At 38.7% G+C, this 217,970-nt stretch overlaps 7 protein-coding genes across 7 annotated transcripts; 4 read left to right on the top strand and 3 right to left on the bottom strand.

Moving 5' to 3' along the window:
- Positions 1-11,839: 11,839 nt before the first annotated feature.
- eif3eb (eukaryotic translation initiation factor 3, subunit E, b) lies at positions 11,840-20,909 on the bottom strand. The gene is made up of 13 exons (XM_067612301.1): positions 20,767-20,909; positions 20,221-20,338; positions 19,406-19,523; positions 19,212-19,254; positions 18,407-18,511; positions 18,174-18,299; positions 17,893-18,017; positions 17,333-17,459; positions 17,145-17,246; positions 14,241-14,350; positions 13,845-13,947; positions 13,465-13,599; positions 11,840-12,255 (listed from the first exon to the last, which is right to left on the bottom strand). The coding sequence occupies exons 1-13, from the start codon at positions 20,854-20,856 to the stop codon at positions 12,217-12,219; spliced, it is 1,341 nt and encodes a 446-aa protein (XP_067468402.1). The 5' UTR covers positions 20,857-20,909; the 3' UTR covers positions 11,840-12,216.
- Positions 20,910-50,654: 29,745 nt separating this feature from the next.
- LOC137198623 (transmembrane protein 74) lies at positions 50,655-53,376 on the bottom strand (the record flags this gene model as incomplete). The annotated part of the gene is made up of 1 exon (XM_067612479.1): positions 50,655-53,376. A coding segment is annotated over one exon (519 nt), but the record flags the coding sequence as incomplete, so codon positions are not given.
- Positions 53,377-78,844: 25,468 nt separating this feature from the next.
- Positions 78,845-82,510, top strand: trhrb (thyrotropin-releasing hormone receptor b). The gene is made up of 2 exons (XM_067612300.1): positions 78,845-79,901; positions 80,745-82,510. Exons 1-2 carry the CDS (start codon positions 79,116-79,118, stop codon positions 81,168-81,170), a joined length of 1,212 nt encoding a protein of 403 aa, XP_067468401.1. The 5' UTR covers positions 78,845-79,115; the 3' UTR covers positions 81,171-82,510.
- Positions 82,511-94,446: 11,936 nt separating this feature from the next.
- nudcd1 (NudC domain containing 1) lies at positions 94,447-134,237 on the bottom strand. The gene is made up of 10 exons (XM_067612297.1): positions 133,999-134,237; positions 131,654-131,808; positions 129,512-129,697; positions 125,941-126,124; positions 123,852-124,040; positions 118,013-118,220; positions 113,363-113,507; positions 112,238-112,363; positions 99,507-99,666; positions 94,447-94,960 (listed from the first exon to the last, which is right to left on the bottom strand). The coding sequence occupies exons 1-10, from the start codon at positions 134,111-134,113 to the stop codon at positions 94,671-94,673; spliced, it is 1,758 nt and encodes a 585-aa protein (XP_067468398.1). The 5' UTR covers positions 134,114-134,237; the 3' UTR covers positions 94,447-94,670.
- Positions 134,238-134,416: 179 nt separating this feature from the next.
- Positions 134,417-137,114, top strand: LOC137198440 (transcription and mRNA export factor ENY2-2-like). The gene is made up of 5 exons (XM_067612299.1): positions 134,417-134,523; positions 134,630-134,700; positions 134,803-134,873; positions 134,961-135,035; positions 136,848-137,114. The coding sequence occupies exons 2-5, from the start codon at positions 134,633-134,635 to the stop codon at positions 136,922-136,924; spliced, it is 291 nt and encodes a 96-aa protein (XP_067468400.1). The 5' UTR covers positions 134,417-134,523; positions 134,630-134,632; the 3' UTR covers positions 136,925-137,114.
- Positions 137,115-143,276: 6,162 nt separating this feature from the next.
- pkhd1l1.1 (PKHD1 like 1, tandem duplicate 1) lies at positions 143,277-192,992 on the top strand. Its single transcript, XM_067612296.1, has 76 exons — positions 143,277-143,363; positions 143,563-143,640; positions 145,093-145,237; positions 145,346-145,454; positions 145,550-145,607; positions 145,695-145,788; positions 146,099-146,152; positions 146,299-146,372; positions 146,462-146,504; positions 146,787-146,857; positions 146,949-147,059; positions 148,409-148,501; positions 149,828-150,093; positions 150,277-150,368; positions 150,453-150,612; positions 151,281-151,416; positions 151,618-151,761; positions 151,968-152,122; positions 152,348-152,458; positions 152,704-152,853; positions 153,031-153,155; positions 153,824-153,990; positions 154,337-154,506; positions 155,895-156,027; positions 157,059-157,213; positions 157,932-158,054; positions 158,441-158,546; positions 159,132-159,239; positions 159,351-159,515; positions 159,683-159,804; positions 160,087-160,219; positions 161,279-161,471; positions 162,998-163,137; positions 163,414-163,518; positions 163,868-164,053; positions 165,084-165,257; positions 165,527-165,732; positions 166,532-167,504; positions 168,250-168,498; positions 169,384-169,533; positions 170,135-170,309; positions 171,655-171,811; positions 172,058-172,214; positions 172,569-172,778; positions 173,905-174,034; positions 175,345-175,586; positions 175,909-176,045; positions 176,174-177,203; positions 177,839-178,030; positions 178,312-178,463; positions 178,594-178,753; positions 179,419-179,590; positions 179,890-179,978; positions 180,339-180,487; positions 181,336-181,465; positions 182,459-182,577; positions 182,831-182,960; positions 183,298-183,471; positions 183,621-183,724; positions 184,454-184,580; positions 184,951-185,072; positions 185,166-185,256; positions 185,390-185,538; positions 185,932-186,054; positions 186,159-186,270; positions 186,697-186,813; positions 186,948-187,113; positions 187,541-187,773; positions 187,965-188,129; positions 188,226-188,383; positions 188,581-188,716; positions 189,910-190,254; positions 190,377-190,528; positions 190,650-190,796; positions 191,340-191,493; positions 192,258-192,992. Exons 1-76 carry the CDS (start codon positions 143,297-143,299, stop codon positions 192,566-192,568), a joined length of 12,711 nt encoding a protein of 4,236 aa, XP_067468397.1. The 5' UTR covers positions 143,277-143,296; the 3' UTR covers positions 192,569-192,992.
- Positions 192,993-194,073: 1,081 nt separating this feature from the next.
- On the top strand, positions 194,074-198,132 carry gdf6b (growth differentiation factor 6b). Its single transcript, XM_067612295.1, has 2 exons — positions 194,074-194,896; positions 195,150-198,132. The coding sequence occupies exons 1-2, from the start codon at positions 194,551-194,553 to the stop codon at positions 196,040-196,042; spliced, it is 1,239 nt and encodes a 412-aa protein (XP_067468396.1). The 5' UTR covers positions 194,074-194,550; the 3' UTR covers positions 196,043-198,132.
- Positions 198,133-217,970: the final 19,838 nt, after the last annotated feature.

Genomic DNA, 217,970 nt, shown 5'->3' with positions numbered 1-217,970 from the left:
GTTTGAGGCTTCACATTAAAAGTCCTGGATTCAAAATCTTATCTTAACTTAAATATCCCCTCCAGACATGTTTTAAGATGTATATAAAATACTGTACTTTGAATAATTATCGTTATTCCACAAAAAAAAGTTCAGTTATCTCATTAAAATCCTTAAAACACATGCACTCCTTCTTCCTCATTAAAAAAATCCAGAATCTATGAATACTACTACTACCTACTTCACTGTGAAGTTCATTCTCAGTGTTTGTACACTGGAGGCTTCGAGTTTCCACATCACACTCGTGAAAGTTGCATACTGGAGCATGATTGGTTCCAAACTAGTTGTGATGTCACAAATACGCTCGTAGATACAAACCTTAAACTCAGATTGAGCTCAGAGAAACTCTTCATTTTGAGCAGGTGAATTTGAAAACAGCCTTACACCGTCAAACTCTGCACATACATGATTCTGTACAATGAAGCTCAAATATCCAAACGTAGGAATAAGAAGAACAATATATTTTTGAGTGGAATATATACTACTTATAATATATACACTTATATATATTATATATATAATATGCATAAGTGAAGGGGGACTTAAAGTAAAAATACATAAGTATTGGCAGCAAAATGTACTTAAAGTATGAAAAGTAAAAGCAATCACTATGCAAAATAGGCTGTTATAGGCCATTATAATAATAATCGACATGTATGAAGTATTTTATGTCTTGGTATGTTTTATATGTTTTTTTCTTTTTTTGCACATTGAGCTAGGAGTCATTCTGTCATTCACATGCATGTTCTTTAATAACAATAAAAGTCTACTTTGAAATTAATATTTATCATATACAGTATATTAATAGAATATTAATTCTGCAATACATTTAATGCTGTCAAGGTAGAGCTAATTTACTATTGCTATAGTCTCCATAATAGTGCATGTTTTCTGAACTGATCCTATGTTTACATATAAATTATTGATCTGAAAAGTAACTTTAGCAGTAAAATAAATGAGTAAAAAGTACAATATTTCCCCCCAAATATGGTGGAATAGAAATACAAAGTAGCATAAAATGTAAATACTCAAGTGAAGTACAATTATCTCAAAACTGTACTTAAGTACGGTACTTGAGTAAATGTCCTGTTACATTCCACCACTGGACAAATACATACAAAAACACATATAAGCTAATTAACTCAATGTAACTGTGTTCCACTGTTATGCAGACAAAAATCTTCAAACATGTAAAACAAAAACTTTAATACATTATTTTCAGTTTTTAATTGCAATTTTCAGATATTTTCAGCAAATTTTTACTAATTTTACCAAAATTATACAATAAAAATCTTAATGATTGCATTGAAAACTGATAAATGATAATGTTGATTGCCTTTAGGTCTATTTTGGAGCATCTACTATAGATAGACCTAATTTACAGTCTTTAGGACAAAGGCTCGGTGCTCAGGCTGCTGTTTTCAAGAAGAGATATTTTTCACCAAAATCTTAAGAGGCCTGATATATTCAGAGAGCTGCTGTGAGATGCAGGGCAGGTGCTGCTGATGCAATGTACAACGTCACCACGCTCTCAGCCTCCTTTTCAGCTGAGTCACCATCCAGTACACAGGATGCTCTCCACAGGGGCGCTGGCTGCACCGCCACAGCCTCTCCGATTGGAGAGGAGCAGACAGGACTAAAAGTCCCAGGTGTAACCTCTACAGTGCATTAGCTACAGGCTCACATTCACATTATGATGTAGCTTTCTGGTTATTATGACTGCAGCACTGCAACACTTTTGCACTTCTTCTAAAATCTTTATTTGGACAGAATCTATCAGAATCTAGAGCAGACTTACTGAATGGTGTCAACTTCAGGAGCGAGGCGAGTGTGAAAATAAGCATCTGCACATGACAGCTATTATTACACAAGGACACACTATTACTCAACCTACAGTATCTGGATGTTTTCTTTCAAAGGGAACTTATGCTAATGGCTTTAATATTGACTTATCCCACTATATCTCAATGTGTCAAAGACAAACTAATGACATTGTTTGCCTCTGAAAGTAGAACGGTAACACATTTTACTCTCCGGTGTTGTTCATTGACTGATCTAAATGGAAGTATGGGCATTTGGCCAATATTATCTCTGCCACTTTTACCATTAGCAACCAATAGTAGTACACTGCTATTAGGCTTGAATTCACTCTTGCTTATACAATAAAAGATACTAAATGAGCACCTCAGCAAAATGCAGACTGAGCTATTTGAAAGCTTTGAGCAACATACAGTAAAGGAGTCGTGTTAAAAATTCATAGCTTCAAAAATAGCCCCCAACCACAGCAGAGAGGGAGAGAGATTGCCTCGAGCAACTGAAAGGTATCATATATGCCTATTCATCATCGTTGCAAAGCCCGAATGTATTGAATTTTTAGTCAGTCAGGCAGCCTTTTATTATCTCTAGGGAGAAAAGAATGAATCATTACTGCAGATCTCTTTAGTTTCCCCATGCACTTACAGTAAGACACCAAAAGCATCTGCTACTTTGACTTTGAGACAAATAATAAACATCTCTAATGACTTTATCACCTCTGTCCCCCTGTCTCTAACCCATTACTATTCTGACAGGCTTTGCTTTCTTGTATGGCCTTCATCCAAGCAAGCTGAAAGCATCAGGGTGATCCGCAGTTACCAGGCAACCCTGAAGCGTTCACAGAGCATGCTCCTGAAACTCTGAGGACTTGGAAATGGAAGAAAGTTAAGTGGTGTGTGCTGGTATGAATAGAGTCTGACAGTGGCTGAATCACAGTGACAAGCTGACAAGCGGCTCCTCTCTCCCCTCTCCTCCTCACAGCTTCATTAGGACTGGATCTGTTGGTCGTCAGTTTAGACAGATAAAGCTGTCAAGACTGGATCATGTCCAGAAAGCTTGAGCTCAAAATCGCACCCAGCTGCAGTGCATCGCCTCATCTGACCTGTAACGTTACCGACTGCAGTGAGGAGACACCTGACAGGTGCACCTGCTGTTTAACAGGTTAGGATGACCGCTACGATGTAAACATCCTCACTCCTTCTTATAGGAATGGTAGGACGTGTTATTTTTAATCTGCCGGTTTGAAATGACACAAAAAATCATGTGATTAACAGTGTCGACGATGCGGCAAAACATGACGGATAATGTCAACTGTATTTACGGTTTACTCACGCCAAAAACATCCATAATGACTGCTGTTTTGGTCCCGGGTAAACAATCGCACAAATCCGATTTTGCAGCGGTGCCGTCGGCGGATTCGTCCCAAATTAGATCCGCTCAAAGTTAGAGAGCATCCATCCTCATCCGCAGCGGCAGTCGCGCCTGCGTCCTGCAGTATCCTGGGCTGTGGGATGATGAGGCGGTCAGACCTGGACTGATTTGAGGAGGAATTTGCACCTCAGCATGCAGCCTGCAGCCTGCATGCCTCACAGCTACAACAGCTCGGGGGAAGTTTTTTGCTAAACGGCAGGCACGCATTAGGATGAAGATGAGAGGAGAGCTCTGATTGCATGCTCCGCGCGCATGTGAAATCTGAGTTTAGATCAGGTTGATTGCAGCGTGCGAAGGCAGGAGCTTCTTCACATCTTATACCCTTATTTTTTGTGAATGCGTGTAATTTAATGTCGAGCCTGTGAGGAAACTACACGATGATAGCTAATATGATCTAAACTGTGGGATGGGTGAATGAAATACTTGTCACATTCTCTACTATATATCATATTTTGTGGAGACACCCTGTCACAGCCTGTCAGATTGGGAATGCTACCCTTTCCTTTAACTTCACACCTTTAAGTCGCTGTCACAAGAGAGGCAATAATACCAGCACACTTCTGCTGAGCTCAGCATCTGTCTGGCATGTGAAAGCAGATGGTTTGTTGTGATTCTAACATATGATTACATTGAAAGGATGTACACTTCTAAAAGGGATCTGTCCCTTTTTTACACCAATGTATCTGTCTTTAGACTAAACTGGTGTTATTTTTTGACAGAAACTGGGCCTATATCATACAATATATCACATTTTAAAGGTTTGTGATTAAATGGAACACGAGACAAAGTTTACAGTAATTTCTCTAATTCTGGGACAAATTACCCTCTCTGTTGGTTGTCTTAAAATATTCTAATAAGTTGCAACAACAACTAAAGCATCTCCATGATAACTGAGGTGTGGAATTTGGTTGAAAGTTCTGGAAACAAAACATAAATGCATCTTGTGTTGAGAATTTTTCTCATCAAGTTGAAATAAACTCATTATTAAACAAGCAAACAAACAGAAAAGTTCTCCCAAACTGACCAAATTTTTTCCTAAATGTTTCATGGCAATTAAAGTGATCAGCATAGCAATTAACATTTAATGATGATGTGACTCGTAAAGGTAGAATTATGTAAAACAGTAAAATGAGAAATGGCAGGTGGTGCAGTCTGTTTTATTAAAGTCAATTCATTACATCTTCTATAAACCGTATGTTTGCTGACCTCTGCCCTCACTTCGCACTTTAATGTCATAAAATGCAAATGAATACCTATTAATCTGGCAATTAGTCTATTTTTTGCCTTGCCTTGTTTATTTTGTGTCATGTTTTTTTCCAGTTCCTTCTTCTCTCCAAATGGGGCCAAGCTGTACTGAGCTGAATTAAAAACTGTCGTGCTGAGCCATTACATAATCAGAACACCATGAATGATAGATTGCTTGTTTGTGCGGCCCTACGACATGATTAGTCTCCCCACTTGTAGAGTGAACCAGTGGGCACGGAGAAGCAGTGGGGGTATGGGAGGTGAAGCGTTGGCTCAGTCCTCCTCTGTGCCCACTCTTGTATTCATAAACTATACGTGCCATCAGTCATGAATGCCAGTATCTGTGCCAGCGTTGTACCCATTGTGCTGAAGACTCAATCTGATCAACCAAGTGCTTCATGAAACCAAAGAGAGCTGAGGAGGCTTGAAAGATGCTCCACGTCATTTTGGTTATACTCCATCCAAGCCATTACAACCATTTTATATTTACTGTATTATAAAAATAAAACATTTACATATGTATCAGGATCATATGAGCCCGATGCAGAAAACACTCCAGTCAACAGTGGTCAATTTTAAATCATTGTTGCTGAACATCGGACACTAGAAAATAAGTTGTAAGCCTCTTGCAAGGAATTCGGTTACTAGAAACACACAATCCATAGTGAGAGAAACTGTCAACTTTTAAAATTCTTTACACTGTTGTCACTAAATGAGCAGAGAGAGTATGAAAACCAAAGTTATCAAGCCCCCTTAAAGACCAATGCAAAGCAATATTGTCACTATAGGTGTAAAAATCCACATGCATTAATCCATCAGTATACAGTGAACAAACAGCTCAAATCAAAATATCTTTTAGTGAAAAATGAGCATTAAAGGACAGATTCACACATTTTCAAGTCTATCGTAAAACAATAGATCCCTTCTTAATGCTCAACAAAATCGTCGTGCATCTGTGCACGAATTTATTCAAATAGTTAATCAAATCAACTTCCAAAGTTGGTATTTTTAGTACCAAATTCCCTCTTTCTTTTTCTCTGGATAGTGTTTCCCTGTTGAGCTGCAGTGGAAGAACAGACAGTAACATTGAAAGACAACCACTTGATTTGACTAATTTGGATACTAAAGCCTCATATTAGCTTCAAATAAAACACTTGAGTCCATTTTTGCAAAGAAAATAATGACTCTCAGTGGAGAAATATTCCTCACCTTTTGTGAGGTCACTGAAGTCACAGTTTCCATGCCAGCTTTAGGAGTCCGCCTTTTCCTTTTCCTCACCGCTGGACCCGGCGCCTCCTGTGCAAGGGTCACGGACTCCTTCGGCACCACTTCCTCCACCTGGACCGAAGCAGCTGGCTTCTCTTTGGGCTTTTTCTTCCTCTGAAATGACAATCTGCCTTCAGTTGTTTCACACGCTTAACCTGATGCAGCGCTGAGTCAGTCAGTTGTTACTACCACTGCAGCTGCCTTCCTGACATTAACATACAGATGTTTATTAGTAAAGGTGGGAAGCTTCAGTTCAAAAAACTATAGAATCACTGTAACATGTTTTCATTCACAAATTAAGTATCATTCTCAAAGTTTGTTGTGAGGAAAGACTGTTGTACCAATTATAGATCTCACTCATTGGAAAACTCTATATATCTGGCATGTACTGACTGATGCAGACAAAGCCTTCCTTATTCAGAGGCCACTGATTATGATTAGCGCTGTCAGGTAAACAAATGAGGTTTTGTTTTTCCTGCTGCTGAAATTCCCTGAAGAGGAATATAGCCACAAACGAGTGTTTTTACACCCAACAGAACAATCTTTACTTTTGATTGAATGGAAACTGGAAAGTTCTTCATTGATATCATGATAATAGCTTTTACAGTGTGGATCTCCTATATTTTTAAGGTATTAACAGTTAAAAGTTCAGACAATATAGTGTTAACTGTGTTTATTCTGACATTACAGTTACTAATATATCTATTCAGTGGCTGTTTTTGTTGTGATCTTTCGGCATGCGCTGGGATGAGTCATGAATGTGTGCTTGGGGATGAATAAAGTCCTATCTTATCTTACCATGCAGTAATCAGCAGTTAAAGAGTTTTGAGGCACGCGATATTATGAAAGAAGTAATTGTTTAGTCCATTCTGTGCCATAGATTAAAACAGACACGACTGACATTTGCATGGTCAAAAACAAACAAGCCTCTCATTCATTCAGTTATTTGAGAATCAAATGTAATCATAATGAAATCATTCACATGTCGCATAGACAGTGTGATGGAGAAATGTTAGGCTGCACGGCTCTGCTGTAACCTCTGAACCTCCAGCAGACGCAGGTCATGATGGGAATATTCATGGACTCTTATCTTAAAATGTTAATAGATTACATTCATCCTGCCTTTGATAAGATGGAAGCACATGCTTATAGTTAGCTTTTGCTGCAAAGAGATCCGTAGTTTCCCACAGTTGTCCACTCTTGTGTTTGGTTATTATGATTTCCAAACAGACACTGACAGCCTGATAACTTATGGTCATTGCATTACGGTGGTTGATGTGTGTAGCTCTGTTCTTCAGACAGAGAGCTCACATGTCTCTTTGTCCATCTACTGGCTGCTGCAGAAGGAAGTGGACCTTTGCTGGCATGTTAGTACCACGCAGACAAAGGGCTTCACTCATGGAGCCATTTCAGAGAGCCTCTCAAACTTATCGCACACAATGACCACACAGTGCTTCTCCACTCCACTGTGTAACAACACTCATACTGACTGTGCCAAAACACGCTGAGCAAGGCCAATACAGTTAAACATCTCTCAATATAACATGAGCCCACTTGCAGTAATCTCATAATGGAACTGGCGTGTGATAAAGCTGCTGCTGCTGCTGCTGAGAGGTTATATTACAGTACATAGATTATATAGGAATTACATAAATAACCTCCTGTCTGACACCGCCTCAGAGAGACATATTGCATTCATATTGCACTGTTAATATAATACACAAAGTGCAGTGGGAGCACCAGTGTAGCATCTTCTCAAAAGTCTCACAGCTCACCTGTTCATTTAAAGTCTCCCTCCGCTCAAAAATATGTTGCTCTTCTTGTTCCTACAAGTGAATATTTGAGCTTCTCTGTGCAGAATGATGTAAGTGCAGAGTTTCACACTTTAAAGCTGTTTTCACGTTCATCTGCTGAAAGTGGGAAACTTCTCTGTGCTCATTAAAAATTCAATTTGAAGGGGCGGGCCCACGCGCAAGATTTGTGACTTCATCAACTTACAAAAGTGTGATGTGGAAACTTGAAGCCACCAGTGCACAAACACTGAGAATGGATTTTATGGTTTAGTAGGAGACATCTTGTATCCAGCAATTAAACTTTTGAGATGATATATATATTTTCATATTTATAGATTCTGGAATAATTTTTAATGAGGGAGGAGGAGGAGATGTAATTTTAAGGATTTTAACAAGATAATCAAACTTTTTTTGTGGGGAAAAAACATCAGAACAAATTATATTTTTAAATTATATGTATTAAATATTTTAAACTATCTTAAAACATGTCTGGAGGGGATCTTTAACAATAAATGATATTTGTAAAGCTTTCAAACGATTTAGAATAAGAACAATGTACTTTGTTTGAGTCAGTAAATGCCAGTTCCTCATATTCTGTATTTATAGAGAAATACTGTTGCTCATGTTGGAAACATTAAATGCATCACTTCCCCTTCTTTGTGACAATGGCAGAACTATGTGAACATGAATCATAATTGTGCCACACATGTTGGCAACAGTTTCAAAATGTTTTGAGTCACGCTAGCGGTTTGGTGCTTTGTATGTCAGTGTCGGTCTGTTGATTGAGTACTTTGGTCCAGACAGAAATATCCCAACAACAATTGGATGGGTTGCCATGGATTTTTTTTTTTACAGATGTACATGGTCCCCAGAGGATGAAGCTGAATAATATTAGTGATCGTCTGGCTTTTCCTATAGCACCACCTTAAGACTGACACTTGTGAGAGAAATTTTGAGAGAAATATCTCAACAACTATTGGATGGATTTCATTGAAATTTGTTCCGATCATTGCAACGTCCCCCTCAGGATGAAATGTGATGACTTTGGTGATCCCTTAACTTTCATCATGTGTCATCATCAGGCCGAAACACTGTCCCATTAGACTCAGCTGGCTGTAGTGCTGTGCTAATTAGCAGATGTTAGGAAGTTTTAACATACTAAACTAAGATGGTAAATGTGGTTCACCTGCCAAACATGCATGTTGGCTTTATCATTATGAGCATGTAGGCATGCTGACGTTAGCATTTAGCTCACTCATAAGTACAGCCTCACAGAGCTGCTTGTGTGACTCTTAATCTTGTTCATTTAAATATGAAAATGTTGCAAACCATAATTTATATTTTGTAGGTTTGTAAAGAAATAAATTCATACAAACATTCTCAATGATTAATTTGCAGGCAGTCTTTCTATTTAAATGTTGCCGACCTGCATAAAAACTTAATTTTAAGCCACGTGTTTATTTTAAAGCATCAAACCTAGTTAATAAGAGGCATCCAGGAAAGAATATTCAAATATTGCGAGTCAGGTTTTTTGAAATCTGAAGAATGCAGCATTTGTTTCCAATGATATAAAGGTCAAATCCACTTGTGCTTTGCTGAACTAATATCAATCTTCCTTTAAAAACCTGAAAAACTTCTAAAATTTAGATTAATTCAATCACTGACCCACAGACCCCATTCCTACAATATGGCGGCTTTAAGGCATTGTGGAAGATTATGACTTTTTAAAATACACATAAAACCTCATAACACTTTGCATGATGTTAAAATCATGTCACCCTGTCATCAGATGAGCAGATGACAACTGAGGAAAGTGCAAGTGGATGAGGACCTCTGGAGTCTAATGTAGATATTACAAGCTGACTTGCGAACTGCTTAAGTGATAATGAACACAGAGCTTTGAGGAATCAGTCAGGGTTTTACAGGAGTTGAATTTAAGGTATGAAGTGTTCACATTATTTCTTGATGCAATTGAGGAAGTTGTTTACTAAAACACACAGAACATCTCTCTCATATGGGACTGATTTGCTCACCTGAGATGAAGCTTTAGATTTGGACTGCTTCACCATCACTGCATGAAAACAAACACATTTTTATTTTAGAAGGCACTAAATAGTTTCACATATTTCACACATTTACAAAGAAGATGTGGGTCAGTCATCATCATTTCAACTGTCATGAAGTGATTTAAAAACGGACGTTGCTTTAGGGACAGAGATTCTGCAGCATGCCATACATTCCTCTGTGACAAGTTACTATGACTCTGCAAATCACTACAGCCTGTAGGACTGAGTTGCATGTCAAATTTATAACATGTCATTAATCTCACATTCTGCACTAAACTAAAGTTCCACTTGTCTGTGATAGCTTACAGCAGTGTTCCTAAAAATAAGAATTTTTTAACAGTATTTATGAGAATGAAAAACCCATTGTATCCACTCACATGGGTAACAGCACATTTAAACAGTAATCAGAAGAGCTCCAGCCACAAAATGGAGCCACAGCCAACGAGAGCTGGCAATTCCTGGAAAAATGTGTATAGCTACTGCAGTCTTGGAAAGGAAACGCTAACAATTTACAATTACCGGATTTGGGAAAAAAATGCATTTCCACTGAATATCCCTCCTAGTACAACTCAGCCTGACTTGAAGTTAACAAACATCACAGTGAGACATCAACATCAGTACAGCTGTAGGTCTTTCACAGGCTTCTACACACCCACAGAGGTGGGTGAGGCGGGGAAGAGGGTGGAGGGGTGCGAGGGCCCACCTACCTGCCAGGTACCTCTCCAGAGCGGGCGAGGATCTCTGGTTCCGTGTGTAGCAGCAGAAGAAGAAGAGCCAGACCAGGAGGGTGGCCAGCACCAGAACCAGGACCCAGAGGAGCCGCGCCACCGCTGGGTTAGTGACAGCCCAGGCTGTCAGGATATCCATGCTGAAGGCTGGTGAGTAGTCTTCTTGTCACCAGTTGAGCTGCACAATCTAGTGTGAGTCTGCCTGCAGTGGAGCTCATGAATGGGTTGCAGTGGGCCGGTTTGTGTCCTCTCTGGGCAGCTACAGTGCCTACAAGCAGCAGGAAAGAGCAGCAGCCAGAGCAACAGCAACCACAGATGGATCCCAGCTGTTCCAGAAGGAGCCCTGCTCAGACCTCAGCCCACGTCAGCTCTGTGAGTGTGTGTGTGTGTGTGTGTGTGTGTATGTGTAAGCTTATGTGTGTCTGTTGTATTTTACTGAGTCCTGGAAAAGTGTTAGAGCAAAAAAAAGAAAACAGTTTGTAGGAGTGGCTAGGAGTTGCCGTGGCTGGCATAACCGTCAGCCACTCCCAGGGCTGAACATCAGAAGGAATCCTCACATGGACAAAGAGGCCGTATTGCTGAAGGGCAACTCAGAAATGCACCTGGGACACTTTCCCATCTTTAACTGAACACCTGCAGGCAGTAATTTGTGTAACGACAGAGGTATGGCTGTCTCCTAACACAACTGCAGATCATGTGAAAGGTATTCTTGTGCTGAAGCCTTTCATTATCTTCTGTGACTCTTCTAGATTACCCAGGTGAGTCCATCAACCAAGTGGACGTACAGACAAAGACTGAAACCTTTAATTGATCAAAACTATTCACCTAACCGGTTTTAAATGAACCTTGTTCCTTAAAGCTGCACGGTGCAGTAATAGTGCTCAAGTATGTACTGTACACAGGCTTCACATTTACAGAAGTCAAATATTTGTTGAGGATATGCTGAAATGGAGTATGCTTTGCAGCGTCTTTCAATATGAAGAAATAAGGTGTGGTTAAACATTTACGGCATTAGCAGAAACAACAATATGTAACTGACAAGACTACAATAAACAAAGCCAGGATTGAAAATGATAGAAAGCGTGTGATGGTTAATCTGTCTTGTGAGTCACCATCACAGAGCTTTCCATCTTATTTGGTCTCCATAAAGCAGCATTTCAAAAGTTTTTCCCTTTCAATTATCAAATCATGATTGTCCATTGTTCCAAGGCTGGCTGCATGAGCGACAGATTCAGTGGCTTCTTTCAAAATGTTATCCTGTTCTTGCTTTTGCAACAGATCATATATATATATACACCAAATACAGCCCTTATAGTGGAAACTGCAGTAGAGCTCACATTAAAAGGTTGACTTGTAAAACACCAAAACTGAATGGAGACAGCAGACATCAAAAATGAATAAACACCGCCATCTAGTGGTCAAATATTCATAGAGGGAGAAGAAACAAATCACTGTCTGAGAAGGCAAAATGATGTTTAATGTTAATTTATGACATTTTCGTTGGATCTACTTACTTCCAACATTTAGATGAATAAAATTAACACTTGGCATCAAAAGCAAACCAACTGCAGATTTCATATAGACTAAGTTAAAATGACAAAAACAACATAATGTTCACACTTAATGTAAATATCTGTAAGTGAATATAGCAATACCTATTTACATGACTTCAAAAAAGCCTAGCTGCCTCCTCTTGGATGGTTTTAATTGCACAAATTACACTTGCAGTTAAATAAATAACAGTAGATAAATTAATAAATACATTAATCCAATAAAAAGCCTAGATAATATTCTGCGAGCCATCTGCATCCTCCTAACGTCGTTTTTTTCATTTTAGTAGAAGCCGGAGTCTTGAGCAGCCCAGTTTGGTGTCTGAGGAAATGACACAAAAAACAAAAAAGTTAGAAAGAAATGCTGAAGCTACTTTATACAAGCAACAAGACATTTATTCCTATGTGAGACGTCCTCAAACTGAAAAACACCTGCCAGCTTCTCTCTCGACGAAATTATGACCAATTATACAGACTAACTGTTATATGTCATATGTTTCTTTACATGATGAATGACTCAAATTGAAATCACAATTAATTTCCCACCAAATAAATGCACGTAATGGATTCATGTATGTCAAAACTAACATTGTTTTCTCCTTACAGGCATACGGCTTGAATGAAAATCTATAAACAGAAAAACAGTGATTATAATTACAATCAACTAAGAGAACAGTCTTCTCACATCCATGAGAGGGCAGGAGGACTAAAGAAAATGGCCTGAACATATTGACATGAAAAGGCAAGCACAGGGAATGCAAGTTATGCAACACACAATGGTTAAACCTGCAATTACACTTTTTTGGCCACTTGGGGGCAGCGGAAACAGGCTGTGAGCACAACGTTGACATATCTTTTAGGGTGATAGGGCAAATTTGTTAGCAAAAAAGTTGCTTATTGCAAATCCAGCAGTTATGGAGGAACATCATCATTATCACCCTTTTAGCTCTCCATCAACTTTCTAACTGTTTGTTTGCCGTTTGGAGCTGGGCAGGTAGCGTAAAGTAGCTTTTTAGGGCTTTATCTCTGGAAACAGCTGCCTGCTGTATCCGAAAACTTTGCTATAAGAGCAGCGAGAGAAGAAAAACAACATTTAAATTGAAGGCCAGAAATAGCTAAACAATGAAACTTGCTATGAAACTCAGTAAAGCCGAGGGGAGCTGCAGAGTCGCTGATAATTCTCTGTAGGTTCACTACGTTGTAATCTTTTTTATTGGTCACAGCTGAATTTACTTTTCTATTTTGTATCTTTAAATGCAAACATTAAAAATGACTGCAGATCCAGTGTTTGTACAAGTATAATGTTATGACAATTTAAAATAAATGAAGCCTTTACTTGGTGGTTACTACAGCCAGCCTACTAGTTGACACTGATAAGACTTTCTTTTTAATCTGACAAACATTCTTTGCTAACTGAGTCGTGTACTGACAACAAAACACTAAACATTATGTTAATTTTCCTTCTGAAAAAGAAAGCAACAGTAAGTTCTGTCAAGCAGTGAGAAGTTGACATCCTTAGTGCTGAGTTTACCTCATTCCTGTTGCTGTGAGCCACCCTCTTCTCGATGTTCATTGCCAGCATCTGGCTACGGAAGGACAGACTCTTGGTCTTCTCGATCACCTGCTGGTACGGCGACACTGCGTTGTTGCCCATCACCACGTGACCCTGAGCAACAGATTCACACATTTGATTTTATTTTTTTAAAGACTGATTCTCGCAAATGTACTGCACTACCGATTAAATCCTGACAGGGATTGGATGCTGCTGTCAGTCTGACAAGAGCAAAAATAAATACACTGAAATTGCTATATTAGTGCTCTAGTTTATTAGTCTTGTCAGGGTTGTTATGTTAGCCTTAGTGTTTTGAAGCTCATCTGACAGAAGGTGGATCAGTGAATGCAGAGCCCCACCAGTTTAGAGTCGATCTTGGCATCCAGTCTGGCGTTACGGATGAGGTTGACGATCCACCTCTCCGCCTCCTCAGGCGTCATGTTGAGCTTGTCTGCCAGCATGCTGAGTGGGGAGAGAGGAAAAGGAGGGGGCAGCGCAGTTAAATAAATATTCAAAGTCTTCAAAGTTCCTTTTTTACAATTCACTGTTGAATATACTTGAAAAACTACGGGATATGAATAACATCTAAAACTTTGGAGCATTGAGAAGTAAAATTACTGCAGAACATAAATCAGCTGGGTACAAAAGTTGAAAAGATCGTTTCGTGGCTGTTTTTCCATCTTCTAAAGAAACTATGCTTTCACAAATAAAAGGCATTGCACACACTGTTTCTGACAAGTACAGAGACTGTGTACCTGATGCTTATACACTGATGAATCCGACAGAAGGTCTCAAAGATGAAGAGACGGGCGTTCTCGATAAAGTCCTCAAGACAAGCGACCAGAAAGAAGTCGTTCACAAGAACCTGGAGGACAAAAAATACATAAATAAGCATTTACATATCGAAGTGTGGACAAAAATCAGCAGGAGACATCATGTTCCTACAGATAGATCTAGTTTTTCTCTGCATGAATGCGGTGTCATCTTCAAAACATGTGGTGAAATAACAATCTACATTTCTAAAGACAGTTAGCTGTAATTTCCAACCGTAACCATATTTTTCTGGAATGACAAGTATATTATAAGTACATAATAGCATGTGCATGATGTGCTGGCAACTACTTCCTGTTGTTTGGGGGTTTTCACCTCGCTGCTCTGGCAGAGTTTCCGGTTATTGGTTGATCCACCCAAACATTAAAATGTCCTGGTCAAAACTACCAAACCACACAATTCAGAGAGTTTTTCTTCAGACTGTTTTTGGTTCCTGGTTTGGCTAATGTGGATTTTTTGTGCTAACTGCCAATTCCCAAAAACGAAGGATATGGTCAGCCAAGCTGCATGATATCACACCACAGAAAAATTTGAAAATTTAATTTTCCTCATTGAAATGCGTGTTTATGCATCCAGGTACTGTCGTGCGAGGATGATGAATGGTTCAAAACGTACTAGAGCCCGACAGGTATAACGTTTCCCCCAGTCATTTATCAGCATATGTCAGCTGATAAATATGTTATATGTTTTAAAGCTATAATATGTAACTATTCCACATTAAAATGTCTACGAACAACTAGATCTATGTTATATTTTAGTTGAATTAAATCATTATCCCAAATGTTTCCAACAATTTTCAAACCCAGAGAAATCCATAATTTTAATTAAAGTAACGGTCTGTTTCACTTGGTTGCCTGTCAGTGGCGTCATACCCCCTCCACCAAAGAGTAAATGTGCATAAAATGCATGAGTCAGCATTGTAGTTGTCTGCCAGAAAATGTCATAAATTGACTTTTATTCAGTTTTAAGCCACATTTTTTCGATAAACTTTTTAGATCTTGGTCGTTTTTTACTATATCTTTTAACTGGATGAAGGATTTTAGTCATTGAACGTCTGGATCTTAAGTTATCAGAGAAACAAGTTGAACAAACGTTAGCAGCAGCTCGGCTAGCGCCCCCCCCCCCCCGTACCTCCTGTACCTGCTGAACAGCGTCGGGGAAACACTGATATTTTACATGTTCTGAAGTGGCAGAAATTAAATATCATGCGTTTAAAACCATGTCACCATTCCATAGTTTGTCTATCAGAAATCAGTGATGCATTATTTTTCAGCAGTAAAATGTCCACCACACATCTTCATTGCAATTGTGAAAAAAAATAAACATTTGAGGGAACCTTATCAAAAATGTTCATTTATGTTATGAGTTGTATAAAGGAAATGAATATCATCGGACATATCAGTATCAGATTTTTTTTAAACTCTTCAATTCAATATTGGTATCAGCCTCAAAAATCCTGCAACAGAGGGACTTAATCGTGTACTAAAAATTATTTTCATTATCAATACATCTGCCATATATTTCCTCTGTTAATCAATTAATGGTTTGGTCTATAAAATGGCAGAAAAAGAGTGAAACATGATCGTTACAATTTCCCAGAGTCAAAGGTGACGTCTTCAGATGTCTTGTTTTGTCTGACCAACAGTCCAAAATACAAAGATATTCAGTTTATAATCATGTATGACGAAGAAAAGCATGAAATTGTTGTGCCTTTTCGTGTTTTGCTTTTCAAAAAATGACCAAAATGATTAATCGATTATCAAAATAGTTGGAGATAAGTTGTCAATTGATAAATCATTCAGCTCTAATACTTTCCTAAAAGAATTTCTTCAGGCAAAAATCATGCCAACTTTTTTTCTCTATCAACATCATCAAGCTCGTACTGAAGAAAACATGGAAGCAGATCGTCGTCACCCGACATGAACCTTGAAAACCATCAGCAGACATGGGCCCAGCAGAGAATTTGCAGGAGATTATGTCGTGACGTCTCTATCTGTGTTTTTTACAGCTACGATCACAAAAACATCAAATGGAATTTTTGGCCACCTCAAATCTCCAGAAGATCTTAAAATTTCTGAATACATTAGTGTCTGGGATTTTGAAAGGAGATGTGGCACCATTATTTCACACAGAGCTGTTATTGTGTGAGAAATCCAATTATTCAGTGTTTTGCTGTGGTAGACACACTGTAAGGTGCCACAGTCGACCCATTAATACTCAATTAGTCCATTTTTCTTGTATTTAAGTTGTTGATTTGACCCATCTTTATCTCTAGAGGTAAAATTAACAAAAAAAATCTTTAAATGAAATTCCCCTGACAATTAAAAGCCAGCAGAATTCAGGACAACAGGATGACTTAATTAACTATGTTTATTCTTCTGTCAATATGCTCAAACTCCGCATCTGACACGATAGTTGAGGTATTTGCAAGCGCTGCATAATTTATACAAGAAGTGTAAAAGCCAAGCGATGAGGGTGCTTAGAGTATGCGCGAAGTGGTCCCCGAGCACAACTACAAAACTGCAGTCAAGGGTTTCTAAAGAGAAGGCAACCGAGCCCCAAATCTGACAGCTGTTCCGCTTTGAAAATCAAATTGAATAAAAGTACGAGCCAGCAAATCAGGCCAGACATGGATTTGCTGAGGCTGAATAGCTGCAAAGTTAAATGCCTGGGACTCAGGAGATCAGAGCACCATAGCTAGGGGAAGCTTCATATAACCCCTCAGTCCCAGGAGACAGCTAACTTTTATGGGGCGATTTAGGCCTGCGCACCATGACAAACGCACAGTGTCAAGCAGAGAAGCAGACTTTTTTGGATGCCATCCTTACCGACTCACACTCCCTCAGCTTCTTCTGGGCGCTGTCAAAGTCGAAGTTGACGTAGAGGCACTCCACAAACTCTGTGATGGGGTCCTTGTATGTGTACGACTCCTACAGGAGAAATCATTATTCATGAGTTGACTGTATCCTTGAGGCAAATTAAATAAGAATTTTCTTGCTACACTAAATGGCCTTACTTGTTGAATGACTTTCACCAAGTCCTTGAGCACTTGTCTGCGCTTTCGTACGTCTTTGTTGGTGATGACTGCAGTTGTAAGGTATCGCAGGATGTGTGGGCACATTGTCTGGATGGCATTCAGGTACCTGGGAAAAAAAAACCAAAAAGGCATCACACAGTGGCATCATCATTAGTTTCCATCGCGACAGATTTGGGTCCCATTAGTAATTTTACTCCAAAAGAAAACATTTGTTTTTCAACACACAGGGGGTCGGCTGAGAAATCTCATGCTGTTTAACACTTTAGAGAGTACAATTTTAAACAAAACCTGTGCACTTTTGTGTCTGCAAAGAAAATAAATTGCACCGTGGGGTGGCCTTCCAACTAATAAGGCTTATTCAATAAAGGGAAGAGGTTTGAACAGTGAAAAAGCCAGTGTATCTGTCAGCTGTATATTCTTAAGCAAGACAAAGAATTCAATAGAAGCCGGATGGATAGATGAGAACACAATTACGCAGATGTATACGCCTTGAATTTTATCTAAAAAGTCTTTGCTATATTGAAGTAACAGTGACTCACTGAGGCTGGTAGAGGAAGAGCTCGATGATGTTGTCTCTGCCTTTAGGGTGGTTGAAGAACACAAAGAGCGACCAGTGGATGAGCCAGGTCCTCTGCTGGAGCGACTGAAGAGGAGAGCTCACAGACTAAGAGGAAAGAGGAAACAAACATTAGATGTTATGAAATGTTGCATCAGATAATGTTTGCAGTAAATCATTTTTAATCTGACATGTGATTTTCTACTTCAAAAATGACCAGAAATTGCAATTGTAATACCTACATAACCTAACCTATTCACTTACATTGTTATCAATAGTCTCCCTTAGTCGCGTGAGATCCTCCATGGCTGCTTCCCAGTTCTGCATCAGGATCTCAGAGGCCAGTTTACCCCACAGAGAGCTCAGGGCGTTCCTGTCTGTTGAGGGAACCTGAGCAGAGAACAACAAACTCAGTGTGTCATAATAAAAACAGAGTGAGCTCTATTTTGAATTTTAAAAATCTATCATGGCTTTTATAGAACTTTGTTTATTCTTACCAGGACACGGAAGAAGTAGAGGTACTCAGCCGCCCCGGAGTAGTTACCACACTCGTACTGGAATTTGGCGTACCTGTACAGAGTGTCCAGGTATTCCTGACGAAACTATGAAATTAAATACAAGGGACATAAAAACTTAGATTAAAGCACATTGAACAAGGTTCAAAACTGACCAGCAACTCCTACTGTCTCCAACTGGAAAATTTGTCATTTGTACTAGAAATGTAACTGTTAAAAGAATTTTAAAAGGCTTAGCAAGATATTAAGGTTATAATGAAAATGGAAATTAAAAGCCTATAACCCTGGAGTGCAGATACATTAATCCACGGTTTTTAAACTGCCTTTGATTTTTGTTTTCATCAATGAAAGCTAACTGGGTGATGCTGCACTGCTAACAGAATGTGTCTGATTAGGAAAGGTCACACATCTTTCATCTTTTTTTTGCCAAATCAAAGCCTCTATTTATATTAACATGTGACAGGGACATTGTTTTCATGTACTGATGTGGAGTAATTTGTCTGTAGATTATACATGAAAGGTAACATTAAGAAGACATTGGCAGAAATGTTTCTTTACTTCTTCCTTAAATTGACCACTGAGTGAGTAATAAGCAAATTGGTGGGTGTCTTGGTTGTTTTTGATGTCTGAGATTTCAATAACAGTCCTGTCAGCTCACAGTGGCAGCCAGTTGTTATGGTAACAAAAACACACATTGTGCAACCCACCTTGTGAGATTAAAATGGTGCGCACTTTTTATACAATAAGATGAATACTGTGAATACGCTGTTAACATTTCAAAACTCACATTGTGTTTCTCTGACAGATAGTCGAAGAGCATCCTCCCATCTCTGATGAAGAATTAAAAAACAAAACAAAATAGATCAATGAATGTCCTGCAGACAGATAAGCCTTTTACAGTCCACAGACATATTTTCATATAATCAATGACCAAATGATGAAAGCATTGAGAAATGCATGTCTTAGACAGGTCGATCTGACCTTGTGGACTGCATCTGCCGTGTGGTCTCTGGGTCTTCAAACATCTTGACGATTGGCTCCGTCTCTGACTGGAGCTGCTTCAGCTGGGCCACCACAGTGCTCCTCTTCTCCCTCAAGGCTAATCAGGACATTTTCATAATAAACACACTGCTCAGAAGTGAATATCTAAGAAAGACCTTAAAGTTAACATTTTATTGATTGGAATATTAACAAAATGTGACATTAAAATTACGGTACAGTATGTGTTTCTACTCTAACAACCATTCCCTGGCTGGTAACCAAGCATTTTACAGATGACTATTATGTCTGGAAACATTTGATTATTAAAGCTGCTCAAATAGATGGATTTGTGATTCGGATTTGAGCCATTAATTTAATTTACAAATCATTTGCAGATCATCTTCTTAAATTATGTGATTGTTTGATCTATAAAAAGTCAGAAGATAGTGAGAAACACCTATCAAAATATTGATGAGCCTAAGCTGACATCTTCAAATTGCTTGTTTGGTCTGATCAGAGATATTCAGTTTACTATCATAGAAGACTAAGAAAACACAAATTAATTCATATTTGAGAGACTGAAACAAGTGAATATTTTGCATTTTTGCTTGCAAATTTCGTCAATGGCTAATCAAATATCAAAATAGTTGCAGATTCATTTTCAATTGATTGATCAGTTCATCTCTAGTCTGGATAATCACAGGCACTGACGCAGCAAGACAGAAAGCCTCTATCCTGTGACTCTGTGGTGAAGTACATCATTTAAACTGTAAGCTGGGGCATCAAAACAAACTGATGAATTAAACCTTTCTTACAGTGTGGGATTTCCTTGTCTGGATACAGGTTTTTGTACACATCCATGGCGAAATCCACCATGTTTGTGTCGCTGAGGAGATCCAGCTTCCCTTGTAGAAGTTCCTTTTCATTGTAGATCTGTTCAAATTAAAAATAAAAATATGTAATTTTCTGTGGCATATAGACTCCAGTTCCCAAACAAGTGTGCAGAAGTACAAAAAAGGACGTGAACGCTGCTCGTCCTATTCAACCAAATATGGCTAATTTAATCCTGCGCACTCAGTATAAAGAGGCTAGGCTAATAGGCTAACACAACAATGACAACAATGCTGACGACAATGAGAAGTTAGTTAGCTAAAGCCATGAAATTACGGCGTCGGTTGTTTTTGTTACAACAATAGCAACATTACGATAATTACAGACTGAAATAAATTAGTAATTTAGCTAACCAACTGCCAACTAGCCCGGCTGATCGGTGCTGGCTATGAGCATATTTAAAGTATAAATGTCCCCTAATGAACAGCTATATTATATTTAGGCACATTCCGACTCAGAAATCGTTGTACCTCTTTCACTGACAGGAACTCCAAGAGAGGAAAAACCAAATGCCGGTCTAAAAAATGAGCAATCTTGGTTGTCAAATCGTACTCAGCCATCTTGGCTTCTTTTTCTTCTTCTTCGTCTTTTTCTTCTTCTTCTACTTGTTTTACGGCGGTTGACATCCAGCTTATTGGTGTATTGCCGCCACCTTCTGCTCAGGAGTGTTGTGGATCAGATGATAGACTTAAAATCTAAATCCCTTAAAAAAAAACCCTTCACACACACACAAACACACACACACACCCTAGACTACCATGCTATCCTCCATCCTCCAATCTAGTCCTATTATAAAATCCCTATGCATGTCAGCCACCCTGGCATCATATCCTAAAACCCCTGTAAGGCCCCTTGTAAGAAAGCTAACAGTGCCCTGACCTGTGCTCTCTCACCCATGCTCAGTAATCCTTCTAATGTCAATTCCTGCACCCCCAATTCCCTCAGATTATTCCTTGTCATCTCTCTCTGTGTCCTATACCCCTTACAACCCAGAATTACATGCTCCACCGCCTCCTCTTCCTGACATCCCTCACACAAGCCTGTCTGGTGTTTCCCTACCATTTTCAGCGTTTCATTTTAGTGCACAGTGCCCCAAACTTAACCTTGTCAACACAGTTTCCTCTCTCTTATATCATCTACCTACCCTAGTAATTTTGACAGTCTTTTGAATTCGATATAGATGCCTCCATTTCCCCTCTCTGTCCCACTTTTCTTGTCACATTTGGTTGTTTTTCTTTTTCTCAGATTACAAATTTAACCTCTGATTTACTGATACTAATTTGCATTTCTATACTTCCTTTCTTTGCCAACTCATCCACCCTCTCATTGCCCCTCATCCCTACATGCACTGGAACGCACAGAAACATGTCTTAGCACCATCCTACTAAATCAGTGTTTTTAAAAAAAAATGTATTCATCCTTTATTTAACTTGAAATGAGATACAATATCTCTTCTGCCAAGGAGTCCTGGTCAAAATGTCAGCAGAAAACAATAAAAAGGTTTAATATAAAAGTAAATAGGAGGACAAATAACATCACAAAAAATATACCAAAACAAAACAAACAGACACAAAACATAAAGGGATCAGGAGCTAAAAAGATTCGTGGAAAATAATGGCACTTAAAGGCAATAATATTGTTCTGTAATAACTGATTTTAACGTATTTTTAAACATGTCAAGAGAGGGTAAAGATTCCTAGTTAAGCATGCCTTGCAGCTCATTTCAAGCTTGTGGGGCGTGAAAGGAAAAGACAGATTTACTCAGCTCTGTTCGAGTGGTTGGGGCCATGAGGAGAATTTTCCCTGATGATCTAGAGTTATAGCTACTGGGGTAATATTTCAGTGAACTGGATATGTACTACAGTAGTTTAGCCATTAAAGCTTTTGCAATAAAACTTAACATATGGGATTTTTCTCCTTAAACACAGTGACGTCCATTGAGCCATTTCATGTAAGCTACAATGATGTCTACATACACTTGCACCAGTTACAAACTGCAAGGCAGCATAAAAGACTACATACAGTTTTTTCAAACGAGATGAAGATGCATGTATACAAATTACATCACCATAGTCCAAAACTGACAAAAAGGTACTTTAGACTAATCTTTTTCTAGCAGTAAAAGGAAAACATTTTTTTAAACGAAAATAAAAACCTAACTTTGGTCTGAATTTTTTTTAGGAGGCTATCAATATGGACACCGAAGGTCAACTTGTCATCAAGCCAGATGCCAAAGTATTTGTAAGAGGTAACCCTCTCTAGATGAGTGCTATCGAGTGTCAAGACCATACAATCAGTGGGTGATGCATAAAGATCATACATTTCGTCTTTTTAGAGTTTGAAACCTATTTTAAATGATCAAGTGACATCTGCAATAAGTTAAAAACAGTTTGTAAGGAATCCATTGCCACTTTTAAAGTTGGTGCCACAGTATGAATAATAGTGTCATATATAATGTGTAAAATCACTGTACTCTTTCATTACATGATAGTTGAATGCACTCACCAAATCAGTTTTTTCTATTTCTTTCATTTTTATCTCTAACAAATACCAGTCTACACAAGCATCCATGGAGCAACCACTGGATAAACTACTGAAGGGCTCATCCTCAGATCAAACACTCCAAATTCTTTTGCAATGTCATTCCCTACCCGACCGAGTTATCCCTCTGATACCTCCAATTCTCCCAGCACTCCTGCAACACTCCTTTTGTGGGGTGAGAATCATTGTGTCCCTACAAATTAGCCCAGTAATTTGCCATCAGTTGCACCCTTCTTAACTCCAATCACATTTCTTCGATTTCTACCTGTAGGGCAGGTACTGGTGATGTTTCAAAAGTCCCACTGCAAACTCTTAATGCCTGAAACACATTCAATTTCCTTATAAGAGACCTGGCTGCTGATCCATACGCTACACTGCCATAATCCGACTTTCAACCAATCTTATCAAGACTACATGCATTCTTTTCAACTTGCTTCCCATTCCCTAACAGTCAAACATCTTTTTTTTTTTTTTTTTTTTGCATTTTTCTTCTATTTTCCTGATATGGTCTGCCCATGTTAACCGTGAATCAAAAAGACCTCCCCAAAATTTAAATGTTCCAACATTTTCTAATTCTTTCCTATACATCCCTTCCTCAATTCTTTGCCTGGTGAAAAAGACTTTGAGTTTTTTCTACTGAAAACCTACACCCCCAGTCGTAACCCCATTCCACCACCTCATCAATTGCTCCTTGTGCTTTCCTGATTGCACGAAAAAGAAGAAGTACTTTATTGATCCCCGTGGGGATATTGATCCCCTGCATTTGACCCATCCTATACACACACACGAGGAGCAGTGGGCAGCCGCAGTGCAGCACCCGGGGACCAACTCCAGTTCTTTTTCCAGTGTCTTGGTCAGGATCATTGACAGAAGTATTAATTCTAACAAGCTTGTCTTTGATGGTGGGAAGAAACCGATGCACATGGCGGAAACCCACGCAAACACAGGGAGAACGTGCAAACTCCACACAGAAAGGATGGGGTTCACACCCAGGTCCTTCTTGCTGACCACTGAGCCCACGTTCCATGCTCCTTCCCTTTTTCCACAAGGCCCCATCACCCGCAAACACTGACCTACCTACCTATCTACTGGTACCTTTGAGAAGACGTCATTGATCATAATAATGAAAAGTAGCAGGCTTATCACACTGCCTTGAGGTGTGTCATTTCCAACTGTGTACTGATTTGACAAGTCTGACACAATCCGTCCTTGAATTTTTCTTCCAAACAGAAAATCCTTAATCCAGTTAAAAACTCTCCCACCGACATCCATCTTGTGCAGCTTAATTAACAATCCTTCCTTCCACATCATGTCATAGGCTTTTTCTATGTCAAAAAAACCACTGCAATGTCTGACTCTATTTGCCTGGGCCTTTCTTATTTCAGTCTCTAGCCTTATCACTGAGTCCATGGTATTCCTTTCTTGCCTAAAACCACTCTGATAACTTGCCAGCATGCTTCCCTTCTCATATGATAACCTTTCTGTTATCATCCTTTCCTTTATCTTGCATATATTTGATATTAGTGCTATTGGCCTGTAACTAGTGCGTTTAAATGAATCCTTGCCAGGTTTTCTTATGGGAATCACTACTGCTTCTTCTCATGCACTTGGTAATCTTCCTTCCTCCCACACTCTGTTATAAAGGTGCAGCAACTTCAAGAACGCTCCTAGATTCTTTAGCATAACACAGCATATCAGATCATCCCCTAGAGAGGTTGGTCTTGATCTATTTATTGCTATCACTATCTCTGCCAAAGTAAATGGTTCATATCATCTGATTCTTCTCTCCTGTTTAACACACCTGGATACTGACTCATTGTTCTTAACCTTCTCCTTCTCCCTTATTCGGACTAATTTTCTTAACTGTGTATCTTCGCGAATCACTTGGCCATGATCTCTGCCTTATCCCTATTGGAGACTGCTGTTTCCTCCTCAGATATCATAACTGGATATTCCCATTCCCTTCTGTCTTCCATCCTCTTTATCATTCCCCACCTCCCTCCCATGCCTCTCCCACAGATGTTGTTCTTCCTGTTTTGTCTCCGACTTGTCTTCTTAGCTTGATGTACCAGTTTTCTACTCATCCTATTTTTACTCCTGAGTATAGATCCATCTGCTGCCATAATAACTGCTGAGGTTACTTTGTATTGTTTACATGATTGATTGATTGATAGATTTTAGTCGATGAATTAAAATACAATATACAGAATGTGCATACAGTACTAAAATTCATCAGGATATTGCAATAAAGTCACATGACTTATTTCCAATGGGGTCCTGAAGTCTGGGCTAGGAGGCAGGCAGGAGAAGGGAGTGACATGTTACTTATATCCAATTTTTACACAAATACAACCAAATAAAAAACATTAAAAAATGATACAATCATGAAAATAATAAAAACTACACAAGTACAGACACCAGCCCTAAAAAATATGTCTCACTATGCTAACTTAATCAGCATCCATTTTTTCAGTTGTTTTTTAAAAACTATTCAGAGAATGGGCAGATTTAATTTCATTTGGGATTTTTATTCCCCCCCATTCATGTAGAGAAATGTACTTCTCCCTACTTTACTTTTCAGATTGGGTTGTTTCAGGTTGTATTCAGGCCATGAGAGTCCCGAACAAATTGAAAATACCAGGTAATTTGATCATAAATCATGTTAAATCTTATAGACCATTATAAGTTTTAACTGTTGAACTCTACCTTCAACGGGGAGCCAATTCAGCTCTTTAAAATTGTTTGGGCTAATGTGCATTCTTGGACTGAGATTAAAGATGACCCTCATTAGTTTGTTCTGAGCTTTTGAAGTTTATCTTTTGTTCTTTTAGTTATACCACTGTGCCAGGTTATGCAGGTGTAATCATAGTGGCATTGAACTAATGATGTTGCCCATGTTCTCATAGTTTCCTTATCTGGGAACTTGGATATTCTTGCCAGATATTTTGTTTTTAAATAGACCTTCCCCGATGACTGATAGGGCCATAGACTCACTGGACAAACACTGTTCCGGTCACATCCGAGATAAGTAATAGACCACTTGTCCTGTATCTTTGTTCCATTACATGCAACAGAAAAGAAATGGTTAGGTCCCTTAATCCGTTGATCCAAAAACAATACATTCAGATTTACCTATTGTTTATTCCATCTATATCTCCAGAAATGTCAATCCTTTTCATTGTGTCCTCACTCATTTTCTGGGACTTATCCCAAACTGCTTTTCCAAAGACCCACTTTGGGATTCCACCACCTTGTCTCACTTTCACTCTTTCTCCCACTGAGCATGAGACTGGATAGTGATAGCTCCCTACTGTTGTAGCTGTCCAAATGTCCCAGTTACTAACTTCAGCCAAGGGATTAGATGCTAATGTAATATCTAATGCTGATTCAGTACCTGGTGTTATGTTTACCCTTAGTCCTCTACCGTCATTCATTCATACAGACCAAATCCCTATCATCCATCAAATCTTCAATTACCTTTTCATTTGAGTCTGTATGCGAACCCCAATCTCACCCCCAAACCCTATCCAAATCCAACCTTCTGCATAGATTGCAGTAGTTAATTATAACCTGAATATAACCTTTCCTGAAAACATTCATCCTGAAAACAATCATTTGCAGTCATGTCTTTAATTAAAATGCCTCAATGCCTGGCCATTGGCCAGTAAGCTCCTGGCATTCCATTGTAAGAGAATTACCATAATTAGTATTAACCAACCCATGGTGTTTCTTGGCTTGAATGATTGGTGATGTTCCCCCTCACTTCTTCTCATGTCAGTCCCACTAATCCCAAATGATTCACTGCTGCTTTGACAACCAGCTGAATTTTATCTTTTTTTTTTAACTTAACTTCAGCTTTACTATTAATCACTCCTGCAGTGAATGTTACTAAAGCCCTTTTGTCCACATAAATCCTGTCATTTGTTCTTTGTTGTAGCTCTCAAACCCCCCTTGCTCCTTATTCATTAGTAGTATTGTTCTGTTCTCTTGACACTCTTACAGCTTTGGCATAAGTGATCCTTCTTTCCACTCTTACGTTTTGGATTTTATTCTCCTGTCTCATAACCTCACATCCACCATATGTCACATTATGGGCTCCTCCACAGTTACAGCATTTTGTTTGCACCCCTATTCCACACTTTCCATACTCATGGTCGCCCCCACATCTAGCACATCTCCTCTGCTCTTAACTGTTTTTGGCTGTGTGTCCAAACCTTTGATAATTAAAGCACCTCAATGGCTTTGGCACAAACACTCTCACCAGGTAACATAAAACCCAGGAATACCCTCTTTGGCACACCTCTCTCCTTCACATTTAATCAATACTGTTTCATTATCCTTTTTCACTCCTTCTTTGTTGTTTGAAATTCCTAGTTCTTCCATACCTAGACTCATTCACACCCCTGTGACCACTCCTTTACATCCACCATCATTCATGCTCCCACCTTCCCTGTGCTTGCCACCTTAAGTTTTCCTATCTCTTTTAGTTTGAATCCTTTCTCGAGTTGTTCTGCATTTGCACATCTCACCAATAGGTTGCCATCATTAAGGACCTTCGCATCTAGTATCTCCTGTATCTTACTTGCCAGAGTTGTTGTCAGCACAAACGGATTGACTTTCTTCATATTTTCTTGAGCCTTTTCATTAAACCTTATGGCAATACATGTCTCAGGTCTTTCCCTCTGAACTTGCTCATGCCCTTCTTCCTCACTTTCAGATCTCTCATCATTGTCATTTCTTATTCTTTTCTTCAGTTTTACTTGTTTTCCTTCGATTTTCATTCATCAGTCCCCTCATTTTCCCCTCGTTGTCTTCATCTCTCCCTTCATAATAATCCATTTCTGCCCAACTGCCTATCTCTCTTCCACTCACGGAGCAATTGTGCTCAACCCCCACCAAGAAAGTATCTTCAACTGGACATGAATTCGCCACACTTTGCAGATTATTATTTCCTCATTCATGTCCTGCTGATGTCGCTGCCATCTCCCCAGAGACCAGGCTCCTCTCAACTTATGACCCCAACTTTAAAGGATAGGTTCACAATTTTTCAAGTTTGTCTGCCATCTTGGCTGGCTTCATAAACAAACTTTATTGACAATCCAAGCAGTGACACAACATTGTAAAGATACGTTACCTCAGGGGCGGCCCATGGTATAAACCGCATAAGCCTAGGGCACCAAATAAGGGAGGGGGCACCAAATGAGTGGGATGTGTTTTTCTTTTGGTTGTTTCTTACTGACAGGTGTGCTGCTTGTATACAGCTTTTGGAAATATGCACTTGTTCTCCCTTCTTAACATTTTTTCTTCTTCCCCGTTGACTTGCAAGGATTTTCATCTGGTTTGATTTTCAAAGCCTTACCGGTCAGTCAGTTTTCACCTGACAGCCACCAAACTTCATCATCTGCTACCTCATGCCACGCCACCAAACACTCATTGAATGATACCTTGACCCCCACTTGCCCTTTTGTCTGGAGGACTGGGAGGACTTTGTCTGGACTGGAGGAACTATTTTTGGGGCTCCAATCTAAAATCTCACCTAGGACACCAACATAGTTAGGGCCGTCTAAGACATGCATTTCTCAGAATGTTTTGGTCATTCACTATTATAGTACTGACAGTGTTTATAGTATTCGTGAAAATATGCCTGTGGACTGTAAAAGGCTTATCTGTCTGTATGACATAAATTTTGTTCTGTTTTTTCTAATTCTTCATCAGAGATGGGAGGATGCTCTTCAACTATCTGTCAGAGAAACACAGTGTGAGTTTTGAAATGTTAGCAGTGTATTCACAGTATTCATCTTATTGTATAAAAAGTGCACTTTATCTTTTGGGAACAGCTTCATACCAGTCTATACTTCATACATGCATACTTGCAATATACATAGATCAAATACAACAAACATAGCAGAAGAAGCTGTAATTTAGCATGAAAACAAATCAATAAGATACTAGTTACAGTTTTTTTTTTTGCTCAATATCAATATATCCTACTAACTAACACAATGAAACTAATTATCAAGTGGAAAATAAAGTGATCTACTCTTCTTTTTTCACAAATGTGAATTTACCAAAAAATAAAGGTAAAATCAAATAAAATGGTTTTCACATTGCATCGCATTAATGTGATGTCAGACTATAATTTCTTTCCACTGCCCCACAGTCCGTGAATAGATATATAGCCTATATAGCATTACTTGTTTGAAGAAGACATATTATGCACATTTCCACGTCTATATTTTTATTCTGGGGCTCTACTGGAATATCTTTGCATGATTTATAGTTTAAAAAAAACACCTCCTTATTTATCTTATACTGGCTTTTTATGCAGCCTTTCAGTTCAGCCTCTGTCTGAAACATGCCGTTTCAGCTCCCGTCTGTTTAAGGCCCCCTTTCTGATGAGCCCACTCTGTTCTGATTGGCCAGCTCTCAGAAGCTGACCCCCAGGAGATTTCCTCCAGCTCTGGAGGCTACGTCAACTAACTACAGGAATAGGATTTCACTTTTTCTCGTTCTTTACTCGAAATATAAACTTCTTCAATACATCCATACATATTTGATCCCAAATCCTATCTGAACTATGGACAACACGAACAACACATGGAAAAACCTTAGCAACAACCTTAGCAACCAAGGCTACAGAACAGATGGTCATTTATTGGCATGTACTACAAGCCAATGTCAGCTCGTTGGCAAGGTAGAAAAAAATTGCAAACGAAGTGTTCAAAGCAGGTTGAAGCCCTAGCTTTTGACTTGCAGGGAGCATTTGGAACGTTGACCATGTTTAACATAGATATCCAATATCGTTACACTATATATATATAACAGAAAATCAGAAAAAGCATAATATGTACCTTCAAATCACCACATACAATGAAACTCTTTGCTGACCCTATCTAGTCAGTGTTTTTCTTATGAGATTCTTAGACTGGAAAAACATTTTTGGGAGCCAGTGAAATCACAAAATTGAAAGCAAATAGCTCTGAAGATGTCAGTGTGTTCCTGTAAGTGCTTCAGCCCCATGAATGTACAATTGGTTTTAGAACTCAAGCTGTGGATTGGTCCACATTATCACAGATTTAGATGATTATCCCCTGTAGCTATTACAAGAGCTCTAGGCAGTCAGGAGCACAATGTACAAAAACATCTTGCTTGGCAAAAACATACTAGCACCAAGCAAATCTTGTCAAGAGCAGATATCAGTTATCAGTTGGAAATTAATTTCACATCCAAGAAAAGCTTCTGAAACTGACAGTATTGATGCATTATCTTAAGGTGAAACATATGGACACAAGGAGAATTTGGACTCTGTGGACATATGTCCAATCCGAATGAGTCTCTGTTGTTTTATTGACTTTAACTTGAATGAGTCTCTTCTGTTTTATTGACCTGCTTGAGGTCAGAGTAGGGACCGGACAGACAGGTACCAGCTGTCACCACAGCATGGACTGTGATCAGACATGTGGGACACTGAGCTTCGTCAGCATCAGTCAATGAGGAGGGAAAAGCACTCCACAGTCTGCTGGGGATGTTAGAAGCTCTGATCAGAGAGTCAATAGACATTAAGGAAGATCTATTCTGTTTAGGAGTTAGTCCTGGTTGTATTCTGTATATTTGTATACAGAAACCTTGCACTTAACACTGTAGCTGCCAGAGAGCACATGGTAGAAGCAGGATATACCATATCAAGTTCACAGCCAAGGATTTAAAGGTTCAGTATGGAGTTAACTCAAGTTAAAAAAATATATTTATTCAGAAATGCCAGGGGAATATAAAAGGCTTTCATCAAGAGCAAGTCCTCCAAGATATAATTAGTCAATAATTGATCACAAAACTAAATGATCAAAAACAAAATTAAACACAGAAAAACAAAGCATAAAAAACAGCATGCTAGAAAGCCATAACAGGGATACCTAACAGATTATCCAGCCTAAACTACTCAGTACGAAACAGTTAGATAAGAATCCCAAGAAAAGATTATGAGGGTGGAAAAATATTTAAAGCTTATTAAGTTTAAGTCATTCTCATTATAAAAAATAAAGCTAAATACAAAAACATCGAAAGTGTTTGAATCAAAAACCTGACTTTAATAAAAGATCTGAGTTACCAGGGTTGGTGCCAAACAGAGAAGCCCCCACTGACTTCTCCGAAGGGTCCCAGTGGTATTGATGGGTGAACAGAACTGATACCTACTGTAAAGTATCAATACAACTGGTAAGTCTTGTTTTGAGTATCGATACTAATACCAATAGGATCAATACAAAAAAATTGATCAGTTTCACATTAGATCACATTCTGGGAACATGTGCACTCTTCTTAGTGCATGCACTCTGATTATCTGCTGTGTGTTCGTTACCTCGTTAGTTCAGGGAATTCACATGATAACGTTAATGGAAGCATTAAAAACCATCCTTTAAGTCATTAACAGATAATTCCAGAAAGAAATGCTTAATGTCTGGCAAATCGCTCAGTGTGAATAATAATGTGTGTTCATAAGTAGTCCATTATTAAAGAGTTCAACTCATTAATCATAACCTATTAGTATCCCCTACATGGTAGTGCATTAGCTGCTTTTAATAATAAGAAAGTATTGATCTCACTTGGTATTGGATCTGAATACATTTTTGTTTTCACCCATCCCTACACAGTGGGTCTAAAGTCAGCAGAGCAGATTCACACACCTCAAAATGCTGCTGAAGAGGTCAATAAAATGTGAAGGACAGGAGATATTGACATGCCTTATTCATAGACTCTGGAGGAGGGAGTTAACTGTTATCCTAAAAGTAAACAAAACCAGGTCAGCTAGGAGAAATAGCTTTGTAGTTCCTCCAAGTCCTGAAACCATAATCCATAGTCCTAGAAACCTACACACAAATTAAACTAATATTCCCGTCTCACATGAAGTCTCATCAAGGTCCCGCTCATTGGGCAGAAGTTCAAGACTTTGCTTGAGTCAGACAATTTCTGTCTATAAAGATGCATCTGAGAGTTAAATAGAGGTAGAAGCCCATAAAAAGGCTGCGTCGTGTAACTTTCAAAAACTGCTCTCTCATCACTTTACAGCCATTTTCTCAGAGGCCACAGTTGAGCGTAGACATTTTCATCCGTTTTTGAACAGCAAGGCAATGAATTCCCACATGAAATCTCCATAGAAGAGCTTACTCATGCCGTACTATCACACTAAAAAATCCTAGACAAGAGTAAATGTCATACTCTCAGGCACACATCCCTATTCCCTCGCCTCTCTCCGTTTCCCTCCCTCTCTCTGTCCATGCTCCAGGCCAGGACATATCCCGGATTCAATCTCGTTGGCTGGCTGCCTTCCACTTCCACTTCTTTTATGGGACAAAGAGCCAGCTGGACGTGAAGTGCTTTGGAGAAGAAGCCAAGGATTTAATGAAGACATAAGAGCAAGAGACACGAATGAAACTGATTAATTACAGACAAAGTAACATTCTATAAAAAAAAATGTTATACTGCATCTAATATCCTCTTTTGGATGATCATTCAGATTTAGTTCCTTCTTGTGAGATTGCCATACTTTATACCAGGTGGTATACTGTACCTCTGCTCTCTGGAGCTGCTGAAGATCACAAGTGTCAAGGCGAATGCATTTCCATGCTCTGACAGTAAAGCAGTGGAGAGTACAGAGAAAACAGCAGGAACAACAGCCTGTCCTGGGGACTCCTACCCCTCCCTGAACGCCGACTTACAATTCAGTTTCCACACAGTCTCCCCTCTAACACAGTCGGCTGGGTGATGTTTACTTGTGCATTGGTATAAAAACATAACCAGCGATGACTTGTGGCTTTTTAGGTGTGTTGGCAGTGCTGCAGTCACCAGGCAACAGTGGCAAAACACTCTCACACTGCCCATCCCTGTAAATACAAGCCAGACACTAAAGATAAAATGGTGAGTGCTGGTTGAACACTATCATTGAAAGGAGTGCTGGTGCCTCATTTCAAGCAAGGACAAACTAGATAATATATTGTTTGTGTCCTCTCGGTTTGTTTCCCTCCGGCTTTTCGCTGTATAAAGCCTGAGAATCCACCGATTGAAGATGAGCAGTTACACTTAATCTCTGAAAACTGACCTCAAAGAAAATAATCTGATGCACATAAGCTATGAATTATGCATGATTTAAGCTCAATAAGTGGGTAAATAAATAGATATTTCTCAACACTGCTGGCTGAACTCACATTTTCTAGAGGAGATGCAGTCTGTCATCCAATTTGAAGGTGCACTTAAGACCAATCTTTAAACCTTGTAGAGTGTTTGTCTGCTATACAACCCAGCCCAACACATTTGAGTGTGAGAGTGGTTACAAGCCTCATACTATTTTGAACCACATATATATATATATATATATATATATATATATATATATATATATATATATATATATATATATATAAGGGTCTTAGTAAGGTGTTAAGCCATTTTGTGTGCCAGAACAGCTTCAATGCGCCTTGGCAATCATTCTACAATTCTGTGGAACTCTACAGGAGGGATGAACACCATTCGTCCAAAAGATATTCACTCATTTGGTGTTTTGATGGTGGTTGTGGAGAGCGCTGTCTAATGTGTCGGTCCAAAATCTTCCATAGGTGTTCACTTGGGATCTGGTGACTGTGAAGGCCATAGCATATGATTCACATCGTTTTCATGCTCATCAAAGCATTCAGTGACCCCTCGTGCCCTGTGAATGGGAGCATTGTCATCCTGGAAGAGACCACTCCCATCAGGATAGAAATGTTTCATCATAGGATAAAGGTGATCACTCAGAGCAACTTTGTATTGATTTGCAGTGACCCTTCCCTCAAAAGAGACAAGTGGACCCAAACCATGCTAGCAAAATGCCCCCCACAGCATAACAGAGCCACCGGATCCCCTCACTGTAGGGGTCAAGCATTCAGACCTGTACCAGTTTTTCCTTTAATTTGTCACCCCTCTGTATATATATATGTATATACACATATATATATATATATATAACCACTGCCCAACAATGTCCCCCCCCAGTCAAGGTCAGCAGTTCTCCTCCCCTGCTGAAAACAACCTGGGCCGAGCCCTGCTTCCTCTTCCTGAGTTTCCTGATGGTTTGCCAGAACTTCTTTGAGGCCAACCAAAAGTCTATCTCCATGGCTTCCCCAAACTCCTATCACAACCGGGTTTTTGCTTCAGCAACCACCAAAGCTGCCGCCCTTTTGGCCCTTGGATACTCATCTACTGCTTCAGCTCTTGCCTTTTTATGATATCTATCTATCTAAGTTTGCTTATATCTGTTGTCTTTGTTTTGTCTGTATCTGTTGAATTTGTTTTCTGCACTGTGTATACTGAGTATTACTGAGAAACAGATTTAAATTCCTTGCATGTGTCAATATACAGTACATACTATATATCCATATACATACATACTTGGTTGGCTCTCATTGCTCTAACATAGGCGTTAGGGATGCATGCACAGTAAATATGTAAACTGAGTTAAATTGATTGTGATAAATGAGACTGAGACAGTAGTTGCGGACTCCATCAAAGCATTAAAAAAAACAACCCATAAATCCTGTCACAGAGAGGATGTTGCTAGTTGTTGTCGCTACTTGTCAGCCCCAACAAAGAGTATTATTATCTCTTTTTCCTTATTTCTTTACTGAAGAAAAAAAAAACATGTTGGAAGTGAATCTTCGTCTGAGAACATCATAAATTCTGAAAGCTTTGGCTCCAATTACGCTAAAAGAAATTCTTCATCACGCAAGATTTCCTGTAAAATGTGACTCAGATGCAGACAAAGTAATAGACTGCAGTGCAGAGGCCATAAAAGGCTGCCAATCTTTTGGTGATGGACTGTTAGTTAATTACACTGATATATGTATAAAATCAATACAGCTATGCTAATGTACTGTGTGTTGACATATACGCCTTGTATGCATTCTAGTAGCCATGAGTTATCACCAGCAGAGCACAGGAGACAGAAAGAGCATAATAAGGATAGTCTGTGGTGTGAGATAAAGTGTGAAATGAAAGACAAAACATAAATAAAAAAGACAGAAGAAGGCAAACAGAATTATGCTATGACTCCGGGTCTCACTGCTGCATGTCTTAGTGCGTTAGAGCTTAAACAAAACAAAGACATGCAAATGAATCCACAGGTTCATTTGCCAGAACTCAACCAAAATACACAAGAATTGTACAAAATGTGTAAGTTTGTGCATTAACATGTGAGCAAGTGGCTATGTGGGTGTGTGAAATGAAACGTTTACAGTCAGGTAGCTATATGTTACCTTATTACTATAGTGTTATTATTACTATAATGTTTATCTTATTACTATAGTGAGATACTGTTACTTTACTGTAATGTCAACTATCTTAGCTCAGTGTTAGCATGCTAATATTTGCTAATTATAATTAAACCAAAAGTTAAGCTTAAGACTGATGGAATTTCATTAGATTTGCAGATATTTATATCCATATTTGGCTCTAAACCAAAGGGTTACGGGAAGTTAAGGATAATCCTGAGGGGAAATTGAATATCTTTCCAATGCCATGGCAATTTATCCAATATTTTCACAAACACAGATGTCACTTCAAAGTGGCTCTAGAAGAAAAGTCCATTCATCAGCAAAATGTCATGCCGATAAATCTGTTAGATATAGAGATTTTCTCCATAAATGAAAACTCTGACCTGCTGGTCGCCACTGATGTCACTAAGATTTATCCTGGACATGATGGATATCTGTACCAAATTTCATAGAAATCCATCCAGTTGAAACATTTCACACATAAAACTGATTTAATATTTAGTAATTTCTTCAAAGAACTGTGATCAGATCATTTGTTTTGTCTTAATTCCAGTTTAAACATAGATTTAAACTAGTAAAGTGTCTCATGTTATTTGTGATGATTTCAGCTTTTAGGAGAAAAACTAACTGGACATATTGAGCACACAGAAGCTTATTTAGAAAATAATAACAGCTTATTTTGTTTTTATTTGCCCTGCCTCAGTCAAGGCATTTTGCCCGTCACATATTCAGGATAATGATAGATATGATAGATAGATAGATAGATAGATAGATAGATAGATAGATAGATAGATAGATAGATAGATAGATAGATAGATAGATAGATAGATAGATAAAATGAACTGAGCTTCTTGAGTTGTCTGCACACACACTGAAGTGAGACTGGAGTTCAGGCACTTTGTCATTTTCTTCGTAATTTATGTTTCTGGAGTGGGGAAACAAGTGCTGCTTTGATCCCAAACACCCCACCAACCTGATGATGACTTAGTCCGCCCACCACAGTCACTGAACACACACACATGATTCATACAGACACACACACACACACACAACTTCAGACTCAATAAAATGAGTCTGGAGGCAAGGTTGTGTTTATTTGAAGGGTTGTATACTTTATGAATATAGGCAAAAAATGTAATTCAGTGTAAAGTGCAGTCAGGAAAAATGCATATTGTCCTGTGGTCTTGACTGTGAATGAACTCAAGTCAGTGAAAGTGGCAGGTTCACAATGTACTGTTATATAAAATGGGTAATCTATAAAAATGATTTGCTTGAGAACAGTTACATGCTTATGAATACGGTCGGGAAAAACATTGCTTGTATTCATTCCTCTCACTATTATGCCGTCAATCACACCACAATTATCTGTGAGACGTGAATGTATCTGTGTGCAGCAGCCTGAGGGAAAGATCATTTTACACAGTACATAGGAACAGAAATTGTTTTGACATAAGGTCTCGGATTGCAAATAGAAAACTCGGCTCAGCATGCTGAATAATCAGACGTTTACCTATAAACCCCACAGCTACATGCTCAAAATACTCTTTGGCTTTAATGACGTTAAAGCAGTATTAATATATATTTTTGGCCACTTACAGAACATAATTTCACTTGAGACTGTCCTCCCCCAAACAGCTCAATCAGCCATTTCAACAAATACCCAGAGACAACATATGTTTACATTCAAGACTTCAGCCTGCTCTGAACGCTTCATTTGCAGTTACCTCTACTTCCCCATTGAACTGAGGTCAGCTTGTCTGCTCGTCCCCACAGACACCGTCAGTGCCAAAGGATGTTGCTGAGGTTGTTCCATGTGTTGTTTGCGTTGTCCACTCGCATATCTTGGATCAGATTCATAAATGGATGTATTTGAGAAGTTTATATCTCATGTAAAGGATAAGAAAAATAAGTGAAATCTTACCACTACTGTTTGTTTATGCAGCCTCCAGAGCTGCCTGAAGCTAACCAATCAGGACAGAGTGGGCTCATTGGGAAGGGGGCCTTAAAGAGACAGGAGCTAAAACGGACTGTTTCAGACAGAGGCTGAACTGAGGTTACCTTGTGAGACAGCTGGATTTGCAAGATCACGAGATCACACTTGTCAGGCTTCAAGTTATGCGTCCAAACCACTGGTGGTTCAGACCAATCAGTGTACTAGAGCTAAAGGCAGCTGCGGGTGTGGTTTAGTTATGACGACAGCAAGAAGCGATAGCTCATGATAGATGGTGATAGACAGTTGGTTCATCCAATCACCTGCCAAGTATTTGTTGAAAGTGCCTGCCCTTTTCCAAACAGTTTCCAAGGACGACTTCTCAGATGGTTCTGTGTAACAAACCATCTGGCGCGTCAGGTTAGAACTGAGGGGCTGCATAAAGAGCCAGTATAAGATAAACAAGGACTTTTTTAAAACTGTAAATAATGCAAAGATATTCAAGTAGAGCCCCAGAATAAAAATTTAGACCTGGAAATGTGCATGATACATTTAATGTGCGTTTAACACCAACATTTTCTCACTTTCCTCTAGTGGTATCTAGTCATCCAGATTTACTAACTGAGTGGTCATTATTGTAACCATGGTGACGAAGGTGACAAATATAAGTTCAATATTCACTCTCCTTCTTGCTCTGTGATGAGAAATATCTGTTAGGGAAATATCTGGTTCTTTATCTGCTGTCATTTGGTGCTAGGCAGGTAGTATACAATGACTTTATCAAAGCTTTTTATCTTAAAACAACTGCCTGCCGTCTACAAATACGGATGATGAGATCTGTGAGAGTGAATCAAAACAGTAAAAACAGCCAGAAAACCAAAACAATGAGCCGAAAGATGTTAAAAAGCTCTGTAGAGTTCAGGGGGAACTGCAGAGTTGAATGATAATCATCTATGGATTTATCACTAACCTTTCACATAACACAGTCACTTGTTAAACACAAATTTTAAAAAAAAAGGTTATTGCAGCTTTAAAGTTGTGTTTCACTTTTTCTGCCAAATACAAATCAGTTTTCAAAGATGTCTTCCCAAAAGTCTGCATTTAGTTCTTTCTCTGTGTAAAGTGTTGTATCAAGGTTGCGTTGTGATGTGTTTAATGAAGATCTGAATGGTGTTATTAGTGTATTTGGGCATCTGTCTCTTAAACTGTAATGGCTTACTTATGGCATTTCAACCCCCCCAGTCTCTCAGTGTGAGACAAGCCTTTTGCCCAAATTCTCTCAGTCTCACAACCCCTCAAAGATCTTTAGAGATATCTTACAACATTCAAGCAATCTAAACCACACCAACTGCACCAGATGCGTTATCAACAATGTGATGATTATATAAAAATATCCAGTGAACCTCTTGTGTTTTTCTAAGTTTTACAAAATCAGGAAGATGTTTTTTTCTAACTCACATTACGCGTGAAAGGTGAAATGTCTCACCGTTGGCGGGGCAGAGTGACAAATCAATGAAAAAGCCAAAATAACAACCTAAAATTAATCCTTCGGGAGCTTTTATTTTTCCATTAGAGTGTGACCAGAGGGAGTCTTTAAAAATCAAAATACAGCCTGTTGACATCTCTGAAATAACATAGTAACCCTAATTAGCTAATTATCCCAATAAACGTGACAGAAATCATCATGGGGAATACAGTAATATATGCAGAGGATAAATTCATTCTGAGTGCCTTGAAATAAATATATATTTTTGCAATTATGTTGCTAGAAGATGCACATCAGAGTGAAGAGGAATGCAGTGTTGTCATCTGCATTACAAGGGGTTTAAAGGTAGGGAACCTGGGAGTGAATGAGATCTGTGAAATTTCCTGCTTGGTATGCAGGCTCATTATTTTCTGTGTAAAGGAGGAGAAACAAAGTGTAGAGTTTGCAAGCACATGTATTTTTTACATCACTTGCCTTGTGTTTGTTCCTGATGCAGATGTGAATCACCTCTGTTTGATCCGTTTTGAATGACAGGCGGCATAATTCACCCCGGAGAACAGATGGGGTCGTGCACACAAGCTGAACAAGAACAAAGAATCATTGTTTTTGTTTTTTTTTTCTGAATTCACAGCCTGAAATGTTTCATCGGGACTTCTATTCAAAAGTCACAATAACTCAAGCGCACACAGTCATTAGAAGAGGCTGCGGTCTCTGCATGTGTGTGTAGCCACAGTTAGACATTGTAATAAAAAGTGCTTTTCATCACAACAAATTGTTTACCACCATTTCCACTGGTTTACTTCCCTTTCCATTCAATAGAAATAGAAGCTTGCTGGAGTTTTGCACGCCATCAAGGTCAAAATCAAGTCAGCATTAATGTTTATTTTTAGCATTATCATCATGAAGTAATTCAGTGCAGTTTTCATGGGTCTGCTAAGTGATTTTATGTTGTGTTAAAATATCTCAAAACTTTCAAAACTGTGTAGCATGCATTTTAACATTGTCAGGAAAAAAATGTAAAGTACATGATTTAATTTAAAGGATAGGTTCACAATTTTTCAAGTTAACAATAACCAGGTACCCATATGAACATCTAAAACAGGTTTTGCTTGCTGTAATCATTCATCCTGTTTGTACTGACGAAATGCACTTACGATGTAAGTGATGGAGGACAAAAACCACTGTCCTTGTTTTGAGCACATATGTGTTTGAAGGTTTATCTGAGGAGAATATGCAGTTTCAGCAGTCTGAGTTTGTCAAATAAACTGGATATCTTCCACAGTCTTTTTAGTAAAAAGAAGAAAAAAAGAAGAAAACACTGTCTTGAAGGACAGTGTTTTCCTGTTCAGCTGCAGTGGAAGAATCATAACACAAAGAGGGAATTTGGCACTAAAAAGACAGTAAATTTGAAAGATTTCGACTTGAATTGACTCATTTGGATGGCTGGAGCTTTGTATTAGCTTCAAATCAATTTTTAAATATATTTTTGCACAGACGGAGGACTGTGGATCACTTACATTGAAAGTGCAATATAAAGGGATCTCTTAATGGTCAGTATGAACAGGAGGAATGATTACAGCAAGAAAAACATGTGTCCAATATATAGCACTTCAGAGATTTCTATCAAATAGCACTACAAAAAGAAATCACATGCTGTGTGTTCTATTTTGGCTTCAACATAGTGAAGGGTATGTTGTCACGAGTCACTGCAAGCTCACGAGTCAGTTGGCACAGCCTGGACTCTGCAGATCTGCACTGTTCAGCCAGCCTGTGGATAGAAGTCATACGAATACTATGCTATTAGTTGACTGAACCCCCACCCCAGAAAAATTGGTTGGAGGCAGAAATCCCAGTGTTACGACCCGCCTCAAGTGGCCACAACAAACAGGAGACATACCATGCCAAAGTTTAACAAAATATATTTTATTAAACCAAAATAAACCTACAGATCAAAAGGGACTGGAGCACACTGATTAATTCACAGCCTTTAATTGTGTAATATTTCAACACTACTGTTTCTTCATCAGAGTCAGAGTACATATACCTGGAGGATGTGCGGAAAACCCTGTTTCAACCAAAATAACCCTAATTAGACCAAATTAAAAGTGTAACTAAATATATACAGTATGGGGTGTGGAGATCAGTAAGATCAGTGTGAGGTGCGTGATGCATGAATGGAGTGTGTGTGTGTGTGTGTGTGTAGGTGTTGTCGGCTTCAAATAACTAAGGCAGCATAACTGAATCAAACCAGAACAGGTATCTGGAGGAGAGAGAGCAAAGAGCTGCAAACAGCATCAGCAACAAGCAGTCAGAGGAGAGACAAGCTGCCAGCTGCAGCCAGGTTTATCACCTGGGAACACCGGTGCCAGGTGTTCCCACTTGGGCTAATGAGCCACCTGTGGAGCAGAGCAGACAGACAGGTGAACAAACAGCAAACCTAAGACGACAGGGGTCATCACCCCCACCCCCCCCCCCCCCCCCCACCCCTTAAGATGGGGTCCCAACTGGATCACTGCAAAACTAAATTAACAGTAAATAAAGCAAAAACAAAAACAATTTACAAAAAAAACCCAAATCCCTTAACTAACCCACTGGGGCTGACTAACCAACCCTAATTGGGACGAAAAGTTTCAACAGTAGCTGGAGGATCTGTGGCTTTAGCAGCCAATGACGGATCCCATCCTGCAGAGCTAAGTGAGAGTGTTTGAGCCTACCGCATGTGAAATGAACATCAGGAGCTTTTAGGTCCCTCTCGCTGTCCAAACTCCCAACAGGAACCTCAGGATCTGGAAGCACTTAAACAATCACAAGTGTGGGAGTAACATTTACCTCCAGAGCTAAAGAATCATTGGTGGCACTCAGTTTGACTGTCATACAGTTATTTCCTATAAGCCTGTGCACCTTCCAAATTTCCTCATGCCACTTAACCAACTGTGGTCAAATACTCAGATGGCTGGTCAATGACTGGACTGGGACAAAGCGGAGCAGGCTCAACAACAAGACTCGGTTTCCCAGTGAGCATGTATGGCACATCTTGACATATTTGGACAAATCATGCTTTAACCAAGTCCAAAAGAAACAGTGCATGACATGTTGATGCATTTTCTTTATCCCCAAATGTCCACAACCATCATGCAACAGCAGATGACTGAAGTTACTCAACACAACAACCTGAAAAATCACTTCACCAACAAAGTCTTCAACACAGGGCACCCACTTCCTCACTGGCAAATCCTCCTGGACAAAGTAACCATGAGCAACATCTCTTGTTTTTTAAATTGGCAAAGCCTCAACCCACAAACCAGACAGAGATGAATCAGCCCTTTGACTCTTCACTCAAATCTCCCTTGAGACAGATGGAGGAAGATCCCATGTTTTGCAGGCACCACAACTCCACTGAACCCCGAAACAGACGGATCTGGATCAGACATGTCACAGTACAGGCTGAGAAAACACCTGGATCACCCCGACCACTCTCATCCAGCTGGAAATAATCACAGGAGACTGCGGAACATCGGCCCACACAGCATTACCAGCCAGGTTGTTGCCCAAAATCATAACCACACTATCAAGTGGCAGCGTGGGGCGCACCCCAACAGTAACAATGCCCTGTACCAGCTCACAATCCGGCACAATATAATGGCGCGGCACAGGAATCAAGCCCAGCTCCGTCCCCTTCATCAGAACAAAATTTTCTTTCTGTCCCAGGTGTAATATTCTAATGCTTGCAAAACTTGTGAGTGGAAAGAAGGATGCATGCAGGCTTCACTTGCCAGTGTTGTTTTTGGACATTGCTGCTCCCTTTTATTGTGGCCGTTTTAGACTTTATGGCACTTGAACTTATTAGGCAAAGGCCCAGTTACTTTCCTCTGGCGCCAGGACTGGGTGTGGAGATCGGTAAGATAAGTGTGTGGTGCATGATGCATGAATGGAGAGTATGTGTGTGTGTGTGTGTAGATGTTGTCAGGTGCATGAAAGCAAAATAAATAACTAAGGCAGCATAATTATATCAAACCAGAACAGGTATCTGGAGGGGAGAACAGAGAGCTGCAAACAACAGCAGCAATAAACAGTCTGAGGGGAGACAAGCTGCTAGCTGTGGCCAGGCTTTATTATCACCACAGGTGGGCTAACGAGCCACCTGTGGAGCAGAGCAGACAGACAGGTAAATAAACAGCAAACCCAAGATGACAGGGATCATCACACCAGACATGGGTATCTCAAAACTCAAACCAACACTATCTACAATACTACTAAAGGACTAAGAGATTAACATATGTTTAGCTGTAATTTGGGTGAAATTGCCCTTTAAAATTAAGCGGATGTTATGTTACAAGATAGTGATTTTTTTTACCCATTCCTGTAACAGCTTAACTTTTGCAGATAAGCAACTAAACCATGAAGTCAATGCTTACAAAATCTTTCCAACAGTTTATTCACCCGATAATGCATCTGGTGTTTATAGCAAACACAAAAACACTGGAGTTAAAAAGTGCACCTTTAGACTTCTGGTAATAGTACATAGTTGCAGCAGTTGACAAGTAAAGCCACAGCTCAGACACTGTAGCACTCTCGAGTTAGTAATATAAAAATATTGATTTTGATAGAGCAGCTCAAAAAGAATAGACCCAATCAATGTTACGAAATAAAAAAAACTCTTGGAGCGTTTGATACTGAGAGATTGCACTCAATTGATTCACTCCAAATAAAGCCCTCCAAGGCTTTTTTCTGTGCCTGTTTCTGAGAAAGCCTTCATGAAGTCAGTCAACATCTAGGAGGGTGACGTCAGCCTCCCTCCGCAGATTTAGCTACAGTATTAAAGAACAACTTAAATGGAATTAGTGTTCTGTAGAAACCTTTTATGTTCTTGCTCAGGTACTATCTGTACAGATATGAAAACCTGGCACACGGGATAAATTGCAGCATAAATCAAAGACAAGGTAAGCAAAACTGTCCTGCTGCAAGATTAATTTACCCTCCTCCTTTCACTCCACCCCCCAAAGTGTTGAAATATCTATTCGCTGGGAATTACAGACAGAGGCTACATCATTTTTTTCTCTGAGAGATGCTTGCAAAAGCTCACATGTCCCATCTTGGTGCATCTATATTTGATGGATCAGTGTTTTTGTAAGAGCAAGTAGCTTAAACTATGTCTGGAGATTTTAGAAACTTATGAATAACACTAGCCCCAGTCCAATCATTTACATAACATTTATTCTTTTTGATTTATACTTTAATAAGTTATTTTCAAAGATATTTTACCACTTTCATTAAACATTTTGTACTTTCTATCGCACATTCCTCCACATTCATGAGTAGTCCATCTGTGTCAGCAGCACCGCTGAGAATCTGTGGCTGTTTTATGCTTCTTAGCTTTTTTATCTCTGTTTTTTTACTCTCAAAAAACCACTCTAATATACTTTACATGCAGCTTCACATTGGAATAATGTTTGCGTCACTTTCTCTTTAAAGGATGACCTTCTTTCTAACATCAGTCCTGTTACCTCTGAGCTTTGAAGTTCATTCTCAACCTTGAAACCAAAAGACAACAGAGATCTTAACTCCAATTCCACTTAGGAGGTTTTTACAGAGCTTTTATCCACAGTCTATCATCTTCCTCTGCATATATACTTTGTTCAGTTGTCATGGAGATACATGTTATCAACACATTGTCTTCGTGCTTCATACTTCGGTCAACTGGGCTGTCTCCATGACAACTGACCAAACTCTGCTGATAGGAAGACTGTGAGATGATGCAGTTGAAAGCTATTAAAGTTAGCTTAAAGTTAGTAAGTGGTCCTTGAATTGAGAACTTTGGTCAAAATGCTTTAACCTTAGTGTGAAAACTAATTAATTCTAATAGACACTGACTTAAATTCCAGATCCAATGATAAAAAAGAAAAGAACAAATTTCAACCAGAGCGGACAGGCCACTTTTCAGCGAGGTGTCACGTTACTCTTTAATAATCTTTAAAAAAAACATTAATTCACATTTAGTTTTCATTTAAATAAATAAATGAGGTTAGTTTTGGGTTAATTCAAAGTTAAATTACTGTACAGTAATTTGGTTACACTTACAGTATGTATTTAATTATACTTAATTTTGCCAACGGTAAGACAGTTTTGGTCAAATTTAGGTAATATCTTCAAATTATTTATTTAAAAAACAATCAAAATAAGTACAAATATGTACAAACTTCCTGTGAGATTAGACTGAGTCAGAAATTATTCTGAAGGCTGTGATGTGGCGGCTTTTAATCCTTAAAACAGCTAATCATGATGAAATACTCTTTTTTAAACTAAAACTTTTTATCATTCACTTGTTTTTTTTTTAAAAGCATACAACACAACAACCAAAAAACTGTGCAGCTCTAATTCTTCCCACTCATCTCTTCACTCACCCCCACAATTCCCCACATGCCCGGGAAGCGAGGAGGCCGACTCACAACCAAGCAAATAAAATACAAAAGTACTTCAGAGTGCAATAAAAATGAAGGAGAAAAGGTCGACTCTTTTCGAGAGTCCTGGCCAAGGTCTAGTTTGTTGGTATGCATAAAAAAATCTATTGATAAAAATGCTGTACTACAGTGAAAAACCACTGTAAGTAGTCAGTTCAGTATTCCAGGCTGCAGCTTTATGTTTGATCCAAACATAGTGCAGGTTTGCAGGGGAAGTATTTTCTGTCTTTTCTATGTTTTTGAAGAGGAAGAAGTTCGACGGGTGACAGCACCTGACGCGTCTACTCAAATGAGGTGTGTAGTTCAAAAGGCTTCTTTATATCGGGTATAACAGAGGGGATGTGTCAGTCTCCGCAACACCACGGCTGCCATTAGAGTGGCAAATCAAAAGAAGAGCATCTTTAACTCCCTTACACTGAGCTACCGTGGCATACAGGCATTTCTCCGTAGCAACAGGCTGACCCCGTTTCTATGGTTATGGTGTCCCTTCTGCATTTCCTCCAGGACAACGATGGCAAAAGAGAGAGAGAGAGAGAAAAAAAAGGGACATGAGTATGTGGGCGCTGCTCAACCTACAGCAGGTGGTTCACTTATTTACCACAAACAAAGGAAAGGGAGATTCTGGCAGATAATAAACGTGAATTTGGAGTTGGATCAGTGACAGTACAGCTCACCTCCTCTCAGTAGTATGCTGAGTTTAAAAGGTTGCTCCAAGTTCAACAGAGATGATTCAGCTTTTAAACTGAACTGACTGGCAAATAGATTGTTGACTTTTCTCTCCTCCCCTGGGGGGCCAAGTTAAGATGCTGCCTACAGGTATATCCACCTCAACGGCTTTCAGCTCTGAAAACCTCCTGAAAGACAGCTTGAAAGGAGGGGATGTCAGTTTTTGTGCAGAATTTTGGTCTAAAACCTCTGAGCTGAGCGAACACAACTGATAAATGATGTGGATGGTGATTTTTATTTCCAACTTGTTCCTCTACTTGTCCTTTTTAAATGAAAAAATTCTTAGCTGAAGCTCCTCTCAGTCCCTTCCTGCTTGGAGCTGAGACTGAGTCTGCCTGCCGTTGCTATGCAACAATCAAGTAACGAGAATCATTATTGAATAAGTCATTAACTTAAGGCAATAGTTCAAGAGAGGCATTTCAGACCTGGAGACATGATCTTACTCCTAATTTATCAAGCCAACAGAACGCAGTATGTAAGACTGTGTGATACCCAGACAGGTTTTCTGAGCAGTGCAGTTGGTGCTCTGTCGTTCAGTGTGATGAGTGGTTATGACAGCTGATGATAAGTGGCTGCCAGGCGCTGATGTAAAGCACTGCCGCAAAGCCTTTTCTTCTTCCTGGTCCCCAGAGTCCACAACCACACCCCAGCTCTTGACCCCGAGTGACCCCTCCAGCAATCCAATTCCATTTCCTGCTGCCAGCTGCCCTGAATGATTACTCTGACTTACTCCATTCATGGAAGAGGGGGAAGAGGCGGGGGCTATGAGTGTGTGCCAGCCTAGAGTGTGTGTGTGTGTGTGTTCATCCGTCTGTCGATGTGTGTTTTTTGAAAGAGACGCACTTTTTGTGTATGAGCCCGTGTTCGTATGTGTAGTATTGTGTTCGGTGCTCTGGCAGTTTGTGTAGGAGTGTGTGTCGTTTTTTATTACAGGTTTGATTTTGTGTCTGGGAGAGTCCCCTGGCAAAACAAACACAGACACCAATTAAAACTGCTGCGGTGGTCCCAGCCCCTTTACATCACTAATGATGTGCCTGTAGAAAAAAAACAAGCTGCTTTAACCCTTCTCACCCACACCTTGCCTATTTTCTCAATCAGCTACAAGCCATTGGGTTCAACATGAACAAACTATTATCTGCCAAATCATTTCACAAGAGAATTGCCTGTATTTGTGCACCGTCTGTGCTTTTCAGACTGGTTTGAAAAAGGCGGGGATGAGTGAGAAAAAGGTAATTTAAGGTTTTTACACACATCGATAAGAAAAGAACAGAATTTGATAACAGTTGTTAGATTATTTGCTTATGTTACTATGGAAACACCGCTTTCAATCAAAACCTAGCTGTTTGCATCGGATGTTCAAATTTAGCCTGGCATAACATATATAACATGAGTGTTTACTAAGTGGAGGTTTTCATATCGTTAAATTAACATGAGTTGCACCATACAAACTACTTCTTACTTACAGATGAGTCGTCACTAAATATTTACACCTACTAACTGCCGGGTGGAGCTCGACACTTTTGACAAGCGTCGCTCAACAGAAATTAAGGAGGCATGCAACGTTTCCAATTTATGCTTCAGCAAGCTAGCTAAACTAATTAAACTAATTAAACAAGAATGTCAGAAGTTATCTAAAGTTGCAGACTAAAATATCAATAAAGAAGTTCAGTGAAAACTACCCAATCACATTGCATGACAAAATATGAATATTCTCCAGGTGCGCAACATGAAAGGAAAGTGTTGAGTGAAACTTTCTGTTGAAAATATGTCATTTCTGTCAAGTGACACATATCAAAAGTGTTGAGCGACCTACAAACAGCCTTTAATAGTTTACTCAATAGTGAGCAGCAAACCAAGATTTCACACACTCACATCTGTAAGATGTGGAGAATTGCATTGTGGGATTGTTAGCAGAAAGTAGTGAAGTAGTTGACTGATTTGTCTGGCATCGTGACATGAAACAGCAGTTTCTCAGATGAAAATGAGCGCCGCAGGGGAACTAACCAATTGCCAATCAGCACCATGGACGGGACTAACGCCGTTGTCAAGCTGTTGTCAAGCTGTGCACCAGACCAAGATGGAGTAAAATTAGGCAGTGGCAATCAAATATGAATCAAGATTCTGTTACTGCCTATTTCTCACCTCAAATGTTTTCAGGAACATATTTTAGTGTACTGCTTAGCTATAATATGAGAAAGAAAGAAATATGAGACCCAGCCGCCATGTTGAAAACAGACGAGCCAAAACCGAGCACCGCCCAACTCGCAGTACGTCACCCTCTACGTCACCACCAGCCGGAGTGTTTAGTGGTGATTGAATCAAATCTCCCTCCCCCACGGAAATCGGTTAGAGCAGAGGCAGTGTGAGACTGAAGATGGAAAGGAGTGTAACGAGTTGATGGTTCTGTCCGATATCAGGCAAGTTCTCCCTCATTAAAAGTCCAGAATCTACGATTATGTAAATATTTTCAAGTTTAACTGCTGGACACGAGATGTATCATTCACTGAAAAATCCATTCTTAGTGTATGTGCACTGGAGGCTTCAAGTTTCGACATATATTTGTGTAAATTGAATATTGGACCAGGATCGGCTTCCAAAATAGTTGTGATGTCACAAATCATGCTTGTAGGCCCGCCCCTTTAATTTAAATTTTCAGTGATCGCGGAGAAACGTTCCACTTTCAAATGATTAACTGAAAACAGCCCTCTAGCGTCAAACTCTGCACATTCTGCACAATGAAGGTCAAACACCAACTGAGGGAACAATAAGAAACACACATTTTTGACTAGAGGGGGACTTTAGCTTTTAATGGTGCAACCTGTTTTAAATCAATGGTTTGAAACTGGTTGCTAATCTCTAGAGTTTAAGAAAGACTTAACACACAAATTTATGGATTTACAAACAGCTGGTGCAACCCAGTTGTGCAGCTAACTGAACTAACATTAGCTTGTTAATATACAACCTGTTGACATTGAAGAGTAAAAGAGTTAATATGAGCGACTAATCTGACCAGATACTTGATCAAAATGCTGTTTAATAATGATGTAAACTGTTAAATTACATTTCCCCAAAAATCACAATACATTAAGTCAGTTAGGTTGGCATAATCACATATTTCCCCATTTTTATGAATGAGTTCTAACTGAAACACACATATTTCTTCATGTATGCATACAGTATATAAATAAAACAAAGTCAGATCTACATTCACAATGGATTAACTGTTAAGTTTAACATCCTTCAGCCCCCTAAAACTGAAGTTATGTTACAGTTTGTGATACGGCAGTGACTTCCCGTGATTAGATGGTGCTTTGAGTGTTTCCTAGCAACCAATTTAGGCACTATTGAAGTCTTTACTAGCTAGGATATTTCTTAAGTTTCTTTGGAGGGCTTTTAACACAGACTCAGTAATGGATTTACACATATGTGGTGCCAAGGAGATTAGCAGATTTTTGAGTTTTTAAACAGTACAGTATTATTAGTAGTTTTTTTCTGGTTGTAACCTTGAATGGTGCTTATTGAGTCCCCAACATTACATGATTTTGATCTGAAACCACATTTTCTCACTACAAGGTCCATTGAGGTGAACTTTGAGCTTCAGTTTTTCAGCAGATATATGACAAAAAGTGCGAGACAAAATGAAAATTTGAACATTTACGACTCCATGACAACTGGGCAAACTCATGTGCTCATTTGATCTGCTGCTGAAGAGATGCTGCCTTCAAGGTCAAGAAAGACATCTGAACCTCAGGTTTTAGGTGCTTTAAAGAAGAAAATTGCCCTTATTTTTTGTCGTTAAAAATTCATTTTATTTTGTTCGTTTACTTCATGTTCAGTCTAACTTCCATAAACATAGATGATGAGATGTCACACTGAGATATTTCAAACATTTTTACAGCCAAATCTCCAAGTGCATAACTACTCAGTGGTAAATATGAAGTAGTAATGTCAATCCTTCAGATTAAAGACTGAGTAATTGTGAATTAACGTCCATTGAGAGAAATTTATTGTAATGAAAAATAGCTGGAAAGACTAATATCTCCAGACAGTAGCCTCAGTTGATGAGAAAGCATTATGTTTTGATTTAGGAGGTTAACTTGACAGTGAAAACTCGCTCTCTCGTTCATCATATGCTATACAATTCTCTCCAGTCCCACATAGCCTATTTAATGCAACAAGCACACAGCTGTTCCTCTCGTAGCAATCGAAAAAAAAAAGTTAATCTGGGAAATGTAAGAAATCACCAGCTGAGGCAGATGAGTCAGATAGAAGAGACGACGGGAATTCTCCACACTTCATCGCAAAATAACTCATCTGAGGGGGGAGTTTTCCTTTTCACACATAAGCAAAGGAAAATATCAGACACCTGCGAAAACCCCCAAGATGTAAACTGTTATTCCATGACATTAAATGAGGACAGATTAGCATTTGAAATCGACTTAATATTTCATTAAGAGGTCAGCTGATTCCAGATATTTAATTACATTAATGAGGTGAGAGCGAGCGAAGGTCGTGTGGAGGATAATGGGATCCTGCTGGCCGTAAACACTTCCGATTGCAGACGCTGCACAGCATAGCTTTCTACACCGTAAGCAGGAGGATACAATTGTTCATTCACAGCATCTTCTGTCAGAGACGGCAATCCATTACGTCCTTCCCCTTGAATGCAGTGTAACATTTCACTTCAGTGTTGCAGCTGGAATGGTTTGATTTTTGATCAGCGGGTGAAGCAGGCTTGATTGAGGCAGTTGTTAAAAAGCTGTGGGGTTTTTTTATTCTGCTGATTTGTAGGCCTCCCACGAGCAATTAAGTAACACCAATTACCAGGAGAGCTTTCCCCCAGGGGTGTGTTGATTCTCTCACTCTCTGTCTGCCTCTGTATACTTTTGAACATCTGCAGTCAAAACCCCCAAGTGTATCAGGCGTAAACTGAGCTTCTCCGACGCCGGTGCTCAACCACAAAATCTAATTACTCCTCCTGTGGTATTACTATTTGTGTTTCATCAAATCCGAGCAAATACAAGCATCACTTCAGCATGTCACAATTATATTAGAACAGAATTTCTTTGGAGTTCAGCACATATCTGTGCAATTGTTGTTGTTGTTGTTGGTGTGGGAAACCAGATCTGCACAGCTTTGATACTTGCAATTCAGTGAGGTGCTGTCTTGGACAAGATGGAAAATGAATGCTACAGCACAACAGATCTTTACAATGACAACACTCTTGCTGGTTCAGGTTTGATTTTCCTCGCAGCTACAGCACATAAGCCTTGAACATATGAGTCTGCACCGGTATGTAAACATGAATCACTGAAGTAGCAGCATCATTAGAAGCAGCGATGCGGCGGTAAACAAAAGGGTGTGTCAGAGATCATCATAAGGCAAACCACGAACAACCAATGTAAACAAAATATACTGTATGTATTTTAGGAAAGCATATTTAATGTTTCACTCAGTTTTCTAGTAAGTTTGTACAGCTCATTTTCATCATATATGGCCTCCTGTGAACTTAAAGGACAGGCTCACATCGTTTTCAGTTCTATTTTAATACAACAGTAACACACCCATATGTATATCAACAGAGTTATGGTTTGTTGTCATCATTCCTCCTGTCGATACTGGCTGAGAAGAGATCCAGTCCTAATCTGATTCCAGTGTTCCAGTGATGGAGGACAACATCCATTGTTCCTTGTTTTGTGTGAATGAAAATGCATTTTTTAAAGTTCAGCTAAAGCTAATATCAGAAAGAGTAAGAAAAATCAAACAAGTATCTTACAAAATCCTTTTTTTGGAACAACATTTTGGAGCGTACTCACTTGATTTCATATTATTGGCCAAACTTCAAAATGCAGTTTTACACAAAACAAGGACTGTTCATTTTGTTCCTCATTACTGACACTGGAGTTATATCAGGAAGGGATCTTTTAAAGGGGAACTCCACTAATTTTACACATCAGACCCTGTTAACAGGTGTTGGGGAGTACTGTTGCATATGTGAAAAAATAGATTGAGTAAAGCATTTTGTGGCCCCAGAGAGAGCTGCTTGAAGTCTGATAAATTCTGATAAAACATCAGTTGGGGCTGAAAACTACAAGTCTGAAAATGAAAGAAACATCTGGGGGTGTGGACTTAAAGAGAAGTGAGGTTATCAGACCTCTGTAGCCTGCTCCTCATCTCTGCTTGGGGTTAGGGGTTCGCTACATTAGCTGCTACTAGCATAACACACCTGAATCTGTACACTGGAGTGAATCAAGTTGCATTATGGGTAATGTAGGCACCAGGTTTTGACAAGGGAACAAAAATGAGTGGAATAAAAAACACAATATCTCTGGTATGCATTGTGGCTTTGCTTTAATTGTGCCAGAGGGACTGATATTTTGTATGTACTTTTTATGTCTATGATTCTGCTTTGCATGTTTTAATTAGCAGCACAATGTTTTCTTGTTCAGTCCGTATTTCTATAAACATGAATATTCCCTATTACATTTCATCGCATTAGTATTGTGGTTTCTGTCTTGCATGTTTTAATTAGCACTTGACAATGAAACGTAGTATAATGTCCTGTATTTTTTAACATTAACATGCTCTTCTCTCTTTATTATTGCTCTAAAGGCTTATAAATGATCCGAATAACTTCATAAATTTAAGTATTTTATTCTTTTTTAGGGTGCCTTTTTAACATTTTTCCAGGGACTGCAGATGAAAATAGCTTCTTGGCTTACTCTAATGTTTATTCATGTGCACTGCCCCTGTTAAATAAACCAAAAGATTAAAAAAAAATAAACAAAAATAAATTAACAGATTTTGCTCCTTAAAAAAAACATATTCATCTCAATGTGAGTCTGAGAATGTTATGAGTACTCTTTTAACAGCCAGTGTACAGAAGGAACAATAACCCAGAACTCTGCAATGTACATATGGGCATGTGAAAATTGTTTTATGACAGACTTGGATAGATGTGAATATATCCTTTAAAAAGGTTTTTTTCTTTCAACCAAAAAAGTAGCCTCAGCTGTTAGAAATAAAAAAGGCATTAAACCCCAACCACATCTCCGATTATAGGACAGCATTGGTAGGATTTTCTAAGCAGTTTCTGAGTCTTTCCGCTTGTCCTGTCCATAAATTCAGCTGAGCACCTCTAAATCCTCATCAGCCGCTGACAAATGTGAGCAGGATTCCCGAGTCGGGCTGGAGCCTGCTCTCAAATTGATCGAGCCGTACAACTTTGCTGCGTGTTTGGAATAGGCAAAGGCTTTCCTCCTCATCATCTCCCCTTTCCACAAGGAGATCATGAGCAGGGTGGAGAGCAGCACACCCCCGAGGGTGAGCAGGCACAGTCCCGCTATGACACACCGGTCTAGATGGGCTCCCACCCTGGCTTTCTCTCTCTCCAGTCGCTCCATCTCCCTGGCGGACACGCTGTCCGGGTCCACTCGGACGTCCCTGGGGACCGTGTAGGATATGGCGACCAAAGAGATGCCGGTCACAAGGCAAGTGACGGCGGTGATGAAGCCGTAATCCACCGACTTCCCCGAGCCCTCAGAGGAGAGGTCGTCGTCGGACAGCAAGTAAAGTTCCGGGATGTCCTCCTCCTCCTCCTCCTCCTCCTCCTCCTCCTCCTCATCCACCACCCCCTCCTCCTCCTCTTCCTCCTCATACAGTTCACTTGATGAGCAGGTTTGTGGACTTGTCCCTATTAGTCCGACATCTTCATCCTCATAAGCATCCTCTTTTCGGGTGAAAGATGTTTCTGTTTCCTCCCCGGCTCCCCGGTTCTCTGTCCATGGTGCTGAAACCTCTCCTCCGCCGGGGTGAAGCGACTTTCCGCCGCTGCAGCTGCTCTCGCTGCCACTTTGCTTATTAAAAACCAGGGAGGTGTCTCTCTGATCGGGTTGATCAAAGTAAAACAGTTCCAGATCAGCCATTTGAACATGGGCTGGGTTTCCCGATTTGTCAAGCCCATGCGCCCGTCTCTGTCAGTGCGAAAAGAAAACAATAAAGATATTGAAACTCGCTGAAATGACTTTAATTCTTTGCATGCTTGGTCGCTGAGAGCCACTTATCTGTGCCTGAAGTAAAATCTACACGCATCTCTGTCTCTCTTGTGTGCACCGCAAGCATTTTAAAGTACAGCCAAGCAAATCATAAATGAATTCCCATGACAATACACAATGCCATCATGTAAAAATGCAACACAATGAAATATTTCCACTGCCCAGTAACACTTTATTTATGTCCGCTCTGGCTTCTGCAAGCTCTCAAATCGCTTTCCCAAAACACTGAGTAACCATGCGACACGCTAATGAATCTTATTCCAGCTAATGTGTTTCAGTAATCGGTTATTAAGCAACAAAATGCGGTTAGCTGAGTACCTCTCTCCCGGTCTGTGGCTGCTCGCACCCCCGGCTGCTTCTGCTCCCTGGTCAATTAGAGGGAAAGGTTTGGCAGACCCCTCCCACGGACTGAGCGCAGGCAGACCGCCTTAAATGCTTATTACTGAGCCAACTTCAGTGTTCCCCGGTACATGCACACTAATCAGATGGGAGGCAGGAGGCGGCAGACTCTGCCTGTGGGAAAGTGAGTAGAAATACAAGATACCACTTCCTAATAAGATCCCTGTTTAAACAGAGTTCATGAGCTGCTACTAATGGCTTAATGTACAGTTGATTAATCTTTTATTGTTCTAGTTATTAGCTTTTAACGAGAGCAACTTTTGGGTTGCCAAGTTGTGAGAAATCTCTCTTGCTGGTGAGTCATTAATGAAGTTATAAATGCTTTCTAATAAATGTTCAAATGCAAATGAATTATTAATAAAGGGTGATAAACCATGAATTGCGCAGTTAGCCTACACTAAGATTATTTTGTCTGTCAGTCAATCAAACATTTGGTTTAAGTGTCAAGAAAATAGTGAAAAATCCCATTTTTTTTTACAGCCACAGTTTCCTAAACACATTTTTAACCCACAGACCAAAACAGAACAATTCAGTTTACTAAATGATAAAGAAAAACAACACATTCTCACTGTTTAATGTTAGAAGCTTGAACTAGTTCATTTTGCTTGAAAAATGACCAAAATATGTAGCCTAATCAATTATGAAAAATGTCTCTAATTAATTTTCTGTTGATTTTATCGATTAATCGACTAATTGTTTCAGCTCTAAAAGTATCACAACAAATAAAGAGTCACAAATTTCTCACTTTCTAATAAGCCATTAGCAAAAGTTAGGCTAATTAGTCACCTGCAATTATAAACTCTGCTACTAGGAAGTCTTCAGCCATGCTAGCAGCTCAGTGCACAGTGCACAGTAAGGCATAGTGAGCTAAATGCTAACATTAGCATGCTATCATGCTCATAATAACAAAGCTGATGTTTAGCAGGTATAATGTTTCAGCATCTTAGTTTAGTGCGTTGATTAATTAATTAATTAATCAATTAATTAATTAGAACTAAACACTAAAAACAGCCGAGGCTGATAGTTCAGTTTTGCAGTTTTGCTTTTTTACATTTTTAAATCTTTGGGCAAGATACTGGACCCCAAATTGCTCCAAAATGGTTTCGCCAGCACCTTGCATGGTAACTTGCTGCAACTAGTGTGTGAGTGTGAATGAGCAGCAGAAACATTGTAAAGCGCTTTGGATAAAAGCGCAATATACGTGGATCCATTTACCATGGGAGATGAAATGTCAGTAGGTTTCATCCTCTGGGTTCCACGAATGTCAGTTACAAAATATCATGGTCATTTTTTCACTAGTTGTTGAGATATTTCAGTCTTGACCAAAGTGGTCGACTGACCATCAAACTTACATTCTCATGCCTGAAGCAACGCTGCTATTGTGGCTAATAAGTAATGGATAAAGGGTTGTTTTTTTTTTTACAATAATTCATCATGTCTTCAGTTGTATGTTAATACATTGGACTGCAGTCCAGATGACCTGCTGCCCTTCAACAGAAGGTCAGAGGTCAAGAGTCTGCTTCATGAGCTAAAGAGCTAAAAAGACAAAGAAAGGTTTCCGCTGGAGGAGGACAAACATCAGCCAGAGAGATTTTCACAATCTAAAAGTTGTTGTCAGTTATAAGTGCTATTATAACTGATCAATAAAGTATCAGTACCATTAATATAATTAGTTACAACTTAAAAACCCTTGACTTGACCTTTGATAGCTATTGTCTGCGTGTGTGTTTTTTGTAACAAAGCTTGAGGGAACACAACAATAATATGATTTATGCTTTATTGATTTCTCTCTTTGTAGAGAGGTCAGAGGTCGTCTGGAGAGCAGGAGCCCTGCAGGTGGGGCCTCCAAACACAATCAGTGTCAGGCTCATTCAGGGCCGTTTAGAAATACTGAAGTAATGGGCCCACGTCCGTCTTTTATATAAATTATTAGGATTTTTCATTCTTTATTTAGTCAGTTTGTGTAATTATGATCTGTATAATTGCATTTTCTGTGAATTCTATGGTGGCGGTTTCAATGTCCTCTCCACACTGCTAGTAATAACATTCTGGTGGAGAAATACTGAATCATTTCTTTTTTGTTGGCCTAAAAGTAGTAAAATCTAAAAGAATAGCTCAACATTTTGGGAAATACACATATTCACTTCACCTGTGGACAGAGTGAAGCTAACTGTTTCCCCCTTTTTCCAGTCTTTGTGCTAAGCTAAGCTAACCAGCTGCTGGTGGTAGCTTCATATTCCCCGTACAAATGTGAGAATTGATCTTCTCATCTTCTATCTGCAAGAAAGCAAAGTAGCAAATTTCCCCAAAATATTGGACTGTTTCTTTAACAGTATTGGGTCTAAAAAATGTTACCAGGTTTTTAGTTTTTAATTGTAGGATCTTAAATCCGCTGCAAGTTGCTAAACCCCCAGATTTCCCAGAAAGAAGGAACCAAAGGAATCTTGGTTCTCTAGTTGAAGAGCAACCGGTCACTGGAGCATGCTTCCTTCAGGGAGCATCATTATCTATATGATATGCATTCAAACAATTTTACTGCAACAAAGAAAAGTAGAAAAGTCCGGAAGGAAGGATTCTCCTCCTTTGAAACAAGCATTTTTCTAAATCATTTCCCCGACTGGCCCATTTTCAGAGGAGCAACATGCAGCCAAAAGTAAACTCTACTTTGATATTCAATCAAAAGCATGTCAAATCCTATCCAAAGCTCATATCTCCAAACTGGCAGCTTTTCAGGAACAAAAACATCAGCCTCATTATCATTTGTTTAAGAGTTAAAAGGGTAATATGCATCATAATTTTCTGAATCAGCTGAGGAGCATCTTATCTTTCCACTGATGTTAAAAGATGAAAACTACAAAAAAAAAAAAAAAAAAAAAATCATGTCACACGATTTTTAAATGTCACAATATGCAGAAAAATGGCACTTCCTGAGCTTCTTATAGAAATTCTCCTGGTTCTACTGGTCTGCTTTTCTTGGCAGAGCACTGGAGCATATGTAGGTTATAAGGTAGCCAAAGGTCATGATTACAAAATGCTTCAGTGCTGCGCTATTCAAATTCAGTCTGACTGTTTACTAAGATCAACCACCCTGATGATTTTTGGGTACATACAATACATACTGCACACTCTGCTCGCTGTATATTAACAGTCAGGACCTTTTCAGGTGGAGAAGAGAGCAGAGGCGACACCGTTCAGAGTGGTTTTAACATTTCTGACAAAGGATGAGGAAGTAACAAATTTCACAGCTTTGCAGCATATAGACTTAAAGTCTGCAGGGGTCAGCAGCAGAGGCAGGCAGGCGGGGATTGCAGAGGCTTTATATGTGCGAAACCTAAATACACTCATACTCTCAGTTTGACATCCTGCTGTTTGTTGGTAGGTTGTTATTTTATTGACTGATTGATTTATTAATTTATTGTTAAGAAAGAGCAATTTTTTTTGCTTCAGAATCTAAATCACACATTTTGCCAAACAGACCAGTGAGACCACCCAGTTCTCTCCCATTAAATACACATTTTTAAAGGCATGGTCAGCCAAAATGCTACATCTAATGGGCCACACCCAGCCCTCACATGTGCAAAAAAAGCTACATGGAAGCAAATCAAAAAGCTTGGAGAAAAAGTGAAAGTACCTCAAATTGCAATGCTATTAACAGCTGCTAGATGCAGGCTCCAAAAAATCCCTGGCTCCAGTTGACTCCTATTCAAAAGATGTCAACTTCTCTGTAGAAATACTGAGACAATCATGAGTTATTTTGGTTTCTATCATTAAATGTGGGCCCTTTCATAAGTGTGCTGGTGGTCATTTTAGAAATTATTGCTCCATTAGTAAGATTTGAAGACTTATAGTAGCTTTGATGTTTGCCGTGTGGGTGTTGATTGACGTCTGTGATTGACAGCTCGCTCACCTGCTGCTCTCAGATCTTGTGTTTTAAGTATAAACTTATTTTTCTCCAGACAGTTCTACTGTGTTTGCAGTTTGGGAGTTACACTAACAGGACCCTCATAGGATGCTGTCACGCAATATTTTGGTAGAAACTCTGGGCTTCAAACCAGCTCCAATGCAAAACAGTAGGAAACGTCACACCTCGCTACGTTGTATGTATCTTTTAAGTTATCTCAAAGTCGAAGTCCCTATGCAGCATGAGGGGAAATATCACCATGTGTGAAGCTGTCAGTCAGAATATTGTCATCCATTGACGTGACACTGTTACAGAGTTACTTGTTGCTGTTTCAAACTTTCAGTTTTACTTTAAAACCCTCTAATGAACTGAAGTCGTTTGAGAGCACTGGGTGTTGACATGTGTTGATGTTCTACAAGTAGTTCAAGTCTGTAACATCATCAACTGAGCAATCAAGTGACATACTTAGTACTCATTAGCTGTTGTTTCCTGACAGCTCTTCCTGCTCTTGATAATATTTTTAAAGTTAATTGAAACTGCAAATATGTCTCAATGTGAGTTTTCTATAACTGGTTCATGTTCTTTATCTCTTGCCTCGCTTTATATACTCCCCATTTCTGAGCTCTTTCCAGCCTGGTGATGGAGGATGTACCACCAGCAACCTCCATGCACATATGCCTTCTCTCCAGGCAGTGACGTGGTCATACTGATGTGGGCGATAACCAAGGTTGGATACATCACTCCAGGCAAATACTGCCAGTTTCTCTCTTTCTTTGCTGTGCTGTATATTCAGCCCACTGTCTATTCATTGCTTACTGTTCACTTGTCCCACAGCATTGTGTTTTGTTTGGTATGTGCAGCAGTTTGAACAGCAGTATCTGGAAGCAGTGTCTTACAGTTCTGTATTCAATGCTTTCAGCTGACAAGGCCGCATACAAAACAGTGAGGTGTGACACTGGAAGTGAACCTACTGAAGACAGAAGTGTTTAGTTGGTGAGCACATAAAGATGCATCTTATGTTATAAACATAGTCATGTGGATTATGTCTGTGTATTTCTGTTGTAAAATTCAATTTTGAGATGTGATAATGTAGTTTTTAGCCATATTTTTTTTAGTGAATATTTAGTTTTACTAAATAACTAGATAAATCCTAATGACTTTGGCGTTCCTCTGACTTTTCCTCTAGTGCCACTATTGGGTTGACATTTGTGGTTTTTGAAATGTCTCAACAACTATTGGATGGTTTGCCATTAAATTTGGTACAGACATTCAGGTGCATGATTTGTAATACCTTTTCATCCAGCGCCATCATCAAGTCAAATTTCAATTTGTCCAATACTTTCGTTTATGACCTGCAAAACAAATGACATTCCCATCAGCCTCAGCTGTACTTTGTGTTTCATGCTAATTAGCAAATGTTAGCATGCCAACATGCTAAACTAAGATGTTGAACATTACACATGCTATACACCAGCTAGTTACCATTTGTCATTGTGAGCATGTTGTCATGCTAGCATTAGCATTCAGCTCAAGTACTCACAGAGCCGCTAGTGTGACTGCAGACTCTTCTCCTTGGTAATGTCATGTTTCATTTTGCAATAGATGATGTTAATTTAAAAAAAAAAACATGAACATTTGTAATAAAAAAAATAATGTGAAACACAGTGTAACATAATAAAGATAAAAGCACCCAGTAAGTATAACACAGCATCATAAGAGATTGTTATTAGAACCTGCTGAACAAACTATTTGTCCACTTTAACAATGTCATATTATCTAATATGTTACCTATTATATTATCTAATAATATCTAATGTCATATTTTGTGTTACTAACATAAAATATGAACACAGTGCTGCAGCAGTTCATGCTGCACAGTCTTCTTGCTGGCCTGCCTGTCAGCCTGTAATACATAACCATGACCACGCAATGTCACAGAGTCACGCATATTTCATAAATTACACACACACACACACACACACACACACACACACACACACACACACACACACTCATGCCTGAGGTGGCTGTTGGCATCAGTCCAATGTTAAACATGGCACATAACATGGTTCACATGCCAAAGTGCAGCTGTAGGTCGAGGACGATGCATTGGTTCACTAGTTAATATCTAACAAATTTTTTTTTTAAAAAGGCACGGTTTGTTTGCTTCAAAAGTAAATATTTGATTGTATTTTAAATAATTATGCATGACACAAGAAAATAGAGTCTGATTTGCTTTATCTGATTTAAAAGGAGACAAACTGAAGGGGGTGGGGAGGAGGGGTGGAGAAGCAGCAGAAAACTGCTGCAGAAACTGCCATCTGTGCCCTTGAGCAAAGCACCAGACACTCATTCAGTCGGAGCCTCTCAGTGTTGAGAGAGAGACAGCACAGTGTTGTGCAAGTGATGGCTTCTCCTGGGTTGTGAGTGTGTGTAACCTAATCTCCGCCAGCAAAGCAGTAAACAGAGAAAGGGAAATATATCTGTCTAAATACGACTTTAAGTGCAGCGCTGCAGTGAAATTAAAACTAACCACTGAGAGATGTATTGAGATGAAGGCCTACATCACAGTTCGAAAAAAAAAAAACGCTTCCACCAGATTATTCCCATGAAATTTTTTTTCTAGTAACACAACTGCTCTGTTGTTTTATGATCTGAAATGATTTGTCATTTCCTCCAGAGATGCTCACAACCAGCAGGCCATTTTATTCATGCCATCCGGCGAAGTGTGGCATTTTACACTGACGGATCTGCTGCGAAGCCAGGGCACAAGTAAAGCTAAGAATAGCTGATGGGAAGCCAGCAGCAGAGGCAAAGACACTGGTCCAAGGTTAGACTAGGACACATACAGGAACTGTGCGTAAAGGAGAGATACAACTGAGTCAGACGGCCTTTCAGCTGGACAGCAAGGACGCCTTTAAACTGGACAGAGCACACACACACATACACACACACACACACACACAAATATCTGCTGCATGGTTTGTGTCCTGTGGCCACTAACCGGAGGCCCGTTGCATAAGAGCTGAGTCAAGCTGCAATGCAAAGCTCAGCTGAGTCGTCTGATTTGTCTCACTGCTCTCACTCAGCGCAACTTAAAGGGTATTTTGGATGATGTTCAAACAGGTAAATCATAAAACAGCATCAAACAGACATCAAACAAACATTTGAGTTTGCCCTGAAAGCAGGAGTGCAGCTAAAACACAGGAAACAGTTCACCGGAGGCTCCCGTTCACCTCCTCCTGTCTCCACTGATAATCCATCTAGTACAAAACATATCCGTCTACATCCAAAAACACATATGAGTTTAACCATCAAATATTGGACATGTTCCTGATTGAAATTCTGGGTTTTTGGAGCAACAATACTGAACTTTCAGCTGTGGTTGCTTGTTCAAAATGTGTCTAGGGAGGCTAGTTTTGTGTTAGTTTGCACAGGAGAAACTGGGCCAAATTGTACTTTGTTTTTTTTCCTTGTGCCTGATTGTCTGAACAGTTGCTGCATCATATTTCCGAGAAGTTTTTTATTTGCTTGCAGTTTTGAACATTTCAGACAAATCCTGCAAAAACCAGGACAGTGTGAAATTATAGTGTGAGTACCAGTTTACAACGAAGCATAATTATGATGGGTATAAAACATTCGTTGTGGAATAGTTAATCAACTTCATATTCTTTTATATTCTTTAACATCACCTGTTATATATGTATATTAATGATTCAATGTATAAATTAGAGAACTTTTAAGTTGCCAGGTTGGGAGAATAGATTTAAATAAATTATCTGTAACTTTCTACATGTTTTTGCTCTTAACCTCATTAACTCTGTTAGTTGTCCCTCTCTCCCTTTCTTGCTTTTTTGTCAAAATCAGGTCGTGTTTACAAAAATTAGGAATCTTTTTGGAAATTCGTCTGGACCTCATAACAAAAACACTGCAGAATTGTCATGCTGTGTGCTATCTCTCAAAATGTGAGGCAGGTATTCTCTGGTATTTCGTTTACAGCCCCATACTGTCCTTGACCTTTACAGACAAAGACACAGGCAGTTATTTAGACTGAAAAAACATCTTATTTTTAGGTGGACAAAATGTTTAAATTTTTACTGAGTTCAGATACCTCTTTCCTCTCTGTGTCTGTATTGCCTCGAGTGTTTCTGACACTGTCACAAGAAACTTTGGGAGGTTTCCTTTCTGGCAAGGCCTTGTTTATGCATATAGTCACCGTGGTTCAGGATCTACAGCCGTTTTAATTTGGGTATTAAATTTTAGTTTTTGCTCCAAAATATGGGTCGAGTGGAAGAAGTTAAACTGCACTAAAGATGGTGGAGCATTCAGTGTTTTGATTCAAATGTACAATCTCACCTTGTCTTTGCTGGTGTTAAGCTATCAAGCAGAATGAGATGTCATCGGTCTCTCCTCACTATATACTGCCCACCTGTGGCGTTGCTACAGAAAGGGCAGCATGCAGAGACTCACAGTGGTTTATAATGACAGTATGAGGCTGCTGCTTAAAGCTCCAAGAAGCTGCAGCGCAAGCCAAATATTTGTGAATGTTGGTGTACCTACCTGCTCTGCTGTAATATGAAATGTTATATCAGACATACGCGCAGGTTATCTGATTCTGTTAACGGTATTATTTCAGCTTTAACCAACCCTGAACTGAGGTATTTATTGTAAAGGCTGGGGAAAAGGAATGCAGGCCTGGGGAGCCTTGGGCAGATAACTGAGTACTGGGGCTGGGGCTTGGGCAGGTAGCTGGGAAACTGAGGCTGGGGATTGGGCTGGAATCTGGGAACCAGGAGCTGAGGCCTGAGCTGGAAGCTGGGAACCAGGAGCTGAGGCCTGGGCTGGAAGCTGGGAACCTGGGGTTTAGGCCTGGGCTGGAAGCTGGGAACCTGGAGTTTAGGCCTGAGCTGGAAGCTGGGAACCAGGAGCTGAGGCCTGGGCTGGAAGCTGGGAACCAGGAGCTGAGGCCTGGGCTGGAAGCTGGGAACCTGGGGTTTAGGCCTGGGCTGGAAGCTGGGAATCAGGAGCTGAGGCCTGGGCTGGAAGCTGGGAACCTGGGGTTTAGGCCTGAGCTGGAAGCTGGGAACCAGGAGCTGAGGCCTGGGCTGGAAGCTGGGAATCTGGGAACTTGGGGTCGAGGCTTGGGCTGGAAGCTGGGAAGAGCGGGGATCTAGGGCAGGGAAGCAAGGCTGATGAGATGAGATGAGATGAGGGACTGGAGACAGGGGCCAGAAACAGAGCAGATGGAACTGCAGGAGACAGGAATACAGGCAACAACAAGAAAACTGGATGAATGCAGGTGAAGTGGCTTGAAGAGTAGTAACACTGACTGAAGCAGAGGCTATGATCTAGCAGAGTGGAAGAGGCAGGGCTGAGTATTTGAAGAGGGCTTGATTACTGAGATGAGGTGCAGCTGATGTCGCCCTTTTCTGACAATAACACACCTGTCTCCACTCACACTCACACACACACACACACACACACAGAGGGAGAGAACCTCTCAAGGAGTGGCAGCAGATCAGGGAGACACGGGATCATGACATCTTGAAGTTGAACTTCTCTACTGATTGACATATGTAGCACATAGGATATATATATGTAATTGCCCACTTACTTAATGTGTATGCACCTTATCTTGCATGTTTACAGACACCCCCATTCAATTTCAAACAACTATTTTGAGTATAAAAGGCAGTTAACACCTGAACCAGTAAAGCCACTGAGGACTGTGCTTTTCATTTATTCTTTCAGGTAAGTAAATGTCATGTAAGCATTGATACAGTTTGTCAGTCTTGTAGGCTTTCTATTTAGTGTACTGTTATGTGTTGTAGCATGTTGGCACTAGCTTACACCTTTCAAAACATGTCGAAGGGAGTCAGATGTAACGTTTGCTTGACTCTGCTGATATATATGTGTGTGTAGGGTTTAATGTTTAGAGTGTTTTGTAGTTTTTCTTTGTTTTATTTATTTTCTCCTAACAGTTAATAACTTCAGTACATTTTCAGTTTCAGTCTATAGTGGTTAATAGGATGATAGAGCCAGAGCCCGAACAGCATGATTAGCAGCGCTGTTGTTTACTGTTGCCACGGCAACCAGGCAGAGCTCACAGGTTGTAATAAGTCACATGTAAACAAAGAGGAACAATAAGAGAGATTATATCGTTAATGTAATTGTTGTGTGACTGAAGGGATAAGGGAGTAATAATTGTTTTATACTGGAAATGATGAGAATTGTAGATAATAGAATTATATAGAAAGAGCACTTTCAATATCCTTACATGGAACTGATCATTTTTAATAGTTATTTATAACAGCCTATTTTTTGTTTTTGTGACTCTATTAGCCTATTGGCTTTAATTGGAAATATCTAGTGAATGCATGGTTATTATCCTATTTTTAAATATTTAAATTTTGATATAATACTGTGATTTTGATATTATATTGTCATTGTTTTACATTTATAACAGCCAATTTTATGCTTATTGTAATTCTATTAGCCTACTGATTATAAATGGAAATATATAGTGACTGCATTGTTATTACCCTATTTTGAAATATTGAAATTTTGATATAATAATGATTCAGAATAAATAATTTCTAAAATATGTCACCCCTTGAGTCAGCTTGCACTCTATGGGTGTAACACATACAGTAATGTCTAAAACACATTTAGCCAGAAATGTGTTGGTTGACTGGTTGTATTTAACATAGAGTCATAAATGCAAAGCTGAAAGAGAAGATTTTAAAAACTACACCAAATCCAACAGTGATGTCAAAGGGTCCTGGAGTAAACCTGGACACAAGTGTACATATGCAGAAACCAGATTTTCAAGGGGTGTTAAGTAACTCTGTAACTCAATAAGTGAACTGAATCTCTGCAAGACGTGTCCAGAAACTTGAAATTTTATGTTATGCAACACTGCAAACACCGAATCAGGATCAGAACCAGGTATATATAAGGAATTTGCCTTGATATTGTGGTGCATAAGAAAGAAAGAAAGAAAGAAAGAAAGAAAGAAAGAAAGAAAGAAAGAAAGAAAACCTGTAAAATTGCAGTTTCGCATTTCCTCTTTTGAAACAATAGGTTACATCTTTAAAAGAGTAGTTTCAACCTTTCAAATCATCTCAGTTCTAATTTTATGAATTGTGAAAGGCACTTTCGCACCTTCACTCCTACATACCTCCATGTATTCACACCTGGTTCAGCTGCCCTGAACAAACACAATTTTCTGTCATTGTTGTGCGTACCATCAGTCTTTTTCTTATTTTGATCCTGCAGCCGTCTCGGTGCGTGTTGTGTGCAGAAGAATCCCACACAGAAGAAGGTGGTGAAGAAGACAGTGAGCTGCCTTATAAGCAGGAGTAATGCTTTCTATCAGAGGAGGTTATGGACCGGACCCCACAGTATACTTACCATTAATTGATGCAGGTCAGGGTCGAAGCACTGTGCAGCTTGTTTATGACCAACCTTGAGTCATGGGTCTTTAGTGTGTGTGTGAGTGTGCATGTGTGTGTGTGTGTAGTTGACAGCCATATTGGTCTCAGTCGGCTCCATCTGATTTACTTTAAAATGACCTGCCACCAAACCAGTAAACCAGGGCGGTCAAGAGTCATTTCACATTTTGCAGCACTGTCATGCCATCGATGAGTTATTATGCATGCTGTATATGTTTTACTTTACATCAACACAAAAGTAATGTTTTTTTTTCAATAAATACTTGTATATATGTAGTGTATGTGTGTGTATTAGGGGAAGTTTCACTTTGGCAGGAACGCCCTGATCACATTCACACAGAACACATTCACATTTAGATTTACTACACTAGAAGTGAGCAGTTGCTTTGCACATTGTGTAACAGCCGTATAACTCAAAGGAATTGCCATGTTTTATGGTTTATCGCTCTTTGGGAACAGATACAGACACACTGATATATATGTTATAGGTTTGTGTGAAATATCATGAGGCTCAGTCTCATCAATATTCATGAAGTACCTGCAGAGAAAATCATAATCTTCCCTCCACTGCCATCTTTTTATGGTGTTCTTGTCAGACATCAGCATTGCAGCCTGTGCAGGGCTCATGTTGAACACTGTTCAGGGCTCCACATTGGAAACACGGCACTGACTGTTTTTGTTATTGTCAAAGGTAATGGTCTGTGGGCCCAGACATCATCGAGTCCTCCAGCTCTGGAAACACACATGTTCCCCCTGCTGGCCTCAGGTTGAAACCTGACAGAGCTTAATCTGTTGCATTTCTGCAGATTTGTCTCCTTTGCTTCTTCTCCCTCGTTCTAAATATAAATCTGACAGAAACAAACGTAACACACACTGTGGGTTCTGCTGTGCTGAACTTACAGCCCTTTGAAGATGTTTTTCAGCAGCCAGCGCACGTTCTCTTTTTATTCTTTATTTTTTTATTTCTGTAAGATTTTTGTTTGTTAGCTTTACAGAAGAAAAAAAAGAGGACATCAAGGAGGGAGGAGGGAGTCTGAAATCTGAAATCCGTTTCAATTATTTCTGTAAGTAATCAAACAAAAATTTGGCATAAAAGAAAAGAAAAACAAACCCCCAACAAAACAAAGCAACTTAGCAGAAACAGTTTATTTTAACTCCCCTTATTTAGCATTTATAAGCAGTATATAACAGTTATATATTATAACACACTATATTGTAGTTTTAAACAGATTTAGTGTTTATTAATGTCTGTGTTAACAACTATAACTCCTCTTTTAGAGGCATTCATAACTGGTGTTTAAACAGTCAATGACGGTTTGATTACATAGTAAATGCAGTTTTAATTATATATATTAAGTAGTTTTGAAAACTGTTTTAAACCTAAAGGTATAAGAAAAGTTATAAAATTATGTTTTTGAGCTTTTAAAAAAATCTTTCTCTGTTAAACTTTGTCATTTTTAGACTGCAGATATAATGCTAGTGACGCAACAACTGTTTATCTTTAGAAAAATGTTTAAATATGAAAAGCTATTGTGTGAGCATCGTTAACATAAATAAATCATAGATCATTTCACTTAACTGTGTTTATACAACATGAAGAGGTATTACTTGAGTGAATGTACTAACATGATGAATACACACATTACATCAGAAATGTTTCCACAGAAATGCATAGAGTTCTGTGTGAGATGCACATTCATGCTCCTGACATGTGATCTATACGTTCTATAAGCATTTATCAGTATCAATCATACATAGTGAACCCTTTACTTTAGGCCCCCTTTTCATGTTCCAGTTTTTGTGAAGTTCCAGGTTTTACTAACAAAGTTAACAAACCTGCTTCTTGGAAAACATTCAGTTTCTAAATATGCAGCTCACATTCACGCTCAGCAGGAAATACACACTGATTTTGTTGCTTAAATGATCAACAGCAAATTCTTGGAAAGTAATTTATAGTTGCTGGAGGACAAATAAGCAAAGCACCTTGTTTTTCTAAATACAGAAGAAAGAATGGATGGATGGATGTATGTATGGATGGATGGATGGATGGATGGATGGATGGATGGACGGATGGATGTACGGATGGATGGATGGATGGATGGATGAATGGATGGATAGATGGATGGATGGACGGATAGATGGATGGATGGATGGATGTACGGATGGATAGATGGATGGATGGATGTACGGATGGATAGATGGATGGATGGATGGATGGATGTACGGATGGATGGATGGATGAATGGATGGATGGATGGACGGATGGATGGATGGATGTACGGATGGATGGATGGACGGATGTACGGATGGATAGATGGATGGATGGATGTACGGATGGATGGATGGATGTACGGATGGATGGATGGACGGATGTACGGATGGATAGATGGATGTACGGATGGATGGATGTATGGATGGATGGATCGATGTACGGATGGATGGATGGACGGATGTACGGATGGATAGATGGATGGATGGATGTACGGATGGATAGATGGATGGATGGATGGATGGATGTACGGATGGATAGATGGATGGATGGATGGATGGATGGATAGATGGATAGATGGATAGATGGATGGATGGATGGATGGATGGACGGATGGATGGATGGATGGATGTGCGGATAGATGGACGAATGGATGTATGGATGGATGGATGGATGGATGTATGGATGTACGGATGGATGGATGGATGTATGGATGTATGGATGGATATATGGATGGATGGATGGATACACATGCACATTGTTCATATGTATATACCACTAAAGAGAAGTGATTATTATATTATTATTCAATCAGTCAATAATTGATCACCAATTTCGCTGAAATGCAACGTTATTTTGTTTTTTTGTTTTGCAAAAAAAAATTCACATCAGGTCAAATATCAATCCTAAAAGTTTTGATAGCACAATATTTATTTGTTCACAGGTCTTTTTCCCCCTTTTTCCTTTTCTGCAGAGTACAGCACATTGATATTACAACAACCATAAAAATATAACTTGATAGTTTCAATGAATACAAACTGTCCTGTATAAATTTAAGTGCATTGTGCTCATTCTGAACATCATGAAAGATCTTCTGCACAGCATCAGTCTCTTTTTTTGGGGTGAAATAGCATGACAAAAAAAGGAGTGACATAGAAGATAAATAAGATAAACATAGTGGACATACAGACAATAACATAAAGCAGTTACGATGCTGTATGTGATGATATGATTAGAGTCTGGGAGTAGAGATTAGATTAAATAGGGTATGTGATGGGTTATGTGTGTGTGTGTGTGTGTGTGTGTGTGTGTGTGTGTTTGGATGTTTGTATGAGAGGCAGTGATATGTACCTGTGTTTAGTCATCCTGGACAGATTGGTGTGTGGAGTAAGGAGTATGACGTGTGTGCGGACAGAAAGAAAAAGACATAGTGTTAATGTTATAGTGATAATAAATATATGATGTGACAGCAGTATCACTATAATAGTAATATAACAATAAAATAATATGATAATAACATAATACTATATTCATTATATACAATGCAATATAAAATTATATCATAATAACCATTATAATAATTAACATTACATCTTCACAGCAATGAGGAGTGAGACCAGACCGGGGCACCAGAGAGGCGAGCGAGAGGCTGCCACCCCCCGGCCTCCTAGCAACACAACCAGAAGCCCCGGTGGGAGACAGGTGGGGCAGGCCAGCAGGTCACCCCCCTTTTAGTTTTAGGGAGATTTTGTTTCGAGCCTTAGCCAGTCCCAGAGGAGGGCGCTGACCCATTGCAGGTCTTGTGCCTTGACCTACCTTGGACCCCTTCCAGACCTCTTGGGAGGGAGTCTGTCTGCTGAGGAGTGACATTCTTTGTTTTCTTTGATTGTTTATTTGTTTGTATTCCTGAGGAGGCACCACTGCCCCCCTCAGCCAACGCAGTCCGGCCCCACACCCCATTGTTTTTGTTAGACAGTAACAATGTCATCACCACAATTACAGCAAGAGAAGATAAAAAAGTAATAACAATTCTCTAAATCAATAAGGAGTTTGTATATGTGAAAGAAGAGAAATAAGAAGGGGGTGTAGGTGTGTGTGTGGGTGTATGAGTACAATGTGCCATGAGTGTGTGTATCCAAGTAGATGTGTGTGTTGCAATATGATGTGTTGTGTGTGTGGGAATGTATGCGGCACTATGCCAGCCCCAATCTTTCCTTAAAAACTTGATGTTGTTGTTACTGTAAACAGTGGCTTTTTCCATAGATATGTATTCAGAAAGGAAGTTGGTCCAATAGTTAATATTCATTGAATTTTTGAATTTACAGTTTAAGAGAAGTGTTTTCTTGGCAACAGTTAGAGAAATGAGCAAGCTGTTCTTGTTCTTTTTGTTTGGTATATTCATTTCTGAAGTGTATCCTAGCAGACAGAGCTGTGGGGAAGGAGGGATTCTGCAGTCCAAGATGGTGGAGAGCTTTTGTGTTACAGAGTCCCAAAAAGAGTGAACCTGTTGGTAGGCCCAGAGTGCATGAAAATAATGATCTGTTGTGCCTATTGTGCATTGTGAGCAAGTATCTGTGTTTGCCAGTCCCATTTTGTACATTTTATATTGAGCAATATGTATTCGGTGGATGATTTTGTATTGGATTAGCTTTAGGTTTGTATTGGGCGTCATAGCAAAACTATTTTTATTTATTTCTATCCAGAAATCGGTTGAGGGAGAGATGGATAGATCAGTGTTCGTACTGTAGCTGCTGGGACTGTTACAGCATTATCTGAGCTTAATAAAAGTCTGGAGAGTTTTGAGGTTAGTTTATTTAAGTTTGTAAAATTGAATTATATCATTTATTATTTTTGGAAGGTTCAAGTGTTGAGGAAAGGTAAATCTGAGAGTGAGAAGTTTTTGCATTATAGTTGCTCCAAATCTAACATGGGATATTGTGGTTGGTTTGATGGATCCATTTAGCAAGGTATTGTATTGTGTTTGGTTTGCCATGTAGGAGAAGAAGAAGTTTGGAGCATCCAGCCCACATTGAAATTTGCTTTTTTATAGAGTGGATAGTTTTTCTTTTTTCTTTTTCCAGTAGAAATGTGCAATGAAAGAGTCAATAGATTTGTACCATTTATCTGTTGGTGTGACAGGCAGCATTGAAAAGAAGTAGTGAATCTGGGGGAGTATTTTCATTCTGACAGCTGCAATTTGTCCTCTGAGGAACAGAGGTAGATTCATCCAGTGCTGAAGGTCATCTTATACTGTTGTTAACAATGGAAGTCTAGTTAAGATGAAATAACTCTGACAGTCTTGGCGAAATGTCAATGAATGAATCCCAGGCATCCTCTGAAAGTGAGAGTATAGTAGACTTTTTTCCAGTTTATTGTGTAATTAGAGATATTAAAGACGGTGTTAATGAGATTAAAGGTTTCTTTCAGTGACGGTAAGGGGTCCTGTAAGTACAATAAAATATCATCTGCATAGAGGCTCCTTTGATGGCATTGTTATGACGTAAAGCTGCGGCAAGTGGCTCTAGGATGATGATAAATAATGAAGGAGAGAGTGGACATCCTTGCCTGGTGCCCTGGTGAAGTGTGAAAATCTTTGACCTGATTCCATTTGTGGAGACTGTGGCTTTGGGTGAGATGTATAGTGTCCTTCACCAATGGATGAGTGACTCCCTGAAATCAAATTTGTGTAGTGTGTTTAACACAAAAGTCCAGTTAAATTGTTTGAATGCTTTTTCTGCATCTAATGATACAATTGTCTTAATTTGAGTTTGTTGTGCGAGGTTAATGATTAAATAGTCTTTGTATATTATCTGAAGCATGTCTTTTCTTGATAAAACCCGTCTGATTAAGGTGGAAATGACTGTCAGTGTTTATTAGTGATAGAGGGTGGTAGCTGGTGGGTTGAGTTGGATATTTACTGGGTTTAAGTTGAATTGATATAACGGATGTGTTCATATGCAAAATAATTTGTAATGTATTTTGCATTTCTGATGTTAGTCTGTAAAATACTGGGGATAGTATGTGCCAAAAGTATTAACAGAATTCAGGAGGGAAGCCATCAGGTCCGGGTGATTTATTATTCGGCATCTGGAGTGGGGAGTTCATCTGGGTGTCTGCCTCTTGCTTAGATAATTTGGGTAGATCCAGCTTGTTAAGGAAGGACTGTATCTCTGAAAGGTCAGAGTCTGTGTCCAAAGAATATAAATTACTATAAAATATCAGATTTTGTAAAATTTCTTGTTGGTTTTGGTTGGTTTTGCCTGTTGAATTCTTTATGGCTGGAATTGTTGCTCTTTCTTTTTTGTGTTGTAACTGATTAGCTAAATATTTGCCTGACCTATTGCTGTTTTCAAAATGATCATATTTAAGTTGTTGAATCAGAAATTGTGTATTCTTTTTTGTAATTTCGTCTACCTGGAATTTGGCATTTTGTGGCTAATTTGTATTTGTTCATTGGCATTGTATGAGTACATGTCTGTAAATTTCTTAATCTTCTGTTTCAGATGTTTTTGAAGTTCCTGTGTCTTTCTTTTCTTGTTTGAGGACTATGATATTATTTGTCCTCTAATTACTGCCTTACCTGTTTCCCATAGTACTGATGATGAAATTTATGGGTAGTTGTTCAGTTCCATTAAGGCCATCCTCTCTGTATAAAGGAAGTGAAATCAGAGTCTTGAAGCAGTGAGTTAATTAAGTGCCAGCAGGGAGAGTCTTTGGTAGTAGATTCAATATTTGAGGTGAGGAACACTGGTGTGTGGTCACTAATAATGATTGGATATATGATGGTTTCAGATACCTTGGTTAGAAGTGTGTTATTGATCAAAGAGAAGTCTAATCAGGAGAATGATTGGTGTGGTGAAGAGAAATAAGAACATTCTCTAGATGGTGGGTTACTCATTCGCCAACTGTCGCCAAGATCAAAATCTCTCATGTATTGTTTTTACAATTCGGTAGAGTGCCAATTTCTCAAACTGCCATCCGTGCTTGACCGATCAATTGTAGGATTAATTACTGTATTCAAGTCCTCGCTAATTATGATATTTGTTGGTTCTTGTTATGTAGAGAAAAATGTGTCAAAGAAAGATGGATCGTCACTAATGGGACTGTATGTATTGGCAATTTTGAATTTTTTGTCATAGATGGATGCAGTAATTATAACACGTCTCATTACCAAGTCAGCAGTTATGGAGTGGTGATTTAGAGGGATTCTTTTGTTTACTAAAATAGAGACACCTCTCTGTCTACTGTTGTAAATTGGTGAGAATACTTGATTGATAAATTGTTGAGATTGAAGTTATGTAATTCTGAATGTGATAAATGAGTCTCCTGCAGCAAACATATGTCTTCCTATAGTTGAATAAGATGTTTTAAGATTTTTGCCATTTAAGTATGAGAACAAATGCTGCACACATTCCATGTTATTAAGTTGAGTGTCTGTGTTATGTTAGCTTGAGTGAGCCTCTTTTAGAGTTTGAACTGTATGTGTGATTGATTTATGTGTGTGTTTGTGCATGCTTCTTGTTGACAATATAACAATTTTTTTAGTTACACAAATACAATACAAATAAGCAAATAAAAAACAAAACTAAGAGAGGAAAAAGATGAAGAGGGAGAGGAGAGAGGTAAGGAATGGACGTAAGATAGAGAGGTGATGTTAAGGTTGGAGATTGTGTGTTTGTGTTTGTCTGTATGTGGGGCGACAGTCTGACTGTGTCCATGCATGCATTAAGAGCCAGTTTGTACATAGGTGTGGAGTGAGAAGAGCAAAAGAGAGGAAAAAGAATCAAACAAAATGAATATAAATAAGGAAAAAACAAAAAAGAAGAGCAAAGAACGTTCGAGGGGTTTACAGGTACATCATGTTGATCGTTATGTCTATGATGTGTTTAAAAGAGCCATGGGGTTAACTTTGTGTTATGGAGTAGTTGTCCGTCAATGTAAAGTTTGTCCACTACTGGAAATTGGTCGTTTAGACTGAATTTAGTTCCTTTTAGTTCTTTCCCTCTGCTTTTGATCAGTTCTTTCTGTTGAAAATGTTCAAACTTTGTGATGACTGGTCTGTGTCGTCTGGTTGATGGTGTACCAATGGAAGGTTATGTTGTTTACTGTTTCTGGTTGGAGTTTAAGGTGAGTTTTCATGAAGTCTGTAATCTGTGTTTCAGGATTGTCAGATGCAGTCTCGAGAATGCCGGTGTTACTCTGAATTTAGTGACCCAGTCAGATCCTTTAACTAAGTAAAAGTATCAATACCACAACTTAAATACTTCATTACAAGTAAAAATCCTGCATTTAAAATCCTACTTAATGGACCACTGTGTAAGATTTAGGGGGATCTATTGGCAGAAATGGAATATAATATTCGTAAGTGTGTTTCCATTAGTGTATAATCACCTGAAAATAAGAATTGTGGTGTTTCTGTTACCTTAGAATGAGCCCTTTATATCGACACAGGGAGCAGGTCCACTTCCACAGAGGCCGCCATGTTGCACTGCCATGTTTCTACAGTAGCCCAGAACAGACAAACCAAACTCTGGCTCTAGAGAGGGCCTTTCTCATTTTCTGTGAGTTTTGCAGCCACCATAGGTTCTCCTGCTTGAAAGGGGAGGGATGGTTAATTGCAATCTGCAACCTCACCACTAGATGCCACTAAATCTTACACACTGGTCCTTTAATGTAATTTCCTTTCATGTCCGGGTTGATTTTGCTGCCTGGCTTTTCCTAAAGTAAATTTAAGAGGAAAGACTGACATCTATGAAATCACACTGCTCTGCTGATAACAATGTAACTGACTTTCAGACTGTACTCAAGAGGATTATTGTTGTATTTCGGAAATTGTCTGATAGAATCAGTAAAAACAACTAGAAATCTAAATTTATATCCATGTAAAGGTTAAAATCAACATTGCATGTGCTCACACACACTGCTGTCAGTTATTGTTTAAAAAGTGTCTTTGAGATATTTTAGATTACAGCCAGAACAGTTCTTTGGAGGGCATCCTGATGGCCTGGAGGTTTATGATACTGACCATCATTTCCACATCCCTGGTTTGATTTTGACCAAGGACTTTTGTTGCATCATAATTTCATCTCCCCTCACATCATGTCACCTCTATACTGCTCTTTGGATTTGAGTTTGTGGAATGACCATCAAAAATATAGGGACTATGTAATATAAATGTCTGTTATAAATTCAGGTGATCAGTTTCCTCTCAGTCGCAGCACTGATCAGGTTTGTCCTTTGGGTGGCAGTAAAACTCTTTTAGTTATTTTCTACAAATCCCTCTCGGCCACTGCTGCTGGGATGTGAATAATGTAATCACACAGAGTTGATAAAGCTGGACAATAATGATAAAACAATAATGAAACATAACAACATAATTAATACTGATTAAAGCATGAATATGTAAACAGTTTTACTCATTTCCAGAAAAACAAATTGCAATTAATTTGCACCCTTTGTAATAACCAAAAAGAGGCCGTCCCTATCTTATTGTCCTACTGTCTAATTGATTTTTAACTTGTTCTTATCCACTGGTCTTACCTGTTTTCATTAGCTTTTACTAATTTGTTTTTAATCACCATTCTGTATTGTATTTATTGCTTTTGTTGTGTGTCACTCTGTCTAAGTGATATTTCTTTTTTAATGTTTCCCTGTTTCTGTGTGCAAGTTAAATTTCCCATGAGGGACAATAAAAACTGAGCAGATCAGAGAAAGAAGTTCAGGCTGTTTTGAGGATGTGCCACAACATTTTCACTCTGCACATTTGTAACCAGGAGATAAAAAGCTGACAGTTGGCTAAAGTCTTCTTTTGGACTCACTCCAAAACCACCATTTTTATTCAAATAGATTACATTTTGATCTAAGTGGGATCCTTGTCATGTCAAAAGGTTTCAATGTTTCAAGATGTTGCACAACATTTTGACCTGATGATGATTGAAATGTTCATTTGATTAAAAAATCCTGGCTTTGGAATAAGTGTGCAGACGTTACTCTTTTCCTATTGGGGCTGTTTTTTAATAGTCTTGCACCTATGTGATGCATGTATAATTGCACTCCTTTAGAGTCTCATTTTGTGCCATTTTCAAGTGCAGCACTTGGCAAAAGAACCATTCTTAAAACCATATTGTTAACCTTTCCAAGTGGAGTGGGTTTCCACTCTAAAGTAAGTAAACTCTTCCTTAGAATGAATTTTGAATGAAGGAAAACTCACATAACACCTGCTACACACAAACCAGCTTTACTATCAGATTTGTGTTACCTGACTTCACGCAGGCCTGAAAAGCAGATGAACAAACATGCATAAAAGCAAATGATCTAAAACAGACTCTTCTCTTGCTCAGAGTAGATTTCCACTCTAAAGTAAGGGCAGTAAACTCTTAATTTGAACCAATTTAGAAAGAAGGAAAAGTCACATAAAACCTGCTACAGTAAACAAACCGGCTTCGTTATCAGATTTGTGTCAACTGACTTCACCCAGGCCTGAAAAGCAGATGAACAAACATGCGTAAAAGCAATTGATCTAAAACAGACTCTTCCCTCGCTGAGAGATGATGGGAATCATGGGAGAAAAAAGGGGAGGGCGTCATTATTATGTAATTCCCCGTTGTCCTGGTCCACCTGTTGCTCGTGATGGACGGCTGGCGACTTCAGCGCTCGCAGCACAATGAATAACACGGCGTGTTGGCGTGATCGTCACCATTTTCAGCACAGTTCCTGGAGAATGTGCACAGTTGGTGTGGAGGAGAGTTTACCACCTCCACAATGTTGTGCAGAGAACAGGCAACCCTGCAGATTCCCATGTTGTTGGACAGCACGGCAGTTAATGAAGGTTACTCACTGCAGATCTGTCTTTTTGTGTTTTTCATGTTGGCTTTACAACAAAGAACTGGTCTATTTTTCAGCCTCATTTACTCATATATTACAATTTAATGTATCAGCTTTCCACTCAGTTAGGCACAGCACAAATTAAATAGCACAGAAGGCAGTGTTGGACAAGGAACTAATTAGTACTTTTATTAACTAAAAATATCATTACAGTATTCAGTAATCACATTTTAGAAGCAGCTTGTACTTACACTGTTGCTTTAAGTGCACTGTGTATCAGGGAGGTTTTTTTAGTAAGTGATTGCAAAGAAACAGCTGCGATGATTAGTTGATGGTCAGAAAATTACTCAGCAGCTATTTTGATAATCAACTAATCATCATTTTTCAAGCAAAAATGACAAATATTTGATGGTTCCAGCTTCGCAAATGTGGTGATTTGTTGTTTTTCCTTTTCATATATGACAATGAATTGAATACCTTAACATTTTAAACTGTTAGTCAGACAAGACAAGCAATCTGAAGACATCACAGTAGCCTCTGAGAAATTCTAAATGCCATTTCATCCATTATTTATCAACATGTCATAGTCTAAATGATTAATCGACTAATCAAGACTATAATTGGCAGATGAGTAGATAATGAAAATAACTGTTAGTTGCATCCCTGCTTCAGGAGGACTCTTCAGTAAGTTCATACACTGTTATTTTACCAGCTGTGGTAGAAACACTGAAATAAAGATATTATAAAGATGTTTGTCACATCTGATGGTGAAACATGGACAGATGGTGTTACAGCATATACGAATGAAATTAATATTTAACACCAAACCTCCACTGTTCTGAAATCTTTCTTCCTTCAGTCTTAATCAGGGCTTGTACCATTGAGGACAGTGAAGTTATCTATCCTCTAATTTTATGGATATTTGGGGAGTTTTGAAGCCTCAAGATACTTTTAAATATGTGGTCAAAAATGTGCACATTACATGGTGGGTATTGTATAGGCTGATTCCAGTATTTTTAGGCTCAGTATATTTCAAGTTCTCCTCCAGACATATTTTAAGAGGTATAAAAATGCTCTGTATGGAATAATAACATCTGTCTGATGTGTTTTTTCCACAAAAAAAGTTCAATTACTGACTTCTGATCCTTCTCCCTCTTTGAGAAATGCAAGTTGTTTCCTACTTCACATTCTCAGTATGCGCACTGGAGGTTTCAAGTTTCCACATTACTTGTGTAAGTTTCATACTGGACCACATTTGGCTCCAGACTAGCTGTGAGCAAAATACTGTCTGCACATACACTACTCGGACTCAGATTTATGGTAAACACAGAGAAACTTTCCGCTTTCAGCAGATTAATGTGAAAACAGCCTTCTGTGTCAAACTCTGCACATACATTATTCTGCATAGTGATGCTCAAACAATCAACTGAAGTAACAAGAAGAAAAACATATTTTTGAGTGGAGGGCGACTTTAAATTTGACAATTTTAAGGTAAATAAATAAAGGATTCAGTATTTTTCCAGCAGAATTTTATCACAGATACGTGACGAGGGCAAGAGTAAAGAAAATGTTAACTGAATATTCAAAGAAATTATTGTTTTGTTGTCTGGTCAAAATCTTCTGAAGGGGTTAAATGTTGCATTGGGATGAACTTTGACCTCAGTATTTCCAAAATGCTGGCTAAAATCTGATCTTAATTGCAGTTGGAAAAACAAAAAAACAATTTATTGTCAGCACCTTATTCATCTTCGATCAATATCAAGACTTCATCCATGAAAGTCACTAGGACATATATAACAGAGCGATCCAATTCATATTTTACAACATTATTTATGTAATGACTCTGTTTTGATGCAAATGCAGTCCTGCAGAAGAGCTTGTACAGCCTACTACATCATCTTCCAAAAAGCATCTACTTCTAAATTAGATTCCCAATGAAACACTGCACCAAGGAGTCAGCCTACAGCTTCACCTAAAAGCCAGCAAATATTGACCAGCTTCATCATATAAAGACTGCATGCAATTCCATTATGGAGCCTAATTCATTAAAGCGACAGCCTGTTGAGCTGGGCTACTCAGATGAGGTTAGACTGCCCGGTAAAATCACGCAGCTCACAAACTGAATTCAGATTTTCAGCCTGAAATCGATTTGAGGATGCAGATAAACAGTCCAAAGATTACATCCATGAACAGTAACATAATAAGTAGTGCCAAGCACACCTATACTTTATGTTAAAATCATCTTTTCAGGCATTGCTATCACTGATTTCTGCTATATTTTGTCAATAATAAAATAAAACCCATCAATTTATGTGAGAGCAGCAGAAAGACACAAATATATTGATTCATTTTGTTGATGGGGGAGGTCTGGTTTCGAAAATGTAATCATGGGTTAATCCCCTCGTGTGCGTAATGAGAGCTCGTGCCAAAAGCAGGGCTCAAAAACCAAATCGCCATCTGTCTGACAGACACAGTTTGTTCGGACGAGAGCAAGGCGACGGATCGCCTTTTACGCACAACACGACCACGGAATTACACCGGAGTCCGAGCAGCTCTTTGGCATTTCATGTTGGTGTGATGTGCAGCACAAGTCTGAGTGCACTTTTAAAGTATTAGACGTCGATTTACACTTTTCCAGACCTGCAGATTTAAGTAGATCTCTCGCTTCTGTCGCGCGTAAAACCTGTTGGGCGCGTCGGGGAGCAACAAATCCGCCGTGAAGTCCAGTTTTTTCGTCGGATATTTGAGCCGATAACACAAAATGGAAAACTTAACAACAGCTCCAAAGCTGAACCACACTTTAGGGATTTGGACGGACTACAGTATCCAGTACAAAGTGATAAGTAGTTTGCTGCTTTTCGTGATTTGCGTTTTGGGAATCGTTGGAAACGTTATGGTCATCTTGGTGGTGCTCACTACCAAACACATGAGGACTCCTACTAACTGCTACCTGGTCAGTTTGGCTGTGGCTGATCTGATGGTGCTGACAGCTGCTGGTTTACCGACTATCACGGACAGTATCTTTGGATCTTGGGTATTTGGACACTATGGGTGCCTCTGCATCACCTACTTTCAGTACCTCGGGATCAACGCCTCCTCTTGTTCTATAACCGCGTTCACCATAGAGAGATACATCGCTATCTGCCATCCCATTAAAGCTCAGTTTCTGTGCACTTTGTCCAGAGCAAAGAAAATCATTTTATTCGTTTGGGCTTTTACGTCTCTTTACTGCGTGATGTGGTTCTACCTGTCAGACATCCAGGAGCTCGTGTACGACAACATCACCATCATCACCTGCGGCTACAGAGTATCCAGGAAGTTTTATTTGCCCATTTACTTTTTCGATTTCGGCGTCTTCTTTGTGTTACCGCTGCTGCTCTCCGCGGTCCTGTACGGACTCATCGCCAGGATCCTCTTCCTCAACCCACTGCCCTCCGACCCCAAAGACAAGAAGAAGAAGAACGGACACAGCAATCACGCCATAAATAAGAACACCAGCTGTAAAAACTCTCGCCACTCCAGCTCCACCGCGACCTCCCGCAGACAGGTGGGTGCAGGAGGCTGACAGCTGTTACACCAAACTACTGTCCTAAGACTTCTGCTAAAATTGCAAAAATGTCCATCTTATCTGTTTTTGTCGCACAATCTGCCATGAAATGTTTGCAACACAATTAACAAATTTAGTTCATCAAGATAGATTACGTCAATTAAAACCAATTACCTAACTAACTACCCAAGTGATGACAAATAAAAATAAATATTCTTGAAAGAATGCAGATTAGTTCAACAAGATGCCACTAAATTGGAGAAAATACCAATAAAAATTGTGTATTAGAAATGTATTACATTCTCTGTGCATTTGATAAGAGTCAATACGTCAGTGAATGGCTTGTGATGACTATTTGCTGCATTGCACTTCATCACATATTTATATCAAAAACACACAATCTTCTGGTAAGTTCTTGGAAAAAATCCTCTTTTTCCATGCAGATTGTTTTAAATGACAAAGTCTGGGTACGTTTGGAAAAAAAACAAAAAAACATTTGGATACTACTTTCTGGAAAATGTTTTGTTTTGTTTCTTTTTGTAATATGGGTGAAATGACCCTTTAAAAAGTGGCATCATTTGTGGCCAGAACTCCTTCACTGTCAACTAAAAAAAAGCATCTTTCTCTGGATGTCTATAAACTCAAAATGATGAAATGCAAGAACGGACTATCTTAGAGAATCTTTCAATCATTGCTCCTTCACATTATAACACGTGCAGCTCTTCATTTGTTATTTTTATTTACTTGTTCATTGCTCAACAACAGTATTGATTTGCCTCTCGGCTCTGCTGGGAGCTTTACTGCTGCGGCAGCTCTCATATTTCTCCTTGTTGCCCACTACAGGTGACTAAGATGCTGGCAGTGGTGGTGATCCTGTTCGCCATGCTGTGGATGCCGTACCGCACCTTAGTGGTGGTTAACTCCTTCCTGGACCGGGCCTACCTGAACAGCTGGTTCCTGCTCTTCTGCCGGATCTGCATCTACCTCAACAGTGCCATCAACCCGGTCATCTACAATGCCATGTCTCAGAAGTTTCGCGCCGCTTTCCGTAAGATCTGCCGCTGCGGGCGGCAGGGCATGGATAAACCTGCCACCTACAGCGTCGCCCTCACCTACAGCGTAGTCAAGGATACGTCAATTGTGGAGAGCACAGATCACTTCACAACAGAGCTGGAGGAGCTCACTGTCACAGACGAACTGCTGTCTGATCAGAAAATGATGTTCCCAGACTCCTGCGTTTATGGGAAAGTGAATTTCAGCGATGCTTGAGGTTTGAAAGACTCCCATGTTTGAGGCCAGAGGGACGACTCTGAGGGCCAACGGGGATTAAAGAGTTTGGAAACATCGCTTAATGGAGTCTTTTAAATGCGGATATTGTTTCCTGAGTGCCTGCTGACCTTTTCAAAGCCAGACTGCTGTAGCTGGAGATGTAAACACAGATTACAGCCACTGATGCGTAATGACAGTGTTTGAGGCACAAAGCCAAACATGCTCTTCATCAAGAATGATCCTGCACATTGTAGAGTCACAAACATTGACAAATAAGCACTGTTTTAATCGGACAACTGTTATCTTATCTTGGACCTACCTAAGTAAGATACTGTGTTTGAGTCAACAAAACCTGAATGTGAACAATAACACCATCCCCACCTCTTCAATGCCAGTGTCACAAAGACTCATATCTGATCTTTAAAACTGCACAAGACTGCACGGCTGTGAGCGGTAACTGGAAAAAATGTGAACTCCAATACCCAGAAATCCTGTGATGTGATGTCACTAAACTACCTACATGTTTACCAGTGTTTGTCAGTGATGCTTTACGCCAAAGGATACAAAAGACATGACAGGAGCAAAATGATCTGGGCGGCTTTAGTCTGGATGGAGTCACAGTTTGGATTTCTTCTTTCTCCTTTCTGATTCACCAATTGCAATGCGTGAAGTGACCCTGTACATACCAAAATTCAGGATTTTCTCTGCTTCAAGCATGTCTGCCTGATTTAGGCTGATGAGAACGGTGTATTTTCATACCAAAAACCTCATCCCGTGCAGCTTTGATAACCATTTGCCATTCTGCTTCTCTGATGTTTTTCCAAGGCAGACAGTCTATTAAAGGGTGAGTCACACCTGAACCTTCACTAACAAAACGGTTCCTATATTTATAGTGAAGGACACAGATGCAGCCTCGAGCACCATGTGAAAACCAAGGCAGACTGCTGTGAGGGCTCTGGAGCCTGGGGTTAAGTCTCTGTAAGGACATTGTGGGGTTTTTCCACTGCAAATGACATGTGTTTACTGAGAGGTATTCAGTATAAAGTACTTTGTAACTTAAGTTCAAAAAGTGCCATAAAAATTAAGTTTAATATGTGTAGTAATAGCTCCCACAGCATCATCCTCATTCAAAACAAAGAATACTTTATGAAGGGTTTAAAAGTTGTGACTAATGGCTTTATTCATAGGAAACAGATCATTTTATAATGCTTTATAGATGATGTAATAAGCCATTTGTAAGAATAACTTTTGAGTTGCCAAGTATCCCTTTGGTTGTTGTGTATACCCCTCCAGCATAACTGGATTTTTCTTTTTATGTAGCTTAAAGTTATATTCCTTAGGATTAGCATGAAATTAAACACTGCTTTCAGTATTATTAATGTCAGACTTTTTAGCCAAAGGCATTCAGTGTATTTACATCCCATAAGAATCTCTCTATATGGTAGTTTTCAATGTTAGTGGCAGAGTCTGCCATTCAAATTTGCTACCAGCACAAGGATTCACAGGAAATGATGCCCGTAATCTGTTTTTTAATTTGATCTCACTGATATCAGCCTCAGTGCTAACCACAACATTTTCAGAGCCATATTTAATTCACACTAATGCAAACCACACCAGTGCAAAAAAACAAACAAACTGCAGGGTGGCTTCTATTGTGAAGTAGTCACAGAAAGTTCAATGTTTTTGTCACTGAGGATAGTGCTACCCACAATCGCTTATCAAAAATGTGTCCACAAAACAAGGCATGGTCATTTTGGGCATTTTTTGACAGAGAATCAGTTTCAAATATTGCAGGGAATAATGGAACAAGGCTGCACACCTCCAACTTCTCAGCAAAGAAACCAGCTTCCCTGTGCCCCGTTATTGTGTGGACAACCACTAATACTGTGAGCAGCATGGAATCGTCATCATGCTATTGACTGACTTCTTTATTAAAAACAACATGAGTTTGTTTGGCTGCACTGTAAACAGACAACACCAGCTGCTCCTCTGTTGTTTTTCTGATAAAGCAACTGCTCAAGCCACACCTGCTGTTACCACCAGTAGACCACGCATGTCGCCAAAGCAGCCAGGACTAAAATCGACTATAAATTAAATTCAGCTGGAAAACACTAACCTGGTTCCAGACACCTTTTTTTCAAATAGTAAGTAGATCTGGTGTTGTGCTCATTAACTGTAGTTTTCCTGGTTGGAAAAACAATCAGAGCCAATCAGAGCTTGGTAGACGGGATCATCATCAGAATGGGGAATTTTCCCATGCAAAAGCCAGAATCTATTCCAAACTAAAATGGCGATGTAGATGTGGATGAGATGGACACAACTAGATTGTTGTAAGTCTACTTACAGAAATAAAACATCTGGAATTGACATATTTCTTTGAGCAACATGACAAACATCAAGTTAACTGTTCCCAGCAACCACAAGGGATCACTGCTGACTATTTAGGGAAAAAAATGCCCCACTTTCCATCTCATTTAGAGCTGTGGATCATCTGGATCTAATTCCTTTTACTAACAGCCTATTAGCATTTATTGCTCCAGACTTAATGGATTACTGTCATGAATATATTGATGAATGTATTTATATGTTTATTAAGAACTCATACACATTTATCAGTGCAGAACTGAACTTATGTAGGAAAGTCTTAACACTTATTTCTTAATAAATATTGACACAGCATTAGTTACAACTAATAAGCCCTTTATAGTATATGCTTTATTAGACATTGATGCCTCCATCATTCTTGAATGATTATTCTATGGGTAACTCACACATTATATTAAAAAGAAGTTTTGTTTGTACAGCAGCAGTCGTTGTAAACCTCAATATTTTAAGTGAGAAAGACTGTATATAGTGGTACAGAGACGTAGTGTAATATAACATAATGATATATTTTAGCTTTTATCTAACCATTAGTGTTGATGATCTCCAATTGCAACAAAGTGAAGTGAATGTTTCGGTCTGTGTTGTGTATCATGTGAACTGTGGATTTAACAAACCATCGCTTTGCTCGTCTCGCTTTTTAGTTGTGAAAGCCGTCAGTGAGCCGGTGAACATGGATGGACGTGTTTAGTTTAGATATGATGATGTTTCTTGTCATTTTCTGCCAGATCAGTGACTGTTCATGAATTTCTGAGCACAGTCTGCCACACAGGGGAATATAATTGGGCAGCAGCAGCAGCAGCAGAAGCCACGGTGGAGGAAGATGAAGCTCTCGCTCTGCTACTGTTGCAGGCAAACAGGGTTTCACTCACTCCTGTATGTGGGAAAACAGCTACAGTTTTGTTTAATGATTGTAACAATACATGCATTGAGTTTTAGTAGATTCATGCACTTGTGAGTGTATGTTCCCTGTGTATTTAAAGTGATTTTTATTTGTTTGTCCGGCAGCTACAAGAGGATAACTGTATATTTTTATGCACTCTGTTGGCTTTATTATTGCCCATCAAAAACATTATATATAATATAATATATATATTATTTTGTGATGTGCTATATGGAAGCTTCTGCCTTGGCTTTTTGGATTAATATGTTTCTGTGAATATGTTGATGGTTATATAGAGATTGTTCATTTGTACATTTTATGTTTATGTTCCAAATAAAGTTGTTTCTGGAATTAGAGTAGACCTTTATTCCCATTTCACATTTGAGGGTGTCGACCTTTCTTTTCTATATGAAGTACAGCACTTTCTAAAAAAAACTGGTGGTTATGTTTATTGTTCTGCATGCCCATCTCTTCAATAACCACCCACACTGAGCAGGATTGAACTTCAGCCCAACAGAGAAGATTCAAAAGGACAAATCCAATGTTCCTGAAACTAAATTTCTGTCTATGGATCAAACATGAGTCCTAGCGGCTAACAGGGGCCACGCTGCTTCTTATATCTGACTGGAGGGTTGAACTGTTTGATCCACTGCCTTCATCACCTCATTAACAGGCCTCAACAAGACTAAAGGCTGCATGCTTGAAAAGATCTATTCTGTATGATATGTTGTCAGACCTTGTCAGAGGTGTTAATAGCCGTTCTGAACGGCCCATCGTCAAAGAGACGGGCAACATGTGGGGCTGATGGTAATATCATTAGTTTTGCAGGTCAAAAGTATTTGTCAACTGGAGTTCCTTGAATTGATACCACACATACCACATATCCACAATGTCCCTGGTTCAAGTCTGGCAAGGGACCTTTGTTGGACGTCATACCCATCTCTCTCTCCATTTGTTTTCTGTTGGCCTCTTTACCAGTAACCGTCCAATGAAGTGAAAAAAAGAGAAAAAAACAAAAAAAATCTTTAAAAAAAAAGTATTTGACAATTCAAAACATGTACTTGATGATGGTACTAGATGCAAAATTAGGCAACCACCAAACAATTAACCTTGAGGGGGGCATGAATTTCTGTACCAAAATTCATTGCAATCTATTCAATAGTTTTACAGACATTTTGCTCAAAACCATAAATGTCAGTTGTCTCCTTGATAATAGATGAAAAGTCAGGTAATCATTATTAGTATAAATCATCAAGGAACCATGAATGTCTTTACCAAATTTTATGCCACTCAATCTAGAAGGTGTTGAGATATTTCACTGGACAAGTGGAGACTTTGATGTACTGTTGAGGAGAGAGGAAGGGTCACCAAATCAGCCAGTGGTAGGATTCATCCACTGGGGATCATGAATGTTTGTTCAACATTTCATGGCGATCCATCCAATAGTTGCTGAGATATTTTGGTCAGGACCAAAGTGGTGGACTAACTGATTGCCTCATAGACTGACAGGCTGTCGCTAATGGCAAAAAATGGCAAATATTCTCGAGTTCCAGCTTCTCAATTGTGAGGATTTGTTGCTTTTCTCTGTTTTATAATATTGTAAGTTGAATACCTGCTGATTGAACAAAACAAGACCTTTGAAGACTACGCAATTAATTGATTAATTAAAAGTACTGTGGATTAAAAATGAGTCTTTGCAGCCATCAAAAGCTATGCTGCTCCTTATGTCCAACAAGAAGAACCAACTGAACAACTGGCTTTTGGTTAAAATATCAGCCAACAGGCTGCAAAAACAAATTATACTGAAAACACAGTATTTTGTCTCTGGAGGACCTAAAGAGAATCAGAGAATAGAAAGACAGACATGAAATGTGTCATCTTGATCATATATATAACATTTATATTAATAAAAAAAATCATAATGTATATTAAAGAATAACGCATGGTTATTTATCTATCTGTCTACTTACATCACAACTATAATACTGGTGACTGTGAATACTGTGTCTATGTTTCCATCTTAGTAGCCACAGAAACAATAAATCATATTTATGTAGTGTTTTGTTGACATTAACAGACAGCTCCTCTGACAAAATGGAAATGTGCTCATGTTTAGTATGTTAATGTTAAAAAAAACAAAAAAATCCCAGCTGCCATCTATAAATTTATATTAGTTACATAACAGTCACACTCATTTGCATTCAAATGGACATCGTTCCTAGACTGGATTTATTTTGAGAGTATATATGATAACATAAACACAGCATTTCTCACCAATAAATGCAAATTCTGTCATCATATCCATCGCACATCACCTAATAAAAACTCAGCCTGAGAACCGTTTCAGTTACTGCTAATTTACCTCCATTGCCAAGGCTGAGTTACGTGACTGGAATTTCAAAAGGATTCATACAATTTCTATGGAGTGTAAATAATGTTTTGATGTGAGCCGTCCTCCCTGTACGCAGATGTTGGTCTGCTATGGGCTGCAGACTCCGAGGTGAGAATGGCTATAAAACTCCTTATAAAGAAGACAGGCGGTCCACAGAGAGACATTAACCTTTAGGCAGTTCTCTGATGTAAACCTGTCGTACAATAACAAAGGAGCAGGCGACCTTTCTTGTAGTTTATACTACAAGAATCACTCAGTAGCCGGCATGTAGCTTACATTAAACAATGTGTGTTTAGGCCATTTTGACTCATTTATAAGGTCAGTTCAACAAAAATTACAAAGAAAACTCAACATTTTCCTTTAGTGGTATCTAGCCATAGAGATAGTTTAATAAAATAACTAAACAAGCGATGGTGGAAAGTAACTAAGTGCATTTACCTAAGTACTACTTTACTAGTATCTACTGGTATTTCCATTTGATGTTACTTGATACTTCTACTCCACTACAATTCAGAGGCAAATATTGTACATTAGTTACTAGCTTGAAAGCTTGAAAAATGAATCCAAATTTGTGTGGAAGAACTTTTTGTTTTTTCTTCTTTCTTTTCCCATTAATTGTCTCACAACCCCTCAGATTTATCATGTGACCCTTTAGAGGTTCCCTAGGTTGGGAAAGTCTGGGTTAAACTGTAGTTAGCTCTACCTCGAAGAGCTACAACAGTAAAAAGCTGCTTATACATCATTGCATCAGTATTAACAATGTACTTTATTAAATTAATTCAATATATACCAAAAAACATTAGAAACAGTACAGCAAACAGTACTACTGAAGAAATAGTCACTATTACAACTGTGAACAGCATATTCTGTAGATCATTGAAACTTTTTAATGTAATCTTTCAAAGCTTTGAGCACCAGGAACTATTCACCATTCATCTCCACTGTTTCTGGGTGAAGGCAACAGTCTGACACCTCTGCAGTCAGATAAAATAGGTGTTTGGACTTGAAAGAAATATGCTTTCAGTGCTGCTTTACCTAAAAACCCTCACAGCTCAGCTATTGTGTGTCTGCTCTATCGATCAACACCAATGTGTTTTTCGAGCATTAGCAGCACCACCTGTATTTATCTGACGTGTTTTGTGGGACTGTGGCAAAAGAATTGATCTTCATTCAGTGTGGGCTGGAAGAAAAGACAGATGACAAATGTACTTGATGCACATGTTAAAAAAACCTGGTCCATTAATCAGCAACCACAACAACTGCCCCACAAAGCCAAAATGCAGAAACTTCACTACATATCTGGTCAAAACTGACTTTTTAACATTTGCTTTTCCCATGTAAAAATCGCACTGAAGTGATGGAGTTCTGTTAAGTTAAAACTAGCAGGTAAGATAGCCACTGCTAGCCTAGCTGAAGCTAAATTTACCTACTTTTTCCAACTTGCTTTTAATTGAAAAATCACTGATTACTGACTGGGCAAAATGTTGAAGTGCAGCCATGTATTGTATCTGCTATTTATGTAGTTGCTTGACCATATAATATAACTCACAACCATTTTTGTAATGTACTGTAATGAATATACAGGACATTGATCTTACAATATCTACACAACAAAATTAACAGCTTTTTATTCTTATAACATTACTACAATTTTGTGCATTTAGCAATTAACTACAACATTTTTGTGATAAAGTTAGCCTAAAAACAATTTAAAAGACATCATTATGTCACCAACACTGTTTGCTTGACAGGTGATTTCAGGGAACTGCAGTGCAGAAACACCACAGCAATTACCCATTAGTGACAAGGACAAAATCTAAAACAACTTGTGGACTACTTCTTTAAATGATGTTTCTGTAGGACAGGATATAATTAGCAGACTATCTGCAAGATGCAGGCGTTGAACTAGATGAATTACATTAGTACCCCTCAGGAAGTTAAATAACAGTGCATCCTCGCTGTAATATTAATAATAGTCTGAATGTAGCTTCATCAAGTGTCAAAACAGACAAGGTGTAAAGGATGAGCTGACGTGAGGGGAAAGATGAGAAAGAAATACACAAAGTACAAAGGGAGCATGAGCAGGGGAGAGATGTAGAGAGGTAGAGTTAAGAAACTTTCTGGCTCATTAACTCTGAGATAAATGTGTTTCAGCACAATAAAAAGAGGTTGTTCAGTCATAATGGGACTGTAATGTTCGTTATGACACCCCGGACAGAGACAGCAACAAAGACAAGGGGTGGTGTAATTACAGCTCTCCTGCAACGAGGGAGCAGCGCCGGCTTTTATGAATAATAATTACAAGTGGAGTGTCGCTGTTCAAAGAGAAGTCACCTTTTCTTCATCAACTGTGATGGAAAACCAGTTTTCATATTATACAGTAATGAAACAAAGTGCTGTAAATCCAACTACACTGTAAAAAATAATCTTTGTTTTTATTGATTTTTCCTGTATTTAAAAAGTATATGAAAATGTCAATAAAAGTATAGAAATATACAGTGAATTAACATGACAGATGTAAAATAACATGAAAAACATGTAACTCATATCACACTTAATATGATCTTAAATTAAGTGGATTGATGCGATTATAAACATGATCATCTGTTTTACAGCAGTGTTTTGACATTTTTAAAAGGTATATCAAATCTTTATTGGTGATTAATCATTTTATTACATTAAATAATCATTAAATATACAAGATTTCACCTAAACCTGTTATTATGTGTAATTAAACTCAACTTAAAAACACAAAAGATACAAAAATTAAAAAATACATAAGATTTCATGTAAAATTCAAACAATAAACTGCATTTTAGTTACAGGCAATTACTGTATTTTTATGAGATGGTTATTTCCTGTTATTTTACAGTATTTTATTGGCACCCAGCTGCTGTTTTTTTTTTTTTTTTTTACAGTGTGCTGTAAAGCCCAGAATTTATCTGGCCGTATATTTCAAGGATACAACTGGTGTTACTGTACATTTTTCTTTCCTTTTCCCATAAAAAGACAATGAAAACATCCATGTAGCCAAAGCCTGATATCAAAAACCTTCTCATCTAACTGTCAGCAAGAAAATGAATACACGCATTTCCCAAAATGTCAAACCATTCCTTTAATTACAGTCTAGCAGCCTGTAATCATTCACAATGCCCTATTTCACACCTTGCACAATATACAGCAGACTGTAAGTTTTCTGTAATATATAAATATATCTATAATTTCAACACATTGAAACACTGACAACACAAGGTTGATGGAAAACATTACAGTCCTTTTCTAAGTAATTTGTCTGGTTTCAAGATGCTAACGTACTTCTACGCTGTCCTAACAACCGCTGCCTGCAGAAAGGCGACCATGCAGGTATGACATCCATAACATCTAATTACTTTCCCTCCGGCGAGTGATCCCAGCAGGGGAGGAGCTCTATTCATTACAGAAGAATGTGCAATCAACCAAATAACAATTTACCTATGTGATTCTCTTACCGAAGAAATATGTGGGTTTGTTTACTTTAATCATTTGAAAAGGTGCCAATTACACCATGCAGAGAGAAGCGGTCTCATCTGGAGCTGCTGAGCTCTGTAATCACAAACCAAAATCACAAGGCCTCTCGGTTCTCCTCACAGTTAAGATGACATAATAACACTCTGATAGCAATATATAGCATTTGAAGGATGTACCAACAGTTCAGCTCATGATTAATGATGAACTAAAGCAAATACCAATGCTCATTACACCAAAACTAAAATATTTACATTTCCTTATTAACCTATCTATGAATTAATGTTTACACGGGATATGACATATGAAAAGAGAAACATGTTATGCATCTCTCTGTATACATGATTCTAACATGAACCTAGTAATGAAAAACAACAATAGTTTATCTCCTGTTTTCACCTTCATTTCAGTGTAAATCATCTTTACATCATTTCTTTGTCATCATATTTTTACTATATTGACTTACCACTACGTCACTTAAATCGGAGACACATCTGTTGACAGACACTGATCACTGAAGAGTTTGGACGCCACAATATTCTGGTTTCTCAAAACCTGGATGAGGCCTTGTCAAGATCTCTGACACCAGGATGTTTACATGTGCAATTACATAAAAATGCTAACCTGAACCTGCACCTGGTGCTCGTAAGTTAAGGAGATGTATTTGAGACGGTGTTGTTTAGAAGTTATGGAGTAGCTTCCAGTTCTTGGCATCATACTGGAAGGACGACAAAATGAAATCACCAAGTCAGTGCATTTAAAGTCCCTCTGCACTCAAAAATATGTTTTTCTTCTTGTTCCATCAGTTGGATGTTTGAGTTTCACTGTGCAGAATGATGTATGTGCAGAGTTTGAGTGGGTGTAATTTTAAGGATTTTAACAAGATAATTAAACATTTTTTTGTGGAAAAACCATATCAGACAAATTATTTTTTATTATTATATACATCTTTAAATACACAACTGGGCCACTACTTATATTTGAGGGTAAGAAATCTTAAATATTGATCTGAATAAATATTTATCAAGATATACAGTTGATCCCTCATCACAACTAAACCTTTAACTGCAGTTTTATGACACAGATATACACTCACTGTGCAATTTATTAGGAACGTCTGTGCAATCCAGTACAATCCAACACAACAACTCTGCCATAAATTCTACTTTTATGAAGCTTATACATTTTCAGTTGATGATAATTCTACTTTATGTTTATTATTGAGGTTGTAGTGGGTGTTGATGTACTGGAGTGCATTATATTGAAAAGCGTTCCTAATATTTTGCCCTCCTCATGTATATTATTGCATTAGATTGCACAGGTGTTCCTTATAAAGTGCTTGGTGCAATTCCTTTTATCCTATCTGAAGACATTGTTGTATTTGTCTTCCTTGTCTTTCTTTGTTTTGTGTTCTTATTGAGATATTTATCAATCACTACGTCCTCATATCGTGTCCTCGTGATCTGAGATGCGTACCAAATGCAGTATTCACATCTGAATATTAATGTTCTCAGATTATGGTGTAACACTCTGTAATCATACTGTCTGTATCGCAGAATTTGGAATATAGATATCAAATATCTCAATCAGTCGGGCTCCACCTGAAGCCATAATTAACAAATGTATAAAACCTCAACAAGGATTTTGATGAGTGTTCTGCTGTTATCCGAGATGTTTCTTTACTAATTTCTAGTGTAAAATTTGGGGCTTACAGTTCATGATGGCCCTCCATAGATGTTTTTTTCTTATAGATTTAGGGATCTCTGATGTATGATGGCTTGTTTACTATGTGCTGGTACTACTATAAGGTGCTTCCTGATTGTTTATGTTTTTTTTGTTCTATATTCACTGTTTTCCACACTTTTCTTGTATTCTATAACAAGTATGGCCTCCCTTTGTATACCTCACTTAAAAACTACAATTGGAGCTTCTACCACCAGTGCACAGGTGTATCTCATACTGCCAATGATTAGAATGGGATTAGTTATTTTTACCTGCTTGTTCATTATTGAAACATGTCTGATTTTGAGCTCAAAATAAAGTGAGATCCTGCACAGTCTAAGTGTGCAGAAATCGATGCTTCCAGCACCTTACAAAGATCTAGCCAGGTGGAGCAGTCGTCATCCTGCAATATAAACTTAAATAAATAAAATGTGATTACCTTTATTAAAGCTGCATGCTAATTTTACTGAATGTCATATGACTCAGTTGGTTGCCTGAGTCAGTACTGATGACTAATCCTTGAGCATCAGAGTCTACCTTATTTGATTATGATGAACAGATTACAACAAGTATCTTATACTAGTACTGAATGTTTACTGCATGATATGACTGAAAAAACTGACCCTGTTTTGGGAAACTTGATTTTAATGTAGAACCAGATCAAGTTTCCTGATCCTGGAGCCAATGAAACTCATTCGACGGGACTGATTAAATTTTAAAACAGCATGTCTGTCAATCTGGAAAATTCTCTTTTAATGAAGTTCTCAAAAAGATGATTTATAAAGATGTGTGATGTGATATCTGAAAGCGGCGATGTGGAGGTTTGGGAAATACAGAGAGTGAGCTGTAACTATCTTTCATTATCCAATTCTCTGCGGTCAGATGGCTTGACAACGTGTTTTTTTCTTTGTGTCTGAGTAAACACAGAGCTAATCCTCAGAGACATTAGCGGCTCTGACAGGCCCCCTTCAAGTAATCTAGGGATGCTGGTGCACCTAATAAAAAACAAGCGGTGCAGTCTGATTCAATTACACACCAATAATTAAATAAAAACTCTGAGTAAAACTGGATTTTCCTGAGCAAAACAATGACAGCCAAGAGAAAAGGGTGATTACCTGCGGCCAATAGTGTGGCTTAGCACAGGAAAACGAATCGTCTCAGAAACTGGCAGGACTCAAGGGGAGATGAGGACATAAATTGCATATAGTCTTCACAAAATTGCCCATCCTGATCAAGACTACTGAATTGTAAAGCCAAATTGCCTTTGACTGGGTCATCGCAAAGCAAACATGGACTTATGTTCTATAATTACTGAATATCAGCAAACAGCAAACACAGACTAGCTGTTCTGTTTCTTGCTGCCTTTGAACATGAAAAGACACTGATATTAATCTGTTTCTTGCAGAATCCAAAGGGGATGTTCAAGCCTCTTGCCTTTTTGGATCAAACCCTGCAGAAAAAAACATTCATCCTTTGTCTCTCTTGGTTCTTTTTTGTGTTACAATGAAAGAAAATATATATTTTTAAAAACCATCCTTTTCTTTCACAAAAAAAAAAAGTCCATTAGTGTCTCTCGTTTTTGTATTTAGCTGGTCGATTGGCTGAGTGGGCTTCTTCAGGATTTCTTAAAATGGAAAAGGAAAATGTTGCTTAATGCTTAAAATGTGAACTTTTCTCCATCATGTGTCACATCTTGCTGAGGTACACACGCACTCTAGTTTAATAGCACAAGAGCAAAAATCACACCACAGCATTTATAAATATATTTCTAGCTTCGATGAGCAGTGTAGCATTTCCATTTCAACCTTCAAATCCAACATAAAAAGGAAAAAAAAAAACATTTAGAAAGAGTTTAGATGCCACAATATTCTGGTTTCTCATAACCTAGATAAAGGCTTATCAAGAAGACAACAGGATGTTTACATCTGCAAACACATTTGCATTTTTGTGCCACTTGAGATTTTAGGCTTGAGGTCCATCCCAGATTGAGGCTAATGCAACAGTGAGTCAGTGTAAATGTTTTAAAACATGTTTATGGAGATATATGGAAATGAATGTTTGCTTCTTTCATAACTTCCACAGTAATGATTGTAAAATGAGTCAAGCAGAGGGATTTCCTCATGTGTCCTCCTCCCCACTCACCATCTGACAAAACGCGACAACCAACCCTCAGTGCAACACAGCCAGCCAACAATACGCCAGTCATTCATTAACGGAAATAAGTATTAATTATTTTGGAATTGGAATTAATGCACTGAGCATTAAAACAGCACTACAGTACCTGTTTATGAAATGTGCATGTGACATCCAGTATCAAATGTGATCCATAAGATAACAGTGTGTTGCATCACAGCATAATCATTTCTTTTCTTAAAGAATTTCCTTAAAAAAAATTCAACTCCTGTGAACATTTATTATTATAATCTGTCTTTCTGAACATGATTCTTTATTTCTTGGTTGTACAGACATATTATAGCACAGAAGACGTGTGACAGGTGAAACATGAGGAGAATACAGACACATGAAGCACAAATTTGCACACAAGGACTTTTAAGTTTGGAATGATTTCGCTTTCAGGGTGAAATGAGATGAAAATCTGAAATCTAAAGTCCCAAATCTAATTATTATTGACTTTTAGAACAAAGAGGTTACTGGAGGTCAGGATGTACAGTCTCTCGTTGGTCGCTCTGAAGCCTAGAATCGGTTTGTCGGAGTCCAGGCTGGCCACCTGTTGCTTGGCAACCTGCCCCACCTGGCGGCCCTGCTTCCTGTTGAAGAGGACGGTTTCCACCGGCGACGGCTGTCGGTAGATGAACGCGCGGCGGAGACACTCGCACAGTGAGGCGTAGGAGAAGTTCGGAGCGCAGGTCGCAAACTTCTTATCCCGTTTGGATGCCTGGACGTAGCCTATGAAAAAAAAATTAGCAATAAAAATCAGACACATGGAAACCACTGCAGATTGTCTGATGAACTGTAAACTGCACATTAGCAGCTCCAAATGACACAATGGTTTCTCTTGGATTTGGTGTGTAGGTGGGAAAAGAATTGGACAAAAGAATAAAAGAGTCAGACATCACAAAGGACACAGCTCATCATTATATACATATACAGTACATCCCTCACTTTTACCCGAAGAAGACCATGAGTGGCTGAAAAGTTGTCATGTCCATGTAGAAATAAAGAACAACTGGGAACAAGAAAGCACAGTGCCGGTAGTTTTTCATCCTTTTGCTTCAGATTATTGTTATCCAGCACCTGCAAATATTTATGGATGTGCATGTGCCTCCTGATGATTGCAGGAAAACAATTAACAAAATTAAAAACAAAACAAAACAGCTTAAAAACTAATCATGCAGCAGAGTTTAAAAAGTCTTACAGTTGTATTTTGTGGTGGAAACATGCTCAGGTATACAAAGAGTGAGGATAAAATCACCTGAGTACGGCTAATGAAGCACAGTTACATACATGTTTAATAATGAAATCCACTGCAAAATGCCTCAACAGATGTAACACATGAATAAAATCATTAATGATGACACAATGAATCACTTAGTTGAGTCATAAAAAAAGAGTCATTTATAAAGCAGAAATGATAAACATTTGCTGGTTCCAGCTTCTCAAATATGAGGATTTGTTAATTAACTGCTTCATGTTAATGTAAAATAAATATCTTTGTGTTTTGAACTGTCATTTAATTAAAAAATCAATCTACACATTAATCATGATGAATATAATGTAGTTAGTTGCAGCACTGACGTAGCTTTTCAGTTTCTTATTCCGTTCTTCAAGCTCTGAATGCTCCTCTTCCACTCAAAAATGTGTTTTGCTTTATTGTTACATCAGTCGGATGTTTGAGCTTCACTGTGCAGAATGACGTATGTGCAGAGTTTGACACGAGAAGGCTGTTTTCACATTCATCTGCTGCTGTGCTCACCTTAAATCTGAGTTTAAAGCGTTTACCTACAAGCATGATCTCTGACGTCACAACCAGTTTGGATTATTATAATTTTGAAAAGAAAAATATATTTGCATATCATTGATTCTGGGCTTTTCAGTGAGGCAGAAGGACAACAGAGGATTAATTTTCAGATTTTGTTTTACAAGGTAACTGCAGTTTTTTGTGGAAAAAACCATATCAGACACAAATTTTTCAAAGCAGAGTACTTTTTTTTATGTCTTGTCTTGAGGGGACGTTTAAACTCCAATCATTTGCCATCTGTAAACTGCCCACAGTGACAGTACCCTCATATCTACCAAAGCAGAAAGCTCGTGGTCATATAACACAATACCAAGAGGACAAAAGATCGGATGTTAATGAACTGAGCTTTCGATAGCAAGGGGCTCGTTTGCTGCTGAAAAACAAATTATCTTTCACTCTTAAGATCTGATTAGCTACTACCTGCGTTCTGAGATTTCCCATCTGAGACAAGGGCATTTCAATAACACAAGAAGGGGCATTTTTCTCTTCAGTTGCCCAACTTACTCATTAAGGCTAATAAGATTAGTTTTACAAAACAAAAAAAACAAAACAAAATCTTGCCTAGTAGAGCTTCGACCAGCACAATCTATTCCCAACCCAATACTGAGTTATAAATTCTGCTCTGTCAGACTGGGAAACATTTTGAGACTAATGTTTGTCCCGACAGTGCAGGATCTTTCTATATGAGAATATATATAAACTCATTTGCGAGGTGAAAGCCATTTATAATAATGACAGAGTCCTTTCTGTTGCACCTAAACAGGCTTTGATTTTCGTGTTCAAACATACTTTTTCACCAATTTTCCTCTGAGTCTCATTTTTGGCTCGCTGAGATAACGTCTGAAAATATCACCGGGGATCCATTTATATTCTCAAATTGGATGATACATTTCACACAGAAATGGACAGATTGGCAAAACTCTGCGGTGTTAGCGGCAGACAAATGAAGATGTCATACCTGCCAAACGGGAAAATTGAAATAAAACATGCTCCAGATGCCGTCGTTGAGGAGAAATAGATGAGTAGATAAATTAAATCAAGACGGAGATTGAAAGAGACGCGGCTCTAGAAGTGGGTACAGTGGTTGATGACCTGAGTATCTGATTTAAGATTTGGAGTTAGATGAACAGTCAACACATCAGTCAGTGACTGAGCTAATGGGCAAAATATAACCCAGACCTGCTTGAATGGTTTATATGCACAGCAGAGGAGAGACCTGCTAATGACCCTGTTTTCAAACAACTTTCATATATTTCGTTTTGTGTCCTCGTAGGCTGAAATCAGCGCCGGTAAACACCCTCTTATCATTTACTGGGCTTTTATTGCAGCCATTTGAAATGTTTGTCGTCTATCCGCCGCAGCACCGGAGGCACAGCAGCTGCATGAGAGTGAATATAAACAAAGTTAATAGCTGTAAGAATGAATTATTCAACTCGAGTTGGTGTGATTCATCAAAAATGGAAATGAAGGAAGGCTTCTACTGAGAATGCTGACCACTCCCACATACTTTTACTAATGTTCACTAATCATAAAAGGTAGCTTGTGGAGGGGGTTTTTTACCACTAGGAGCAGTGGTTTTAATGAGCAGGTCTATATATTGATTGTTATGTAATCCAGCGACACGTGCACACCATACGCCCAGAGGTGCACATTTCTGCCGACTGTTGAGGTCTTTTCCTGTCACCTCTGTTATCGTGAGACTTATATTTAAGTGTCTTTTGTAGCACTTCACATCCATGCAATTCAAATGTTAGTAAATCCTGGATACTACCCTAGATACACTGGTAGTGGAGCAAGTGGTGGCAAAATAGTTTGTTTTCTATGTTTGGTTTGGAGTTATTGTGACTGAGTGACTGAGCTTGTTCTGAAGTGGACTCGAGGATGTAGAGTGAAAGAGATGAGGTGGCAAAAGAAGAGAGCAAGAACTCTAGACACTCAGGCTCTCCCCAAGCCAATTTTCTACCAATGCAGAGGTTAAATCAAATGTACTTACATAAATAGCCTTAACAATTATTAATATATCCTTTTAGTATAATGTACCGACTTACAACATAACCTAAAACTTCAGATAAAATCTACTGGCTGTATTTTGAGTAAATCCTCAGAAGACATTTGCAAATAGATTTAAAGCCTCTGGAAACGTAGCTTGAAATCATAAAAATGCATAAATGATATCAAAGTTGAGTGGCTCATTAAGCATCCACAAAAATCTGAATAAAAATAAACGTTCATAACTATTAGAAAATTTAGCTCAAAAACAGCTCATTTGGCTGCTCAAACCATTTCTTAGGACTGTGTGGGCGTGTCCATATCACGTTTGATTGACAGCTCACTTTCAGCTCAAGTACCACTTTATTTTCTATTCATTCACTAAAACGTTTTGCTGATATGGAATAAACTACCAAATCTATCAAATGGACCCTACTTGGTTAGAAAGCTTCACTAATCGACTAACTAGCAAAACAGGTTAAATCACCCAAATATTTGTTTTTATTTAACTATACAATGTAGTAAGTTTGCATGTTAAGGTTTTGCAATTGTTTTACAAGGTAAGAACATTTTTATTAGATCTTAAAGCGGCTATAATCAATATTTTTTATAATGACAACGTATCAAAGGAAAATGTTTAGTATGAGAGGCTCGTAGTGATGAACCGACTGAGAATTATCAGCTATTCTGCAGCTTCCCTCGGCTTTACGGAGCTTTAAAGCAAGTTTCTGTCTGGCTGCAGCTTTACTGTTTTGGTTCACTGTCTCATGATGTCGTTTTTGGCTGCGGCAGACAGCTGTTTTCAGAAAAAAAAAGCTCTAAAAACCCACTGTACTCTACCTGCTCAGGACCAAACGGCATACAGAGACAGTTAGTGGCAAGCTGATCAGAGTGGAGCATTTAGCAGCTACAGACTCAGATATTTCCCTCAGGAGTTGGGAGAGAGCAAAAACAGAGATAAAAGAGAGCGAATATTGGACTTACATTCACCAGGTGGACAGAAACTCCAAATGAATGATAATGTGTTTCTGTAACTCCTGGATGTTTAAATAAGCAACTGTTCGCTAAAAAAGTTCAACATATAAACTTAAAAGGTGATGCGTCAGTGATGACTGTTGATTTATATGGAAAACTCTACTGTGTTACTTTTATCAGCAACATTAATGCCAAAAATATGACCTTAAGAAGATGACATCACTAGGTGTTTACATGGCTGACATCTTAATCCCAGCATTACATCATCAAGCTCCAGTGTAGCAAGGAAACTAGTGATCTGTGATGTCCTCATTTTCAAGGTTTTATCTTTCTAATGATGTATCATGTTTCAACTTGGACATGGATAATAAATCATAAATAATTATGTCTAATACAAAAATTCAGTTTTTCTGGGAGATACTTCAGAGACAGCATGTTTAATGCTTCCAGGATGTCTGTACGCCTGTTTGAAAGAATCACAATGAGTTTGTTTTGACTTGAAGCTCTTACCCAAGGCGTTGAAGGTGGCGATGTGCTCCCACATGTTGCTGGGCTGGTCGGGACGCGGCTGCCACAACAGAGCGTCGACGTCGTGTCTGAGGCAGAGGCAAGGCATCTCAGATGGGTTCACATCAACTGTGAACAGGTACTGATGGCTGCCTAGATTCACCTAGAGAGAGACAGACAGGAGAGGCAGGTATAGGTATGTATGTTTTGTTGACCTTTTCTCCATCTGTCATACACAAACGTGTGAGAGGAGTGTGACATCCCTGAGCAGGTTGAGGATCAGTGCTGCGGTGAATTGACACAATAATGAGGATAGAGTGAGGATAAAACCTGTGATTTTCCACCTTCCTTTCCTTTATGGTGAAAAGCGACTATAATAAACTCCTGAATGACTTCTGCCATCATTCTCCTATCACAGCCAGACTTCATCAACTTGCCGGCTACAAAAAAACACCCCACAATAGCTTCAAAATCTGTCCAGAAATTGAGATAGATAGTATCTGCATTCAGAAGGATTAGGGTGAAATCTCCCAAAATGCAACACATCAAAGATTTTACACTGATGTGGAAAAAACTGAGATGCAGAATTTCTTAAATGACACCTTTCCTTTGACATTCTCCTTTTTCTGTTTAGCATCTCTGATTCAATATTTCGTGCAGAAATATTAAAGAGGAGTGGTGTGACGGGGCAGCCATCATGATCCATTAGTAACGATGGATACGAGTTATGCACATCCATGTGGATTGCTGATACACTCTACTACATCTTTCTATTTTAGCTTTTTATCTCTTAGAGCTGGACTGATATATCAGCTGACATTAGCATATCAAAGATATTATGGTATCAGTCTAAATGTCAACCGATAAGGTACAAGACATTTATATGACATATGACAATATATAATATGATTGAGGTCATTTAAAAACACAGTTTGTCCGTGAGAAAGCACTGATAAGTATTTATTTTAATTAAAAAATTATTTGCACAGCACATATTTTATTTCCCTTAAGGGAACTGTGGCTGATGTATGTTTAATCAAATTTTTAAAATCTCTTTAATCTTGATATCAGTGTCAGTTAGACTATATTATATGTTTTTACTGACAGACTTGTGTTAATTTTCGTGATGGTGGTGGTTTGGGGACATGTATTACTGATATGTTTTAATTTATTAATGTTTACACTGCTCATATTTCATTTCATTTCATTTTTTCATTCCACATAGTTACCACTTTGATTAAACAGGGAGTTTGCAGCAGATCTCCATCCTGACACTGAACATGGCCATTATGGGTAAAAAGCTGTTCTGAATAGCAGCTGATAACAACCATAAAAGTCTATGTATTTGCTCCACGTTCAGCTCACACTCATGAATGTACTTCAAGTAATTGCATGTGTGCAGTCTGGTGCTATTCTAGTCTGACTCCATTTGTTTTGGAAAGAAAATGACCGCTGTTACGACATGATCGCTCCTTGACATCTGACTGTTCACACCGATCTCTCACTCAGACTCAACTCCCATCCCGTGAATCCAACTGCCAACATCATGTCTCAGAGGCTGTCAGGCAGCGCTGTCCTCCCCGTCTCAACACACACTTGACAGGCATTGAAAATTCAGCATAAACCAGCCCATATGTTGACGGTTGCGCACAGTGACAAGCCTTTTAGCGAACCATCACTCCTCCACTCTAGAACTCATTTTCTTGCCACTTGTGTTTGACTTGGAGCGCACAGCAGACATTCGCTCATGCTTTAGTGGAGCCTGTGTTTGTGCGCGAGTTGACTGACAATGACGGCAGTGATTGCAAAGGGTCATGTTTTGTGATGAACAAAAAAAAAAAAAAATTAAACAACTACAATGTATGCTAAATTAAAATGACTTAAATCAGATGATTTTATGTGCCGTGGAGGGCAGAGAACGTGCAGGTTTAATCACAATCCCTGCAGCGAATTCTTTTAATAATTAGTTAATCTCTGCAATTAAAGAATGTTAATCAGTGGGATATAAAAAGACAACGTGGCAGACAGCAACATTGTCTTAGGACTGCATCTAATGATTATCTTCATTCACTGCTGATTTCTTTCTCGATTAATCATTTTGTCTATAAAATGTCCTACATGTTCTATCTTGTTATAATTTCTTACAGCCCAAAGTGACGCCTTGAAATGTGATGTTTTGTCTGATCAACAGTCCAAACTCCAAAGATATTCACTTTCTGATATGTTTGACACAAAAAAGCTTAAAATCCTCAGATTTAAGACAAAAACAATTATTCGATTATCACAAGAGTTGCAGATTCATTTTTTGTCGATCGACCAATCAATGAATCAACTAAAAGCTGCAGCTCTACATCGGCTCCACGGATTTGATTCCAAACACAGACAGTGAGCACACATTGGGTTATTTTAACCCTGCAAGCGCCACGACAAGCGCGGTGTGGTAGGTTTTGGAGGCACTGACTGCGTGGGCGTCTCTGTGTGCACCTGCTATTTTGGTTCATATGCAAAAGACTGGAAAAAAGTGCAAAAAGGTTGAGTGAAGGAGAATATAGATCAGTGGGTGTGGTGGTTATTAAATACTCACTAAGCCAGTCACATTACTGCACTCTTAGCTCTGAAATTTTTCTTCAGGGAAGGTCTGGATAGTTCAGAGCCCCACGGCACAACTTTTGCTAAAAAGAAGGTTGGAAAAGAGGCTATGATGAACGCTAGCAACCCGACATCTCAGGCAGAATATTGACTTATAACCAACTAGTCTGATGTGTGTAGTTATACTGTAGCAGTCTGGTGTCATGTCAGGGCACTGTGCTCTGGTGCAGCACTTCTCAGAGTCTGCAGATTTATCAATATATCGATCCTGCTGCCTTCAAATGCTGCAGGGATTTAATGAACTGAAGGAGAAGCTTTTCATACAGTATAAAGCAGCCGTGGACAAAAGATACTGTAAGAATCACCCACATTCATTGATAGATCACTGCCAACTGATTTACCGACTTTCCTGCTTTAACCACATTCAACGTTATTTTCAGTGTTTAATTGAAATAAATTATTTATATTTCAAGCATTAATCCATTATTGCACCATGTTTCCAGCAAGTATTTAGTTTGTTCTTGTTGATGAACATCAACGACGCAGCAGAAGATTGATGTGGAAAAAGAAACAGACATCATTCTAAGACATCTGTTTTCAGAGCAACGACTAGGACCAAATTTAAACCAAAATACAGCTACTCACTTTGTGCTGCCTCTCCTCCAAAGCGAGTTTAAAGGTCAGGAAAATACCAAACAGTCAAAGCACTGCTTGCACTGGTCGTTGTGCATCCACAAAAACAGGGCCCATAGATTTCACCAAAATTTCTGAGTCTCCTGATGATGTAGTTAAACTTAATAATCCCTGACAATGTTTTGTTGAAGTTGCTTCTGACACAAGAGAAGATATAATCTTATGGATAAGCTTTGATACTTGCAGAAAATCTACTTACCTCTTTCTCAATATCTGACACTCTAAGACATAATAACATCCTTTGCCCTTACTCACAGATGCTGACGTATTTTGGCATATTGCCCTTAGAGTTCTAACTAATAAACTAATTATCTCTGGCAGTAAACTTAAATCTGCAATTACATTTCCCAGAAAAATAAAACTAGGTTCTCAAACTCTGTAGGTTTAGTTTGTTTTGCAAGACATTTTCAGAGTCAGTGACTAAGCGTTCCCATTATACGACTGATATGAATCTAACTTTGCCTCAGTCTTGAAAAATGATACCATTTTCTCTGTGGCTTGATAATGGTCACATTCTGAAAAAAGGAAAAATTCAATTACAAGGCTTTTATCTCATTATTTTTCAGTATACCTTTTCCAACAGCCTCTGGACTGCTTATTTTGTCAGATATGTACCGTAGAAGGTTCAGGTTTCATCTTACAAGAGGGCAATCAGGCGAATCAAAACATCTACAAAAAGGAGCTCAACTATCCACATAAACATAAGAAGTTTCTGCTCTATTCGAATCCAGTTTCTTTACACAGACATTATTGAATGAGGAGGATTTAACTGCCAGCAGCTGAACAGAGCATCGGATTAACCTGTTGAATCCAAATATGTTACCTGCAGAACCGAGATACGCTACTCTACAAAGAGAGCGATAAACACATGAAGGATACGCTCAGTTCTTTGGGTCCAGAGGGCTTTTATTAAAACCGGTGGATGACCTAGACACAGCTGAACTTGTCTCAAGTAGTCTGTCAACAGGCAAAGAAAAATATATTTTCCACTGCAGGACATTAAATGTACTGTATTTGATGTATTTACACAGCAGAAACAGAATGCAATGGGGTGAGCACGTTTGCCATTTGACTACTTCATGTCTGCTTTACACCTTGTGGTAAAAAACACAGTTTGTTCCAGTCTATTATGTTATTATTTTGGTTAGGTACTACAAGATCTACATTTAATAAAGGAATCAGTAAAGTACTGAAGCCATGAACATGTCAGAGTATGTACAGCAAGTTTAAATGACCGAAAGATCTTCACCTGATAATTAGACTGATATTCCGCTTTGTTCCACTTAATCATTTAATCAGACATTGTGTTCAAGTTATTTTGTTTTGTTCTAACCTAATCAGCGTTGAGTGACATATCTGTCCCACCAAAACCATTTTTACAAAAGCTACAGTTGTGGTTGCTAGGAGCAGTGGTGATGAAATGATAGTAGATTAATCAACTAGTCAGTTGACAGAAAAAAAATTAATCTGCAGCTATTTTGATAAGCTGTACAGAGGCTGTACTTATCTAGTAAAAAAAAATACCAAACATTGGCTGGTTCCTGCATCTCAAATGTGAAAATCTGCTGCTTTTCTTTGTCTTATGTGACAGCAAACTGAATATATTTGGGTTCGGAGCTGTTAGTGGGACAAAAAAAAAAGACTTTGAATAGGCAGTTTTCAATACTTTCTGTCATTTTCTAGACAAAATGATCATATGTTGAGAAAACAGATTCACAATTCATGATGATAGATGATGATGATAGAAGTAATATGCAGATTTAAGAGCTACCCTTGTTCTTAACCCTGCATACAAAGCTCTAATTTGAACTGCAGCATTTGAATTGCTGAAAAAAATGAAAATGTGGGATTCAAAGGTCTGAAACCAGGCTAAAAAGATCTGGGTCCATTTAAAAAATAATAATACTAAAATGTTTTTTTTAAAAGGTATCTTGTGTATAGCAGGAAAAGTTAATACAATATATATTATATATTGCATTGATGGTTCTGTCTTGGCCTTGGAAACAGCAGACAACAACCATTGTTGTCTCCAACCACATCATGTGGCCTTGTACTGCAGATGGAGCTGAGCATTAAAAGAGAGTAACTCTATTCAGTAAGTTGAACCTTATGTTGAGAATATTTTGTAAGGATACTGAACATTGTCTGATTGTAGGGGTTGTTTTATTGATGTACACTGTATGAAGCACTATAATTGGGTTCAGTATAGGCAAGAATACATTACTTGTACCTGTTCTGAGTCTACAGAAAGCTTTTTAGTGAATACTCTTCTTATCAAAGGGTTTAAAGGCTTTGTAGATGGACGAGAGGAAGCGAGAGGGTCACATTACAAGACCAAAAGCAAATGCATCTGTACACAAAGGCCAGATGTCCATAATAACAGCTGAAATGCCAGCTCACCATCATCGCTTCCATCATGTTCCTGCAAGGCTGGTGTTCACTCGCCTTTACAGCCAGAGGACAAATCTCTGTTTGTTTAGACTCTCTCCTGCCAGAGATTTTCGAGTCCTTTTAAACTGCCCAGGTTGATTAGTTTGACCGTAGAGAAACCAGTTAGATCAAACAACATTCAGACACTATGACCTTTGATATCATCCAGTCTGTGCTATGTGATCATAACTGTATGATGGTAAAATCACTTTCCCCTCAGGCTGTTGGTCCCTTTGAAATCACATTGAGTTAGTGTCCCTTCTTTGAATCAAAGGGAAACTGATTATTTTAAAACTGGTATCATTGTCCATTTTACACAAAAACACAGTAGATAGAGGTGCTCTCTGTGCTCTGCTATTGTAAGATGTTGATTGGCTCGCGGAGTCACACCTGTCTTGGTTGACGGTGCCAACACGATGAAAGAGTTTCACACCGTGTTTGTGTTTTCACTCGCTGGAGTCAATAGCGTGAGCCCAGCAATATCACACTCACACAGGCCGATTTAAATAAATAGTGGGCTTTCACAAAAATTACAATTGTTATAGTTTAAGAGAGGGATATAACACAGAGGTATAAATTTTAGCTGTGTCCTCGGCTGACATTATTGTCTTCCAGAGGCTGCAGCGGGCTCAGTTTTAAAGCTACAGTGAAGATACGGGTATCATATGAAACTAGGCCATCCACTGGTACCAACCATGTCATGAGTGGTGTGCTGCTGCAGAATTATGACCACCACTGCTGAAATTTCACACAATCACTAATTTCAGTTGGCTACAAATGATTTTCACTCACACACTGTACAAGCACGATAACACCCTAGTTACCCTGGAATTGTTTTGAGCCGTCGACTAGTGCATCAAATCCCAGAATCCTCCCTCTCCTCATTCTTCAATGGACATCTGTGTGAAAGGTACTGTTAAGAGTAATGTAGCTCCTTTAAGGAATAGGGCAGTGCGTAATGTGTGTGCATAGCGAGTGTGTGGTTGGGCGAGTATGAGAGAGCGAGCGGCAGAAAAGTGACAGTGAATGCGAGTGGAGCAGAGGAAAAGGTTAGCAGTAAGTTGTCAATCTGGCAGTAAATGTACAGTACAGACTGCAGTGTGTTGGTTAATAAATGCTGCAGCCTCTCAAGACCAAGAAAACTCTCGTCTGTTGTTTCCCCAACTGCTGGAAAAGTGAAGCGGTTTAGCCCCAAATTTAGCAACAATGGGTTAGCCCGCCGCTGCCGCCCCAAATTAGTAACAATACTTGGGTGCTGATTCCTTAAGTATTGCGATTCCATATTACAATTTATTGTGATTTTTGTTTACTTAGACCATTTGAAAAAGTTAAATCATGTATATCCTGAGTTATATTTCCAAAAATGATGTAAGTAATTTTCTGTTTAACCTTTGATGATCTGTTGACGTTTGTTTTTTATGTCCTTTTCATATGGTGCACTTATGCATTATGCATTTGGTGCATGTAATTTCTTTTGTTGTAAAGAACTTTAAGCTGCATTTTTTGTATAAAAGTGCTAAACAAAGTTATCTATCAACATCTATCAACATTGTTAATGATAGTAATAGATTTTACTATTATATATTGTACAGCTGTGTTGAAAGAGAGGGACCTTGCTGGTGTGGTGAGTCCTGCTCGAGCAGCCAAGAAGAGTGAAAACTTAGACATACGAGGTTTGGATTCACTGTATTTAACTATAGTCCAATATAGTGAAAGCATAGATGAAAGATTACAGTTATTGATCTCTTCGAGTATTTTCTTTGCTGTATTTAGCATGTGAAATGAACACTACATGAATTGTGCACTACAAATATTTTATATAAATTGTAATGTGTGCAGGGGCTCGGGGAGTGGCATGAATCAGGGGAGCCAACTGCTGGAACATAGACGTGGTTCTTTCATGGATCAGGCAACAGGTGGCACGCTATTCAGCCTCCTGCCTCATTGCCTCAGCCTGGGGAGCAGGGTACAAAGTTAACTTTTTTTGTCCACCACCCAAATGGCAAGTGAATGTTCAAATTTTACCAATCACTCAATAGATTACCATTGTTTTTTGTGAAGCAGTGAGAGCAGAGTGAAGCCAATCTAACAGCCATTTGCATATTTTACCAGCATTTGGCTGGTGGCTGGCGCTAATTTTGTGCCCTGCTTGGGAGAGAACCCTTCTGTTTCTGAATCAGCATCCCTTGATTCAGTGCCATCTGAGCCAGTCCAGGTAGAGTGTCAGGGTCAGAGGAGCCAGGGCCACCAAAAAGGCAATGGTATGACGCCATATTGGAACTGCTGGAGGGGGAAGGGAATAGGGCAGAGGAGAGGGACAGGCGGGATGAGGCCAGGGAGGAGAGGCTGTTAAATGTATTAGAAATAACAGATGAGAAAATATAAATGATAGAAACAGAAAGAAATTTGTTTGTTTTCAATAATAATAAAATTCTTCTGCAGAAACTGATGAGCACCGACTGATGGAAACTAATATCTACAAAGCAAATTCTAACATAACATTTCGGTTACTTTCCAATGGGTTTAACAATGTTATGGAGACAGATCAAAGGCTATATTGTTAATAACTATTAACACTATTAGCAATAGCATTTGAAACTATTTACATGAAATTAAGCTTCAATCAAAAAACTTGTGTGAATGGGTATTGACTTTAATGTGTCTCCTTAATAATAATCATGGTCATGAAGAGCTGGAGTAGAGTTGTTTGGCGCTGAAAGAGCAGCGGCGATGCGCCCATGCAGCTGTTCCCCACACCGCAAGTCTGGCTGAAGCCGACCACCTCGGTCATCTGGCCCCAGTGCCTGTTCCACAGGCTCAAGTGTGTCTCCATCTCTGAGGCTGCTCTCTAATTGATCACTTCAGATTTTCCACAGCTCTCTGTGCTCCAGACACTCCCACTTTTATTGGCAGAGAATCGGTATTGTTTTTATGTTTTTTTTATCTAATGTTATTGGACAATTCTTGACGCCTGTCATTCATGTTCACACCTGTCATATAACTACAGATGCACACGCGTAACTGTCACTCCTGCTCCTTATCCAACTGACCGGTACTTTCAGGAGATGGCAACTTCAAGTGGAACTGCCGTTTCCCACTAGACACGTATGACGCCTTTTCGGCAGTTGGGCCATGTGAAGGAAAAGTCAGCTATCCCAGGCTGGAGTGTCTTAAGTGTGAGCCTGACTGTCTGCTATTAAAAAACGTAGAGTCACGGTTAGAAATATTTCTTTTGGAGGTTTGCATCAGCTGTGATGACCTTCTCTGGCTGAGGAATCAAATGATAAATGGTGTGGAATAATATGAGTTTTGGGTGAATACTTTCAGGCCAGGGTGTTTTTAATGGTTGTGGTTCATTTTGGTCACCTTGCCACCTCAAACTGAATTTCATGCAACTTTGGCTGCTATATTGTATTGCAGCCCACAACCCTGGTGAATGCTGCAGATCCAGCCAGACGTTCAAAGCCAGCACCAGTTCTTTGAAGCTCATCAGGTGGTGGAAAGCAGATGACCCTGTTTTGAGCCTGATTTTTCTGTGTGCGACCCTGTGGAACGTGGGATGCCAAACGCTCTAAAGACAACATGGTAAGAAGTTGCACTTGCCAGCCAAAACAGGAACACTAGAAGCTCTAGGTCATGACCCCAGCCATGATAAAATGGAGAGCAGAGGATGTGCATCTGGAGAGGCGGAAATCTGGTCGCAGGTCACTTTTGGCCATCAAAGTAAACCACCCAAATGTGTATTAATCAACGCTAACTGTTTGATGTAAGTGAATGGAAGATGCTAAAACATTTAGGTATAGTTCAATAAAAACACAGATATTTGTGGTCTACTCTAGTCTGCTAGTCAAGATAACAAGCGGACTACTGGGGTAGTTTATAATAAGCTCAAAAGTTTCGCACAGAAAAGCTAATGCTAACCATTTCATGTAAGTGAATGGAAAATGCGGTGGATGCTTAATGAAATACTCAACTTTGATATCGTAAATGCATTTTTACTATTTCAAGGTTCCAGTGGCTTTGAGTGAATCGATTTTTTTTTTCCCACCCCCAGTTACCAGATGAGTAGTTATCCTCTATTGTAAAAGGTATTACACATATGGCCAGTGGAAATGACTCACAGCCTCCCTCTGGGAAACGCACATAAAAACCATTTTCCATCTTTTCAACTGAGACCGGAACCGAAGAGGAGGAGATCGATAAAAGATGCTTAATTAATAGGAGGTGCTACAATTTTAAGCTGAAAGGTTTTTAAAAGAGGTCAGCAAATATATATCCCGGTGGGCAGGCGAGCGACTGAAGCATTAAGGTGGATACAATGAGGGGAAGGAGAAAAATAGAAGGGTAAGGCTTCGTGGATGAGATAAACACAGGAAAACATCCACACACACACACCTGCATTGACTCACATGTTAGCACACATGTGGAACAAACAGATGACTGCCCTTCAAAAAGGCTGATGGTATACAGGTACGGTCACAATCCACCTTATTTAAGGGCAGCAGCTTGCCTGGATGTACTATTTGCAGAGTAAATGGAGGGAGAAACATTAAAGAGCTTTCATTCACATCAAGACCTTCATCACAGCCTGAGTAGAAACACTCTACCTTATATTCAATACTCATTATTAGCCTTTCATTACATAGTGAAAGGGTTCATTTTTGACTGTTGTGTGAGTTTTTGTGATGGGGAATTCTTATCCATAAACACATATATTATTTTGTGCAAATGAAACAGAGAAACTGTTGTAAGTGGAGCATCAGTGACGGACATTGACTAATGTCCACAGATGAATAGAGCTTTTGAAAACTGCTATGTATCTGCTTTTCGATATTTATATCAGTATTTTCAAAATATGGAGGCGAAGTTGTTATAGCTTTGCTTTTTGAAATACGTCTTGGAGCAAAATATTTTTATTTTTTGTGCTATCGGCAATTTTGGAAGTGTACAATGTGAATGTGAAATATAAGTAGTAGTAGTTTTCTCCAACTAAAATAGATTAACTTGCCTGCAGCTAGACAGTTGTTGTTTTTTCTTCACATATTCAGTGAAAATCTGGATGGAGTAAGTAAACAAGACAACCTCTTACCTTCCTCAATGAATGCTGTTAATGAGCAAAAACCTCTAAATGCCTAAGGGAAGGTTGAAAAATGACATAATACAAGATTGAGATTTCACTGTGCAGCACTTCAGAACAAATGTACATAAGCACCCATTATACCACAGCTAGAAGGCTTCTGCAATAAAATCATTCACAGCTCAGCTGCTAAAACATACAATTACAAAATACTGGAGGAACATTTTATATTAAACTTCCATAGCCATTATAATCCACATAACAGTAAAGTGTATTCTATATTGAAGTCTATCTGAAATTACATTAAATCATCCCTCTTTGCAGTCAAAAATAATAAAAATAATGGCTACATGTTTTTAAATGTATTGTTAATAGTTTTTTTTATTATTAGAATAAAGAAAACATATTAGAAATTCCCCTTTTTGTGTCAGAGGCTGGTCTGATTGACATTAGCTGGTGTTAAACCACACATAATGGAGACAAAGTAAACAAACTGCTGTAGCTACAAGCCATGGACAGACAGCATGTCACTAACTGGGGTTTTGAAGAGCAACGACCAAACCAGCACATCTGACCGGACCGAAGTGACGTTTTCAGGAATGTTAACATGCTGTTTTAATGTGCTAGAGAATGAGCAACTAATTAGCTCTCTAGCCTGCCAACCGATGATAGCGGTGCACTTTTCCCTGATGAATGTTTGTTTGGTGGCTCGTTAAACAAGCCGAGGTGAAGGACAAGACCTGTGATCATGTTTGTAAATTAGATAAGGAGACTTTAGCAGTTAAGTTAATGTGGGTTGTTGTTCAGAGTCTGTGGCTCTTGTGTTGTGTAGCAGGATGCAATCAGGCTCAGTGTGACCGTCTGTTCTGCCTATGATTGAACGCCACATTATCGCTTTATTCAAGATCTGATTTGCTGTATTGAAATAAGGTCTCCAGCTATGTAAGAAGATGATGGAACAGTACTTAATCAAAATAATGTAAAACTAGGGATTCATGAAATCAAAGACTCTAAAATACACATTTCTCCCTTTTGGGTTCTAATTTTTTAGGAGAAAACAGGACAAGTGACTTACAAAGCAGATACTGTATGTATGCTGTAGTAGACAAAAAAGCAATTTAATTTCAGGTTGACAGAGTAAATGCCTATAATGCAATGAAGCAAACAAATCCACAGTAACCATTTACTTGAGAAGCTAAGGCTTACTGCACCTGAGACAGACACCTCAGTAGGTAGACCATAGCAGGTATATATCAACAAAGCGATAACGAGTAAAGATCCCTTTGATGCAGGGCACATTTTATATGAGTGATACTATATATCTTTGGAAGCAAGCCAACGGGTCTGCTCATTTCTCGTTCAAAAAGCAAAGAGTCGAGATATATGACTCAACAACAGAACAACATAAATAATGACCAAACCGGAATCTAATCAGGAATCAGCGAATCTAAACCAACTCATGTGCTGGCAGAAACTTTGTGGGATATAACCTGTGACTTCTTAATTAAAGGACAGCCTCTCCAACCACTAGACAACCCTGCCAAATGACATGTTGTACCCTGATGAATATATTCATAGAATGAGTGTTTATAAAAATAGATGTTGGCTACAATGGTTTAGCTTCTTACTATTCTAGTCATGAGGAGGGGTGAGGAAAATTAGTTGGTGTGCCTGTCTCTTCTTTACTGGACGTTTGCAGAGCTCTCTGGTCAAGTGGCTTGTTAAAGGGTAAGGCCAGCACTGGCTTACACACTGAAAGCAGGGCTGAATAAAAAAACATGCTCTCATAAAGGCGGTGAGCATCAGGTAGCCAATAACATACTTGAGGGGAATGAAAGATAGAAAGAGCCGACAGAAACAACTGAAAATGTTTAATATGAGGGCTCAGACTTGAAGGATTTCAGAATGAAAGTGTGTACCGGTGAAGGAGAGAGGTGTTACTCACCACCTGAGTGGATATGAGCGATTCTCCATCAAAGTGTGTGAGGCTAGAGCTGTCTTCTGGAAACCCATCACAGTCCTCCAGCTCCTGAGAGTTACAAGGGGGCTTATCCCTGTCAGGGTTACCATTCTGGACAAAAAGGAGGAACAGAATAACAAGACAGAGGCTCGGGTTACACTTGTTTTGCATTTATTAACATGTGAAAGGCTTGATTTGCAGTGAAGCCCTCAAGTGGACCCAGATGATACTAATGAAGGGTGATGGTGAGAGAGGAAGTGGCTAAAAACGCTGTCGAACATGAGACTGAGAGGGACTCCGGAGACCAGAGTGTTATGATGTGTACAAGACTGACGGAGGAAGAGGACTCAGAGCAACTGAAGAGGAGAGGGATGACGATGAGAGGCCTCAGAGGAAGGAGGGAGGCTGAAAGCTAGAAGGGTGAACTTTAATAAGAAATGTATGGAAGGTCATGAGAAAAGCCCTGGAGAAAACAAACCTACCCCACTAGAAAAATCAATGCATCACCAAAGTTTTATGTTTGAATAATATTTTCAAACACTGAAAAACTTTTTGCTATACGATGATATATAATGTACCACACAGACATCTTGTTATTCATCAACAGTTTCTCAACTGAGTTTCCAGAAAATATACTATAATCATAATATATAGATATTATATTATTAATATTGTGCTATATGATCATAATAGAAGATTTTATCCATACCGTATTACTCTGCTGTATTCTGCATCTTTTTGTAAATATCAAAGTCTAATAAGCAGAATGCTCCAAAAGTTATGGAGTTAATTCTTATTCCTTCAAGGATTTTTCCTTCAGCAAAACCTTCAGGACAAAATGTGAACCTTGCACACTTTTATGTTGTAAATTACCATCTAATTTATGAGCACATTCTCACTCACAAGGAGACAAACACTTTTGATTTAAAGTTTGGACTGCTGCCATCAGGAACACTGGTCCTGTCTCCTTCTTCATTTTTATTATTCTCCTTCATAACTTCGGACAGGATGGGGCTGCTCTGCAAAGTTTTCAGTAATTTAATGCATGGAAGGCAGGATGTTTGTACACAACTGGAGTTATCAGTGATGCACATGGAGAATCAGCCTCACCAGGTCTTCGGAGGTGAGGTGGGTCAGCCTCTCGTGGATGAGGGCGGCCTGCTCGTCATTCATCACATACTCGCCTCTCCTGTCTCCCATCACCAGCTCCGACCACATGGGTCCCTCGCTGCGCTTCTGTAAGGTCACCTCCAAGCTGAGGACACATTCATATAGACACACACATGTATGGAGATAATTACATGTTCCCTCTCGTTCAAAGTGCTGATGATATGATTCATATATGCAAATGATAAAAGCTTAAGCACACAGCGTGAAGACAGGTAGAATCAGGAAGCTCAGTTACCAGTTCGCTAAATGTATGACTGTTGGAGCTCAAAGCTTTAGTTTCAAAATCCTAGAAATTGCCTGAGAGCCTGATTTTTAAGAACGCCAGAGCGAAAAGGTATACTTAGAATGAGACTGATGCAATCAGCCAGTAAACATCCAATCAGGAGCAGTCTGAGCTGAAATGCATAGTTGATGAGAAAGGTCAGAAGAGATCTTGTAGAGTTATTCGGGCTGACAGGACTGTGGCTCATCTGGTTTTGACACAAATTAGGTTCCCCGGTGTCAAGTGAGAGGTGTTTGAAGTTGAGCAGCAGAATAAATCAAAGAAGGCAGGAAAAAAAAAAAATAGTAATATGACCACCTGAATCTCAAAACTCCCAAAAGAGGCATCATTTGATGTGGTATATACCTAAAAACGCTGCCCAGAGCTGAGCCAAATTTACATACACAACATGATATTTGGGTGTAAGGGTGTAATTTGTGCTTGCGATCGCTTTTATTGTCAGGTTGATATTCTCAGTTAAGTCTCACTGAACATTGTTTTGTTACTGTCCTGCCTCCATAGTCCAGATTAGAGAAGATCTGAGTTGATAAAAGTGTTGATACGTCCATCTGAGTCGAGCAGCAGCCAGTTGTGCAGCAGGTGCTTCATTCTGGGTTTCACCTCTCAGTTTACATACACTGTAATTGTGTCTTTCTACCCATGAAATCTATACAATAGATGAACTTGGCTGGAGGGTGCACCGTGGATTCAATACACAGAAACGTGAGTCTATTCATTAACTCTCAGTGTCTCATTAAATGATGGTAATGAAAATCATTCAAGGACTCAAGGAAAAATCTGAATAAATTAGAATAAAATTTGAATGTGATTTTCTGCCTCGTAATAAATATGTTTGCATATGTGCATTTTGCTCAGAGCGATGTTACATTTTCCTGTGAAAGTCAGTCGAGGTACTGGGAATACTTAGTCACCAGTGCAACATTTGTAGATTTTTTCCATTAAGCCATAATGATCTATGTTGGAGCTTTATCATGTTTTGTGAAACTGACTCCATCATGTACAAATGTGAACTCATTTTGAACTACAGTATAAGGTTGAATAGAAATGTACAGATTGTACAGTTTTACCTGTGATGTAGAGATGCAACAATGAGTCGATTAACTGATTAGTTGCCAACGATTAAATTAATTGCCAACTATTTTGATATTCAATTAATCATTTGAGACATTTCTAAGAAGAACATGTCCAGATTCTCTGATTCAAGCTTCTCAAATGTGAATATTTTCTGGTTTCTTTAGTCCTCTATGATTGAATCTACCACCTCAACATGACATATGGGGCAAATGTTGGCAGCTTCAACTGAAAAATTCCAACAGCAGCCTTCAGACGCCAGAATCACTCAGTATGCTCTATTATACTGCTGGATGTAATAAAACAGGACCATATTTGGGCAACAATGACAAGATATGAAAGAGACACAAAGGGCAGCTTCTTAATTCAGTTCCGGACTCAGGAAAGCAGGATGGTGCTCAGCTGTCTGTCAATAAAGAGCCATTTGTATGGAAAAACATGCTCAAAACAAACAATGGGAGTGTTTTTTTTTTTTTTTTAGATATTTACATTGTAATAGGCCATCCAGATGCAGTCTGCATGCATGCATGCACACCAATACATGCTTTCCCCTGCTAGATTTCCATCCAAACTACGCATTTTTAACTTAAGATGGAAACAAATCAAACCATCTATTTTATATTTTGTTGAGCCATCATGATGTCCTTTGTGTATCCTTGGAAAAAACACAGTGAATACCCAGAGTGAAGGTGATTTACTTGAGATATTCACAGCTTTAAAGGGCATCTAGAGATGCATTCAGCACACAAAGGAGGAGATATCACCTACAGATGCAGACAAAGAGAAAGGGTCACGGTCTGGAATTATTGCTAAAACGGCGAAAAAAAATGTATCCTTGGTAGATAAGCAAGTATAAGCTTTGAGGATACGAAATGAAAAATGAATAAAACTTGATGGATAAACACTCCAGCCCACCTCACAGATAGTTAACCCAACCACATTATTTTTAGATTTTTTCTTTGTGCACACGAAAACAAGACACAGACAGACAGATATGCTCACATGCAAGAGCCTTGGAATGTATAAAGGATTATCAGAAAACTAACTAACAGGCTATGTAACATGTTTTTAAATCACAGCATTGAAGGACTCATATTGAAAGAACAGGAAGCAGAGATGGAGAGCTAATAGAGAGATGAGAGGTCTTAAAGGATGGGATATGACTCAACTTCATGTTGGCAACAGGATTGATAGATTTAATGCTTGGAGTGCAGTATTTTTTTTATGTCTTATTATTTAGCAACACTGAATCACAGTGGATGTGACATCACTGAGGATGCATGTCAAGCAAGCAGAGCTGCAACAATTAGTCAATTAATTGATTAGCTGATCTACAGACAAATAATTGGCAACTGTTCTGATAATCGGTTAATCATTTAAATCATTTTTAAAGCAAATATGCCAAACGTTTACTGGTTCCAGCCTCTCCAGGAAGATTATTTGCTGCATTTCTCTGTTTCATAGAATTGAAATTTGAATATATTTGTGTGTTTTTTTACTGGGCTTTACTGGGTGTGATGGACATTTTTACTATTTTCTGACATTTAAAAAAACCAAATGATTCAAGACAATAATCTGCAGATTAATCGATAATGAAAATAATCATTAGTCACAGCTGTATTGAAACATTCTGATGGTATCGACACCACCGACAATTTCTGTCATTACTGCAACTATCTTCATTTTCTGAGGGCACCATGAACACAACGCAGTGCTCCTCACACCTACAGCAAGATCAACAAACCAGGCTCCTTCTAACTCGAGCTGCTGAGGCCATGACTTACATCCACTGTGGTGCAGCTAGTTTATAGGTGCAAGAGAAAACATGTGTTTTATGTGACTGACAACAAAGATATTTGCTGCCTCAAGACTGCACACTTTACACTCTTCCTCACAAGTCAGCTTCCACTCTGCCCGTGGTGTTTGATTGTAGTAAAGTGGAGGTAGTGGCTAAGAGCCCATTATGTGCCACAGTCCATCACTCTTATATCCTGTGCATGTTTACAAATGTTCTGCCCTTTAAAACGTACTATTAACACCCGACAGAGAATCAGAACATACATAAAAACGTGACAAAGACGCTATGCTGCCATTCAAAGTCATTTCCAACTCAGACTTAGTCTCAGACTTTTAACAATCTGCTTTTGATTCTGGTGTTTGAAGGGTTTTTTTGCAGATTCTAACAATAGTGCAATATAGTGTACACAGTGAAGTTTGTCTAATTTGATAAAATACAAGGCAAACATGGTATAAAGCTAATTTTACTTTATCTGAGCACTAACAGTATTTTAGGAAAGTTTGATGAATATCATAATAATACCGTTAACCGTGACATCTTTGGCCGCAATAATCGTAGCATGAAAGTGTTATACTCTTATTGTGAAAGTGCTCGTTCCACTGCCCAACTACAGTATATCCTCAGTCAAGGTCAGTAGTTGGTCTTTCCTGCTGAAAACCAACTGAACGAGGCCCCGTCTACCCTTCCACGGTTCGTCTGCAGGCTCCCCTCCCAGGCCTGGCTCCAGGAGTTTGTCTCGGTCTCCCTATTCAGGGAGAGGTGACTCTTTCCCGATGGTGTTGATTTAATGTATAAGGCTTCTTGAATCGCTCTTGGTCTGGCTTTTTGCCTGGAGAGACCCTACAAGGAGCTACCGACCCCTCAAAGGCCCTACGAATGATTTCTGGGTCTGACCAAAACAACACTTGTAACTAGATCCCCCACCCGCATCTTTTCAAGATCTGAATTTCTTGACGGTATACTTGGCTGAATTGCTATATAGATGAAGACTGTTCTCCACTACAACCAACACCACAACATGTAAAATGAGCGTATGCACAAACAAGCTCATAGTGTGTCTCATGTCACTGAAATCACTGGAATGGTGCATGAATGTGGCATATAGTGAATATTTCATCATTTCCATGTGTGGAACAACTCTATCTCCTGAGATTCGTGGGGTGCGAGCTATTTACAGTATGTGAGATTCATGGTTTTGATATGAGAGAATGAAAGTGAACACACAGTAGAATAAACAAAGAGTTGGAAACGGTTCTTTAGAGTCAATAGTGTGTGGGTGCCTGAGCACAAATCTCATTCTGAATGAGGCTTTTATCTGGGAAAAACCGAAATACTGCTGTAATACACTGTGAGGTTTCTTGATGTTTCAGCTCCTGAAAATCCTGAATTCAAAAGAAAAATTCTGAAATAACAACGATACACGTTTCAAGTTGCAAACCTTTTGTCATTTTTGATGATCCAGGCGCTGGCCTCTGGGTCTACAGATGCGAACAGCTGCCCTTGCACTAAGGGAGGGAAACCTCGGACTCCGATGCTCACGTTGTCCGCCGTAAGCCTGAACTGGACCTCTTCTTTGGTGATACCCTCGGGCATGCGGACGCACACCGTGATGTCCTCCGTTGTCTGCTGCCAGAAGTAAATGGGATCTGAATTCAAAAAGGGAATAAACGCACGGTGCTGAAGTTAATGACAGTCCTGTGCCAGCTGTTGCAGGGGTCATGCATAAAACATCTCAAACAGTGCAAGAATTGAAGGTAATTACTGTTGAATATTCAGTGACACTGCAGACGGGAGACTTGAAATAAATGAGTTATCAGACTGCGAGGGGAGATTACGAGGACCTGGTTCACGCCAGACGCTATTAAGCAACATTCTCTTCGCACAAATTGGCATTTTAAGCACGCGGTGCAGTGCAGAACCGTCCAGACAGTTCAACTTTTTCATATTTTGTTGTGTCACATGTAGTTACTGACATGAAAATGATTTATTCTCAAATTATATGATTTTCAGGCTGACGTCTATGCAAAGCACTTAGTTTAATTAAAGTAAAGTGAGGATCTCAATTATATAAACTGCAGGCTATTATCTTAATATTCACACAGTAATATGCAACCGAGGGTCCATGGACTGATGCGAGAATCTAAAATTTTAGTACATTTTACATTTTAGTAAGAATGCGATTATGGTGGCAACAGTTATTAATAGTGTCGTGGATCAAAATCTAAATATTTACAGTACATGTGAGTCAGCAGAAACTAATCTATGTCATTTATTCCCTCCTCCTAGAATGGACCAGAGAGGTTATGTGTTTTAGTTCTGTTTATTTGCTAGTGAGAATAGTTTCTGAAAAAACCTGTAGACAGGTTTCAATTCAATTTAGTGCAATGTTAGGCTACTGGCCAAAGAACACATTAGCAGTTTTTGGTGTACATCCAAGCCAGGTGCTGATTCATGATTTTTTTTTTTTTTTTTTTTTTTAAGAGGATTTCTCAATAGCGCTATAGTAAACAAGTCTTTTACTCATTAGCTGCTGCTCTTACTTGAATGGAAAAATCTGGCACATATATCCTGTGATTGTTTGTGGATTTCAATGAGCTGGATCTAGATGTAGCATGAAAGTTTCATTTTCTATAATTAAAACAACACATTTAAAAAGGCCTTTGTAGCCTTGAAGAAGGAATCATTTGAGTGGCAGAGTGGGATGAGTTACAGGAAGGGTGATTTGACACATAACACCAAAATTAGTTCAAGCATCTGACTTCCTCGTTAAAAGACTTTTTTTTCACAAACATGATGTATTTCCGCTTCTTCTTAACAGGGAACAAATCTGTTCTCACCAGTGCCCACATTGTTAAGAAGCCAACTTTCTGTTGACTCTGACTCAGCACCTCGGGTGGCCTGTTAGCATTTGTGATTCCTCCATCAAATCAGTTTTTTTTAAGTGGTCAAAAACAACACCTATACAGTGTGGTACGCTGAAACATACGATAAGTCATCGCAGAGGCTTTGAAATATTGTTGGCGATGGTGAGAACAGATGTATACCCTGAATAACCACTGACAGTTATTATAGCACAGAGCACACTGACCTTAAATACAGTCAATCGTACATAAAACCAAATTAGATATGCATGTTACAGGCTTGTGTTTAAGATAACTCTCCTAAAAAGACACAAAAAGAACTGTCGTGGATGTTTCAATATGACAGAAGGGGGAGACTAGCCTGAGCTGAGTCATCCGACTCGTATACAGACAACTCTGTGCCAAGTTTCTAATATACAACACTCCCATGGAGAGAACTCTGTGCCAGAGCTGCCATATACTACACACATTCTTGATTACTGGCAAAGCTTAAGCCCTGAAATTGGTCCAATTATGATGTTCCAAACCAACAGAGCAGCTCCATATCTGGCAAGGATGTGAGGAACCGAGACATGTTCATTATCACCTTTTGTTGTCGCATGAATCAACAAAGAAAATAATGAGGAGGCGACAGGTGAGCTGCCAAATCTTTCATTTCATCTTTCATTCCCCGATCTTCTTCTCTCTCGCTTTCTTCTGTTTGAACTTCTCTACTGGTCAAAGTGCTGAACAGAAACATATCACCGACCATGCATAGCAAACGGAAAATTTAAAAACATCCACTTTCAGAACATGAATAACCCATAGTCATACTTTATTACTTTGGGCAACCGTTATTTTGTACATTTATTTATATAAATCACTCTGTTACGCTTTCTCCGTCTATACAGCATATATACTGTATTCATATCTACAGCTTCCCTGCATCAACACAGCCTTAGGTCACCCCCCATCTCTCCTGCCCCCCTTGCATTTCCTCTCCTCATCACTTACAAGCCTCTTTGAAGATGTCTCCTCTCTTGACATCTATTCCACTTCTTCCTCTTCGAAAGGAGAAAGGCAGACCGCTGATAAAAGGACAGGCTAAAAAGATGCCATTATTCTGCTTCTGCACCATCAACACACACACACACATACACACACACACACACACAAACACACATACACCTCGCCCTGTCTGGGTCATTCCAGGTTTTTTATATCTTTGAAACAAGATGGTAGCTGTTTGTCTGCTTGTTTAGAGGTTGCGACCATAACCAGGTGTACAAGAAATGGGGAATGGATAAAACCAGCTGGGTATGAACATTTGGTCCAGTTCATATACCAAATGTTTTGTGAATTAAGGATAAGTTCTGGTGATGTTTTCACCAGAACTATTTGTAACTCTCCAACGTTTGACATTTCTCTGACAGCAGAGAGTGAAAAAGGTCCATTGGCCACAAAACTCTCAATCCCAGATTCCAAATTTATCTCAAACCCCTGTAATATGGTTTTACAGTTAGCACATATGAAATACTAAAGTAAAGTCAAGAATCTATCTGTGAAACAAATAATAATCACTGCTGAAAGAATATAAGTAAAGTAAAGGAGTACTTTGTTTTCTTGCCAAGAATCAGATAAGAAGATCGATACCGTTCTCTCTAGCTGTAGCTTCTAAATATGTTACAGCTAGAAGAGAGTAGCAACTGTTAGCTCAGCTTAGCGCAAACACTGGAAACAGGGGGAAACATTAAGCCTGGCTCTGTCCAAAGGTAACAAAATCCACCCACCAGCACCTCTAAAGCTCACTAATTAAGAAATAGTCCAAACATATCTCTATTTTGGTTTTTGTATGGGACTTGATCGGGCGCAGTGGCTTCCTGGTTGTACATATTTGAAAACAAAGTAGATACAACAGGTTTCGAGCCTTTGTGCTTTGCTAAACTGAAGCTTCAGCATTATATTTAAAAAGGGGACATGATATGCTTTTTGTGACTTTCTGTCTTTTTTTTTTTTATTGTGATAATAGTGGATCTTAAACATTGTCAAAGTTCCAAAACATGAAATAAACGTATGTAAAAATGCTACCTGAAAGTAAAAAGCCAGAGCCTCAGCCTTCTATGAATGCTCTGTTTGCAAAGTTACCTCTACTTCCACCATCGAACTAACATTAGATTGTTCACACATGTCCACCAGCAGCCTTTGTTGCTAAGGTTGTTGCTAAGGTTGTTGCTAAGGTTGTTGCTAAGGTTGTTTCATGAGTTGTTCACGTTGTCCACTTAAATATTTCAGATCAGATTTGGGCTAAAACATGTATGATGTATTCAAGAGCTTTCCATTTCGAGTAAAGAACGAGAAAAAGAAGTAAAATCCTTCTACTATTGTCTGTTTACGTAGCCTCTGGAGCCGCTGGAGGTCTGCAGAGGGGCAGCTTCTGGAAGCTGGCCAATCAGAACAGAGCGGGCTCATTGGGAGGCGGGCCTTAAAGAGACAGGAGCTAAACGGCCTGTTTGAGACAGAGGCTGAACTGAGGGACCAGTATAAAGGGCCAGCATAAGATAAATATGGATTTTTTTGAACTGTAAAACATGCAAAGATATTCCAGTAGACCCCCAGAATAAAAATATGGACCTGTAAATGTGCATGATACGTCCCCTTTATATTGATTAGTAATAAATTAATGTCAATTTTGATAATCATCTGTTCAACAGTCATTTAACAAGTACACATACCAAATATTTTGGGTTCCAGTCTCTAAAATGTGAGAATGTGCAGCTTTTCACACCTTATGGTTTTTTCGAGTGTTGTTCAGATAAGCAATGTGTGATGTGATCTCACTACGCTTAGCTAACCTATGACAGGCATTTATCATTATTTCTGGCATTTTTAAACAAAATGAATCCATTAGTCTAATTGCTCATAAATATTACTGAATAACACTCTTCCATTAACTAAACTAAACAGACACTTTGACCAACCAATGCTACTGTAAGGGAAGAATTATGCTGCAGGTGTTTTATAGAAACTGTTTCACAATAAATGGCCTGGTAACATACCTACTGTATGTACATAGATAGAGATTAGAGTAGCAGATGTGAGAGACCCCTGGTTGAATATTCTGCAAGTGACAGCCCAATCTGGTGTTGCTATGGCTGCAACCCAACTAGTCAGTTTGTGCCTTCAACCTCCAGCTCTTAAAAGGAAATGAGCGGAAGAAGTGAATGTTGCATGAAAACAAGCAGCTGCGACTGCATGATGGATCTCAACCGGAAACAGCCAGGAAGTGAATGTTGTAGTGACATCATATCTCTCATGGATGGGAGGCAGGATTGTAGCTCAGAGCTCAGATGATGTTTGTATTTCACTTTGTTTCAACAGTTTTACAGACAGGCTTGTTCGCTCTCTGGCCAGTTTCAGACTGTGATCTTAACGAGAAAAAAATAATAAAGATGGCGCACGTTCTCACTGTACATATGATCAATGCCAGACCATGCTGAAACGTCTTCCAATGTTTTCTCAAAGTCTCAAGAATGAGTAAAACTGTATCAAACGTGACATCACGGCTTTTACAAAGATCTTTAGATCTGCACTCTGCAAAAACTCTTTTGACAAAGAACCACGAGCTGAAAGAGAATAGTAGAGGTGAAGACCAGAAAAGTGAAATCAGACACTGGTTCCTTTAAAAAGGTAAACAATATAGACGTCGGTTCTTTTGCAGTAACGTTTCTTCTTAAAGCTCTGCTGATAAATATTTTTATATTAACAACAAATCAAAAGAAAATGTGTAATATGAGATGCTTTGGAGAGAGAAATCCATAGAGAATTAAAACAAATCTCTGCAGTTCCTCTTTTTGACTTTAACCTCATTGTTTTGGTTTTAAAGCCTGAGACCCTCTCTTCAACCCTGCTGTTTTCAGCAAACAAGCTCTGATAAACTCACTGTGCGCTACCTGCCCAGGCAGACAAATTTAGCAACTAGCTGGTGAAAGAAAAAGGTATTTTTCTCACGTGTTGGTGCAGACCACAATGAAGCTAAAAGCAAAGTGAAATTTGTCAGGAAACAAGATATATGACTCAAAAAGAATAATAATGTTGCTTTTTAAAGATTCTTTTCCAGAAAATGTCAAAAGAGTATTGCAATTTGAAAACGGCTTAGTTCTGCTAAAAATGCTTTTTCTCCACATAATAAATTTACTGCATATCAAAATATCTAAAAATTTAATTGCTTGACATTTTATGAAACACAAAAACAGTGTGTTTTTGAGAGAGCTACATCCACAGGTCACTGTAGTTTACCACAGTTTCGGTTTATAACATGGAAAATAGAATTGAAAGGCTACAAAATGAAAAATATTATGTGAAGTAGAGAAATTCCTAACCAGTGATCATTTCCTAGCAGTAGACTGGTTCCTTTCCTTGTAAAACCTTTGAACCAACCTGTCTTCTCCACCTCCATGGGTTCTGGGTCTGGATTCTCAACAGGTCGACCGTCGACATGCGTGAAAACAAATGGTTTCTCTGAGGCCACCATCAGGCCCTTCCCCTGCGGCTCCACTGCTGCGTAATGAGGCACCGACTTCCCCCTCAGGACCCTCCTCTTCTTCACCTCATATTTCTTCTCCTGGCCTGCACGTGGAAACCAAAGGGCAAGGTGTTAAAGATGGTGACCAAGAAGAATTACGACAACATCAACATGTCTCAGGTCAGAACAATGCAGACAGCTCTGGGTTATTTTACTGTACTGAGCTGCTTCCATCATGGCCGAGGTTTTACCTCCCCAGAGGTGGAACTAACAGGTACATGATCTCTTTTATTCCATCAGCTATTAGCTCTTTGAACAAAATGTAAGTGGTCTGCAAGCTTTTGTAAATGTCAGAGGGGTGTATCCTGTTTATTGTTGATTTACTGTAGTTAGATTATTTAGATTTATTACTGTGTTTTTTGTACTTATTATTCATTTGAATACTGTCTGCAAACCAAATTGCTCTTTAGCTTTAGAGGCCCAATGGAAATGTATAGAAGAGGTAAAACTTGCCATTTTACTGTAGTAAAATCAGTAATTTTATCATGTTTTACATTAAATTCAGGCTGCTACTAATAACTGTTTTTATCACTAATTAATCAAATAAATTATTTTTAATTCATATCTTTGTCTAAAAATGTCTTCACATTACTTGTTTTGACCAATAGAGTGGATTTTGATTCCCATCTCTTACATTGGAAACACATTTGAAGGGGATCTTTTAACAACCAGTACGAACAGGAAAACCTCTGTCACTGTTCCTATGGACACCTGACTGTTGTTTTAGGACAGACTTTAAGGAGCTGCAACCAGAAAATATTTGTTATTTGTACTTACTTACTTATGAAAAGTATTTATATGATTAATCAATTATCACAATTATCATCAATTCATTTGCTGTCCATTTACTAATCAGCTAATCAGTTCAGTTCTGTTATTTTTAACTACTGGCCACATGTAGAGACTGCTTGAGAAATCAAAAAGAGAGCAGTTATCTAAGTAATTGTGTAATCTAAACATTATACAACACCACATCCTCCGTATGTTTGACACTGAACGACATATCTCTTGTTTTCTCGGAGAAGCTCTTAGAAAGTGGGACACAAAAGCCACCAGACTCTTGTAATCTCATCGTAGAGAGACAGAGCAACAGCTGCTCAACTGGCTCTCAGATACAGAGACGTGTCAAACCTGCAGTGATTTTACGAGGTTTGGACACATTTTCAGGCTTATAACTACTACAAAGAAAATATAACATCCAATAAAAAAAAACATCTTAAGAGCCCCTTGTCAAGAATCTCTTGATAGGATCACAGATTAAAAGCAATAACTTGTGTGTGTTTGCAAATATTTATGAAATTGTCTTTAAAGAATCCTGATATCGAGAATGTTAATCTGCATTGAAGCATATTTTATGAAAAAAAATACCTTTGAAGACTAAGATTCCCCTCTACAGTGATATTCAACCCCTACTGAGTGATAACAGAGCCATGAAAAGCATGTATTAGAAGTTAAGATCAGGCATACAGGAGCTAATTAGCATTAAGAAAATGTAGATTAAGTCGAACACTGAGACACTAAACAAACAACAAAAGATTAAGCTGCAGCGAGCAGATATCAAACGGCTGCATCTTTAAATCCAACAAAATGAGGAAAGGATTCTCCAAAGGCTGCTTCTGTTTTTTTTTTTGTCCATCCAATCTTTGAATCATTAGTCAGGGTGTCTTTCTTTCACAGCAAGTGCCAAGAATTTTAATGAAAAATCCCTGTTGCCAATGTTTGTGCACTAATCTCATCTGGGGCGTAATAATCAAACTCTATTAATGGCCGACTATGACTAACTTCCTCCCTTGGTTTCATTAACAAGGATTTCTGTCACTGGATGGGTGTAACTACTGTAAAATGCACATGAAATTTAGATCCTAATTACGTGTGACACACTTGTCTCATCCGGCTTCACGCTCAATTACCAAAATTACAGCGGGGGGTCAGCGTACCACCCACCTTGTCCTGCGGTGTTGGCGACTGTGATCCACTCAAGAGACACCGAGTATCCGCTTCCTTTGGTTTCCTGCGGGTCTTTGAGAATGCGGAGAAGCAGCACCTCCATGGTGTGAACTCCAGCCTGGACATGTGAGACGCTGTGGAGGATGGTGAAAGGCTCCCCCGTATCTTCACTGAACAGAGGCTGAGACATGACACACAGACGGCAAATAATTAGGATCATTTTAGCTGTTAGCTGGCGTTAATGTTCATGTAAAAATCCTGAATGTTCTTATGTAAAATGAATGTCTGATTTGCTTATCTACCACCAACTGATATCACTGAAAAGTCAACTCATGACAAGTGCTGAGACGATTTGTTGATTGACAGAAAATTAATTGCTAATAAACAGCTTAATAAAAAAAAAAGAATATATGCATTGATTAAGAGTAATGATCCTTTGCACTATTTTATCTCTAGACTTTACTAATATCTTTATACTATGTAAATTATATGGATATTACTGTAAAGATTTTTGATAAATTGGCACATTTGTCCTTAATTTACCTTTTCCTTTTTCATTTTTTGATAGATTGGGTTTAAACTGTTATTTGTTGCAATTATAACATTGTAAGATTGATGATATATCAGAACTCTTGCTCTTAATTTACTCGTTGTCATTTTCTATTCATGACCTTTGGACAGTTTGGGATAATATAGATGTTGCTATAATATAATATTTAATGTATGACTATATTGTAAGATTTACTGGTATTTCTGCCTTTGTGTTATTTTCTCTTTCTCTGGTTTCTGCTTTGCTTTTTTTCATTGATTAATCTGTAGGTGATGCATACAGTAGGCTATGCTTTGGATTAGTTCAAGGTGCTCGTCGGTCAGACTCATTTCTGGATGATTGAGGCAGCTTCTATGGGTATTTACAGTATAAAGAAATGTTGTGATGCTGCCCGTATACCTGATGAAGGTCAGACAGACCGAAGCATTGTGAACTAATAAATATTACAGCAGTAAATGAGACAGTGTGTGGGAGTTTTTCCTCATATGTTTTCAAATAAACGATTTAATCAAATCAAAAGATTTTATAGGATGTTCATACAGTATGATGCTCGTTCTGCAGATGAACTGAGCTGTTAATGCTGACAAACTCCCTTTAACCTTCTCGATGTCTTTCATTTAGATCGTCCGTTCCTCTCTAACACTTTTGTTTTATTTCATCAGTCTGTGCTGATCAGTAAAGTATTTACGGCTCTTTCTCTGATCAATAATAATGAGCTTTACTTATTACTAATATTTGTTAGTTTTTAATTTCATTTTTAAAAAATCTAAGTTCCTTCTACTATGTCAGTTCTTGTAAATCATTCTTGACAGGAGCTTATAAGCTTTAAAATGTGAAATGTGGAGTTTAGGTGGAGGTGTAGCTGCATTTGATTAATGGTTTGAAATGACAAAACGTTAATGGTTATAAAGATTAAGGGCTATATGCAAGCTAATGTAGCTGTAAAATATGCTTTAATGAAGGCCACTGCATTTACTTTGCATCAAAATGTTCCAAAATGACCTTAAATGGTCTACGTTGTGCTTCAGAAAGAAGATATTCATCTTCATTTTATCAATAAAATGCTAATTCAAACTAGTATTTCTAAATCAATGTCTACAGCTACAGGTTGAGAAGGGTGATATGATGCCGAGACTTTAATGTGACTGCATAAATATATCTGATTTATGGGTCTGTTTTACTACCGATATCTTTACAACTCACACACACACACACACAAACCAAAATGAAAGAACGTTTCATGGCTTGGCGGGGATCCCTGAGTGCTGAAACTTAAAATTAGAACATTGGAAGTAAGTCACTCAAGGGCTTAAATCTTCATTACAAATTCCACTCTTGAAATTTGCTTCCAGAATCGCTTCGAGTGTGCTTGTTCAGAGGGTAAACTCTCATTTGTAGGCAATCCCAATTGTCCGCCTTCATCCCTCGCTACAACAAGCCAATTTCCAAATCCTGGCTGAGCTTTTTTAAACACAGAAACTGGTTCTAAAGCTTAGAATTTGAATAACTGTTCAAACAGACTTATTTTGGACAAGTTTTTAAGTTGATGAACAGGACGTTTCTTAATGCAAAAGCTAAACGCTGCCTGCATTTCTCAACAGGACTATTGGTTGGTTCATTCTGATGTTTCTACCTTAAAATATACTGTTCATAAGATATAGTCCTTTAAATACAGCACTGCATCTGCTACTTCATCTACAGTAGCATAGAAGAATCTACATCCCAGGTTAACTATCTTACCAAGATTTTTAGATACAGGGATCAAATATCACCAAATATCTGCTGAAAAATCATAATGAACAAGCTTTTTTTTAATATCTAATGATCCTGTGGGGCTTTGACACTGTTAGACAGTGACAGACATATTCATTATATCACCAGTTTAGACTCACTCACTTTCCAGACATTCAAAACAACTTGGTCTGATTTTAAAGAACCTCTCCAGACATGTTTTATGATATATAAGAATCATCTGCTTTGATGTTTTTTCCTACAAAAAAAAATACCTCATTAAAACTACTTTAAAAAATCAATATCAGTCGTTGGCAAATACTTTTTCAATCAAAGTGTGATGTAGACAAGGCCGTAAAAGATATAAAATATCTCTTCACATCTTGAAATATTTTGTTTTTCGGTGTCTTTGCTCAGGTTGTTTATTGTGTAAATTGGATTTATGCTTCCAAAGATGGATGAAGTGTTAAATTTTATGTGTCTGGGCCGACGGAGAAGATGACTGGCTTGTCTTTCCTCTGATAGACTCGGGGACGGTATAAATCCAATCCAGAAATCTATGAATATTCAAATATTCTTTATATCAAAAGTTGAGCTGCTGGATACAAGACGTCTCCTGCTTCACTGAAAAGTACATTCATGTTGTGTTCGTTGTTTACCGGCCCTCGATTGGCTCCAAACTAGATGTGATGTCATAAATCACGCTCCTAGGTACACTCCTTAACCTCAGATTTTGGGTGAGCACAAATAAAACTTTTCCCTCGTCAGCAGGTGAATGTAAAACAGCCTTTTGGTGTCAAACTCTGCACATGCATCATCCTGCACAGTGAAGCTCAAACATCCAACTGAAGGAACAAGAAGAAAAACACATCTCTGAGTAGAGAAGGGGGCTTTAAACCTACAAGAAATGTCAATTATTAATGCTAACAAGTCACGATGTCGAGCAGAAAAAGCAGACGACGAAGCAGCGCCGTTATCAACAGAGTACACGGTGACATATTTTCTCTTCAGCATAGAATATATCTCTCACTATTGAAATGGTGATAATAGTTGACTGTGACATTCAATTATAGGTAACACTTATTCATGGAGATACTGTACAAGGGATGGCAGCTGTGCAATAGATCACTGAGGTGCATTCAAATCGGTGTTGTTGCACTTCTGGTGAGTTACCAACAGAGGTCATAAATCAGTTTCTGCCCTTTTATTTTCACATTACATTACTACTTTATAAAACATTTGTATTTGCGTATTGCTTAAAGCAGTAAACCCAGTCGCTCTACTTACTTCCCACTTGGTATGGGAGCTGTCTCCTCTCTTGCCGGTGCGGAGGAGGTAGAGTCTCCCCGTGCCGTCAGACAGAGCCGCCCAGGTCGCTGAGGTGAGGCTGAGGGAGGCGCAGAGACGATCCTCGCACCGGTCGGAGTCGGAGGTTATCCGGTAGACCTCTCTCGGCTTCCCCAGGGCGGTGTCCTGGATTCACAACACAACAAACCTCTCAAGTCAGAATTCAGGAAAAATATGGCTGCAGTTGTTTCTACATAAATCTGAGCTTTGTTTGATTTATTCATATCTGCAGGGAGTGAATCGGGTACGAACGATTCATTTCATGATAAATGAATGCCCATTACAATCTCTCACAACCCAAGGTGACATCTTTAAATTTATTGTTTTGTCTGACCAAAAGTCCAAAATCCAAAGAAATTCAATTTACTGTCATATATGATAAAGAAAAGCTGAAAACCTTCACATTTTGAATTTGATTTGCTTGAAAAGTGGTTATCTGAATAGTCGCTGATTCATTTTCTTTGCATCAATAAATCAGCTAATCCTTTCAACTCTAGTGGTGGAGAGAAGCACAGGGATGGTACCAAAAATTGATTTAGTCACCATTTTTCACTACATGTTCTACTAAAAATGAGGGAAAGTTTGAATTTTGTAGAATAATGTCTTACTGCTTTTAAACAAGTTCAACTAACCTATGAAATAACGTTCTGTAACTAGTTATGACTCACAAAGATTCAAACAGACACTTAATCAGAGAGGTCTTTGAACCACAGAAGAAGAAAAAGGTCACTGCTTTCATCTTGGATGAGTCACTCTAATCCCAGAAGAAAATACTGCAATTAACATCTGATACATTAAAAACACACTGTAAAACATCATTTCTATGATGTTCTGACTGTCAAAACGCCACAGGAAAACATCTTCAACACTAAACAAGATGCACTCATCAAAGAGAGATGAAGTTACCGACCATCCTGTGGCTGCCCATGTGACTGCTCTTCACATGTGATGCACGACTCACCGAGCCTTATTAGTAATACACAGATATGCCAGCGCGTGAGCATCAATTACTCATCGCGTGAAGTAACAGTGTCTCAAAAAAGGACTATGCAGCAGCTGCCCTGTGGTTGCCATGGAGCGTGACACCGCGTATTATATCGCTACCTAATGCACGACGCACCTTTGAGATCTTTTTCTCCAGCATCTGTTCCGTTAATGCCCCCGAACAAATTGCGAACCCCCCCCTTATGTACAACGTGCCGGGCGACATTTCCCTTCAAATGTGCACAAAAGGCTCGCTAGTGATGATAATTATCATGTGATGATTGTAATTAGAATTTCAGCCACACATTTCCATAAAGAGTCATTTAATGATTCCACTGAAAGCCAGAAATACCGTCCCCCCAGGATTATAGTCGGATCATTCAGGCCAGTTTAGACGTGGCGCAATTATCTCTAATCATGGTCAGTGATGTCTCAGGCATAAAAGAAGTCTTGGTTGACGAGTTCATTTTGCTGATTTTGCTCCACATCTCAGTATCTTAGTGTTGGATAACAAACCTGGATCAGCACCTTGAGTCAATTATGTAATCGGTCCTGTGATTATCCAACTGAGACTCATTCAAAACTGTATCTTCTGTGAATCATAGCAAGGACAAAAGATGAAATAAAAAAAAGCTGTCTTCTTCCCCTTCTACTGAGACTCTCTGACTGTCTCTAATAGAGCATCTTATGCAAGAAAACAGCAAGTTAGGTAAATTATAATGAGCCAAATTAATAGTGTAACCTTTGAAATGTTAATATTGTGAATTTTTTTTCAAATTTAGTTTTTATCTCACCTGCCAGAAATGCATTGTGGGCTGATTCTGTTATTACACATGTATTGGTAAGTAGTTGGTCACCACCTGCTGGTGTGTCAGATGCATTAAAGCCCATCAGCAATTCACAACTGTCACAACATCAGAGCTGCACTTGCCAGCTACAATAAATAAACAAAGATTTGCCTCATAGACATTGGTGGAACAACATATTAACAACTGAGTCACGATAAATGCATATAGGCCAACCTGCTGCTGCAAAACAGCTCTCAAAATTCCTACCAGCTACTTTCAAGAAAAAAAACAGAAGGATTTAAAAGTTTACCAGAGTGACGGTGAGACTGAGAACTCGTCCTTTGCTGTCCACAAACAACACGCTGTCTTCATACCAAGGATCTAAGTGCAGGTAATTGTACATGCCAAATGCACGCATGTGTTCCAGGGTGTACTGAGTATCCTTCAGCTTAACTTCCTCCACAGCTGCAGGAAAGATGGGAAAGCAAAATGTTAGAATAAGACCAACAATATTTACATTTTTCTTTTTCGATCTTTATAAAGCATTATAAGAGTGATACAGCTGTTATACGTTGAAAAGAAGCAGCTAAGTATCAGCGTATTGTTGGTATCTGCCACCATTAGCTTTGAAGTAAATGTGTATCTTGGCTGATACATGTGTACTAAGCAAGACGTATCTGTATCTGTAGTGGCCAAAATAAATGGGAAAATGTTCAAAAAAAAGCTCAAAAAACATATTTGCATATCCCTGCCTACCATGGCTTCATTTTCTGATTACATTTGTCTTCTTTTACCTTTATTTTCATGTCTTCTATACATTTAGCAGATGTTAATTTGGTTGCGATTTTTCTACTGTGGTATGTTTTGTGTTTAATGTAAAGCACTTTGTAACTCTCAGGGAGGCGTTATAGACAATCGAGAGCCACCAAAAATGTGTACAGCAAGTCATTCCAGCCAAATGCAATTAAAGGTTCACAATTTTTTTCAAGTCTGTCTTAACCCTCAGAGACCTACAGAGGCGTCTGCACCCTCAGACAACATTACTGTATTTCAGAGGCTGTAGCAGGCTCAGCTTTAAAGCAACCTAAGGCATCCATTGGTACCAACCATGCTAGCTTGTCAGGAACAGGGCTAAATAATGCTACAAAGTTAGGCTAAATTTTGTCCATTTTCAAAGGAGTCCCTTGACCTTTCACCCCAAGATATCTGAATGAAAACGAGTTCTATGGGTACCCACGAGTCCTCCCTTTATGCTAATCCCATGCAGTTTTTGGCAAAAACCATGCAGTATTTGCATGCAGTATAAATGGGTTAGTGTATTTGAATATTTCTGCATACTGGGGTCCCTAAACAGTCTTGAAATTTCTTAAATTGGGACTGAAAAGCTGAGACTCTTCAGGATTCAATGAGCCCAATTGTATTCATGTGTGATGATGTTAGTCCCCATAGTAGCCACTTCATTTTAGTGAGACCATTTTTTGAAACATGACCTCACTGTATAAAATGACCTGTTGTAACCTCTAGAATAATCACAGCCTCATGAAACATTACAACCACAAACTAGAGACCAAGGGCTCAGAGGATGTGTCTTCCAATGTTTATTGACAATAAGGGGGTTTCTGAGCAATTTCCAGAACAGAAGTGTTCACCATCAAATCCAAAAAAAATGCAGTTCTCACAGAAATCTCCAAATTTCAAAAGCTTTTGACACCAAATCACAGCATGATTTTTTTTCTATGGTGTTCCTCAAGGTCTGTGTGTCTTCATGTGCTATTTTGGAGGGATTTTTGCATGGAAAGTCCTGTATGAAAAATCCTACTTAAGTACATAATAATCATCATCATCAACATCATCATATTCATAACTTTATTTAGATAGCACCTTAAAAAACAGCGAGCATAAGTATTATGAGTAAAAGTAGTGGTTTGGTCCCTCTGACTGATATATTATTATATATGACATCATTAGATTATTAATAGTGAAGCATCAGTGTTAGAGCAGCATGTTACTGTTGTAGCTGCTGGAGGTGGAGCTAGTTTCAACTACTTTATATACAGTTAGCTAGTTTAATCCAGTGGTTCCCAACCTATGGGTGGGGCCCCTCCAAAGGGTCACCAGATAAATCTGAGGGGTCGTGAGATGATTAATGGGAGAGGAAAGAAGAAAAAACAAAGTTCTGATAAACAAATCTGTTTTCAGTTTTTGGACTTTTTCTCTAATCTTTGATTTTTGGTGAAATATTGGATCATTTGAACATTTATTGAAATGAAACCATGTGAGAAGTTTAAAGGGAAAAATCACTATTTGATGGAGCTGTTAGACATCTGAAATGTGACCCCGACTACACACTTTATGGTCAAAAGCCATAAATGTTGGAAACCACTGGTTTCATCTTTAACAATGTGTTGTATTTTAAACGCTTCTTATATTATCCATTGTATCAAATCTTAATCTGAAAAGTAACTAAAGCTGTCAAATAAATGTAGTGGAGTATAAAATAGCCTCAAATGAGATGCAAATTTCAGAGAAATATGAGAATAAATGAAATCAAATGTTTATCTTATATTCTCAGCTTATTACATAAGTGCTGTGACAGACATGTATCAGTAGTAATCTGCTAGCAGACTGAAGCTAACTAACTGTAGTTTCTCTCACCAGCATCCAGCTCTACGTTGTACGTTGGTATGGCGTCCAGAGATAACCGGTAACTTTCGAAGTTGGGGTCCAACAGCTCTCTGTTGACCTTCAATGAATAGTTGGACGCAGCCATGTCTTTTAAACTGCGACTGCCTTTAATCACAAGTTGGTGACAGCCTGTGCAGCAAGATGATGATGGTGAACAACTCGGCAAGACAAGACACACGTTTCCTGTTTTGTCGCACACGGAGCCATTTTTACAGCGGACACGACGAGCCCGAGCGCTCATGGGAAGCCGAGTTCACGTTGTATTTTCTCTCAAAACGCTTTGTGTGCCTTTATTTATTTAGTATTCACAGACATGATATATTCATTTGAAGATTATGGGTGTTATGAGACTAGATTTTGAGGAATAACGTAAGAGTGGTTCGGTTGTTGGAAAAGTAACCGCTGCCATAGCGGAACCATTTGTCGTATGATGTTTCAGACGGCACGGCTATGTGAAGGCACTGTGTATTTTTCAGCTGATCCATTTCGACAAAGGTAGCGGCTACCTGATTGCTCGCTAAACAAATCATTTTTTGTATATTCCCCTGAAATGGTTGCATCCAAACTGACCCTGTGATTGTTTGTATTTGATTTGTGACAGATCATGAGCAAAGATTCCCAAATGAGGGCTGCAATAAACCAGAAGCTGATAGAAATGGGGGAACGGGAGCGGTAAGCAAGCTTTCCTCTGCAGTGATTCGGTCACCAGTGGTTTAGAGACAGCACTGGCTTTGTAAGATACTAATATAATGTCAACTAAATGTGTGGCTGCAGGTTGAAAGAATTACTCAGGGCAAAGCTGGTTGAGTGTGGATGGAAGGATCAGCTGAAAGCACACTGCAAAGGTATTTTTGTTTGTGTTTGTGTGTTTGTGACGGTGCTTTAGTCCTGTGAAAGACAGGATCTCTAAAGTGACTAACTCTTGTGTTCAGATGTGATCAGAGAAAAGGGCCTGGAGCACGTCACAGTGGAGGACCTGGTCACAGAAGTCACACCGAAAGGCAGAGGTATTGTACAGATGTTCATGTGCAAAAAAAAACAACAGAGGGTGGAAGAACAGCAAAAATTACCACATCAAGTAGGAGAGCTGCTCAACTAGGCAGGGTGTAAAAACCTGAATATGAAGGAGAAAAGTGCCTAATTTAACCTCCACATCCTCCACAGTCAAAACTAATTTTATTTGTATTCTAGTGGAGATACCAAAGTGTCTAAAGATGCTAAATGTTGCAGGCTGAATTTAGGGGAAACATAAAATTATTATTATTATCAAGAGAGACCTGAGAACATTTTATTATACACAGAATCACAATAAGACGATTCATTCACATCACAAAACAATCATCATACAAACTACTTAAACACAAACATTATTGGGCTTCTTTAATATATTTGGATTTTTGACTGTTGGTCGGGCAAAACAAGCATTTTTTTCTTTTTTTTTACATTTCATAAACAAAATGATGAGTCATTTAATCAAGAAAATAATCAGCAGACTAATTTACAATGAAAATAATTGTTAGTTTTATTCTTATCCACTGGGATAAGAATAAAACTTAATCGAAAAAAACTTATCGATTAATCTGCCGATTTTCTATATTATTTTTCAATTTGTCATTTTGTCTATAAAAGGTCAGAAAACAGTGAAAAAGCCTGTTATAATATTCCCGAGTCAAAGGTTACATCTTTAAATGTCTCATTTTATCCAAACAACAGTCCAAAAAACCAAAGACACTCAGTTTACTGTCATGTATGACGAAGAAAAGTATTAAATAATCACATTTTAGAAGCTAAAAGTAGCAAATTCTTGCTTAAAAAATGACTAAAACGATAATTTGGTTATCAAAATAGTTGCAGATTAATTTTCTGTCAATCAACTAACCGATAAATCGATTATATAGAACACATAATAAAATATAGTCACTATAAAAAAGATCATTAAATATTTCCATTTAACAAAAAGGTGCAGCCATAAGAAACATAGACTCTTGGCTTTGAATAATTCAGCTGTTGTAAATATCATATAGCTTTAATGAAGAGCTGGAACAAGTTGATGCACATGTTATATGTAATACTGTGAGACAGACAGGCTTCAATTATTTGTCTAAACTTAAAGCTACTTAATGAAGGAAAATAAGGGGAAAACTGGATTTTTAAGAGGTTTAAAAAACTCTGATTGTTCCATTTTGTTGTAATAAATCATCTTTAGTTGTAAACTTCAAATGGCTTCACATTTGGTTGTTTTACATATGACACGTTTCTGAACTGGAGAGCAACTAGAGAGACGACACTTAAGCTCCCATAAAGGTCGATTTGTAATATAAAATGCAGCACAGTGCAGCACACCAGTCAAAATGTTCTGCAGTAAAATGGTACAATTATACAAAAGATGCTAAAGGAGATGAAAATTATCTGTTACTTCCACACTATGTCAATGTCTTTCATTCAGAGATACACTGACACAAATGTGACTCAGATCTGTAAACACACGCAGCAAAGTGTGTAAAGTGTTTTACAACAAATGATGTGTTACATAAAATCTGCAGTTTCTGTTGAGACTTCTGTTTTAGTTGTTTGTCGAGAACCAGATTCTTAACCAGATACACACTTTAACTTCCTCATTTACATTTATGGAAAAGTAAAAATACTTGAGTCATCATACAATATAATGAAATCCTGGACAACACCATAACAAAAAGTGTGAACAATCTGTGAACTACGTTTGACAGATTTAGTATTATTTCTATTTTTCTGGTCACTCTATGTGCTCTAACATTAACTCTTTCCATTTTTTTTTAAATGTATGTTTCTCTCCTCCGCAGCCCTCGTACCAGACAGCGTGAAGAAAGAGCTTCTCCAGAGAATCAGAGCATTTCTAGCTCAACACGCAACCTTGTGAATGACACTATTCTCTAGACATTTTTTTACTCTCTGTAGATTCACAATTAAAACCCAAACTGATGTTTGTTCTCATTGTGAGCGATGCTGAAGTGTTATTTTTGTTTTGTATTGTGTGTTTTCATATTGATTTTAGTTTGTTATGCAGCAGTTTTGGAAAAAAAATAATAAAGTCATGCCTATTTTGGTCATTCAGTGTACTGACTTTATTTATAGCTTAAAACTTGTTGGAATTGATATGCTTTTTCAAATCAAAAATGTAAACATTACAGAACACGTCATACTTCTTTTGCTCTTTTCTTCTGCAGACAGCATGGAGGCTGATGAGGGTTAAAAATAAGAGCCGGCGGTATGACAGAAATGTCTTTTGTTATTTAAAGATGTTGTGCAGCTCTTCTTATAAATGTTATGTTAGAGGGAACTCAAGATTTCTTCTAACACTGAAAATCTTATTAGGGAGCTCTTAATAATTGCAGTATTGTCCTTGGTGATAAACTGTGAATTTGTAAAAACAATTCTGTATTTTTATATTTTCAAGAGAAGGACATTGCTGGTAATTATAATGCAGACAATTTTACGTTTTTACCTTTTAATTTTATTGTTTTTACCTTCACAATCACCCTGTACACTGTATACTCTCCTTTTTCATTGTTGTAGTCTTTTCAGGCATGTTGTCATGCTGCTGCAGTTGAATAATCTGCCCTTTCAGGAATTATCAGTGAGGTTTGATTGTTCAGGGGAAGTTGAGCAAGATGTACCGATGCTGTCACACATTGTACATCTCTGCCTGAACTCGCTACACAACATATTTGTCCTTGTTCCCTTTTTTTTTTGCATGACTTCAGTCTTTGTGGAAAGAACTCAGCAGATGATCATGAAGTCTTTAAATAGCACAGACAGTGACGGAGATATTTATACTTTTAGATTGAGTTTTTGGTTTGGTGCGTGGGGAGTGTGAGAGCTTGTGTGTGTGTAGGCCACAAGTGTATTTTTGAGAGTCCACTTACACTGAGTCTCTATGTGTGGTGGTTGTTCTGTACCGCCTGGTTTTGCCTACACACCAGAGCGCTGTTTCATGCAGAAACTCGATCTGAATGCCAATAACAGAAAAAGCAACCCGATCACATATTCAGCAGCTGTTTTAATGTCCCAAGAGTTTTATCCTTCACACCCACACTGCTCTCACCACTAATCAGACTTCACTTTTTCCTCTAATTTCCAAAACTAGCTAAGCTAAGCTAAGCTATTAAGTAGTATGTGTGCTGCCTGATATGTAGAGGTTGGAGTTGCTAACATTTTGCAAATCCACCATTTTTAGTTCAAATAGACATCACATACAACTTGTGACATGTTTGTCTCTTTTTTTACATTTATATACTAAATTGCTGGCTGAAAAAACAAGAGAATATTCTGTAATAATTGTAATATCCTTTGGAAAACTGCAAAGGCTCAAAAGAAACAATGTTCATGTCTAATAACTCAGTCGTAGCTCCTTATGCAATGGATCAAATGAAGAAAAATGTTGTTGTATTCTGGATCACCTGGTTGTTCGATACTGTAGAGGCTTAAAGTAAATAAAGAACAACTTGCTTCACCTCTTGAATCATGAGATGGGATTTTCATACTATAAACCACAATTTATGTCTTGTCTTTTCAACCAGAATCACTTGACTATCTTTATAATTCCTTCACAATTTGCGTCTCTCTGACCATGATTAATATGGTCTAACTATTACAGCTCACTATAATAATAAAGCATGTGGCTTTAAATACACACTTTAACTTCCTCAGATTCTATCTTGAGTTGTCCGACTGTCCTGTGATGATTGTTCATTTTCATTTGTTGATATTCAGTATCTCATCTCTCGTGGCCGAGCTGAAGTGAACACTGCACAGTAATTAGTCATCTGTGTGTTTGACCGCAACTACATTACAAGTTGTTTTTACTAATTTGTTCCTTCTTGAGTCTGAACTAGAGCAACCGCAACATGCTTTACTGCGTTTGTCCTTTTTTTTGTTTTGAAACTAAATTAAATAGTGATTTTGGTCAATAGGGGTCCTGATTTTTCTCCTCTGTTGCAATCAAAAAGGTTTATTTGCAGGTGTTGAGTGAATAACTTTCACAACAACAACAAGTTAATGTCCAGGAGTTTGGTCATTTTTCTATCATCATCATCTCCTTCCTCGTCTTTTCTTGTGAAACAACATAATAAATGGTTTGAACCAAAAGTAGCTACAAGAAAGAATGACAAGCATTATCTTGTCAAAGTTAAGAGCAGCAGAGCTCTGCTGTTGTCTTCATAGATGTTATGTAAGGAGACACAACATGTCTTTGAACAATCTTTTTTTCCTTCCCAGAGGCACTTCAGTGAACAAATGCTGTGACATGATGTCAGTTAAACATCTCCTCTATATAATACTATGTAAATACATAAAATTGCAGTTAACAATGGACATTTCAAACATCTTTTACAGACTCTGGAGGCTTGTAAATATCAGACTGACATTTCTAGGATGAGTAGTTTGATTTATGAGCTCAGAAGGTAATTTGGTAGAAACATTTGTGGCTCCACAGACTATTTTAAACTATCAATGCCTCACCTTTTTTCCAGTATTATTTCACTACTGTTTCATAAATGAAAAACAAATCTGATATATTCACTTCTCGATCAGTAAACCCTCCTGTTACTACAGATTTAACAAATTTCTATTCATTTCTATAGAAAATCCATATGTAGCAGATTCATAAACACAATTTAAAAACTCTTCTCACAGATAATATCGACAGTTTACCTGCAGAAATAAAATAAAACATCAAAAGTATCTATTTAAGTCACATCCTCATGCAGGGCGGAGGCTGAAGAAAGATTCATCCAGTATGCATATTTTATTCTGTTGCAGTAAACAAACGTGTGAAGAAAGTTGCAAATAAAACATTTAAACACTAAGTTGCCCCTCACTTGTCTTTTTCCCTCTTTGTTCGTCTGATGCGGCTCCTCGTGCTGAGCTCACCATTGCACACCAGCACCTGCCACAGTATGAATTATTTTCATCATCTCCGCAGCAGCTAGACATTGAGGTGAAAGGAGTGAAGTCGTATTAAACATTTACATGAAGCCAGTCAAACTTTTCAAACCTCAAACTTTTATCTCTCATCAACACATGAAGCTGCCAAAGTTGCAAAGTTGTGCTTTCACTTAACTTATCTCGGTCTTCAGGTTTCATCAGGTAATCAGATTCTTGTATTTCCTTGTTTGCCTCTTGATGAATCATAGCTCCACTTGACTATTAAACAAACACAGCAAGTTTTTTTGTTGTATTTTTAATGGATGTAGAGCCATTTATAACCTCCCAGCTCTAAACAGCTTTTAACAGCAGGAATAAGAGTCTGTAGCACTGACGGCATCCTCGTCATCAACACCAGAAAACAAAAATAGTCGGATGGATGAAATATGGCGAGACAACTTTGCTTTTCTGGTGTCTAATAAACGTAACAACTGCTTCCATAACCATAGTCTTCTAGTCCTTTTTCACATCTTTTGCCCTCCTGGAGAGGTTTAGGATAACACACACCCAGCAGCTGTAATACAGAAGTCTCTACAATAATAATGTGTAATACACATGAAATGATGTAACACTTCCTTGTGTGTGGGGGTGTGGGAGAAGACGGCACAGATGATATGACATATGATGACTAGCAATGAAATTACAGACTGAAATCTGTCTATTTAGCATGTCATGGTGATAATATTTGTGTAATACATGAATATCGCGTATGGTATGATGAGTCAAACATGTTTTTGGTCTACTGAGCTCAGTGGTTGTTGCAAAATTTTGTGTTGAAATTACACGGCTGTAAACATTCCTGAGCTGCAGAGCGTCTCGGATCAGTTTATTGACACAAGAGTCCACTTGTTTCAGAGGCAGCACATAGTTAAACGCCTGCAAACACCACTTACCAGAATATCTCAGATAATGCTGCATATTATACGTCACTATTGAAGACTATTTGGTTACATGAAGACCCTGCTGAGCAAAAAGGCTCTTTTATGTTTTTACACACCCATGATTTGTTATTTCCCATCTCATACAATCATGCTGTATTTTGCACAATTCACAAACTGTGTGTATGAACCGGAGAGTGTGGACATTGCAATGCAATACAGTGCATAACATATATATAATAAACAATACATTTAAACAGCATTTTATTTTATGCAGTTTAATTTATGTTTTATGTTTTGTCAGTTTGATACTTTTTACAGTTGAAACTTGTCTTCAGATGTTTTGATTAAGTAGAAGTGGCAATACTACAATGTAAAAATGCATTAAAGTATGAGTATGTAAGCCTACATATTGTCAGCAAAATGTACTTAAAATATCTGAAGTAAAAGTATTAATTATGCATATTATATGTATTATTATTATTACTGATGCATTATTGTATAAGCAGCATTGTTGTGATGTAGCAGGTTGAGACAAGGCCACTATTGACTACTGTTGGGTCATGTCATTTGTAAAAAATGCATCACATTTTATAAATGTGTCCCCAGTTTTGATGTAAAACCTGAATCTATAAGTCTAAAAATAAATAAATAAATTTCAAAAAAAAAATCAAACAATATAAAACTATGACTTTTAAATGTAGTGGAGTTAAAATATAAAGTAGCATTATATTTAAATACTTCAGTAAAGAACAAGAACCTCAAAATAATACTTAAGTACTTGATTAAATGTAAAATAAATAATGTAAAGGATGCTCTGAATTTGACATTAAGAGCATAATTTATTAGAGGGCTATTGAGTTGGAGTGATGTGTGTCATGATGTGTTCCTATTATTTTGTCCACCCCCTGAATAATGTTTTTTTTTTAACTAGTTTCAAGCTGGACACAAACTCAACCAACATTGTACTCATGTCTTGTATATCTTACAAACGACATGTAGCCTTGGGCAGTGATTCTCAAAGTGGGGTCCGGGGACCCCCAGGGGTCCTTAGGAGGGTTCCAAGGGGTCTCCAGCATAAAAGGGAATCATTTAGTTTCAGTGTATTTCCGTCCATAAGTAACACAATGACAGAATGTGTGACTATTCTGGTCATGGGTTTCATACACTTTCTGTAATAAAACATCTTAAAGCCAAAATCTTATCAGATGGGGGTCCCTGTGACAAAACCTTCTCTCTCCTCTGTCTGTCTTGTGTCAGTTAGGGGTCCTTGATGTGGAGACGTTTGAGAACCACTGGTCTAGGTGGAGGTTAATAATTAAAATAATTTATTATCATTAATTATTAAATATGTCTTGTAACATTCCATTACAAGACATAGAGTACACTGTCCAGTTGTTCATTGTGTTAAATTAAATATTAGATATTATATAAGCACTATAATAGAATGCAATCCAAACAAGAGCTGGAAAAATTAATAAAATCACAAGTTACAAAGGTCATATTTATTCAAGAGCTGTTGTTTTGGATATCAGCATATTGTCTTCATGTTAGTTCGCTATGTGCTCACATATTTACATTCCAGTAATTTATCTCTTTCAATGTTTTGTTTATCTCCATCCCTGATCTACAAATCATGCGGGACAGAACAGACTTCATGACGAATCAACTCTGTGCTATTCATAGCTTCACTTCTTGATCTGGCTGATTAGGAAACACTTCCATCAAAGTCTGATTTCATGCTCCTCGTCCATGAAGCCTGTTACTCATCATCCCATTTTGACCCAGTTTGACTGTCCGTATGTGTTTGTACACGGACAAAACCACTGGGTTTGATTTATGCTGCGGTGGTGATTAATCGTCGTGGCATCAGGAGGATGGGATGAAACCAGCTCCTCCCAGCTCCAGGTGAGGGCGGAACACTAAGCACACTATAAAGAGTTAATGCACCTTCCTGCACACACACACACATTCAGACAGGGCCTCTAATACTGTCTCTGAACACCTCATACATTCAGCTGGTAAACGACTTTCTGTGACTGACAACAGGTGAGCTTCAATCACTTTTACATACTTAGACTTTCATCTTTATTAGGGACAAGCTCATGGGAGGTCCATGGATAGATATTGCTATTTCTTTTCATTGTTAAAAAAAATAGTGCAATAAATCACTATATCATCGCTATAATCCTATAAAGAAACATGAAGTGTTTAGCTACTGAATTGTGACTTTGAACCTCTTCCAGGTATCTAGATTTTTCCTGCAGAATGCCAATTATAAATTAATTTATCCATTAAACCAAACATAAATATTGCAATTCTGCTTTATAGGAATTTTCTCAGAAGAAACAGTATTGTAGGCTATAATAGCTCGTTTAAATTGTTCACCAGGTAGTGGCTGCAGGTGAGGAAGCTGGGAAATCTGCAGGATGGAGTCCGCGTTGAGGCGTCCGCTCCGGCCGGCGGCTCTCCTCCTCGCACTGTGGTGCTGCTGCGGTAAGTAAAGTCTGAATATTACAGTATTTATTGAAAGTTCATAGTACTTGTGTTGGTTTTAAATCGTGTTCCTTTGGTCTAGTTGTCATTTTTAGCCCTTTTTTTAGCCTTCAATGTGTAAAACATCCGCACATTTCTCCCCACACAGCCTACTGTTCAGGGGGAAAAGTTCATTATATTGTTTTTTTTATTTCTTCAGATGCTCAGCGTGTAAGTTACATTTATCCTCATCGAGGAAGCTCTAACGGAGCCACACGTCTGACCATCTCAGGAGAAGGTAAGAAGTTTAACCCTGATGCTTAAATGTTAATGTAAGTTATTTTTAAGCAGTAATTGTTGCTTTTTAAAATTCAGTTATGAGACAATTAACAGGTTAAACACAAAAAGTCTTTCTAAAATCGTAGTGTAAACCGGGGTAAGATCTACTACAATAACATAATAGCTAACCAACGGTCAGAAATGTATTATTATCAGTCTAAAAGGCTAACTAGCTGACTTTATGTTACGATAATAACGTTATAACTAGCAGTATTAGCTTGCTGTACCTTGCTGGTGATGTGACAGATTGTAGCCTGCTGTGTACACATGTGATTTATGTCAGTAATTTACATATCATTGATAATAAAGTTATAAATTTCTTAAACAAATTCAAATTCAAATAATCTTTATTGGCATGACACATCAGGAACTGCCAGAGATGATTGACACTGACAGATAATTAGCAATAAATATACAATAGTAATAATAAATCTCTCCAATTGGGATTTGTCCTAAGCCTATCAATTAGAAATCAATTGGCAATAATCAAACCTTTCTAAAAACAATCAAAACTACTATCTGTATGTAACATTTATCTTGAAGTTAAAGTAAGAAAATGTCAAAATTTGAAGATAAAATCAGTATAAATCAGTGACTAGTGAGGCAAAACAAAACTTTACATTTAGTTTAATAACAACAAAGTTGAAGTCTGTTGATTTAATTACCCCCTAAATGTGTATATTTAAGCACACTCCTTATGTAGGCCTGGGCAATATGGACAAAATCAAATATCACAATATTTTTGACCAAATACCTCGATATCATGACAATATTGTAGGGATGATTATTGGTGATTTCACAAAATATTTACACAATGAGATTTTTGCTAAATATTCATCAGTAATGTGGACAAAATGACAAAGTGGGTCAAGAGAAATAATATAACAGGTAGAATAATCTGGTAGTTCAGGAAATTACATCACTTTACTGTAATGCAGCCTTTAAAACCAGGAAAAGACAAAACTTATCACAATATCCAAAATCTAAGATGATATCAAGTCTCATATCACAATATCAATATAATATCAATATATTGCCCAGCCTTATTCTTGTGTACATATTATATTGATATTCAAATTATAGATATTTTAAAAGAAAATTGACAATGTTCTTACCCATTTGTATTCACTAGCTAATATGAGACTAAGTATGCTGTACATGTTACTAAAGATAGCTGAATAAATTAAAGTAGATCTGGTAGTTGAAGTTGATGAGTTTTTCTTTATAATCTGTGACCAAAGTCAAATCCTAATCTAGAATTTGCAACTAACTGCCTAACTGTCACCTGTTTTGTGATGCCAAACAATGTCCTTCCCTGTAGTACTGATCCTGTCTGCTTGTCGGCTCTCTGAGTGACTCCACCATAAAACCATAAAAACTTAATTTTAAAAAAGTGACTTTTTATTTTTAGGTTTTGCCCAGGAGAGACAGTTCCAGCTGAATCCACAAGATGACACATTTGGTAACCGTGTGACCCTGGTGTCAGATAAGCTGTCGGTCCCCTGCGATGTGGAGAGAGACTCAACACACAGCAACCAGATCATGTGTTACACCAGGTAGGCAACGAGCATCCTTAAACTGAATAAGACAGATTCTTTAAAAATAAATATGGAAGTCACTTCATGCACGTTACAAACTAAAATGATTAATTTTGTCCCTCGCAGACCCATGCCGAATGGTCAGTACGTGGTCCGTGTCAGTGTGGATGGTGTTCCTATTCCTGACAGCAAAATATGCAACGGTGATCACAAACCATATCACTGCAGCATCTATGTAAGTATAACCACAAGTAAATCAATTGATCAGTTACATCCTGCAGTCAAATTGTCAGATTTGTTTTGACGTATTCTTACTGTGACTCTCCTCAGACTGTCTGGTATCGCACGCCAAGCATTTACTCCCTGAGTCCAATCAGCGGCCCCCCAGGTACGGTCTTTTATTTCTGTAGCGAGTGGTGAATTCACAGAGCCCAGTTTGAAGTTTGAATTAAACCCAGTTTCAAAAACACTTCAGGCACCGTGGTGACGCTGCATGGACGGATCTTCACTGATGTGTACGGAAGCAACACTGCCAAGAGCTCAAATGGTCTCAACGTCAGATTTCTGAGGTATGGAAATAAAACAACTTCCAAAACGTGCATATTAACCCATTTTATCTAACAAAAAATACCAATATATAATCTTAAAAGAAGTCATATAATAAAATAATGATAAAGGCTGAAGATGCAAACCAAATTTCTTAGAGAAAACAGCTGAAATTATCTCAACCAATTGACATTTACTCTCTTGTTTTAGGGAAAATTTAATATTCAATGTTACTGTATGTTAAAAGAAGTGTATTTGCTTGTTCTTTAATTAAAATGCAGACTATTATATTGTAATATAATCAATTGATCAATATAATCTCATGTATTGCAGAGCCTACATGGGAGGGATGCCGTGTGAGATGCTCAAACCAGATTCAGATGATCTGTAAGTAGTTTATGTGGATGCGTAAAATGTCCTAAACTATAGACAGTGAACATATTGTTTCAAGTCCAAATATATTTTATAGCAACTCAAGTGATATTTATGTGATATTTTGCACAGTATTAAAAGTCTTTTAAACATTTCTTAAGATACAACCTGAGACTGGAAAGTGAAAGTTCTTGGTGGGGACGCATGAGTTGCAAAATGACAGGAACATATGTTGGTAAGCTGGTTTGGTTTATTACTAAAGCTGCTGAAAAAAAACAACCTTTTCCAAACTGTTGACTAATAATTATGTTTTTGTTCCAACAGGGCATCACAACCTGAGTTACATTCTTGATAGTGAATTTGGAAGGTAAAGCAAAAAAACCGTCACACACTAACTCTAATTGCGTCAATTCCTATCTCAGCTTCAATTTAAGATTTGCACACACACACCATTATTGTTTCAGAAAATTCTCTAACCACTGAGTATATTCAACCTTTGAAAACGCAGATAAACTAATAATTGCATAGATATTAATCTAGAAACAGCTCCTGATGATTTGACTTCTTTCAGATAAATTATTTCACTCAGCAATGATGTTTCTGTATGAACAACTGTAATTATATTAAGTCATTTATTTAAATTTTTTAGGAGTTTACCAGAGAAGAAACTGTTCCGGGTTTCATCTTTGGGCAAGCTCTCCATGTTTCAGACCTTTGCAGGTATGTTAAGCAAAAGAACATGGATGTTTTCATAAAGTTCATCTCTAGTATTTATTGTTGTTACAGTGAAATGTTTGTTTTTCTTGCTCAGAGGTGACTGGAGTCTCACCGTCAGTGGGTAGCGTCATGGGTGGAACACTTCTAACCATCCATGGCCGCTTCTTTGACCAAACCGATTACCCAGCACGTGTCCTCGTCGCAGGTAATTATCACCACCACAGTGGAAACTTACTAAAAAAAAACTCAACATTTAAAGCCAGTTTCGGATACCAGGATGAATGTGCTGACAATGTGTTCCCATAGTACAAAGTGTTCAGCATGAATAGATGAATGTCGTGTGTCTCCACCAAACAAAACTCTACAAAAGACATTGATGGGGACCTCGAGACATGCAATGGTGATAATCCTTTTCAACACAACAAAATGTGTGCATACTTCAAAACAAAAGAAAACCATAGAGATGTCACACAGTGGAGGGAAGAATCTTCCGAAAGCTTAGAGACACAACGGACCGTGACAAACGATATGGTACACTGTATTTCATAGGTTTTCATGAGTCATTTAACATGTTGTTGACTTTAAGCTATAGCACATGTTTGACAGCGAAGATCAGCACTTCTGCTGAACCTGTTTTTTGACATTGTAAAGAAAATGATTGATGAACTAAAAGGGTTTAAAGACACCAGAAATAACAGTCATGTAAGCGAATATAGTAATTGTATATTCCTCTTTAGTAATTGTCCGCATCGTCCTCTTTTACAAGCTTTAGAGAAATTTTTTGATCATCTTTACACCTGAATTTTTAACGTTTATGAACCATTTCATGACAGTTTGAAACTTCTGAATGTACAATACAGAGGAAAATAAAAACTCATCTTCCACTTCCACCAGATCACAGAGCTCACAGAATTTATCTTCCTGTTTCATTTTTAATCTGCCAACCTCAACAAAATAATATTAACTAAGATCAGATAAACTTAATTGATGCCACGCAGGGAAACTGAAGTCACAACAGCAAAAACATGTAAAAAATGATGCAAAGTATAGAGAGGTAATCCTGAAAAAAACTATAATACTATATCAATTATGAGTATCTACTTAATACAAATAGATATAGATAAACCGTAACAAGTAGTCATTAAGTGAATTGAGACACAAAATGTCACAAATATGTGATGAAATGAGGACGTTTCAGTAAATAATTAAATAAGACTGAAAACAGGTGGAGTAAAGTGTTAGTTAGTTGGAGGAAGAATACTTGTTGTTTGTGCAACTAAGGTACATAATTAACTTTTTTGTACATTGTATTTACATTGAATCAAATAAATTGTAAGAAAATGATACGAGAACTCTTCTTCGTGTCAGCTGAAAGTTCTTTGAAATGTGTAAGAAAAAGTTCCTACAAACTACCACTGTGTTTTCAACTGAAGGTGAATAAATAGCAACAGAAGTTTCACTTATTTGTTTAAGTGTAGCCTTCGGTTTTATGTCAGTGGAAAGTTACTGTGAGCTAAGACGAACTTTCAATCACTGATACTTGATTTTCTTCAGGCCTGCCTTGTAAAATCCAGAGCGTGTCCGATGACAAAATCACATGCAGGACCGCCGAGCACCAGACGAACGTCAACATGACACTTTACCCAGGTGAGAACACCCCTCTGCTTCTGTCTTTGTCCTTTGATGTGATGCAGGCGACACTTATCTTGATCCACCCTGTTGCTTTATTTTGCACCGTGTCATTATCTGCACAATACATGCAGCATCAGTTAACATATTAATCAGTGAAAGAATTTAAAGCATCCGTCCCTCCACTCGTCAGCAAAGCTCTTGTTTTGAGGATGTAGCATATCGCTCTTCCTGTCTCTCATCATTATTCATCAAGACTCCGCGGAGACTTTGATGTGCTGTGTACTGTGACAAGATAATTTGCTATGTCACTGTGACAAAGAAACATATATCTAATCATGCATCATGCAAAATTCCTCTGATTATAGCTGACGTCATCGGCAGATACTGCCACCAGCCTTTAATTTCTGCAACATTTTTGTATAAGAATTTTTTAGCATTAAAAGAAGAGATCAGCTGTTGCTTTTCATGTTATTTCATCAATGATTTCCCAACTGCTCCATGTGATTCAAAGATTTTTATTTAAAGTATGCAACTTGTAAAATAGTGTCCAACCAAGCTGGTATTAAAATTGCATTCTTGGCTTTAGCAAAAAATAATTTAAGTGGATTTTGATTTGAATTTGTTGAGTCTCTTTTAAGCCAAAGAAGCAAAAAAAAGTGTTATAATCTGTGAATGTATGTTAGGGTTCAGCTGTTTATACTGTGTATGAGAGCATTACAGTTTAGCACTCATCTGTTGAATAATGAATTCTGATTATTTTCATTATTAATTAATCTGCTGATTATTTTCTCAGTCGATAAATTGATAATCTGATTTATAAAATGTCAGAAAATAGTGGAAAATGCCCATTATGATCCTCCAGGGTCCAATGTGACATTTTCAAATTGCTGGTTTTGTGCGACTAAGAGTCCAAAACCCAAAGATATTTGATTTACTATCATATATACCCAAGAAAAGCAACAAACTCTCACAACTGAGCAGCTAGAAGTGGTTAATGTTTAGCATTTTTGTTTAAAAAATCACTGAAATGGTTAATTGATTGTAAAAATAGTTTGACGATTGTTGTTTTATTGTTTCTGTTCTAATTCTGAAACACAATTTTTCTATTTTCTATCATCTTCTAATCTCAATTTGTTACATGATTTTCCCATATTGCCATTATATCACATGTTGAGTAAAAATGAGAAAAACTACTAAACATTCCAGCACTAAGTGAGACTTTTCTTATTTTTATTCAAGTTGTACTTTCCTCCAACGCACCTTTCACATATTCAGGTGTGCAGAGACTTTTCAATTTTTTTGAGGACATTATATCACATGAACTTCTTTATCTAAACCCAGGTGGCAGAGGCTTGAAGATGGAGGTGTGGAACGACACAAGACCCCGTGCCCTGACTGACATTTGGAGCTACAATGATAACACGACTGGATACTGGTCACAGTGGGTCGACCACATGCCCTACGACTTCGATCATGAATTGGATAGTTTTTCTACAAGATCCAGAGGCTTCTTTGTCCCTCCAGACAGCGGCAACTACAGGATTTACCTCCAGTGTGACGACCGATGTGAACTCTACCTCAGCAACACCAGCCGCCCAGAAGATAAGGTATGAACACAAAGTTTAGTACAGAATAATAAGACCTACTGTAAATAGCTGATGGTACAATATCAAAGTCATGTTTCCATTTTAAACAATTAAAGGTAACCTAACATATTAATGTTGAATATATTATTTTGTAAATCTTTTCTTTCCTGCATTTAACATATTTTTTCACCACCTTCACTTCAGGTTAAAGTTGCTTACCAGCCGTATTACGTCTCTGACATCACACACCTGGATTCACAGAAGACTGAAGTAATGTCTTTTGAGAAAGGAAAAGCGTAAGTAATAGTATAATATATTAACTATAACTGTGAACTTACAGTTTCATTGAAAATGATTTAAAAGCTATTTTTTTTCTGCAGCTACTACATGGAAATTCTGCATCAAGAATACGGCGGCAAAGCTGGTATCAGAATGGGTTTGTTCCGCGGGGACACCACTTTCACCAAAGACCAGACAGACGATGCTGTCAATGAAATGCAGACTATCGTGGCGGACTATGAAGTGTATGATGAAGAACAGGTATGTGGTGGCTAAACTGTAGTTTTATTTTGTTAAATATAGCATATTACACAATATCTTCTTCTTCTCATCTAACTCATTTGTCATTGCTTAACAATAAACTGTCTGACATTAATTTGTATACTCTTCTGCATACATCTTAAAACATTTCAAAACTGTTAAAAAGCAGCCAAGCTTATAACAATTTAGCATAAACATTAGGTTTCTGTTAGTCCTCAAAAAAGTTTTCTTTCTGACTTTCTAGTTCAGTTTTACGGGGCAGTGATAGCAAAGTCTGTAGTCACAGTGATAAAGCCAGAAACATATTTGCATTTTAAGTTTTCTCAACTGGAAATATTCTTGTTTTTCTGTTGTTACAATTCTAGCATGTTATAAAATACATTTTTTACTCACATCTGTTCTTCAAAGTTGTCATTTTTGCCAATGTTCAGTAGCAAATGAGTAACTGAGGTACAAGTAAATGTAGCAGGTTGAGGGAAAGGGGATACAACAAAAAGTCAAACACTTTATAACAAAAAATAAGTCCTGGAATGTGTCAAAAAGCAGAGGTTAATGATAAAAAACTGTGGATGGATTCTTCTCCTAATCTTAAAAGATCTTGTATGATTCACCATATACCCCATCACTGCCTTTGTGTCTCACCTGAGCTCATACTTACTGTCACCCAGGTGGTTACCTTTGAGTCGTGGCCCACAAACGCCACCCGAGTCCAAGAAGTGCAGAGAGTGACCGTCAGCAGCAGCTGTGCCAGCCATCAGTGTGGGAGCACCTTCTTCAGCCTGGGCTACGGAGACGCAAACACTGGTAATGTGGAGAGTATTGGACTGCAAAAATAATAACAAAAATAAAGAAAATTTACTGATTATATGTTTATTGACTAGTCAGATAAGTTCACATTGTTTAATTAGTTAATTTCCCTAAAATACTATGAGTGCATACATTTTGGGCAAACTGACACTGCTGCTCACATGTTTTGTTGATGAGCTTTGTCTTTGTCGCCTTCAGGACCGATCCCTGTGAGCGCCTCGGCAGCAGTAGTGGAAGCAGCCTTGAACAGCCTTTGGTCCATCAAACCCGACACAGTCCAAGTGACCAAACAGGACGACGATCAAGGGCATCACTTCACAGTCACATTCGAGTCTGACAGAGGTGAGAAGAGACGGAGAAACAAGTCAGGGAGTTTTGGGAGTTTTGGGAAGTCTATGGATGTTGCACTTGAGTCACGTGTAAACTGACTTCAGTATCAACTTGTCTTCATCCTCAAATTCAGATTTTATAGATGCAGAACTTGTAAACAAAGTGCACAACAGTTGCAACAAATTAATGGATTATCTTTCTTTTTTTTTTGACTGCAGGTGATTTCAAACCTCTCCACTCTGAGGTTTTTGGCTCCGACACCAATGTCACCGTTGTGGAGGTTACCAAGGGGAAAAGCAACATGGAGACTTTCACTCTGCTCTTGGGGGGAATCCCTACAAAGCCCATCGCCTTCAATGCAACTGTGTCTGAGGTCTGTTGTGTGAAAATTGCAGTTCCTGACTCTCTATGTGCTCAGATATCCACAAGATAATGTTTTAAATGTTTAACCTAAATCCAAAGCAGTCCTGCAAACAAAGGTCTTAAGAAAATGACAGAATTTCTAGTTTTGGAACAAACTCATTGCAAATCTTGTAGCTTCTGCAGTGAAGTAGAAGGAGAATCGAATTTAACAAGCAGCTTGTGTGATTGTGAACAGGTTCAGTCGGCTCTGGAGGACATGATGACAGCTGAGTGTCCCGATGAGATTCTGAGCACTGAAGGAACTGATGTGAAATACTTCAAAGACTTTGAAGATGACAACTCTCAGGTCAGTGAGGACAAAAAAAATCCATCATATTTTCACAAAAATGCACAAAAAAATATGTTAAAAAAATGAGTCAGTAATAGAGAGATGTTTCCAGCACTTTGTTGAGTTCCTACATTGAAATATTAAATACTTTCTCCTTAATTTTCAACAATTATTTGCTTTATATACTAGCGCACAGACCTTAAATCTTTGGAGAGCATCTGATTTTGGATTTTCACAGTTTTCTCATTTCTTGCGTTCACCAGTTCGATAATACTGAGGAAGGGACTCCCGTGAAAAACTCAGGTTTCTGTGGCCTGTGGTCACTAAAGAACGCCGAGGTTCTTTTCAAGAGCAGCTACACCAGAAAGACCGGTGGCGCCTACGGAACAGTTTCCTTGGACCAGCATCCCACGGTAAAACACAAACTTGGCTTTATTTATTGTTGTTTGAGTCAAACAGCTGGACCAGAATTTATGTTGCAAATACACAAATGGATGCAGTTCAGAAAGTAATTTATAAATGTACTGAAACATACTTGTTTGGACCCAATCTGTTCGTTTTCGTCATCATCTTTATTCCTTTCTTTCCAGCTTTGCTTTGCGTACAAGGGAATGTTGAAGGATGAAATTGGAATGAAGTTCACTTACCGCAACAGTGGAGGTCAAACCAAGACTCAGACCGCAAAGATCAACACTCTGTTCACTAAAGGCCACAAGTCAGTAAAAACCATGAAGATTTTTTCATTTATATGAGACAAGATAAAATAAATAAATGGTATTTTTTAAACACTTAATCGAACTCCAGTGGAAAATTAGATGTTACAGTTGTTGTTTTTGTTGTCCGCCTCGGGGTTTAAGGGACTCTAAACCTGCCAAAACTTTAAATGAAATCTTAAGACACATATTTTTAGCGTTGCTTTGTGTTTTTACCTTATTTTATCTTGTCTTATCCTGTTTATTTAATTTAACTTTATCCTGTTTTATTGTATTTATCCTGATTTTACAGTTTTATTATTAACATAATATTTCTTTTCTTTTATGTGAAGCACCTTGTGTCGCATTTTAATTATGCTATAGAACTTAAGTTTATTATTATCATTACATTACAAAAAGGGATTGAGAAAGAAGGGGAATAACAATAAAGAAATGGGGAAAATTACTCAAAAATAAAAATGTAATTAAATCTATTTACATACGCAAAAAAGTAAACAGTAAGTAGAGAACAAACTCTTAAACAAATTGAAATAATAAGCTATATTACACAGTATTGTACACAAGTGTGCTTAATGTGTAATAGTGAGGTATACAATATATGCAAAGACTGATAACATGTCGCTGTTTCTCAACAACATTGCAGCACATAAATGTGATTATTTCTTCACAGGTGGAGTTACAAATGCATGGACCTCAAGACTTCTCTCTCACAGACAGAATACATCGGCAGCAATTACAATCTTCTGGAGTTTTACCTCTACAAAGACGACTCCGATGCAGATTTCTACGTAGATGCCGTTCACATCGGAAAGAATCCCACCACAAATGATGAAAATGGTACGCAGCTCGATACTAGTTTTGGTTTTGGGTGGAGCGCTTAATATCAAAGCCAGTTGTTATTCAGAAGTGCTGCTAAGATTAAGAAAAAACATGCAACAAACAACATGTAACATTTACAATTGCAAATACATTTAGCATCATTAAGCACAATCAGACAATATTCTGATGTTTTGGGGGGACGGTTTGTGCAAAAAACTATAGATTTTTTGGAGAATGTGAACATCTTTTTACATATTAAACTTGATATTGATGTGTAAAGGTAGGACTGTTCAGATGTTGGTCACTATTACCAAGACTTGAATGTTAACTAATTTACTGTATTGATCTGTGTTGTTTCTCACAGCTGTTCCCCACAAGAGGAGGCCCCCACCTTTTGAAAGCTCTGGCCGATCCTTCAAGGCGTTCTCTGTTAGCAAAGACACATCAACTCCTTCAAAGATCAGCTATGAGATCAATGCCACACCAGTGGACTGTGCCTTTGGGTTCCCACTTCTAGACGTTGGCTTCATGCAGGTAACTGATTCATTGAATTTCTGTAACAATGTGATATTAAAGACTAAGGACATTGTTCGTTTTAACCTACATATTCCTCCCTTGGGGCAGCTGTGTTGACTGCAGGAAATTACAGGGGTGGAGGGTGTAGCAGCAGAAGTGAAGAAAACAAGTAGCAACCACACGTTAGTTAATCAGACACTCCCTAAAACACAGACATCTCTCCTGAAGCCTCAATGGTTTCTTAATGAGATTTCAAAATTTAGTGGTAGCGAAACTATTGAGATCCAACTTGTTGAGTGTTGATTTTGCGTCGTGCATGAGAAGGTGGGGCTTTTCCATTCACTTCACTACAATCAGAGTCTATTGGACCATAGTCTCACAACACCACACATACCAGACCGCCTACTGACGTGTGGGGATTTCTAAATGCACGCTAATTGCTTGAATGGTAGCGAGAACGGCTTCTAACAAATCTACACCCCTTACATTTTGTCAAGGAAACGCCTTACCGGAAATGAGGCTCTCCCCCCCGATTCTCCTCCGTAGTGAACTGCATGTCACCGCCCCGATGTGAAGGGCCGCCCTAAAGACTTTGGATTGGTTCTGCAATGCAGCATTTTTTTTAAAACCCTCTTATTGTTTCCACCCAGTTTAAAAGCTGGGAGATTGTCCTCAGTCTCTATGAGCGAAGTGTTTAGAGACTAACCTGTGAGTCTGTTTACACCATAAAATCCATTCAAAGAAAGTTTTTGGGCCAGAAACCAAACCCAAGTCCCTCTGCTATGATGCAACAGTACTAACCCAGAGCCACTGTGTCCTGATAAGGGTTCTTTGCAAAGATTTCCACCCGGGCAACCAGCTGTAAATAAAAGGAACAGTGCTGTGTCAGATGTGTGACTCATAAAAACAGAGGAAATGTTCTGTAGCCCACGGCCATGTGATGGAACTTACAGTACAGAGAGGCGCCAGAATGATCCTCTATGTGTCTCGTGCCTCAGCACGCTGTGCAGGCATCATTTGCTTAACAGATTAGGTTTGGAGCAGTGACTGTAGGGGCTGGCATGGAAATGTTTAACTGCAGGGTGAAGTGTCTGTTGTAACACGTGTTTCACTTATATCTGACAATCTTATCGCTTGTAAAGCTATTCTACTGGCAAAGACTTCTATGTAGATTATATTTACTGTATATGAATAAAACACAAAAAAAGCATAAAAGCTGGGAGACCAAATAATCAAGGATATCAGTTGGGAAAAATGCAGGTTGCTTCATCCTAGACTTATGATTGTGTAAAACTAGACACATCATAGGGTTTAGAGAACACTCATTGTTCATGTGAAAACAATGTCTGAGTAGTGTGTCCTCAGCATCTGTCTAATCCTATTATCTCTCCACTCGTCTTCCAAAGATGTCCAACAGCAGCGAGGACATGGCTGAGTTCAGGGAAGGAGCAGCCACCGTTACCATCACTCGCCCCCATAAAGCCACACCTCCCCTGAACGGCACCTTTGATGTGGAGATTTACGGAGACCGTGTTGAAGGTAGTTCACGGGAGCATTTGCATTGCAATAACTATACCTTTCCTGGCCGTAAGCGCAGATAGGATCACCCAAAAGGTTAAGCTCCTTGTGACTCAAGATTGACTGCTGACTTGTTCTGCTATGTGTGTTGCCATTAACAGTGATTTATAAGCTAACATTAAAGATATATGGTATGAACAAGCTGTTTGGGAAAGTTTCCAAGGCTCATTGACTTCCTCTCAGTCACTCCTCATACAAGCTACTGTCAAAATTTATTGTACACAAAACAAAGACAGAGAGAGCTTTAGCATTGATTTAATAGATGTTGGCTCTGGTTAGTGTGAAGGAGGCTTCTTTAGTTCACAGATGACAAAATAATGACACTTGAACCAAGTGCTTTGACTTTCAGGTGTTGATTCTTTTCCAAAATTATTTAAGAAATTTATTTTAGAAATTGTTAAAGTAGAAATATCTCTCATGTCTCCTGCACTTTAAAATGATCACACCATGACCATCAATAATACTTTAATAATAAATGGTTTATAACACACTATAATGTAGTTATTGGCTGATATGTATATGATAAGTGTTTATTACTATATTTGACAAGAACTATAACTCCTAGTGTGGCCAGACTTAAGTGTATGCTGGTGTATAAACAAATAATGAATGACAATGTAGTAAAACACAGACATTTTAAGGAAAATCTTAACTCTAATATGATAAAAATGGACAGTATACGTATAAACAGTTAAGTAAACAAGTTGTTTGAGAGATGCATAATGCTCTGCTCTGAATGGAAGGAAATCGCCCTATTTAGGAATTTTCTGTTTGTGATGTTATTGGTGCAAAAACATACTAACATCTTCTGTATTTGAGCACATGGACCACAGGACCTCAGAGATACTGCAGAGGGACAGTGAAAGATGTAGTGAACACATATCACTCCATATATCCACATCAGTACACTTCTATGTGCATTCAAGCAGTACAACATACAACGCAGCTGCTTCTGCAGAGAGGTGTCTAACACGACCGGTGCTTGTTCTCAGGTCTGCCGGTGGACATCAGCGAGGAGGACCTGAAGTACGCTCTGGAGGGAATCGCGGGGATGGGCCAGGTCAGAGTTACAAAGCCGGGAAGCTGCAGACTTCCCAAGTGGAGGGTCGAGTGGCTTACAAAACCCGGAGACCAGCCTCTGATGCAGGTCAGACTCCATTTTCATCTTTGCTTTATTTTTTTAGTTTTTTTTACAAATTATTTTCAGAACTCAAGATAATATTAGCAGAAGTCGTCACTTTCTATCTTATCATGTAATAAATCCTTTAAATGTAAAAAACTACTTCTCATAAAACCAGACACGTTGACCATCTTCACCTTCCTTTTTGTTAAACCAGACATGGCTTTGTTCCCTGAGATATTGTGATGCATATTATTAAGAGCTTGCCATTGGTGCAAAATAAGTTTTAAAAAAAGTCATCACATTATTTCATGATGTCTAATTAATTTAGACAATATTCATTATTGTCAGCTGATTGGTGTTGCATTGCTCTGTTTATTTTTCCGTCTCTTTGTTTTTCTTATTTCATTTTTGTCTGTATTTGTTTCTATTTTATTTTACCAATTCATGTTTTTTTATTCTTATTTTGGGGAGAGGTCCAATGTATAAGCCTATAACTTCTTTGCTTTTCCTGTTGCATCTGTTTTACTTAAGTTTTGTCTGTATAAGTGCAAAATAAAACTAAACTAATACCAATAATGGCAGTAGCAGTGATAGTAGTAGTATAGTTACCACAGTGTCAGTTGTAGCTCTAATAATCTTATTTTTTCACACTGAATGTCTTCTGTTCCAAAGATTAAAGTTTCTACAGAGGTGTAGAGAGAACAGCAGGCCGGTCCTGATCTGTGATTCAATTTCATTGCAGGTCAATGGTTCTTCACTTGTTGGCAACAACGTCCATGCTTTCGTCAAGGAGAGGAAAAAGGGAGGACTGCTGATGCGCAGCCTGACAGGAGATTTCCTCCGTGTCTGGGAAACGAAACCACAGGTACAACTGATTCAAAAACCCTCCGGCACATGTGGTTTTCAGTTTCAGCATTATCATCCTATCAGCTTTCTGTTGTAGCTACCGCTGATTACTTGATGTGTTTGCTTACTTAGTGTATTCTGTTGAGCGAGTACTATTTTTGTCTGCGTTGTTGCATAGCGCTGCCTCCAGGCACAATTTAATTAATTTCTTTGCATGCTACTAAATAACTGCTTTGTATCACCGCAGTTACTGCAGTGACTGACAGTCACAGTCCTCCATTGTTCTATTGTTATGACTCTTGTAGCAGCAAGTTCACATGCTAAAACAACCCAGTGTGTCATTTCTATGTTGTGAAACTTTGTCTTGAACATTTTTGATGAGATGTCTGGTGATGCTGTTTGCAGGTGGAGGTTTACATCAATGGCATTCCCTCAAAGTGTTCTGGTGACTGTGGCTTTGAATGGTCCGAGGAGAAGACACCAGTTGTGACTGGAATCAGCCCATCTCAAGGTGTCCCTCTGAAATATTATTTGTTCATTCATCATATAGCATTATTAGTGCTTGATAAATCTTTGGGAGCTGTAAAATATGCAATATATGCAATAAATATGCAATTTTATGTCTTCTAAATCAAATCAAACGGGTGCTGTTGTGAGTGTAAAACTTGAGAGTGAATAATCAAAAAGGGGTTCAGAGTCAAAAACAATTAATTATTCTATAGTGTAAAATATTCAATACCAGTTATAGAACTTAAAAGAAGAAAAGATCTGGAGTGTGTCTTTGCCTAGTAAACAAAAAGTAAAAGTAAAAAGTCTTCTTTGAAGTCAAAGGGCACAATGACTAACACTGACACGTCAGCCTTGTAATATTTAAAGCTCTTTATTATTATACTCAAGACTCAGTCACCTGGATTTTATCCTCTTGTTACCAGTTGCAAAACATCTACTTTTCAAGTTCTGAATAAATCAAATAAATATTGATAAGTTTTAGTTCACTGTCTTCACATCTCAACATTTAGAACTCATATATGCTACATGTAAAACATCAGAGATGATGATTGTTGTATCTGTTATTAAGTATCTCTGACTTTTTTAGGATCTAATGGACTGGGGACTCTTTTGACTGTTACTGGTACTGGCTTCAGCAGTGAAAATGCCTCCATCATGGTGGGAAAGGCAAAGTGCCATGTTGAACAGATCACCGGTAAGTAGAAGATGTTTGGAGAAGTGAATACTCTAGTTTGTTGTTAAATAATTCAGCTGTGTTTTTTTCTAATGGAAGGAGACTAACCAGATTTTGTTAATAATATTTCAGCTACCACCCAGGTGTGCAGACTGGGCAGCTCCAGCGCTGGTACTTACCCGGTGTCAGTCAGCTTCCCCTCTCTGGGTAATTCACGCTTTGTAGGCGACAGCATCCTCCACTTCACCTACCAGCTCATCGTTTCCTCTTTCTCTCCGGTGTCTGGAAGCGTGGCGGGTAAGTCATTACAAAACATACAGTGTGACAACTATAAAGACCTGATGTACCCAAACTAGAACCTCAACCCATGATAATATCACAAAATCATTGGCAAAACCACTTTCTCCATGAACAAAATGTCAACCCAAACATTTATACATCTTATTTTTATCTTTTTTTCACAGGAGGCACACTGCTGACAGTGACGGGCTTCGGCTTCAGTGAGAACACCAGAGTTACTGTCGGCAGTGAGGAGTGCACAGTGGTTCACGCAAGTGACACTGAGCTGAAATGCAGAACACCAGCAGTAAGTGTACAGACTGATAAACACACTTCCAATGCACATTATTTTCCTGCACAGCTGCAGCTGCAGATTAACATGCTTAAGTCATTTGTTTTACTAATGTTGATACTTAAAAAAATTAGTAAATTATATGTTTGACGGCTGCTTTAACACATTTGGAGCATGGCTAGATAACTTGTCCTATATTTTCAAGTTCTCCAAAGAGTCCCAGCTCTTGTCATTTACTTTTATTGGACTTCTTTTGCTAATTTTATAATTGATACATGCACTTTTTACTTATTTCAGGGAACTGCAGGGTCACAGACGGTCACAGTAATGGTGGGAAACATGAGTCAGACAGCAAGCAGCTCCTTTACCTACGATACTAACCTAACACCCCAGATCTCAGACCTGAGTCCCCAGACGACCACTGTGATTGGTGAGTTGAGAGTCTTTTTTTTTTTTTGCTCTAAATGGGACTTTTATGAATTGTGTTCCTGCATTCAATAACCATTCGATGAGGCAGAGTCATTATATTAAAGTGGGGTAAACCCAGAGGAGCGCTTGTATTATGTTCTTTGATATGCTTAAACGAAGAGTCAGGTTTAATGGGGAGGATAACTTTTATCTTTAAAGGTCAATAGACATCAACATAGACATCTGTCTAGTGAGTCTACATGTCCTTTGTTCATGGAAATAATAGGATATAATGTTTATTCTTTGTGTTTCAATGCCGAGCATCATGACATTTCAATACCTACAGTCCTTTTCTCTCACAAAACAAATCACTCAGTAATCCACAAGCATAAAACATTTGTCATCAGTGAATCAGTTCTATGAAGACAATAGTTAAAAGAAATAAAATGCTATGTCTCTTGTAATTGTCGACAAGATTAGCGTGCCATTTCTAATGTTATAAAACCAGTTGTACAGTGTAACAGGTTACTAAAAGCCATTAAAAAAAAATTCGCCAGAATACAATTACAACTAATAGACCAATTGAGGCCGAGGGTGTGTGAATTTATGAAATACCTGAAATGCCCTTCTGAGGAGAGGTATCAATCTAAGTATATGTGCCTGAAGGGAAGAGGAATAGCGCAGTGTTGTTTTTATTTAGTTGTTCCTGTTCAAAGCTCAATGTGACTCTGGTGTCATCAGGAGCTTAAAGAAGTGTGTAGAAACCTTTTGTTATCATTCTCACCGTATTAGTATTCATAATGTTGACTCACAGGTTTTCTCTGTTTTTTGCCCTTGGTAAACCTTGAGAATCTGAGCAGAAGAGACTTAACATGTCAACCATATAATTATAGTCATTGATTTGGAAGCATCCATACAACACGAATACCTAGTAACCTGCAGAACAATCAGCGGCACTTTGTAAAAAATAAAGCTGCAGCATTAACCGGCTGACAAGTGTTAATTACCTTGGCGCTTGAGTGACAGTAGCGCCTTCATGGAAAACATGTTCATGGTAAAAATTTGATCTTCTTTTGTGTAGGACATCGCGTTCTCACCATCCAGGGTTCAAACCTCGGTGCTCAAGACAACGACAGCGCCGTGTTCGTAGGCAGGAAGGAATGTGTCACCGTGCAGTGGACGGCGACGAGCATCACCTGTCTTCTCCCCGTGCTGCCACCCGGCCTGTACAAGGTGGACGTGCAGGTTGGAAACAATGGCTACCCCCAGACAAGGTACAGCTACTGTGAAAGATACTCCCACACTGAGTGATTACGCAATAGTCTCAAGGACAACAACTATTTCGTAGGATACCTTCTGAAAGAGTGCTGATAGTATCGCTAGCTGTTACATGGGTTTAGAAATCTTTTCTTACATGCTACATGTTGTGTTAGATTTGGTAGATTACATAGTTTTCAGCTAGCGACGTGGCTCCAGAGATTGCATTGTTGTTCAGTCGGTCCACTGCTTTGGTCTTTAAATATCTCAACAACTATTGGATGGATTGCTGTCAAGTCAAGTCAAGTCAAATTTGTTTATATAGCACATTTCATACGGCAAGCGTAAACTCAGTGTGCTTAAAAACAAGTAAAGATCATACATAATGAATATATTACATGAACATTACATATATAAAACAAAAAAGATAAAACATAAAATAAGATGTTACATATATAAAAACATATAAAAACATATAAGACAGTAAAAGATATATATATATATCATTATCATGATATCGTGACATTTTATACAGACATAAATGGTCTACAGAGGATAAATCCTAATGACTTTGGTCCTAATTCGTGGTGTCTGCAGGTGTTGAAAAGTCAAATGTCGTTTCCTCAATAAAGGCCTCAGAGGGTGTTAAAAAGTCTTAAATGTCATTTACCTGCCCTACCCTCCTTTAACCTGCTGTAGGCAGTAATGTTAGTTATAATAGCGCTTGTATCTAATCACAGGCTGTCAGGAGACATTAAACACCTTTTGAAGTTTCAGTCAGCACCATTAGACCTGCAGCAAACACTGTCACTACTGATAGCTACAGTAATGAGGATGCTCACCTGATCATAATGGGCATGTGATAATTTTGGCAAAAACTATATTATAATATAATATAATATATAATTAGATGAATATATAATTCATCAGTTTTAATTAGTTTATTCATCCATCCTTCTTCTGCAGCTTATCTTGGTTCTTGTTGCATTAATTTAAGTATTCATATCATTAGAAGTTATTGCTATATGCTATATATGCTGCGGGGAAGTACTGAAAAAATGTGATAATAATAAATAATTCTAGGCTGTATCATCCCATGTATTATACTGTCATACTTTGGCCTTTGAAACAGATATATATACATAGGTTTTTAAAAGATGATCTTTAAATGTTTAATTCAATTTAACTTGGTGCACATTGCAGAAACCACAAGTCACTTGAAATATTTCAACATGTACAAGAAAGATTGGCACAAAAGTTTGCAAATAATCATGGTTTCAATGTGCCCTAATAAGTTTGGTGATCCATCATTAGGTCAGACTTAGCAGATGTTAGCATTCTAACACGCTAAATTATGATGGTGAACATGGTTAGCATTTAGCTCAAAGTGAGATACAGCCTCACAGAGCTTCTAGCTTCTTAGTCTTGTTTTACACATCATGTTGAAAAAAACTACCTTGATATTTATTTATATTCAAGAATTAAAACTGATCCATTTTTAACTTTATGTGACTCTTTTATATACTTCTTTGTTTCATGGCAGCGGTGTGAACGCCACCATTGAATACATCCTGGAAATCCACAGTATCTCCCCCATGTTTGGCTCTCTAATGGGAGGAACCAAGCTGACTGTTTCTGGATCTGGTTTCAGCAACAACACCTCTGACAACAAAGTCTCTGTTGGTAAGCAACATGAAAATGTAATTAATACAGAGGTTATATTAAATCTAAGTATTCAAAAATGTTTGTGTTACTAGCCAATTAGATTTTTCTCAGTGGAATTAGATAACAGAGTGATGGTTGAGAGGAAACGCTTTCTGAACAAATCCAAAATTTGATATGTTGGCTGCCGGCTGGTGGTCATTTACAATAATGGAACTAGATGCAAATATGGAAAAGTGATATTATAGTACGACTGCATCAGGTTACCTACATGATCTCACACATGTTTTGTGACAGGAGGGGCTGAGTGTGAAGTGGAGTCCGCCTCGGAGAATGAACTGCTGTGTGTTGTAAAGTCGGAGGAGAAGACCCACACCGTCACCAACCAGGGATCCCACCGCAGTAGGTTTACGTTTCCATCCTTTGTCCAGATGTCAAGCTAAATCTCAGCAAGCTACAACAGAAACAGGGTTAATTTACAGAAAACTGCCGCAAGCAAGGAAACTGTCACCTGTAGCAGAAATGTGACTGCACCTAGAAACTGTTTCAAAGACGAAGTGTTTAAAAACCAGTTTGACCTCATTTCTTTGCATGATTAACCATATTTCGAAGGGGACTTCCAAGTATTTAAATTACATGTAACAAGGAAATGTCTCCTGTATGGGTTTATTCATCAGTGTCTGTGTATTCTGTTTGTACTGTATGTATACATGACTTACTATCTAACTTCATGACTGTCTGTGTTGTCCAGCTTATGGCCAGGGGTATGCATGGAGTCCTGCCTCACTGACAGTGTTTGTTGGAGATACAGTAATGTGGCGTTGGGAGGCACCAGCCTTCCAGAAAGTCGGGTACCAGGTTTTTAGTGTTTCCAGCCCAAGTGGCACCACCTATGAAGGAGGACCATTCACCAGTGGAGACACCAAGACCGCTAAAGGTAGAACAGAATCCCATCCCTCAACAGAAATGATGATGAAATGATTCACGTTTACTATAAAAAAGCCCTTTTTTCCTCTTTGTTATTGCACTTTATTCCCAATAAAGGAAAACCCACCCTTACATACTCTTTCATGCATCTTTTGATGCAGGATTGTGTCATGTTCTTTCACTTTTCCTTTATTTAATAAGATAGAAGTGAGATTGTGTTATTAAAATCCCTTTTTCCAGCAAGAACTCATGCAGCATAGAATCAGTGTAATAATAAAAAATACATTGCAAACAACATAAACAGGCTGAGAAAAAACTGCACAGTTCTAATCATTTTCAGTTACGGTGCACATATCGCACATAAGTATTTGGGTTTTTGAAAACCATCCAAACAAATTAAAAAATAATAACCTCTGACAATTTCAAGTCCTTCTTTATATGTTCAGGTGAAGAGGGCAGCATATTCAAAAGCTTCTTTTTCCCATCTTTATACTTTGCTTTGGTTAGAGATCTCAAACAGGTGTGAAAATCTTGTTCTGGCTCTTTGCATGAACAGAGTGAAGAATGGAAATAGTAATTATAGTAAAGCTATAATTGAAGCTCATCATTTTCTTGCATTGAATTGTGGTCCATGTTTGTCCTATTCTTAGTAGAAAATGGCTCCTTCTGCCTCTTCACTGGCCTTTTCTCTCTTTGCTGTTGATGATTGTTGAGTTCTTCTGCTATAGGTGCTCATAAAATATCTCAACTTAATTTCACTTTGTCTACATTTGTCTATTTATCCACAAAAATACTGTGAGAAAAAATCAAGTACCAAACAACAGGGTGGAGGATTTTTCCTTTTGCGATCGATGGCGTGATAAACAAGACACATGAAGGCACATGAAGAACTTGATGTGCGCCATGTGATGTGTCACATCTTTCAACATGCATGAGAGAGACAGAACAAGATAAATGCACGCACCATGTCCAAGTATGCTATATAATAATAATAATGTCACAAATTTAGACACACCCTCTCTTTCTCTCGATCCTCTCAGGGTTTTTCGGCCACCGTTTCACCGTGCCTGGTGTGTACTACTACAGCAGCGGCTACGTAGATAGCGCCAACGTCAGGCTGCTGCAGGGTGTCGTGAAAGTTGAACCTCGGGAGGAGAAGAGCAGCAAGGTCTCTGTCAGCGTGGGAGGCATGGAGGCCAGACATGTGACAGGAGGTAAATGTACAGATGTGTATAAAACATGCTCAGTCAGAAGCTTTTTCCCAAATTTGAAAATGTAAAAATAATACTTGTGTATGATGTGTAATTTAGTATTTGAAATATTTAAGAGACAATAAATTATGTCAGATCAGGTGAATTAAGTGAATCTTTGAGGGGGGGGGGGGTTTCGATGGACTGGACATATAAACATCCAGCTCAAAGTAAAATAAAATTCCAAGTGTCATCATCATCATCATCAGTGATTCAAACTGTCTCCCCCGCAGGTTCACGTCGTACCTCCAGGTCAGTCGATCAGTGTGTCGCCTCGCCACAGTGCCCACAGACCAACGGGACATCAGACGGCCTTTCCTTCACCGCCTCCACCTGCTCAACCCCCACAGTCCAGTCCATCTCTCCCAACCAGGGCTCGTACCAGCAGCTCATCCACATCCAGGGAAATGGCTTCAGCGACACTGCCTGTGCCAATGAGGTGAGCAGTGTTAAGTTGGCTCTGAACTAATGGGTTTGGGGTTGAAATGCTTTGATTAGTTTTTAATTACACTTAGGTAGAAGTTATATTAGCACGCATTATAGATTAATATATACATGATATATACAGATGCTGGAGAGCACATAATTTTTTATGTTTTATACGTTTAGTGACGACAAAAATCTTTTATGAAGTCAGTAACATCTTTGAAGTCTTTATAATATCCAATATCCCAATCAGTTATGTTTTTACTAACAATAACTGTTTTTATCAAAAGTCTTCGCTCTCAAGACTTAGAACGAAAACTTTTAATGACATAATTTGAATCAATACATTAATAGTTGAATAAATTGCGGGATAATTACACTGGTAATTTAATTCAAGTTAAGATGAAGGAAAAACAGTAAGAGAAACAAAATAACACAACTTTGTAAGTTATTATCTCTCCACATTAATATGTACTCATTGTTAATTAGACACTGTATTTGTTATTGACCCAGACAAACACACTTTTGTCACACATATGTAAACATTACATTACCATTGTTTACATGTCAGTCATTATTTATAATTTTTAAAGTTTACAGGATTTAATTTTATTGTTCTCTGCAGTTAACCAGTTAATCTATCACCAGTCAGTAGGCAATTATTTTCTAGATTGTAGACAAATAATTTCTAACATCTTTCTACTCCAGATCTTTCATCATTATTCTGTTGCCAAAACATTTTATGATGAAATACAGTGAAAGCTCAGACGGAGCTTGTTGTCATTTACTCTCGGCTGCTCTGCGTCCTGTAGGTGACGGTTGGAGATCAGCCCTGCCTGGTGATCAACAGCTCTTCCTCTGAGATCTACTGCAAGCTGAGCAAGGACAGCGGACTTCCCATCGGCCTCGCTCTCCCCGTAGCCGTCAGAGTTAACAACTTGGGTAGCGCCATCATCGCCGTACAAAACGAGCTCGACCGTCGTTTTGTCGTCCTGCCCGTCATCAACTCAGTCTCGCCTCCTATCGGCAGCACCACCGGCCACACCAGGCTCCTCATCCACGGCTCCGGCTTCCTCGACGGACAAGTGACTGTAGCCAGCGAGCCGTGCGCTGTTGTATCAGTCAACTACACTTCTATTGTCTGTGACACCTCCCCTTCTCAGCCACACACTGGTAATGTCGTCTTCCAGGCGGGAAGGATCCCGAGCTCCTGTCACTCAAACTGCTCCTTCATGTACTCTCCTTCTGTCACTCCCGCCGTCACCAGCATTTCCCCCGACAGCATCAGCGATCTAACCACCGTCACCATCTCCGGCTCAGGGTTTGGCAGTCGTGTGGATGACGTGGTAGTTTTCGCCAGCACCATTGAGCTAGAAGTCACCGCCGTGACTGATGGAAACATCACGTTGAGCGTTGATGCTCTCCCTGCAGGCGACCACGCAGTCACAGTGATCGTGAGAAGTAAAGGCCTGGCATCCGGTCATGTCACCCTGAGCAGCCACGCCCAGGCTGCCCTGAGCCCCGATGTGGGCAGCCTGGCAGGTGGGACCCCTCTTGTCCTCACAGGAAACGGCTTCGCTCCAGGGAACACCAGCGTGATGGTTGATGGCGAACGCTGCGAGATTCAGGAGGTGACACCGGCTCTTCTCCGCTGCCTGACGCCTCCTCACAGCGAGGGACTGGTGACGGTCGACATCCAGGTCTTCTCTGTGGAGTATCCTCCTCTCAACTTCACCTACTCTACAGCTCACACTCCTGTCATCAGCTCCATCAGCCCCACCACTGGTAATTATGGTCCTCTACATCCTGTAGTCATAGTAACACTTCACTTGTGCTCAGTAAGTAGGGAGAAAATATTGTAGCTTTACTCCTTAATCAACCGTTACAAACTATACTTTATTTTAAAGCACAAAGCTTAATGATTTAAATTTTGTAAACTATTTTAAGATCCCAATATCAATGTGACAGCAGTAGCTTATTTGCTAATAGCAATAAAACCGAACAGTCCAATCTTTGAGAAAAAAAAACATTTTTACCTTTGCAAATTTGGTTCAGTATCATTCAAACAAATTCTTACTTTATGATAGTAAACTCAGAAAAGTAACCTCACTGATAAGACGAGGATCATGACTGTAATCTAAAGGGTTCAAGGACGGCAGCCGTTATATATTTGATTGTCTTGTTCAGCCTAAAAAGAGCACTTTAATAGCTTGTTTAAGAAAAGAAACTCTTTTTCTAGATAGATGATAGTATGTTTTAAGTGCAAGGATTAGAAAACTTAATTAACCCATAGAGCTTCATGTCATTCTTCTATTTCAGTAAAACCAATAAACTTCATATAATCATATAAGCAGCTTGATTTTAACCCAACAACACCCATACATCTCAGACAAAAGCATACAATGTGTATGTTCACTTGAATAAAATCAGAAACTGTAGCTATGATGTCTCTGATTCAGTGTCTCGTACTCATATTACATCCATCCAGTCGTCTCATTATCTCTTCTTCCTCTCTGTTTGTGTCCCACAGGACCGGGCGGTTCAGTCGTCACACTGACAGGTTCAGGATTTGGCACCGACCCGCAGCAGGTCTCCGTCACCATAAACCACGTTCCCTGCAATGTGTCCACAGTCAGCGACAGCCAGGTTCAGTGCACTGCAGGAGACAACCCAGGGGGGGCATACCCAGTCATGCTTCATCACCAAGTCAAAGGTCGCGCTCAGTCAGAGGTCATGTTCACCTATGAGCTGACTCTCAGTGGCGTGCAGCCCAACGAGGGTAAGCAGAGAGACAAACTGTTCTACAGCGTCTGCTATGTTTAAAATATTATAGGAAACGTGTTTCTTGGCGTTCCTGAAGCAACTAAAGACCCGATGACATCACTGTTCTTTGCAGACACATTAAATACTCAACACATTTTGAGATCAAAAATGAAAAGTGTTTAAACAGTAATTAATTTTTAAAACATCTGTAGCTACATCTTGCAAAATGAACTCTAGAAAAAATAAGCCTGAAAAATAATTCAAAATATAAATCTGTGCTGTATTTGAAGGTAAATCTATATTTTTTATATCTTTTATTGTAAAAACAACATGTTAAACTTCTTCTTTTTAAGTTTTCATCTGCAGCTTAGTATTCTTTGTGATTATCATATTAGTTTCACATTACCTTTTGAATTTGCTGTTAAATTTTTTCATCCTTTTTTTTTTTTTGTATTTTTAACACCGTCCCAAAAACCACACCAAAAATCTAAACATCACTCTCCTTTACAATAACTCTTATTAAGTGCGTTTCATAGAGTATCCAATAATAAACAAAGCAGAAACACGAGGAAAAATATATCAACAAATTGAAAGAAGAAAAAAATAATAATAATAGAGAACAAAACACAGAAATGGTCCCAACACACCTTCTGAGCAACTGGTTTAAATTTTTCTTTGAAATCTAAAAGAGACCCCAAACTTTATGAAATATATTGTGAGTTTTCCCAAATTGGAACACAGGATAACATCTCATTGAACCATATTGTTTCCAACAAACTGCAGTACACTTACTAGCAGCTGTTATCACTATTCCTAGAAAAAGTTTTGATATTATTTGTGAGGGTTGTTTTTGAGTTCAAGGTATCTTGACTTTGTTCTTTCTCTCTAATCTGTGATTCAGGCAGTTTCGGCGGCGGTGCTCTGCTGTCCGTCCAGGGCTCTGGGTTTGACCCGCACACCTCCAACGTGCTGATCTGCGGGGAGGAGTGTGAAGTTCACAGAGAAATGTCGACATCGAGCCGTCTCTACTGCCTGTCCCCATTCAACAACGGTAAGTATGACCAGATTTCAAATATCGGGTGATTAGTTGGTTATTTTCTGTCCAAAGCAGGTGAAGATTCCAAACTGTGATCGCCAGGTTATATATTTTTGAATTACTTCTTTTTTTTTTCCTTAAATAAATTAAAAACATTATTTTGCTGCCTTCATGATACATACAAGATACATCCTAGAAATCGTCTCTGTTATTTTATCCATTAAATTGCCTTTTTAAGTGCTCCCATCTTTCTAGTAAAGGTCAGCGTTAAAGGGAATAAGATGTTAGCTTTTGTAAGTTTTTCTTTAGGAAGAATGTGTTCCTGCTGGTTTTTGATATTTTTGGTTCCCAACTCATTTTGACAAACCAGTCCTGTCTAAGTTTAACTTTAAATGCTCTAATGGCGACAGACTTTATCTACGAGGAATGTTCTCAGCCTTTCAATGTAGGCAAAAATGACAGACATGTCAGACAAAACAATAACTCATCAAGGATGATGAGACGACTCAGGCTGCTGTGTTATCTCTGAGCACGCATCTTGATTCTTCTTGTCCTTTTGTTGTTGCGTGTGTTTGTCTGTGTGTCTGCGTGTGGTTACGTATGGGTGTCCTTTCAGGCACAGAGTCACAGGTGAGCTGCGAGGTTGCTGTCATTAACCAGCTGGGTGCCGTCAACATATCAAATGGCTTCACCTACAAATCTCAGCTTACGCCGCTGATCACTGAGATTTCTCCACGCAGAGGAGGCACCGCTGGAGGCACCAGGCTCACAATCACCGGCTCTGGTTTCAGGTGCGGTAAAGGAAGAGTCACTGCAATGTACACAATGACACAATGGAGAGGCACGCCCAGATTAGGGAACATTAGTTAAGCATTAAGTGCTCAACTTACATAACACAGTTGCATTTGTTTCATGGGACTTCTTTGCTTTGATTGGGTTTAATGAAAAGACGTCGCCTTACTTTTGGTACGCAATGATTTCCAATTTGAAACTATATATAGATAATGATTATTTTATTTAATGTTTTATATATTTATATATGTATACATATATATTTATATTTATATCGAACAAGATACAATACAATAATATGCAAGATAATAATATAATATATTATAACTCTTATTATTTTCTTAATGTTGTGTGTTCTATGTTATTAATAATGTAGCACTTTCAGTTTCACTATGAATGAAAAGCGCAGTACAAATTAAACATATTATTTTATTATAAGTATATTATACTAATGTAATGTAATACTGTTACAGGTCAATATAGCAATTTATTATATTATTATATATTAAATTACTCCCATATTATATTATCTTGAATAAAATTATATTAAATCATAACATGTTGTGTAATTATATGCATATATTCATACTTTACCAGACTATAATGTACAATACTACAGTTTAGTCGCAGATGTTATACTGTAATAACTACAGTATACTATTATAATATAATGTAATGTAATTTTGTTATATGATAATATAGCAATAGCAATATAGCCTAATATTGTATCATATAGTATATAGTTATATTATATATACTATATATAGTATATACTTATATATTATAGTATATATTATATTATCCTATTAATTATTCAATTATAACACGGGATTAAACTGTGTTGTGGTGCATTATTGTGCAGAGGTACAGTATATTATATTAAAGTTAGGTATTTGAAAGTATCTGGTATATATTACATTACATACATATATAATACGTATATCACTATAAGGTTTATAATATAAACCTTTAGAACATAACACTAATTCTAACACATATATGATAATACTATAATATAGTATAACATAATTTAACATTATATGATATTATATTATGTACATGTATGATACATATTACTGTGTTTACTATTACTATCACTATTACGACTATTATATAATGTATAATATGGACTTTATTTTATAATATGATTTTAGAATATAATACCAATTTAAAGACAATAATAGATGTCATTACAGCACAAATGTATAAGATAAGCTTTTATTTCATTTATTAATCTACCATTCCATCAATCAATCAATCTGTCTATTGATATACAATACTTTATACTTTTTTCACCTTTCCCACCTCATTGAATATCATCATGTTCACTTTCTCACCTTGCAGCACTGACATGAACGAAGTCAACGTGACAATCGCGGGTTCTGTGTGTGACGTCCAGTCCACCAACAACACACACATCATCTGTGTGACAAACGCTCAGCGGCAGTCTCAAGAGACCAAAGTCCGAGTCAGCATCGGAGACCGAGGCATCGCCAAGATGGTGAGAGAGGACGCTTGTTTGACGTTTAGTAAAGGAAATGTGTTGAGATTTTAATGTTGGCCAAGTTATCAGGTATGACCAAGGCTGAAGCCCCTTTACTAAAACTGACACCTTCATAGCTCCAGGTGCTGTTTTGTCACTCACAAAAGGGATGCAAAAGGGAATCTTCACACCAACAATATGATCAGACAGATTTCATAGTTTTTTAGGACGTGTTTTCATCCATTATTTCTCTTCTTCCTTCAGGATAACGCTGATTTCTTCTACATTGACGTGTGGTCGTCCAGATTCACGTGGGGAGGGTTGTCTCCACCCGAGAAGGGCTCCTTTGCCGTCATCACTAAAGGCCAGACCATCCTGCTGGACGTCAGCACCCCTGTGCTGAAAATGCTCGTCATTCAAGGTGCAAAAAAATGCTTTTCTCATGGCTGCTTTTTAATGTTTGTCATGGTTATGAAACCTTGTGTATTTATAATGATACAGAAAGGGGTTTTTTGGTTTAGCTGTGACTAAAACAAGACATTTTAAGGATTTAAATGTATTTATTTATATATATTTTTGGTATGTTTTTGTAGGACACATATTTGTATTGATGTAACTGGTGCCAATAGTTTAATATGAATATAAAATATATATATGTATTAATCTTGACAGAGCATCTTACCAAACTGCACTTGAGGACCTCACATTAGACAACTTCATACTCTTTTTGTTCCACCTGTATTTAGTCTGTAACTTGCTGGCTCTTTGTGCTCAGGAGGGACTTTGGTGTTTGATGAAGCGGACATCGAGCTGCAGGCAGAAAACATCCTGATCGCAGACGGCGGACGGCTGCAGATCGGCCAGGAGGGGGCGCCGTTCCAACACAAAGCCATCATCACACTTCACGGAAACCTGCGCTCACCAGAACTTCCTGTGTATGGAACCAAGACGCTGGCCGTCAGAGAGGGAGTGCTGGACCTGCATGGTACGAAAACACAACATTGGTACACACATAGGATTTACAGTTGGTTAATTTGTAAAGTTGAAAAATGTCACTTCAAATTGAGATTTTTCTTCTGATTGTGAAACTTATAGGAACGGTTATTTTGGGAAACATGGTTATTCGCATCTTGAGAACATGTTAGATGAGAATTAGATGCTACAGACAGCAGCTGGTTAGCTTAGCTTGGCACAAAAGCCTAAAACAGGTGCCCGCAGGTAATTTGTTTAATCCTTATGTGGTACAATGACATGTCACTGCTCCCAGCTAAGACATAGTCCAAATCATAACTCCCTTCTAAAACATGAGCTTGTGGTTTTTACACGTAGTATCACATGAGCTTTTTTAAAGAATCAAACATTTTATTATTATTCATATTAAGGAAAAACCTCTGATGATATACAAATTGTTAACATCAATGCTGGAAATACATCAAACAGCTTGCTAAGCTTATAATAAATTTATAAGAAGAGCAGTGATCGAAAGTAATTAAGTACATTTAATCAAAGTACCGAGTACTTCTGTTTTATGCTACTTCATACCTATACTCCAATACGTTTCAGAAGAAAATATAGTTTTAACTCCACTTCATTTTCTAGTTATTTCTAGTTATTTTGCTTTTTTTTTAAACATACTGTATGATCACCTGCTTAAACGTATTATTCAGTGGAGTGAAAGGTCAATTTTCTCATAAAAAGTGAAAAAGTCTATATTTCAACCTATTTTCAATACAAATCAACTTGTTTCAAGAATTATGGGCCATTCGGGATTATGACTAGTTTTACTTTTGTTACTATGTCGCTGATTATACTTGTAGTATGATTTTGACTTGTAATGAAGTATTTTTATATTGGTGTTTTGCTTTTATTTACGTGAAGAATCTGAATACAGTTTATTACATGTTGATCCAAAAAGTTTTGGCATTATGCAACAGAAAACTTAAATAGCTGTGACCCAAATATTCCAAAAAAAACTCACACAAGTCATTACGTCACGTAATGGTAAGCTGACAGTGTAATTCGAGTCATGTGCCCTGCAGGGATTTTATCATCAGTGACACCTCACCTGTCCTCCTAAGGTGAAAGTAATTGTTGATAACCTGTCTCTCCAGGTATTCCGGTTCCTGTCCCCTGGACCCGTTTGGCCCAGACTGTGACTAATGGCTCCGTCACACTGATGCTGATGGAGGCGGTGACATGGAAAGCCGGAGATGAGATTGTCATCGCCTCTACCGGCCACAGGTAGAGTGCATGGACACGAACGAGCTTTCACACACACACACACACATACACACACCTTGAGGCTGAGGTTTAACAGTTTCTCTCATAACAGGATGTCAAGTTGAAAACCCCTCAAAGAGGAGAAGTCAGGATTATAACTGACATCAAGCAAATCCTGTAAAGTAACCAAATCCTTTAAAGTTGAAATTAATCTCAGTCATTCAGCAGCAGCACAAAAATCCTGCCTGACAGGAAAATGTGGGATAAAATAACTGCATTATTCACATATTTGTCTCCTTTGAGGTATAAAAAAATCTCACTCCAATAAAATGCATATGATCACATAGTTATTCAGCAGGAATGTTAATATTTTCTGTTGCAAGATTTTTTTTCTTTTACAAAAGTTACAGGCGAATCACTTTTCACAGTTAGTGGTTTATTAAACTTTTTAAAAGCTTTGGGCAGAGCTGTCATATTCACTATATTTACTGTATTTTAATCTATAAATTTACACTTGAGTGTTCACATGAGAAAGGTGAAGTTTCCTAATTATAAGCCAGTCAAAAAAATCAGAACCATGAGCAGATTATTCAGAAATTAGGTTATTAATAAGAAATATTTACATGATATAGAGTACAATCATACATCTAGAATACCATAAGAAACTAAATAAATAAATAAAAATAATATACAACTATTAAAATGATTATTTTTGGGACACTTTGGACTTACTAAATACAGTCAGGAAGATGATTTGTAGTCTGGTTTGCAGAAAATAACTGGAAATTTGACAATTGTGCCATTTTGTCTCAGAAAGCCACTTCACAGAGGAAAATGTATATAGAGATAGTATGACTATGTGGAAAAAGGCTAAAAGCATAGGAGAAAATTAATATTGATAAGGGCTATCTGGCTAACATGTTGCACTGTTAACAGCTAATTAACAGCGTTCAGATGTTTGTTTATTCTAATAAAAAGTCCACAGCATGATAACAACAGTCATTTGTTAAGCTAACTGTATGTATTTAAACCCTGAGTGGACACATTGTTGTGCAGAAACATTTATTATCTCTGACATTGTTGTCATGGAAAGCAAAGTGATTCAACTGAGCTCTAAAAATCTTTCTTTTCCTCTTTATTACCTGTAATTTAATTGTAAAGGCAGTTTTATCCATGTCAGAATCAGAATATTGTGGGAATAATATCTCATTTTTACCAGTAAGCTTACTGGTTACGAGGTGGACTGTATAACGGAAAGCCTGAATTAAACTAAGTAATCTCGCTGTGTGATATTTGGCCGTGATCTTAACTCTTTTATTTCTGTTTTCCAGGCACAGTCAGAGAGAGAACGAGGTGAGGAGGATCGACTCTGTGTCATCTGACGGCAGGACCCTCACCCTGACCGAACCACTCAAGTACACTCACCTCGGGGTGAGCGTCACGCTGCCTGACGGGACGGTGTTTGAGGGCCGAGGAGAGGTGGGTCTCCTCACCAGGAACATCGTGGTTCGAGGATCCCAACACCAAGAATGGAACGACAAGATCGAAGCCTGCCCAGATGGTTTTAACACAGGTACTGTGTCGCAGTGGATGAGCTCTTAGATTACATTAAGTAAAATAAATTCAATCAAATCAAAGTGAATCAAAGTAAAAAGAACAACAACTTGGCATTGAATAGAACTGTAAGCCTTTCAAATAGAAGAAAAATGTTGTTTTTTTGCTTTTTTTCCATTTTCATTTTCATTTAAGAATAAATGACCCTCATGAAACACAACAGCGCGCAATTCAGCAGAGACTTTGTTACATTGTTGTACTTATTTTGAGACGATAACAACATCATCTATATGGTCATACTGGTTTTTAATATTAATATCTCTCTGTTTTGTGTGCTGCAGGTGAATTCACCACACAAACGTGTTTCCAAGGAAGGTTTGGAGAGGAAGTGGGCAGCGATCAGTTTGGAGGCTGCATCATGTTCCACGCACCCCGGCCAAATGAGAATCTCGCAATCGGCAGACTGGAATATGTTGAGGTGCTTGACAGGCCACGTTTGAACTTTAGACCCATTTTTCTAAAAGTCCTCATCCTCACAATCTGTTATTTTTTGTTCCTTGAAACTGAAATGATAAACTTTAATGTCTTGATGCTTTTGTGCCACAGGTCTTCCACGCTGGACAAGCCTTCAGGCTGGGCCGTTATCCCATCCACTGGCATCTGATGGGAGACATCAACTACAAGTCGTACGTCAGAGGTTGTGCGATCCATCAGACCTTCAACAGGGCCGTAACCATCCACAACACCCACCGGCTGCTGGTGGAGCACAACGTCATCTACGACATCATGGGCGGGGCCTTCTTCATCGAGGACGGCATTGAGACAGAGAACATCCTGCAGTACAACCTGGCTGTGTTCGTCAAACAAAGTACAAGCCTGCTAAACGACGACGTCACTCCTGCAGCCTACTGGGTCACCAATCCCAACAACATCGTCCGCCACAACGCCGCCGCGGGAGGGACCCACTTCGGTTTCTGGTACCGCATGCACGAGCACCCTGACGGTCCATCCTTTGATCGAAACATCTGCCAGAAGAAGGTTCCCCTCGGCGAGTTTCACAACAACACCGTGCACTCCCAGGGCTGGTTTGGCCTCTGGATCTTCCAAGACTTTTTCCCAATGAAGGACGGAGGCTGCCGCTCCAGAACCCCTGAGCCTGCTGTCTTCAATTCCCTCACCACCTGGAACTGTGAGAAAGGTGCTGAGTGGGTCAACGTGGGCGCTGTGCAGTTCAACGGCTTCGTCATGGTGAACAACGAGAAAGCCGGCATTGAAGCCAAGCGCATCTTGCAGTGGGCCGTGAGCGGCTTCGGAGAGAACGGAGGGGCGATGGTGTCCAACAGCACCATCGTAGCCCATGTGGATGAGCTCGGACTGGGAGACTCCTCCTGCACGCACCGAGGTGTCATCGCGCCACTCGATGATGGCATGAGCGTCGTTAACACCAAGTTCATCAACTTCAACCGCGGCTCCTGCTCAGCCATCGGGGTAGCCTCTATCGATGGGACGTGTGTGGATCGGTGCGGAGGCTGGGCTGTCAGGTTTAGTGGAATCCAGTACTTCGACTCACCCAACAAGGCCGGCTTCAGGTGGGAACATGAGGTGCAGCTGGTGGACACCGATGGCTCCCTCACAGGTACTCAGTCTTCCGTCTCTTACTGCTAATTTTTTTGATGTATTGCTCCTATTTCTCACTTAATAGTCATAATAATGATCAGTTTGTTATATAAGAGTTGTAAAACCTTCCCACATACATACCTAATCAGTCCCTAAAACCATGAGGTTTATATCAGAAAATTATTCTTATTAAAGTCTGGTATTATATAAGACCAAAACCAACAATTCTGTTTGTCTCTGAGTACTTTCTGTTGTCTGACACTCGTAAGTGTGACGGAAGTTTTTAAAAACAGCTTAAAAATATACAGCTTTATTCTTAAAAAAGGCTCAGTAACTTCCTAAAACAGGTGAGCACTGTAGTTTAAACAATAATCACTCATACAGGAGGAAATAGCATGTTTGTGGGACATTTAGGGTCTATTTTCAGCAGTGGATTAATACACACTCGGTGCTCTAGTGAATATCTACAGTAGCAGGATGGTGTATATGGGATTGACTCAATATAAACTACAGGATGTGTTCATGGTAATGAAGGAACATGTCACTCATTCATGAATTTTTAATAGTTTTTAGATGACAGTGGAACTCTATGGCTCTCAGTTTTAGACGTGAGGTTAATGCAGCTTACACTGATTATAATTACTTGTTTTCCAGGAAACGTCGACCACAAAGTCGTGCCTATGAGCGCCTTGCTGGACCCTGCGCACTGCACCCAGAGTGCCGAGTGGAGCGTCGGTTTCCCCGGCGCCGTGTGCGACCACACTGTCAACTTCCATCGTTTGTCATTCAACAACCCCACACCCGCCTCTCTGAAGGCCAAGGATGTCATCATGACCAACGAACATGGTATTAAAACACACAGACTTGCTACTTTCAAATGTCATGTTTGTTGTTGAAGAAGCAGGAACTAATCTGGAACCTTTATTGACCTCTACTGGTGATTAATGGGAATTGAAGTAGAGTTCTGCCATTAAAGGATAGGTTCTGCAGTTTTCAGTATTCTGTTTACATTTTTTAATCACTTAAAACTGCCACATTGATGGAAATATATAAATGTCTTTGCTGTAATATAAGACTGTCCTGACTGTGTGTTTTCATTGTTGAATGAAAAAAATACACTATTACAGGCACCAGTGTGATTCCCTATTTGAAGAAGAGAATGACTCATAAGCTTGGCTGGATGGTTATGCTGGTTTCTGGAAAAACTTACAACTGGTACTTCAACGACATGGACCATCTCACAAACATCACTTATAACGCAAAGTTCTTCGGCTTCAAGGTACATTTACAGTAGATATTTTCCCTCAATAGTCGTATAAGCAAATTATCTAATCGTCAATCAAATTTCAGGCCAGCTTTCTGCCTGTTTGCACACTGATGTTTCTACTTGTGCTTTTTCCCTCAAACAGTCAGATCAATACGTGATCATGAACCACAACTTCACCCAGAGTCCCGACAGGTTCCGTATAGTCGACGAGAGGAACGGCTCATCGACGCCGCTAAGCTTCAGCGATAACGACAACGGAGACTGGTACTTCGACGACAACTCCAACAACCTCTACTACATCGGTTAGACGCGCTTTATTATGGATCCATTGATTGTAGTGATCGTTTTGATAATGGATTAATCATTTAAGTCATTTATAATATAAGGGAAAAATGTCAGCTAGTCACTGATTGTAGCTTCTCACATGTGAGTGTTTTTCTTGTTTTTTATATAAATGTATATTCAAGTTTAGTATCTTATAACCTATAATATTGATAAATAAATTATTAACTATATTAAATAATCACTTTTTTAAAGTGACACTTAATGATTTTGTTATTGACTTTATTTCAGTAGCCAGTGGATACAGAAAACTTTACGATTGGCTATTTCTAAAGAGTGGAAACTTGGAAACTCATTTGTTGACAAATTTAGCATTTTTAAGGTCACATAGTATACATTATGCGTTACAGGGTACTTTTAAATCACAGCATTAACACACTTAAATCTGCTTTATTATCACCATTATTTTTAGTATTAGAGTAATTTTGTTAGTCTGTCTCTGTAACTTAAATCTTTTTGTGCTTTAGTGACAGTTTGCCTCATTTGGATCACTAACTGGAGTTCACTGTTTGTCCTCCAGATTATTTATCATTAAATCACACTAAAATATCAAAATGTTTAGAAACATTCAATGATTCTGTGATTTGTGCGTCTTCATTCACTCGACATTGCTCTGTTCCTACAGTATCCGGGAAGACCAGCCAGCGCGAGCGTCGTAACAGCGTTGACCGCTCCATGGTCGACGTTGGCGTGAACTTAAGGGTCTACCGCTGCTTCTACCCCAACTGCATCCCACCAACGCCACCGCCTCCAGCCACACTCGCCCCCTTACCCACCGGCCGACCAGACAACTTCATGTATGTTTCCCCTCTCTGCAACATTTCATACATGAGCAGGAACACATTTAAACTCATTAGCTACAGTGAGACATCACATAACTTTATTCATAAATTTTATCGCTTGCAAATAGCAAATATACTGTAGAACTCATCAAAACCTTTTGCAATATCAGAGGTTATCATCAAAAGGGAATGCCAAAATTGCTAAAAGTTTATTGGGAGCAATTGTTGCACTAAAAGCAAACACTGTTGATATAAAGTGGTTATTATGTTGACTCTGGTATGGTCTTTCTAATGCTGTGTGTTTTTTTCTCCAGTCGCTGGTCCAGTGATGATTTCTGGAAAAGTTCAGCTGAGAATAACTTCACTGTACCAGCAGAGGGCGCTGATGTGGTTATCCCATCAGGTAACATCTGGAATAAAAACCCCTAAAAATCTTGACTGAGTTAAAGGAGAGGACATCTGCTGGGGAAATCTTCATTATGTGGACAGTGTTGCTTTTTGTTTGTCCACCTGAGTTGTTGAATGTCGATTTACAAATGATACGATGATTTCCTTCACCATAAGATGACTTTTAGACAGTCTTAAGCTTGTCTGGTGAAACAGTATGATTATAAAAAAGATTTGTATATTTTAAGCACCAATTACTGGAAATTCATTCAAGACTTTTGAAATTTAAAACAAATTCATAATAACAACCAAAAAGTCAGTTTCTAATAGTAATGAACCTTTAATACAATACCTTTGTATCCTCGTTGGCCCTCAGGAAAGTGGGTCGTTTTGGACAGCGACATTCCTCCCCTCAACAAGCTGACGGTCCTGGGAGTTCTCGAGATCCCCGACTCCGGCAGACAGGCTCGCTCTACACCCGAGAACAGGACCGTTGTGATCGATGCTGTTTACATCTCCATCCAGGTCAGTGTTCAGTAATCTTTCTGGTTCACAATTATCCACTTTATCGCTTCACATCGGTCCAGTGATTATTCATGTGTCCCTCTATCAGTTAAATTTATTTATGGGCAATTCCTGGAGGATAGATAGAAGGGAAGGGAGGCGAGAAAACTGCAGGTTTTTATCAGTCGTGTCTGTTTGCTTGTAATTTATTTACCAAATTTTGAGATGTTTTGCCTTACAATTCTTGTATTTTTTTAGTAGAGTGAATGGTTTTGTACTAACTTATTTTATTTCAGGCTAACTTCTGCACATGTGCCCTTATTTTTTTTTTTTTCTTTTGTTTGATGTTGATGTTGCTGCAGCCCCCTCAATCCAAGACTATTTTCTCCTGCAGGAGACAGTAAAAATAATCTTGACCTTGATTTGAGATTGTTTCAATTTGGCAAACCAGCTTTCATGTTAATAAATGTTAGTTTAGTGTCTCTCACTGCTGGACATAAAATAACAATGAACCTATAATCAGTTCCTGAAGGTGTTTTCTATAAACAACCAGCGGGTGGAGCTGTAGGCGTATTTTCGGAGGGAGGGGAGATTGTCTCACACAAGGAGTGATGTGTTTTATGTCACTGAAGTAGCAATAGATGTGTTTGTGAAGTATAAATAAGGAGATAATGTATTATTAAGATTTAGGCACTTCGTATGAGCAACAACAGTTAACCATGATTGAACAGGCAAAGAGAAAAGTGCCGCTATAGAAACTACTGTGAATCAAAATGAAGATGAGATCACAGTACGACAGAAACTGTATGAGTCACAGTCTGAGTTTGTGATGTTCAGTGAAGTGATGTTCATGTCTCCTCGTGTTTCAGGGCGGCAGGATGATGGCAGGACGGGCTGACGAGCCGTTCAGAGGTCAGCTGCACATCAAACTGAGAGGGAACCACCGCACTCCTGACTGGCCTCTGCCTAACGGGCCCAACCAGGGATCCAAAGTCCTGGGTAAGAAAACTGTGTCAGGCTTAAGATCTGACGGTCGCTGTTAGCAGCAAATGTTTGTCGGGGAGATAAATGAGAAACTTTTTGTTGTTTCAACAACATTCTGAACACAAAATATATAACCGATATAAAGACATTTACTATTCTAACAGAAACTATAATGCAACTTTGCAGTGTATGTAATGAAGAGCTGCAACGATCAATCGATCGACAGAAAATTAATCTGTAACAATTAGTCATTTTTTAAGGAAAAATGCCAAATATTTGCTGGTTTTAGCTTTAGCTAACTTTTATGTGTCACACATCATAATAAAGTGAATATCTTTGAGTTTGCACTGTTGATCAGACAAAACAAGATATTTTTATACGTCATCTTACACTCTAAGATATTATAATGGACATTTTTCAGTGGTTTTCATACTTTATAGAAAAAACGATTAATTGAGAAAGTAATTGTCAGCTTAATCAATAATGAAAAGAATCATTAGTTGCAGCCCTAATGTAATGCAACTATTTTTTTCTCATAATAGATATATTTGTAACATATCGTCCCATACATTTAATAGTATATTTACAACATGTTGTGGAATATTCTGCCACATTTCATGTATTGTAAATATAAGTACATACTCTAATGTACATGTGGACCATGTGGAATATTTAATATATTTTCAAATTACATTATATTTTAAGTCAGAATATGATATTATGTTTAAATGAATGATTTAAGAAAATTATAACTTTTTTATTTAATTATAACCATTTTTTGATGGTTTATTAAAATGTTATAACACTCAGAAGATGTTTGAGTATGTATGTTGAATTCTTAATTAAGTTTTGATTGTACAGTCCACCATGCTGGAATTGACAAGCATTGTCTTTGCTGACGAAGACGTAATATTATTAAGTGACACCGTAAAATGAATCATCTCAGCCCAGACGGATGTGTGGTGACACATGGTTGAGCACTAAGTCTGTTTTTCTATTGTCCAACAGGTGTGTTTGGTACGCTGGAGCTCTACGGACAACCTCACAACGTTTACCACACCAAACTAGCTGCCACAGCTGACGCCGGCTCCAACAGCCTGAGATTGACACAGTCCGTCGACTGGAAGGTCTCTGTGGTTTTATTTTATTTACTTTGAACACAGTATTTTGTGTTAAATGTAAAGATCTTAAAAGCAGAAATATTCATATCTAAGTGTACATTTGAGTTATGAAGTCTGTACTAAATCTAAACTAAAATTTTGGTTTTACATCAAATCAAACACTGCAACAGCTTCTCTGAATATGAATGTTTAATACCAGTACAACCAGTAACAGCCAGTAATCAGTTACTGTTTTTTACATTTCTGCTTGTGTTTGCAGGTTGGAGACGAGGTCGCCATCTCCACCACTAGCTACAACGCATCAGAAACAGAAAAACGCAAGATCACTGCCGTGTCATCAGACGGCCTCGTACTGACCCTGGACCAGCCTTTGGCCCACACGCACATCGGTCAGTTCAACATCTGTCTCCACAGACACAGCACATGTCTCCAAAACTTAATAATGATGCAGAAATTGATGATGATGTAGATTGTGTTTCATAGACAATCTGGCAACATCAGACAAACATACAAAACTTATGGATCCGTGTGTGTGACGATTATTCATAATAAAGGTTGAGGGAACTGTGCAAATTACGAGAGTTTCCTGTGAGAAACAACAAAACGGGAGCACAGCAGGAGAGGGGGTGAAAATACGGGAGAAACCCAGGAAAACCCAGGGACTGTTGGCAGGTCTGTTAAAACGTAATGCATCCTATAAACTGATCCCTCTGTCTCTCTGTCCAGGTGAGACTCACTCTGTCTCAGGTACGTCGCTCTCCTACACTCTGGCCGCTGACGTCGGCCTCCTGACCAGAAACATCAAGATCATCGGTCAGGAGTATCCGGATATGATGAAGGACTCGTTCGGAGCCAGACTGTTGGTCGGCACCTACTCCTGGGATGGAATCAACTATAAAGGTGAGCAGACCTTCTTTACTTAATGAGTTTAAAGTAAATTCTGTGTTATTTGGATATTCAGCCCTAGTATGACTGTTTATTCAGTCTTTTAGATTATTTGCTTGTTATTTAAACATATTTAACACATTGTTTGATATTTTATTCTTTAGGCAAGGCTCAGATCAGGAATGTGGAGTTCTTCCGCTCTGGTCAGGAGGGCTGGACCGACTACTCCGATCCTCGCTACTCCGTGGCATTCCTCAACCTCGGAAAGGTAAGTTTATGAAGTGATTTAAAAGATGGTAGACATGTCCAACAAACTTCTGTATTAATATTCCTATTTAAAAAATATTAAATTGAACATTAGTTGATTTCATTGACAAAGTCCATACTGGGTTCACAACCCCAATTAATCATATTTCAACTGTTTTAGCTGCAATAGTTATTTCTCTAATCATAAAAATATAAGTAATATGTAGTCATGTATTAATATTCTTGTGCAACAATGATGAATTGTTTGGTTCAAATGCAATTTAAATAAAATGTTAGAGTATCAATGAAAGCAGTTAGAGCTGCAATGATTAGTCGATCGACATAAAATTAATGGCTAACTACTTTGATAATTGATTAATTTTTTAATTTTGGATGTCAAACAATGTCAAAATTCTCTGGTTCCAGCTTCTTAAATGTGAGTGTTTTCAAGTTTTGTTAGTCCTCTATGAGAGAGAACTGAATATCTTTGGTTTGTGGGCTGTTGTTCCTGACAAAAGAGGACATTTTATGCTGCATCACGGACTTTTGACATACAGCTGGGAGAACAACAAGTTTTTGTTGTTTTTTTAACTTTCTGTAATGTCAAACAGGAGTTCATGTGGCCGCTATATGAGGCCAACATTGAGACTAAATACAGCAGAGTTCACTGAGGAGAGAGGAATCTGAGGAGGAGGCATTCAGTTTCTTAACGATATCTAAATTTGAATTTTGTCTTTTCTTTGTTAAAAAGGTTTCAGGAGAAGATTCGTACCTTCAGGGCTGCGCTTTCCATGACGGCTTCTCTCCAGCCATCGGAGTCTTTGGAACAGAAGGGCTGAACGTTGACGACAACATCGTCCACCGCACCGTCGGAGAAGGTAAACACTACACTGTTAACTTTATATAATTTATCGCTTTACAAGGTGGTTTCATAGACGCTGTTTCCAATTTCATTCCTAACAGAAACAATTAAAATCTAATTTAAACATTTTCTATCTAATTTTAGTTTTGATTTTACATACATTTATCCTCATATATATATAAATATAGCTGCATCATTTATGTAGACACATACATTTAACTGAGGAATGAGAGAAAACACTAATACACTGTAATGATTTACAAATGCTATACATTTGGCACATGGGCCGTGATTATCCAAATTAAATGTGACCACAGTAACAGAAGCAACTCTTCACCAGCACTGATCAGAAGCTCTTTAATGTATTAAAATTTGTCCATTTTCAGGTATCAGAATTTGGGGCAACAAGACCACAGTGAGGAGAAACCTGGTGATGATGACGTTGTGGCCTGGATCGTACCAGGGCAGAGAGGAACCCTTCAACTACGCCTGGAACGCTGCCATCGAGGTCTGTCTTCTCAAAATATAAGAACTTATTATACCTTTTAAAAAAACTATGGCCGCTTTTGTAACCTGTCCTGTTTTTTTTCTGTAACATCAGGTCAACGAGGGGACGAATGTCGTGCTGCAGAATAACATCGTGGCAGGTTACGAGAGAGTGGCGTACCGCATCGATGGTGAACCATGCCCAGGTAGTAAAAACACGGATGTTTTTAATGATTTCAGTTTGCAGGTTTTATTTTGGTGCGTTTTCTCAGACTGAGGAAAAAGGTGCACGTCAGACATCCTCAAAGACTTTTTCCCATATGACTTATGCTGGTGCAGGAAATGTGAACGAGAACGAGAAGTGGATTCATAACGAGGCTCACGGCGGTCTGTTCGGTGTGTATCTGAACAAAGACGGTTTGCCCGGCTGCAGTTTCATTCAGGGCTTCTTCATCTGGAAGAGCTTTGACTACGGCATCTACTTCCAGGTACGCTTACCTTGATTTACAAGCTTTATTCCTCAACAAAAAAAGAAGCTCAGAGATTATTTTTGGACTAAATTTAACTACATCAAGAGGAAAGAGTGTTGAGTTGTGACTCTTGTCAAGGCTCAGGAAATGTAAAATAAACTGGGGATTTATTCAAATATGACAGAGAACCTTTCATTTAGCACATTACTAAAGATGAAAGGTCGGTTCTGTTTCTGCTCACTTTTTAAGATCATGTTTATTCTGACCTTGATATCAATTAGTTTTGTTCCCGACATTTATCAGAGTTTATGGGTCCTTGTAAAACAATAAAGACCAGGAGATGCAGGCTTCAGATAATCTAGATTATCTCCAGGAAATTACAACATCTTCCTCTTCCTCTAACCTTTGCAGACCATCTCAAATGTCGTTGTCTCTAACGTGACCCTGGTGGACAACGGGATGGGCATCATGCCTCTCATCTTCGCTCCTCCTTCTGTCACCCACGCGTTCGCTGATAAGAAAGTTCACATTCAGGTAACAAGTTTATAGCGATTCAGTCAGTATTTGTTTCTACCGTCTCTCATATTTCATTCAGTTGTGACTTTTTTTTATTGACAGTCGTATTCCTCTTTTCCCAGAACGCGCTGATCGTTGGCAGCAGCCCGAACTTCAACTGTGCAGACACTTTGTCCAGCAGCGACTTCAACATGGCGATCAGTGAAGGCCATCGAGCCCCCAGACCTCTCAATGGTACAGCACACAGATAATATATCACTGCTATAAAGTAGATTGATTTGCTGGGAAAATTGATATAGTGTACAGGGCATATATAATTAATATACTATACAGTTGCTACAGGCTTTTAGAGGTCTTAAATCTGTTTAAATTTCTTTTTGAATTCAATGTCTTTTCAGATTTGCCTTAATGAAAAATATATTTTCCTGCTGATAACTCAAAAGATAAAGATTTGTGTTGATACAGAAGCTGTTTTTAGGGTTGGAGGTTATGATTACATTTTTAAAAAGGCTGTGTAATTTTTGACTATTTAATTACCAACCAACACCTTGAATATGAATTAAAATGCTGGATCTTTTTATTCCATATAAATGCATGCTGGTAAAATTGAAAATAAATCTTCCTCTCCTCACTCTGGGTCTCTGTTTTAACTCTGTGCAGGTGGCAGATCTGGAATCTGTTGGCCCACTTTTGGATCTGGACACAACACCGCCCCGATAAAGGTCCATCATCTGAACAACAACTATAACGCCATCAAAGGACTGATGACAGTCAACGGTGAGTTCAGGCTCTGTATTCTGTGTCCAAATTAGTTTAATTTAAAAGGTATTTTATGCTGCTGTCGTGATCAAAATCTTCACAGTAATTTGAAGAAAATCTATCCCTTATTTTCCTGTTTTCTCTTTTTCCAGACACGACGTTCGTTGGATTCCGAAACGTCTGCTCCAGCGAGACGAATATCATGTTCATCACCAACCCGATAAACGAGGACTTGCAGCATCCTGTGCAGGTTTCAGGCATCAAAATGATCGACAGCGCAGAGGGGGCCAAAGTCTTCATCCACAGGGCTGATCTGGGGTAAATCATAAACAGAATGAAAAAAAACTGAGAAAATACAGCTGAAAGATCTATGAGATGTAAACAAAATACTGGAGACATTTGCCAGATATTGATAAATGATACACCTGGATACGTCTTTGATGCACTGACAAAAGCAGAAATCGAATAGTTTACAGATGAACACAAGTTATTACAATGATGTGTTGATTTTCATATTTGTTATTTTTCTGTTTTTTGTAACTGTTAAACGTAAACTGTGCACATCTTGCTCAAACTAACCAAACTTGGTAATGGTTGCTGCTTTAATTTATTATTTAAATTGATTAAAAAACAAGTGTATTTTTACATAAAACTGCATATGATTTGGTTGTTTATGTGTTTTTGATTTTTAAATATAAGTATATGACAAAGAGTAAAATCAGCGATGTGTGTTTTTGTGTTTCAGTAAAGTTGACCCATCTAACTGTGTGGACATGGAGTGCGACGCGAAGAAGAAAAGCATGCTGAAGGACTTGGACGGCTCGTTCCTGGGCGCAGTGGGAGCTGTGGTGCCTCAGTCTGAGTACGAGTGGGGAGGAGACCCCAGGAGGGGGCTGGGCGACTACCGAATCCCCAAAGTCATGCTTACTTTCCCCAACGGCAGCCGCATCCCTGTCAACCAGATCGCTCCACACAAAGGTACAAAACAACACTAGGGAGTCTTTCTGGATGACAGATCGCACAACTCTTCTCCAAATGACGATGCTTTTTTCTGAGTAAACCTCGGTAAAATGGGTTGTACAACTACTTTGAATGGAATTGTAATATAAGAAAAAGAAACAAAGCAGAGGCTTTGTCTGACTGTCTGTCATTGCTTCATCTTTCCTCAGGTGTGATCAGAGAAGACTGCACGTACATGAGTACCTGGCAGGGCTACAAGTGTTTCGGGCTGAATTACAGGATGCTGGTGATTGAGAGTCTTGACTCAGACACGGAGACCAGGCGGCTGTCCCCAGTCGCTGTGCTCGGAGACGGCTTTGTGGATCTCATCAACGGTAAGGACCGGTTTTAGACTCCTGATACAACCGGGACTAGGTGTAAAAAATTACAGAGAATGTGTGTTTAATTCAGGTGTGTGTTTGTGTGTCCAGGCCCCCAGGATCACGGGTGGTGTGCTGGCTACACCTGTCAGAAGAGAGTCTCTCTCTTCCACAGCATCGTGGCCACCGGCCGCAGCTTCGACATCTTCTTCAGCAGCGTCAGCCCTCAGAAACTTCGCCTCATGATGCTTAATGCTGATCCATCTGAGGTCAGTGCACACCTACAATCCACAATATTAATAACTTTAATTCAAATTGGGTTATTATTTTAATAGTTCTTCACACATCAGTTAAGTTTCCCAACCTATAAAACATAGATATATCCTGTAAATCTCACTTCAGCTTCAATTCAGTCACTTTTTTCTCATTTTTCACCAAGTGACCTTTTGTTTTTGAATGCGTGCAGAGCATCATGGTGTCAGTCTTCTACTCAAAGCCTCAGCGGTTGGATGTGTACGTTGACAACAATCTGATCCCTCCTACTAACGCTAAGTGGAACGCTGACAACACTGACTACACCCTGAAGGAGCCAATCTCTGCAGGTGCTAATGCTTAACACACACACACACACACACACACACACACACACACACACACACACACGGAGATTATGTAACTGTAATCAAGTTCAGAAAATATTAACAGCTGCAGTATCTGAACAGCATATTCAGATTATGTCTCTCTTTTTCAGACCAGCATTCTACAGCTGGTCACCACAGGTCACAACTTACATCTTGTGCCAATGCTGAAAGTATTGTGTCGTTTATGTAGAGGCCAACACAGACCTGTTATTAATGTTCCCCCTTTTTTTTTAACTGTAACAAATTCTTTTTCTAATCTTAACAATACCGTAGTTTCCATGTGCAGATATTGTAGAAAAAGTCAAGGTCAATGTCAGAATCATCTAATGTCTGGCAGCAGAGTTTTCTTATTCCCTCGAAGTGTAATTTACACCTGAAAGTGAAATAGTCCACAATTTGGTCACATTTCTTCACATGTGATTAAATTGCCTGTTTGTTTTTAGTGTTGGAGCTCACGTTTGTCTGTCAGAGGAACCAAAACAACTACATCTGAAATGGATGATTAAGGGACAGGTCACATTTCTGTCCTAATAAGATTATTGGCAGGATTTGTGCTGCTGTTGTCATTACATAATATTACCTACAAACATATAATCACATCAACAGCATTAAATTGCCTGTTAACTAATGTTATTAAGTAAAGTGAGCAGTAACTGTAAAAAGAGCTTTAAGTCCTGGATTACCAACATGGCTGCACTGAGGATTTCTGTATCATTTAACAGTTTCATAAAACAAACTTTTTATTATTATTTTATCATTATTAAAAATTAATTTTTCCAACTTCACCATAAGCACCTGAACAAACAAGTTTTCAGAGCAACTCATGCTTTAAATGTCTGACTTTTGTTGGAAAAGTTGATTCTTCAACTGAAAGATGGATGATTTGACTGTAGGCTCTCTGGATAATCACTGATTTTAAGTTGCTGCCTGATTTCTAACATTAAAAGCCAACAAACCATCATAACAATAAAGATAAAAGCCATACAAAGAGTTTTTCATAGACGTTTTTCTTTTGGATGAATTGTGTGTGATAGAAAAAACAGAGTGAGGTGACAACTGAGGATGTAAGACACAAAATAGATTTTTTTTTTTTTCAAAATTTCTCAGCAATTCAACAATCATATCTTCTGTTTTTCTTTATCTTGTCTCTCCAGATCAGTACGTCCCCGAGCTGAACTCCACTGTGGGCACCAACTACTTCGACCAGGACTACAAGATGCTGAAGGTCGTGCTGAGAGGCTCCACACCGGTGCAGATCCGAACCTCCCCAGTTCTCTTCCTTGCCTTCGATATGCCTGCCATGACTGAAGAAGAGTTCTTTGGAGACAGCCTGATCGCGAACCTTGCTTTGTTCCTCAAAGTTCCCCCAAATATGATCCGCATCACCAATATCATCCGGGAGGACGGAGGCGCACGGCGCAGGAAGAGATCCACGGGCCTGAAGGTGGAGGTGGAGATCAAGAAACCTCCAGTCCAGCAGACCACCAACAGCACCGACGGTTAGTGAGCAGTATGATTTCTGCACTGGAATCGTATTTACAGACCCTATTAGCCCTAAAACAGAAGACACAGATCACCGCAGGACATTTGTAACGTCTCTCTGTTCTCTCTGTCTTCTCAGACGAGGAGGACTTCACTTTGTTGAAGAATATTGCCGATGATCTGGGTCAGGCGGCCGTTTCTGGTAACCTCAGTCAGTCCATCGGCTTCAACGTTTCCTCGATGGGCATCATCCCTCCTCCTCCTCCGTCCTCTGACCCCAGCTGGAATGATGTACGACTCATAGTACAATTACGTTTTTTGAAAAGGATTAAAGTAATTAAATATTAACGAGTGCTCGTACCGACGGGCGTTTCTCCAGACATTCACTGTTTCTGCGCTTTTTTTATCTCAGGTTGCAACAGAGGAAGTGACAAGGGAAGAGGAAAAAGTGAGCTACGTGTCCAGTGTGAATAACCTGCTGCTGATTGAGGAGCCGATGGCGGGGGTCTACGTGGGTCCTCTGCACCAGCAGCCCCGTCTCATGGCTGTGGATGAGGAGGTGAAGCACTGACAGAAATCCAAACAAACATTATCACTGCACAGCTGACATTAAAGCTAATTATCAGTCAGAGAAATGACATAAACTGTGATTTAAAGCTGCGTGGACTGCGTGTTGTTTTTTTGGATTATTATTGGATTAATAGTAAAGTTGCATGGAGAGAAACTTTACAGATGACTTTTTTTTAACAGGCATCCTCTGTTGTTTGGTTGGTTGTTGAGGGTTTTTACAGTACTTACAGTACATTTCTTACTACTTCAAGTTCTGACTTTAAATTTTCTTAATTAATTTTTTGTCTGTTTAGTGGTCAAAAACACATTTCTCTCATTTTTTTCTAAAACCATCTTGAAATATTTTAGCCTAAATGAGGCTGTATTTGCCTTTAAAACAATCAGTTAATTAAATGTAAAGAGAACACGATGCAAAAAGCTATTTTCTCCTAATTATTGTTTTCATCTCCTCATTTTCAAATTTGGTACCATTTTTATCAATTTAGTTTAGAGTAACTGGTGTCTGTAAACTGACCTGTGATGTCGTTTGCAGGGTAACTGTGTCTCTGTGGGCGTGACGACTCTCACCGTCACAGCCAGCCTGAAGAACGCCAGTGGCCACAGCGTGGACGGACTGGAAGGAAACGCCACCATCCTGTTCAGCACCTGCTGGGCCAACTTCACCGACCTGTCCATCACCAACAGCGGTGCGTCTGCATCCTGCTTTTTTTTAAAATCAATCCTACAAACAGATCAAAACATATTTACTTTCAGATAAAGGAAGGCTGTAGAGTTTACGGCCAAGATGCCAAATCTCTGATCTCTGAGAGTCTTGTCGGTTTTGGTTCCTCATTTTAATTATAATTTTCATTAAGATTAAAGTCTTTTGTTGCCAAGAGGGCAGCCTCAAAACATTGTTTCAACAATTAATACAATACAAATATCATAAACAGGCTAAGAGCTGTCACAAGTGACAAAAGAGTGAAAATAATAAGCCATTAAGATGCATAATATGATATGAAAGGTTCCTCTGTGATAGTCAGAGTGAAATTTCATGTTAAGATGAACTTTATTCCACCCTGAAAGGAAATCAGGCTTTGCAGTAAACAAATAACATAATTTAGGTATTTTGTTGTTCCTACTGAAGCATATCTAAACTTTGTTACAAGGCAACTCCAAATTGTGCAAGATCAAAAGTCTGTAGACATTAATAATCAGAGATAATGAGACTAATAATAATGAACATAAGCAGCTGATATGATTATTTGTATCTACTTCTTACCAAAGGACTGAGAGACTTTGCTGTTCAGTTTTTGATGATCATTTCCTGTAGAAAGAAACATGTTCACAACACAAATCTGGATCTTACTTCTCTGATGAAACATTTCTACATAGAAATCGTACCAAATGACTGTTAAACACTTTGTTTTTAAATGAAACACCGTAACAATGACATCTCCTCTCCCTGCAGGTGAGAACCTGACCATGGTCTTCACTCTGAAGGAGTGGGGCGCCGAGTCACGCGCCTTCTCCGTCAAGAGTATCCCGACCACCGAGCCCCCCTCGACCAGCAGCCACGTCACTGAGCCACCGTCCGCCACAAGCGATCTTTCCACCGTCTCAACCACAACCCATCATACCACGACCTCAACCACAAGCGTTGAGCCCACCACCGACAACAGCATCTTCAGCTCCAGCACGGCTGTGTCTGCTGGCAGTCTGTGTCTGGTCAGCGTCATCTACGCAGTGGCCTGCTGCTCAGACGACATCCCGATATGCTAGATATGCTAGATACAGTAGTGCTGTGAAAGCTACAATATGAGGGATTAATGAAGGACTCCTGAACACGTAAACATAAAGTCTGCTACATAAAACAAATACATTCCTTAAATATTCTATGCACATGGTTATTTTTCTGTTCTCTGGGGCTCTTTTGTGTCATTATATCTAAATCTCTGTTCGGCATGATTACAAATCAGGTGTAAGATCCACTTGGACTCTGTATTTTATTTCTTTGACAGGTGCAATATAGCTGAACTTGAAACTCTAACAGGGTGAAAGAAGAAATGAAGTTTTGTAACTGCTGCACTGTGATGATGATTATTTTTTTTGAAACTATATTTTCTCTTCAATAAATTCTATTTTCATTGTGAAATACGTCTTTCTTGTATCAGTGTTTTTCTTGATCAATGCAATTATTTTCACATGTCCATTGCTTATTCACATTATACATAAATAACATTTTTTTTTGGCAAATGACACAATTTTATAAGACCGACCCAGACTGCGGCTCGTCTTCAGTCTGCCTTTGATGCTTTCCAACCATCACTTCTCAATCACAGACTTGTTTTAAATGCAAAGGACCGAGTTCATGGTGTTCTCCACCTCCACCAGTGACTCTGATTATACTGCCAGTAAAACTTTAAATGGTACCAACATCACTCTTGCTGAGTCATGCAAATAGCAGACTGTTGTTCAAGATTCATATTCAACATTTGGCTCAAAAACAAACCTCTCGTATAGAATAAAAGGCTGTCTGTATTTTTTAAACCATACAATTATATTGCAGTCGACCTCACACGTCTTGATCATGGAGATGTTCTGTACTATCCTGCTGCTCCATTGTCACTTAAGCAGCTAAACCCTGTTTATCATATTTAATTATGCTTTATCACTAATTACACACTTTGTACTCATCATTGTTCTCTGTATCACAAAGTTGGATGGACTTCCTTACAGACAAGAAGAAATATTCATCTCATAATATTCATCTATAAAGCACTACTGCTGAAGCTGCCTCACATCTCTTATAACATTTAAATCTTGTAACAACAGAAACAAGACCGTAGACCTTAGATATCCCTCATGTGTGCACTAATGTTGGCAGAACTGGTTTCAGGCACCTTTTAAATTGAATGAACTGCAAACTGCCTTCAGTCTTTCACACCCCCTGGAGATTTAAGACTTAATTATCATTATTGTTTTAATAACTCTTGTATCTGTTTTTATTAATTAATCCTTGATTGTGCCTGTCTGGTCCTAGTTGTGTTGCTTCTGTTTGCTGGTTGTGTCTGATTATGAAAGTTTCTTCTTCTCAGGTCTCTCTTGATAAAGAGATCAATCAATCTCAATGAGACCTGCCTGATTAAATAAAGATTTTTTTTAATAAATAATACAAAGTAAAGACTCTGTCCATGGTGCTGAAGGACGCTGATTGGCTGCATGTTTCCTCGTTCACACCATGGCGCTATTTTGCGCGTCACCAGAGGGCAGGAGACTCCATGGTAAATACTGGATGCAGGGTCCACTGAGGCACAGATCTAGTGAGAGTTGGACTCGTGCTTGAAAAGAGGGAAAACTCCAAAATACGGTAGAAGAAAGTCACATTTAGGAGCCATTTTGTACTTTTACAATCAAGTTTTGTTGTAGAAACTAAAATCAACTATTTTTAAGTTGTTGCGCATCTTTTCAGCGCACATCTGCTCCCCCCAAGAGGGAGGCGACGGGCGACAGAGGAACAATTAGTTTTACAGCCTTAATTTGAGCCCTCCATTTAGCCGTAACGATAACAGTACAATGTGGGCGTGTTCTCGCCCCCTTTTTAACGTTGCACCGCCTGTCCTCCGGAGCCGTGCGCACTTTGCGGAGCAACCACTTGCTGCAGAAGTGGATGCAGAGTTCAGCTCCGGCATTGCCCCTGGTCCCCCCCCCCCTCACCCGGACACAGCTCAGGCTCCGGCTCTGATAAAGGAAGAGACCAGAGGATGGATTTCTGTCACTTCACTTTTCTCTGCGGGGCTCTTGTGTTTGCGTGGGGAATCCCCTGTTTCCAGACTCTCGTTATTTTTCCCCCATCAGTCCCGAAGAGCAGCAAGGTGGCGAAGCTTTTTGATGGACAAGAGGCGTCCAAATATTTCAAGGAGTTTTACGCGCCACCTTCAATCGACAGAAATAGTAAAGCAGCATCTAAAGACTTAATTGAGCCTCATGACTACATGTTGTCTATTTACAAAACCTTCTCCACGGCGGAGAAACTGGGACTCAACGCAAGTTTTTTTCGCTCCTCAAAAGCTGCAAATACAATCGCAAGTTTTGTGGATAATGGGCAAGGTATGTGACTCTCTACTCTCTACTCTGTGTGTGTGTGTGTGTGTGTGTGTGTGTGCGTGTGTGCGTGCGTGCGTGTGGCGTGCAAGCGCGTGCGTGTGCAGGTAGAATGACTCATGACTCATAGTTTGTCTCTTCCAGATTAATTCAGAGCAGACAATAGTGGGATTCTTCCTGTCATATTCCACTTCTCTGTGGTATGCACATCATCTCTGTGAGAATGTGTCTGACCCCGTTGTTTTAATGCTTTCCACAGATGACCTCCCACTCTCCCCTCTGAGGAGACAGCAGTATCTGTTCGACGTCTCAACCCTCTCCGAAAAAGCGGAGGTGCTGGGAGCCGAGCTCAGGATATACACCAAAGTGTCTGGGAATTTCAGGATATCGGAAACAGAGCCCGTCGACATCCAGCTCCTCTCCTGCCACGACCAGCAGCTGCTCGACTCCAAGACACTGGACCTCCAGGATTCCCACAGGCCAAAGTGGGAGGTGTTGGACGTGTGGGAAATATTCAAAGAGCGACAGCACCTGAGCCAGGGGAAACTCTTCTGCCTGGAGCTCAGGGCCATGCTGGACAACCCTGAGAGGGAGCTGGACCTGCACCTTCTGGGCTTGCACAGGCACAGCAGGCCCCAGCAGAAGAAAGCCATATTAGTGGTCTTCACCAGGTCCAAGAAGAGGCAGACCCTCTTCAGTGAGAGGAGAGAGGGGAGAGCGTTACTGGGCCTTGGGAGGAAAGCCAAGGAAAGGGGTCCTGGCACCAAAGCCAGCAGGAGAAGGAGGACAGCTGCATCCAAAACGCGCCACGGGAAGAGGCACGGCAAGAAGTCCAAATCCAGGTGCAGTAAGAAGCCACTGCATGTAAATTTCAAGGATCTGGGCTGGGATGACTGGATCATTGCCCCGCTGGATTACGAGGCGTACCACTGCGAGGGCGTGTGTGACTTCCCCTTACGCTCCCACCTGGAGCCCACCAACCACGCCATCATCCAGACTCTGATGAATTCAATGAACCCCAGCAACATGCCGCCTAGCTGCTGCGCCCCGTCCAAACTCAGCCCCATTAGCATCCTCTACATCGACTCAGGACACAATGTGGTCTATAAACAATACGAGGACATGGTGGTGGAGTCTTGTGGCTGTCGGTAGTAGACCTGGCAGGTGTAGTGGTTTACTTTGACCTCCTTCTTGTTCTTCAGGATCTCCAGTTAGTGGGGATCAAACAGCATCACAGTCTGTGTGGTGGGAAAGCTGCACCCGAAGAGAACATGGAGGTTTTTAAGAAACGTAGCGATGCATCTTCTTATCATCATGGTTAATACCTCATACGTTTGTTTTCTTGTTTGTTCTGTTAAGGAATTGTTATTGTCTCGAGGTAGTCCATCTGGTCGCCTTAAACTCTGCAGTGCCTGCCGATATCATGGATATATGATAAGATAAACTTGTCGGCAAAACTCTTCGTTTATAAGAATAGTTTGACATTTTGGGAAATACGCTTATTCACTTTCTTGCTGAGAGTTAGACGAGAAGATCGATAGCACTCTCACGTCTGTACAACAAATATGAAGCTACAGTACAGCCAGCAGCCAGCTAGCTTAGCTTAGCACAAAGACTGGAAACAGGGGGAAACAGCTAGCCTTGCACATAACTCCCCAGAAAAACCACTTGTCATTTTTACACTACAGTTTTTATATGTTAATTAGTGAGCTTTACAGGTGCTGGAAGGCAGATTGTGTTACCTGTGGACAGAGCCAGGCTAGCTGTTTCCACTTCTTGTGCTAAACTAAGCTAAGAGAGTGTATCAATCTATCATGAAAGCTTAAAATAATAAGCTTAATTCCCCCAAAAATGTTGAATTACACACATAAAATCCCCCATTCGAGGAACTGGAATCTGCTCTTACAAAACTATATTAAGTAAAAACCACTTGTGCCACTTTCTGACCTTTTACCCACCACTGTTGGACACTAGCTCTGTGTGCAACTTTCATGGACTGCAAGTACAATGAAAAGTTACATAAATATGAACACGTAATATATGTATCGATAGTTACGACTCTAGATTTTCCAGTTATTTTCGAGAAGAACACCCTGTAGTAAAAATAATAGAGGTACAATGCACAGCAGAGATCTGAAACCTTAAAAAATGTGGTGCCTCAGAGCAGTCTGGCAGTAAAAAATGTGATAAATCCTTAAAAACTTCATGTCCAAATTCATTTCAAGGGTTTAAAGATCAAAAATAGTCCATTTGTTTTCATTTAAGACATTTGATGACTGAACCGAATCGATTGATTACACTTTTGTGGCTTTCTTCCCACGATTTACTGAACTGATGAACTTCAAGTAAACATTTTTACCCCTGAAATGGAAATCATGAGCAATATCTCTGCCAGGTTTAGAAAACAGATTTTCAGCACTTGACATGGCCTATGACTCAGGGAACGTACTCGAGTGCCAGAGAGAATGGGAAGTCCCTTTTTCAGATAAAAACAAAACAAGTACATTTCCACCAACAGCGCCGCACCAGTTTACTTACCGTTTGTGTTTGGAGGAGATACATATTTTTGTCTGTAATGCACTGATGTTCAAAGGTACCATGTGTAAATATTTGATATGGAAATAATAATTTATGTTCTATGAATAAGTTATTGCATTTTAATTGTCTGCATTGTTCCGTTACAACTTCCAGACTGCATGAGTCACACATCTGGATGTTCAGGTTCAAATAAACACATGTGGGTACAGTTGTGGAAAAGAAACGTGACAGCTATGTTCTGGTCACAGACTGTGAAATCCTGTTGTACTATCAGTGTTTTTTGTTGTATATAAATAGGAAATAATTACTCACCAAATGAAAAAAACATTGCTTTCTGTTTGGTGGATTTATTTTTAGGCTATACAGTTGTTTAAAATATTAGTAACACATTTTAGCCTCTTGTATTTTGTTATGTTTTGCATTATTTACTGGAATCTGAAAATAATATATTATACTGATTGATACTGACTATCAGAAAAGTGAAAGGATAAATCAGTGTTATGCCACAATATGTTTTTTATTTTACTCCTATGGCACAGTTGTAAACTGACACAGTATTACAGAGAAATTCATGATAATGAATGTTTTTTTCTACAGTGTAAAAAAATCAGTAAAATTGTTTAACCAAATGAATCTATTCTTATAAAATGTATGAACTGTAAGATATGTAGAGTAATGGGCAAATTAAAGTGTATTGAACTATGTTTTCTGGTTGCAGTGTTGAATTTAGTGACACTACATTGCTTTTTGTTTATTTCACTGTGGTTTATACACTTATTTATGGTACTTGTTCTTAATTTGATCTTTCTTTTACCAGTATTATGTGAGAAGCATTTTCTCCACGTGGTAACATTTAATCCTTATGTCACTCTTCCAGCAGTTTTACCTTCAAATCAGTTCTTTATCAATCCACAAGTCAGGCATTAACAGCTTAATTAAGACAGAAGTCTTAATTGCCCCACATGGGAAATCTGGATTGCAGCATGGCAAAAAAAAGACATCAAAACAGACTCGTCCATCACTAAAACTGAATAAAAAAAGACATATCAGTTAGAAAAATAGTGGGAGGTAATGTATGACGAGTCACGACAACAAACAAGTCTTGCTTTTAACAAGGGGGTTGTAAAAATAATTGCTGTCGTGCAAATGAAGTGATTTTAATTCATACTTGAAAGGAATGGTTGCAGCTATTGCACCTGACTCTGTCACCCAGCACTTTTCAAATCCAAGTTACAAAGTGCTTTACAATAAAATAAGGAAGTAAAAAGTAAATAAAAACCAAAACAAACATGAAAGAAAAAAAAATCATAATTGGATCATTAAAACAAATGACCATAAATCAAGAGAAATTCACAGGATAAAGACGAGTTTTAAGGAGGGATTTAAAGGAGGATATTGACTGAGGATCCACACTTGAGGGGTCCAGACAGCAAAAGCTGGATGAGGTGATTTGTGGGACCCTGCCAGAGGATCAGGGGCCTTTTCATAAAAGTGATTTGCCAGCACTTTTTACACGCAGATCGCAACGTCATGTTTCACGAATGATTGTTGCCCACAAATTGCAATTAAATTTAGGAGTTCTGCGGTGCTCTTGCATGAGTTACAAGTATAGAGTTTGTTTTGACAAGTGAAACGTGTCTAAATTCACAAATGAGGAAATGAAGTCATGTTGTAAATTTGGTGTGACCGGCCGCAGGTTTGGAACGAGTTAGCAGATCACAGATATAAGGAGAGGCCTGATCATAAAGGGCTTTAAAAAAAAAGTGGTAAAATCTTGTGGTCACTTCTCTTAGACCGTGTTAAAAACTGGCAGCAGTGTTTTGTAGAAGTGTTTTGGACGTTTCGCCTCCTGAGAACAAAATGAAGTGCATTACAGTAATCAAGTCTAGAAGAAATTAAAGCACCGAAGACTTTGTCATCTGTTCTTTTATCAGCATGAATATCATGAATGTCTGTACCTTCACCATAAAGGAAGCAGCTAAAATTTTGTATTTAAGAAGAGCATCAGTGGTAATTATCTCTGCTTTCTGACTCTTCTGTTCAAAAATGTTTGAGATTTGTTCACCAACACTGACTACCTTCATCAATATGTTCAATATGTGTTTTTTTGTTGTTTACAGTCATTTAAAGATACAGTGCACTTAAAGCAGTTCTCCACTGATTTATCTTTGCACTTATAACTAGGGCTGGGTGCATTCAGCTGTGTAAAATGCCACCACTCCTCTCCATCCAAATGATTTTTACACAAATACATTTTGAAAGTGTTCAGATTGGTAAAATATTTATTTTTGTGGTATCTTGGCACGCTGAGCTCCCAACTCCGTCAAATACACCACGCTTAACTTCACCACCACAGACTGTAGCTGCTGCGGTAGTCAGCCAATCACATGTTGCATTAAAGTGAATGCTTGTGGCGATTGGCTGCAAGCAACACCATACAAATAGTCATTTTTTTGTAGATCTGGGCACAAAAAGGATCAAATGCAGGTATCATTTGACTGGAGAAGTTTCGATAGGTATCCCCAGATACCATACAGAAGTGGGCCACTTCAGGCACTGCTGGCCTTCTTCTGGCCCGCATAAAATGGATGTGAGCCTGAAATGGCCCCCATAGCAAATATGGCCCAAATATCCCAAATCAAATGTGGGCCTTTTTTGGTAAAGACACGGTGCTCTCAGGTATGTCTATTCTGGATGTTGGCCAGTTCTGGTTTATCTGGTTTGCTCTTGGTTGACATACGGCTTGCTTGTGGACCCAGATCTTGGAAACAGGAGCGAACCGCCCAAGTGCCATCATTCCACACGGTATGTGGGCCGGATCTGGGATCAAGTACCGATAACCAGCCCTACTTATAACACTGTCTGACTCACAATGCAGCAGAACCAGAGATAATGTCATGCATTCTCATGGTGCCTACACTACCCACAATGCAACTTTACTTAATTCACTTGACTGTACAGATTCTTGTGTGTCATGCTAATAGCAGCTAATGTAGCTTTGAGCTACTAGCCTCAAGCAGAGAAGAGGAGCAGGTTAAAGAGGTCTGGTAAGATCACTTCACTCTAACTCCACACCAACAGATTTTTTTTCATTTCCAAATTTGTAGTCTTCAGCCTGAACCGATGCTGACTTCATCATTTGAGGAAATTTATCTGGAGACACAAAAGATTTTTATACAACTTAACTCGCGCATGCAGTAGTACACCTGAAAACAGACTTTGATGTGACAAAAAACAGTGGAGTTACCCTTTAAGCACACTCAGCACGGATCAATACAGTATAAACAAGCGGTTGGGAACTTGGAGACTCATTCGTCATCTTCTCTGGTGTTAAAGGGATGAGCAGGGTGAGTGATAGTTTGCAGGGTGAAATCAGGGTCAGCAGACAAGTGGAAAGAGTGCCATCTTTCATGGGTGGGCTGTGTGTGTGTGTGAGGGACTAATATGGGACAAACAAATTGGTGGGCAGATGCAATGACTGACCTCCCTTTAGTCTAGAGCCACACTGGGTCCCCTGCCCCTCAGACAATAGCAAAGGAGGATCTCGACATCAGATTAAGGCTGCCTTTTCCTCACGGATGGTCAAAGGTCAAGTGGCCCATTGTCTCCGGGGGCTGTGGACATTAAACAACATACACGTCCCCCTTAGAAAAAGGGCAGCAATCAAGAGAGGAGGGAGGAGGGCGAGGGGAAGGAATGTGAGTGATGCTCTCTGAGGGCCTCGCTGTCTCTTCCCAAACAACAAGGTGAGATATAAAAAAGGGGCGGCCGGTTTCCAGCAGCTGCTCTGAACAGCCAGCGGAGGACAAAAGACTGGAATGTACCGTCTCTATAGCGGCGTACGGAGGCGTTTCTGCACTGTGTCTCCCTGTGGCAGATTTGCTGTGAGATGGAGAAAAATATTTGCTGGGGAAACAAAGCCGGGTGTAAATCGAGTGCAGGATTCAGCTGTTGTTATCAGAGGGAAGGCGAATATAACTGGGAGCTCATGTTTTTCTGTTTTCTCGCTGAGTTTTTCTGTGATGTTAAATGTTACACACATGTTCGCGGGGCAGGAAGAGAAAGTTAAGACGGGATAAGGAATGATCACAGTGACAGAGATCTGGAACAAAATATTTTGTGTGTTTCCAAGAAATCTCAGACAATCAGAGCAGAAAAAGAGAAAAACTTTCTCTTGAAGTATTTACCCAACACATGTCACCCTTGTTTTCTTTTAGTCAGAGGCAAAAGTGATGCCCTGTCATCTTGACCTCTGTGTTTGCTCTGGTAAACGCAGCCTGTTAGAGGCTTTAGAGAGGATTTCCTCTCCGTGGAGTCAGATGGCAGCAGGCTCAAAGCCCTCAGACGGACATACGAGGGAGGTGACATGTTAACTCCTTCTGTTGGTTAAGTAAACTTTTGTGTTTTCTTCTGCAGGTCAAAAGACGTCTAGATATCTAGGAAAGTTTTTTTTTAGAAAACAGCATTCAGTTACTATAATTTAATGTGAAGCAGACACAGACTACACTTTAAAATATATAACATACAAATACTGTTGCGGCAACAATTATAGAGTCTAAAAAAGCGTTGACTTTTCACCCAAAGTCAGCCCTGTTGTGACTTTTAGATGTATTTTTAGCTTCAAATTAACACATCGGTGCTCACTGGGTTAATTGTCTGTGCTGATTTCTTTTAGATTTGCACTCAGAAGATTAAAACAACTGTGTGTTTAAAACAGAAAACTAACCTGAGAGTTAGAAGACAGTCTAAGTTAATTTAGTCCAAATCCAATGCAATTGAATTTACGTATGGTTGTATCTTACTCTGCTTGGTTTATGTGTTAAGTGTGCTTATTGTTGCTCTGCGTATCAGCCCGCATCAAGAAATGCTTATAATCAGTTTTGCTTGGTTGGGTTTCGTTGTCTTGTCTTGCATGTATTGAATAGTGTAAACTGTTGCTGTATTATTGTCCTAATGTTTGGCTGTTGCTCTGCAGAGCTTGTACACCGTCTTGAGAATGCTTATTTTATTGCTTTAGTGTCTTTATGGCACCTTTTTGTCCTCTGTGTGTAATTTTTAACCATCACTTCACTGGTTTCAGAACATGCAGTTGAAAATTAGCCAGTTGGCTAATAACGCTGGCACATTTACAGGAATTTTAATTACTGTCCTTATAAATAAATAAATTAAATGACACTCAAATATGCAATACTACCCTAACTTTTCTTGAAACTTGAAGTTAAGAATTAAACATGAGAATTATGCAGTTATCTCACATCTTGGATGAAATCCTGCGTTGACAGTCATCAACTAAATATTTGTTGAAAAATACACAATAAAGAATTCTTTTTAACTGTAATAAATGTATTTACTTTATATACATCTACTCAGATGTAACTGAAATTTAAGAGAAGTTCGATGATCTTTCTTCTCATGCAAACTGACACAGACTTGGAGGAGAGATATTACACAGTTGAGTGAGTAAACAAAGTGATGGAGGAGGAGGAAGAGGAGGTCAGAGTAGTTTAATCTCATCCTGGCCGACAGGTGTGTCTTATGTGGATCAGTGCTGCTGGCAAAACAGTGTCTCCATGAATGTCACTTGAACAACAGAAGTCCCCCCAGGGTTTGGATTTATGAATTTAAAACACAAAGTGACACACATACTGTGCAGATTCTGGTTTTGACTGCGTCCCAAATAATATAAATCTAAATATACGATACACACAAATGCTGACTGTGAACTATTTTGTCTGTCAGTAGAACATAGAGATGATTGATTAAAAAGATTGGAGCACATATTTAACCTTCAGATTTGGAGATGCTGAAAAGCTCGTTTCACAAGACGTCCCTGCAGCTGGTTGCACCGCTGTCCATAATTTGTTGTAATTTGTATCAGCTGTGAGGAGATTCCTCATTTCATTTGAGAACAATGGTGTCCATCAACACTACATTAAAGAATCGAGTTATTTTAGTCAGCATGCAGCCTTTTACAAGTGTTTTTAATTTTTATCATTTTCCAGGATGAACTCCCAACAAACTGAAAACACTGTTTATATTATTTATTGTTAAGGATCCCCTTTAGCTTTTGCTGACACAGTTCAAAGTTCAAGGTTAACGTTACTGGTGTTCTTAGGCTGCGTTCACACCAAATCCAGCAATGTGTGAAAAACAGCAGTCCTCCTATTCATTTAAATGGGGTCAGTGCGTTTACGCTGCAGGAGGGGGGACCGTATAGAGGCCAGCAAAAAAAAAAACACAGCAGCCGTTCGACAAGAAGTTGAACCAGAATCAACTCAGCTGTGGTGGCCAATCACATACACGCAAACACATATTCCTGGTGGATTTATTTGTAACATAAATGCCGTATTTGACTGTTTACCTCACGACGAAAGATAAAACAGTTGGCTTTGCGAGTTGTAAAGTCCTTTCTGTGAGTGTTACAAACCGCTGTGCAGTGTTTTGACTTCTGATAAATCCTTAAATGCATTAATGTGTAACTCCAACTCAACTTCCTGGATCTTATTTCATTGTCTCACTTCAAACAACACGCCTGAACCACCTGAACCCCCTGCGTCATAGTGCCGGATTTGGTGTGAATGCAGCCTAAAAACTGCACACTTTAGAGGTGCACAAGCAACGTTTCTAGTCCTCTTGAGGTCTGTTAGTACACACAAATATACATATACATAGGACAAAATCTATACATGAACAGCTATTAAAGAGTTTGAAAGAAATGTAGTTCATAGTGTGCAGTTTGGGACTTTTTCACAGACGACATTTTTGCATGTGACAGTAGGAAAAGCAGTAGGTATAAATAATAAAATTAACGGTGGCTGAAATTCATTTAGCTGCTTCGGTTTCAGGGTCTGTTCATGTTGGCTCACTGTCACACTGTCATGACCACTGGGATGCTTGAATATAATGAACCCATCATTAATATTATCAGTAACATCTGTGCTTTTCCTGCTATGTGACAAGTCAAAAAAGTCTGCGGTGTAAAAGGCCTATGGTGACATTTTTTCTTTTTAAATTAACACTTAATCAAAAAAAAATTAAACACAGTCAGGGGTTTCGCAACAGAAGTCACAACAGATGAAAAATACTAATCAAAAACATTGAATAAAGCACATAAATCCAGTGTTTTATAAGCTTTTTTGTTAGAGCACAAAATAGTTTTAATGCACTGTTTGAAATAAAAGACTAAAAGTCTAGGGTCTATGGTGATATTATTTTACATTTATCAGTAGGAATTATCTTATCATTAATGATACTTTGGTATCAAACACTTGGCTGCTCCTCATGTAATCTGGAGGAGTCAGTCAGTCACTTGTTTGGTGTTTGGTTGGTTGTCATGGTGTTTTTTAATGTCATGTGTGGTCTCTTCCTGTTTGTCCTTCTCTTGAATCGTTGCGGCCTGTAACTGATGCAAACAACAGTTGCACATTTAGTAAAGTAGAAAACAGAGATCCAACTCTCTGCTTGATTCAGGATGTTTTTTGATGTGTGTAAATGCTTTACCTTACTCTGGTCATTCTGTAACATTTCCTACATTTTTGTGGAAGGATTTTCTTCCTCGTTACCACTGTTGTCATGTTATGTTGCACCAAGCAGCATCTACCTCGACTTAAAGCCAGAGTGGAAGTAACTTCTCTGGCTTCAACTGACTCCTGTTCAACTTCTCCCCAGAAATACTGAGACAATAATTTTTTATGGTTCCTCTAAAATATTGAAAGTCTTCTTTGCTTTTTTGTTCTCCACATCTTCAATTATTGTGCCATACTGCTTAAGTTCAACAATAAATTGGTGAAAGCCGGCTCTCTGGGCTTCAAACAGACTGCAATGAAAACCAAAACAATACAGGTTTTTTTTTCCACTTTTTGTAGTTATAATATCTTGAGCAATGTTGTCCATCACTGAGCACTTAAATATAGAAGTAAGAAATATAATATCCATCTTAAGAGAAGAAGGGCTCATTTGTCTCACTTTGAGAAATGTTACAGACTGGTGTTCAGCAATTAATTTTAAGATTAATTTCAAAACCCTTTCAGGAGATTTTGGCAAATGAATCAAAGCTCTAATGCTTTTGCATTTTAAATTCTAAGGTTCCTTTGTGATTTCTCTTACAGGTTTTCACAATTGTTAACACACATTTTCCGAATCTTTAGCTCATTTTCTGAAAACTCTAAACACTAAACCACAAACACAAAATGCACAACTCTACAAATCTCAAAGCAAACACTGCCTTCCAAACTGTTTTATCTCTTTCCAAAATGTTTTTTTTGCATCAAAATGACACACACACACACACACACACACACACCATCGTATGATGGATCTGTTTACCAACCAAAACCACACTGATCAGCAGGTTTATGCCTTTTGTATGTTCAGTGTTACGCTGTAGCTAGTTGTAAAAGATTGTTACAGTGATGTTTATATACTCAAATATAAATAGATAAACATACATAAAAGCAATACAGTAACTTTTCTTTTGTAAATGTAGTATTTTTGAACACTTCTTTCACGTCTTTCACTTCACATAACCAACAGAAGAAAACCAGAAAAATATTCAGTAAGATTAAAAAAAAAAAAAAGTGGCTCATTTTTTCAAAACTCAAAAAAGACAAAAACAAATGCAAAATGCATTCTGCCTCCTCCTTGGTCTGACCACATCTACATCACAAACGATGGGCTGAACTCTCTGCCCAGCCTTCCTCATACTCAATGCATGGTTCATCTGAGACAACTGTCCTTCCTCATCCTCCTCTTCCTCTCACTCCTTGACCTCTAGCTCTTGTTTCGCTATCGACCTCCATTTTCCTCCTAAACAGGAGAACTCATCTGCTAAAGCTCTGATTTCTAAGCGAACAATTAAGCAACTAGTGTTTACACCTGTGAGGAAATAAAGTCAATAAAGTTTGGTGTTTGTTGTTTTCCAAAAGAACACAAGAGATTTTAATTTGAAACGTTGTGCCTCATGCAGAGAGCTGTGTGCAGTGTTTTGCATCAAGTGTGATTTAGAACTGAGTGTAAAGCAGATATTGTGCTTGCAATTTTGCACATTTGGTTTAGGGATTCGGTACATGAGTTTCAGGTTTCAGTGATTTGCGTTTCAAGTTCCAATTTTAGTGTGCAAACATCCGTGAAAAACTGTAATTTATCCCGTTTTGCTGTCTCAACAAAAACTGATGTCCACCATGTATTTGTGTGTGTTTTTCAGTTGTTTTTCTTTTTTTTTTTTCTTTTTTTTTTGAAAAGGGACAATGCGCATTAATCAACATTCAAACAAATGTAAATGTACCCGAGTTTGCCAGAAGGCTGGTTTTCATCGGCGGTCCCTTTGCTTGATGTTGTTCGGCATCCTGGAATAATAAAAATACTACAATATGTACAGTAGTTAAAACATACTACATTGTTTTAAGTGTCCAAACAGTAAAACCTGAACTTTTGTCCCTTTTTTTTTAAGTTCAAATAAAGAATCAGTTTTCACTTGTTAAAACAACACAGACTCATTGTGCACTGATCCGACTCTTCCCCATCTGAAAGCTCATATCTGTCCTTTTCTGTCTCTTATTTCCCCTCGCTCTAACCCCACTCTCACCCTGGCTTTATCTGTCTCTCTCTCAGCACATGTACTCTGGATACACATGTTATGTTTCCGCACTTTGAACAAGATCCTCCAGTTGCATTCCCATACTTGATCTTTTCTGGTCTCGTACAGATTGTGACCTCGGGGTGAAGGTTTCATAAGAGGGCAGCTGGAGCAGATCCACATTTTTTGACATCTTAAAGACTCACATTATCCACAACATCTCATAATGGTAAAGTTTTATAGAGATTGGAAAAGTCCTGATACTACTCCTTTTTTCGTCTGTGATGCACCTGAGGGGGAGGACAAAGAGAGCGGTGAGGGTTGACTGTGTGGAGAGGAAAAGGAAAGGAGGAGAGAGAGGGGGAGATTAAATAAAAGGAGAAAAATCAACGTGAAGAAAGAGATGAGAGAAAGAGGATAATGGATGAGAGGCAACAAGTAAAAGAAAGAAATACAGATAGAAGATAAACTGAAGCAAAGTGAGTTTTGGAGGAGAAAGAGATGAGAAGAAGAAGAGGAAGAGATAGAAAGACAGATTATGAAAAGAAAAAGGAAGTAAGAAAGTTTAAAATATTAAGAATGAGAAAGAGGGAAGCATGGAAGCCAGACAGAGAAATAGAGAAAGAGGAAAGAAACAAGATACAAGAGAGGAGATGAAAGGAGAGAAAGATTGGGGGGGGGGGGGGGGGGGGGGTAGAGAGGAAAGAAAACAGAAACCTTGAGCTTGAGAAAGAAGAGCGGAAGGAAATCCAATAAATAAATAGAAAAACAATTAAAGAGAAAGGATGTGAGGAGAAAAAAAGGAGCAGAAAGTGTCAGTTACATACATACAAGTGATAAATAAAGAAAAAATCTGGGTAAATGAGTGCGGAAATGTGCGGTAAATGCTTCTATAGCTGATGGTATTTGTTGCCTCTGAGAAGAAAAATTCCTAAAAACGACCATTTTTCATCATCATCTTTATCCTGTTATGAAACATTTCTATCCTGATGGGAGCGATCTCTTCCAGGATGAACAGCCTCCCTCCGTGCACAAGGCGTGAGAGGTCACTGAAAGCTCTGATAAATGTGAAAATGATGAGACTTACTGTGTATGCTGTGGGCTTCACAGTCACCTGATCTGAGCGTTGTGTTAAGGCCCCTTTACACTCTGTGTCAAATCTTTTATCGTCAATCCAAAACATTGTCCCAGATCTCACTGTGAGATTCGTCCATTGAGTGAAAATTTGGAGTTTTGGAAACCAAAGATAACAAAAGACAAAAAATCTGACAGATATTTAAGACCAAATTCCCACAATGTGGCTGCTGCTACGACCCACATCTACTAACAAAATAATCAGATTACGACATGAAATGAAACACAATACCCCGACCAGTGTGACATTTCCTTTATTCATTGAATTTGAATAAAGATTCTTTAGATGGGATTTAAAAGTGATGATTGTAGCTGTTAGAATCAGCTCGGTATGAAGGTTCATTCTCGGCTTTGGAAATAGTTTGACAGAACGAGCCCGACTCAAGATCCACTTACTCATCAGCAGAGTTTGCATAGTTGTCATAGTGTAGTCATGACTTCAGTTCAGTTTATTTTATTTCACCAGATAATCTGCTCAGTGTCTGCTTTGTTACAGTTACATGATTAAATTAAATAGACAATTAAATAGATGTGTTGAAAGATGGATTTGGTTGAAATCAATAGAAAAAGCTTGTAGGTGGATCTTACATAAGTCAAGAATGAACTTACATGCTTAAAGGAGGAGTTCACATTTTGTCAAGTTTGTCTTAAAACAACAGTCAGGAGCCCAAATGAACAGTGAAACATGTTTTGCTTGCTGTAATCATTCCTCCTGCTCATACTGACCGTTAGAAGATCCCTTCCACAGTCCTCCTTCTGTGCAAATATGTATTTAAAAGTTAATCTGAAGCTAATATGAAGCTTCAGGCATCCAAATTAGTCAGATCAGTGCCAAAGTCTCTCTTTTTTGTCACTATACTTCCACTGCAGCTCAACAGGGAAACACAAAGAGGGAATTGGATGCTAAAATGACTGTAAATGTGGCAGATATCCACTTGATATGACTAACTCAGACTGCTGAAGCCTCACATAAGCTTCAGATTCGACTTTTAAAGGCATTTTTGCACTAAATGACTGTGTAGACACACTGTGGATTTTGGCCCCCATCACTTACATTGAAAGCACATTTGAAGGGGATCTTTTAATACAGCGAGGAAAACCTCTTTCGCTGTTTATATGGACGCCTGACTTGAAAAAATTGTGAACCCGTCCTTTAATTCTACACTTTGTACAGCCTGATGTGGCCGTACTGTGACTGCGGGTCGTGCACATTTGAAAACGAACTTGAAAGAGAGGGTTGAGAGAAAAAGTGAGAGGAAGTCTATCAAACAGAGAAAAATGTGAGTGTGTGTGTGTTGTGTGTGTGTCAGCTCCCTGTCCCCACAGCAGAGCCCCATCAGTCAGGCCTTTTGGCAGCAGAACAAACCGGGCAGAGTTACTTTTTAGCGGGTGTTCCCCTTTTCTCCTCTCCGCAGCCTTTTACTGTCACACGGGGATCTAAATGATGAGGACACGCAGAACACGCAGATGTTTGCAATATCTCTCTAATATGAACTCTCTCATACGGACGCACCTGGCTCTGATTTGTCTGAGATAGAGCATGTAGCGTGTGCACTTGACATCAGTTTTTATGTGTGCAGAAAGATACTTAAAGGAAAGAGAGAAGAGGTGGGAGAGGTGGTGGTGGTGGTGGTGGTGGGATGGTGGGGAGGGGGGGGGGGTTGTAAGTAAAAACAGAGCAACTGTCGCTCACATGCCCGGCACAGAATGATAATCAGGGCCCTGGCTGCTTTTGTACATGAGCAGCTTTGGTTTTGGGTGACAGCGCTGGTAGTGTTGTTTTACAGTCAGTCTGCAGTTGGAAATAAAAACCAGACGAGGCGGGCTCCTCAGCCAAAATCAGTCCCCCCGGTAATTAAAAGTGCCTGCTGAGAGCTCTTTACTACACGCAGCCAGATCACTGATCATCACTGCCCGATCACATCAAAAGGAAATGACACAGGACACAAGGCGAGCCATTAGTGAGTCGATTTCCCCAAAAAGATCACAGGGAGTCATTGGGCGGTTGATTACCTACAGATTGTCTGTTCTTTCTCCACCTTTCCACCCGCAGGGAGAGAGGCACATTTCTTAAAACTCTTCTTCTGTGATTTGATTTGATGCCTCATCATTATGCCCAATATTTCCATTATATTTCAGTCAATTAAAACCAAGACTATGTAACTTTTGCTAAATAGCGGCCACTGTGGCTAGAGCTGGTAATTACAGGATAAAGGCACATTGATTTTGCCTCCATTTTGGACTGTTGACTGTATATAAATATGGACGACGTGTCTCCACTTCCTACCACTATGCAGAAGTGAAGCCAAATTATCTGCTGCCATCTTGTTTGTTTGACGTCATTTGGAGCCAGAATTATTATATCATCAAATAACTATTTAAAAACAAACTTAGGAGAAAAATAAGCACTTGGACAAACATGAGAATGACAAAAACTACCTAAAATTTATTTGACATCTACTTTGATTTTTTAGTTTGGCTCTTGTCCCATCCACTAACACGGAGGGGGCAGGACTTTTGACCTACACTTCAGCCAGCCACCAGGGGGCGATCGAGAAGTTTTGGCTTCACTTTTGGGGAGCCGTCATGTCGTCCATCTTTGTATGCAGTCTATGTTTCGGACCGTTTCGAGGGTCGCTAGGGTTAGGGGAAGATCATGGTTCGGGTTAAATTGATCACTCTCATGATATCTTTCACAAATCAAGGGTTACCATCAAGACACGGCCCAATTTGAGGCCATGAAAAACAACAGCATCAGTTGTTTCTGCAAATGCCCCAAAACAACATTTGTTTAGCAGCTGTAGTAATTATGGCTCGTGTCCGTTGGGAGCAGAGGTTCTTTTGTACGAAAAGATTTCTGATCACGTCACAAATATGTTTATAGTTGTTTCCAAACGGCCACACTCAAAGGCGGAGCGAAAAGCCGGAAATCATAGAGAGAGCAGAGACATATGATAATTGTTTAAATATGGAGATAACAGTGCATATTTTCAGCAGGTCTTCCCTGGAAGGCATTAATAGTTTTGCACTCGGTTGTACACATGAAAAGTGCCAGAAATAGTTGTGTAACGAGTGAAGAAAGAGAGCTGGAGAAAGGTTCAAACGCTGCTTACTTCCTCACATCCGCACGTCTGGCCAATCACCGCATGAAGTGGGTGTGTTTGCTGGATTGTTGGTTTCAGAAAGTTTAAGAAATTGGCGGACGCAGCCCCTCTTTATCTGACGTTGGAAAGGTGTTGGGGGGGGGGGGGGACAGGTTTTCCAAAGCTGTTCTACTGCTGTAATCCATTGCGAGTCGGAAGTTGATAGTTCGGTATTTCCGACTTCCAATCTAAATGCATCCAAGTGCATCTGCTCAGGAAAACATGGACGCCAGCAGCAAACTCATGCTTGGAGGGTCATGAACATGCAGGGTTTCATTCCAACCCAACACTACAGCAGCTGATCAACACACTTTAAAAGAGACAGGAACAGGCGAGTACCACGTATTCACTTCTAGACTTCTATCAAGCAACGTTCAACTGAACGGAAACGGCAACTACAAAGTTGTTCACAACACAAACACAACATAAAATTAAAAAACTGATGAAAAGGTCATTCTGCTAACTGTTCACTGTGTGCGTCAGGTGTGTTTCTGTTGGCGAACTCAGGTTAGATGTATGTTTTCCGTGCCGGTGGTTGTTTTTTTTCGAGGTCCGAGTACAGTGGACTGCAGCATGACACCTTCGAACAGGACAAGCACTTCTGATGAAGTCGCCTTTAATCAAGTGATGTTATTATAGAGCCATAAAGTCCACAGTAAGCAAGTAAGTAAGTAAGATTTATCCATAAAGCACTTTTCAAAACAAACATTACTATAGGAGCCTTTAATTAATTTATTGTGAATTTAGAATGAATTGTAAATGGGTATATTGGTTGTTTATTTGTTGTCGGTGATTGATATAATCAGGTCACATGGATACGGGCAATGATATTCATATAGTCGTATAGTATAGTTCACCTGTGTGGCAGTTGTGGCTGTTTTTGTCTCTCTCTCTCTGTGATTATTTTGAGTATATCTTCCGGACGCTATACTAAGTTGATTCTTTTCATTAGTAAAAGTAAAAAGTAAAGTTAAATGTATATTTTGATCTCAGTGAATCTTTTTGGTACCGCGTCAGACAATCAGCAAACAAGGTCTTACTTGAGCCTCTCAGCGACTTTTTACTTTGTTTCCAGTAGTCGCTACAAGTCCACAGAGGGAGGAGTTCGAGGCAGACGGATGGGTCAGCAAAACATCGAACTTTCCTGTTTCCACCTAACAGTCAATGTTGGTTTCTTTTAACCACGACCACAGTCGTTTCATAACCTTAACACAGGACGACAATTGTCCACTAACCCTTAATGAAGTAGTAATTTTAACCCCAAACAAGATGGTTTTCTAACCTCACCAAAGTATCTATTTTGAGATAAACCATGATCTTTCCCTGAACTGTAAACAAGTCGTGTTTATGCCTAAACCGAACCAAACCTGGGCCATATTGGAGTCAGATCATCAAATAGATTTGTTTTTGGGATTTGTAACAGTTTTGGAAGGAACTGACTGTCCTGTCGATACAGGCTTCAGATCAGAAAACATTTCCTGTACATGTGTTGTTCTGGAGGGTTTGTTGTTCATTTCCCAAGATTCTCTAAATTAGCTGTTTATAGACATCATCATCCTTTTGGACATCTGTACTTCATACAACAACAGGTCAATTCATCAAGTGTGAATGACATTTACAACAACTTGCTCTATTCTCACATCTTTAAAAATCCCATGAAAGTAAAAATACATTACAGTGAAATAAATGCTCTGTTGCGATTAAAAGTCCCAAAATTTTAATGTTTACTTAAACAAACAGCTATTAGCAGTAAACAAGTTTAAAAGTACTTCATAGTGAAGAAAAGTGAAGTTTTGGTGATTTTCATCCTTTCGGATCAGTTGCAGAAGAACAGAGAGGACAGAAGAACCTTTTAGATAAAGTCTGGAAGTCATTGTGTCATCAAGCCTAAAACCCTAAAACAAGGAAGAGTGTTTAAAAGAGATTAAAAAAAAAACATGTTTACTGCAGAACAGCTGTATTTATCGACCTTATCTCGTGTTTGATATAAAATCTTAATATGCGAAGTAACTGCAGCCTCATAAAGTTCATAAACAAAACCGTCTCCATGACAACTGAGCAAACTCACTGAGACGGAGATAAGATTTATTTCCAAAAGTCAAGAATGAACTTCTATAGAAAGGTAGTGAAGTATCAGAACCTTTAGTAAATGTGATGAGTGACTTCCCAGCTCTCTCAGTAGGTGTTTAAATGAAAACTACTTAAATTTAATCAATCTTAATTAATTTAACAAACTTACAAACCTTGAAATCTATCCTATTCTGAGGTGCTGAAGGCCGGACATTTTTGAAACACCTCCTCAAATGAGTTGCAGGTGAAATGAGCGAGACAACACCACCTTCAAACCTCGGCACAATCGCCCTCCTTACTGTAATTTATTCCCCCTTAAAGAAATGTGGGGGCGAGTGGCATTTGGGTCGAGGGCGGGGGCGAGTCTTTGGGTCAATAAAAATCAAAAAAGCAGTTATTGACTTTGAAGCCCTTTGCCGTTTGAGGGAAACCCAAAACCGGGCCGATTGTGGCGAGCCGGTCTGGTTGAGGCCGGAGAGGAAATGCAGTGTGACACTAACAGGCTGAAGGAGGAAGTGTTGATGGACTGAATTAAACAAGGGGGGGAAAAGGGGCTGAGGGAAGGAGAGGGGAGGGATGGGGGGGGGGCGGTGGGTGGGTTTGTGGGGGCATGACACTAATGTTTTCCATTGACAAGACGGAAAAGCCCTGCTGCTATGCCACACACACACACACACACACACACACACACACACACACACACACACACAGAGTCATAAATTCATGCATTTATTCACAGAGAACGTCCACTCGGAGCACGCAGCTGGGGCACTTTCCCATGCATACTTGCAAGAAATACATACACAAACATTTGGTTTAAAACTGAAGCTTAAGTCTGATTAAAGAGTGACAGATCCCTCCAATCAGCATTCACCAAATCACTGTTTCTCAAAGCTGTGTGAAAATAAAACAGAGCTTTTACTGAAGTCCAAAAAAATGCCCCTAATTCGCCTGGATCGAAAGTGGGGAAAAAATAAAGATTTAAACATATTTCAGGCTACTGTGACTCAGAGGTACACAAGCTGTCTGTTTCCAATTATGGCTTTTAAGCAGTTTGAGGAAATATGTGGTAACTTCAAGAGGAAATATTTTACATGTCATGGATGTAATAGTGGAGCATTGTACTTTGTATAAACTGTTGGATCTGGGTTTTATCTTCCTCAGAAAAATGCAGCCGTGAAAACAAAGAAGGAGAGTAAATGTGGAGGGAATGTTGACGGGAAAACAACCAGATGCTGAACCGAACAGAAGCACAAATATGTTTAAATGATGATTATTTTTTTCCACTGAAAAGCTTTTGTTTTTTAATATGTTTACTCTGATTTGTAGAACAGGAGCAACAGCAGGAACATTCAGATCACACTAAAAGAAGTGTTAAGGAGTGCACAGGTCAAAGGTCAAAGTTTTAATTTAAAGATGTAATTACTAATATTAATATGCAAGATGAGTGTATGAGTGTAGTAAAACCAAAACAAACACATTTTTTGCTTTTTTTTGAGAGATTTGAGATAGTTTTTGAAAATTGTACCTATTGATGCATCTTAACTGGATTTTGTGTTTGTAGTGTGTGACAGTTATATTAGTCTGTTTATGTTGTTTGTATTTATTATTGTAACAATGTTTATGCTGCTCTTTCTTGGCCAGAGATTTTAATCTCATTGAGACTTTTTTATCTGGTTTAAATCAACATCACCACGTCGAAGATGCTCTCTGATGTGATCGACTTTATGGTTGCAGAAATATTATTTCATTATACTTCACCAGAGTAAAGGAATGTGTTTTTCCCCAAACAAATGCACTACCTCTTACTGAATATCTGTGTGTGTGTCTACAAGTAAATTAATTCATAAACTGGCTCATAAACTAAAACAACCTAAATCCTTAAATTTATTTTAACAATAGAAGAGACTCTGAATGTGGACATAAGCATGTGAAATATTTTTGTAAGTAGAAATCGTACTTTGCATGAATACATGTTTAGTTTTGAACTTTCAAAATACTAAATATTCCCACAGTCTCCCCCCTGTAACCCTGTATTTTGTAATAGTTTCACCTTTTTATCACTGGTTTCCTGCAGTGTTTCATTTTCTTAATCTAATAGATTCATTATCGCTCTTTCTGTCAACATGGTCAGACAGTGTATGAAAAATGTAAACCTTGTTTTTTGTAACATAACAAACTGGCATTTTGTGTCTTAAAATCTACTATTTTGATCTTGGTTTCTTTTTTTCTTTGAGGTGACATTCAGTCAACTGTGATTAATGGTTAATGGTCACTTTCCACTGAGATCAGACTGTTTCTGTATCTGCATCTGTTACCTTTATGTTGCCTTTCTGATAAGTGGAACAAACGGGTGAATATTCCTGTGGCTGAAACAATTAGTGCATTGATCAATTAGTCAAACCAGAGAAAATGTATCTCATTTAATTTAATTGATCATTTAAGTCATTTATCAAACAAAAACACCAACAACATTCTCTGTTTTCAGCTTCTCCAGAGTGAGAATCTGCTGCTTTTGTCTGTTTTCTTTAAGTGTTGACGTCACTAATCAATTGATTAATTGAGAGAATATTTGCCAGATGAATCAAAAGTGAAAAAAATACTTTTCCAAAGGCTTTTTTGACTCTTTAATGATGATACAATGAACATTTTTGAACTAGAAGGTGCTTTAAAGTCACATTATCGTCTCATAGTTTCATTTCTTTATCACATATTACAAACTATATATCTATGTATTGATTAATTTCCATCTATTTCTATCTGAATGTAATTTTTTGTCATTATGTTTTTGTAATCAATACCTTTTCCAATTCACATGCGTAGCAGACATTCATCTGCTGCATGTGTGATTTTCATTTTATATCAAAATTATTTAAATTAAGCTCACTGGTTATATTATTTACTGTAGTTTTCATTGATTGTGATTCCAGTGAACAGACAGTAGTTTAGTTATTTTCTCTCTTTCTCTCGTTCTCTCGCTCTCTCTCAGGCTTTATCTCTGTGAGCGCTGTGATGAAAGCATGTTTTGATCTGTAAGCCACTGTTCATATCTGGATTTGGGAGGCACATGGCATGGGAGAGGTCAGCATTTGTGGGCATTAACACCGAGTCAGACAGACCTCCCACAACGCGTGCATTCATCTAATAAAGCAGGTTTGCTCGGGGTCCTTCACTCTTCGGGCCTTGACAGGGTTGTCAATCAGCTGCACATTTCTGGAGGTTTGCCTGGAAGCAGCAGCAGCAGCAGCAGCAACAGCAGCAACATTTCTGAGGTGAAATCAGGCAATCAGAAAACTTAAGTATTAACAGAGAATTACAGGATCAAAATCTTTTATTAAGTCTTTTATCCAGCCTCTCTTTTAAGTCATGGATTTGCTCACTGTTATTCTTTGCTTTAATTAACAGGATTAAAGTGAACTTTGATCAATATCATTTGAAACAATGTCTTGTTGTTAATCCCTCCAAAACTGTCAGATTGTATTACATCTGCTGACAAAAACTTGACCAGAGTGGATTTTAGAGCCGGCCTGGAGTCACACGCTGAGGCTCTCCGGCCAAAAAATGCAACGTGTTGAAGGTGTTTCGAAATATTCTTGGTTACTCTGCCACCTTGAAGAAGGAAGCTTCATCTTTCTACAAACACAAGTTGTTGTTTATTCTTGGAGGAGATTATAGAAAAATTATATTTAAGGTCCAATCTGTAATATTGAGGTATATTCCCACATATAACCGAGTGGTTTGAGTAATTGCATTTAAATCTGAGTCTAAGTTGTACCAAGCCGCAGTTTCTGTCTCTCATGTATCACCACTACATTCAGGTCACAGAGCTCAGCGTCCATTTCTCTGAAACAGAAATACTGTGTGATCTTTAAGAAACCCAGAAGGTTGTTTACAGCTGTTCTGAAGACCTTCTCAGTCTCCTCAACGACTCTTTTTACCATCAGGATTGAAAATGTTGAAAATGCAGCACGATGAGAACATTTCTTTATCAGTTTGTCAAGTTGAGCCACTGTTCCCTGATCCAAAACAACATGGTAGCCAGAATGTGTCGGTGTTTGTATTTTTTGTGTCAAACAGAACAAGAAAAGGTAGAGATGCATTGATTTATCAATTAATCGATTAGTTGCCGACTATTAAATTAATCGCCAACTATTTTAACAATTGATTAATCATTTTGAGTCTCTTATTCCAGCTTATTTTCAATATTTTCTGGTTTCTTTAGTCCTCTATGACAGAAAACTGAATATCTTTGGGTTGTGGACAAAACGACACATTTGCAGACGTCATCTTGGACTTTGAAAAACGGTGATTGACATTTTTCACTATTTTCTGACATTTTATGGACTAAACAACTAATCGATAAATTGATTAATCGATAATGAAAGTTGCAGCCCTAGAATGGAACAGCAGTAAGTTTTGTTAAACAACGTTCTGTGTTTTTTCAAAGATTGCTTAAAGGTAAGGTGGACGTTTAGCTCTGTGACTTGAATGTAATGGTGATATATGAGAGACACAAACTCTGTAAAACAAATAAAAGGAAGCGAACAAGTGTAAAGATTTGCAAAGAAGTCAAGTTGTTACAACTTAACTTGGTCTTTCAAAGATACAAACTAAAGAAGCC

This window comes from Thunnus thynnus, chromosome 15 (assembly GCF_963924715.1).
Source record: "Thunnus thynnus chromosome 15, fThuThy2.1, whole genome shotgun sequence".
NCBI lineage: Eukaryota > Metazoa > Chordata > Actinopteri > Scombriformes > Scombridae > Thunnus > Thunnus thynnus.
Note: the sequence above shows the minus strand (reverse complement) of the source record. Positions and strands in the feature narration are given on the sequence as shown.

Coding starts and splice junctions, on each gene's coding strand:
- eif3eb (XM_067612301.1), bottom strand. CDS start 20,856: ATGGCTGAGTACGATTTGACAACCAAGATTGCTCATTTTTTAGACCGG. Junction 17,460..17,892: donor CTCTTCCTCTACCAGCCTCA/GTGAGTCACTGT, acceptor TTTTTTTCCCAG/GTACCTGAATGCCATCCAGA. Junction 17,247..17,332: donor TGGTGAAAGTCATTCAACAA/GTAAGGCCATTT, acceptor TTTCTCCTGTAG/GAGTCGTACACATACAAGGA.
- trhrb (XM_067612300.1), top strand. CDS start 79,116: ATGGAAAACTTAACAACAGCTCCAAAGCTGAACCACACTTTAGGGATT. Junction 79,902..80,744: donor CCGCGACCTCCCGCAGACAG/GTGGGTGCAGGA, acceptor TGCCCACTACAG/GTGACTAAGATGCTGGCAGT.
- nudcd1 (XM_067612297.1), bottom strand. CDS start 134,113: ATGGCTGCGTCCAACTATTCATTGAAGGTCAACAGAGAGCTGTTGGAC. Junction 129,698..131,653: donor TCAGTCTCACCGTCACTCTG/GTAAACTTTTAA, acceptor TTGTGAATCCAG/GACACCGCCCTGGGGAAGCC. Junction 118,221..123,851: donor CATGGAGGTGGAGAAGACAG/GTTGGTTCAAAG, acceptor TTTTGAATTCAG/ATCCCATTTACTTCTGGCAG.
- LOC137198440 (XM_067612299.1), top strand. CDS start 134,633: ATGAGCAAAGATTCCCAAATGAGGGCTGCAATAAACCAGAAGCTGATA. Junction 134,874..134,960: donor GCTGAAAGCACACTGCAAAG/GTATTTTTGTTT, acceptor TCTTGTGTTCAG/ATGTGATCAGAGAAAAGGGC. Junction 135,036..136,847: donor AGTCACACCGAAAGGCAGAG/GTATTGTACAGA, acceptor TCTCCTCCGCAG/CCCTCGTACCAGACAGCGTG.
- pkhd1l1.1 (XM_067612296.1), top strand. CDS start 143,297: ATGGAGTCCGCGTTGAGGCGTCCGCTCCGGCCGGCGGCTCTCCTCCTC. Junction 147,060..148,408: donor AGCACGTGTCCTCGTCGCAG/GTAATTATCACC, acceptor GATTTTCTTCAG/GCCTGCCTTGTAAAATCCAG. Junction 170,310..171,654: donor ATCACCGGCTCTGGTTTCAG/GTGCGGTAAAGG, acceptor CTCACCTTGCAG/CACTGACATGAACGAAGTCA.
- gdf6b (XM_067612295.1), top strand. CDS start 194,551: ATGGATTTCTGTCACTTCACTTTTCTCTGCGGGGCTCTTGTGTTTGCG. Junction 194,897..195,149: donor TTTTGTGGATAATGGGCAAG/GTATGTGACTCT, acceptor TGCTTTCCACAG/ATGACCTCCCACTCTCCCCT.